General features: G+C 43.2%; 3 protein-coding genes across 22 annotated transcripts; 2 read left to right on the top strand and 1 right to left on the bottom strand.

The window, feature by feature from the left end:
• Positions 1-32,534: 32,534 nt before the first annotated feature.
• On the bottom strand, positions 32,535-43,498 carry exo1 (exonuclease 1). 4 transcript variants are annotated; one of them, XM_020481696.2, is made up of 14 exons: positions 42,915-43,498; positions 42,602-42,805; positions 42,329-42,448; positions 42,005-42,128; positions 41,616-41,753; positions 40,909-41,121; positions 40,626-40,813; positions 40,392-40,494; positions 39,843-40,065; positions 39,211-39,439; positions 38,482-38,983; positions 38,227-38,319; positions 37,906-38,099; positions 32,535-35,358 (listed from the first exon to the last, which is right to left on the bottom strand). In XM_020481696.2, the coding sequence occupies exons 2-14, from the start codon at positions 42,760-42,762 to the stop codon at positions 35,223-35,225; spliced, it is 2,424 nt and encodes an 807-aa protein (XP_020337285.1). In that variant the 5' UTR covers positions 42,763-42,805; positions 42,915-43,498; the 3' UTR covers positions 32,535-35,222. The 4 variants fall into 4 exon arrangements, with proteins under 4 accessions (XP_020337285.1, XP_020337284.1, XP_020337283.1 ...); XM_020481695.2 differs by having other exon boundaries at positions 42,933-43,478; XM_020481694.2 differs by having other exon boundaries at positions 42,927-43,478.
• A 114-nt stretch (positions 43,499-43,612) lies between these two features.
• yipf4 (Yip1 domain family, member 4) lies at positions 43,613-50,273 on the top strand. Its single transcript, XM_020481698.2, has 6 exons — positions 43,613-43,938; positions 47,051-47,204; positions 47,345-47,516; positions 47,921-47,998; positions 48,177-48,290; positions 48,507-50,273. Exons 1-6 carry the CDS (start codon positions 43,881-43,883, stop codon positions 48,642-48,644), a joined length of 714 nt encoding a protein of 237 aa, XP_020337287.1. The 5' UTR covers positions 43,613-43,880; the 3' UTR covers positions 48,645-50,273.
• Positions 50,274-63,248: 12,975 nt separating this feature from the next.
• Positions 63,249-210,552, top strand: birc6 (baculoviral IAP repeat containing 6). 17 transcript variants are annotated; one of them, XM_020481699.2, is made up of 74 exons: positions 63,249-63,923; positions 68,497-68,678; positions 72,057-72,194; positions 76,987-77,180; positions 77,343-77,463; positions 77,757-77,839; positions 78,544-78,766; positions 79,082-79,248; positions 79,369-79,427; positions 79,534-81,015; positions 86,719-86,868; positions 87,189-87,414; positions 87,736-87,896; positions 92,860-92,991; positions 93,172-93,303; positions 93,532-93,698; positions 94,075-94,208; positions 94,408-94,569; positions 96,275-96,406; positions 96,524-96,621; positions 96,752-96,899; positions 97,054-97,187; positions 97,307-97,453; positions 97,590-97,777; positions 99,515-99,814; positions 100,057-100,156; positions 102,802-103,016; positions 103,253-103,461; positions 103,647-103,993; positions 105,131-105,350; positions 105,632-105,768; positions 105,913-106,050; positions 106,440-106,567; positions 106,747-106,878; positions 107,204-107,419; positions 107,537-107,720; positions 107,893-108,093; positions 108,730-108,863; positions 109,438-109,591; positions 109,743-109,859; positions 109,970-110,127; positions 110,308-110,434; positions 110,560-110,670; positions 110,857-111,118; positions 111,332-111,903; positions 112,013-112,188; positions 112,367-112,481; positions 112,639-112,833; positions 112,956-113,156; positions 113,600-113,879; positions 113,974-114,230; positions 114,348-114,456; positions 114,585-114,809; positions 115,445-116,330; positions 116,429-116,572; positions 120,852-120,981; positions 124,951-125,076; positions 125,418-125,576; positions 126,169-126,342; positions 137,576-137,775; positions 138,266-138,337; positions 140,068-140,371; positions 141,362-141,579; positions 146,763-146,927; positions 147,127-147,292; positions 172,595-172,832; positions 175,555-175,700; positions 178,433-178,543; positions 179,743-179,960; positions 186,730-186,891; positions 187,518-187,595; positions 195,048-195,236; positions 208,586-208,720; positions 209,612-210,552. In XM_020481699.2, exons 1-74 carry the CDS (start codon positions 63,713-63,715, stop codon positions 209,789-209,791), a joined length of 14,892 nt encoding a protein of 4,963 aa, XP_020337288.1. In that variant the 5' UTR covers positions 63,249-63,712; the 3' UTR covers positions 209,792-210,552. The 17 variants fall into 17 exon arrangements, with proteins under 17 accessions (XP_020337288.1, XP_020337296.1, XP_020337295.1 ...); XM_020481707.2 differs by having other exon boundaries at positions 172,595-172,811; XM_020481706.2 differs by having other exon boundaries at positions 112,385-112,481.
• The last annotated feature ends 19,595 nt before the right edge of the window (positions 210,553-230,147 follow it).

The raw sequence follows: 230,147 nt of genomic DNA on the forward strand, positions 1-230,147 counted from the left end.
ACCCGGTTACGAACTCGGGTCTCCGGTGTGAGAAACAGTCACTTAGCAAACTGAGCCACTAATAGTCGGCAGAACCCAGAAGATGAGGCAGACACAGCAGTACTTGAGACAATGTTTTAATAAAGTAAAAAGGAAAGTACTTCATGCAAAAATATAAATCCACATCGTCAAAAGTAATTCCAAGAGAAAAAGAACATCCTCCATGTGAAAAGGAAAATCCACATGGTGGTAGGTACAGCAGGAAAAAAGCCTCAAAAGATAATAAAAAATAAATAAACAAGAATAAAAACAGAGTACCACAAGAGAGTCCAACTGGAGTAACAAATGTTCACAGCATCGCTGGGGCTGGGTGCTAACATTCAAACACAGAGCAAAGAACTGAGGAAAACTAAGGATTTAAATACATTCAAAGGAAACGAGGCACAGGTGCAAATAATAACTGGAAACAAGGGAAAGCAAAAGGGTCAAAAAAGCACAATGGGGGCATCTAGTGGCCAAAACCGGAACAATCCTGGCCAAATTCTGACAGAATCCCCCCCTAGGAACGGCTCCTGACATTCCTACCAGCTTTCTCGGGGTGGAGGGCCTTGAACTGTCGGATGAGGTCAGGGCCCATTATGTCTTTGGCAGGAATCCAGGAGCGCTCCTCGGGACCGTAGCCTTCCCAGTCCACCAGATACTGTCAGGACCGCTGCACCCGGTGGGAATCCAGTATCCGATGGACCGTATAAGCCGGCTGGCCTCCGATGACACGGGCGGAGGGGGAGGTCTGCCTGCCGGGACAAGGGGAGAAAAAACAACAGGTTTTAATAAGGAAATGTGAAATGTGGGATTAATCTTAAGGGATCTGGGTAAGTGCAGGCAATATGTAACGGGGTTCACTCTCCTGGCAACCTTAAAGGGACCGATGTATTTCTGGGACAGCTTGCGAGATTCCACCTGTAGCTGTAAGATTTTTGTGGAGAGGCAGACGCTCTGGCCGGGGTGCAGGATAGGCCCGGGACGGCGACATTTGTTGGCTTGTCGTTGGTACCGCTGTGAGGCACACAGAAGATTAAGATGGGTCTTCCTCCGCGTAAGCTGACAGCATCTGATGAACTTCAAGGCTGGAGGCACTCCGACTTCTGCCTCCTGGTCCGGGAACAATGGAGGGGCATAGCCAAACTGACTCTCGAGCGGAGACATACCAGTGGAGGAGGAGCGTAAGGTGTTGTGCGCCTTGTGGATGGGTTGTTGGAGGCCATACATCTGAGGGTGGTTTCCAGCTCTTGATTCATTCTCTCGATGATGACTAGGATAGTAGTATTACCATGGGACGGAGGTAGGCCAGTAATAAAGTCCAACGAGATATGGGACCAGGGTCGGTGGGGAACAGGTAAAGGGTGAAGGAGTCCTTCAGGGTGGAAGTGAGAAGATTTGCCCTGGCAGCACACGGGACAGGCCTTGACGAAAGTGGCAACGTCTTCTTTTTCGCTGGATGAACTCCAAGGTGCGACCTATGCCCGGGTGACAGGTGAGGCGAGAGGAGTGCCCCCACAGAAGGATCTGAGTCCTCGCTGCGTTGGGGACAAACAACCGATTAGCAGGACCTCCTTTCGGACCCGGTTCGATAGCTTGAGCTCGTCTCACGGTATCCTCAACTTGCCAAGAGATCGGAGCCACGATCTTAGCGGCAGGAAGGACAGGCATGTCAGTATCTTCTCGAATGGCAGGAGCGTAGACTCGGGACAAGGCATCCGGTTTGAGATTCTTCGACCCTGGCCGATAGGTGAGGATAAACTGGAATCGATTGAAGAAAAGAGACCATCGAGCTTGTCTGGAGTTCAACCGCTTCGCCTGCTGGATATACTCCAGATTTTTGTAGTCCATAAGCACTTGAAACGGTTGAGAAGCCCCCTCGAGCCAGAGTCTCCATTCCTTCAATGCCATCTTAACCGCTAGGAGTTTACGATCCCCCACATCGTAGTTCCTCTCGGCCGGGGTAAGCCGGTGTGAGAAGAAGGCGCAAGGTTGGAGTTTCTTGTCTTCACCCCTCTGAGACAGGACAGCTCCAACACCAACCTCTGATGCGTCTACCTCCACCACAAAAGGTTAATCCGCAGTCGGAAGTGTCAGGATGGGAGCAGAGAGGATGCGCTGCTTGAGTTCTTGGAAGGCCGTCTTCAGCTTATTGTCCCCACAGAAACCTTGCGTTGCCACCCTTGGTTAAAGCTGAAAGAGGGGCTGCCACCAAGCTGAAGTTCTTGATGAACTTGCGGTAAAAGTTCGTGAAGCCCAGGAAACGCTGAACTTCCTTAACGGACTTGGGGGTGGGCCAATCCGCTGCTGCCCCTACCTTCCTGGAGTCCATTTGGACTCGACCGGGATCCACTACAAATCCCAGGAATTGTACTCGGGAGGAATGGAATTCACATTTTTCCGGCTTAACGTACAAATGGCTGTCTAGGAGGAGTTTGAGTACTTGTCTGACATGCTTTGTGTGTTCATGAAGGGAGCCCGAAAAGATGAGGATGTCATCCAAGTAAACAAACACGAAGATGTTAAGCATATCCCTAAGGACATCGTTTATGAGCGCTTGGAACACAGCCGGGGCGTTGGTCAGGCCGAAGGGCATCACCAAGTATTCGTAGTGACCAGTAGGCGTGTAGAAAGCGGTCTTCCATTCGTCACCGTGTCTGACCCGCACAAGATGGTATGCGTTCCGCAGGTCAAGCTTAGTGAGGACAACTGCTTCCAGGAGCAGCTCAAATGCTGTGGCCATAAGGGGTAGCGGGCAGCGGTTACGGACGGTTATGGCATTGAGTCCCCGGTAGTCGATGCAAGGACGTAATCCTCCGTCTTCTTTGGCCACAAAGAAAAACCCTGCTCCCGCGGGCTAGGTGGACGGATGAATGAGGCCTGCTGCCAGAGCGTCCTTGATGTAGGTATCCATAGCAGCTCGTTCGGGAGGAGATAGGGAAAAGATCCGACCCCTGGGGGGGCAGGTGCCCAGAAACAGGTCGATGGGGCAATTGTAAGGTCTATGGGGTGGTAGCATGGTGGCCCTCTGTTTGCTAAATACCGGTTTGAGGTCATGGTAACACTCGGGAACTCGGGACAGGTCGATGGATTCTATAGACTCGGGAGGAGAACTCGGGGAACTCGGGAAGATACAAGTGGCTTATCACGTAGGGCCCCACTGCTTGACAGTGCCCACAGACAAGTCGATGTGAGGGTTATGGCTGTGAAGCCAGGGGTAGCCAAGGACGAGAGGGAACTAGGAACAGGGGATCAGATGAAAGTTCATCACTTCCTGGTGTTGGGAAACTGAAAGTCGCAAGGGGGTAGTGACAAGTCCAGATCCCAGAGGGCTTCCATCCAGCTCGTGGTTGTCCCAGGAAAGGGTGACTGGAATGAGCAGCCGGGAGTTGGACAGATGGGAGGAGGTTATGTTTCCCGTTACAGTCCCCCCAGGCCTGCACGGGACAGTGCGTTTCCCTGGAGCCCGGGACACGTGGAGCGGATATGGCCCGGTTTGCCGCAATATAGACAGCATCGCTCCCTCATCCGGCGGTCTCTCTCAGCCCTAGAGATGCGTCCAATCTGCATGGGTTCCGGTGGAGCCAGCGAGGATAAAGGTGGGGACTCGGAGCTGGGACCGATAGGAGCTAGGGCGAGAGGTCTACGGTTGAGTTCTCTCTCTCTCTCAGATGCTGGTCTATGTGCGAGGCCAACTTGATCAGGGACTCGAGTTTGTCCGGTGGTTCCCGAGTGGCCAGTTCATCTTGGATGGTGTCGGAAAGACCCTTCAGAAAGCACACTGTGAGCGCCTCGTCGTTCCAGCCACTCGTTGCTGCCACCGTGCGGAACTGGATGGCATAGTCCGTCACGCTGCGCCGACCTTGGCGGAGAGCCAGGAGCTGTTTGGCTGAGTCAGGGCCGCTGGTTGGACCTTGAAACACTCGCTTGAAATCCTCAGCAAAGGCAGAGTAGCTGGCACAGCAGGGACTTTGGGCATCCCACACAGCAGTAGTCCAGAACAGGGCTTTTTCTGACAGCAAGGTGATGATATATGCGATCTTGGACCGGTCTGTGGGAAACGACGAGAGTTGCAGCTCGAAGGAGAGAGAACATTGTGTGAAAAACCCCTTACAAGCACTCGGATCACCTGAGAACCATTGGGGAGGCGGAAGACAAGGTTCAGCCAGGGGGTTACCTGCCACGGGCACTTGAATCTGAGGTACTGAGTGGGAGCGGTTGCCGGGGGAAGTCGATCAGATATCTGCTTTATGGAAGTCAGCATCTCCGACAGAAGTTGAGAATGTCTAGCCATTAAAGGCCTCTTGCTGAACCAGAACGGCTTCGTGGCGTTGGAGGGGGGGGGGGGGGGTACTGTCACATTCTGACCTTTATTTCCTTTGTTTTGTCTTTATCTAGTATGGTCAGGGAGTGAGTTGGGGTGGGCAGTCTATGTTTGTGTTTCTATGTTTTTTCTATTTCTGTGTTTGGCCTGATATGGTTCTCAATCAGAGGCAGCTGTTTATCGTTGTCCCTGATTGAGAACCATATTTAGGTAGCCTGGATTTCACTGTTGTTTTGTGGGTGTTTGTTTCCGTGTGTGTGTTTGTCGCCACACGGTACTGTTTCGGTTTGGTTATTTCACATATTTGTTTATTGTTTTTGTATTTCATAGTGTTCAGTGCTTTTCTTATTAAAATTGTCATGAACACTTACCACGCCGCATCTTGGTCCGATCCTTACTCCTCTTCAGACGAAGAGGAGGAAACCTGCCGTTACACATTCCTCCTGACAGTGCTGGTGTAACTGAGTCAGGTTTGTAGGTCTCCTTGCTCGCACACGCTTTTTCAGTTCTGCCCACAAATTTTCTATAGGATTGAGGGCAGGGCTTTGTGATGGTCACGCCAATTCCTTGACTTTGTTGTCCTTAAAGCCATTTTGCCACAACTTTAGAAGTATGCTTGGAGTCACTGTCCATTGGGAAGACCCATTTGTGACAAGCTTTAACTTCCTGACTGATGTCTTGAGATATTGCTTCAATATATCCACATCATTTTCCTTCTTCATACAGTGCCTTGCGAAAGTATTCGGCCCCCTTGAACTTTGCGACCTTTTGCCACATTTCAGGCTTCAAACATAAAGATATAAAACTGTATTTTTTTGTGAAGAATCAACAACAAGTGGGACACAATCATGAAGTGGAACGACATTTATTGGATATTTCAAACTTTTTTAACAAATCAAAAACTGAAAAATTGGGCGTGCAAAATTATTCAGGGCCTTTACTTTCAGTGCAGCAAACTCTCTCCAGAAGTTCAGTGAGGATCTCTGAATGATCCAATGTTGACCTAAATGACTAATGATGATAAATACAATCCACCTGTGTGTAATCAAGTCTCCGTATAAATGCACCTGCACTGTGATAGTCTCAGAGGTCCGTTAAAAGCGCAGAGAGCATCATGAAGAACAAGGAACACACCAGGCAGGTCCGAGATACTGTTGTGAAGAAGTTTAAAGCCGGATTTGGATACAAAAAGATTTCCCAAGCTTTAAACATCCCAAGGAGCACTGTGCAAGCGATAATATTGAAATGGAAGGAGTATCAGACCACTGCAAATCTACCAAGACCTGGCCGTCCCTCTAAACTTTCAGCTCATACAAGGAGAAGACTGATCAGAGATGCAGCCAAGAGGCCCATGATCACTCTGGATGAACTGCAGAGATCTACAGCTGAGGTGGGAGACTCTGTCCATAGGACAACAATCAGTCGTTTATTTCACAAATCTGGCCTTTATGGAAGAGTGTCAAGAAGAAAGCCATTTCTTAAAGATATCCATAAAAGTGTTGTTTAAAGTTTGCCACAAGCCACCTGGGAGACACACCAAACATGTGGAAGAAGGTGCTCTGGTCAGATGAAACCAAAATTGAACTTTTTGGCAACAATGCAAAACATTATGTTTGGCGTAAAAGCAACACAGCTCATCACCCTGAACACACCATCCACACTGTCAAACATGGTGGTGGCAGCATCATGGTTTGGGCCTGCTTTTCTTCAGCAGGGACAGGGAAGATGGTTAAAATTGATGGGAAGGTCATCCATCCAGCCAAATACAGGACCATTCTGGAAGAAAACCTGATGGAGTCTGCAAAAGACCTGAGACTGGGACGGAGATTTGTCTTCCAACAAGACAATGATTCAAAACATAAAGCAAAATCTACAATGGAATGGTTCAAAAATAAACATATCCAGGTGTTAGAATGGCCAAGTCAAAGTCCAGACCTGAATCCAATCGAGAATCTGTGGAAAGAACTGAAAACTGCTGTTCACAAATGCTCTCCATCCAACCTCACTGAGCTCGCGCTGTTTTGCAAGGAGGAATGGGAAAAAATGTCAGTCTCTCGATGTGCAAAACTGATAGACATACCCCAAGCGACTTACAGCTGTAATCGCAGCAAACGGTGGCGCTACAAAGTATTAACTTAAGGGGGCTGAATAATTTTGCACGCCCAATTTTTCAGTTTTTGATTTGTTAAGAAAGTTTGAAATATCCAATAAATGTCGTTCCACTTCATGATTGTGTCCCACTTGTTGTTGATTCTTCACAAAAAAATACAGTTTTATATCTTTATGTTTGAAGCCTGAAATGTGGCAAAAGGTCGCAAAGTTCAAGGGGGCCGAATACTTTCGCAAGGCACTGTAATACCATCTATTTTGAGAAGTGCACCAGTCCCTCCTGCAGCAAAGCACCCCCATAACATGATGCTGCCACCCCCGTGTTTCACGGTTTGGTTGTTTTCTTCGGCTTGCAAGCCTCCACCTTTTTCCTCCAAACATAACGATGGTCATTATGGCCAAACAGTTCTATTTTTGTTTCATCAGATCAAGGGACATTTCTCCAAAAATTTTGATCTTTGTCCCCATGCACAGTTGCAAACCGTAGTCTGGCTTTTTTATGGCGGTTTTGGAGCGGTGGCTTTTTCCTTGCTGAGCGGCCTTTCAGGTTATGTCGATATAGGACTCGTTTTACTGTGGATATAGATACTTTTGTACCCGTTTCCTCCAGCATCTTCACAAGGTCCTTTGCTGTTGTTCTGGAATTAATTTGAACTTATCGCACCAAAGTACGTTCATCTCTAGGAGACAGAACGCGCCTCCTTCCTGATCGGTATGACGGCTCCGTGTCCCATGGTGTTTATGCTTGTGTACTATTGTTTGTACAGATGAACGTGGTACCTTCAGGCATTTGGAAATTGCTCCCAAGAATGAACCAAACTTGTGGAGGTCTACAATTTTTTCTGAGGTCTTGGCTGATTTCTTTTGATTTCCCCATGATGTCAAGCAAAGAGGCACCGAGTTTGAAGGTATGCCTTTAAATACATCCACAGGTACACCTCCAATTGACTCAAATGATGTCAATTAACCTATCAGAAGCTTCTAAAGCCATGACATAATTTTCTGGAATTTTCCAAGCTGTTTAAAGGCACAGTCAACTTAGTGTATCTAAACTTCTGACCCACTGGAATTGTGATACAATGAATTACAAGTGAAATAATCTGTGTGCAAACAATTGTTAGAATAATTACTTGTCATGCACAAAGTAGATGTCCTAACTGACTTGCCAAAACTATAGTCTGTTAACCAGACATTTTTGGAGTGGTTGAAAAACGAGTTTTATTGACTCCAACCTAAGTGTATGTAAACTTATCACTTCAACTGTATTTACAAAATGTCCCGTAGCTCCACAATATAGACAGCCCTGGGTGTGGAGTCGGTGGAAGCCCTACCCAGGTGCATGGACTCCAAAGGAGGCAAGTCGACAGCCCTCAGTGATTCCCGAGAGAACACGGGTGACGTCGGGGTCACTCGGACATGTAGACTTCGGGATTCTTCGGAGGCGAGGTGGGAATCGAGGTCGAACAAGGGCGTCAGGGCACAAATTCCCTCTCCCTCCTACGTTCTTGAAGATACCCATTGATCCAGATGGTCAAGCCTATGAGGGAGTCAAGGTAAATGGGCAGCTCCAAGGGCGAGAGCTCATCTTTGAGCACCTCCGATAATCCGTGAAGGAACATGTCGAACAATGCTTCTGGGTTCCAGGCAGTCTCAGCCGCCAATGTGCAAAAATCCACTGCGTAGTCTGCCACACTACAGGAGTCTTGACATAGCTGGAGCAGCTGACGAGCAGCCTCTCTTCCAGACAACGGAGAATCAAACACATTCCGAACTTCCGCCAGGAACTCCTCCAGACTGAGGCAGACAGAGGACTGTTGCTCCCACACAGCCGTGGCCCAGGCGAGTGCCCTCCCGGACATCAGCATTATGTTGTACACTATCCTCGAGCGGCCCGTGGGGAACGAAGAAGGCTGCAGCTCAAAAATGAGGGAGCAATGGGAGAGAAAAGCCTGCAGGTTCCAGAATATCCAGCAAAGCGCTCCGGAGGAGGTAAGCGGGATTCTCGGGACACTGGGGTAGGCTGGGAGATTACGGATGTGACCCGCTGCCCAGTGGGGAATCCACGGAATTGCTCCAGCAATGTATCGAACGCCTGGTCATGGCGTTCTGCCAGGGTATGGAGTCCCTCCATAAGACATTGCAGTAACTCCTCGTGTCTTCCAATGGTGGCTCTTTGCAGGGAGACAGCATTGTGAAGCTGGTCTGAGTCTGCTGGGTCAGCCATGGCCAGTTCGTACTATCAGAACTCAGGATAAGAGCATTGAGCATTATGTTGTGACAAGGTAGGGGTGGTATACAGAAGATAGCCCTATTTGGTAAAAGACCAAGTCCATATTATGGAAAAAAACTGCTCAAATAAGCAAAGATAAATGACAGTCCGTCATTACTTTTAACCATGAAGGTCAGTCAATCCGGGAAATGTCAAGAACTTTTAAAGTTTCTTCAAGTGCAGTTGCAAAAACCATGAAGTTATCAGAACTCAGGATAAGACCCAGATGCAGACAGCTAGAGTCACAGATGTTTATTGACCCAAACAGGGGTCAGGCAAAAGACAGGTCAAAGGCAGGCAGAGGTCTGTAATCCAGGGCAGAGTCAATAAGGTACAGAACAGCAGGCAGGCTCGGGATCAGGGCAAGCAGAATGGTCAGAACCGGGGAAACTGGGAAACAGAACTTGAAAAAGCAGGGAGACGGGAAAATACATTGGTAAGACCTGACAAGACAAGACGAACTGGCAACAGACAAACAGAGAACACAGGTATAAATACACTGGGGATAATGAGGAAGATGGGTGACACCTGGAGGAGCACAAAGACAGGTGAAACAGATCAGGTGCTATGATGAAACTGGCTCTCCACGAGAAAGGAAGACACAGAGTTACATCTGCTGCAGAGGATAAGTTCAATAGAGTTACCAGCCTCAGAAATTGCAGCCTTAATAAATGCTTCACAGAATTCAAGTAACAGACACATCTCAACATCAACTGTTCAGAGATTGTGGCCTTCATGGTCAAATTGCTACAAAGAAACCACTACTAAAGGACACCAATAATAAGAAGAGACCTGCTTTGGCCAAGAAACACGAGCAATGGACATTAGACCGGTGGAAATCTGTCCTTGCTCTGATGAGTCCAAATCTTAGATTTTTGGTTCCAACAGCCGTTTCTTTGTAAGACGCAGAGTAGGTGAACGGATGATCTCAGCATGTGTGGTTTCCACCGTGAAGCATAGAGGAGGAGGTGTGACGGTGTGGGGGTGCTTTGCTGGTGACATTGTCAGTGATTTATTCAGAATTCAAGGCACACTTAACCAGCATGGCTACCATAGCATTCTGCAGTGATACGCCATCCTATCTGGTTTGCACTTAGTGGGACTATCATTTGTTTTCCAACAGGACAATGACCTAACACACCTCCAGGCTGTAAGTGCTATTTGACCAAGAAGGAGAGTGATGGAGAGCTGCATCAGATGACCTGGCCTCCACAATCATGTGCATTCCAGGTGACTACCTCATGAAACTGGTTGAGAGAATGCCAAGAGTGTGCAAAGCTGTCATCAGGGCAAAGGGTGGCTACTTTGAAGAATCTCAAATATAAAATATATTTGGATTTGTTTAACACTTTTTTGGTTACTACATGACTCTATATGTGTTATTTCATAGTTTTGATGTCTTCACTATTATTCTACAATGTAGAAAATAGTAAAAATAAAGAAAAACCCTTGAATTAGTAGGTGTGTCCAAACCTTTGACTGGTACTGGTTATCAATTTAAAAAATGCATTTGTTCAATCCAGGAACATAAATATTATTTTACATGCATCTTAAAATGACCACGTTTTCATGAATTTGATGACACAGTATAAGCTTAAAGCCCATTCAAAAATAGTACGGGACTTGCACCAGGAAGTAGGCGGGACTTTAATAGGGGATCAGCACAGAGAAGCTGCTATATTGCTTACACCAATCCAGTTCTCAAATCTGCTAACACCAAATTGCATCGCCATTAGGCCTCTTGAAAAAAGCGTATAGTACGCAGTAACTGAATTATAAGCAATCTATAACCCTTGCTATGTAATACTTCTGAAGATACAGTAGATATCTGGCTTTGGCTTTACACAGGGGGTGATTAATGTGAAATGACCATGTAGGTAAGGGAATAAACAGTGAAGAGCTGGTTTTACACAAGTCGAACGGATTAGATGAATTACATCTGCACAAGGTTGCAGATGTAATTGCAGGGTACAGTGAGGAAGGAAATCCAGGTGACAGGAGGGGGACAGGGGGAGCAGGTAGCTGATGATGTGGGGGTAGAAGCTATTGGCCAGTCTGGCTGTTTTTGCCATGATGCTCCTATACTGCCTGCGTCTGAGTGATGGAAGAGGGAGAACAAGCCGTGGCTCAGGTGGCTGAGGTCCTTTTGATATTCTTGGACGTCCTGCGACACCTGGTGTTGTAGATGTCCCAGATGGCAGACAGCATGCACCCAATTGTTCGTTTGGCTGAGCATACCACCGTCTGTAGAGCCTTGCAATCAGCCGCGGTGGAGTTGCCGTACCAGGCTGTGATACATCCCAACAGTATGCTCTCAATGGTGCTCCTGTAGAATACTGAGGGCCCTTGGGAACAGCCCACATTTTTTCAGCCTCCTGAGGGTGAAGAGTTGCTGTCGGGCCTTCTTCACCACGGTGTCTGTGTGGTCTCCACAGCGGCCCTGTTGAGGATGGGTTGTGCCCAGCCTGGTTCCTCCTGTAGTTCATAATCAGCTCCTTTGTTTTGCTGACGTTGAGGGAGAGGTTGTTTACCTGGCACCACTCCATCAAAGTGCCTACCTCCTCTCTGTAGGCCGTCTCGTCGTTGTTGGTAATCAGGCCTACGACTGTCGTGTCGTCAGCAAACTTGATGATGGAGTTGGAAATGTGTGAGGCCACGCAGTCATGGATATACAGGGAGCACAGGAGGGGACTGAGGACGCACGTTTGTGGGGCCCCGTGTTGAGGATCAGTGTGGAGGAGGTAATGTTGCCTACCTTCACCACCTGGGGGACGACCCGTCAGGAAGACAAAGGCATGCACTGCAAGGAAAATACCAGATGTTCGCATAATGAATGAAAATTGCACAGGGAGGTTGTGAATTTGTTCCGACATGTCTGCAACCAAGTCAAATGGTTTCGCCTGAAGGTAGGATTCTGGAATCAGAAGAGAAAAAAGGATGGCTTCTTGATTCATGTTTCACTTACTGTCTCAGCTTCAGGTCTAAACATGTAGTACTCTCATAGCTAGACTTCTCTTTAATGAAAGTCTCTGAAGTGTCAGGTGAGGAGTTCTCTAAAACAAAGAAACCCTCCCCCTCTGTTTGCACAGGCCCGAGCACCACACTGCGCACATAATTGAATCGTTTGTGCCTCATATAAAGTAAACTACAACACTAAGTCAGAAAAAGCAGCCATGTTGAAAATGTTACAAGTCTTTGTGTCATACCACTAACATTCTTCGACAACAACATTCTTCACATACTTTGTATCCTTTAAGTTCAAAGATATTCTTAGTTTAACAATCCATGACAGCAAGGCCCTCCAGCAGGTGATGAAGAGGGCCCAGTACATCACTGGGACCGTGCTCCTACCAATCCAGGACATCTCCATGAAACGGTGACTGAGGAAGGCACACAGCATCATCAATGACCAAATTTTTTACTCTTTATTTTTATTTGTTATTCACTGTTCCACTATTTCTATTTTTATCTCATCATTAACTTGGCATTGTTTGAAAAGGAGCTGTAAGTAAGTATTTCACTGTTAGTCAACACTTGTTGTCTACGAAGCATGTGACAAATAGAACTTGATTTGATACACCTCAGCCATGAGCTGTTCTCTCCTTTACCGTTGGGCAGACTGTATCGGGTACATACGTACCCGCAAAACACCAGTCTCAACGTCAACAGTGAAGAGGCGACTCCGGGATGCTGGCAGAGTTGCAGAGCAAAAGCCATATCTCAGACTGGCCAATAAAAAGAAAAGATTAAGATGGGCAAAAGAACACAGTCACTGGACAGACAAACTCAGCCTAGAAGGCCAGCATCCAAGAGTCGCCTCTTCACTGTTGATGTTGAGACTGGTGTTTTGTGGGTACTATCTAATGATGCTGCCAGTTGAGGACTTGTGAAATAAAATTTGCTTTAAAAAAAAAACAAGGACATTTCTTAGTGACCACAAACTTTTGAACGATAGTGTACATTCATGTTACACACATCACAACTGCTGCTACCAGACTCATACTGCTCAATTAATACACTGCCCCCATCCCCAATACACGTGTAAATATTAAGACTATAGATTGTGCCTTCCTGTATTATACTTGCTAAAACGTTTATTCTATCCTACTGTGCCACTTACTTTATGTTCGTATTCTTATCTTGTATTATGTATTATTGCTGTTACATTATCGAGAAGGAACCTGTAAGTAAGCACTTCATTGGACAATGTATACCATGCGTATCCGGTACATACGGCTAATGCAACTTGAAAACTAATGCTGCTCAAGCCATGTCTTGCATTTGTAAGTCCTCCTATGCAGCTCGTCATTGTGGAATGTCGAGGGGAGTTTTTTTTTCTTTCTTGCCGATGTGACTGGCTCTGATAGGTGAATAGTTAGACGCTGTCAATACGGATATTGGGACTATAAGTAAGTGGTACCTATTGTAAGGGAAAGAATTCTGAGAATGCGACAGGCTGTTTTTTCTAGCCTACCTGCTCCATTTGTAATGACAATGATGTCCAATCCACACAACATTGTATCAAGGGTTACACACCTTCAATTTGGAATCAAGGGCAATCATCTGTAAGGAGTTTAGCATAATGGTTATGACAAGAGGTGGAAAAGTGACATGTTCTTTAAAATCTGGGTTGATCAGGCAGAGTGAAGTAAAGACCAAACACAAAGGGAAAGTTTCAAACATTTTATGGCATGGTTCTGTCCATAACTTTGCAATCAAGTCTCAACACATTCTATTTACATCTTATGCTTGTTTTAGCTCTTACGTAATATCAATAAGTTACTTTAAAAAGTATGCAAAGATTTAAATAAAAACATACCCTAATGTACAAAATTTTAAAAAGCACAGGAAGCTGTGGAGCACAGGAAGTAGGCCTCCATGTTCTATAACCATTCATGTCACAACCTTCAGTAGTCATGTGCTCTCACCTACTGCTTGCTACATAGATGGGTTGTGAACTATGAAGCAAAACAGACAGGGTTGGCTTACATTGTTGACAACATGTAAACTACAGTATATTTAGTCTCCAATGTACAGTATATTGAAAACATAAATAAAGTTGAACAATGAGCACTTGCCTCAAAAACATTATAACAGTTAGCCATATTAACATAGACATAACATCAGTAAAAAAAACTCAAAACAAGACATGGTATCAAGAACAAAATAAAACTAACTGAAACAATCCACTTCCGATTCCCCACATGGCAGTTTGTCATTGTTATCTAGCCATCCAGAAAATCAACACACGGCGTTCTGCCCCATTGAAGTGGGTGCATCGTTTTCGTGGCATTCATAGCTAACCTGTCTATGCTTTCTGCCAACAGGGATCCACCATGCCTCCAGACTGCCTCTCTTCCTGTAGGCGGCCGCCTAGAACTTCTTCTTGTTTGATGAGGTTCAAAGGCGGTTGGCATCCAATTAATGTTGCATTACCGCCACCGACTAGACTGGAGTGTAACTCCGTTATACATTGCTTGGAAAAAGGGAGAAAAAAAATCTACAAATACTACCATCTAACCCTACACTCATTAACAATCCACCACCTTACTCCACTATTTAAACCTATCTAGTCCTACCCCAGGCCAACAGCCTGAAAGGACAGGACACCACCACTCAACAAACCCTGTAACTCTTCTGACATCCATACACCCAAATACTTCTCTGCAGCTGCCACCACAACCTCTATTTTCTGTGACTTTACATGGCCAAAATGATGTGGACACCCCTTCAAATTAGGGGATTCGGCTATTTCAGCCACACCCGTTGCTGACCAGTGTATAAAATTGAGCACACAGCCATGCAATCTCCATAGACAAACATTGGCAGTAGAATGGCCGTACTGAAGAGCTCAGTGGCTTTCAACGTGGCACCGTCATAGGAACAACGGTTCATCCGAGAAGTCGTAGGACACACAAGCTCACAGAATGGGACAGCCTAGTGCTAAAGCGTGTAGCGCATAAAAATCTTCTGTCCTCGGTTGCAACACCCACTACCAAGTACCAAACTGCCTTTGCAAGCAACGTCAGCACAAGAACTGTTTGGCCCTTAGTTCCAGTGAAGGGTATTCTTAATGCTACAGCATACAATTACATTCTAGACGCTGCTGTGCTTCCAACTTTGTGGCAACAGTTTGGGGAAGGCCCTTTCCTGTTTTAGCATGACCCCTGTGCACAAAGCGAGGTCCATACAGAAATGGTTTGTGGAGATCGGTGTGGAAGAACTTGACTGGCCTGCCCAGAGCTCTGACCTCACTCCATCGAACACATTTGGGGTGAAATGTTACGGCGACTGCGAGCCAGGCCTAATTGCCCTACATCAGTGCCCGTCCTCAATAATGCTCTTGTAGCTGAATGGAAGTAAGTCCCCGCAGCAATGTTCCAACATCTAGTGGAAAGCTTTACCAGAAGAGTGGAGGCTGTTATAGCAGCAAAGGGGGGAACTACTCCATATTAATGCCCATCATTTATGAATGACATGTTCAACAAGCAGATGTACACATACTTTTGGCTATGTAGTGTACGTTCCATCCCTGCAGTACAGTTGATAAACATGGCTATGCCAATCTTACTGAAGCATATATCACACGTTGGCCTATCCCTCTGTACTGGTACAGATCTACTACTCACACAAATCCTCTCAGCATCCCTCCCCTTTGACCCATCTTCCTCAATTTTCTTCACTGCCTCAGCATGCGACACCCTCTGCTCTCCTCTAACCTTGGTAAGCTCAACCTGACTCTCTTGTACCGGACATTTCTGATCCCCAGCTCCATGGGCACCCCTACAATTAACACATACCACTTCTTTCCCCAATGCTACACATTCCTTTGTCTCAAGCCCTTCTGCACACTTCTCACACCTAGGAACCTCCCTCCTACACACTGCTGCCATATGCCCATAAGCCTCACATCTGTAACAATGTAATGTATTCGGTACAAAATCTTGTATGGATAACTGAAATATCCTAACATCACTTTGTTGGGCAAAGACTCAACATCAAAAAAGAAAGAAAAGACAATGACTCCTGTTTCACCACTCACACCACCCAATCTGCATCACACCAAATAACAAGCATTACAAACACTGGAAATATTTCCCTTCAGTTGGTCCACTTTTACATTTACCGCTACCCCAGTAAATCACTCCTTTCAACCCCACCATTTTCTTGAGAACAAAAAAAGTGTAATGTAGACGCAGGAAGTCAGGAAGAAAGCGTAGTTAGTGAGTTTAATTACGAAGAACATGGACCGATACAAACCAAGGGAAGCGTCTAACATGGAAACATAAACAATATTGCCTGGTGGGTGATAACAAAGGAGTGCTATATAAAGGGGAAGTAATTAGGGTAGTGATGGAGTCTAGGTGTGCCTCATGATTAGGGCAGTTGAGGTGACCGAATTAACACCACACTGGTGGTCACAAGTCATGAAGGCAGTCAAATTCCATGAAGTTTAGTCATGGTAATTAGGCTTCTCCGAAATCTGAGGCTGCTGATGGTCATTAGTGTTAAGTGCCTGGTACTCACACTCTTTTGTCCCTCTAATCACTCTGACATCAATGCAAATGTAAAGAAAATCGGATCTAACACTTCTTGAGAGCCCATGAGGTCTATAGACTAGGCCTACTATATTTATTTCTCAACTTTCCTAATATTAAGCACATTGTTTTTCTTTAGGAGTATAGCCAGGAGTATAGCCTACCTGGCTGGCATGAACATGAACCACAGGAAAAGCATCCTCCATTCGCTATTTAAGTGCATAGATGACCAAACAGGTGCATGATAATGGTCCATTCTAAATCAAAAACAATTCACACATATGATTTATCATATGTAAAGACAATATTAAATCAAGAATAGTCTGATGGGTGAAAGTATTAGCCAATCACGTGTGAATGATATATTATCTGCTTTCCCCCCGGCTTTTTCGAATCATAGTTGCACACCTCATTTAGCCTAGCCCATAGGCCTATATATATATTTTTTATTATTTCACCTTTATTTAACCAGGTAGGCTAGTTGAGCATTCATAAGCATCGTGGGAGTTTCAAGTTTGGGGAAGATCATTTTCACCATAAAAATGCACCTTTATAATACAATCATTACATGCATAATCACATTTGCGGTCATTTTGATAATGGTATTTTCGCGCTAATGGAACATACTGGCACAAAAGGGATGCCGCTATGAAATTAACGGCATTATCAAGTGCTTGTCAAATTGTTAATGAGAGACTATTGAAGTGCATGCGCAAAAAAACAAAGCAGAGCTCATGCCTTTCAAGCGACTTTTTCAAATCATTAGTCTCATCATGCAGCCTTACAATGTATTACACATCAAAACATATAGCCGAGCGTTTGTAGAACAACTAATGAATACATTAATAACTCTTCATTAAGCATATAGGAGTACCTATTTCATTGTTAACCGCTCAACACAGATTAGCCACGTGCACACTCCCTCAAATAATTTGGAGAAAATATTTATATTTTATTCAGCCTTGTTCAATTGAATTCTTCATACTATAAAATAATGCCACGGAATTCTAAGAAAATCTTGCCTGCTAAATGAACTAGTGTAGCCCACAGCCAATTGGCATAGCCACATCAGGACCTAACATAAGGACAACTCAGAGTATGCTATTATTCTTCTGAAATAGACAACATTTTCTTCATATCATGCTTCTTTAGACCTGTTACATGGATTTATTAAACTTTTTAAAATGTAGATGTTCCAAGTGGCTTGTGTGGAAGCCAGTAGATGGTAAATGTGTTTATGTAAATTAACAGTCAATTACCGTGACCGACAGGTATTTGCTAGACAATCACCGGCTGACAAAATTTCGTGACCTGAGTGCGACGTCGAGCGCCGGACAAGAAGTCACATCTCTTCTCCCGATTTGTTTGGCGCGAAGAGCCTGCTCCCTCTGACCAGCAGAAACACAAACAATTATCACAAGACCATTTTAGCGGAGATCTTCTGTGTATTATGTGATGCAGGAGGGCAAAAAAAGCATCTAACGACGCACTTAGCTGTTCCACAAGTGGTCTGAGGAAGGCTTTGTGCTACGTAGCATAGGTAGCCTAGGCCAACAAAAAATAGAAGTGTGTGCTGTATGCAGTGGCGATTTAAGCGTGTACAGCTTGCTGAGAAAACTCAACAACAACAAAAAATTAAAGCCACTACACAACATTAAACAATACATTCATTCATTTGACTATAACGGCTACAAACAGTGCTCACAAACTGCATAACGCTGTCCTAACAGCGGAGTCCCAACACCTTACCAACGCTACACATGGCTATCAGGGGAGCTTTGTTTGGCAGCAAAACATTTAATTAAACCTCATTTACTGCCTTAAAACAGTTGATATGGCTAACTTGCTTAAACAAATGTGGTTTCTATTTACAATTGAGATTTACAAACTATGCCATAAGGGGAAGACAAGCGGACAAGAGGCAATCATAATTTCGATTAAAACATATGTAGAAAATATAACTATTTGTTCAGAACTTTTGAAATGTACTGAGACAGAATTCAGAACATGGGCCAATCTTACAGTATTCTCCCTGTACACCAAGTCAGCACTGTAGGATAAATAAAGGGGGCATATAAGCAGACAATTAAACCTCTTATGATATTCAATAATGACATTTCTCAAAAAGGCTACATGTGCACCACCAAGTCAGAACTTTAGGTTAAATGAGGGTTAAAGGGACCAAATTATTATGGTGAGGCACATGGGCTACTAACAGCTTACTACACAACATACACTTAGTATTACTTTCTTAGCTACAGTATACAAACAGTGCATTCGGAAAGTATTCAGGCCCCTCAACTTTTTCTACATTTTGTTACACTACAGCCTTATTCTAAAATGGATTAAATTGTTGTTGTTTTTCCCCCTCACCAAACTACACACAATACCCCATAATGACAGAGCAAAAACAGATTTTCTGAAATATTAGCAAATTTCAAAAAAAAAAAAATGGAAATATCACATTTACATAAGTATTCAGACCCTGTACATTTTACATTGAATAAGCACTTTTGGCAGTGATTACAGCCTTGAGTCGTCTTGGGTAAGATGTTACAAGCTTGGCACACCTGTATTTGGGGAGTTTCTCCCATTCTTGTCTGCAGATCCTCTCTGTCAGGTTGGATGGGGAGCGACGCTGTGCAGCTATTATCAGGTCCCTCCAAAGATGTTCGTTTGGGTTCAAGTCCGGGCTATGGCTGGGCCACTCAAGGAGATTCAGATACTTGTCCCGAAGCCACTCCTGCGTTGTCTTGGCTGTGTGCTTAGGGTCGTTGTGCTATTGGTAGGTGAATCTTCGCCCCCAGGCTGAGGTCCTGAGCGCTCTGGAGCATGTTTTCATCAAGGATCTTTCTGTACTTTGCTCCGTTCATCTTTCCCTTGATCCTGACTAGTCTCCCAGTCCCTGGTGCTGAATAACATCTCCACAGCATGATGCTGCCACCACCATGCTTCACCATAGGAATGGTGCCAGGTTTCCTCCAGACGTGACACTTGGAATTCAGGCCAAAGTGTTCAATCTTGGTTTCATCAGACCAGAGAACCTTGTTTCTCATGGTCTTTAGGTGTCTTTAGGTGCCTTTTGGCAAACTACAAGCAGGCTGTCATGCGCCTTTTACTGAGGAGTAGCTTCCATCTGGCCACTCTACCATAAAGGCCTGATTGGTGGAGTGCTGCAGAGATGGTTGTCCTTCTGGAAAGTTCTCCCATCTCAACAGAGGAACTCTGGAGCTCTGTGAGAGTGACCATCGGGTTCTTGGTCACCTCCCTTTATTTTAAGAATGTGAAATGTCAGAATAATAGTAGAGAGAATGATTTATTTCAGCTTTTATTTCTTTCATCACATTCCCAGTGGGTCAGAAGTTTACATACACTCAATTAGTATTTGGTAGCATTGCCTTTAAATTGTTTAACTTGGGTCAAACGTTTCAGGTAGCCTTCCAAAAGCTTCCCACAATAAGTTGGGTGAATTTAGTCCCATCCCTCTTGACAGAGCTGGTGTAACCGAGTCAGGTTTGTAGGCCTCCTTGCTCGCACACGCTTTTTCAGTTCTGCCCACAAATCTTCTATGGGATTGAGGTCAGGGCTTTGTGATGGCCACTCCAATACATTGACTTTGTTGTCCTTAAGCCATTTTGCCACAAATTTTAAGTATGCTTAGGGTCATTGTCCATTTGGAAGACCCATTTGCGACCAAGCTTTAATTTCCTGACTGATGTCTTGAGATGTTGCTTTAATATATCCACATAATTTTCCTTCTTCATAATGCCATATAATTTTGTGAAGTGCACCAGTCCCTCCTGTAACAAAGCACACCCACAACATGATGCTTCCACCCTCATGCTTCACGGTTGGGATGGTGTTCTTTGGCTTGCAAGCATCCCCCTTTTTCCTCCAAACATAACGATGGCCATTATGGCCAAACAGTTCTATTTTTGTTTCATCAGACCAGAGAACATTTCTCCAAGAAGTACAATCTTTGTCCCCATTTATTTTTACCTTTATTTAACTAGGCAAGTCAGTCAAGAACAAATTCTTATTTTCAATGACAGCCTAGGAACAGTGGGTTAACTGCCTGTTCACGGGCAGAACGACAGATTTGTACCTTGTCAGCTTGGGTATTTGAACTTTCAACCTTTCGGTTAAAAGTATAGCGCTCTAACCACTAGGCTACCCTGCCACCCCATGTGCAGTTGCAAACCGTAGTCTGCGCTTTTTATGGTAGTTTTGGAATAGTGGCTTCTTCCTTGCTGAGCGACCTTTCAAGTTATGTCGCTATAGGACTCGTTTTACTGTGGATATAGATACTTTTGTACCCATTTCCTCCAGCATCTTTACAAGATCCTTTGCTGTTGTTCTGGAATTGATTTGCACTTTTCGCACCAAAGTACGTTCATCTCTAGGAGACAGAACGTGTCTCCTTCCTGAGCGGTATGACGGCTGCGTGGTCCCATGGTGTTTATACTTGTGTACTATTGTTTGTACAGATGAACGTGGTACCTTCAGGCATTTGGAAATTTCTCTCAAGGATGAACCAATATTTTTTCTGAGGTCTTGGCTGATTTCTTTTGATTTTCCCATGATGTTAAAGAGGCACTGAGTTTGAAGGTAGGCCTTGAAATACATCCACAGGTACACCTCCAATTGACCCAAGTGATGTCAATTAGCCTATCAGAAGCTTCTAAAGCCATGACACAATTTTCTGGAATTTTCCAAGCTGTTTAAAGGCACAGTCAACTTAGTGTATGTAAACTTCTGACCCACTGGAATTGTGATACAGTAAATTATAAGTGAAATAATCTGTCCGTAAACAATTGTTGGGAAAATGTATTGTGTCATGCACAAAGTAGATGTCCTAACCGACTTCCCAAAACTATAGTTTGGTTAACAATACATTTTTGGAGTGGTTGAAAAATGAGTTTTAATGACTCCAACCTAAGTGTATGTAATTTTCCAACTTCAACTGTACAAATGGTATATCTTACAGTAATATTATAGCAATCTTATAGTGATACAACAGCAATAACTATAGTAGACCCACGTTTTTTTGTTCAGTGTACATTAAGATACGAGAACATCATATTACATTTTTTAAATACTTTTTCACTGAGTTAACAAATCAAAAAGTTACGCCTTAGCCTCCAAGTTACTACAGTTTAAACCTAAATCTTGGACTTCTTAAGCAATTTCGACTGATTGTTACGCTTCGATATAATTATTTTTAAGACTTCCTTCTCCTCCATCTGGTTTCGCATAATAAAAAAACACTGTTGAGAAAAAGAAAAGAGGGTTTTAACAAATTTGCTTTGAGTACAGAATGGCCTGCCTAACCCCAAATTAATCAACAGTCTTGGCACAAACTAATAGACCTGAGATCAGGTTACACACACACACACACATTCACACTCTTGTAATAAATAAATAAAATAAACTACAAAACCCCCTTTTGGCCATTTACAGTACTAGCAGTTCTGCTGTATTTTGAAGTAAAAGTATTATCTTTCATAATTCTACATATTATTGTACACTATTTATAGTAAAAAATTACTAAGCAACTTACTGCAAATGGCAGACACTTTGGCTGGGCACAGCGGTTTCTTTGCCTCCTGGTTCCAGAATGCATTAAAAAAAAAATCTGTCAACAAAGAGTCGATGATTACCTCTCTGGGAAACAGAGCTGTCATGAGCTCAGAAATATCACTTTGATGGTTATTTGCTCAGTCGAGTGATAATGTTCGCATGGAGTTTAACACCTTCTGCCAGTTCCACCAGTAAAACATCAGAAAATAACTCTAATAAGACATTAAAAAAAAGCCAGTTACACATGATTTTGGGCCTTTAGAAGCTGTGGTCAAAATGTGGTCTTTTTACAGTACTGTACTAGTTATCAACAATGTATTCAAACTTGTAAACTTTTTGTTGTTGTTGTTATGGACAGAAACTTTGTTTTTTTGCATGATATTAGAATATTTTTTTTAAATTACATCGAACTCAATACAGTATTTTAATATTAGGATTTGCTCTGACTTGCAGTTTGTGTGCACCTGTTCTAAAATACCCTTGCCTTGTTAGCGCAATCATCCCCAGTATGTTTTTAATAGGGTGTGCCGAGTATTCGGACAAAACCAGTATTGTTACCGATATTAGTACTTTGCAGAACACATGAATAGTTTATTAACTTCATTATCCGTGATTGTAAAAAGTTGCTGAAAACAAAATTTCTCGAGTCGACTAACAAATCATTGTTTTTGACATTGGCACTTCGTCGCCATTGATGATGGATGTAGTCCTATCCCTCAGCACTAGTGGTAACTATACAACTCGTATCTTTCTTTGTATTGCCTTGTTTAATGTTTTAGTCAACTATGTTAAAGAGGTGTTTCACTAGAACATTTTCCTAGGCATTAACCTTCACCAGAGATATGTATGTTGGTTGGATCAGTATTTAGTTTAGCTCATCAGCGAATTCTACTTCTCCCTCTCCCAAAGAAACCCCATTTAATGTCAACGTTTATCATAAATACCTTCAAAAGACACCACCTGTGCCTCCAATCACTGCAATAGTCCTTGTAGTTAAAATCTCTATAAGATTACTTTGCTAAAATATTGACCTAGCCTAATATTTCCCAATGATATTGGTCATGTTTTCATTAAAATCCAGGAAGTAATTTTCGATTAATCCGCGCCGGGGCGCGACTTGGGTCAGAGTCAGAACCTACTTACAAATCTTTGAACCAAGAGGAAGAGTATCAACCAGATGACAAACTGAAGAAAACATAAGCTCGAGTAGTTAGATTTTTGTAACATGTTTTAAAGCAAAACAGATTGTTTTGGGGCAATTAAATGACGAGACAACATTTGTTGCATAAAGTGAGGATAAATACTTAGTTTTTCATACATTCTAGATATAATTGTAAATGTCACATTTTGAAATAAAATGCCAGAAGTCTTAATACTGATCCAACTAACCAAAAAGCTGTCTCTGGTAAAGGCTATTGCCTAGGCAAATGTTCTTATGAGGTTAAAAGTATTTTTCGATGAACCCCCCCCCCCCCCCTTTAAGTAAGTAAAATTTGATTTATAAAACCATTCTCGTAGTCCTTTCTGCCATGACTCGTTGTTTGCTTGATGTACTTCGTTAGCTAGTTTTAGTAGTTAACGAGAAATAGTTTTGTGACTATGTTTTGCATAATCCTATATGGCGCTCTATTAGTTAAAACACTTCAGACAAATTATCATTGTACTACAATATGCATAAAACATTTATGTTAAATTAAGCAAAATTGCACATGCATACAGTATTTTTCTGCTTGCGGTATTGTTACAATGTTAAGACACCTGCTTTTGTATTCAAATTGTGACTAGTTTGCATTCCCGCTTTCCAGCTCAAGGTTTGAAGTCATTCTACCATGCTGTCTGGGAGGGTTTTGACAGCTATGTCTTGGAGTGCTGCTTTTGGGGGTTGGAGGAAGGGTGTGGATCCACCAGCCCTGATGTCTGGGAACACACAGTATGACAGACAGTTAAAGAGATTTAATACAGATTCATTCAACCACCTCCTTACAACTTTTAATCATTCCTCCAACTCTCAATCTCTACTCCTCATTTTCTGGTCATCATGCTTAAACCAAACACACACACTGTTAGACACTGTGTTTCCTCTCCTACCATTGTGAGTTTTGGAGATTGGTGTGGATCCACTAGCCATGTTTGGGAACACACAATATGACAGACAGAGAAAGTGGATACAGATTCACTCAACCACCTCCTTCTGTCACACCCTGACCTTAGAGATTATTTTTATGTCTCTATTTTGGTTTGGTCAGGGCGTGAGCATTCTATGTTTTCTATTTCTGTGTGTTTGGCTGGGTGTGGTTCTCAATCAGAGGCAGCCGTCTATCGTTGTCTCTGATTGAAAACCATACTTAGGTAGCCTTTTTCCACCTGTGTTTTGTGGGTAGTTGTTTTCTGTTTTTGTGTCTGCACCAGACAGAACTGTTTCGTTCGTTGTTGTTTTGTTATTCAGTGTTCAGTTCTATTATTAAATCATGAGCATGTACCACGCTGCACCTTGGTCCTCTTCTTCAAACAGCTGGTACACCTTCCAACTTCTCATCTTTCCTACTCTCAATCTCTACTCCTCATATTCTGGTCATCATGCTTAAATCAAACACTGACACCCTTTGAAGTTGTGTGTCTCATTCGCTCCCTCTTTAGGTTTTTCACCTCCTGGAGCAAACCTGGCAACTCTGAAAATATAGAACATAATGTGCTATCATGACATTTGCATGCAATATTTATTCAACTAATAGATTGGTAGACACTATACAACTGCACCTACTCAGAGATACACCTACAATTGAACCTAATCACAGTATATATGTGTATAAACACAAGGACAAAGATTATTTGTACAATTTACAAATTTAGACATGAATAGGGGACATTTTTTAAAGACAAAATCCACCAATTGACACTAGTTGTGGTGTTTTTTAGTCTCATTTAGTCTGATTGGAGGTGTTTCAGACATAATTATTAACCATATAACTATTTGTAAATGTATTTGGTGTGTTGAGGAGAAATCTGATTTAAATGACAAAGTTTTATGCTAATATTAGTGATTACTGCATTAAGTAGGTGAGACAGGGTTAAATGTACCTTTAATGCATCAACTTAAATTGCACAACTAACGTTAATGCTACAAAGTGTTACCCTTATAAGAAATGCCTTCAGTCTGAGTGATAAGGGGACCATATTAAAAAAATGGATGCGTGATGAAAACTTCCCTTTTCCTCGACAGACCAGATCAATCAGGAATATTAAAGTATTATTGTTATATTGCATTAGCTAGGTGTGAGTTCTAGAAAACTAGATTTATTTTTTAATGGAGCTACAACCATATTACTGCTTGGGGTGTTAAATTTATTATGCTATGCTGTTACTGGTATGAATACACTAGCTGTAACGTTATTTCTGCTAGCTAGATACAGTAGCTAGTTTACTTGCTAGGTGGTATATTGTCAGTGTTTGTATTCCGTATCTAGTTTCTAGCTAGCTACTTACAAACCTCAATCAACATGGCTCTGATTATTTAGAGCTTAATGAGGATTTAGTCGTGTGTCAGGTACACACACACACACAGACAGTCAGACATTCAGTTTCTTATCCTCAAATTGAAGTCAGAGTCATGTATTCTAGCTAATATTTTCATTAGATACTGTTCTGTGTTGGTTCTCTCTGTTAATTTTTTAGGACCCTCTAACACACACCAATCAACGTGGCTCTGATGATTTAGACCATGATGATGCCGCTGAGATGATTCGTGTCAGGTGCACAAACATACGCAAACACATACACAGACATTCAGTTTTTAGCCTCACAACTTGTAAAGTCAGTGTTATGTATTCTATCAAATATTTTAGTTAGATAATGTTCTGTGTTTGTTTTCTCCATGTGTTCCTAATTTAGAACCCCCTGACACACCCCAATTAGGACCCTCTAACACACCTCAATTAACCTGGCTCTGATGATTTAGACTATGATGATGCCCCTGAGATGGTAAGTGCCAGGTGCACAAACACACACATGCACACACATGCACACACATGCACACACACACACATGTTTGTTTTTCTATCCTTGTGGGGTCTTGAGACCTAAACTTGACCCAAAGCGTAACCCTAACTCTTATCCTAACCCTAACCATACCCTCATCTTAACCCTAACCTCAATAACCTAAATGTTAAGGCTAAAATGTGCCTGGCCCTAATGCCTAACCCTAAACTTAACCCGCAATGCCTAAACCTAATAGTAACCCCAATTCTAACAGTATTCCCAATTGTAAGTTTTTCCCTGAACTTAACCACTAAGTCCAAAATCGCAATTCCCCTCATGAGGATTTGCAAATGTCCCCACGAGGTCCAATTTGTCAGGTTTTTGTACATGTGGGGACATTAGGTACCCACATGTACACATAAATGTGGTACACACACAGACATTCAGTTTCTTAGCCTCACCCTTGTGAAGTCAGTGTCCTATCAAATATTTTAGTTAGATAATGTTCTGTGTTGGTTTTCTCCATGTATGGGCAGCAGGTTGCTAGATTGACTGTCCAAGCGGACAAGGTAAAAATCTGTCGTTCTGCCCCTGAACAAGCCACTGATCCTAGGCCGCCATTGTAAATACGAATTTGGTCTTAACTGACTTGCCTGGTTAAATAAAGGTACCCCCTGACACACCCCAATCAACCTGGCTCTGATGATTTAGACTGTGATGATGCCCCTGATATGGTAAGTGTCAAGTGCACAAACACACACAACTCTATGGCCTTAGCAATCTGTTCTACCTTTGCAGATTTATTATACGTTTCCTTCTGGCTTAAACAAATGTCTAAATATACCTTGCATCTAACTCTTTTCAGAACGAAGAAAGGATTTACCCTGGAGCATCAGTAACAAGCATCAGTAACAAATCTAAATATCTCTTCAAAAAGTTTTCTGGTAATCCAGCCCTGACAGCTGTCTCTCATTTATTTTGTGATGAATGCCAAAATTACTTAGGAAAGCAACCCGAAGACACAAATTGCTCACATTGTGGATGTCCATCAGAGAAACAAAACTTTTATTTTTGTCAATACCTTTTGAGGGACATTCTGTGAGATACACTGGAGAACCATGGAATATATATTTTGAGGAAAACAGTGAAGGAAGAAGAATATGAAATCGAGGATGTCATAGATGGATGGAAAGATGTACCAGACATTACTGAAAGAAAAGAGGCTACCTGCTGCTGATTTAACATTAACCTGGAATTGTGATGAGTACCCATTTTTAACTCCTCAAATTACTCAGTTTGGCCTCTTCAATTTACCATAAATTAAGTGCCTTACATACATTGGAAAGAAAATGTGATAGTTGCAGGACTTTGGTTTGACCCAGAAAACCCCAGAATGGACACCTTTTTAAAAACCTTTTATTGATGAATGTTGCGATTCAGCCCAAAACCCCTTACTTTGGGGAGATAACAGTGGGACTCTGAAGAGGACAAATGTCTTCTCCATGATTTGTTCCTCAGATGCAATTGCCAGGCCAATCCTTCATTACTGTAAGCAATTCAATGGTAAATATGGATGTGACTGGTGCTTGCACCCCGGTAAAGTTGTCCCCAAAGGCAGAGGATATGTAAGATCCTAACCTTACAGTCAGCAACTTCAAATTCAAAGATCACACAATCAATTTAAGGATAATGCATTTCACGCTGCTCGCACTGACATTCCGCAAAATGGTGTAAAGGGGTTGTCAACACTGCTTTTGCTTCCATTGTTCAACATTGTGTTTGGTTTTGTGCCTGACTACATGCATTCTGTTCTCCTCGGCATAACTGTTTGAATCCATGGTACATAGGTCGACAAATTGCAGAATTAGACTCTCGACTGCTATATCTCAAGCCACCAAAGGAAAACCGCGATCACTGCATATAAGAACATTTTGGAAAGCATCTGTGTGTCGTGCATTTCTTCTGTTTTATTCAATCATTGTTCTGCCTGGCATCCTTCCAGTCCCCCCAAAAAAATTCTACTTACATTCAGCATGCATATTTTGCTTCTAGGATGTATTTGACAGTGGGGCCATAGATGAGCTCACATTTCTTTAGTCCTCTTAGTCAAAAAAATTGAAGAATTATATGGACAAGAAAATGTTTCTTTCAATTGTCATCAGCTAATCTACCTTACTGATAGTGTACTGAACTGAGTGCCTCTCTGGGCAACGTCATCTTTTACATTTGAGGGTAACAATGGAAGTTTGATATCTCTTTTCCATGGAACGCAGTGTGTTCCACAACAAATTTGCCAGCTTTTCCTTCTTTGGCGAGTAATTCCCAAACGTCTTAGTGTTTTAGGATTTCACCCAGAGTCAGAGTTTGGTATATTCCTTTCAGTACTTGCAGACAAAAAACTCTAAACTCTTGGGAAATCTGTACCTCTTCACCTCATAGCTTTTGTAAAACTTGCTGTAGAAGAACTAATTACCGGATCTGTCCTATCCCAGCCTGTGGAGTCATACAGCCGATTCATTTATGAACAGATTGTTTATCACACAACTAACTACAAAATCTCAGAAAAAAAGTATAATACCTCATTCGTGTTCAACAATGGATGTTGTGCACAACTGCTGTTCTTTTTCTTTGTTAGACTGAATTGCATTTGTCAAACAAACTGTTTATGTCAACCTATTCCCATTGTTGTGGTTCAACCATATGTATTTTAAGCAGACAGTTTGTTCATCAACCGCAATCTAAGCATCTCATAAAAAAAAATGTGTGAAAGTTGAGAGGTCGAGATAAAAAAAAGAAGCTTTTTCTTTGGAAGATATCAAGTGTAAATGTATTTATGTGGATGGCTAGCTTGTCCCTCTGCCAAACACTTATGAGAGAGATTAGTTATGGGTGTATTTAGAGAGCTGGTTGATGTGATTGATGAGAGCTGATTCTCATTTGCAATGGTGACCTGGCCAAGAAAAGCATCAACATAATTTAATTCAGGTCCGTCCAGTGTGAGGACATGTTAGGGAAGTGCCGCTTCAAGTTAAAACGCATGCATTTGGTTTCACTGGAATTGAGCTATAGTTGGAGTCTTGGAGATGACAGAATGTGTTGTATGTCATTGAATCGGTGTGATTCTAATAGTATTACTCATTGCTAACTTATCAGGGACATGCATCAGTGATGCAAGGGTCATCGCTTATATATTGTACATGTTTTTTTTTAAATTAAAATAAATTAACATGAATATTACTGCTCTGTTTTTACTAAGATGCTAAATGTTTTTAATGGTATTAATGTATTGAAAGTATCCATCCCAAAAATTACCACTACTTTAAAAGTAACCTGGCTATACCCATGTTGGCATATAAAATAAATATTGGTCGACTTTCTTTTTTTGCTTGCAGGAAATTTTTTTTCTTTGATAATAGCCTATAGGAATGCTTTCAATAACTTCAAGGGAATATTATAGAAAATAATACAGGAACGCTAATTAAATTCATAAGAATACTATAGAGATACTGCATAACATTTATACTACTGAAATCTTATTGGATAGTTTGAAGTTAATATAGGTCAAAAATACATACTATAGAGACTCCTATAATCATAATTTTGTATTTTCATAGCAAAAGAATATCATAGCATACTAAAATCAAATCAAATTGTATTGGTCACATACACATGGTTAAGCAGATGTTAATGCGAGTGTAGCGAAATGCTTGTGCTTCTAGTTCCGACAACGCAGTAATATCTAACAAGTAATCTAACAAATTCACAACGACTACCTTATACACACAAATGTAAAGGGATGAATAAGAATAGATACATATAAATATATGGATGAGCGATGGCCGTGCGGCATAGGCAAGATGCAGTAAATGGTATAGAATACAGTATATACATATGAGATGAGTAATGTAGGATATGTAAACATTATTAAAGTGGCGTTATTTAAAGTGACTAGTGATACCTTTATCAAGTCCATTTATTAAAGTGGCCAGAGATTTGAGTCTGTATGTTGGTAGCAGCCTCTCTATGTTAGTGATGGCTTTTTAACAGTCTGATGGCCTTGAGATAGAAGCTGTTTTTTCAGTCTCTCTTCCCAGATTTGATGCACCTGTACTGACCTTGCTTTTTGGATGATAGTGGGATGAACAGGCAGTGTCTCGAGTGGTTGATGTCCTTGATGATCTTTTTGGCCTTCCTGTGACATCGGGTGCTGTAGGTGTCCTGGAGGGTGGGTAGTTTGCCCCTGGTGATGTGTTGTGCAGACCGCACTACCCTCTGGAGAGCCTTGCAGTTGAGCATGGTGCAGTTGCCGTACAAGGCGGTGATACAGCCCGACATGATGCTCTCGATTGTGCATCTGTAAAGGTTTGTGAGTGTTTTAGGTGACAAGCTAACTATAGGGTATTAAAAACAACTGTACAGTTTCTTATAGGAATGCTAGTGATTTTTCATAAGGGGTAGCCTAGTACTTTAAAAAAGTGTTATTCAATTACACTTGTTAACATAATTGGAAGATCCTCACTAGTTTTATTATATTGTTGCTGTGTCAGATACTCACACCTGTTACATTAACTACATTGTCTCCTCTCTCCGCTTAGCAAGGTTTGATACAGTCTCTGGCCATGACTAACATACCGAGAGGGAATGCCGTCGGGCTGCATTCATAAGCAGCCAAGAGAAAAAATATGTAAGTAGGCTAGAGGTTTTACACTTTCAAAAAGGGAATATCTATACTACTGAAACCCTCTATAGTAGATAGATGTATAATGTAATTTGATCAAATAAAAGCTAGACTTTGTTTGAAACTATAAATGGTTTATTTGTCTTTTTAATGGCATGAAACAAAGCTTGGTGAGGTGTGAAGAAATTGTAGCAACACCATCACTACGAATAACAAACACTGTCTCTTTGAAAAATGTACTTTGCGCTACAGTGTGCTACACCTCAATCAAACCTGGTAACCAGAGTTCCAGGGTATGTCAAAGATATACACTCCCGTCTGTATTTATTTGGACAGTGAAGCTAAAACGTTTAATTTGGCTTTATACTCCAGCAATTTTGATTTGAGATCAAATGTCTGTTTTACTGTTTAGAAATGAAAGCACTTCATGTATCTTGTCCCCCCATTTGAAGGTGTCATAAGTATTTGGACAAATTCACTTATAGTGTATTCACTTCTACAATAATGTGGATGCTACCATGATTACGGATAATTGTAAATAATTGTGAGTAAGAAAGAGGCATAAATATCATACCCCTCAAAAAAAAATGTAACCTCTCACCATTACCAAAAATGGGCGCTTCTAATTTTGGGGTAAGGTATGATATTTATGCCTCTTTCTCACTACTCATTATTCACGATTCATTCATGATTTTCTGTGGTCATGTTAGCATCCGCATTTGGTATTTGTTATTTTATTAGGATCCCCATTAGCTGTTGCAAAAGCAGCAGCTACTCTTCCTGGGGTCCACACAAAACATGAAACAAAATACAGAATGGCATAATACAGAACATCAATAGACAAGAACATCTTAACGACGGAACTACATACATAAAAAAAGGCACACGTAGCATTAATGTAGAAGTGTTCAGAAACACATTCTATTCGGACTCCAAAATGACACAATATATGATGTACCATTCATTTCTGTACAACACATTCCAAAACACAACCAAAACAAATAGCAAATGCATCTAACGAGTTTGTAGAGTCACGTGGTTGTTGTTGTCATTGACTACTTTAATACACTATAAGTGAATTTGCCCAAATACTTACGACACCTTCAACTGAAATATATGCATAAAGTGCTTTTATTTCTAAGCGGTAAAACATATATGCATGAAAATACCCTCAAATAAAATATGACATTCTGTACTGTCGCCTCATAAAAAACATTTGATCTCCAATCGAAAATGCTGGAGCGTAGAGCCAAATTAAAAGTTGTGCATTACTGTACAAATAAATAAAGGGGAGTGTAGTTGTCCAGGTATGCAACAATGTCATATGGAAAACCCATCTTGCAATGCAAAAGGGTTGTTGTTTTTGTCTTAACCTAGAAATCGGTTTTGATTGAATAGAGCCCATAGTTGCACTTTGAAAATGAGTTGCTTAACAGGAAATAAATCTAACACTTACCCACCCTCAGTCTTTAGGAGGTGAGGTCACTGTCCGTTGTGCAATCTGTGGGGTAAATTGAGACTCAAGCACGCCAGGCATTTGGGAGAGCTGAGGTATTTTGCTTTATGGCCGCCAGGCATCTGGGAGAGCTGAGGTATTTTGCTTTGTGGCCCAATGATGGAACGATAGTGTAATAATTCATCTGATAGGCATCTGTTAACAGACAACAATACGCTAGTTTCACAATGCTAATATGCCAGTTTTATTTTCGACATGCATCTTTTGATTATCAGAAAGACATTTGGTCCTGTCTTCATGGTATTTAAATACTGCAGTCCACTGCGTCAACAATGAATAAAATAACATTTTGTCACATGCGCCGAATACAACAGTAGACCTTACCATGAAAAGCTTACTTACGAGCCCTTAAGCAACAATGCAGTTTTTAAAAAGTAATTAAAGTGTGCTAAATAAACTAAAGGAAAAATAGTAACACAATTAAATAATGAGGCTATATACATGGAATATAACACAGTAATCGAGTGAGAAAAGTAGAATATCCTTTTTGATTAGCAAGAATTGTGAACTACATATCAGTTCAATCACGCTTTCCTTACTATATTTTAATGTGATCATGAAAATGCAGATTTTGATTGAATAGGTCAGGCAGTCTGCAAAACACTACAGCTGATAGCCAAGGCATTTATTGTTTTACTTTATACTTTTATAACCTTAATTAATACGCATTTATAAATTATTTATAAGTAGCAGAACTATTTCTAAACATGTATAAGCATTCTAGACCTTACCCTTCATAGGTATTTAAAACAAAACATTTAAAAAATATTATAGGTTATTATAAAGTGTTACCAGGATATACATAAATATTACTGTACAAAACGGGAATTGTTTTTCAAATACATTTGAATAAAAGGAAAGTTACATAGGAATGAGTTGAGTTACAAAAAGCTACTGAATTATCAAGTGTACCACCCTCCAACAGTGTTTGCTTTCTGGGTTGTTTTTCGTATGCCTCATTTAAAATGGATCAAATCCAGTTATTAACCACAAACTCAATATTTTTTATTTATTTAACCATTAGCAAGGCAAGTCAGTAAAGAACACATTTTTATTTACGATGACAGCCTACCCCGGCCAAACCCTAACAACACTGGGCCAACTGTGCACTACCCTATGGTACTCCCAATCACGGCCAGTTGTGATACAGCCTGGAATTGAACCAGGGTCTGTAGTGACGCCTCTAGCACGGAGATGCAGTGCCTTAGACCGCTGCATCACTCGGGAGCCTTATCAAGTGACAATAAAGTAGGCCTACTGTAAACAGTAGAAAAAGTATCATTCTCAGGCACAGAGCCTCCTGTGCTAACTCAACATTCAAGGGTTAGTATTCTGGTAGGCCATTTTAAATAAACATGCATTGTTCATTCTTCAACCATCTTAATTAAGGGTTCACTTCACACATACATACTCTGTTGACATTTCTTATGAGAACCAAACATTCTATGACCACGAACTCAGATTGTGTAATCATTTTACTACATAGGCAAAAGTATGTGGACACCCTTTCAATTTAGTTGTCAGGAATTTTCTGCCACACCTGTCGCTGATGTATAAAATCGAGCACACGGCCATGCAATCTCTATAGGGAAACATTGGCAGTAGAATGGCTTTACTGGAGAGCCTTTCCAACAAGTCAGTTCGTCAAATGTATGCCCTGCTTGAGCTGCCTCTGTCAACTGTAACTGATGTTATTGTGAAGTGGACACATTGAAGAGCAACAACGGCTCAGCTGTGAAGTGGTAGGCCACAAATGTGCACAGAACGGGACGGCCGAGTGTTGAAGCTTGTAAAAATCATCTGTCCTCAGTTGCTAACACTCACTGCCGTGTTCAAAACTACAACTGGAAGCAACGTCAGCACAATAACTGTTCGTAGGGAGCTTCATGAAATGGGTTTCCATGGCCGAACAGCCGCACATGAGCCTAAGATCACCATACAAAATGCCAAGCGTCAGCAGGAGTGGTGTAAAGCTCACCACCATTACTCCAGAAAAAGGTGGAAAATGAGTTCTCGGGCCTCCCGAGTGGCGCAGTGGTCTAAGGCACTGCATCACGAGAGATCCTGGTTCGAGTCCAGGCTCTGTCGCAGCCGGCCGCGACCAGGGTTAGGTCGGCAGGGATGTTCCTGTGCCACGGCGCGCTAGCGACTCCTGTGGCAGGCCGGGTGCAATGCACACTGACACGGTCGCCAGGTGTAGTGTTTCCTCCGACACATTGGTGCAGCTGGCTTCCGGGTTAAGGGGGCATGGTGTCAAGAATTAGTGTGGGTTGTGTTTTGGAGGAAGCACGGCTCTCAACCTTCACCTCTCGAGTCCATACGGCAGTTGCAGCGATGGGACAAGACCAACTACCAATTGGATACCACAAAATTGGGGCAAAAAAGGGGATACTTTTATTTAAACAAAATCACACTTCTCCACCTGGCAGTCCAACAGACATATCTGGGTTTGGCAGATGCCAGGAGAACACTACCTGCCCCAATAGAGTGCCATCTGTAAAGTTTGGTGGATGAGGAATAATGGTCTGGGGCTGTTTTTCATATTTCGGGTTAGGCCCCTTAGTTCCAGTGAAGGGAAATCTTAACACTACAGCACACAATGACATTCTAGACGATTCTGTGCTTCCAACTTTATGGCAACAGATTGGGGAAGGTGCTTTCCTGTTTCAGCATGACAATGCCCCCATGCACAAAGCGAAGTCCATACAGAAATGGTGTGTAGAGATTGGTGTGGAAGAACTTGACTGGCCTGCAGAGCCCTGACCTCAACCCCATAGAACACCTTTGGGATGAATTGGAACACCGACTGTGAGCCAGGCCAAATCGCCCAACATCAGTGCCCAACCTTACTAATGCTTGTGGCTGAATGGAAGCAAGTCCCTGCAGCAATGTTACAACATCTAGTGGAAAGCCTTCCCAGAGAGAGGAGGCTGTTGTTGCAGCAAAAAAGGGAGCAATTCCATATTAATGCCCATGATTTTGGAATGAGATGTTCGCCGAGCAGGAGTACACATACTTTCGGCCATGAAGTAAGACTACGGCTATGAAATAAGATTACTACAACAACCTAGAAATATATATATATTATTAAATAACAGCCTAAACCTTTAAGTTGCATTTATTTAAACTGAAATCAATTACATCTAGTCCATAAAAATGCACTACGTATTAACATACACAGTATGTTGTAAAGCGAAGGATTATAAAACTCGGCATCAGAGGCATATGGTTTTCTTAACACTGGAGATTAAGTAAATATCCTTGTCCGTTTCAGGTGTGAGGGCTAGCACGTTGTCCTTCACTGGTGACATGGGCTCTCCTTTCTTACAGGGGTTTATCTTTGGATTTTCTCTGCAACACAGAAAAACACAAACAATACAGTTCCGATGAAAAGTAGGTCACAAGAAAGAGATGGTTATCATATAATTGGTAAAGCTGTAATCAAGCTTGTAAAAGCTGTAATCAACACTGAAAAATATAAATGCAACAATTTCAAAGATTATACTGAGTTAGTTCATATAAGGAAATAAATTAATTTGGCCCTAATCTATGGATTTCATAACTGGGAATATAGATATCCATCGGTTGTTCAAAGACACCTGAAAAAAACTTTAAAACATTTTTTAAAAGTAGAGGCGTAGACCAGAAAATTAGACCGTATCTGGTGACCACCATTTGCCTCATGCATCACGACATCTTCGCAGAGTTGATCTGGCTGTTGATTGTGGCCTGTGGAATGTCGTCCCACTTGTACACGATCTAAAGAATCCCAAACATGCTCAATGGGTGACATGTCTGGTGAGTATGCAGGCCATGGAAGAACTGGGACATGCAGCTTCCAGGAATTGTGTACAGATCCTTGTGACCGTGCATTATCATGCTGAAACATGAGATGGTGGCTGATGAATGGCACAACAATGGGCTTCAGGATCTCATCACGGTATGTCTGTATATTCAAATTGCCATCGATAAAATGCAATTATGTTCGCAGCTTATGCCTGCCCATACCATCACAACCACTGGGCACTCGGTCCACAATGTTGGCATCAGCGAACCGCTCGCCCACACAACGCCATACACGTAGTCTGCGGTTGAGGCCAGTTGGACATACTGACTTTTTTTCCTAAAAACGCCAGGTGGCTTATGGTAGAGAAATGAACATTCAATTCTGGCAACAGCTCTCCTGCAGTCAGCATGCCAATTGCACCCCCCCACCTCAAAACGTGAGACATCTGTGGCATTGTGATGTGTGACAATTCTGAAGATTTTTAGAGTGGCCTTTTATTTTCCCCAGCACAAGGTGCACCTGTGCAATGATCATGCTGTTTAATCTGATTCTTGATATGCCACACCTGGAGGTGGATGGATTCATTTGGTAAAGGAGAAATGCTCACTAACAGGGATATAAACAAATGTGTGTACAAAATTTGAGAGAAATAAGATTTGTGCATATGGACAATTTCTGGAATCTTTTTTTCTGCTCATGAAACCAAGACATTACATTTATATTGTTGTTCAGTGTAGCAATCATTCACTCACGTGAAGACTAGTGGAATCTGAAAACAAAACATTCAGTACTCTATATAGCCAACAGAAATTTGCAGTTTTGCCACAGATGTCTCAAGTTGAGGGAGCGTACAATTGGCATGCTGACTGCAGGAATGTCCACCAGAACGGTTGCCAGAGAATTAAACATAAATTTCTCTTCCATAAGACGCTCGTCAGTATGTCCAACCGGCCTCACAACCGCAGACCACGTGTATGGCTTAATGTGGGTGAGCAGTTTGCTGATGTCAACGTTGTGAACAGAGTGCCCCATGGTGGCAGTGGGGTTATGGTATGGGCAGGCATAAGCTACGACAACTAACATAATTGCATTTTATCGATGGCAATTTGAATATACAGACATACCGTGATGAGATCCTGAGGCCCATTTAAAGGTTTGTCACATGCGCCGAATACAACAGGTATTGAAATGCTTACTTACAAGCCCTTAACCAACAATGCAAAAAAAAAAAAAGTTAATGAAAAAAAATAAAAAAATAGAACAAATAAATAGCAGCAGTAAAATAACAATAGCGAGGCTATATACAGGGGGTAACGGTAGAGTCAATGTGCGGGGCACTGGTTAGTCAAGGTAATATGTACCCGTAGGTAGAGTTATTAAAGTGACTATGCATCGATAATAAACAGAGTAGCAGCAGTGTAAAATTGGGCTATGGGTAGCCCTTTGATTAGCTGTTCAGGATTGTTATGGCTTGGGGGTAGAAATTGTTAAGAAGCCTTTTGGGCCTACACTTGGTGCTCCGGTACCGCTTCCAGTGCGGTAGCAGAGAGAACAGTCTATGACTAGGGTGGCTGGAGTCTGACAAGTTATAGGGCCTTCCTTTGACATTGCCTGGTATAAAGGTCCTGGATGGCAGGAAGCTTGGCCCCGGTGATGTACCGGGCCGTACACATTACCCTCTGTTGTGCCTTATGGTCGGAGGCCAAGAAGTTACCATACCAGGCAGTGCTGCAACCAGTCAGGATGCTCTCGATGGTGCAGCTGTAGAACCTTTTGAGGATCTGAGGACCCATGCCAAATCTTTTCAGTCTCCTGAGGGGGAATAGGCTTTGTCGTGCCCTCTTCACAACTGTCTCAGTAAAATCTTTGATATGGTTGCATGTTGAGTTTATATTTTTGTTCAGTATAGAAATTAGAGACAAGTTTGTGACAGGTCCTTTGAATATAAATTGGTTGTGTTCAAAAAAGGGGAAAATATGAAAGTATGGGGACTACTGTTGAAGGTTGTTATTAGGCCTCATCTATAATCTTATACAAAAGCAAAAACAATTGAATGGTGTAATCCAGCTACAGGGTTGAGGACTATGCAGGTTATGATTACCCTCACTTACTTCTTAAAACCAAAGTTTTTCCAGAGGCCACTGATTGTGGCCTGGAGGCCAGGGTTGTTCTCATTGTTGGTGGTGAGTTTCTTTCCAGGGCCTGCAGGCTTTTTACGGAGGCCACTGGCCCTGGCAGGGGCAGAGGGTCGGATCTTTGTCCCTTTTCCTTGGTCACCGGGTTTCATCCGCGGGAGACCTGCCACCTGGTGAGAGATGGGAAAGAAAATTCTTCACTGTGGGAATATATGGCATGTTCATCCCAGAAGTGTTCTAGCTGCCAAATCTCTGTTGAACCAACATGATACAAAATAGTCCCACAAAGTAATCTACCTTCGGTCTCATTGTGCTGGATTTCTTTTCGTCTGCTGTTGGAGAGGAACTGGGGCTTTTGACAGAGTCTGAATCCTTACTAGAGTAAATTTTCTTAGAAAACAGAACAGGCAGTAAATTAATAAAGCCACTGCCTCCACTCATTCAAACCACAACATAAAAAAAGCCATGCATATGCACCCTCAACTAGCTTGCAATGATGCAAATGTTATGAAGCCTACGCATGACTAATTAGCAGAGGAAACGGTGACATACAGGCCTGGTGGCATCCTCCAGCCGAGTGGGTGGGGACACTTCCACGACATTGCAGGAAGTGTGGTTATGCTGAGAGAAGTAGGCACTGTCCTGAGACGGTGGAGAGTTTGGTGGTGAATCCTTGTCTTCTTTGCCCAGAATAGGGGATGGGGCTCCAGGGGTCTTCCGAGTTCTCTGGCCTTCCTGGATCCAGGAGAAGCTTTCCTTCTTGCGCTGGAACTGCTGCAGTCCCGAGAGGCCGGATGTGGGTGTCGGGGTCCTGGATCTCTCTGAGGAGCTGCCTGACCAGCGGAACACCCCTAACCCTTGACTGGCAGACAGAGGGGAGGGGGGTGGGCTATGAGGGTCAACAGAGTCATTTTCCTCTGCATCAGCATATCCCCCAATACAATAGTCCTCCCTGGGGTCCTGTGTGACCTCATCCTGAGACACTTCCCCTTTGACAAAAGACTCCGGATTCTGGCTGGCCACCTCACTGGTGCTGCTGCCACTACAGAAGAACCTATAGGGGAATAGATCAACCATTTAGTCAGTATCACAAAACATTAAAAATAAAACAAAAACTTGTCAAATGTGGGCCAAACATTGCGAGCAAGAAAACAATTGGAAGAACCAGTGGTTTTAGGTAGGTCATTTTTAGTCATGTAAAAGACAAGACGAGTTTGAAAGATTTCCTATATAATTAAATAGCTGTAGCAATGACTAAAAGTGTGTATTATAAGACCATACCGGCTTTGCATTTCCTGCCCGTCTCCACCTCCTTCCTGGTTTCTCCTCTGTAGCAGGGTGGCGAAGCGGTTGCGTGGTCTGGGATGGGTAGCGGCAGCAGTGGCACTGGGCTGGGGGCATGTGGAGATGTGATGGCTCTCTGTGGGTCCAGGGTCCTCCTCCCCTCTGGACCGCTTCTGACCGGAGGGAGAGTACTGCTGCAGCACATCCTGGTCTGAAACACCAGAGTCTTTTGGGAGATAAAGGAAAATCAGAAGTTTGGGTCAGGTCTATAATAAAAATATTCATCAACACCACTTGGAAAGAATGTTGAGGTTTACATTAATCAAATACATTGATAAACTTTTGTATAATGACGAGAAGATTTTTCCTGTTCTATTTGAACATTACATTTTGAAGGTCCACCCAATGTTATATAGGTATAGGCTTTTCCATAGAATGACTGATAATGCTTCAGAAGATGAACTGGGATGTTATGTGAACAAAAATGTGTTTCCCCCTGAACAAACCCAAATCCTCTCACACCTATTTAAATGGAGCTGGGTGAATCAAATAATCTTCCCGCCTACGGTGACAGAAAGAGCACCTCTCAAACATGACGGTGCAACAACAAGATAGCAAACTAATCTCACCTTCTCTGGGTCTCTTAACCTGTGTGTTCTTGTGAGGAAGCCTCAGCCCCTGCACACTGAAGACCCTCTCCTTCCCCCTGGTTGAGGGAGGCCTCTGTGGAGAGCCCACAGGATGGGAGGCAGAGAGGGTGCCTGGTATGTAACCTCTGCTCCAGATGCTAGGGTGTGTAGAGGCCCGAGTCTCCTGGCTGTCATTCCAGTCACGACTGCGTGGTTTCACTGGCTAAGAAACACAAAGGGAGGAAGGATTTATATATACATTAGTGTAAATTACGTGCACTTTAACCAACTCCTCTATGGTTGTCATGCCATACATGTACAGCATACAGATCGGGGGGTAAAGCTAGGTTAAGCACTCTAGCGACAAACACATTGGTAAGTTAAATATTAATACAATTGTACTGATCGACTAAAAATAGCTAAGTACCCCACGTATACAACACTAAGGACACAAGCAAAACAACAACCTAGCAGTACTACTTGTGATGATGAATGAGTAGTGTTTGTATAGAAATGACTTATGTTAATAATTCTACCTAGTGCCAGTACCTTGACATTTGTTGCATCTGGGTTGAAGTCATCAATCCTCTCCATGGTGTTTATTTCCAGGTTACCCAGGGCCACCTGTAAACCTTTGCAATCTCCTAAATTACTGTATTAAGCATTAAGGACAACATATTTTACTGGTAGTAAATGGGAAACCACCAGTGTCTTAATTTCCATTTCGCTACTAATCAACAGGTATAGAGCAGGAGTCAGGCCTGCCACTGAGTGAAAGGATACCGGCCAGCATAGCTGAGGGTGGCAGGGTCCATGTGCTCTGGATAGGGGTTGAGAGGCACCACCTTCCTCTTGATGGGGTCAAACACCAGCTGGTAGAGGAAGGTGTTATTGGCCTTAACAAAGCCTTCAATGTACTCGTCTGGCACAACCACATTCATCTTCAGGTACTGGCCCATCTTCCTTATCACCTGAAAGTACATAAACAAGTTAGAGGGGCCATTTTCATTATAGTTTAATTTCTACCACGGTGCAAGTTCTACTACCAATTCTCATTCAAACTTACCTTAATGATGTCAGGGTTGTTTGCCATCCTCAGCAGTTTACAGGCTTTGCCCAAGCCAATCCCATAGAGTGAGGACAGATAGTCACAGCCAGAGAGAATACACATGTGGCGGAACTTCTCTTCCGTGAAGACGTCACCCAGAGAGCGGCACCGCCCCAGGTGGTTCTGGTCAATCTCTAGACCGTTCCCCTGTTTGTCCATCTTTAGGATCACCTGAGAGAGATGACCAGCAGAACCATTATGGTCATTACCATAATCTAAGTTGCCATTAAAGTAACTGTCCAGTTAAAACCCATACCCAAATAATGTTGACTCACTCATCCTATACGCGTACGTTGCCAAATAATACATTGAAAAAAAAATAAAAAATACCACTTAAAAAACCCACCTCAAAATTGTAGCTCAAACACACATAAAAAAAAATAGAAATGCTTGCCATCTCCTGCGGATGAGAAGGCCAACCAGAGATCTCACATGAATGTTATTAATGACCAGTGTACGCCTACACCATTATAACACAGAAAAGCTGCTTTGTAACTTACTTAATTACCAATAAGGAAACTTATTTCACTCATTTTAATCAATTATTGATATTTCATATAAATCTGGAAAAACCAGACAGTCGCTTTAAAGCCAGATGATCATTGTGACAAATGCATTGCAGAAATTCCACAGTGAGCAGCATTTTAAAGGACCCAATTCTGTACTTTTTTGCAGCCAAACGCCAATAAGTCTGAGTCTTCAGTGATGATAGCCTGTGCAATGCCAGCCTTGTTAAGGAAGGCCAGCTGGGCATCAGCTTCATACGGGGCCACCACACAGTCCACTCCTCTGGTCCTTGCAGCCTAGAGGAGAAAACATCATTTCAGCTGAATAAAACAATTTTAAGCCACCAATTTGCAATCATAAACATTAAGCAGTGCATCACAAAACAGATGACGAGTTTAACTGGTTAAGCCAGATTAAACCACTGCACAAAACCAGCAAATAGACACGCTTCATTCAAGATATGCATCATCGGGTTCCAGTGAAAAATACTGAGCAGTAGAAAGCATTTCTTCATCTAAACAGTTTTAGCAGTATTGGAAATATTTACCTTGATGACATCATGGGCCATGGAAGGGGTGACGTTAACACAGCGAGTAAAGCAGTCTCTGGCCTCTGAAATCTTTCCCTCACGTAGGAGCTGCTTACCTTTCTGCAGATTTGCCTGACGACGCCTGGAAGACAGACGTCAGATCTTACTTTTTTGGGTAAAAATATTTACTCCGTCCTATTCAAGAAACTACCTAGTCAAGTACATGGAAGATTTGATTGAATAAAAATGAAACATTACAGCAAATACCATCTAGGCCTAATATTAACTTACTCATCACTATCTTAGCTTTAAATAAAATTACAGGTACACCCACACACTTACTCTCTGCGAGCTTTGTCCACCTCCTGTTTTGAAGGCAGATTGCAGCCATCAAACACCAAGATGGGCTTCACACCAAAAGACAACAGCATGTCCACAAATTTCATGCAGTATGTAACATACCTATGTGAAAGAAAATGCATAGGGTTAGGTAGTTAAATATATATAAATTAACCTTTATTTAACTAGGCAAATTCTTATTTTCAATGATGGCCTAGGAACAGTTAATAGGGTTAGGTAGTTAATGCATACTGAGATAGCTATAAAACAGCTTACTGGTCAGTTGGCTCCCCTTTGGCAAGTTTCTCTGCACAAGAAAATGCCCCTTTATGAAGCCAGCAATATGTGTCTACGGCCACTGTCTGTCCCTTGTACTTCCTCACACTGATGGGCTCCGAGGCATCTTTGAGGAACTGCAACAGCCCCTGGATCCCCATTTTTTAATCTGGTGATGCCACTAACATTCAGGACAGTTGCTTGCTATATTCATGGAGAGGGAGAGATCATTTGACAAAACATAATGAAACTAGATTTAAGAGAAAATAATACGTTACCTAGCTAACGTTAGTTCATCGTAATCTGCATATACCTGCTCATTTACCTGGACATGCAGGGTAGATTATGAATTCTAGCGAGATACTTCCTCTGGCGTAGAAACCGACCGTAAATAACGTTAATTAATTCGAACGTTCGTGGATCTTCAAAAACCTACGCCACTCACCAGTGACTGTCAGTGATGACAAACACATGTAGCAAGTTGGCTAAAGTTAGCAAGCCACCTAGCACGGCCACTAACGTTAGTTAGCTAGCTAACTACCTAAACAATATACCTATAAATACATTGTTGGTGCTGTAAAAAAACAAAAGCAAGTTGTAGCTAACTAACCTTAGTTAGCAGTTCGAACAATTGGAATGAAGTGGGCTAGCGAACGTTTCTAGCAAACTCTGGCTAGCGCATAGCTAAATGAATACGTTATTTTGAAATAAAAACATGCATACAAGAATATAATACAACATTAGCAAGCTACCGACATATTTTCCCGCGAATTGAAAGAGCTAACCATGACAAATAGTAAGCACTGAACGGTAACGAGGCACCTTATTATCTAACAGGAGTTCGCTTTTAGCGGCAACAGTAAGAGTTCACAACGAGCTGATACTATTGGTCAGTTTATTCTGACCAACTATATGTGGGGGAGGGTCTTTGGTCGACAAAAGAAGAAGGGATTGGTTCTCTTTTTTTTGGTGTCATGCTGCGTATTGATGGCGGGAGTCCAGCGTCACCTTCCCCACCCACTAGATGGCGAGCTTGTATGCTGCGGTGTTAGGATTTTTTGACGTGTCGTCTTTCCCAGCCTCCCTTGCACTTCCTGCTTCGGTAGCTGCCTGTGTGTTTGAGCAAACGATACCTCAACAACAAGATGGAATAGTTGGGAAAATATTGGGAAATCCAGTCAATGACAACGTTGTATTTACTTGTGGCAATCTATTCAATTAAACCCTTTATTTAAATGTCAGTTACTAGGACTTGAAGGTTGTTGACAAAACATCAACAATGCATCTCTCTCCCACCAACGGAGATTTTACTTTCGTCTCATCAACTGAAGCCGAGGGTAATGTTAGCAGGCCGTGAATACTGTCATGTGTTTCATTATATTTTTAGTTACCTACCGTATTTGTCAACACGTCATTCTGCTAGCATTAATTCATTGGGTAACTAGCTTGAGTAAAGTGTTGTCGTTTTTGTCAAGTTACCGTGGTTCAGAGAGATTTGACAACTTTCTGCTGCTACTGTACGGCTAGGCTAACGTTAGCAAGCTATGTAACGTTAGCTATATCACTGAAGGAAATCCACCTAACATATTATTATATTGAAGATACGTTTAATACAAAACTCAACAATTTATTTGGACTAGTTTAACGTGTTTCCCATTGAGTAAATGGTTTTAAGGTCCAATGCAGCCGTTTATCTTAATATCAAATCATTTCTGGGTAACAAGTACCTTACTGTGATTTTTCAATTAAAATGGTCAAAAAGAGACGAATAACTTCCTAGTAAAGAATAATTGCTAGGGCTGTCTGCGAGTGGTCTGAGTAGGGAGGTGAAAACAAAGGGGCGAGGCACCGTTGACTGCTCCTAGAGTTTTGCTTCAATACTACAGTTTAAAGCTGCAATATGTAACTTTCTAGCACACCCGACCAAATTCACATAGAAATGTACATGATAGATCTGTTCTCATTGAAGCAAGTCGAAGAAGCGGTGTCTGTTCTATGTGCGCTATGTCTATGTGTCCTGTTCTATAGTTTATTTTTTGCGTCTTTTACTTTAGGTTTTGTACACCAGCTGAAAATACAATATTTTTTGGTTATTGAAAATATAGTACAATGATTCTCTAAACTGCTTGTTTTGTCACATTAACTGAAATTAGGCAAACTATTAGAATTTTAGCAACCAGGAAATGGAGGTGTGGTTTTTGCATATTGCCCAGGAAGACAATTTCCATAGAGTCACATAGAGAAATCATATTAAAATTCCTAATAAGATACTTTAGTCATCACCTTTGTGCATAAAACACCCATAGACTTATTCAAATAATTGTCGCTGAGGCTGATAAAAAAAAAAAAAAACATTTATTTGAAAAAAAACTCACAGCATCTGAATATGTGAACATTTTTAATGTATGATCATCCAATATTTGCCATGTTTTGGATAATGTGGTGATGTCGCTGCTCGCACTGTTCCCTGTGTGAACGGAACCCTAACCGGCTGCGCGAGTGCGCTATCGTGCATACATTTATTTTGTCCCCCCACACCAAATGCGATCATGACACGCAGGTTAAAATATCAAAACAAACTCTGAACCAATGACATTCATTTGGGGACAGGTCGAAAAGCATTAAACATGTATGGCTCTTCCCCCTTTCCAGGATTTTTCATCTTTGAATTTATATGGTGATTGGCATCTACACTTTCATAGTATTACCACGACAACCGGCAAAACAGTTAACCTTTCAATCACCCCTTGTGGGTATAACCAATGAGGAGATGGCACGTGGGTACCTGCTTCTATAAACCAATGAGATGGGAGAGGCAGGACTTGCAGCGTGATCTGCGTCAGAAATAGGAATGACTTCTATTTTAGCCCTTGGCAACGCAGATGCTTGTTGGCACGCGCAATAATTGAATAACATGGATTTCTACATTTATTTTGCGTGCGCGAGTGTTGTGGTCAGCCTAAGCGCATGTGATGTTGGCCCATATAAAACGGATCCAACCCAGATATTGATGGCCCATGAATCAGCATATATGAATACGAGTAGATTACCTTGAAAACAACGGGCGGACATCATGGACGCAGTCTTCAGTTCTTAGTATACCTCAGTGGGGAAAACTGAAAACAAACCCCCTAAGGTTGTCTGCGCCCGCACTGAAATTAAATTAGCACAATAAAAACATCTACATAGTCTGTCTGTTTAAGCTACAGAGATGTTTTTTTGTATCAGATGCGTCTCAATCCACCGCACCCTCTTATGTCGCACTAACGCATCTGCTGGTAAAAGGTGTCAGAGCTAGAGCGGTGTTTGTCATACCACGAGAAATCCCTAAAATGTGTCTTCACAAAATCGGCTGTAGCGTCCAAACGGTTTGGCCTACAAACTATTATGACCCCTCTATGGAAAGATGAAACTCTCACGAACACAATGTTCTCCGTTTTGCTCTATGACCTCCGCAAGACTCTTCTGAGCCAATCTGCCAACTTCTGTCCGTAGCGTCCCAACTGTTTGGGCTACACACACATACTACTCCTCTGTACAAAGGTGAGACTCTCACGAACATGTACATGTCGGTTGTTTTGCAAGACTCATCTGAAGGTCCCCGGTACCAGTTGAAAAAACGAATGGAAGTATGTATGGACTGTTTAATGCCAAAAATGTGAGGTGAAATACATGTAAAAAATATATTTCCTGATCATTCTTATATCTCTGAGTAATAGGACAGACACTTCAGAGAGAACTTCCTTTACATTTTTGGGGGGGACTATCTGTTATTCAATGCGTTTGTATGGGCTAATAACAGTAAGACCAAAACACATTTTTTATCAAATATTTTTTTAAACATATTTTTGGGATACTTCAAGGCATCTTAAAATTCAAAATCAAATAGCTAAATGATCCTTGGTATGACCTAATTTAAAAAATAATCAAATAGCTTAGTGGAACACTCCCCGGCTTAGACGGGGCTTAGAATCTGATGGGTTTTAATGGCAGAGGTTTGGAACTATTTTCTTAATGGTCTATTAACTAATTTACTGCCTTGTGATGTCATCAGCCAAGCCTAAATTCTGTCCCACAAAAACAGGCTCATCCACTAAAAGGGCTATATCATCGTTTTCACAATTTCACAGTATTATTCCAACCTCATAGTGTGGAAATGTATATAAAAAACATGAATATCACATTTTTGACTGCACTGGGCCTTTAATGTAATTTAGACAGTGTGACGACCACTGGGGGGCATGTCTTGCCTTTCTGCATTCCAGAAAGCATTGCCCCCCCATCTTCGGAGAGAACATTTAAGTTAATTTCTTGCAATACTAGACATTTTGCCTTGGGGCAGAGAGACCATTTAGATATTGTAAAGCAACATTCATGCAATTCTACTAATTTAGCTATGGGGCAGAGAGACAAAATGTGCAATAATCGTATACATTAAATTCCCTACAGATCTAAGCGGTACGATTGATGCCCCAGATGTTAAATTGAACATGGGCAGTGACAATGCAAAAGACCCATATGCAACCACGTTCCTGAGGAAACGAGGCTATGGCTGGCTCCTGGAAGTAGAAGAGGATGACCCCGAAGACAACAAACCTCTTCTGTGAGTACCTTCTTCAAGAAACCCATTCTTTATCCATGTACATTGATATTAAAATGACACTTGATTTGGCCATCACTACAAATTAAATGTGCTGATATCTCACGATGCTCCTGTACAATCTCATACACTTATATGATTAGGGAGGAGCTGGACATCGACCTGAAAGACATCTACTACAAGATCCGCTGTGTGCTCATGCCAATGCCCTCCTTGGGCTTCAACCGGCAGGTTGTGAGGGACAACCCTGACTTCTGGGGCCCGCTGGCTATAGTACTGCTTTTCTCCATGATCTCCATCTACGGACAGTTCAGGGTGAGGCGGCAGTTCAAGCTGTGAATTCTTTTGATCTAAGAACATACCTTACATCTGGCCCTTGGCCCCCCAGAGAGGGCTGTTGGTTCAACTAAGTTAGATTTCTTTGAAAAAGTAAATGGTGAACTTCGATTGTAGGGTTGAGATTTGAAACAACATTAGATGCACATGCTGCTCACGCAAACAGGGCTTGATTCACTGGTTCTCTTCACTTACTGAATTTAATTAAATGGGAGGCAGCCTACATTGATATATTTAACGATATAAGAATGTTCAAAAAAGGACTTCCCACACCAAAATATTTAGTCTTCTAGAGACTTTGGTACAATGTCACAATTTTCAGCGTGTGTATTATTTTGGTTGTTGTGTTTTAATTATTTGTCGCTTTATTTTATTTTCCTAAGGTGGTGTCTTGGATAATTACCATTTGGATATTCGGCTCTTTAACAATCTTTTTGCTGGCTCGTGTTCTTGGTGGTGAGGTAAGACCCACCAAAGTTTACATTTAGCTGAAATAAGTCGTATTCCTAGTCTTGATGAGGAATACATTTCTCTTACTTGATACTGTACATGCCTCTGGATGTGCATTTGCTTCCTATTACAACCTGAATGATGTGGCGTGCTGTGAAACACTGACTTGCATTGTTCTGTTTTCAATAGGTGTCTTATGGACAAGTTCTTGGAGTGATTGGATATTCTCTACTTCCGCTCATCGTTATAGCCCCATTGCTTTTGGTCATTGGGGGTTTTGATGTTGTTTCTACACTAATAAAGGTGAGCATAGGAGCAAAGACAATCAACCTTTATTCTATCTGATTTTTCTCACAAATGAGTCTCTGTAATTCAGCATTGCATGTTTGATTTAACATACACTAACTAACCTGTTCAAAGCTATTTTTACATCTGTATTTGATTATATATTTTTAGAAAGTACAAATGGACTTAAATTAGATATGTGTTCATTAGTTGTTGATAACTGTCATTTTTCAGCTTTCTGGAGTATTTTGGGCTGCTTACAGTGCTGCTTCACTGCTCGTTGGGGATGAATTCAAAACCAAGAAGCCTCTGCTCATATACCCTATTTTCCTTTTGTACATCTACTTCCTGTCACTATATACTGGTGTCTGATTGGACAAATGGCAACAGTGGAACTTTGGTTGGGGAATGACACAAAGCACCGTGAAAAGACACAATGAAAATAAGGAGCATGGATTTTTGAAAGGTCATTTTCTCCCTCTTTAACCCTGTTTACAATCCTAGGCTGTGGGGATATAAGGGTGTATGTTACATCAGTGTATTTAAATGTACCCCTTACCTCTGTGCTCAGTAAAAAGCGGTAGCTTATGGTCCAAGCTCGGTGTTCAGATTGAATTGTAATTAGATCGCAGGTTCGCATCATATAAAAGGACTGTAATTATTTAATCAAGGCGTCAAATCTGGTTTTGGTAATCATGGGAGGGTCACAAACATACCAGTCATTGATTTTTGTTAATGCTTTTATTCCATAGAGGAAGGTGGTGCCAAATACAGTGCAAATTTGTTCAATTTGAACCAAGGGGTTAAGAAAGAAGTCTGCCCCTAAGGTTCCCCATTATTGTGTAAGGGAGTGGGCTAAGCATACTGTTATGCATTATTTAGTGGTCATTTCAGCCTGGGTAGACAAGTAGATGGGCAGTTTGAGTGAAATAAAACAAAGTCTACTAAAGTTTGGTGCCTTTCATTAGTTGTTTTATACAGTTTAAAAATCTTTTATTGAACGGATGTATATTTTCAGACAACTTGCTTGTATCTATTGTATGTATTCAGAACATGTTATACAATTGTGAAAAATTACTAGACCTGGAACAATTAAGAGTTATAAAACGCTCATTAATTCACATTAAGGGGGCATAAAATATATCAACATAATTGTCTGTGTAACTGTTGTACTGTACTAAATATTTTAAACAACATTCTCATACAGTATGTAATGTGTTATATCATTAATCTGCATGCAAAAACTTAATTTCACACCCAAGCTTTATGTAGGAAATGTTGAATGTACTATAGCAATTAAATACTTGTCAGGGGGGTTAATTTAGTGATATGGAATTTATAGTGAATATATTATGAATTATTAGCTAAAAAAAACACATTGAAACCATTTTTGAGATTGTGTTATGTTCTTACACATTGTGTATAATTCGCTTTTAGAACAATATAGCAAATTCTCAGTTGTTGAAATTTGCCAGTTTGACCTCAAATTTGGCCTTAGATTTGTCACAAAGTACATCTGAAATTGGATATCTGATAAGTAAATTCAAGTATGCATATGGTTTCTAGGGGTAGAGGATGAATGGAAATGTGCATTGGTTTTACGCTAATGCAGTCAAAGCCAATTTAGGTGTTATTGGGGTGGTTGACTTCAAGGGCTTTATAAATGATAAAAGGTGTCTTGGTGGGATGGGCCTAAACTCACCAGACTGACTGTTGGTCTGTACAGTGGGGGATGTTTGCTGTCGGTGGTGTGTGTAAAGCCTGATGCATGCTTACCAGTCTAAACAGTTTGCGCATATATACAATGAAAGAATTTTGTGACTTTGGTGTTAGGCAGGTTTTTTCCGTCTATTCACGCACACAATTCTTTTTCTCAAGACGAAGTTCAGTAACCAAAGTTAATGCCCCTTTGTCGGTGATTGACCAACAGTACTACTACTACTAGTAGGAGTGGGAACTATGGACGGGATTCTTCAATAAAGTGTTTGTCATTCAACGAAAGACGAGTAGTTTTAATTAAACATTTTTCTCTTGAGAAATAATATCTTAATGTAAAATTGCAGGACTAAACTTCGGCAAAAACGTCATATCTATTACAGATTTCTTGATTTATCTTGGATTAAAGAAGACTATTTTAAAGAAGTGTATACTGGCTGTGATGTGGCTACGGCATTTCAAGGGAGACAAATTGTAATATTGCTCTTTTTTAAGCGAAGGTCTTAAAACTTCTTAGGGCTGCAATCCCGTTAACGGGATCGATATGACAACAGCCAGTGAAACTGCAGGGCGCCAAATTCAAAACAACAGAAATCTCCTAATTAAAATTCCTCAAGCATACATGTATTTTATACCGTTTTAAAGGTAATCTTGTTGTTAATCCCACCACAGTGTCCGATTTCAAATAGGCTTTATAGCGAAAGCACCACAAACGATTATGTTAGGTCACCACCAACTCACAGAAAAACTGCAATTTTTCCAGCCAAAGACAGGAGTCACAAAAAGCACAAATAGAGATAAAATGAATCACTAAACTTTGATGATCTTCATCAGATGACACTCATAGGACTTCATGTTACACAATACATGTATGTTTTGTTTGATAAAGTTCATATTTAAAAAAAACTCAGGTTACATTGGCGTGTTACGTTCACTAGATCCAAAAACATCCGGTGATATTGCAGAGAGCCACATCATTTTACAGAAATACTTATTATAAATGTCGATGAAAATACAATTGTTAGACATGGAATTATAGATATACCTCTCCTTAATGCAACCGCTGTGTCAGATTTCAAAAACACTTTACGGAAAAAGCAAACCATGCAATAATCTGAGAACGGCGCTCCGAAGAAAAAAAATATTAACCGACTATGTTGGAGTCAACAGAAATCAGAAATAACATTATAAATATTCCCTTACCTTTGATGATCTTCATCAGAATGCACTCCCAGGAATCCTAGTTCCACAATAAATGTTTGTTTTGTTCGATAATGTCCATTATTTATGTCCAAGTAACTACTTTTGTTAGGGTGTTAGGTACACAAATCCAAACGCTTGTGCAGGTCCAGCCGAACGTCGGACGAAAACTTCAAAAAGTTATATTACAGTTCTTAGAAACATTTCAAACTAAGTATAGATTCAATCTTAAGGATGTTATCATAAATCTTAAATAACGTTCTAACCGGAGAATTCCATTGTCTGTAGAAAAGCAATGGAATGCAGGTCGCTATCATGTGAAATGCGTGTGACCAGGACCTGGTTCTCTGCCAGACCACTGACTCAAAGAGCTCTCATCCGGCCCCACATCACAGTAGAAGCCTCATTCAAGTTTCTAAAGATGGTTGACATCTAGTGGAAGCCTTAGGAAGTACAACATAACTAATATCCCACTGTGTATTCAATAGGGGCTGGGTTGAAAATCGACCAACCTCAGATTTCCCACTTCATGTTTGGATTTCTTCTCGGGTTTTTGCCTGCCATATGAGTTCTGTTATACTCACAGACATCATTCAAACAGTTTTAGAAACTTCAGAGTGTTTTCTATCCAATACTAATACTAATATGCATATATTAGCAACTGGGACTGAGAAGCAGGCCGTTTACTCTGGGCACCTCTGGGCACCTTTCATCCAAGCTACTCAATACTGCCCCTGCAGCCATAAGAAGTTTTAAGGGAGTATTCGTTTTGGTGTTAGTACACAACAAAAACCTAGATGGACAAAAATAATAAACTTAACATTTACATACTTGGTCAGATCCACATGTTCCCACCGTATCCACACCCAATGTTGTTTCCAATTCCTTGTAAGACTACGCTATATGACTTCAAATGTTGTTTCAGTCTGTAGACAGTTATATAAAAATATATATATATTTAAATAAAGCATTTGATTCTTCCATTCTCTTAATGTATCATTTGACTAAGAAAATAGCTTCCTCAATATAAGCAACAACATTGTTTTTTATTGAGGCAAGTCAAAGTTTGGTAGCAGTTGGTCAACAGTAGGGGTGGGAACTATGGACAGTATTCTTCGATTAAGTGTTTGCTGTCATTCAACGAGAGGAGCAGCTAGGCCCTACTGTCTGCAGTGCACTACATTTTCATGCACATTTCTTCAGTTGAGAAGTACTGCACTTAGATTAGTTTATTAGTCACATGCACAGGATCATGGATGTAGTTGCAGGGTACAATTAAATTCTTATGCTCTGAGATTCAACAAAGCAGGTAAAAAAATAGAAATGAATGAGACAATACAAATTATAAGAATATATACACATTTACAACTGTAACAATGATCTGAGTGATGGAAGCGGGGACAATAGGCCGTGGCACAGGTGGCTTTGGTCCTTGATCTTCTTGGCCTTCCTGCAACACCTGGTGTTGTCGGTGTCTTGGAGGACAGTCAGTGAGCACCCAATGATGCGTTCACCTGAGTGTACTATACTCCGTCAGTGGAGTTGCTGTACCAGGCTGTGATGCAGCCTGACAGTATGCTCTCGATGGCGCTCCTGTAGAACACTTGAGGGCCCTTGGGGACAGGCCAAATTTCTTCAGCCACCTTTATAGGGACCACCCGCTGGTGGGGTTTAGGGTTTTACTCATTTTTAAAGCTTAGGTCTTTAGGGAGTATGCAAGCACAGACGTTGGCTTCACTTTGCCGAGTTCTGCTAGGAGCAAACCAAATCTATGTATAGGACACCTTTATAGCGACCACCTGCTGGTGGGTTTTAGGGTTTATTATTTGGGTTTCTTGCATGGGGATCCATATCCCAACATCAGGCAAGGGCTGTATAAAAAATAAAAAAAAAAGAGTCATCATATAATTAAGCAATAAGGCATGGGGGGGGGGGTGGTATATGGTCAATATACCACGGCTTCTTTGGCACCAGCCTTGCTGAGTGCCTGGATACAGCTCTTAGCCATGGTATAGCGATATACCACAAAACCCAGAGGTGCCTTATTACTGTTATAAAACTGGTTACCAAAGTAGTTAGAGTTGTAAAAATAAATGCTTTGTCATACCCGTTGTATACGGTCTGATATACCATGGCTGTCAGCCAATCAGCATTCAGGGCTTGAACCACCCAGTTTAAAATTACATATAAAACTCATATCACTTAATTGAATCCATGCTCAAAAGAATACGAAGGGTGAAAGTGCAAGGTGCTATAAAAAAATAAAGGGACCTACTGTTGATAGCACTGACGAAGGTATAACGCCCGATGTCCACCAGATGTAGGGCTGTGACGATTATGGAATTTTGGGTAACGATTGTCATGCAAATGGCCCCGGTTTTTGTTGAAAAATGTTTTGAGATTGTCATGCATCTTTGGAAATTAGCTACAACATACCTAATAAAAACATAGCTTTGGTGATACCCCTGTCTCAAAACGAATGGTTTTGAGCACTCAAAACTTTTGGAAATGAAACTTTTCCTCCCAACTGCTCTTAAAATTATTACCAATTTTACCCATTATTTTTGCATTTCGGCCTCCTTGGGTTTTGCCTTTTCATGGTCTTGAGTGGAGTACCTTTTGAACTCTACAGATATTTTTGATCCTACGTACCAGCCTTCCATGAGGTGGCATATTTCAGCTAAATCTCGGCTTGGCAGTGAAATAAGGCTGCATGGTTGCTTGTTTTGGTGGCTTGATCAGAGTAGTAGCACTGCAATTCGACTGAAAAGGAATTAGCAAACAATCAAACTTTACTCAGTGTGGCAGCTGTTAGGCATGGCTGTGCTGTTACTGGGTCAGACATGGTAGGAGATAGTGATGGAAAAGAAAGAGAAGCAAGTATGGAGCTTAGTGGTACAAATAAAGGGCGGAATAGTTTCCAACACCAGTGGTAGTTCGGAGGTAGAGTGTGCCGAGGGTGAAGGACAAGCTAATTTGCGAGGGGATCATGGAGGTGAGGAGGAGCATAAAGTGATTCTGAAGTTTAGAGAAAAGGGGGGGGGGTTGGGGCAATGAGTCTGAAAAGGTTGAAAGTAAAGGTTGGCAGATTAATCGGAATGGCAGATTAATTAATGCCGATTTCAAGTTTTCATAACAATCGGAAATCGTTATTTTTAGACACCAATTATTTTTTTACACCTTTATTTAATCTTTATTTAACTAGGCAAGTCAGTTAAGAAGGCATTCTTATTTTCAATGACGGCCTAGGAACTTTGGGTTAAATGCCTCGTTCAGGGGCAGAACGACAGATTTTTACCGTGTCAGCTCAGGGGATTCAATCTTGCAACCTTACAGTTAACTAGTCCAACGCTCTAACCACCTGCCTCTCATTGCACTCCACGAGGAGACTGCCTGTTTCACGAATGCAGTAAGCCAAGGTAAGTTGCAAGCTAGCATTAAACTTATCTCATAAAAAACGATCAATCAATCATAATCACTAGTTAACTACACATGGTTGATGATATTACTAGTTTATCTAGCGTGTCTTGCGTTGCATATAATTGATGCGGTGCGTATTGTTGCTCCAATGTGTACCTAACCATAAATATCAAAGCCTTTCTTAAAATCAATACACAGAAGTATATATTTTTAAACCTGCATATTTAGCTAAAAGAAATCCAGGTTAGCAGGCAATATTAACCAGGTGAAATTGAGTCACTTCTCTTGAGTTCATTGCACGCAGAGTCAGTGTATATGCAACAGTTTGGGCCGCCTAATTTGCCAGAATTTTACGTAATTATGACATAACATTGAAGGTTGTACAATGTAACAGGAATATTTAGACTTATGGATGCCATCCTTTAGATAAAATACGGAACGGTTCCGTATTTCACTGAAAGAATAAACGTCTTGTTTTCGAGATGATAGTTTCCGGATTCTACCATATTAATGACCTAAGGCTCATATTTCTGTGTGTTATTATGTTATAACTAAGTCTATGATTTGATAGAGCAGTCTGACTGAGCGATGGTAGGCAGCAGCAGGCTCGTAAGCATTCATTCAAACAGCACTTTTGTGCGTTTGTCAGCAGCTGTTTATGACTTCAAGCCTATCAACTCCCGAGATAAGGCTGGTGTAACTGATGTGAAATGGCTAGCTAGTTAGCGGGGTGTGCGCTAATAGCGTTTCAAACATCACTCGCTCTGAGACTTGGAGTAGTTATTCCCCTTGCTCTGCATGGGTAACACTGCTTCGAGGGTGGCTGTTGTCGTTGTGTTCCTGGTTCGAGCCCAGGTAGGAGCGAGGAGAGGGACGGAAGCTATACTGTTACACTGGCAATACTAAAGTGCCTATAAGAACATGCAATAGTCAAAGGTTAATGAAATACAGATGTTATAGAGAGAAATAGTCAAAACTTCGTCAAAACTTCGAAACAACCTAAAACTTCGTACCTGGGAATATTGAAGACTCTTGTTAAAAGGAACCACCAGCTTTCATATGTTCTCATCTTCTGAGCAAGGAACTTAAACGTTAGCTTTCTTACATGGCACATATTGCACTTTTACTTTCTTCTCCAACACTTTGTTTTTGCATTATTTAAACCAAATTGAACATGTTTCATTATTTATTTGAGGCTAAATTGATTTTATTGATGTATTATATTAAGTTAAAATAAGTGTTCATTCAGTATTGTTGTAATTGTCATTATTACAAATACATGTAAAAAAAATTGTCTGATTAGTCGGTATCGGCTTTTTTTGGTCCTCCAATAATCGGTATTGGTATCGGCGTTGAAAAATCATAATCGGTCGACCTCTAGTTGAAAGCTGCAATAAAATAGTTGATTTGGGAAGTTGTCAATGCTGAAGTGTTAAGAGATGGGAACTTGTTGGTGTTCTGCACGGCTCAGAGGGAAGAAGCTCTCATAATGAAGCAAATAGGGAAGTGTAAGGTGGTGTCGAGCAGTTGGACTGATCAAGCAGGGAAGCTGTGGATTAAAGGGGTGACAACAGGTGTACCTGTGAGTGTCAGCACTAAAGAGGTAAGCGACAACTTGAGAGAAGGTGTTCTAGTGAATGTTCAAAGATTGCAAGCAATAAGGGATGGAGTGAGGGTAGATAGCCTGTCAATTCTCTTTCACTTCAAGGGCAGGGTACTGCCAAGTAAAGTAACCATGAGTTATATATATATGAGTTATTATGTGAGGGCTTATGTACCCGAAGCCTTTAAAAAGGGTGTCATATGCTGAGGCATTAAGGGTGGTCTAGGTCCAGGGATATACAGGTTCAAGGAAGAGATGGGTAGAAGCCTCTAGATCGGGGACTACGGGGCAGGTGGGTGGAGGCATGTTATACATAGACAAGAGAAAGCTGGTTGACTTTCATAGCAGGAACTATCAACAGCACTGCTAAAGTGGAGTCTAAAACAGAGAGGATTCAGCTAATAGTGAAAGTGGCTGGGAGACATCTGAGTATGACAGGGTTGACATGGGAAAAGGTTTGAGATGACCTCAATCAGCGAAGGCTGGAGTCATGTATAACTGGATCTTAGTTATGGTGGTAATGCTACAATGGATTGCTCGAAGCCTGTTGGCTAATGGGCAGGCTAATGGGCAGTTCATTGTGGATATGCCAGCTAAGCCTGATGTGATTTGTGTACAGGAAACATGGCTCAAACCAAGGTTATCGTATAGGGATATGTAGTGGTTCGTAGGGACAGAGGTGTATGGGGTGAATGTGCAACCTTCATAAAGCAAGGACTTTCTTACAGGATACTTGGCAAAGGTATTGAACAGGAATATGTGGTGGTGGTGTGGCTGAGAGGAGGGATGCTAGTGGTAGTGAACTGCTTTAATCCGTGTCAGATATTGGACTTGGAAGTGCTGAAGAGTGTGGAGGGCCAGGATGGAAGTAAGGTAATGTGGTGTGCGGATTTGAATTCCCACAACATGCTCTGGGGGAGGGGCGGCGGATGGATGGAAATGGCCAAGTTATGGAAAATCGAATAGAAATGAAAGATCTGGTGTGCCTGAATGATGGCAGAGCGACCAGGATTGATGTAGCCTCAGGGAATGAGCCTGCCTTGCACCTCACTCTGGTATCTAGTGTGATGGCAAGAATCTGTGAGTGGGCGGTATGGGAGGAGTCGATAGTAGGGAGTGATGATTACCCCATATTATTCACAGTAGGCCAGTGGGAGGAAGAGGTGTCAGTAGATGGAGTAGGCAGGTGGGACCAGTTTTAGGAGCTAAGTGAGCAGGTGATGGCTCAGGTGGATATGAGAGGGGATGTGGATTGTGTGAATAACTGGGAGAGAACCGTATTAGTGGAAAAAGCTATTGAGGCTATACCTAAGAGTTCAGGGAGGAGGAAAGCAGTCCCATGGTAGATGGAGGAGTGAGGGGTATGAACAGGGCATTTAGAGTACTGAAAAGTACACACAACTTCCAGCATCAGATTCAGTAAAACAGGCCCAGTCTCTAGTGAGGAAAATGATCTGTGAGGCAAAGATGTCATGTTGGCGTTGGTTCTGTGACACCATTGGAAGGGCGAGACCTGTGTGAGAAGTGTGGAGGATGATTAAGAGGATGAGTTGGGTCAGAAGGGAGTGGGATTGTCCAGTGTTGACGAGTTGGGAGGATATGGCAAAAACAGATAAGAAGGCAGAGATGATGGCCAAAGCATTTGTCCAAGTGCATAGCTCAGCTAATCTGTCAGAGGAGGGGGAGAGAGAGAATGAGAGAAGAGCATCCTGGAGTGCTGGATAGGAGGGAGAATGTAAATGATGTGTTCAATGCACAATTTACCATGGCAGAGATGAAGAGGGCAATAGGTAAGGCTGGGTTAACTTCACCTGGGGGCGTCTAGAGTGGCGCAGTGGTCTAAGGCTCTGCTAGCCCTGCCACTAGAGATCCTGGTTCGAGTCCAGGCTCTGTCGCAGCTGGCCTCGATCAGGAGACCCATGGGGCGGTGCACAATTGTCCCAGCATTGTCCGGGCTCAGGAGGGTTTGGCCGGCAGGAATGTTCTTGTCCCATCGTGCTCTAGCGTGACACGGTCGACAGGTATACGGTGTTTCCTCCGACACATTGGTGCGGCTGGCTTCCAGGTTAAGCGGTTATTGTGTCAAGAAGCAGTGCGGCTTGGCTGGGTTGTGTTTCGGAGGACGCACGGCTCTCTCGGCTGGATAAGGGACAAGATAAGGTACTGGTGTTGTACAACCGAGTGTGGGAGGACGGGAAACTACCAGGTAGCTACTGTAGAAGGAGGCAGTAGTTGTACCAATCCGGAAGCCAGGGAAGGACCCAATGAGGCCAACAAGCTATCTGGCTTTAACATCCCATGTATGTAAGATTATGGAGAGGCTAATGTACTTCCTGGAGAGCAGGGGGCTAGTATTGGCAAATCAGAGTGGATTCAGAAAGTGAAGGGGAACTATGGAGCCAGTGCTCTGCTTAGAAGCAGAGGTCAGGAAGGCCCAGGTGAACAAGGAGACTGTTGTGGCTGTCGTTTTTTGTTGTGGATAAAGGCATATGATATGATGTGGAAGGAGGGGTTGCTAATCAAGCTTGATATTATGGGGATAGGAGGAAGACAGACAACTGAATAAAGGACTTCCTGTTTGGAAGGTCTCTCCAGGTTAGGGTGGGGAAGTCTTTATCAGGAACGCTACCTAGTGGATAACGGTACACCGTAGGGGAGCGTGATAAGTCCTCTGTTGTTCTCAATCATGATCAATGATGTTTGCTCTCAGGTACGGCTGGATATTGGGAGGTTATTTGATGGGGGCTATTGGAAGAGGGGAAGAAATGTTCCATACATAGTCAGGAAGGTACAGGAAGCAATTGATGAGGTATAACAGTGGGCATTAATGTGAGGATTCAGGTTCTCTGTAGAGAAAACTAAGACAGTGTTCTTGACCAAGAGGAAGGTGGGAGATGAGGTACACTTGAGGTTATATGGGAGAAACTTGGAGAGGTTGGGGCCTTCAGGTTCCTTAGGGTGTACTTTGACATTAAGCTAACCTGGGAAGAACACATTGAGAAAGTGGTGGGAAAGTGTAAGAAGGTGCTAAATGTGATGCGCTGTCTGACCGGGAAGGACTGGGGGGCATTCCTCATTGAGGACCATGTATGTTGCATTGATCCGATCTGTAATAGACTATGGCAGTATAGCGTATGGTTCAGCAGACTTGACCTCACTAGAAAGACTAGATGTCATACAGGGGCGTTTCGGACCTCCCCAGTGTCTGCACTACAGGTGGAGATGGGGGATATGGCATTGCAGATTAAGAGACAGCAATTGCCAATGAATTATTGGGTCAACCTACAGGGAAATTGGGTGTCTCATCCTGCGAAAGGGATTCTACAGGCATGCTGGGAACATGAGCGAGGACCGATCACAAGTTTGGTTGGGTGGGTAATACCCGGGGGAGGGAGATGGGACTATATGTAAGGGAGTTTAGCCCCATGGTAGCTATTCCTGTGAATCCATCATGGCTACTCCCGCCTCCAGTAGTTGATCAAGAAATGTTGGAGAGACTATGGAAAGATAGGATCTGGATACTCTATATCAGGATTATATGGCCATTTAAACACGTTTCAGAACAGCCAAGGACAGGACGTACTGGGTCAGCATTTGTAGTGCAGGAATGTGGGGTGGCAGACAGGAAACGTATTACAGATCAGCTGGCTGTATATACGGTGGAGCTGATGGCTGTACTGTTGACCTTGCAGTGAGTGGAGGAAGTCAAGCCAGACAGAGTAGTTATTTGCTCTGACTCATGTGCACCTTTAGTTCATGTAGCAGACAACACCTTCAGTATGAGGTACTACCTACCCATGGCATGGTAAGACAAATGGGTATACAGACAATATTTACTTGGGTCCTAGCCCATGTGGAGGGGAACGAGGCAGCTGATATACTGGCTAAACAAGCACTTAGTAGTGGGGATGGTAATGTTGTAGTTTCAATAAGCAAGGCAGATGCAAAAAGCCTGATATGGACAGTGGTGGTGCAGAGATGGCAGTGCAATAGAGACAATTAGAGCGGGCATTTATTCAAGGAACAGAGGAAAGTCTGGAGGACTGCAGGAAGAGACCGAAGAGAGGAGGCTAAGGGTGGGACACTGCTCGTTGAATAAGACTTTAAATGTGATAGGAAAGCATCCAATAGGAAAGTGTGATTATTGCCAGGAAATAGAGACAGTGGAGCATTGACTGATACAGTATGGGTAGTATGAGAGGCTCCAGTATGAGGTAGAAGGGGGTATCAGGAAATGAGTTTAAAGACTCCAGTTGTGAGGTTGATCATTCCACTGCTACTGTTCTAGATGACTGTTGGGAATATACAAGTAGACAAGGCAGTGGTTTTGGTTGGACAGTTGGAAAGCTTGCTAATGTGAGTAGTTTGAGGGAGGTTGGCCCTTGTGTGGTGATAGGCAGTATTCCTCTGTGGTTACTCACAGATCCTGTTGTTGATCTAACCTTGGTAGAGAAAAGAAAAGATTGGTCAGAAGTCAGTGATATAAGAAAACGGGTTGACAATTACATTGGTAGAAGTTTTTTAGCTTTTATAATGCTTTTCACAGATGGATCCAAGGACCCAGATAGTGGGCACACAGGAGCAGGCATTTACATTGCTGAATTTGATGCGCAGATATCAGTGGAGGCTGCAGAGGGGAGGACGGTTCATAATAACGGCTGGAACGGAGCTATTGGAATGGCATTTGTATTTATTATGGATCCCCATTAGCTGCTGCCAAAGCAGCAGCTACTCTTCCTGGGGTCCAGCAAAATTAAGAAAGTTTATACAATTTTAAATACATTCACAGATTTCACAACACACTGTGTGCCCTCAGGCCCCTACTCCACCACTAAAACATATCTACAGTACTAAATCCATGTGTATGTATAGTGCGTATGTTATTGTGTGTGTGTATGCATGTGTCTGTGCCAGTGTTTGTGTTGCTTCACAGTCCCCGCTGTTCCATAAGGTGTTTTTTTAAAATCAAATTTTACTGCTTGTGTCAGTTCCTTGATGTGGAATAGAGTTCCATGTCGTCATGACTCTATGTAGTACTGTGTGCCTCCCATAGCCTGTTCTGGACTTGGGGACTGTGAAGAGACCTCTTGTGGGGTATGCATGAGTGTCCGAGCTGTGTGCCAGTAGTTTAGACAGATAGCTCGGTGCATTCAACATGTCAATACAAATACAAGCAGTGATGAACTCAATCTTTCTTCCACTTTGAGCCAGGAGAGATTGACATGCATATTATTAATGTTAGCTCTCTGTGTACATCCAAGGACCAGCCGTGCTGCCCTGTTCTGAGCCAATTGCAATTTTTTACGAAGTCCTTTTTTGTGGCACCTGACCACACGACTGAACAGCAGTCAAGGTGCGACAAAACTAGGGCCTCTAGGACCTGCCTTGTTGATAATGTTGTTAAGAAGGCAGAGCATCGCTATATTATAGACAGACTTCTCCCCATCTTAGCTACTACTGCATCAATATGTTTTGACCATGACAGTTTACAATTTAGGATTACTCCAATCATTTTAGTCATCTCAACTTGCTCAACTTCCACATTATTTATTACAAGATATTGTTGAGGTTTAGGGTTTAGTGAGTGTTTTATTCCAAATACAATGTTTTAGAAATATTCAGGGATAACTTATTCCTTGCCATCCACTCTGAAGCTAACTGGAGCTCTTTGTTGAGTGTTGCAGTCATTTCAGTTGCTGTAGTAGCTAACGTGTACAGTGTGTAGTCATCCGCATACAAAGACACAGTGGCTTTACTCAAAGTCAGTGGCATGTCGTTCGTAAAAATTGAAAACACATGGAAACCATAGCTGTGTTTGAATACCCATACTAACATACTGTATGCTTCATACTTAATGAGTATATACTAAATACTATAAATGAACGGAATCCTTTCAGTTGAGCGTACTAGACCTTCAACTGTCTATCGTAAATTGATGCTGTTGCTATGCAACCTCTTGTTGGCTTGTTCAATAACAAATTACTAGCTAGACATTTTGCGACTTCGGGTGTGTTCTTAAATTAAATCTGGAATGCCAGAGTGCGCTCTGGGCGTTCGTTAATTCAGAGCTTTCAGATTGTCTGTTTGTAAATTCAGAGCGTTTCGCTCTCTGAGCGCACACTGGACGTTCTGGCCGAGGAGTAGGGTTGATCCGAGCATTCTGGCCTCACAACGGCAGTCAAGCACCCACGCTAACTGGCTAACGTTGGCCAGCTTGCCAGCTACTTCCAGACACAAATGAGAGAACACCTCACTCTGACTATTTTAATCGCCCAAGCAAGAGCTGGTTAGGCAGCTTTCGTGTTATCCAGAGCGTCGGTGACTGTAACTGTGCTGCTGGCAATATTTTTTTTGCTGACGTTTACTGACACCGGCCATATTCAGTATGTGTTGTGAGTTGGTAAATGAATCAGTTATTCTGCGCTCTGGTATGTCCATTGAGAACGCACAATCACTATACCACTTAGCTAAGCTAAGAATGACAGGAATAATCAAGTCAATAAACATTGGGTAGTTAGATAGCATATAGTTAATATACTGACACGTTTGTTGTATTATGAGCCAACTAAAGTTAGGTAGTTAGCTAACATACCGGAACATAATGCTGTAATGATAAGCAATGTGGTTCGTTAGGATAGTGTAGCTAACACATTTCGGGCAACAACGTGTAAGGTAAGCCAAAAGAGCTTTAGAATGAGATATATTTGATATTAATGTTCCACTTTGTGGAGGTGAGGCCAAATGTAAGATCAGACCTGTTTTGATAGATGTGTGGAAGATAAGATTGGACTCGGAGCCCTCGGGATGGGGGAAGCATCTATTAGAAGTTAGTAGGGCTCCTTTTTATTTTCTCAGAAGTACGGAGTTAGGTAGGAGGATTTAGAAATATGGAACTAATATTTTAAACCGTGATTGACCACACACTCCACCATAGTAGGTGGCGGCCTGCACCTTTCACGTTTGTTTGCGAACCGCCATTGTATAGAAGAAGAAGGCCCACAGTACAGTAGATGGCGGTAATGCACCATAATGTTGGATGCCGATAAACCCCACCGAAGACGAAGAAGGCCGCCTCTATTCTAGTCTGAGCGCAAACATACTGTCTTTCTGTCTGTGGGAGTCACAACAAACACAATTTACAGTGGGGTAATAGTAACATTCACAAACAGATGTCATCCAAAGATATTATCTGTCTGGATTCTGGAGTCAACTCAAGAACATCAACATCGCAGTGCCCTTTCTGGTATCGCGTGATGGTCAAGCACTACGCTTGTTCCGTTTACCTGACGTCCATCTGACAGAGCGACGCTCGGCTGGTAGCTTTCTCAGTACTGATGGTGAATTGCTACCTCTGTGGTAACGGGCGGAGGAGCAGAAGCCGCAGAAGAGTCAGCAGTAGTAGAGGAGCGGTAGTTTGGAATTCAGCTTTTACACGTATTAATCTTACTCGTATCAACGAAGCTCCCTAAAAACACAGAAGGGAAGGGAAAATTTAAGAAAGATGGCGGCCGCGGCCTCGCCGGGCTCCTGCTCGTCCACCTCCTCAGATTGGATTGTACTGAGAGACGGTTGCCGTCGTTGCGACGAGGAGGGCCTGCGAAGCCTTTCCTACCACCCGGCCCTTAACGCTATCCTGGCGGTTACTAGCCGGGGGAGTATCAAAGTAATCGACGGCACATCAGGGGCTATTCTCCAAGCCTCGGCCTTGCACGGTAAGTCAGGGTCCAGGGGCTAAGTAACTGTTTAAACTAACGTTAGGTAGTTCGCTAATGTTTAATTATTTTGACAATCACATCAGTTAACCTGGGGTTGGTTAGCTAGCCTTAGTTAGCAAATTAAATAACGTTAGAACGTGAATTCTGACGTTTAGCTAAAGTACGGATTCACGGAACAATTTGTTAGATCCGATTCCTAACAATAACTTGCATAACCAAGTAGCTAGCTAACGTTAGCTACCTTACTTTCTTCCTACATTAGACTAGAGTTGCATCAAAGATACTGGCAGTGGCAAACTAGCTCCGAGCTGTGGTTAACTACAGTAGATAGCTACATGTCTTGACTCTTTCTGTCAAGACATTTAACTAACGTTACTTAACGAATTAACAATCTAACTGGCTAACTGAATTTACGTGTTAACGATGTATTATGAAAACAGCTCATCAGCTAGCTGGCTAAGCTAGCGAACCCGCTAACAGTATCTAACGTTTAATGTCAACATTCAATCAATCGATATTAATAATCCGCATATTGTAGTGCGATTTAACGTTATTGCGTTAGCCAAGTAACTTCCGTACTGTATATCCATCACAACATTACGCCATGTTTGGGTAACATGTAGTTAGCTAGCTAGCAAAATAGATAATCAGTGGTAGCTTGCGAACAAATTGTGATGACACGAGTAGCTAATAACGTTAGTCAAGTAGCTAAGCTGTCAAGTTCAAAGATGATCACCCAGCCGTGAGCATGTGGTGTCGCAGTAAATGTTCTTAACAAGCGTTTTAGCAATAACTAGTTTGTTGCAGAACGTTTATCTAGCTAGCTCTAGTTGGTTATGACGTGATGTTGCTATTCGTACTAATACTAGGCATAACGAGAAAGTATGCAATGCCTGTTTGCAATCTAGCTAACTAATAGTATTGTAGCTCACAGCTGTACAATTTTGGAAGGAAATGGCAGACGATAGAGAACCTAAACCCACGCTGATTTAATTTTGACAGTTTGTTTGACGATGTCAAACAATTAACAATATTGGCGTTTGTTCCATAACGTGACTCGCCATCTGTAGCTAAATTAAATCCAATGAGCAAAAACACCTGGGTGTATTTTGATGCCTTTCGTCTATCGTTAGCTACAAACTGAATCAATTTGCTGAATTGACGCTCTTCTCCGTTTCATGACTTTGTGTTCACTTCAATGTGTAATGTGCTGTAAAATCACTTCACTCAATGACTTCCCTCTTAGCATATGCACTTAGCTATTTATTTATGAATCTATTTTAACATTGCAGTTGGGACATCGCCAAGTTCTGAGTGGATGTGTTTATCTCTTATGTGTTTGGGTATGCAGTGTGCTGTACTGACTGTTTACAATGTGTGTGTGATATGAATTAATGTAAAGTTTCCATCCTGGATGGACAAAGTTACATTTTATTATATGACTCTTTTACTGGAGGTTAAAAAAGGACACATGCTAGCATGTGGAGCGGCAGGTAGCCCAGTGGTTAAAGCTTGGGGCCAGTAACTGAAATGTTGCTGATTGAATCCCTGAGCTGACAAGTTAAAAATCTGTCGTTCTGCCCCTGAACAAAGCAGTTAACCCACTGTTCCTAGGCAGTCATTGTAAATAAGAATTTGTTCTTAACTGACTTGCCTAGTTATATATATATATATATATTTATTTAAATTTAACCTTTATGTAACTGGCTGTCAATGACATGTACCTGAGTCTACTTGTTAGTTGAGCCAAATAGCAGTACAAAGAATAATATATTTGTGACTATTAGGCTGTTGGTGGACTGGTATGTTTTTAGTCTTATCGACCAGTTGACTAAATGGGGTCATCCCCAATTTTCACTGAGGGTAATTGGTATGTGATGATGAATTTAGCATGTAGCCTATATTTTGGCATGTTATGCACCACTGGCATGGACAAATCTTCAGACTTGTTCATTGCTATCAGAACTAAAGAGCGGTCTGTTTTTTTCATCTGATGAATAGACTACAGACTATTGGTCCCAGAGATGACAGACAGCAGTAGCATTTATTTACAAAGAAAATGACACAGCAGTGTACATGTGACAAATTTGTATTCTCTAGAAATGCTATTTGGTCTTTGACAGCCGGTTCTTTTTCGAGGCCAACTATGCAGCATCTGTTAACACACTGTGTTGTTGACAGTAAATAATGTGACTGACAACACAGCAGTTCAGAGATATGCTACAAGTGAATTTGAGTTGTAGGCAACATGCAGTTTTCCAATTTGATAATGTTTGTCCTGTGGACTGCTCCTTGGCAGAGGACAGAATTGGATGACGACCAAAGATATAGCATCTCTAGCAAACTAGACGGCTCAAAAGTGCGACCATTTTGCTCACATACGTGCCCAAAATTTTTCTGTGCTACCTGGGAACAACAAAGTGCGTAGAAAAAAAATTGCCCAGATGATAATTGTTGCAATGATTACTTCACTGTACCACAGCCCCTGAGTGCCATGGAGAAAACACTGAGCACAGATTCATAACCGTCATACTAGCACCATCGCTACAAAGAAAATGGCTTGTTAGCTCAAATATTTTTCGTTGTGCTCCTAAATTTCTTTGTGCACTCTTAGGGTTAGGGTTAGCTAAAATTTTCTAGATGTGACTCAACCAGGCCTGCCCTGAGGACAGTCTTGTTTTCCACTAATGCGATTCTGAGCAAGACAAGTGTGGTCATCTGCCATAATTGCAGATTTTTAATTTATTTTTAATTTTATTCCACCTTTATTTAACCAGGTAGGATAGTTGAGAACAAGTTCTCATTTGCAACTGCGACCTGGCCAAGATGAAGCATAGCAATTCGACACATACAACAACAGAGTTACACATGGAATAAACAAAACATAGTCAATAATACAGTTGAACAAAAGAAAACAACAACTCTATATACATTGAGTGCAAATGAGTTAAGGGAGTTAAGGCAATAAATAGGCCATGGTGGCGAAGTAATTACAATATAGCAATTGGAATCTACTGGAATGGTAGATGTGCAGAAGATGAATGTGCAAGTAGAGATACTGGGGTGCAAAGGAGCAAGATAAATAAATAAATACAGTATGGGGATGAGGTAGGTAGATAGATTGGCTGTTTACAGATGGGCTATGTACAGGTGCAGTGATCTGTGAGCTGCTCTGACAGCTGGTGCTTAAAGCTAGTGAGGGAGATATGAGTCTCCAGCTTGAGAGATTTTTGCAGTTCGTTCCAGTCAGCAGAGAACTGGAAGGAAAGACGACCAAAGGAGGAATTGTCTTTGGGGGTGACCAGTGAGATATACCTGCTGGAGCGTGTGCTACGAGTGGGTGACTAGTGACCAGTGAGCTGAGATAAGGCGGGGCTTTACCTAGCAGAGCCTTGTAGATAATCTGTAGCCAGTGGGTTTGGCGACGAGTATGAAGCGAGGGCCAACCAACGAGAGAGTACAGGTCGCAATGGTGGGTAATGGTGGGTAGTGGCTTTGGTGACAAAACGGATGGCACTGTGATAGACTGCATCCAGTTTGTTGAGTAGTGTTTGAGGCTTTTTTATAGATGACATCACCAAAGTCGAGGATCGGTAGGATGGTCAGTTTTACGAGGGTATGTTTGGCAGCATGAGTGAAGGATGCTTTGTTGCGATATAGGAAGCCAATTCTAGATTTAATTTGGGATTGGAGATGCTTAATGTGAGTCTGGAAGGAGAGTTTACAGTCTAACCAGACACCTAGATATTTGTAGTTGTCCATGTATTCTAAGTCAGAGCTGTCCAGAGTAGTGATCCTGGACGGGCGAGCAGGTGCGGCAGTGATCGGTTGAATATCATGCATTTAGTTTGACTTGCTTTTAAGATCAGTTGGAGGCCACGGAAGGAGAGTTGTATGGCATTGAAGCTCATCTGGAGGTTAGTTAACACAGAGGGGCCAGAAGTATCCCGAATGGTGTCGTCTGCGTAGCGGTGTACCAGAGAATCACCAGCAGCATGAGCAACATCATTGATGTATACAGAGAAGAGAGTCGTGATGTAGTTGAACCAGGTTGAATTATCCTGCCTAACACTATCATTTTACATTACAGCATGGAATGAAGTGGTAATAACACAGTTAAAGTCTAGGGGTGTCTGAGGAAAATGTTTTCATTGTAACTAACATAACAGTTTTAATAGTAAGTTATCCAATAGGGCAATACATTCATTTTTGAGGAGACTGTGTAATTGAAATATAAACAACACAAGTTCTGTACATTTTTTAGGCTTCACATGGATGTGCATTTTTTTTATTCCCGATCTGCAACAACACCTCGTAAGCCTTGATTGTTTCTTGATGCTGCATTATGCCAAACAATGATGCATATCCATTTGTTTTCAGTCAGGATGACCATGAGATTATTGTGACTGTAATTAGCAACTTGCAGTTTACCTCATCAATATTTCAAAAACTAAATTCAAAGATTTAGGCTATTTTAGTATCTGATTTACATGATCGGACAGCAAAAGTCCAGCCAATGCTATGTCTTAGTGGCTAAACAACTCTAACACCCTGATGTTTGTGTTCCTAGCTAAACCTGGAGGCCGTGTTAGGTGTCAGTACTTCCCTGCGGTAGACAAGGTCCTCTTCGTGGACGACTATGCAGTGGGCTGCAGAAAGGACTTGAACGGCATCTTGCTGCTGGACACAGCCCTGCAGGCCCCCGTGGCCAAACCAGAGGACATGGTCCAGCTCGAGCTGCCTGTCACAGAGGTAAGAGAGCTTGCTAGTCAGCCACTGACACATGACACACTTAAACATGGAAGTGTGCTCATAGCACTCGCTAAAGTTGGCTTTTAAACCCATTGACATAGAATCGCTGACATTAATATGTTTACATGGTATTACAGTACACAATGAACAACAATTATTAATGTTCAAAAACAGTTAGTGCTATTTTAGCTGATTGATCTTACCTTTGTTTTTAATATCTATTTTTTACTGTTGTGAGTGCAAATAATGACACAGGTATCGATCGTTTGGATATGTCCCACTAATGCAAGCATTGTCTACCTTGCTCTAAAACCACACAAACCTGACGACAGGCATGTTTAGTAATGTAGAAAAACTGGTCCACTGTGAGAGCGCACATGCGAACTGTGGAGAATCCACCACTCCTGTTCATTTGTTTTAATGAGTGTGACAATTCTTGACCTGTGCAAGTTCCTCAGACTTTCATGTAAATCATGCATCTCGTTAGATTTGCAGAAACATTTGAGTGTGACTATAAAGTTAGGACTCAGTCATTATGTCCCCAAAATAATTAATGACGGTGCGCATTTTTTTTCTTCATTGTCTATATCTGGCTGTCGTATCTGTAGGACCTGGTTACATAACATTTCTAAATTGAACTGTTTGAACACATCGTTTCCCCCTCTGGTTATTCAATATAGCCTACAGACAGGTACAATTGGACCCATTGTGGTATCCCAACCGTTTCTTGAAAAGGCATGTGCAAAGAGACCGCAATTTAAAATTTAATTGAAAGCCTTGTTGTTTCTATTGCTGAGTTGCCAATACTTTGTAATTGTAGAATTTATTAATGTAGGCTACTATTAGGGAGGTGAAATTTTGTCCCGAAGACAAACTTTCGTTAACGTTGTGAATTATGTGCATTTGCGACTCCCAACTCTCCCATGTTTCACGAGCTGAAATAAAATATTCTTGAAATTTTCCATACGCACAAAAAGCTTATTTCTCTCAAATTTTGTGCACAAATTTGTTTACATCCCTATTAGTGAGCAGTTCTCCTTTGCCAAGATAATCCAGCCACCTGACAGGTGTGGCAAATCAAGAAGCTGATTAAACAGCACGCTCATTTTTATTTTATTTATTTAAATTTGACCTTTATTTAACTAGGCAAGTCGGTTAAGAACAAATTCTTATTTTCAATGACGTCCTAGGAACAGTGGGTTAACTGCCTGTTCAGGGGCAGAACGACAGATTTGTACCTGGTCAGCTCAGGGATTTGAACTTGCAACCTTCTGCTTACTAGTCCAACGCTCTAACCACTAGGCTAACCTGCCTCCCCCCGCTCATCACACAGGTGCACCTTGTGTTGGGTGCAATAAAAGGCTACTCTAAAATGTGCAGTTGTCACACAACAGAATGTCAGATGTTGAGGGAGTATGCAATTGGTATGCTGACTGCAGTAATGTCCACCAGAGCTGTTGCCAGAGAATTGAATGTTCAATTCTCTACCATAAGCCGCTTTCAACGTCGTTATAGAGAATTTGGCAGTACGTCTAACCGGCCTCACAACTGCAGACCACATGTAACCACGCCAGCCCATAAATGGACTGGTGATTTTAAAGTAGAGATATGTGTTCCAGCCACGAGCTTTAATGTTGGAATAATAGACATGTCTCGTAATATTTTGTTCTTTTTTGCCAGCTGCTATACTTTGCCATTTACAATAGTTTAAAGCCCCCCCTAGGCAGAAACATGATTTTGATGAAGGCAAATAGCCTATTCATTATTCTAGGGGCCTACTTTGTTTCATGTTTAACAAAAGCCTGCCCATGAAGTTTAATCTTACACTCTAATGCTGTTAATTGTATGTCTAAACTCCCATTATACAGGTAATAACACCCCGTGGAAATGGGAGTAAACAGTGAAGTGTTATTGAGACACGTTTCAGTAGCTGTGAGGCTCAAATAGCACTAGCAGCCTTTCATTTAAGGGGGGAAAAATTAACAAGTAATCCTACCTAACGTAACAAGGCTATAACATTAGTAAGAACCGATATGCATCTTTCTAATTATTTGCCACGGATATGAGGCACTCATCAGTGCAGATTAAAGAAATGATTGCAGTTGATACGGAGCCCTCGTCAATGGTTTACTTGAGTTTTGAGGTCATTTCTTAAAGATTCAATTTCGTTTAAACGTTCACACTCATGAATTTGACCAGGCATTGGAAACTGTTTCCCTTTGCCTGATAAACACTGACCGATATTCTTTCTTTCTTTCTTTATTTATTTAAACAGTTTCTTGTCGTACCAGCCCATCAAAATTCACAGCGAGGTTAGCCAGATCGTTGTAACCCTTGACTGTTGCAAACCCGTTGGTTTCAAAGCAAGGCTTACTTTACTTTATGACCTTTGTCTGTTTTATATGTGCCCCATGTCTAAATCATTACAGGCTGCGCACAGACAGCAGGCCTATGTACTCAGACATATCCCCTCGTCATTCCTCTGAGAGACTGAAGATGTTTTAATCATCACACCACAGGCGCTTTGTAGATCTGAGCACACACTGCCTGTTTCCCAGGATTAGTTGCACCTCACAGCCAAGACCATGTTTTGTTCCTCATTGAAATGCTCTGAAGGTGTCCCAATATTGATATTGGCTGCATGCCAGTGCATGTGCCCCGATGTTTTACTGGAGGGGCAAGAGTTGCCTTATGTTATAATATTTAGTAAAATTGTTTTATTCTTAGACACCCCTTTCCTGCCCTGTTGCACAGCTAATTTGCATTTGTTGACCCACCTGCTGAGTGGAGTATCTATTTTTTTCCTTCCCAGTCCTTGCATTTGTAGCTCGGTCTATGAATTTGACCGTGGTTACATGGCATGGTCAGACTGGTTGAAAGATATCCCCTGTGGGCTGCTGCCCTCTGTGGGTATGGCTGTGTGTACTTTGTGCTGCCAGTATTATTGATCTGCCCAGGCTGTTCCTCCTCTCCTGCAGCAGTCTGTTACTGTTAACTCCCACCTGCCTGCCTGCTTTGTCCTCTCTGATCTGCCCATCTCTCCAAGGCTCTATCTAATGAGTATTGACTGCATCTCCATGTCAGCTAGCAGTGGATAATGCTGCATTAGAAGTTATTCAGGAAAATCAATCGTATTACTAGCAAGCCTTGTGAGTTTTACAGGACAATGAGAACAATGTTTTTTAATGTAACATTTGTGAATGGTTTATGTAATTTGAGATCTGAATGGTGACTCATAGACTCTAATGAGTCAACAACTTCAACAACAATTGGCATATGACCTTGTGTAAAAAGGTCTTGGTTCCATCAGTGAACCCATTGTGTCTCTACCCCTTGTACTATGGCGTGAGTGTGGATCTCTGTGTGTGTTCCCTGCAGGCTCAGCAGATGCTCTCTGCCTGCCTGGAGAAGGTAGATGTGTCAAACACAGAGGGCTACGACATCTTCATCGCTCAACTCAAAGAAGGACTGAAGAATACCTCACACGAGACTGCAGCCAATCACAAAGTGGCCAAGGTGAGTCACACTCAGCGCTCTGGGAGGAGGCGAACCGTGTCACAACTTGCCTACTAACCCATATTCATGTTGTGCTGTTATGGTGTTTTCTGCTGTTATGGTGTTTTCTGCTGTTATGTCTTTCCACTGCAGATTGTTAGAATTGTCACAGATAATAGTGTTAGACAAATGCACCAAGCAGGTTCACTTCAGTTGTCTAACAACACATCTCTGTTTGTACTGTGACACCGCAAGTCGTCAATCACCTGTTAGAGAGCATGCCAGAGGTTGAACAAGTTTGTTCATTGACTGTGCAGCAGTGCAAACATTAGGAAATTTGCTTTTGATTATTCAAAACTTGCCAGCTCTTATTAGTAGGGCTGACAGTCAGTTACTGTTATTCTGCTCGCAGCAGTCAGACTTACACGAAAATGCATTCAGTTTAATGTATAGTGTGTGTAGCTCGTTGACACGTTCTAATCAGTGCTATGCTAGGGACCTGATAGAGCAGTGTCTGCTGCTGGGCCAGAGCTGTCATCTCCTGTGGCTGAGGTGTTGCTCAGATATAACAGCTCTCACGCCAGGGAATGCCAGTTCTTTAGCAGTGTTTAGCAAAGTCAAAGGAGACTAAAGAGGATGCTATTTTAATTAAAAGGTACTGAGGGATTGAAATGGGAATGCTAATTTGAGGTATTTAGTCTAGGCCTATATGGTGTCTAGGGCCGTGACGGTCATGACATTTTGTGTGACGGTTATTGGCCAAATGAGTGGTCACAGCAATTTGGTTACCTTTTGTTTTTTAAACAATTTTTAAAACTAATTTTGTCCTCTTGTTAGCTAGTTAGCCAAGGAGGTAACATGTCAATGATCGTATAATGGGTGGACTGGTGGCCATTGCGAGTGTATCTTTTGGCGCAAAGCAGGAACTAAAATCAGGAAGTTTACCTAGGTCTCTAAATTGATATGTTTAGTTGGTAGCACTCCCAATTTAAAAATAATCTAGGAGCACCACATGAAATGTAACTGATTGAGATACAGCCTATATTGGGTCTATATGAATTCTAGCCACTTTATGTTGTGCTCGACAAACACATTTGTTATGCTGTAAATGTATGAGTTTATTATAAATGCTAAAATGTTGATACAATTACCTGTCAATGAAATGAGTCATTTGTGGAATATTAGGTTTGTACATCGAGTAAAAGCACTATTTTGGTGAATTACACTGAATTTAAAAATAAATAAATCATAATAATCAGGATTGTGATGACAACGTGTTCATTGCTATGATCATTGATCTCCTGAAGAAGATATCCCTTATCTTTTCGGTTTGTGCCCCCAAATGTTTGGATAAACTGGTAAAGTTACCAGGTTGTTAGCTAGTTAGCCAAGGAGGTAACATGACTGAACAAAGTGTAAACAAATGGTTAATGATGCGCGAGTAGTTTTAGAATGGCCAATGAGATGGTTTAGGGATGTAAAAGCGGCAATCCGATATTGGATCAAAATGTTGCGCTGGTAATATGGGTCAGATCTTTAAAAGCAAGCCATGTACGCTGTAACGGTTGTGCAACCATGACCCTAACAAATCTGCACTTAGTTGTTTCTGAGTGCCCTAGAGAAACGAGCATCTGGGATATTTAGTTCATAGTCACACAGTGCTCCCAAAATAAAACTAGTAGCACAGCCAAATATTTTCTTGCATATGTGACCAACTTGGTCGCACTTTAGTGCACTGAGAGTTCCCATCAATATGTTTTGTGATTTGTTCATTCAACTGACATTACAAAAAATAAATCCCATTGCATGAGCCACATAAGTTATCATTTGAATGAAAATGATGCATTACCCTGAAAATGATTGAATCACAATACCAGGCAGCCATTGCGAGTGTACCCATGAGTTTACCAGTCAAATTGCCGGTGTTAGAGGTTCCTAGCCTTTTTTTATTAATTCTATTTCTATGCGACTCAACTGCACGGGTGCCCGGCCGTCCTTCTGTTTGTTCCACACAAAAAAATGTTAAATGTTCATGACGTTTTATTTTATTTTCATGACTGTTTATCGTTAACTGTCAATGACAAGTTATACGGTGATTGTGCCAGCCCTAATCGTGTGATTTGGTAGCCTTCTGCTTTCCTTGATATCGTGTTGCTCTGTGGATGGATAAGTGCGGTGATTCTTCGATCGGCTTATAATTTCCCCACACACTCCCAAACCAGTTTCCTTTATGTTCAGTGCAGGTCTAACAAAGAGGAAAGACTGTGGTTGTGTGACATTGCGTTTGTCTCTTTGATTATGCGTACATGCGCTCTCTTTCAGTGCCGGTGAGATACTGAGACCTGACTGCAGTCTGCGACAAAGAGCAGAAACTGCAGACCTCATCGGCATATTTAATAGCCAGAGCAGGGGGACGAGCACCGCTTCTGTCCCAATGCCCACTCTCCACTCTGTGTAATTGAACCTGGGCTAAAACAAATCAGAATGTCAATGTTAAAATCACCCCCACCTCCCTCGATGCATAGAGTTTGGTCAGAAAGCTATCTGTGTGTAATGCGAAAGCCAAGGCACTGGGAATTCCCTATTTACTCACCCCTTTACTTCCTCCTCCAGAATTGAATGTGTATCTCCTGGTATGTGCTGGGCTGCCAAGGGCTGAGGACGCTGCCTTACCACTGCCTCTGTGGGCCTCCCTGCCAGTGTGCTTCTGCAGCAAACCATCATCCATTACACTGACTCCAATTGGAGTCCAATCTGCTAGTCACTGGTGGATGGTGAGGCTGGTCCAAGTTCAACATTAGCCTTTGACTCCCCACGTGTGACACACTCGATGTCTAATATATATGCGTCCTGCCTGCCATAAAACGCCCACAAGAAAAGGATATTTGTTCTTATACAATTTGTTATGAATATCTTAGTTTATAAATCCACTTCCGTCTCACCATTGTCCTCTGCCTTACCCTCGTATATTGTTGTGTTCCTGCCATGCAGCACAACACCCGCCCTTTGGCTATGCTCCAAAGATTTTTAAACGCACCTCTATGTAGAGAGATTAAGCTCTCACTCACATAGGACTAGGTGACCTACTAGTTCAGTCTTATTTAACAGGGATGTGTGTATCTTTGTAAGATAATCTTGTTCTATAACCAGTGAGTTACTCCAGACTAGGGCAAATGTTCCATTTCAAGAATAAATAACTTTTCTCCTGGGTAACGTAGTATTTCCCGCCAAAACAGGAAGTGTCGTTCTAAAGCATGTAATTCTAAAGCAAGAGTCATCGATAATCTTGCAAGGTTTTGTTTTATGATAGTTAAATAAATCAACACCTGGCAAAGTAGAATGTTGGACAAATACACTTAGGCTAGCATACATTGGGCGGCAGGGTAGCTAGTGGTTAGAGAGTTGGACTAGTAACCGAAAGGTTGCAAGTTCAAATCCCCCAGCTGACAAGGTACAAATCTGTCATTCTGCCCCTGAACAGGCAGTTAACCCACTGTTCCTAGGCCGTCATTGAAAATAAGAATTTGTTCTTAACTGACTTGCCCAGTTAAATAAAGGTAAAAAAAATATATATATATATATATATAGCCACGGCATAAAATACATTTAAATGGCAACATAAACTTTGTGTTGACGTTGAAGAAGACACCCAGTAGGCTACGAGCTGAGAAGGGATCTGTGCAGCACAGTTGAGGAAGATTGCACATAACTTTAGCAAGTCGGAGGTCTTTGATGGAAGAGTGGGAAAGGGCTCAAGTTCAAATTGGGCTGCAGCACACGTTTGGAACAGTCTGGCCGTTATGGTAGATGTGTGTACCGCAATACTGTCTGCAATAGCATGGTAGGAGGAGCTGTCGCTCGCGGCAATTTCTGCTCGAATTTCATCCAGTGCTTACATCGCCTTGAGGTAAGACTGCATCGTTCTAGAACGTTTTGCCGCTAAACCCCCTTGTTCTCTTGCTCAAGCCCCCTCTACACTTGCATTGCAAAATTTGCATGGGTGTAGGTCCGGATGAAACAGGCTCCAATTTTGCCCTTGCAGATGTAGTTTTCTTCCTCGGTGGCATTAGTTTTATTGAAGCTTTACGCAGGGGAATTAATAAAAGTAGGTAGGCCTACCCTACAGTGGGAAGCCAGATTAAGACATTGCATATAACAGTTCCGTTTCACATCATGCTGTTCATATAAATGTTATATTGTAATTTACCGGTTTATTTATCCCGGGGAATGGGTTTGGTAGGGAACTCTCTGAAGTCTCTAACTCGGTTTCCACTATTAAACCCTACCCCAGACATGACTCTGTTTACTCATGCACATTATTTTACCACTGGTTCCATAGCTTCCATTGCTGAGAACCATGGCAGATGAATCCTCTCCACTGGCCTTCAGCGCCAACCAGCACTATGTTACATCAAAATCACTTTGCTGTTGCGCTATTTCATTTAGCGCCCAGTGATTTATCTTGGTATACCGTGATGTACCTATATTGTGAATGTTTTTTTTTCTTCTCTCCTTTGTATTAAAATAAATACACCAAGGCCTGATATTGGAAGTTTACCCAACGTCCAACCTATTTTCCTTCTTAACTCACAATCATGTAACCCCACTTCTGTCCCAATAATGAATTTTCACTTTCCAACTGACCTCTCACATAATTGCATACATTGAATAATATATAGGAAATAAGGCAAACCATGGTTGTTTCAATTTTATTTGTACCAGCAGGGATGGGATGCGGTATTACAAAAATTCAACTAGGCTTGTTGGACACTGCTCTCTCCTTTTCCCTCTAACACTGTCTGTCCCTCTCCAGTGGGCAACAGTGACGTTTCATCTTCCACACCATGTGCTAAAGTTGGTCGCCAGTGCCATCGTGACTGAGCTGAAGAAGATCAACCAGAACGTCGCTGCCTTGTCTGTGGCCTCGTCCATCATGGACAGGCTCTCCTACCTCTTACCAAGTGCACGGCCTGAGCTGGGGGTGGGTCCAGGGCGCTCTGTAGATAGGTGAGCAGGACCTTAAACCATGACAAACCTCATAATGCACCAGAGGCGTTAAAATGACTCAAATAACCTCATCTCCCCAATACCAATCAGATTTATTTCGTTCCTTTTGTTTTGCCTGTATTTCTGTATTGACAAGTTTGACCCTTGCGGTCTGTCTTTCAGATCATTGATGTACAGTGAGGCAAATAGGAGAGAAACGTTCATGTCTTGGCCCCATGCCGGGTACAGGTGGGCACAGCCTGACCCCATGGCCCAAGCAGGATTTTACCACCAGGTAGGCAGTGTAAGGACACCACCTCTCCCATCATCTCTCCCTCTAATGCTTGCATAGTGAAGAAAAATGTACTTTTGATCCTCCAATTACATGTTTATCATGCACGCACACACTAGTTTGCATGCCGTTTGAGACCCAAGTTGCTGCATGGCACATTATTGCTGATGCAGTATATAGAGGCATAATATTTCTGTACATAAAGTCTAAAAGATTTGCTGTTTTTTTTTTTGTGTATGGCTGAGCCTCATGATGCTTGGCTTGGAGTTCCTTCTTGTTGTGAAATTCCTTTTCTCTCTCTGCAGCCTGCCTCTACCGGTGATGACAGGGCAATGTGTTTCACATGCAGTGTCTGCCTAGTGTGTTGGGAGCCCACTGATGAACCATGGTGAGTCACTCATTAGTGCTGAGCGATTAACCAACATTTTGTTAATTTTGGGGATTATAATAGAATTTAGGTTCAATTACTTGAATTCGTTCATTTCGGGGCTGTTTTTGTTGTCCTAACGAGTCGTTCTCTAGAGAAATCCAATCATTCACAAGTGAAATCAACTCTTGAGCTATGTGAGATGCTGGTGCTGTAGTTTTTATTAAGCAAATATTCAGCCTAGTTCAGCGCAGAAAGGTGGTAATTAACTACAGTCACCATAATCCATTGCACCATTTTTTTCAGTCTCGGGGGTCTGAGGGGAAGAGGCGAAGCTAGAGGTTACACTCTCAACAAAATCTGTCCAAAATAATCCCAATGCATTTCTATTGGTTTATTTTGGACCTTGCCTTTGGGACAACGACTCCCCTTCTTAGGGCGGAGGCATGAGCATCTCGTCATTATATACACATCTCTGGACGGGCACTTTTAAAAAGCTCTAAAATCATTGTCATGTCGTTATTTTATATTGCCTTTTAATGCATTTTAAAACAAATCTCAAACCGTGACTACTTTTAAATAATTTAACTGAAATGGAACTGACAAAAATAACTACTAATCTCTCAGCACTCTCTCTCTCTCACACACACACCACAGAACATTCAGATCGCACATTCATTTACCTCTAAACAACATAATGACCATGATCTCCGCCTTCTCGCCAGGTCCGAGCACGAGCGTCACTCCCCCAACTGTCCGTTTGTGAAGGGTGAGCACACCCAGAACGTGCCCCTGTCCGTCACGCTGGCCACCAGCCCCGCCCAGTTCCCCACCCCCGACGGCTCAGATAAGATCGCCTGCTACGGCTTCGGCAGCTGCCCCCACTTCCTGGCAGCCGCCACAAAGCGTGGCAAAATCTGCATCTGGGACGTGTCCAAGCTCATGAAGGTAAGGCTGCGCGGCATGGTGGGAAACATGATACAGTGATGACAACGTGAAGGTTTCATCTGGCCCTAGGGGAACTGGTGAAGTCAATATTTCAAAGTAATGTCATTGGAAAGAAGTAGAGTTTTGCTGATGTCTGCCTCCATGCTATGCTTTTGGTGTGTGTCTGGGTGGCATGAGCGTGAGTCCTGGTTGTCAGACTTTATTGACATACATAAAACTTATGAAGGCATGAATAAATAATACATGTATCTCTATGTGCCTGTTATTTCTCATGTTTGATTTGACGATTCATGATTGTTTTTGCTTTCCCTTCAGGTGCACTTGAAATTTGAAATCAACCCCTACGACCCGGCGATCCTGCGACAGCTGATTCTGTCAGGGAGCGAGCAGGCCCTGGGGACCCAGGAGTCCAGGAGGCCCACCTTAGCCTGGCTAGAGGACTCCTCAAGCTGCTCAGACATACCAAAACTAGAGGGGGACAGGTACTACTGGACACACTCTATGCACACCTAGTCAATGAAAGTTTAAATGGAGTTGTGTTAAGTGTATGTGTAAAATAAAGGAAATCTGTTAGGACCTCTTTTTCTTTGTCTCTCTGCCAGTGATGACCAGTTGGAGGACTCTGACAGTGAAGAGCATTCCAGATCAGAGTCCGTGACGGGTATGAAGTCACTCTTCAAATCTTCTTATTCTTTCGGTCTGTAGACTACTTTCTAGGTATCCATAAGATGGCCTATCGCATTTATTTGTGTCTTTCCTGTTCCCAGGCCACCCGTCCCAGAGGGAGAGCATGGAGGTGAGCCTGGGCGTGACAGCGCTCAGCGTCCTGCAGCAGCCAGAGAAACTCCAGTGGGAGGTTGTGGCCAGCGTGTTGGAGGACACAGTCAAGGACCTGGAGGAGCTGGGTGCCAACCCTTCCCTGGCCCAGGCCAAGGCCGCCAAGGAGAAGCTCCCGGAGCACCACAACATTCCTTTCCCCTGCCTGCTGGCTGGAGGCCTGCTCAGTTACCTTGCTGCCCCACTCCCCTCCTCTCGCCGCTCCATGGACGGCCCCCTCAGGACTCAGGGCCCCGAGCCTCCCCATGTTGTGCCTGACCAGGGCCCCATGGAGATAGAGTCCTGTAACCTCACTCCCTTGGAGCTGGGCTCGCCCAACTCGGCTGCGCCCACGGTGCGCAGGACTATGCCCGTGCTCTTGCTGTACAGCTTCAAGGAGTCGGAGGAGAAGTCGTCGGGCAAGGTTTTTGCCCAGATGAACAATCTAATGAGCAAGGGGCTGCACGAGGAGGGCTTCTCTGTGCCGCAGATCATCGAGATGGAGTTCGACACCCACGAGCAGCTGCTGCTCCAGGACCCGCCCATCACCTACATCCAGCAGTTTGCAGACGCTGCCGCCAATTTAGCCACCCTGGACGGGGACAAGTGGAGCTCGCTTACGCCGCGGCCGGGAGCCCTGGTGCAGTGTCTGCGGCTGCCCAAGCAGCTGGAGGAGGAGAACCTCTACGTGGACTCCATCACGCCCTGCTCAGACGGCGTGCACCTGCTGGTGGGGCTACAGCCCTGCTCTGTGGAGTCTCTCAGTGCCATCAACCAGGTGGAGGTCCTCAACAACCTCAACCGCCTTCACTCAGCCCTCTGCAGCCGCCGCAAGGGAGAGCTCCAGCCCCTGCCCACACTGGCCAACGGACACGAAGCCCTCGCCTCCGCCTCGCCCCCTCAGACCCCACTCATCCTGCCCCCGCCTGACCAGCAACAGCCGTCCAGGGCCCAGGGAGGCTGTGGGGGTGGAGGCTACCTGGCCCTCTACAAGCTCAACTACTCCACCCGCATTGTCACTCTGGAGGAGGAGCCTATCAAGGTGCAGCACATCAGAGACCCCCGGGACGCCGTCACCTCCCTCATCCTGCTTCCGCCAGACGTGCTGGACGGGAGGGAGGACGACAGCGAGGAGGCCTCGGAGGAGAAACCTCCGCGTGGGTTTAAAAATGGCTCTGCCTGCGGCCATGGGTCTGGTTGTGGACCAGGGACTGGTACCAGCAGCACCAAGGTGAAGCAGGCAGACGTGGCTGGACTGGGCCACCTGGTGATCACCACTCAGGCAGGGTACATAATGATCCTAGACCTTTCCACTTTGGAGGTCCTGGCCAAAGTGGAGCCGCCCAAGACGGATGGGACGGTGGATGAGATTGACCCTTTCGTCTCTGTCACCTACTGCTCCGGGACTGACCGCCTGTGCGCTTGCACTAAAGGTGAGGAATGACTCAGAGTCTAAGGCACAAATGACATTACTTAGATTTCCCAGGTTTTAATGGTGCAGATGATGTTGTACTATCCTTGTAATAATCTGCCAATGCCAGGATAAGTGATTACTATATATGATACAACAATGAAAAAAGATGAGTGTGTGTGTGTGTGTGAGACATGTGAGCGAAGCCTGGAGGGGGTAATGTGTTCTAGGGAATCAGGTTTGTTTTTGAACATTTGTGTGGCTTAGTCCACCAGCTGTTTTACAGTCTGCTGCAGGCTGGCATTTATCGAAAGTTGAAAAAGAAACAAATGGGGTTTTTAAATCATTTCACTATTGGAATATTATCAGGAATTTTTGTAGAATATCCATATATTCTAAATAAATGTTATTATTTGTATGTTTTTACTTGCGTTTTTAACCTGAGCACTGCTGCGCGAGGGAGATAGGCTGCTGCGCTATTGCTGCAGCGGAGCCGGTGTGTGTGTGAGATTGAAGTCTGTAGACGGAGGGAGGTGGAGAGAGATGCAGTAGCCAAGGCAACTTGGCTTCAGCCAAGACTAGCTAACTTGTAACTAACTTTGTTATGGTTTGCAAGTACTTGGGTAGTGAATTGATGTTAGCTTCAGCTGTAAAGTAGCAAGGAAGTTAGCCTACAAAGCTGTAAGCTACTGTAATGTTTTGCAAACAGTAATTAATAGTTTCTACATGGCGTATTGCATTATTCAAGTATCTTTAAAAATAAAACTTTTGTTTTGTTTTACCCCTTTTTCTCCCCAATTTCGTGGTATCCAATTGTTTTTTAGTAGCTACTATCTTGTCTCATCGCTACAACTCCCGTACGGGCTCGGGAGAGACGGAGGTTGAAAGTCATGTGTCCTCCGATACACAACCCAACCAAGCCGCACTGCTTCTTAACACAGCGCGCATCCAACCCGGAAGCCAGCCGCACCAATGTGTCGGAGGAAACACCGTGCACCAACCTTGGTTAGTGCGCATTGCGCCCGGCCCGCCACAGGAGTCGCTGGTGCGCGATGAGACAAGGATATCCCTACCGGCCAAGCCCTCCCTAACCCGGACGACGCTAGGCCAATTCTGCGTCGCCCCACGGACTTCCCGGTCGCGGCCGGTTACGACAGAGCCTCGGCGCGAACCCAGAGTCTCAGGTGGCACAGCTGGCGCTGCAGTACAGCGCCCTTAACCACTGCGCCACCTGGGAGGCCCTATTCATGTATCTTAACTACTGTGCAGCATGAGTGTGGAGCTAGCATGAATTTGGCCTGCGGGTGATTAAAAATTATTTAAGACTGTAAAAACCCCAGCAAATCAGCTCCAAATTATTTTAATTTAGAAAATCTGTTTCAGTATTCCCAAGCATAATAGAGAGATATGCAGTTGAAGTCTGAGGTTTACATACACCTTAGCCAAATAGATTTAAACTCCGTTTTTCACAATTCCTGACATTTAATCCTAGTCAAAAGACCCTGTCTTAGGTCAGTTAGGATCACAACTATATTTTAAGAATGTGAAATGTCAGAATAATAGTAGAGTGATTTATTTCAGCTTTTATTTCTTTCATCACATTCCCAGTGGGTCATACGTTTACATACACTCAATTAGTATTTGGTAGCATTGCCTTTAAATTGTTGGGTCAAATGTTTCAGATAGCCTTCCACAAGCTTCCCACAATAAGTTGGGTGAATTTTGTCCCATTCCTCCTGACAGAGCTGGTGTAACTGAGTCAGGTTTGTAGGCCTCCTTGCTCGCACACGCTTTTTCAGTTCCGCCCACAAATTTTCTATGGGATTGAGGTCAGGGCTTTGTGATGGCCACTCCAATACCTTGACTTTGTTGTCCTTATGCCACTTTGCGAGTGTGCTTGGGGTCATTGTCCATTTGCAAGGCCCATTTTTGACCAAGCTTTAACTTCCTGACTGATGTCTTGAGATGTTGCTTCAATATATCCACATAATTTTCCTGCCTTATGATGTCATCTATTTTTGAAATGCATCAGTCCCTCCTTCAGCAAAGCACCCCCACAACATAATGTTGCCACCCCCGTGGTTCACGGTTGGGATGGTGTTCTTCGGGCTTGCAAGCCTCCCCCTTTTCCTCCAAACATAAAGATGGTCATTATGGCCAAACAGTTCTATTTTTGTTCCATCAGATCAGAGGACATTTCTCCAAAAAGTACCATCTTTGTCCCATGTGCAGTTGCAAACCGTAGTCTTGCTTGGTGGTTTTAGAGCAGTGGCTTCTTCCTTGCTGAGAGGCCTTTCAGGTTATGTCGATATAGGACTCGTTTTTACTGTGGTTATAGATACTTTTGTACTTGTTTCCTCCAGCATCTTCACAAGGTCCTTTTGCTGTTCTGGAATTTATTTGCACTTTTCGCACCAAATTACTTTCATCTCTAGGAGACAGAACGCGTCTCCTTCCTGAGGGGTATGATGGCTGCGTAGTCTCATTTTGTTTGTACAGATGAACGTGGTACCTTCAGGCATTTGGAAATTGCTCCCAAGGATGAACTATACTTGTGGAGGTCTACAATAATTTTTCTGAGGTTTTGGCTGATTTTCTTTTGATTTTCCCATGATGTCAAGCAAAGAGGCACTGAGATTGACGGTAGGCCTTGAAATACATCCACAGGTACACCTCCAATTGACTCAAATGATGTCAATTAGCCTCTCAGAAGCTTCTAAAGCCATGACATCATGTTCTGGAATTGTCCAAGCTGTTTAAAGGCTCAGTCAACTTAGTGTATGTAAACTTCTGACCCACTGGAATTGTGATACAGTGAAATAATCTGTCCGTTAACAATTGTTGGAAAAATTACTTGTCATGCACAAAGTAGATGTCCTAACAAACTATAGTTTTGGCAAGTCAGTTAACAGTAAATGTGTTGAGTGGTTGAAAAACGGGTTTTAATGACTCCAACCTAAGTGTATGTAAACTTCTTCTGACTTCACCTGTATGTGATTGTATACAAACGTAAGCAAGGTTTGAAAATGTTTTGGTTAAAAATATATCTGTGCTTCTTGTTGTCAATTTGCAGTGTACAGATTATTTGTAGTTTATGTTACGGCCCCCTGACCATCTGCTCAAGAAAATAATTGGCCTGTGGCTGAATCGAGTTGATGATCCCTGGGCAAGAGCTAGAAAAGAGTGGAGCATCCACTGTGCACTCGAGCTAGGGGATTTCAGCTGCACTTTCAATCAGTAGATGATGTGAGGCTTGTTTTACAGAAGTACTGAACGTAACAAATTTGAGTACAGAACCGTTTTCTTTCATGTTCTGGTATGGATAAAGTATAGACCTTTCGGTATACTGTGCAACACTTTATAGCCTTCTCCTCATTCAGCATTTTTTTTTAATGCATTGCATTATTGAACTCTCTCTCCACTTGCTACACACATTGAGTCACTTTGCCACTTGGTTTGGCCAACATAAACTACAAGCTACATGAAGGTTACCGGTCGTCACTAGTTACCAAATCAAATGTATTAGTCACATGCGCTGAAAACAACAGGTGTTGACGTTACAGTGAAATGCTTACTTACGAGCCCCTTCTCAGCAGTGCAGAGTTAAAAAGCAAGTAATAATAATGGAAATAGTAACAATAAAAACGAGGCTATATACAAGGTGTACCAGTACAGAGTGAATGTGCAGGGGTACGAGGTAATGAGTCATTTAAAGTGTCATGGAAAGTGTTCAGACCCCGTGACTTATTTCACATTTTGTTACAGCCTGAATTCAAAATGGATTAAGTATTTTTGTCCTCACTCAGCTTTGCAAATGTATAAACAAATAAAATACAGTAGTATATCTAATTTACATAAGTATTCAATGACGTAATACTTTGCAGAAGCACCTTTGGCAGCAATTACAGCTGTGAGTCTTTCTGGGTATGTCTCTAAGAGTTTTCCACACCTGGATTGTGCAACATTTGCCCATTTTTAAAACAAAAAACGAATTATAATATTATTTTTTTCCAAAATTCTTCAAGCTCTGTCCAATTGGTTGTTGATCATTGCGAGACAACCATGTTCAGGTCTTTCCATTTCAATTAGATTTAAGTAAAAACTAATTTGGTCACTAAGGAACATTCATGGTAGATTTGGCCTTGTGTTGTAGGTTATTGTCCTGCTTAAAGGTGAATTAATCTCCCAGTGTCTGGTGGAAAGCAGACTGAACCAGGTTTTCCTCTCGGATTTTCCCTGTGCTTAGCGCCATTCCATAAAAAAAAAATTCTCCTGAAACTCCCCAGTCCTTAACTATTACAAAGGGCTGGGGAGGGGCGCCAGGTAGCCGAGTGGTTAGAGCGTTGGGCTAGTAACTGAAAGGTTGCTAGATCGAATGCCTGAGCTGACAAGGTAAAAATCTGTTGTTCTGCCCCTGAACAGGCAGTTAACCCCCTGTTTCTAGGCTGTCATTTTCAATAAGAATGTGTTCTTAACTGACTTGCCTAGTTACATTTTTTATAAGAAAACTTATAACATGATGCAGCTGTCACTATGCTTGGAAATATGGTGGTTATCAGTAATATACTGGGGGCAAATCCAACTCAACACTTTGTATTCAGGACAAAAAGTGAATTGCTTGTTGCCTTGTTTGCAAACAGGATGCATGTTTTAGAATATTTTTTTATTCAGTACAGGCTTCCTTTTGACTTTGTAAATTAGGTTACTGTTGTGGCGCCACTACAATGTTGTTGAGCAGGCCTCAGTTTTCTCCTATCACAGCCATTAAACTCTAGCTGTCCCTTCCTCTGAGTTAGGAAGGACGCCTGTATCTTTGTTGTGACTGGGTGTATTGATATACCATCCAAAGTGTAATTAATAACTTCACCATGATCAAAGGGATATTCAACGTCTGCTTTTTATCTTTTTCTTTTGCCTTCTACTAATAGGTGCCTTTTGTGAGACATTGGAAAACCTCCCTGGTCTTTGTGGTTGAATCTGTGTTTAAAATGCACTGTTCAACTGAGGGACCTCACAGTTATCTGTATGTGTGGGGTACATAGGTGAGGTAGTCATTCAAAAATCATGTTAGAACACTTCTTGCACACAGAGTGAGTCCATGCAACTTATTATGTGACTTGTTAAGCACGTTTTTTACTCTTTAATTTATTTAGGCTTGCCATGACAAAGGTGATGAATATTTTATGACTCAACAAAGGGGTTGAATATTTGATGACTCAAGACATTGCAGCCTTTCATTTTTTATTAATTTGTAAAGAAAAAAATACAATTCCACTTTGACTTTATGGGGTAGTGTGTATAACAGTGACCGATCTCAATGTAATTTAAATTCAGGCTTTAACAACAATATGGATGAAGTAAAGGGTTGTGAATAATTTCTGAAGGCCCTGTGTACCCTTGTAACAATGTCACATGGATGTTGTCATTTATAAAAAGCTTTTTCAGTGTTAAAATAGGCTTAATTTTTCTCACTAATTATATTCAAAAGTATTCTAATTCCAAAGTCTGTTTGAATATTTGAAGAACCGTGCACATCCTAGTTGTCATATGATAAAATATAAATATCTTCAAGCAGGGATGATTGATTTGAAGGGAAATCCATTTCTTTGGTAGAGCAGTTATTGTGTTAAAATGACAACTATGCAGAAATGTATTTATGAAATCTTTGGATCCATTTCACATTAAGAATGTTAAGTCTGACTGCAGTTATCTAACCCCCCTCTAGGTGGAGAACTTCATTTCCTTCAAATTGGAGGTGTGTGTGACGATGTAGATGACAGCGACATTTTTGTCGATGGCCCCCTTTCTAAAGGGGCTGAACAGCTGTTGGAGGGGGCAAAGCCCTCCTCCAACCCCTCGAGCCCAGGGATCACAGGTAGGAGACACAGACCCCTTTACACTTCACATATCTGCTGCTTCTCTGCTCATTCAATAACTGTGCAGCCCTGTTGCCTCATTTCACCGTTGCTGACTATGAACACCTATGAAATATATTTCATGGATATTGGTAACTGACTACTCATTGCTTATTGGAACCCTCTTTCCAGTGAAATCATATGCTGATTGACAACATTATACTGTACAGACTGGAATAGCAACAATACATTTTCCGGTTTCACAAGTTCTTTACATCCCCGTGGCCTTTAATTTTTTTAATATATATTTTGTACTCTGCCAACCTCTTCTCCCGGTAAGGAGTTGACCTCCTGGTGGACCAAGTGTTGGCTGTGGAGAGCCTGACGTCGCTGGTGGAGCTGACGCGCTTCGAAACACTGACGCCGCGCTTCTCGGCCACAGTGCCGCCCTGCTGGGTGGAGGTGCAGCAGGAGCAGCAGCAGCGTCGCCACCCCCAGCACTTGCACCAGCAGCACCATGGAGACGCCGCCCAGCACACACGCACCTGGAAGCTGCAGAGTGACAGGTACGGACGTGTGGGTATGACTGGGTGGGTATGGGTGTGAGTAGAATCCTTATGGGTATGTGTAGTCAGTGACTCATTTCTCTTAAGTCTATCCACAAACGTCACACTATTAATATACAATCACAATGGCTGTACATTTGGAATATACAGACCCATTCTAAATTCCTTATTGAGGACCACACCTACATGTTCCTTTTGAACTTGTATGTTAACAGTCTCACATACTCCTATAAATAAATAAAAAGTAGCCTAGGATGTCTTGATTTTAGGAAGTATTTGAGGAGGTGAATAATGCGGCCATGCTTTCTTTGTTGTTTGTAGCTCCAGCTGGGACGAGCATGTATTTGAACTGGTCCTTCCCAAGGCCTGCATGGTGGGCCATGTGGACTTCAAGTTCGTCATGAATGCCAACATCACTAACATTCCTCAGATCCAGATCACCCTGCTGAAGAACAAGGCCCCAGGTCTGGGCAAGGTCAACGGTGAGGTCACTCACCGCTATCTCTATGTTGCCTTGGCAAATTTTTAAAATATAGTATCTTGAGCTTAGACTATGCAGGACTCCAGAGTAACATTTTCACCTGGTGGCTCTGGTGCCACAAACCTTTTTAGTTTGTGACACCAGCCCATAATTTGGCCACACCCGGAAAAAAAACATTTCACAGCGTCACACAATAGGAAAAATAGGAGTAATAATCTTAAGTCAGTCGAAGTGATCTATTAAGAAGTGTGTTGGGCTACTGAGATGGTATTCAATTAAGAAGTTAATCCAGCTATTTTCATGAATTTTGGTATGACAATTAGGCTATTTTTGTTATATTCCAGGACCCTATAAAATCAGTTTTATTCTTTGCTGGGTTACGTTTTGTGTTATCCCAAATTCTGTTCTCAGTTTTGTTTTTCCAGGATTCTGTTTTCCTTTGAGAGCAAAAAACAATCACACTTTTTTTAATAGAAAAACAACATAATGGTTGCTTGAAGTCGACAACAATGCTTAAACCACATCAGGAGAAGTCTGGGAAAAATGTGTGAAGTCATTCCAGTGTGCACCTAGCAAGAAGCTGTTTAGCAGTTTTTTGTTGCGCACATGGGATGCCAATTTTCAAAACAAATACCTACTGGGTTGATACAAATAATCATGATATCATTCTGTAAGGCAAGCACAGGCTACTTTAATTGAGAAGGTTTTTTGGGAAAGCCTTTCCATCTACCAGAATACTTTTCATCGCTAACGGCTATGCAAAGGACACCGCACAGACGAGGAAATTTCATTCTGTTCAGAAAGTTGCAGGAAATACGAATCACTGATGCATTCTGTTCATGTCTTATGATACATTTGGGCAAAGGTATGAATTATCAATACATTTAGTTAATTCCCTATTCACTTCAATACATTTTTGAATATTGTTGAATTCAGTATTTATGTCTGGATTCCATGATTCCATCTGCATTGCCTATTTTATAGGTCCCTAGGCTCCAGAGTATGTTAGATGTATTTATTTTTTTGTTCAGTAGACATGAATTTGCCTTCATCTTTATGTTCACTAGTATTACGTATAGGGTAAAACCATTTGAATTCAATCTCTTTTTGACAGCATCCCTTTTGATTTAAACAACTTTCTATACGTTTGCACATAGAAGAAGTGGGCCACATTTTTATTTTTTTATTATTTTGTCTTTTATTATTATTATTATTATTATTATTATTATTATTTTACCTGAATGTGTAAACATTCACGAGAAAAATCTGCTCAATGTTGACCCATTTTGCATACCCCACACTACCATGAGACATCCATGGCTTCATCACTGGAAAAGATAAACGATTGAGTTTGTCATTTAAAAGTTTACAAACAGGGTTATCTATTTTATAATTTATTTTAAAAGTTTAATGGTCGTTTGAATAAAACCAGATCAAAGTATGATGACCCAAGTATTAAAAATGAATGTCGCTTCTACATTGACAAAGTTTGACCATAAAGTTACTAGCTCCCTCCCCATGTGACACACATGGGTTCTGGAGGCCGGATTATATCATTCGGTAGCTAATCTACTGGTGCAAAAATTGAACTGTAGGGTGTCAGCAAATAACATGTATGAATAGTGTAAATTTTAAAGATACTTAGATGTTTCCCCTTTCATCTGTGTCTGGTGTTAGCTAATTACTGGCTAGCTAGGTCATCAGCTGGTGTGGAACAAAGGGGCGGGGGGGGTCGTTCAAAAAAGCATTTGTCATGTCAACACATCCGTCAGGGCTGCTGTGAACCGCATCACAAGAGGCTTGCCAAACAGGAGATGTATAAAACGCTTTCTGACATCATTGATACAAAGCAACTCAAACAATTAATTTGTATCACCAAAAATGCTTGATTTTACTGCTCACTGCATTGAAGTTTCTTGACATAGGCCTTTCAAAGAGCTGTCAGTAAAGGCGAGCTCATGATTATAAGCTTCCTGGTAGTTAGCCATGAGAGAGTCATTTTTCAACCCCCCAAAAATATTATGGGTGATATGTTAGTCACTGAAAATTATATTTTACATGGGTATCAGAATGACTGTTAGGGATCCTTTTTATTAACACTTTGTAAAAATGTTTAACCTTTTTTTAAGGTAAATTATCTAAACTTGTTAACTCAGATTTTCATATTTGCATATGTTGTAGCTTAGACCCTACTTTACACCATCTGAGGTTTTTGTGTTCTGCCCACCATTGGTTGAGACAAAACATGTTGTTTAATACACTGAGGGTGTCATTTCAGTCAGAAATAGAATGGACCTATCCCCTTAGACTTGGGGTGTGAAACTGGGATCCTTAATGTTAAGAAGAATTTTTTTTTGTATATGCAGAGAGTTAACTTTACAGTCAAATCAAATGTTATTGGTCACATACACATATTTAGCAGGTGTTATTGCGGGTGTAGTGAAATGGGAGTGGGTCAATTTCTGCAACAACTACGAGTGTTGAAGCGCAAGGCGCGACTTCTGTGTTGTTGCCCTGTCTACCACGCTGCTAACTCATGCGCAGATACTGTGTGTGACTGTGAGAGCCAAGTGTTTAATCTCGCTCATCTCAATACCCTCGCCATTAATGAAAGGGCATGCTTTACTGAAGTTACGAGATATGGAAAGCCAAGAAATTGCAAAATACAGCATTTTATTGGGATACACAGCTTTTGATTGCCGCTAGATAGGCCTATAGCACAGTTCTGGCTCGGTCTGCCTGGTGGCTGACCTGCCTATACTATGCCCCTCTTTGTCCCTTGCTATTAAGGGAAAGGGGGATACCTAGTCAGTTGTACAACTGAATGCATTCAACTGGAGTGTCTTCCGCATTTAACCCAACCTTTCTGAATCAGAGAGGTACTGGGGGTGTCTTTGGCCCCCGTGGGAACCGTGGGTTAACTGCCTTGCTCAGGGGCAAAACAACAGATTTCTACCTTGTCAGCTCTGGGAATCGATCCAGCAACCTTTCGGTTACTGGCCCAATGTTCTAACCACTAGGCTACTGGTATTAAAGAGAGGTTGGTGTCAGCTTTCTGCATGTACACAACCGTTCGAAAGTTTGGGGTCACACAGAAGTGTCCTTGTTTGTGAAAGAAAAGCACTTTTTTGTACATTTTAAAATAACATCAAATTGATCATAAATAGTGTAGACATTGTTAATGCTGCAAATTACTATTGTAGTAGGAAACGGCAGATCTTTTATGTTATATCTACATAGGCGTACAGAGGCCCATTATCAGCAGCTAGCACTCCTGTGTTCCAATGGCACGTTGTTAGCTAATCCAAGCTTATGATTTTAAAAGGCTGATTGATCATTAGAAAACCCTTTTTCAATTATGTTAGCACAGCTGAAAACTGTTGTTCAGATTAAAGAAGCAATAAAACTGGCATTCTTTAGACCAGTTGAGTATCTGGAGCACCATCATTTGTGGCTTCGATTACAGGCTCAAAATGTCCAGAAACAAAGTGCTTTTTTCTGAAACTAATCAGTCTATTCTTGTTCTGAGAAATAAAAGCTACTCCATGTGAGAAATTGCTAAGAAACCGAAGATATCGTACAGCATTGTGTACTACTCCCATCACAGAACAGTGCGAACTGGCGCTAACCGGAATAGAAAGAGGAGTGGGAGGCCCCAGTGCACAAGTGAGCATGAGGACAAGTACATTCCTGTCTAGATTGAGAAACCGACGCCTCACAAGTCCTCAACTGGCAGCTTCATTAAATAGTACCCGCAATACAACAGTCTCAACGTCAACAGTGAAGAGGCGACTCCGGGATGCTGGCATTCTAGGGAGAGTTCCACTGTCCAGTGTCTGTGTTCTTTTGCCCATCTTAATCATTTATTCTTATTGGCCAGTCTGAGATATGGCTTTTTCTTTGCAACTCTGCCAGCATCCCGGAGTCGCCTCTTCACTGTTGACTTTGAGACGGGTGTTTTGCTGGTACTATTTAATGAAGCTGCCAGTTGAGGACATTAAAGAGCTAAAGATGCTCAAAGTCGACCTATTTTGCGTACTCCACCATAGAAAATGTCATCCAATTCTTCCTCACTGGAAAAGATAAATGGTTGCGATTTGATATCACTTAAAATTTGGTAGGAACCAAATTGTTGGTCAGTGTTTTCCAGGGGACCCTAATTACATAAGAATAGATGTTACATGTATACAAAGATTTTAGGATATACTATAGGCTCTCTTGATTCAGCATACTGTTGCACGAACAACTTGCTGTATCACACCCTGCGTGATTGCGAGTACCATAGGGCGGCGCACAATTGGCCCACCATCATCCGGGTTTGGCCGGGGTAAGCCGTCATTGTAAATAAGAATTTATTCTTAACTGACTTGCCTAGTTAAATTAAAAGCATGTTGATCTAGCATCCTGTATTAGTTGACTTTTTCTATGCCCTAGCCCAGTGCATTAGCTAAATGGCATTAGGCTAGCTAGTTGGCGATCAGCATTAGGAATTCGTGTTAGGTATATTCCAGCTTCTTAAGACCAACTAGCTAGTGTTTTGCAGTGAGCAAGACACTCAAACTAATAGTACAATACAGTAAATGTGAATTCATATTAAAAAGCAACTTGGATGCAGCGTCCATCTTGTTTTGAGCAGTCGGCATGGCGGGCGCTTTTTATTACGGGAGGATAAGGCACTTTGCTGTTTGACAGATTCATGGTTTTATTCTCTCCAAAATACAACATTTTGATTGTGACCAGGCAGAATGTGCAGATCGCACCAGTGCGACAATAACGTTTTTAACTCGTACTGTCAAGTCAAAGGGTTGCAGTCTGGAGACCTACAATGAAGAGCATTGGCTGCCATAGATAACTAGTCTTTGTGCAGGGAAATATTGATTGTTTCATTTATGATCATGCTTAACACATCTTATTTGCAGATGCCTACTGTCTCAATTAGATTTGTTCTTTCTTTTTCTCTCCAGAGACGGCAGTTGACAGACAGATCTCCTTCCCCCTGTCCCATGTCCTCCATGCCAATGGGGAGAGGAATGGACAGCCACTTTTGCACGACTTTACAGATGACATTCAGTTCATGGACATTGAAGAGACATCAGGTAGAAAGCTGCATGGAAAGGCAGCCAGGGTTGATAGATGCAGTTTGACACTTGATTATTGTGTGTTGGGTTGACACATTGTAGATGATTCGTGTTACTAGTGATTCTGAGGGTGAAGCCGCAATCCGAGGGGTTCCTCAGCCGAGCAGAAGTTTCATAATATTGCTCTTCCTCTTCCAGGCTCCAGGCTGTGCACTTTCCTAGAAGACCATAAGGAGGATATCCTGTGTGGTCCCGTGTGGTTGGCCAGTGGACTGGACCTCTCAGGCCATGCTGGGATGCTGAGCCTCACCAGCCCCAAGCTGGTCAAAGGTAGCAATATCTGCCAACTTTTACATCGAGTCACATTGAAGAAATCTTACCTTGACCATTTTTGTCACTCCAATATGTGTCTTCCCAACTTTTTCTTGAAGAGCGAAAGAACAGTGGCATGCAGATCATCTATCTGAATCCCCCCCCCCCCCCCCCCCCCCCCCCTGGCAATGTACGTATTGTATTGTATGTTAGATGTTTTCTGCTGGTTTGTCCCCCTCCCTGCAGGCATGGCTGGGGGCAAGTACCGCTCGTTCCTGGTGCACATCAAGGCGGTGAGCGACAAGGGCATGGAGGAGAGCCCCATGCCGGTGGTGAGGATGCCCGCTGCCAAGCCTCAGAGCAGCAAGGGCCATTCCCTCTCCACCCTGCTGCAGAGGGCACAAGCCACGAAGGTACTGAGGGCAAAGCATTGGAAAACTAATGCAATTCCACATCAGCTTATTTCAGTAGTCCTTCTCTGCTGCACACATGAGGCGCTTTTGACTGATTGTACAGTTGTGTAAATTGAGTGCATGGGTGGCCTTGATTGTAGCTTTCTCCTTTGTCTCCATCTGGTGGGAGAATAATGCTATTGCCAGGTTCTCTGTGAGAAGTTGAAAATGTCAAATTGCTTGGATGTGGCTTCCTCATACCAGCAACATCCCATTCTTGAAGGACATTTTCTCTGTTAGTTTACAGCTCTACAATTTTAAAATAGCCCTCTTGGACCTCTCTGATCTAACACTGTACTGCTTTCTGTGTTTTAAAATACCCCTTTCTTCCATTTAGGAAAAGGCCTCCACTTCCAAAGCAGATTCTCCTGCTCAGTCGAAGAAACCTGACAACCTCCGCGGCTGCGACCTGCTCCAGGAGGTGTCTGTCACAATCCGAAGGTTTAAGAAGACCTCCATACCCAAAGAAAGGTGCGGCCCTTAGTACCGTTGTTTCACGAAAAACACTCAACTATTGTAAAATCCCAACACCTTAATAAAGTGCGTTATTCCCTGATCTTGCACAGTTTATTGAGAACGGACATGCATCTTGTTACTTCAATACTCGTTATATCATAGTAGTAAAACATAACTAACTGAATTGTGTGTATGTTGCTCCTGTCTTTTTCAGAGTCCAGCGCTGTGCCATGCTGCAGTTTCCAGATTTCCATGAGAAGCTGTTGAACGGGCTGTGTAAGGGGGCGGACGAGGGCCCTGGCACAGAGCACTCCCAGAGCCTCATCCTGGACTGCCTCTGCTGGCTGGCTGGAGTGTACTCCAACGGACCCTGCAGGTGGGCCTAAGAGGATCAATGTGGGAAGCAAGAAGGAGATGTGATATTCATAGGGATACAGAGATGCTCTATACATGCGGTAAAGAGATCAATGGAATTAGACCAAAACAATGGAAATACCACTCGGGGGGGATTATCGAGACGGCCATCAAAATTAGTCCACATTTATCTGTTTTATATGTGTGTTTTACACTGTAAGGGTTCAAATCGGAGTATAGTGCTTGTATGGATGTCAACACCAATCGTTCATGTCGTCACCAATCAACTGCATTACACTTATCAACTGCTTCAACTACCACCACCGATTTTCTATATGGCTGACTAGGTCTACACCTGTTGTATTTGCGCACGTGACAAATACAATTTGATTATACGAAATGGAGTTCTAAACCTGAAAAGGACATCTTCTAAATATTATGCAGCCTGAAACGGCTAAATATATCCAAATCGGATTTTAATAACATTGTAGGCCTGTTAGAACACACATCATGTCAGATTTGACAAATATCCAGATGTATTGGCCCCTCCCCCCTCCAAAAAAAACCATACAATTCCATGTGAATTCACAATGCAGCTGTTGCCAGCAACGGTTTTTGTCCCTTTCAGATGGTTGCGTATTGCCCCTGCACTACCATTACTGTACCTCAATTCCACCTCGCAAAGTTTGCATCTCACCACCTTCACATTTAACTTCTCAAAGTATTGCCATACTGTACTTCGCTGCTGTCGCTTGCATTTCTCTTCCGGTTTTACCACTGTTAACAACGAAGATGTAGTGGTGGAGATTAGTCTCCAAAATAATTGATTCCTCAACTAATTTACTCAAATGTGATCTTTTTGGAATGGAGGAGACTGATTAGTTGCAACCTTCCGAGAACACAAACACTTGCGTCTTTCATAGCGAGCTAGAGGGGAGTGGCACAGTATAGGCAGATCAGAACCGTGCACTAGACCTATCTGTCGGTTATCAAAAGCAGTATCTTGCGACTTCTTGGTTTGCAACTTCTGTAAATTAGGGCCTATCATCAATGGTCAAGGCTAGGATATATTCCACTGAACACACACACTCGCATCATTAGTGAAGAGAAAGGGCAGGCGAGCCAGTAGCCTGCTGTAATTTCATATGAGACAAAAACACCCCCAACCACTCAGCAACGACAAGTACCCTGTGCTCACAAGACTGGCCCGAAGACAGCTCCGTATCCAGGCGACATTGGTCTCATGAATAAACTAGGATATTCTACAGGCAACAGCCCGAAGACTGAATACACACTCATCATTAGCAAAGAGCAGGGGGAGGGGGAGAGGAGGGGCAGGCAGAACTGTGCGCATATGTCTTGGTCATCTGTATCTCGCAGATCTCGCAGATCTTGTCTTGCATTTTTTCTTAACGTTAATGATCACAATTTTGTTTAAATATTTACCCATAATGTTATTGAAGTGTTTATTAATATTTTATTTTTATTTAACCACACAAGTCAGTGTAGAACAAAGTCTTATTTACATTGACTGCCTACAAAAACGCAAAAGGCTTCCTGCGGGGATGGATCCGGGATTAAAAATATAGGACAGAACACGCATCACGAGAAGAGACAACACTACAGAGAGAGACCTAAGATGACAACACAGCATGGTAGCAACACAACATTGCAGTAGCACAACATGGTACAAACAATATTGGGCATGTTGGTTCTTTTCCTTCCAGCCTGAGAGAAGGAAAGGAGGCTCTGCTGATGAAAACAAGGAAACGGCTGACCGACATTGTGCGGGTGTGTTTTTTTGAGGCTGGACGGAGTATAGCCCACAAATGCGCCCGCTTTCTTGCACTTTGTATTAGGTGAGTTGGGCTTTTCATGGATGTTGTGACCCATACTCTGTCATACTTGTTGTTGATCCTTGTGTGATGTAGTAGGTGTGCACATTTGTAACTTGTTTTTGTCTGCTATATCATCAGTAATGGAAAAGGGGAGCCCAGTCAGCAGGGCTTTGGCATGAATCTCCTGAATGCTCTGCTGGACAATATGCCTTACTTGCCTGCAGCAGCAACAGGTGGTAAGTAGAAATGTTTTTCCTGATAACACAATCGTGGCTAGACAGCTTCTGCATTGTCAACAGCATTGTTTTGGAAGTGCATGGTTTTGCTAGGCAGTGGCATGTGTCGAAGTCGCTCTTTCTCTCTCAGGGTCGGTGTTCTGGTACTTTGTGCTGCTGAACTATGTGAAGGATGAGGACCTGTCGGGCTGCAGCACGGCCTGTGCCTCTCTGCTCACCGCTGTCTCCCGGCAACTGCAGGACCGCCTCACGCCCCTGGAGGCTTTGCTACAGACCAGGTGGGCCTTTTCACCCTCTAGTGTCCTTACACCCCAATCAGGACCTAGAGAAACCAAAAATAACTGACTAATGTTGCCAGAAGAATACCATAGTTTTTGAACCCAGCTGGACTCTGTGTATTATAATGCTCTGCACCATGTGTCTCCTCCCCAGATACGGCCTGTACAGCTCCCCATTCGACCCAGTGCTCTTTGACCTGGAGGTCAGCGGCTCCTCCTGTAAGAATGCCTTCAACAGTAGCATCGGCGTCCAGTCAGACGAGATTGACCTTTCCGAAATTCTCTCAGGTCTGCACCACATTCCACCATATTGCTTACACCTATCCAATTCCTTCATCAGTGGATTCATTTTGGTCTGGGCTGTACTCTGGTGTGTGTGACTTAACCTGTGTGTGTGTCTATTGCAGGGAACGGCAAGGTAAGCAGCTGTGCGGCGGCCGAGGGCAGCTTCACGGCCCTCACTGGGCTCCTGGAGGTGGAGCCACTGCACTTTACCTGTATCTCTACCAGCGACGGCACCAGGGTGGAGAGGGACGACGCAAGCATGTTCACAGGTACCTACCTCAGCTGCTTCTTGTTACTTGGGTAAAGGTTTATTCAGACCCTTTGTGAAACGGAACATTAAACATCTTCACTGTTCCTACTCAGGGATTTTGATTTATACTCCTGACCTTTGCCCTCTTCTCCCAGTGAGCACATTCGGTGTGACCCCGGCGGTGGGTGGCCTGTCGGCGGGCACAGTGGGCGAGGCGTCCACGGCGCTGAGCTCGGCAGCCCAGGTGGCTCTGCAGTCGCTGTCCCACGCCATGGTGTCTGCAGAGCAGCAGCTGCAGGTGCTCCAGGAGAAACAGCAGCAGCTGTTCAAACTACAGCAACAGGTCAGGGACTCTAGTACCCATACAGGCAAACTTACATACGGACATGTCCCTACACACGTATTCACAGACATGCATGTTATGTACTCACACAGGTGCACGTACAAGCGTCTTCTTATCCAAGCCGTCACTATGTGCACAAACACCAATATCATGTGTCAGACTTCATGTACAGTGCATTCGGAAAGTTTTCAGACCCCTTAACTTTTTCCACATTTTGTTACGTTACAACCTTATTCTAAAATGGATTACTTTCTCCCCCCTCCCTCCTCAATCTATACATAACACCCCAAAATATCAAATCAAAAACAGGTTTGTTGAAATGTTGTAAAAAAACAAAATGACATTTTACTTAAGTATTCAGACCCTTTACTCAGTACTTTGTTTAAGCACCTTTGGCAGTGATTACAGCTTAGTCTTCTTAGGTATGACGCTACAAGCTTGGCACACCTGTATTTGGGGAGTTTCTCCAATTCTTCTCTGCAGTTCCTCTCAAGCTCTGTCAGGTTGGATGAGGAGCGTTGCTTCACAGCTATTTTCAGGTCTCTCCAGAGATGTTTGATAGGGTTCAAGTCTGGGTCTGGCTGGGCCACATAGGGCATTGAGACTTGTCCCGAAGCCACTCTTGTGTTGTCTTGGCTGTGTGCATAGGGTTGATGTCCTGTTGGAGGGTGAACCTTTGCCCCAGTCTGAAGTCCTGAGCGCTCTGGAGCAGTTTCTCATCAAGGTGTTCTCTGTACTTTGATCTGTTCATCTTTCCCTCGATCCTGACTAATCTCCCAGTCCCTGCTGCTGAAAAACATCCCCACAGCATGATGCTGCCACCACCATGCTTCAACGTAGGGATGATGGCAGGTTTCCTCCAGACGTGACACTTGGCATTCAGGCCAAAGAGTTTAATCTTGGTTTCATCAGACCAGACCATGGTCTGAGAGTCCGTAAGGTGCTTTTTGGCAAACTCCAAGCAGACTGTTGTGCCTAATACTGAGGAGTGGCTTCCGTCTGGCCACTCTACTATAAAGGCCTTATTGGTGGAGTGTTACAGAGATGGTTGTCCTTCTGGAAGGTTCTCCAATCTCCACAGAGGAACTCTGGAGCTCTGTCAGTGACCATCGGGTTCTTGGTCCCCACTCTGACCAAGGCCCTTCTCCCCTGATTGCTCAGTTTGGCCAGGCAGCCAGCTCTAGGAAGAGTCTTGGTGGTTCCAAACTTATTACATTTAAGAATGATGGAGGCCTTCAATGCTGAAGAAATGATTTGGTACTCTTCCCCAGATCTGTGACTCGACACAATCCTGTCTCAAAGCTTTACGGCCAGTTCCTTAGACCTCATGGCTTGGTTTTTGCTCTGACATGCACTGTCAACTGTGGTACCTTTGTCGACAAGTGTGTGCCTTTCCAAATAATGTCCTATCATTTGAATTTACCGCAGGTAGACTCCAATCAAGTTGGATGATCAATGGGAACAGGATGCACCTTAGCTCAATTTCAAGTCTCATAGCAAAGGGTCTAAATAATTATGTAAATAAGATATTTGTTTTTATTTTTGAATTAGAAAAACTTTGTCATTATGGGGTATTGTGTGTAGATCGAGGATTTTTATTTATTTTATAAGTTTTAGATTAAGTCTAACATAAAATGTGGATAAAGTGAAGCGGTCTGAATAGTTTCCGAATGCAATGTATCAGTGTGATATTTGTCAGTTTTAGCCGAGTAGTAATCCTGTCTGTGTTCGGAACAGAAGGCCAAGCTGGAGGCAAAGTTGCACCAGACCACTTCAGCAGCTGCGGCCTCCGGCGTGGGGCCCATCCACAACTCTGTGCCTTCCAGTGCCCCCGGCTTCTTCATCCATCCCTCTGAAGTCATCCCCCCCACGCCCAAGACCACCCCGCTGTTCATGACGCCACCACTCACTCCTCCCAACGAGGCGGTGTCGGCAGCCATCAGTGTGGAGCTTGCCCAGCTCTTCCCTGGCTCCATGATAGACCCACCGCCTGTCAACCTGGCCGCACACAACAAGAACAGCCAGAAAGCCAAGCCGGTCAGTCACAAACAACTCATTGACGGCATATAGCCTAGCGTTTAAGAGTGTGGGCCAGTAACCGAAAGGTTGCGTCTGCTAAATTACTAAAATGCCAATAGCTCAAAGCACAGCAGTTAGGTTTGTGCTTTCACATGAACACCAAGGGACTTTTGTTGCATTTCGTAAATTTATAAAATATTTAAATTAAGAAGTTTTATATTCTAAATGTTTTGACTGAAAAGCGTCTTTGTTTGTTGCAGAACCCCATGGGCAGTGGTCTGGCGTTGGCCCTCTCTCAAGCCTCTCACTTCCTCCAGCCTCCTCCACAGCAGTCCATCATCATTGAGCGCATGCACTCTGGTAAGTACAGTTACCTTTTTGTGCCTTTTTACCTGGATCAACAGTTGTAAATGAAACTCAAGAGTGTATACACTACTTGACCAAAAGTATGTGGACACCTGCTCGTTTGACAACCCTCAAATCATGGTCATTACTATGGAGTTGGTCCACCCTCTTTGCCTCCACTCTTCTGGGAAGGCTTTCCACTAGATGTTGGAACATTGCTGCAGGAACCTGCTTCCATTCAGCCAAGTGCGTTAGTGAGGTCAGGCACTGATTTAGGGCAATTAGGCCTGGCTCGCAGGAGGCGTTCCAATTCATCCCAAAGGTGTTCAATGGGGTTGAGGTGAGGGCTCTGTGCAGGCCAGTCAAGTTCTTCCACACCGATCTCAACAAACCTTTTCTGTGTGGACCTCAATTTGTGCACAGGGGCATTGTCAAGCTGAAACTGGAAATGGCCTTCCACAAACTGTTGCCATAAAGTCAGAATGTCTTCTAGAATGTCATTGTAGGCTTTAGCACTAAGATTTCCCTTCACTGGGGCTTAGGGGCCTAACCCAAACCATTATTCTTCCGCCAAACATTACAGTTGGCACTATATTGGGGCAGGTAGTGTTGTCTTGGCATCCGCCAAACCCAGATTTGTCTGTCCGACTGCCAGATGGTGGAGCATGATTCATCACGCCAGAGAACGAGTTTCCACTGCCCCGGAGTTCAATGGCAACTAGCTTTACACCACTCCAGCCGGTGCTTGGCATTGTGCATGGTCATCTTAGGCTTGTGTGTGGCTGCTCGGCCATGGAAACCCATTTCATGAAGTTCCAGACAAACAGTTATTGTGCTGTCGTTGATTCCAGAGGCAGCTTGGAACTCAGTAGTGAGGACAGATTTTTACACACTACGAGCATCAGCACTCGCCGGTCCTGTTCTGTGAGCTTGTGTGGCCTACCAATCTACGGTTGAGCCGTTGTTGCTCCTTGACATTTCCATTTCACAATAACAGCATTTACGCTTGACCTGGGCAGCCCTAGCAGGGCAGGAATTTGACAAACTGTCTTGTTGTTATCCTATGACGGTGCCATGTTGAAAGTCACTGAGCTCTTCAGTGAGGCCATTCTACTGCCAATGTTTGTCTTTGGAGATCGCATGGCTGTTTGCTCGATTTTATACACCTGTCAGCAACGGATGTGGCTGAAATAGCCGAATCCACTAATTTGAAGGGGTGTCCATATACTTTGTGTATATACATGCACACTGTATGCACACATACAGTGGGGCAAAGAAGTATTTAGTCAGCCACCAATTGTGCAAGTTCTCCCACTTAAAAATATGAGGCCTGTAATTTTCATCATAGGTACACTTCAACTATGACAGACAAAATTAGAAATATTATTTGCAAATGATGGTGGAAAATAAGTATTTATTAGTTCCAGTCAAAAGTTTGTAGTCATTCAAGGGTTTTTCTTTATTTTTGCTATTTTCCTCATGGTAGAATAATAGTGAATATGTCAAAACTATGAAATAACACACATGGAATCAGGAAGTAACAACAACAAAAAAGTGTTCAACAAATATTTTATATTTGAGATTGTTAAAAGTAGCCACCCTTTGCCTTGATGACAGCTTTGCATCCTCTTGGCATTCTCTCAACCAGCTTCATGAGGTAATCACCTGATATGAATTTCAATGAACAGGTGTGCCTTGTTAAAAGTTAATTTGTGGAATTTCTTTCCTTAATGCGTTTGAGCCAATCAGTTGTGTTGTGACAAGGTACGGGTCGTATACAGAAGATAGCCCTATTCCCCAAATTATGGCAAGAACAGCTCAAATAAGCAAAGAGAAATTACAGTCCATCTTTACTTTAAGACATGAAGGTCAGTCAATTCTGCAAATGTCAAGAACTTTGAACGTTTCTTCAAGTGCAGTCGCAAAAACCATCAAGCTCTATGATGAAACTGGCTCTCACGAGGACCGCGACAGGAAAGGAAGAACCAGAGTTACTTCTGCTACAGAGGATATAAGTTCATTAGAGTTAACTGCTCCTCAGTTTGAGGCCCAAATAAATGCTTCAGAGTTCAAGTAACAGGCACATCTCAACATCAACTGTTCAGATGAGAACGTGTGAATTAGGCCTTCATGGTCGAATTGCTGAAAAGAAACCACTACGAAATGACACCTCCAGACTGTTGAAGGGCCATTTTGACCAAGGAGGAGGAGTGATGGAGCGCTCCATCAGATGACCTGGCCTCCACATTCACTCGACCCCTCAACCCAATTGAGATGGTTTGGGATGAGTTGGACCACAGGGTGAAGGAAAAGCAGTCAACAAGTGCTCAGCATTTGTGGGAATTCCTTCAAGACTGTTGGAAAAGCATTCCAGGTGAAGCTGGTTGAGAGAATGCCGAGAGTGTGCAAAGCTGTCATCAAGGCAAAGGGTGGTTACTTTGAAAAATCTCAAATATAAAATAGATGTGGAACCAAAAAAGTGTTAAACAAATCAACAATCTAAAAAATAAATGTAAAAAACGTTGAATGAGTAGGTGTGTCTAAACTTTTGACTGGTACTGTATGTCTCATGAGTTGTGCCCTATATGGCAAATAGGGATTCATTTGAGATGTTGTTTTGGAAAGCTCTTGTGACCTAAATACCTCCTCTCTTGTCCCAGGAGCGCGGAGATTTGTGACACTGGACTTTGGTCGTCCCGTGCTACTGACAGACGCTCTGATCCCCACCTGTGGGGACCTGGCCTCTCTGTCCATCGACATCTGGACGCTGGGCGAGGAGGTGGACGGACGCAGGCTAGTGGTTGCCACGGACATCAGCACCCACTCCCTCATCCTGCACGACCTTCTGCCGCCCCCTGTCTGCCGCTTCATGAAAGTCAGTGGCATTGATGCATTGTCTCTGAAGTTCTTTGTCCATTTGTCTTCTTTTTTATACCTTTTCTTATTCACAGGTTTCGAATAAGTATCTGAACTCTGGGCACTGAAGAAATTGCGCCGTTATCCATTTTTTTCCCTCAATGAGCATTCTGTGAAAAAATTACTATGTTCCACAGCAGATGTTTTCCTACAACCTAATCCCCTTTTCTCCATCCATCCCACTTCACCCAACAGATCACTGTGATTGGTCGTTATGGCAGCACCAATGCCCGGGCCAAGATCCCATTGGGCTTCTATTATGGCCACACCTACATCCTGCCCTGGGAGAGCGAGCTGAAGCTGATGCACGACCCCCTGAGGGGAGAGAGTGACGCGGCCAGCCAACCTGACTTGGACCAGCACCTGGCCATGATGGTGGCCTTGCAGGAGGACATCCAGTGCAGGTCAGAAGGCATACTAAACTATTCAACTAGTTAGCTAACTCTGATTTAAGTTATTTGAGATATATGTTTATGCGGTATCTGCTAGACAGACAAGCTTTTTCATCAATGGAGATGGACTAATGCTTTGTGGATATAGGATGCAAATTTGACTCCTATGTCTCTTTTGTGCTCGCCCTCTCCCTAAGGTACAACCTGGGGTGCCACCGGCTGGAGACCTTACTCCAGAACATCGACCTGCCTCCTCTGAACAGTGCCAACAATGCCCAGTACTTCCTGCGGAAACCCGACAAGGCGGTGGAGGAGGACGCACGTGTCTTCTCGGCCTATCAGGACTGTATCCAGCTGCAGCTACAACTCAACTTGGCCCACCACGCTGTCCAGAGGCTCCGCGTGTCCCTGGGAGCCGGGCGCAAGATCCTGCCTGAGCCCTACGACCCCCGGGAGCTCATCCAGAACTCATCCACCGAGCAGCTGAGAACCATCATCCGCTACCTGCTGGACACACTCCTCAGCCTTCTGCACTCTAACAATGGTGAGATGTTTGGGGAGGGCCACAGGGTCTGTATCAGGGATGGGATCTACTTTTCTGAAAAGTTGAAGTTGGCCTAACCTCAAACCAGTATCCTTCTTTACCTGATAGTCTGTTCTCCTAACAACATCTCTAGGGGACATTGGTAGGTCATTTTTTAGAATGATCTGAGTCACACCTCCACACCTCCTCAATACATGTATTTTCCCCTTCTTGCATAAGCCTATAGCATTTTTGTACCTTAGCCATGTTTGAGGCATGAATTCTTTCAAGCCACGAGAAATGTAGGAATAAATTATTTGCAGTTTTTGTCTTCTGCCCTTGCTTGCCTTTTTAAATGAAATAGCCTATGTTTTCAATGCGTATTCTCACAACCAATTCTGTATGATGTCTTTGAAAAAGTTTTGATAAATACTCGCCTTTCAAAGTTGTTCAAAGTTAACTGAAAGCCCATGGTTCTGTGAAGAGTGCTTAGCAATCTTCTCTCACCCGTCAAATCACTACTGACGCTCCCTAGCAGCTCGTCATACAGTTTCACGAGTCTCTTCTTATGAAAGAGAATAAAGTATTACCCCCTTGCTGCTGGTGTTTCCTGGCGTTATGCCTGCGCTGTCTCTGTACCCTCAGTGAATTCCAAATGGCCCTGTTCAGAGCAGTGGAATGGAGCCTTTCATTTAATTTCCCTCATTATATCCAGCCCTCTGTAGTTCTCTCACTGGCTCTCTGCAGAATAGTGGATTGAGATGTCTAGTTTTAAGGTCTTGATTGGAAGGATAATGTCTGTACTTTTCTCTCTGAAGTGAAGAGTTGCTTTTTCAAGGCCTGTGGTTTCCGTGTAGTGGTCAGTGTCTCCTCATGAAAGGCCCTTTCTGGGAACTGTGGACTTTGTGGACTTTTCCTCTGTTGAACGCTATTTGATTTAGTCAAGTACGTGTGGTAAATTAATGTTTTTGGCAGTCACTTGCGTTGTACCCCTCTTGCAGTTTCCCTCCTCGTTATATCACGTACCCTCTTAGTTGATATTGCCACCCTTGTACAGTATTTATTTGTTTGTTTCCTTCCCACTCATCCTTGCCTAGCTCTCATTTGACTGCCATCTTTCACTTGATATCATACTTTCTCCTTGTCCTCCCCCTCTAGGGCACGCAGTCCCGTCCGTGCTGCAGAGCACTTTCCACGCGCAGGCCTGCGAGGAGCTCTTCAAGCACCTGTGCATCAGCGGCACGCCCAAGATCCGTCTGCACGCGGGCCTGCTGCTGGTGCAGCTGTGTGGAGGGGAGCGCTGGTGGGGCCAGTTCCTCTCTAACGTCCTGCAGGAGCTCTACAACTCCGAGCAGCTGCTCATCTTCCCCCAGGACAGGTGGGCCTTTATGCACTGAGGAGCTGTCTCTATCCACTGCACTCCCTTTAGATTTTTTGCACCACACTGACAAACTGTAGCTCCTTGGACAATCATCATGTCCACACTTCCCCCTCACAACACAAACTGGTTGGTTACTGCCTCTCTAACTTCTGTAAAGATAGGTGTGTGTTTGAATGTAACAAACACCTATCTTTATGTCAGAAGCACCCACCCAGACTTATTGATTTGTGCTTCCATGTTGCGGAGATTGACCGGGTCCTATATGTGTCGTCCCTCAGGGTCTTCATGCTCCTGTCCTGCATCGGCCAAAGATCCTTGAGCAACAGCGGCGTGCTGGAGGGGCTACTTAACCTGCTGGACAGCCTGCTGTCGCCCCTACAGCAGCCTATGGCGGCTGCCCATCACAGGACTGAAGGTGGGCTAGCCGGAGGTGGCGGGTCCCTGGGCTGGGGCTGGCAGCAGGGATGGGGGGCTGGGGTGGTCCCTGGCCCCAGCACCGGGCTCCCAGGGCTCTGGACACAACCAGCAACCTATGAGTGTGTGTCTGTGTGTGCGGCAGGTGTGTTGGACGTCCCCATGATCAGCTGGGTGGTGATGCTTGTGTCGCGGCTGCTGGACTACGTGGCCAGTGTGGAGGACGAGGCGTCTGCAGGCAAGAAGCACCTGGGAGGGAAGGAGAGGGAGCGCACCTTGACAGGTAGCGTAGTGTAGGCTAGGGCGGTGTAGCTCTCCAATGAGATGTGCTGCTGAGGACTTATGAGGCCAAGCAATCACGACACTGATCATATTTATTGTTTTGTCTATTCTATTCCCTGCTTTTTGACTCTTTTTAAAAATATTTTCTAACAGCCTGGTTACACGAGTGATGTTATAGGCTTAGGATAAACTTTTATCCTACTACTCTTTGTCTGCGAGGCTAGCTATAAAATCAACACGATTTTATTACAAAAAAAGTATTAAGTTTTGAGAACCACGAATCATATTAACAGGGTAATATTATTGCACATTGATTTGGAACCAAAAACCCAACTCTAACGTGCCCCCCCCCCCCCCCCCCCCCCCCCCACCTCTCTCCAATGAATCAAGGTAATCAGTGGAGCTTTATAAATAACAGCCTCCAGTCCTCCAGCTCTAACCGCTCAGCCAAAGGCAACAGCAGCCTGGATCGCCTGTACTCCCGCAAGATCCGCAAACAACTGGTGCACCACAAACAGGTAAATGTGTCCAAATCCAACGTCCGGTCCGTCTCAAAAACATCAGGGAGTTGTGAATCTCTCCCGTAAATCTGTGTTAGTCACAGTTATTGTGTTCTCCCTCTTACTACTGGCTTTGATTGAAGTAATGTAAAAGATGGTCTTCACGGTGTTTATTTATCCTGTCCTTTTCATTGTAGCAGTTAAATCTATTGAAGGCAAAACAGAAGGCTTTGGTGGAGCAAATTGAGAAGGAGAAGATCCAGAGCAACAAAGGCTCCTCATACAAACTGCTGGTGGAGCAGGCCAAGCTGAAACAGGCCACATCCAAGGTGAGGATTTCAGAAGCTCGGAAAGGAAAGTTGGAATAGCAAAGGGTTTTCCTGTAGAAATCGAATGACTAAGAATTAAATAATTATTTTTCTTTCATCTTGGTAACACAAAAATATAAATCAAATATGTTTTTGGGTCACCTTTCAACAAGTTATGACCGATCTGCACATGTAGTTAGCATAGCGTGTGCACCAACACACTCACACAGGTTACAAATATGCTAGTTGGAATAGGGATAGATTAAACCATGTGTATTAATTGACTTCCGCTGCCTGACATTTGCCTCCATCTATTTCTCGCTCTCTCCATCTCTCTCCATGGCAGCACTTTAAGGACCTGATCCGTCTGAGGCGTACAGCTGAGTGGCCCCGCTCCACCCTGGACACAGAGGCCACGGCCGCCAAAGAGGCCCCAGAGGTGGAGCCTCTGCCCTTCACACTGGCCCACGAGCGCTGCATCTCCGTGGTGCAGAAACTGTCCCTTTTCCTCCTCTCCATGGACTTCACCTGTCACGCCGACCTCCTGCTGTTCGTCTGCAAGGTATGCACTGCCAGCAACTTTGATTTGTGTTCCTTGAATTGGGATTGGGTTGGCACTATGTAAATGCATACATTGTCAGAAAGTTGTGCTGATCACATGTCTGATTTGACCTTTCAGGTCTTGGCCAGGATAGCCAACGCCACCAGGCCCACTATCCACCTGTGTGAGGTAGTGTCGGAGCACCAGCTGGAGCGTCTGCTGTTGCTGCTGGTGGGGACAGACTTCAACAGGGGGGACATCTCCTGGGGAGGAGCCTGGGCCCAGTACTCCCTCACCTGCATGCTGCAGGACATCCTGGCAGGTAGGGGTAGCTGCTACAATTCAAGTCACTGTTCAATTCTCATGTCATTGAAGAACTGTTTTCTAGCTAAACCTGGTATTCTATTATAGATATGGTGAATATTTGCATTGCTAGCAGTCTTTAGTTGTTTAATTTCTCACAACACTAACCTTCTTCTGACCCCTCTCCTTAGGGGAGCTGCTGTCCCCAGGGTCCCTGGATGGTATGGACGAGGGGGCGGTGGGCGAGGAAGCAGGGGCATCGTCCTCAGCAGGGATAGACTCTGACGACTCCCTAGCCCAGCCCACCCCCATCCCCCTCGTGGAAACCATTGACGAGGCCCTGTCTCCGGATATCATCGCAGGTACTCCTGGGACCTCCTCTGTTTTCCAAAGTGCGTTGGTAGGCCAGTCCTTGATCACATTTTACACATGGACCCCCTCACTTATCATGATGAATGCATTTGTGTTAAATTGTTTTTCTTTTTTCCCCTTTTAGCTGCATGTTTATTCTCAGTATTTTTTTCTGTATTTTGTGAGGCTTCCTGTTCTGACAGTTTTATTTTAAAGGAGAGTATTGAGAGCTTCTCTAACCAGTTTAATTCAGAATGGACTGTTTTGTTATGTTTGCCTTTTTGGATATTGAGTTCAAACAGTGTAGATTTACTGCCTGTAAGATATCAAAATGCTTTAAGGGGTGGTTGTTATTTTCCTCAGACTATTATTTAATTTGTGCAAAAGTTGCAATAATTCATGGTAGAAATCCTGACTTGAGATTGTGTAATTGAATTCAAACTATCACAAATCTTAATTCCCTTGACATCATCAATGGGCTACACAAAAGCACATATTTTGTGCGTTAATACCAAGTCAGAATTTTGGCCAAAGTTGTCAGAGCTTGATGATTTAGTGGGCCAACCAATTTTTTGTAGGCCTTAAAATTGCCTAGTAATTTCCTAAAAGAAGGCCTCTGAGTTTTCTGGTTTAGTGTGCTTGCTTGGCAATATTAAAGCTCTTTTCGTTATTCAAAGGTGCTCCACCTCTGTCATCTTTGGAAAAAGATAAAGACATTGACTTTGACTTGCTACAAGACCTCATGGATGTTGATATTGATCCTTTAGATATTGATTTGGAAAAAGATCCCCTTGCCGCCAAAGTCTTTAAGGTACGTAACTTGCATGTTTCAACTGCGTGTTTTCTATTCCACTCCCTTCTTTCTCTCTATTTAATGCTCTCTTGCATTTTATATTGAGTTATTGATAGCATCAACCCTGGGACTCATATTGATTCTGCCCAAAACAAACATCAGTTGTACATTAACTTAAATAAACACCACTGATCAATGATGTAGCTTTTCAAATGTAAAACCATAATGTTCAATTTCTGCTCTAAATAAATACATAAATGTGTGTGTCATACAAAGTTAGTTTTTATTGAATCCCTCCCCAGCACCACCTCCCCCTTAGCCCTGCACCCTCACTTCTCCATAGAACTTCCCAATTTAACTCGGCTCAGGTTTTTTGAGTCTCAAAGCAATCTTCTGTATGTAGTCCCAATCAATCAAACTAACGAACTTGGGAAAGTGTTATTCTCTTCACTCTTACTTATCTTTCTGGAGAAAGTGCCATTGCACGCGAATGAATGTAGTGTTTGTGTGCATGTCATGTTATACAGGTACCTAGCATCTGAGAGGAATGACTGCGTTTGCGTTTCTCTTGTCTCTCTCTCTCTCCCTACAGCCCATTAGCAGCACCTGGTATGACTACTGGGGTGCTGACTATGGCACTTACGGTTACAACCCCTACATAGGGGGAGTAGGGATTGCTGTGTCCAAGCCCCCGGCTGTTGTCGAAAAGCCTGGGTCTCAGAGTCTCTCCATCTCCGTGTCACAAGGTGAAGGTGCATTTTGTATCCTGATATCATCTCCAAAGTTTAGTCTCATCTCGGACTCCACACCACTGCTCGTCTTTGCACTCTAGCATGTTTCATGTGTGTAAGGCAATACATTCTGCCTTATAACCCTGACCTTTGACCTCTCCCGCAGCTCTGGACGCCCGCCTGGAGGTAGGGCTGGAGCAGCAGGCTGAGCTTATGCTCAAGATGATGGCCACACTGGAGGCAGACTCTATCTTGCAGGCACTCACATCAACCTCCCCTGCAGGTCTACACCTAAGAAACAAATGATTTATAGACATGTCAGTCTTGGAAAAATATTTCAAGCCTGGTGAAACATCAGATGGCTGACCCTTCTGTGTCCCTCTCTCCTGCCAGTGTCCAAGGCATCCAACGGGACAGATGATTCTTTGCTACGTGGGCTCCATGGGGGCACCCCCCCAGGAAGCAGCCTAATGGTACAGGCTTCCTCCATCCCCATGCTGAGTGCCTGCTTCAACAAGCTATTCTCCATGCTCCAGGTGCACCATGTACAGGTCAGTCACCAACAGACTGTTTAGTTAAGGGTCTCTACTACTCCAGAAGACTTGATTGACTTGTTGCAAATCCCTCAGTTTTACTCATCCCTCCACAGAGCTGGACCATTCCAAGAATATGTTTGTTACCCTGGATTAGTGGATTTGTAGATTCAGTGCTCTCACATGTTTTTGCTTTAGTTGGAGTCTATGCTGCAGCTGTGGCTAACCCTCAGTCTCAACTCATGCTCTGGGGGCACTGAGGAAAGTGGATCTGACATCTTCATGTTCAATGCCAGTAGAGTGCCCACCATCCCACTCAACCAAGGTCAGAGGTCACCCTATGTCTCTCAACTCTGCTTAACTCTCAAACCATATACTTTTAGTTTTTTCATATGGGTATGTGTACATGTGTTTGTATGTTAAACTTCTGTCTCTTGTGTTTCAATGCAGCCTCTATCAGCAGTTTCCTGTCAGTGCTAGCCTGGTACCCCAACACCTCCCTGAGGACCTGGTGTCTGGTGCTTCACTCCCTTACCCTCATGACCAACATGCCCTCCAGTGGTGAGTCCACCCTTAATAGGGTCTCACTCTCAAGTCACAGTGCCACACCCACTGATGTTTCACATTGAGGATTGTGAAATAGTCAAATGTATGTTGAAGTTGCAGTGTAACCAAAGATAATTAAAACCCAAAGGACCTTCAACAGTACTCATTTTTAATCGAGTGTGTGTTTGTCCTGTGTGTCAGCAGCCTCCAGCAGTGGGATGGGAGCTCATGAGAGCACGGCCCAGCAGATGGTGTTGGACCCTACGCTGGTGCACGTGCTTGTACGATTCCTCTCTGGGTGCAATCCCCATGGCACCAGCCAGTACAGCTCCCAGGTCGGCCCCACTGCCACCCAAGCTATGCAAGAGTTCCTCACCAGGCTCCAGGTGCACCTCTCTTCCACCTGCCCACAGATGTTTAGCGAGTTCCTGCTCAAACTGATGCACATCCTGTCCACTGAGAGGTAGGTTGTCTAGAGGCATCAAGAGCAGCTTTTTGTTCCACCCCAGCACTTAATAGACATTATTCAAATGACATCTTAGTCATCTTCAAGTTATCTGATGTTATAGCTGGGCAGCAACAAAAGCCATCCTTTTGATTCCATCACAATACAGTACACTGACTTTTTGTAAAGTGCCAGCGTCAATGACTCCCATCTCTTCTCGTCTTCCTTTAGGGGTCCCTTCCAGTCAGGCCAGGGTCCTCTGGACGCTCAGGTCAAGCTGTTAGAGTTCACCCTGGAGCAGAACTTTGAGGTGGTGTCGGTGAGCACCATCTCCTCTGTCATCGAGTCCATCACCTTCCTGGTGCACCACTACATCACCTGCTCTGACAAGGTGGTGTCCCGCAGCGGCTCCGACAGCTCTGTGGGCGCCCGCGCCTGCTTTGGAGGCCTCTTCGCCAACATCATCCGGCCCGGTGACGCCAAGGCGGTGTGCGGTGAGACCACGCGCGACCAACTCATGTTCGACCTGCTTAAGCTAGTCAACGCCCTGGTTCAGCTGCCCCTGTCGGGCGACCGTGAGTTCAGCGGGCGTCTGCCCCCGGTGGGAAGCGGGGCGTCGGACAGCAGCGCTTCGGACGAGGAGAAGGTGTGCGGCAGCAAGGAGGGGGCAGCGGGAGGGGCCACCCCTAACCAGGGCCCTGCGGCCGGAGTGGCTGACCTGGTGCTGGCCAACCAGCAGATCATGAGCCAGATCCTCTCGGCTCTGGGCCAGTGCAACAGCAGCGCCATGGCTATGATCATAGGTAGGCATCTGCGCACTTACCTTTTGAAAGCATTATTAATATGGATCACCTATGAGCTGATTTTACTATATTGAAATGTTTGTTATTGATGATACTTTCCTGTCTGTAGGGGCTAGTGGTCTCCACCTGACCAAGCATGAGAACTTCCATGGCGGACTAGATGCCATTTCTGTAGGAGACGGCCTGTTCACCATCCTCACCTCTCTGAGCAAGAGGGCCACCTCAGTGCAGGTTATGCTGCAGCCCATCCTCACCTACATGGCTTGTGGGTACATGGGCAGACAGGTAAGACTGAGCTCAGCCATGACCAAAAGGGCACCATTTTAGATTTTTCTGTTTAGACATTTACTTGTGAAAATTAAAAGATTGAGGGGGAAAAAAACTTAGCTTGTGTAGTACTTCTGTTTGTTATATATCTGACTGTTTGACCCATTGATGCTGAAAGTTTTTAAACCTCAAGCAGTCTTTGTATTTCTCCCAGGGCTCTCTGTCTACATGCCAGCTGTCTGAACCTCTGCTCTGGTTCATCCTCCGAGTGCTGGACACCAGCGAGGCACTTAAGGCATTCCACGACATGGGTGCGCACACCTACGTATATACATACATACATACATACATACATACATACATACATACATACATACATACATACATACACACACACATTTGGGGAAATATCCTAGTATATGGTCCATTAGACTAAACACATTGTGTTTGTATTTAATCTGCATGCAGGTGGGGTTCAGTTGATCTGTAACAACATGGTGACCAGCACACGGGCCATAGTGAACACGGCACGAAGCATGGTGTCCACCATCATGAAGTTCCTGGACACTGGCCCAGGGAAGGCTGCTGACGGCAGCCTCAAAGCCCGGGTCCTAGCCTCCGAGCCCGACAACGCAGAGGGACTCCACAACTTTGCTCCGCTCGGTATGTGGAGCTTTCCCTTTCGTGTTTGAATGATTGCAGTTTGCCTTGTGTTTTTCCCTTTGTCCTCTATTTGATGTCAAAATGTGCATGTGTCCTATTGAATGCTGTTTATCCCTCTGCAGGCACCATCACCTCCAGCAGCCCCACGGCCCAGCCGGCAGAGGTCCTCCTTCAGGCCACGCCCCCTCACAGACGGGCACGCTCAGCGGCTTGGTCCTACATCTTCCTGCCAGAGGAGGCGTGGTGTGACCTCACCATCCACCTCCCTGCTGCCGTGCTGCTGAAAGAGCTGCACATCCAGCCACACCTGGCCTCCCTCGCCAGTGAGTACAGCACCACATAACCCCCTGTGGGGGAAATAGTGCAGAGCAGTTGTCTTTTAATCAGAGACTGAATTAAATATAAACCGTTATGAGAATTTTCTTGCCAATCAATGACACTAGTTATCTAATTGATAGTTTAAGTGAAAACCAGCAGGACTTGCGCCTCTCTGGTTCCAGCAGGAGATCTGTGCCTCTCTGCTTCAGTGCCTTAAGGGCACACTGTCTACTGCCCCTTAAGCACGGTTTTCCTAATGACCCGCTTATTTCACCCACTCAAATATTAACCTACCATTGTTGTCTAGTGCCATTCTAAATCTGCAAAAACTTGCATGGATTTTTCATGCTTCTGTGCCAGACGGTACCAGTTGGAGTAAATTTAAGTTGAACATACTCCACCCTCATCTACTATTGCTAACTCTACAGTCTCTTTGTCCTCTCCGAAGCCTGTCCCTCCTCGGTCTCGGTTGAGATCAGTGCGGACGGGGTCAACATGCTGCCTCTGTCCACACCCATCATCACCAGCGGCCTCACCTACATCAAGATCCAGCTGGTGAAGGCTGAGGTGGCATCTGCGGTGTGTCTGAGGCTCCACCGGCCCCGCGACGCCAGCACCCTGGGCCTGTCCCAGATCAAACTGCTTGGCCTCACCGCCTTCGGCAACACCTCCTCAGCCACCGTCAACAACCCCTTCCTGCCCTCCGAGGACCAGGTCTCTAAAACCAGGTAGAGGTTAGAGTGTCATATAAAAAAAAAATCACTCGTGCCACAGCAAATCTCTCTACCTAACCTGTGACCTTGCCATCTGTCTCTCCCACAGTATTGGCTGGCTACGTCTGCTTCACCACTGTCTGACCCATGTCAGTGACCTGGAGGCCACGATGGCCAGCGCCGCTGCCCCCACTGCCAATCTGCTCCAAACCTGCGCCGCCCTGCTTATGTCTCCCTACTGCGGCATGCACTCGCCTAACATCGAGGCCGTGCTGGTCAAGATCGGCCTCCAGTCCACCCGCATCGGCCTAAAGCTCATTGACATCCTGCTGAGGAACTGTGCAGCCTCCGGCACTGACCCTACGAGTACATAGCCGCCACGTTAATAAAATGCTCATTGATCACATTGTACTCGTTTTAATCTCACAAATTGGTCTTGGCCTTTTGTCATTGTACTTGAATCATTGTGATTTTTCTGTTTAGACCTCAACAGTCCCCTGCTCTTTGGAAGGCTCAACGGACTCTCTTCAGACTCCACCATTGACATCCTGTACCAGCTGGGAACCACCCAGGATCCTGCGACTAAGGATAGGTAAAGAACACTTAACATCTACTGGTGTAGTATTGAGCCTAGTACTGCTGGGTCTATGTATTCTGGATCTGTGAAAGCAGCTCTTGATATGTTAATATTGACCAAGTAATTCCTGTCTCTCCTTCCAGGATCCACGCCCTTCTCCAATGGGTCCATGACTCGTCGCTGGTGGCGGCACACAAGAGGAGTGGCCCCGTGGGCTACATCCGCCAGAGCAGCTCCTCGTCACGGGAGTATGGCCTCGTCATGCCCTCTCCCTCCCACCTCCACGGTGTGGCGGCCATCTTGTGGCACAGTTACGAGTTGCCCGTGAACTACGACCTCCCAGTGCTGCTCAACAGAGAGCTCTTTGAGTAAGTGCTATATTGTCAGAAAATAAAATCTGGTCGGTCCTTTACTCAGTCTAGCTCATCCACTGTGATTCTGTACTCTTTGTTTAGTCATGAAAAGCTAAGCAGAGCTTTCGCATGCTTTGAGCCATCAGTTTGAAGAACACGAGTTTTTTTGTACCCTGGTGAGAAAACAGCTCCCTGATGTTTTCAAGCTGTAGATTAAGTCTCTAAAGTTCCTCTCATCCCCATCTTGGTATGTCTTACATTTTACACACATCCTCTGTAAACATGAATACTGCATATATACTCTGTAAACACTTTACATTGAAAAGGGATAACATAGTACAAAACATACAGTGAGCTCCACTGTCAGCTTTAATTTGAGGGTATTTTCATCCCATTTTTAAGTGGTTTACCCAGTATGGATGAAAATGCCCTCAAATTAAAGCTGACAGTGCACTTTAAAGTCAGTCATTGTATACTTTCAAATACAAAGTGCTGGAGTAAAGAGCCAAAACAAATACAAATGTGTCACTGCCAATACTTTTGGAGTGAAAATATTCTGAAGGATTAAGGTTTCTGACCTGTTGATTTTAGAGGGATAGCTGTGAGTGTTGCTTGCTTTGTTTATACTGTTGTCCCTGTCTCTCCTGTAGACTACTGTACAACTGGTCCATGTCCCTGCCGTGTAACATGGTGCTGAAGAAGGCAGTAGACAGCTTGCTCTGCTCCATGTGCCACATCCACCCCAGCTACTTCTCTCTGCTTATGTCCTGGATGGGCTTCGTAGCCCCGCCCACCGCCGCCCAGCACCGCCTCTCCATGACGGACGACGGCAAGAAACAGCACGACCTCAGCAGCGCTAACGCCACCACCAGCGCTGGCCTCACTGACGATTCCAAACATGCGCGGCCACCCATCGCCTTGTCTGAGTCTCAACTGACCACTCTGGCTGCAGCCTCCCAGTCACCCGGGGCGATAGAGCAGCTGCTGGACTCAGGCCTGCCCTCTCTGCTGGTCCGCAGCCTGGCCGGACTCTGCTGTGGTCTCCTGGCTGCAGCTGGCCTGCCTCTGCCCTCCACCGCCCAGGCCGAACGACGGCAGCACCATCACAACCACCACTCCTCTTCGTCATCTTCCTCTCAGAGCAGGGCGTCCTTGTCTGCAGAGCTGGCAGCCCCAGTGCTGCGTTTCCTCACTGAGGTTGGGAACAGTCATGCTATGAAGGACTGGCTCGGTGGGCCTGAGGTGAACCTGCTATGGACCGCTTTGCTATTCCTGCTTTGCCACAGCAGCGCCAGCGCAGGGGGAACCAGCGGTGTCCATGGGCACGCGGGAGCTCACACTGCTGCCTCCGGTGGTGCGTGCTGCCCCCCTCCTCCTCCCCCACCCCAGCCTTCAGGGTCGCGCTACTCTCTGGCCTCCTCGACCAGGGGCAGCGGGCTCACCACCCAGCAGAGGACGGCAATCGAGAATGCCACAGTGGCCTTCTTCCTGCAGTGCATCTCCTGTCACCCCAACAACCAGCGGCTCATGGCACAGGTCCGGTGGAATGCATTGACTACACACATTTCCACCCTGACCAACCGTATCTGATAGATTACTAACGTGTGTCTTTGGTGGGCTCTTGTTTTCTGTAGGTGCTGTGTGAGCTCTTCCAGTCGGCCCCCCAGCGTGGAAGCGTGCCTGTCTCTGGCAACATCTCTGGCTTCATCCGCAGGCTCTTCCTGCAGCTCATGCTAGAGGATGAGAAGGTCACAGTCTTCCTGCAGTCGCCCTGTCCGGTGGGTACCAAGTTTCCGTAGGCTCTGATCTAGGATCAGCTCACCTTACTTGGAGCAATTTTATTCTCCTCCAAATTGGAATGGAAAGAACTGTCAGAGTGATGTGATATCCCAAGATGACCACAAGAGGCCAGCCCAGCAGTACAGAAAATCCCTCCACACTCAATTGTAGGCTTTCCCCAGACTGATGCTTGTCGGAGAAACAGCACTGCACCTCAGTCAAAATAATGCTCCATATTTCACCCTCCTCAATGATTAGTTGTCATGCGAGCAGTTTAGCGAGCAGTCATGGAAGGGGGAGAGAAAGTGGTTTCAATTGTCTAAAGCTAATTTCATTTGAACCTCCAGCCTGTCATTGTCCTCATTATTCTGCCCCATTCCGTTTTGGTGATATTAAACACTGTCAGGGAAGGGTAAGGGTCATTCCATGGGCAAGGTGAAGGATGACTTGTGCACGGCATGCCAAAAGTTTCCTGGTTATGCACGACGAGCCAAACATACCTCTAATTTAGGTCATTTGTGTGCTTAATTACACAAGGTGTCCTGGGAATCACATCAGTGAAGGTTAATTATGTATGATCAGTAGGTGATAAATAGCAGGATGGGTCTACATGATAATGTGTTTACACATTAGGTAGGGCTAGGGCTGTGGTGGTCATGATATTTTGTCAGCCGGTTATTCTCCAGCAAAAGACTGCCAGTCTCTCTGTAATTGACCGTTAATTAACAAACACGTTTATAGTTTCCGGGTCTCCACGCATACAAGCCGCTGATGCGTGCCTTTGGAACATCTACATTTTAAAAAAGTCTAAATCTATTTAATATACACATCACAATAAATCCCTTTTATTTTAGTCAGGTTTTAAAGAAAATGTATTTCAGAAGAACAGAATGTGAGTTGACCTACTGTGTTTTTTTTTAGCTGTGGGTCATGCTGTAGGCTTGTTTGTTTAGCAGACAAGACATGCTTAACTCCCATGCCGTTATTTCAGGATTTTATTGTAAGAATAAAAATAATTTTACTTGGCTGAATAAATATAATATTTTAATTAGTTTACTTCAATTAGGGGAGGGGTGGAAAGGTTAGGGGAAAATAATAAAGGACCATATATTTTATGGAAGAGATATATTTAAATAGTTATGGGGGATTGTAAATTCTGCAGATAATTACATTGATAGAAGCCACAATCTCTCTGCAATATTAATTCTGATTTACCCGGTAAAAAAGTAGATATTTTTCCCATTCCGGAGAGTGTGCTGTTGAGCGTTAAATTGATCATTTGAAACCCGTGATATACGGCAGATTTAGTTATTTTGCAACTTTAATTGTGAGTGATACAAACCTTAGAATGCCTTAGATGTCAGCACATATATATGGGCTGCATGGTGCGACTACAGGCTATTGATGATTTGAGAAAGTAGCAAGAAAAGCTTGCCCTCTGTTGCATCAAGCTGCACATACTATTCTCTCATCAAGGTATCATATTTTCACCCATCAGACTATTCTCAATTTAATCTTGTCTTTGCTAATATGTGACATTTGTTTTGTCTGAAATGGCCCATTATCAAATGTACAGGAACAGGGGCCAGGGAAAAATGACATGTCATCGGTATGAGCTCTAATAGCAAATGGAGGCCACTTTCCCGCCTGTTTGTTTTTCAATCATGCCGGCTATTCCGGTTTTATAGGGGAGCATGTGCTTAATATGAGCGGCTTGGAAATAAATATAGTAGCAGCTGGGATCTCTTCTTTTTAGTGGCACCCATCTAAACTCTGCTTTCACACGCAATTTCATATAGGAATGTCAGGGCTTATAAGAACAGTTGTTTCACGCCACGCATCAACCACTGTTTGAGGAGCAAGCAGCTTTTCGCTGCACGGCTGGTGATATTCCAACTGAACTTTGTATGCCATTGCCTCCCCAACCCTATTCCTGCAGCTACCCAGTGCTTAATTTGGGAAATCAAGTGAAATCTGTTCGGGAACATCGATATTAACATATTTTCACAACGAAACCTTTCATTAAACTGACAGCCCCTTTCTGCGTGCTTGAGAAAGGAATGAAGGAGAGAGAGGAGGAGATGAAAATGCACGATAGTGAGAGATTCTGTAGCTAAAGGTAATGGCAGCCTATTAATTATGGAAATACTATTGAAAATCAAATCCAAATTCACAATAATTGTAGGCTAACTCTGTAAGCCGCCCTGTACAATCAACAAACCAACTTATACAGGGACACTCGAAGTCCATCTTGAATAATCGTTGTTTATTATCAGTTAACTGGAGCGGTTCCAACCAACTTGATGCACCATAGTTAATGTCTGTCAGGAGTTCTCCCGGGGAAGTCCTGTGAGATCTCGATTATGTACAGACAAGTTATATTTGCATGATTTAGCTTATTCATCCAAAATTAATGAATCAACGTTTGCTTCATTCATGTGACTGACCAATACTGGGTCATGCTTTTGACAGACTGATAGGCTTCTTCTCTCTATGCTGAGACCTTGAAACTGAGAGAGCTTTCAATCTCAAAACAAGGGTCTGGGCGTACTACCAAATTGCAGATACTGATAGTGAGGATTCGTGTAATCAGTCACTTTCATGAACTTAGAAAAGCACGAACACAGACCACAGAAGTGTATAAATAGAAAAGCCACCAACATAACATTTTCCATCAAAGTTCTTTCCCAGACTCATGGCTGAAAGATTTGGAGCATAGCTTAAGGTAACCATTCTCCAGTATGCATAGAATATAGTCCACAATCAAAGGAGATTTACTAGAATTTGTTTAATTTTGGAGTATAGGCTCGACCAATTATGTATCAAAGACATCTTAAATCTTGTTTGTGTGTGTTTTTCTGCAGTGCATATACAGCAGGCTATGTATTTTATAATGGTGTTGTATAACGCGTATCGACTACGGCGTTCATGACTCATGACTGCTAATGTGGCATTAATACAGTCACTGCAACAGCCCCAGATAGGGCCCTATAAAATATATATATTTTTTTCTTGGTGCTGTTTAGTTTCTCTATGTTTTTGTCTGTTCATTTATTAGAAAAACAATGCAATTAGATTAGAAGTCCACAACAATGCTTAAAACACATCAGGGGACCAATATTTTTTATAATTATGATTTTTACAAGTGTGCACCAGCAAGATGTTTTTCTTTAGCGATGTTTCTGTAGTGGTCATGTGGTTGCAGAGTTTGCAAAACAAATGGCCACTAGATTGATGCAAAAAATGACACATTCTGCCAGGTAACAGATGCATTTTCATGTCTTATGATTAACTTGGGCAAATGAATGCATTTTCTAATAAATGCAATACATTTAGTTGATTTCCTTGTAAATTCAACAAATGTTTGAATACAGTTGAATTCCGGTTTAATGTCTGGATTGCGTGTGCGTTCTCCGCAATGCAGAATTTATAGGACCCCGAAATAGCTCATGTCAGACTTTGTTGCCTTTTACCTTTAAAAAAAATAAATATATATATTCTTTTTAATCCATCAGGCCTTTTTAGATTTACAAAAACGTTAATGGTTTACTCTACACTGGCTCAACATATTTATTTCATCAGCGTTGAAAAGACTCTCTTAATTTGATCTTTGATATTTAAGAAAGCCTCACTCAATTTCTCCCTAATCTGCTTCTCACTGGAGGGAACTTGACATTTTGATTTGCTGTCAATCTAAAAATAGTGTACTTTATTGTACTAGCTACCATTCCAAGATATGGAGTCTACAACATTTAGCTTCCTATGAGAGGTCTATCAGACTTGCCTAAAAGCCACCAGTACCTTTTTAAAGGTGCATGTTTCAAACAGCCTTTTAGGTTACATAATCTAAATCTCCTGCCAGGCTAGTGTTTGTAGTGTAGTGATTTTGTCTGGTGTGTGTACTGTGGGGACTGAGTGAAGGAGCTAAATGAGGGGGCTGAGGTTGTGTTTGGAGCTACAGTGAGCTGTCCATGCAACCTAAGCGGCTGAGCCATGCTCTGGCAACACCATGCCTGTCTCCTGCAGGTTGCAGAAAGCAATAGATGTCACCTTCAATGTTGTGCACATGTAACATTCATGCCTGAATGAGAAGTCTTGTTATTTCCAGTGAAGGCAGGAGTGGAAGTCTACAGCCAAGGCCAGCTTCATTCACTCCAAAAGTGGCCCTGCATTGTGATCCTGTATCTGTCATCTCTCACTTGAAGTCATGACCGTTCATAACATTGGTGGCAGTGGTGTTTTGTACTTTTGTCCTAATACCTTCTCATCTCTCTTCAGCTGTACAAGGGACGCATTAACGCTACCAGCCATGTGATCCAGCACCCCATGTACGGAGCAGGGCACAAGTACCGCACCCTCCACCTTCCCATCTCCACCACCCTCGCTGAAGTCCTGGACCGGGTGTCTGGTACGTCTGCTGCCCCTACCCAACCTGTCACTGTTGACAGTTTGGGCAATTAGTGTTGCAGAACGGAAATTACATTTAAACATACTTCCTTGTTGCCCCAGCATCAATATTAAGTGACCCTCAGATAAAGAGGACCTGAGTGTTTCCAGTGCCACTCAGATAAACCCTCCTCCCACAACGACAGACACACAGGATCTAAATGGGAGAAACCCACTCTCCGGACGCTACTCGTCATTCAAGCATTTAATCTCTTCTCACTGGGTCCTTAAATTTGAAAAGGCAGACATATTTGAAGTTTATACCCCATGCCAGCACCTCAGTCTCACACACACACACACACACACAATCTCCCTGGGCATTAACAATGACCTTTCCAATGCGACTGCTGCGTCCACTCACATCGCCTCATTAATGTCAATGCGTTAGAGCGTCGCACCATATTAGCTTTCCAGCATGTGACGATCGCTCTCTGATCAATGGCTACAGAGTGGATCAGCTGGTGCTAACTGTGTTTAGAGAGCACGTCAGTGTAAACGTAGCTACACTTACTTAATGGCACGCCAGTCTCCTTTTCACCTCATTTAACAGGTGAATTATACTGAACAGAATTATAAATGCAACATGCAACAATTTCATAGATTTGACTGAGTTACAGTTCATATAAGGAAAGCAGTCAATTTAATTAAATTCATTAGACCCAAATCTATTGATTTCACTTGACTGGGCAGGGGTGCAGCCATGGATGGTCCTTGGAGGGCATAGGCTCACCCACTGGGAAGCCAGAACCAGCCAATCAGAATGAGTTTTTCCCCACAAAAGGGCTTTATTAAAGACCTAAATACTCCTTAGTACTCCCCTCAGGCGATCCCGCAAGAGAAGCCGGATATGGAGTTCCTGGGCTGGAGTGGTTACACGTGGTCTGCGGTTGTGAGTCCTGTTGGATGTTCTGCCAAATTATTTAAAACGACTTGGAGGCAGCTTGTGGTCGAAAAATTAACATTCAGCTCTCTGGCAACAGCTGTGGTGGACATTCCAACAGTCAGCATACAAATTGCACTCGCCCTCAAAACATGTGGCATTGTGTTGTGACAAAACTGCAAATACTAGAGTGGCCTTTTATTGTCCCAAGTACAAGGTGCACCTGTGTAATGATCATGCTGTTTAATCAGCTTCTTGATATGCCACACCTGTCAGGTGGATGGATTATCTTGGCAAAGGAGAACTGCTCACTAACAGGGATGTAAACAAATCTGTGCACAAAATTTGAAAGAAATGCACTTTTTGTGTGTATGAAGCGTTGAAACATGGGACCAACACTTTACATGTTCCGTTTTATATTTTTGTTCAGTGTACTTAACATAAGGCACATCTCAATAGGTGGTCCAGGTTAGTCATGACATAGCACAATTGGGGGTGTGGCTTTTTCCTCTCTTGTTCGGTCTTCTCTATTGTTCATCAAGCAAGGGAGAGGTGGATGACATCATGGATTAGCCATCAGATCAACTTTTTGAATGCTCTACTCGAAGTTTGCAGGTGTCTAAAAAATATATATATATATATATATTTTGATCCACTTTTCTTTCTTTTTTACCCTTTAGTGTATATACTATATTTTATTTATACTTGGGATATCACTTTTCAACAGTAAACTGGCACTATGTTAGACCCACAAGCCTAACATGGTGCAAGTTAAATGCCACACCCTCATTCCCCTTTATTGCACCCTGCTGGTCAACCCTGTGATTGAAATAGCCCTGTGCAAGCTGCTGGACTCATAGGTTTTGGCCTTTACCAGAAGCCCCAAAGTTATTTAAGAAGCACTGAATCCAAATTTTCCTTGTGCGCAAAATAATAACCCCTCCATTTCCTGAAATAGTCATTGGGTCCTGTCTATAAACTAACCCAGCCTGTCCCCTTCTCCGTAGGGGGATGATGTCCACACCTATAATTTCTGGCGCTACCCAGAGGGGCAGGGGTAGGCTCGGGTTAATAGTAAAAGTTAACATTTTATTAGTCGTATGTACAGGATACACATGGTATAACCGTCCAATGAAATGCTTACTTGCAGGTTCCTTCTCAACTATAAGAAATAAGATAAGAATACGATCATAAAGTAAATGGCTCAGTAGAATAGAATTAACATTTTAGCTTAAGTATAATACAGGAAGGCACAATCTATAGTCCAATATTTACAATATTTATTTCATGCAAGTGATAATTTCGATAAGGCACTCTTGTTCAGATATCGGTAAGTGGACTGGAGGCAGGCCATGAAAGGGATAACGAATCAAGTTGTTTGTCATCCATTTCGGGAAATTACCTACGTAATTGCGCACCCAACTAACTCAGGTGCTTCACAATATCACATTTGACATTGTCTGTAAGCTTGATCATTTGCACACAGAAAATCATACAATGATGGAAAGACCTGTGTGTTGTCCTTGTTAACGCAGACAGAGAAGAGCTCCAACTTCTTAATCATAGCCAGAATTTTGTCCCGAACATTGAATATAGTTGCGGAGAGTCCCTCTAATCCTAGATTCAGATCATTCAGGTGACGAAAAACATAACCCAGACAGGCCAGTCGTGTGAGAAACTCGTCAACATGGAAGTGGTCAGACAATTGAAAATGATGGTCAGTAAAAATAACTTTAAACACATCTCAATTCAAAAAAACGTGTCAGCTTGATAACCTGCGTAGTTCTGTATGTTGTAAAAGCGTTACATGGTCGATGTCCATATCATTGCATAGTGCATAAAATACACAAGAGTTCAAGGGCCTTGCTTTAACAAAGATAACCATTTTCACTGTGTCCAAAACGTCTTTCAAGCGGTCAGGCATTCCCTTGGCAGGAAGAGCCTCTCGGTGGATGCTGCAGTGTACAGAAGTGGTGTCGGGAGAAACTGCTTGCACGCACGTTACCACTCCACTATGTCTCCCTGTCATGGCTTTTGCGCCATCAGTACAGATACCAACACATCTTGACCACCAAAGTCCATTTGATGTCACAAAGCTGTCCAGGACTTAAAAAATATCCTCTCCTGTTGTCCTGGTTTCCAGTGTTTTGCAGAAGAGGATGTCTTCCTTAATTGACCCCCCATAAACGTAACGGACATATACCAGGAGCTGGGCCAGGCCCGCCACGTCTGTAATGCAGTTAATTCACTGGCTTGTATGCGAAGCAGTAATTGTTTCAAAACATATCCTGCCATGTCACTGATGCGTCGTGAAGCAGTGTTTGATGAAGGCATCATCTGTGTAGGTTTTTTGACCTTTTCCCCCAGCATTTCCCTAGCCATATCCGCGGCAGCAGGAAGAATTAAGTCCTCCACAATGGTATGGGGCTTGCATGTCCTAGCCACTCGGTAGCTCACCATATAAGACGCTTCTAGCACCTTCTTATTAATGGTATCTGTTGCTTTTTTACATGTCTTACTACTTGAAAGTCGTCTTTATTCTCGCTCAAACAACTCCCGTGGCTTATTTGTCAAATTGTCATGTTTCGTTTCTAAATGTCTGCACAAGAGTGAAGGGTTCCCACGAGAGTAACGGTTGATGTGATTGGATGTTATTTGACTAGGCTACCTGTATTTAATATTGTGTTACAATATTGTGTAATATTGTGTTACTTTGCTGAACACTAACACTTTTTTTTTGCAGTGAAAGAAGGCTACTCAGGCAAGGGCGAAAAAACCACACCCAAATGTATAGCCGTAGTATATCAGACTGTATACCATGGCATGAAAATAATTACTATTTACTGGTCTAAATACGTTGGTAAAAAAATGATAATAGTAAAAAACTAATCGCTCAATTTAATATCGGTTAACCGTTAAATCGGGCTTTTAATACTTGTGTGCACATGGCTAGTCGGCCACTGGGGCTATGCATATTATGACAATTAGCACAAGTGGCTTTGATGGCTTGTTGCCGAAGGGTGGTTCTAATGTGCTCCCTCCCTCTTTCAGACACCCCCAGTATCACAGCCAAGCTGATCAATGAGCAGAAAGAGGACAAGGAGAAGAAGAATCACGACGAGAAGATGAAGACAGACAGCGGTTTCCAGGACAACTTCAGTGTCGTCGTGGCCTCAGGTACACATTTGGCCCCCTCCTCCTCACAAACCCTCACCGCATCCTTTCCTTCCCACGCCTGCCAATCATTGTGGAATGGATTAATTGATTTTAAAGAACTAATTAGATGGCAGGTATTGTTTTGCTTTAAGCTGGCCTTCCAGCCCTATGTTGCGCTCCTGCCCCCGAATGTAAACGATTGGTCTATTTGTATATGGAAATACAATGTGTAAAATATCCCAAAATATAGACAGTGTTTGATAAGAAGCACTAGACAGAAGCGCTCACCTCTAGAATCACATACACTAGCATATAAAAGTCAATTTTACATGGTAAATGTCTGGAGTGTGTTTTCCTTTCAGGCTTGAAGTCCCAGTCGAAGAGAGCCCTGTCGACCCCTCCTCGTCCCCCTTCGCGGAGGGGCCGTGTGATGAGCGATAAGCTGACAGCCTCAGGTGTGGACCCTTCTGCCAAAACTCTCAGCGTGCCTGTCTTCCACCTCTACCACAAGCTGCTACCAGGTACTGTGTACACACAAACAGCTCCCTTCTCTCTCCAGCACCTTCCCTCCGCCAAGTGAAGCCTGTTCATCTGACGAAGCCTATTCATTGAGCCAGTGTGCCCGTGTGTCCTTTGGCTTGTTCTAGTCTGTGGTCTTGTGACCCTGGGTTGTCAAGGTACACATAAGTAGCCTTGCACGAGCCCTGGCTTGTGTGAACTGGAACAGCTCATAGGCTCCTATCTCCTGTTTCTGTAGCGTGACGCAGCTTGATGTACACCCCTTGGACAGAATGTTTGTGTATCGAAGGGCCTTACCCCCAGTCTATCTCCTTAAGGCCAGCAAGATCAAAGTTTTACCTAACTCAGGGAAGATATGCGAAGACATGATCAGACCTTTTTTTGCAAAGACAAACATTTACTATGGGCACAAGCAGCACTCCATCCATTATGTCTTGTCTTCACATGTAGTCATTGTTAAATAGGTCACTAGCCTTCATGTCACGTAGTTGTCATGGGTTTTCTGTCCCTCTGGGCCTGGTAGTGTGACCAGAGAGTGACCAAGGTTTTGGTTCCTTACTGTGAACGCTGTCTCATCCCTCCACCCCCCCTCAGGTCAGCCCCTGCCGGCAGAGATGACACTGGCCCAGCTGTTGACCCTGCTTTACGACCGCAAGCTTCCCCAGGGCTACCACTCCATCGACTTGACTGTCAAGTTGGGCTCCAAGGTTATCTCCGACCCCGGGATCTCGAAGACTGACTCCTTCAAACGGCTCCGCACAGAGAAAGGTATGGCAGATCACATAAGAAATACAAGCGCACACTCTCATTCAAACTTACACTACATGACCAAAAGTATGTGGACAGCTGCTTGTCAAACATCTCATTCCAAAATCATGGACATTAATATGGTGTTGTTCCTCCCATTGCTGCTATAACAGGAGTTGGAACATTGCTGCGGGGACTTCCATTCAGCCACAAGAAAATTAGTGAGGTCAGGCACTGATGTTGTGCGATTAGGTCAGGCTCGCAGTCGGTGTTACAATTTTTCCCAAAGGTGTTCGATGGGGTTGAGGTCAGGGCTCTGTTCAGGCCAGTCAGGTTCTTCCAAATCAATCTCATCAAACCATTTCTATATGGACCTTGCTTTGTACACGGGAGAATTGTAATGCTGAAACAGGAAAGGGCCTTCTCTAAACTGTTGCCACAAAGTTGGAAGCACAGAATCGTTTAGATTGTCATGATTCCTCTTCCACCAAACGTTAAAGTTGGCACTAGGTATTCGAGCAGGTTGTGTTCTCTTGGCTTCCGCCAAACCCATATTCGTTCGTCGTACTGCTAGATGGTGAAGCGTGATTCATCACTCGAGAGAACATGTTTTCACTGCTCCAAAGTCCAATGGCGGTGAGCTTTACACCACTCCAGCTGACGCTTGGCATTGCACATGGTGATCTTAGGCTTGTGTGTGGCTGCTCTGCCATGGAAACCCATTTCATGATGCTCCTGATGAACAGTTCTTGTGCTGTCGTTGATTCCAGAGGCAGTTTTGGAACTCTGTCGTGAGTGTTGCAACCAAGGACAGACGATGTTCTTTTACACAATCTACGTACTTCAGCACTCGGCGGTCCCGTTCTGTGAGCTTGTGTGGCCTACCACTTTGTGGCTGAGTCGTTGTTGCTTCTAGACGTTTCCACTTCACAATAACAGCACGTACACTTGACCGGGGCTGCTCTAGCAGGGCAGAAATTTGACAAACTGACTTGTTGGAAAGGTGGTGTCCCATGTTGGTGCCACGTTGAAAGTCACTGAGGTCTTCAGGGAGGCCATTCTACTGCCAATGTTTGTGTATGGAGATTGCATGGCAGTGTGCTCAATTTATACACCTGTCAGCAACGGTTGTGGCTGAAACAGCCAAATCCACTCATTTGAAGGGGTGTCCACATACTTTTGTAAATGTATTGTATAACTGCGTGCGCTAACACTCTCCTTCTACCTCCCTGTCTGCCATTTGTCCTCTTGCTATGTAGTTAGTGTGTAAAGTGAGCCCCAAACGGCTCTCTCCATGGGTCCCCTGACAGCCCTGGGTCCCCTGACAGAGGGATTAATGGCTCTCCCCCTCCACAGCCATCCATTTCTCTGTCTGAGCGCTGGGCCTAAGTCTCCTGAGATGTTTTCAGGTGCCATTACTAGTCTGTGTCACAGGTTGCCCAGTGTGAGATGTGCATACTCAAAAGGCACCAGCACAGTCGCTCCGCTCTTTTTCACTGTGTTAAGTAATGGTATAAAGGGAGCAAGTGTGTATCCATTTCTACAATGATGCTGTTGGCCTTCTCTAGCTCTGGGCCGGGGTTTACTTCAGATAGAAAGCTATGATGTTATCATCATAAATTGGCCGGGTTGACTTGAATGTAAGAGAAAGATGGAAATGTCGGCTGCATGTCAGAAATGAATCGGAGCTTGGATGAGGGAATGGAGGCTTGAAAATGGCGTGGGTGCCTCTTAATGACTTCAGGGGTAATAAATACAGGCCGGTGCCTTCAGTCTTTTTCCATCAAGTTTCGTTAGAAACTAATGGAGTTATTTTGGACTGCTTTTATCACCTATTATCTTGTGTTCATCCTTCGAAAGAAAAGCTCTGATGGTTGAAAGCTCCCAGAGCGACTTGACTCATGACCACCCAATCAGATTCCACCCTCTACTTTTAAACTCCACTTGTTCCCAAAGCCGTTTTAGCCCCTTGACGTTGTAGAAACGTTTACCCAAGACTCATGTTCTTTGTGTCACTTTAACATCTGTATAAGATGAATGTCTCATATAGATTTTAAACTAGCACACCATGCTCCATGTAATGGTTTTATGTGGTGTGGTTAGGGTTGTAAAAGGGTCGAAAACTTAACCAGTAAATTTCCTGAAATTTTCCATGGGAAGTTAAGCCTGGGAATTTTGCTTAAATTCATCAAAAAGTTGTCTTATAACAGTGAACCTTTTTTTGTGGGAAAACATAAGGTAATTCTAGGTCTTGTGGCATATTTTGGTTAAATGATCCCAAATTCAATGGAATTGCAACCCTCTGTATGCACAGTGCATTCTTCCATCACATGTGCAGCTGATTCTCAACATTTTGCACGCAAATGAGATGCTATTGAGCCCACACTACTACACTGTCTGAGCCAAGGACTACATTCTTTCTGGTAAGTTTGATTTACAATACTGGGTGGGGTGAATATATTTTATACGAAATACATGATTGTTTGTTAACTAGTAAATAGTAGCCTACAGGAAAGTGTGTTTAAATCATTTCTAACTTGTTAACAATTTCTGCTAGTTAGTTTTTGCTACCATGTGGGTTTTTAGATTGCTTGACCCTGCTAACTGAGTGTTAATTCACCTATTTTAATTTTAAAACATTGGTGAAATAAATCTTACAAAGGAGTTGTTTAATCTAGCTGCTTAACTATTTATCTATACATGGAATTGTATTTGGGTTTTTCTTTGCACAATTTTCCCCTAATCTTTACAAGAAAATGCCACAGACACTACCTGATATGTGTAGACATTTCACTGCAGCTAATGTAGAAGGATAATCTGTGTACATGTGTAAGTACTGCGCCAAATCATATGTGAAGAATGCAACAAAGATGCAGAATCATCTGGCCAAGTGCATAAACTTCCCTCCGCATTCACAACAAGCAACCTCTGACAAAAGTCCCTCTACTTCTATTCGAGGTGAAAATGATGAATCGGACGCCTTATCGATAGCAACAGCTCATGGTCCTCCTGGAATCAGAAGTTGTTTTTGACTCAATGGAGGAACGTAGAGAAATGCTGATGAAAGTCTTGCTCGGGCTGTGTATGCAACTGGTTCACCTCTGATGCTCACAGGCAATGTGTATTGGAAGAGAATTCTGCATGTTCTTTGCCCAGAATACACCCCTTCAACCAGACATGCTTTATTTACTCATTTGCTGGATGCAGAGTTCAAGTGAAGGTCAAGCAAATCATAGAGAAAGCAGACTGTACTACCGATGGGTGGTTGAATGTTCGTGGGCGAAGAATAATTAACTACATTTCCACCCCTCAACTAGTATTCTACAAGAGCGCAGACACGAGGGACAACAGACACACCTGTCTCTCCATTGCAGATGAGCTGAAGGCAGTCGGCAATGACCTTGGACCACAGAAGGTATTTGCATTGGTGACAGACAATGCTGCGAACATGAAGGCTGCATGGTTGAAAATGGAGGAGTCCTTCCATTGGCTGTGCTGCTCATGCATTGAATCTGCTCCTCAAGGACAACATGGCACTGAAAACAATGGATACACTCTACAAGAGCGCCAAGGAAATGGTTAGGTATGTGAAGGGTCATCAAGTTGTAGCCGCAATCTACCTCACCAAGCAAAGTGAGAAGAATAAGGGCACCACATTAACCTCTAGCTTCGAGCAATCCCGTATCCGGGAGCGTAATCATAGCCTCAAGCTCATTAGCATAACGCAACTTTAACTATTCATGAAGATCGCAAATTAAATTAAATAAATATATTGGCTCACAAGCTTAGCCTTTTGTTAACAACACTGTCATCTCAGATTTTCAAAATATGCTTTTCAACCATGGCTACACAAGCATTTGTGTAAGAGTATTGATAGCTAGCATAGCATTAAGCCTAGCATTCAGCATGCAACATTTTCACAAAAACAAGAAAAGCATTCAAATAAAATTATTTACCTTTGAAGAACTTCGGATGTTTTCAATGAGGAGACTCTCAGTTAGCAAATTTTCAGTTTTTCCAAAAATATTATTTGTGGAGGAGGAATCGCTCCGTTTTGTTCATCACGTTTGGCTAAGAAAAAAACCAGAAAATTCAGTCATTACAACGCCAAACTTTATTCCAAATTAACTCCATAATATCGACAGAAACATGGCAAACGTTGTTTAGAATCAATCCTCAAGGTGTTTTTCACATATCTATTCGATGATAAATCATTCCTGGCAGTTTGGTTTCTCCTCTGAACCAAATGGAAAAATGCACGCAGCTGGAGATTACGTAATAATTTCGACGGAGGACACCATGCGGGCACCTGGTAAATGTAGTCTCTTATGGTCAATCTTCCAATGATATGCCTACAAATACGTCACAATGCTGCAGACACCTTGGGGAAACGACAAAGTGTAGGCTCATTCCTGGCGCATTCACAGCCATATAAGGAGACATTGGAACACAGCGCATTCAAAATATGGGGTACTTCCTGTATGAAATTTCATCTTGGTTTCGCCTGTAGCATTAGTTCTGTGGCACTCACAGACAATATCTTTGCAGTTTTGGAAACGTCAGTGTTTTCTTTCCAAAGCTGTCAATTATATGCATAGTCGAGCATCTTTTCCTGACAAAATATCTTGTTTAAAACGGGAACGTTTTTTTATCCAAAAATTAAAAGAGCGCCCCCTAATGCATAACTGGTTAAAGCTGCCCAGCAACACCCGTTAGGGTGGTGTTGTCATCATGTTTGACAGTCTAATGGAGGGGAAGGAGTCTCCAGGGAAATGGCCATTCACTGGACAGCCCCATCAAGAGGATCTTCCTGGATTATGTATTTTGGAAGAGAGTGGTAAGCAGCTTGAAACTCCTGAAACCTATAGCAGTAGCCATTGTACGGATTGAGGGAGAAAATACCATCCTGTCTGATGTTCAGACTCTACTTGCAGATGTAAGAGAAGAAATCCGTACTGCCCTGTCCACTTCCCTGTTGCTCCAAGCAGAGGAAACTGTAGTTCTGAAATGCATCAAAAAGCACGGAGACTTCTGCCTGAAGCCCGTACACTCCATGTTGGACCCCAAGTATGCTGGCAAGCGCATCCTGTCTGGTTGAGATCAACAAGGCCTAGGATGTCATCACTACTGTGTCTTGCCACCTTAGCCTGGATGATAGCTATTTGATATGCTAAATCAAATTTATTTATATAGCCCTTTGTACATCAGCTGATATCTCAAAGTGCTGTACAGAAACCCAGTCTAAAACCCCAAACAGCAAGCAATGCAGTTGTAGAAGCACGGTGGCTAGGAAAAACTCCCTAGAAAGGCCAAAACCTAGGAAGAAACCTAGAGAGGAACCAGGCTATGTGGGGTGGCCAGTCCTCTTCTGGCTGTGCCGGGTGGAGATTATAACAGAACATGGCCAAGATGTTCAAATGTTTATAAATGACTAGCATGGTCAAATAATAATAATCACAGGCAGAACAGTTGAAACTGGAGCAGCAGCACGGCCAGGTGGACTGGGGACAGCAAGTAGTCATCATGTCAGGTAGTCCTGAGGCATGGTCCTAGGGCTCAGGTCCTCCGAGAGAGAGAAAGAAAGAGAATTAGAGAGAGCATACTTAAATTCACACAGGACACCGGATAGGACAGGAGAAGTACTCCAGATATAACAGACTGACCCTAGCCCCCCGACACATAAACTACTGCAGCATAAATATTGGAGGCTGAGACAGGAGGGGTCAGGAGACACTGTGGCCTCATCTGATGACACCCCCGGACAGGGCCAAACAGGAAGGATATAACCCCACCCACTTTGCCAAAGCACAGCCTCCACACCACTAGAGGGATATCTTCAACCACCAACTTACCATCCTGAGACAAGGCCGAGTATAGCCCACAAAGATATCTGCCACGGCACATCCCAAGGGGGGGTGCCAATCCAGACAGGAAGATCACATCAGTGACTCAACCCACTCAGGTGACGCACCCCTTCCAGGGACGGCATGAAAGAGCCCCAGTAAGCCAGTGACTCAGCCCCTGTAATAGGGTTAGAGGCAGAGAATCCCAGTGGAAAGAGGGAAACCGGCCCGGCAGAGACCGCAAGGGCGGTTCGTTGCTCCAGAGCCTTTCCGTTCACCTTCCCACTCCTGGGCCAGACTACACTCAATCATATGACCCACTGAAGAGATGAGTCTTCAGTAAAGACTTAAAGGTTGAGACCGAGTTTGCGTCTCTCACATGGGTAGGCAGACTATTCCATAAAAATGGAGCTCTATAGGAGAAAGCCCTGCCTCCAGCTGTTTGCTTAGAAATTCTAGGGACAATTAGGAGGCCTGCGTCTTGTGACCGTAGCGTACGTGTAGGTATGTACGGCAGGACCAAATCAGAGAGAGAGGTAGGAGCAAGCCCATGTAATGCTTTGTAGGTTAGCAGTAAAACCTTGAAATCAGCCCTTGCCTTGACAGGAAGCCAGTGTAGGGAGGCTAGCACTGGAGTAATATGATCAAATTTTTTGGTTCTAGTCAGGATTCTAGCAGCCGTATTTAGCACTAACTGAAGTTTATTTAGTGCTTTATCCGGGTAGCCGGAAAGTAGAGCATTGCAGTAGTCTAACCTCGAAGTGACAGCATCATTTTTGGACAGAAAGTTTCTGATTTTTGCAATTTTACGTAGATGGAAAAAAGCTGTCCTTGAAACAGTCTTGATATGTTCGTCAAAAGAGAGATCAGGGTCCAGAGTAACGCCGAGGTCCTTCACAGTTTTATTTGTGTCGACTGTACAACCATTAAGATTAATTGTCAGATTCAACAGAAGATCTCTTTGTTTCTTCGGACCTAGAACAAGCATCTCTGTTTTGTCTGAGTTTAAAAGTAGAACGTTTGCAGCCATCCACTTCCTTATGTCTGAAACACATGCTTCTAGCGAGGGCAATTTTGGGGCTTCACCATGTTTCATTGAAATGTACAGCTGTGTGTCATCCGCATAGCAGTGAAAGTTAACATGTTTTCGAATGACATCCCCAAGAGGTAAAATATATAGTAAAAACAATAGTGTTCCTAAAACGAAACCTTGAGGAACACCGAAATTTACAGTTGATTTGTCAGAGGACAAACCATTCACAGAGACAAACTGATATCTATAAATTTATCCAATGCAAAAAAACATGTACATTTAAATGGTATTAATATTAATTTGCATACATTTCTGTTAATTCCCATATATTGCCGTTCATTCCCACAAAGTTTCCACGTCTGAATATTCCCCAAAATGTGCAGCCCTAGGTGTTGTAAATGTTATTACTTTCACCCCTTCAGAATTGCATTAGACAGGATTTTAGGGGTGATGTACTTTATTTAGCCTCCCCCTAGTCATGTCTTGGCGGTCAGTACCAGGACACACATGATGTGATGGGGATGGATACATTTTGACTATTAGGATATGACAGCCAGCAAGAGCAGTTGATGTCTGTTTGATATTGTCGGCAACTTGTAGATGTGCAAACCAGAGGAAATTGCTCTGCTCTCTTCCGGCCATGACAGAGCCATACCACCTCAAGCAAAGTCCTTCACTTCTACATGTTTTTCCCTTGCAAGTGGAAAAATGTATGACTAAAACTGAGAACATGGTCAATAATCCCACGGTTTCACTGGTAGCCTATGGCTGCACACAATCTTAATGTGCCGCCTCAACCATCTGTGGTACTGAATGCATGTTTATGACGTGTGCTCAGAGAATTGATGATAGCAGGTGATGTGCTGCTCATGTAGAAAGTGTAGAACCACTGCCCTCCCTGGGAGCTGCAAGGGGTAATGTAGTGAAGCTGAACTAATAGCTGACAAAAGCGACTCCCAAGTCAAGGTGTTCGCTCTTACTAACGTGTGAAGACGAGTATTCCAAACTAATCTCATTAAAAAAATTCATTATACCCTGTGATTCTATACCAGTCGCTCGAATCAGAGGTAAATTCTATGTCGTTTCCACTGGCTCTGCAGTGGGACATTGTTTGCAGTAAGATATTGTTAGCTTTTTACAGAAACCCGCTTTAGTGCTTTTTTTTCTCTTGCTGCAGGCTTGTTTTGCCTGCATTGTTAACAGAGCCCATGCTTGGTAGTACTGTTACAAAGCCCTGTGCCGGTCTCTGTCAGTGTGGATGTTGATTCTCCCCAGTGGCAGTCACAGCCTGTATGCTGCCCCTGGCACCCTGGGGCTAATTAACACGAGCAACCACCACCTATAGTCCAAGCAGTGGAGCGCATCTACTCCTCCCTGCATCGCACCCTCTTCTTCCGCACCTCAGTCCTATCTGTCAGTCACACTGGATGACTTGTCCGTCCCCCTGTTGGGTGAGATATTTTAAAAGGCAATGACTGCCAATCAGATCTGCCACCCCACTCCTAGAATAGTGGGCTGCTGTTAGTAGTACACAAGATGAGAGGCCGGTGACCTGAGTGTTATCTGCTAATGAATGTCTGTCCAGCGCCAAACCCATTTCACCAATACTGTCTTCAGCCAGACACTAACCACCTGATTAGGTCAATCATTGTCTTCATCGAACCAATTTAGTTTCACCGCCGTGCTCTCGGAGTTCAGATAATTAGTTGAGGCGTATAGATTAGAAACTGCCTGGAGCAGTCTGAAGCCTGCCAATGCTGTATATTCGGCACCACCGCTTTCATCTCTGGTCTGGGCTAAAGGAGCACTGCATGGTAAAGGGTAGTGTTCAGTGGGGACACATTTTCAACTTGAGGTTGGTTCACATCTTTTCTTGATTCTGACAAACCTCTGCCCCATTGCTCTCTGCGCTTAACTAAATACTTGACTGTGCAGTAAAATACCTCTTTTACAATACTTACTGCATAGCTCGCCAACAATTTCCCCAAATAGCTTCCAATACCGTCGCTTCCCAAAACAAATCATTCCGGAATCCTTTGTCTCCAGACCCATTGAGGCTGATAAATGGGGAGGATAGCAGTGACCCTCAGTAACAGTCCTGCCAGAGATGGGGGGAGGGAGGAGGAGATCTCTTAAACCAGTGCGGGTGCTTTGACCAGGGGGAGATAACATAATCCATTTACCAGGCTCAGCCCCACTAACGGCCATCCACTGAATTGAAGACGGGTACATGGAGAGATCCTTCCCCAGCCCCCTTAAAAGCCTTCAACTTCCACAAATAGGCCAGGCCTTTTAGAGCTAAATGGGTTTTGTCCCTCTAACCATTTTTAGGTTTCTAGGTCTACTCCGTAGAGAGAGAGGACTTTAGTGCCCAAAAGAACCTTTTAGCATGGGCAGCACCATTGAGGACTTTCACCATTTTGAAGTAGTCAACTGGGTGGGACATCCTATGGCAGGGATCGTCTAGATTCAGCCACAGGCCGTTTTTTTCTTGAGCGGGTTGTTGGACTGTAACATAATCACACATTTGTAGACTGCAAATTGACCGCAAGAAGCCCAAACAGTGCTTTCGGTGTATTCAGACCCATTGAATTTTTCCACATTTTGTTAGGTTACAGCCTCATACTAAAATGTATTAAATTGTTTTTTCCCCCCCTCATTAATCTACACACAATACCCCATAATGAGATGGCAAAAACAGGTTTCTAGAAATGTGTGCTAATTTATATTATTATTATTTATTTTTTAAACATATCACATTTACATAAGTATTCAGACCCTTTACTCAGTACTTTGTTTAAGCACCGTTGGCAGTGATGATTACAGCCTCGAGTCTTCTTGGGTATGACACTACAATCTTGGCACACCTGTATTTGGGGAGTTTTTCCAATTCTTTTCTGCAGATCCTCTTAAGCTTAGGTTAATCACTTAGGTTATTTCCTGCGCATGTTTATTTTTTGCTCAGAAAACTTGGGTGGCCAAATTCGGCCCGCAGACCGCCCGTTGGGGAACGATGTCCTTTGAGTTAAGCAAGGATCACATAATTCCATCCAGGTCACCAGTAAGGACCAGCCAATGAATTATACTCCTGAGGAAACATTCCATAACTGCAGGTGGCGGTAAATCACCAACCTGGGCTTTATACCAGTTCAAACACACTCTAGGTGGCAGTGTGCACCCTGTCAGTTTGTTTGCCAACTCATAGAAGTATTAGAAGAAGAAAATTGACAACTTCAAATGGAGATGTCCTCAATGGCGCTGTCCGTGCTCTGACACAATGATGTGATGTTTAAGTCTATGGCCTACCCTTGATTTATCTCTTGAACTCTCAGGCTAATAGGATGCACTTGGCGTAGTAAAGGTACTGGAACATTCTATAAAATAGAATGTTTGTTCTTGAGCAGAATGATAGAATTTCTTGTCGTTCACGATTTGCCCTCTTTCTCGCAGATTTGATCTGATATGCTCCTCTGAAGTCTAATGATTACTCTTTTTCCTGTGCCTTTTTGGTTGCATTTGAAATGTAACCGTAACTCACTGAGTTGATGCTCTTAAAAGTATTCTCTGGGTGGCCCAGTCTCTTCTTGCGGCCTGCTGAAAGATGAGCGCTTTCTTCTCCATCACGTTTAATCCTGATTTGGAATTTCAGACAGGACGGGCCTGTTACAACCCCTATTAGTCACTACCCTCGTGACTGTTTAATTCACTACGAGGAGGAGGGGGAAAATCCCTTTGGAGACGGGAGCAATGAATCATTTATTTTATTTTCTTCTCCAGGAGGGTGATGTGCAGCGTTTTGTAGATGACCTATCAATCGACTGGGGCTTTATATCATCATAAAACAGGCCGGCCGTGCCGCAGAATGAAAACAATAATGGGGAGCTATTTTTTACCATTCATCCTCCGTTCCATTTGGTTTTGACTTTGTGTACGGAACCACACCCCTGACGTGCAAACAAGGACAAGTAGTCTGAGACCTTGATTCAGTTTTAGTCCGTGTGCACTTCATCTGGACTGGCATATCCTTTTTCCAAGGACAACCATTAGCACATATTTATGCATTCACATATGAAAATAGAAATGGTACTCCATCCCCTTATTTCTGGGAAAACTGGTGTCTGTTTCTCTCTCTCTTGCTTGAACTTTATAAATGAACAGTGATAGCTCTGGGTTTTTTTCTCTGTCTTGTAACGAGGGATGAGTTATGAGAGATTTATTTAATTCTGTGTTTGAGATGTAAACAATGGCCCTCTTTGCAGGGCATCCCATTATTTACTTGTCATGATTGGTTGAGCGCGGCACATAGCACACAGAAGAACACAAGCCACTTAGAAAATACCTAGTGTCAGTGAAAACACTCTGCTTTCCCCTCCTCCAGTGGAACACTGTGACATGCTGAGTAGCTGTCCAGAGGACGAGCCCATGACCCCGGGAGACGAGTGTCTGGACGCAGCCATCGATGAGTCCCTGCTCGAGACCAAGCCCATCCAGTCGCCCCTGCAGGTGTTTGCAGGCATGGGTGGTCTGGCCCTGATCGCTGAGAGGCTGCCAATGCTCTACCCAGATGTCATCCAACAGGTTTGACCACTTCCTATTCTAATAACTACATAACTAACTAATACCAGCACCAGTAAAATACCACTTTCACAACTTGCGTAATTGGGGAGGTATTTAATTGTAGTCCTACCATGTTAAGGCCATTTCCCAGATATGATTAGATATAGCATATCATCTAGAGCTCAACACTTAAGAAATTCAAGCTGCCTTTGCTACATAGAAATTCATATGCAGATCTGAAGTTGCCAAAGTAGTGCCTTGTCTCTACTCTGGTTTCAGCCTATAGAGAGGCATTGCAAGTCACTGTTTTCCATTCAGTCGAAATCCCTATTTGTCTCTTCTGGGCTCCCCCTGTGCTACATCATTCCTCCTAAATGAAAGTAAATTGATACTTTAAACAGTAATTGAGAGCACATAGCGACAAGGTGACTAGCTGGAATGGCTTCTGACAGCTGCCAGGTACTAAATCTGTTTTGTTTTGTTATTTTCTCCCCCTTCCAAATTGTTGCAGCGAATTGAATTATTCAGGCAGTCTCCCAGAGCTACTGGTGGTTTGAAGCAGACGCCCCACGAGGGCTATCAAGTGAGATGATTTGTTTTGTACTTAGCATTGTGATGAAAATGAAGCATATACATGATTGGTCATTGATTGGTTGACCATATACCTCTCTCAACAGGATATTACATCATTCTGCATTAGTTTAACCCTTAGTGTGTCTCTGGATAGTGTTCTCAGAGCACGCTCTTAAGGCTGTGAATAATTGAGGTGTTCTGCTCTCATCCTGAGTGAGACTGTTAGCAAAGTAAACTTAAGGCATTGATGCAGGTGAGGCTTTTCTGTTTACCCAGCAGTGGCCCTTCTGATGGGTTATACAAACAGCCCAGGTCTGTGTCTTTTGTCCCACTGGTGTTTAGCTGTTTGCTTACAGCACATCCTGTTCCTGGAGATCCACTCTGGCTCTTAGTGCAGCTAAGCTTGAATTGATTATATTGATCACAACTAAGCACAAAATAACGTTGTTTTTCCAAAGTGCTGCCGCTCCAATACTTGCCTTAATCTTAAGGACACTGGGCACAACCTGAAAAAACACTCAACCCAAAAGTTGAGGGATGGTACAGTGCCTTCAAAAAGTATTCACTCCCCTCGACTTTATCCACATAATGTTGTTACAGCCTGAATTTCACATTGATAACATTTAGACTGTTTGTCAATGCCTACACACAATACCCCATAATGTCAAAGTGGAATTGTTTATGTACATTTTTACAAATGTAATAAAAAAGGAAAAGACATGAACTATTTAACCCCTTTGTTATTGCAAAACTAAATACGTTTGGGAGTAAAAATGTGCTTAAGTCACACACAAGTTGCATGGACCCACTCTGTGCAATAAGTGTGTACCATGATTTTTGTATGACTACCTCATCTCTAACCCGCACATACAATTATCTGTGAGGTCGCTCAGTTGAGCAGTGAATTACAAACACAGATTCAACCACAAAGACCAGGTAGGTTTTCAAAATATAACAATCAACAGAATGGAGCTACGCACAGGCAAAACCTAGAGGAAAACCTGGTCAAGTCTGCATTCCACCATACACAGGGAGATTAATTCACCTTTCAGCAGGACAATAACCTAAAACAAGGTGAGATGTACACTAGAGTTGCTTATCAAGAAGGCAGTGAATGTTCCTGAGTTAGTTTGGACTTAAATCTACTTGAAAATCTATAGCAACACCTGAAAAGGCTTGTCTAGCAATGATCAACTAGTTTGACAGAGCTTGAAGAATTTGGAAAATAATCATGGGCAAATGTTGCACAATCCAGGTGTGGAAAGCTCTTGGAGACTTAAACAGAAAGACTCACAGCTGTAATCACTGCCAAAGGTGCTTCAGTTTGCAAACTTTTCAAAAAACATGTTTTCGCTTTGTCATTATGGGGTATTGTGTTGAATTTAAAAAAAAATCCATTTTGAAATCAGGTTGATTCACAACATTTGGAGTAAGTCAAGGGGTATGAGTCTGAAGGCACTATTTGGTTTAATTTATGTTAAACTTGTAAATCAGTTGACCCTTTGCTTTATCCCATCAAGGAAGTGTTGAGTTAGAAGCTTTGTCCCCAGGGCACTATGCCCAGTCCCTCAGCAGCTCTATCGATCTGAATAACTGTTCTCGAGTTCCATATACTCTCTACTACCCTCAGTGCCCAAAGACAACACATGACATTGAGATCCCACCCGAGTCAGCTCGTCTGTCAGTGTTTTCCATTTGTTGTCCTCTAACCCCATTCTATCCCTGGCTCATCCTGTGCAGGTGAGTGCTCCTGTGGTACCCTCTACCACGCAGGAGAAGCCCAAGGACAGCGACCAGTTTGAGTGGGTCACCATCGAGCAGTCTGGCGAGCTCGTGTATGAGGCGCCAGAGACCATGGCCGCCGAGCCGCCACCCATCAACAAGTCGTCAGTGCAGACCATGTCGCCCATCCCCGCCCACTCTCTTGCGGCCTTCGGTCTGTTCCTGCGCCTGCCGGGCTATGCTGAGGTGCTGCTGAAGGAGAGGAAGCACGCCCAGTGTCTGCTCCGCCTGGTGCTGGGCGTCACCGACGATGGCGAGGGCAGTAAGTGACAACTCTCACGCAGCTTCAGTCGTGGTCAGGAAAAACTCCTCTCCCTATTTATATGAAGGATTTAGAAGCATGTTCATATTTTGAAACACCGGGTCCCTATGGTGTTAATTTAGAAGGCTGCTTGCATGGATAAACATTCTCAGCCCTACTAATAGCAGTTCACTTTTCCACCAATGCTCAGATTGACTTTGTCAGGCAGTTGATCTTGCCAAGTTGTGGACCAAGCAGATCGATAATGCCCATTATCAGAGTCCCTGAACACATAGCTGTCAGTGTCATAATATGGGCAATGCATGTAAACCGACTCCTCTAAAACCACCTGGCCATAAGCAGGTAGAGAAATAGAGGGGGAGAGATTTTAATCCCTCCATTTACAATTGAGGCACATTTGTTCCCACTGGTGCAGATCTTCCCCTGCAGTCCTTGAGACAAATATCTGTTTGCTGGCCCTGTGGATCATTTAGCCAAAATACTCACACTGGCTTGTTTAATATTGACAAGTCCTATTCCCTCTCATACATTACAACTCCTATCCAGCTGACCTTTGCTCTCATTTGCCTTCATTATTGATGACTATTTAGCTCCCCTCTCCTCTAGGGCCTGAATTAAAGCATGTTGTCCTGCAACATTTTTTTTTCTTTAGTCCTTGAGATAACGGCCCTTAATGATTGAAGGAGAGCAGGTTGCCAGCTTGTTTAGTGACACTGGTCACACAGCACACTGTCAGTCTGCCATTTAATCGGCTGTTGTCTTCTCTGGCCTCATTCTCATGAGTGCTAAATCAATGTGTCCATCCTTTCTGGACAGTATTCCTCCTTCTCTGTGGTCATCCCTCCTATGGTGGTCATCTCTCTCACCATCCCTCACACTCATACAGTGCTTCATGCATTTCTGTGTTTTTTATCAAATTCTTGTCATTATGAGAAGATGATATTATCAATCATCTTCTCTGATTGGCTGTTTCTCTCCCCTTCCTTCCAGGTCATATCCTGCAGAGTCCGTCCGCAAATGTGCTGCCCACGCTGCCCTTCCACGTTCTGCGGGCCCTATTCAGCACCACACCTCTCACCACGGATGACGGCGTGCTGCTGCGCCGCATGGCCCTGGAAATAGGAGCCATCCACCTCATCCTGGCCTGCCTGTCAGCCCTCAGCCATCACGCACCCCGTGTCCCCAACACCAGCGGGAACTCTTCAGAGGTGAAGCCCAGACACTGACCGTGTCCAAAAGGCGCTCACATGCACATACACACTTCTGGGGACATGCATGTGTGCTTAATACTCGAAGTGCAGTGAAAGTCATGTGAATTTAAAATTGTATTATCTCCGGCATTTTTTTAAGTCAAGTCTAGGGCTGTTGCGGTGACAATATTACCGCCAAACCGGCGGTCACAGGTCATGAAGGCAGTCAAATTCCTTGTGACCGTTTAGTCACGGTAATTAGGCTTCTCCAAGCTCTGATGCTGCTGGTCATTAGTAGCCTACCAAACTTGCTAACTTCCTGGTATTCAGCACTCTATTGTGCATCTAATCACTCTGACATCAATGCAAATGTAATCGAAAATCTAACCAAATACATGTTGCGGAACATTTCTATAGGTTATGCAGTTGCGCGAGGAAACCAAGTGATGGCCTCGACTAAAAAGAGGAGCATTCCATCAGCTTTCTAGGCCTACTATATTTATTTCTCAACTTTCCTTATATTAAGCACATTGCTTCTCTATAGAACAGGCGTATAGCCCACCTGGTTGGCATTAAAATTAACCACGTGTAAAAACGTCCTCCATTCGCTATTTAAGTGCATAGATAACTTTTTTATTTATTTTGCTGCCCCTGTTTCGAGACAGGTGCATGATAGTGGTCCATTCTAAATCAAATCAAATTTTGCACATTTATTATTTAGTATATGTAAAGGGGAGATTTAATCAAGAATAGTCTGATGGGTGATAATAGACTCACTTGTGAATGATATAGTATCACTTGTGAATGATGCTGCCTTTTTCTTTTGCGACTTTTTCTAATCATCGTCGCATACCTCAACCTAGCCCATGGACCGATGTTTTAATAAGGTTTGTATCACATCTAAAGTGACCAAATAACTTCTTAAAATTTGGCACATTAACCTTTTATTTAACTAGGCAAGTCAGTTAAGAACAATTTCTTATTTACAATGATGGCCTACCAGAAGGCAAAGGCCTCCTGCGGGGACAGGGACCTGGGATTAAAAATAAATACAATATAAATATAGGCCAAAACACACATCACAACAAGAGGGACAACACTACATAAAGAGAGACCTAAGACCACAACATACAATGGGGCAAAAAAGTATTTAGTCAGCCACCAATTGTGCAAGTTCTCCACTTAAAAAGATGAGAGGCCTGTAATTTTCATCATATGTACACTTTAACTATGACAGACAAAATGAGGAAAAAAAATCCAGAAAATCACAGTGTAGGATTTTTTATGAATTTATTTGCAAATTATGGTGGAAAATAAGTATTTGGTCAATAACAAAAGTTTCTCAATACTTTGTTATATACCCTTTGTTGGCAATGACAGAGGTCAAACGTTTTCTGTAGTCTTCACAAGGTTTTCACACACTGTTGCTGGTATTTTGGCCCATTCCTCCATGCAGATCTCCTCTAGAGCAGTGATGTTTTTGGGATGTTGCTGGGCAACACGGACTTTCAACTCCCTCCAAAGATTTTCTATGGGGTTGAGATCTGGAATGCTTGAAATGCTTCTAACGAAGCCACTCCTTCGTTGCCCCACTGTAGGGACTTTTTTGCCCCACTGTAGCAAGGCAGCAACACATGACAACACAGCATGGTAGCAACATAACATAACGACATGGTAGCAACACAACATGGTAGCAGCATAAAACATGGTACAAACATTATTGGGCACAGACAACCGCACAAAGGACAAGAAGGTAGAGACAGCAAGAGGTTTAGAGGCTAACTGCCATACATAAGCAGCTTGTGAGTCAAGTTTCGATAAGATCATTTTCACCATTAAAAATGCAGCTTTTATAATAGAAGCATTACATGCATAATCACATTTGCAGTCACTTTTGATAGCCTACTGCCATGTGCACATTTTTATGCTAGTGGTTCTATTAATTTGGGATCTATTGCATCCCACAACTGTCCGACTGTTTGGAATATTTTTTACTATGGGGGATAGTAGATTGACATAGACTGCTGCATTTGCTGTTATTTGACTTATTAAAATGTAATGTTCCAAAAGTCTGCATCAGTGGCTTGTGGACCAGGAGATGCTAAATGTGTTTGTTAATTAACGGTCAATTACTGTGAGACCGACTTTTAAACTTATTTCACACACAGGCTTATAAAAATAGATGTAGCCTTAAGACAAGATTAAATTGACAATAGTCTAAATGGGTGACTATATTAGGAATTGTTTTGTGAGGGAACGGAGCTTACCAAAAAGCGACTTGAAAATCATCCTACAGAGGTTCATGCATGTCAGATGTTTTTGATTTATATAATGGAAAGAGAGGACACTCGAAGGTTTCTAAAACCCCTAGAGTCCCATTCAAAAGTTTGGACACAGTTACTTATTCCAGGGGTTTTCTTTATTTGTACGAGTTTCTACATTGTTGAATAAAAGTGAAGACATCAAAACTATGAAATAACACATGGAATCATGTAGTAACAAATCAGTGTTAAGTGTTAGTGTCAAACAAATCAAAATATATCTTATATTTGAGGTTCTTTAAAGTAGCCAACCTTTGCCTTGATGACAGAATGGCACACTCTTGGCATTCTTGTGGTGGTATTATTTATAATTTCATATACTCTGATATAAACTGGGTAGTTCAAGCCCTGAATGCTGATTGGTTGAAAGCCTTGGTATACCACGGTTATGACAAAACATTTATTTTTACTGTTCTAATTATGTTGGTAACCAGTTTATAGTAGCAAAAAGGGACCTCGGGTGTTTGTGATATATTGCCAATATACCATGGCTAAGGGCTGTGTCCAGGCACTCCGTGTTGTGGATGTGCGTTTGAACAGCCCTAACCGTGGTATATTGGCCATATACCACACCCCCTCGGGCCTCGTTGCTTAATTAGAATGTTGATGCCCCAAAGGCGAGGCATTGGCTCGAACTGGGATGCCTTGATGCCCGGCCATTCTAGTGTTAATAGAGCAAGAATGTAAACACAGTTCAAACACACTCCTACTCGTATGTCACCAGATGTCGTTGGAAGTGTGTTTTGCCCATTGCGTCCTCTTGTGTGTTCATGATGGACCAACACTAAGATAAACCTCTATTTGGGTTGGCTTGACAAAGCATTGTGTGACAAATGGTGTCAGCCTTGTCTAATGCTTTTGGCTTGACACGATAGGAGGTTCTCACTCTCCTTTTGTCTTTCGCTCAGAGAGAGACGGGCGATGAGGATCAGTCATGTTATTAATTACTCTACCTGGCAGGGCTTTACTCGGGGCTCTTATGCATATCTCTACTGAGCCCTTGACAAATTGGGTAATTGTTTAGTGTGAATGATAAGAGGCAGGTCTGGCTTTGAAGAGAGACGTGTCCTTTGTATTTTTGCCAACTCCAGGCAGAAGGGAACATCATGAATAGGAATTGAATCATGCACTGTCTGACTGCCATGCCCATTAAATGGAGTGATTCTACTTCTATTGAGCTTTCTGCTTTGATGCAACACTCACCTCCTGCTCGTTGCCTTTCAAAGTACTCTGTACCGGTCTCGGACCACTGCGATGCAAAGGAGATGACGATCAACTTGTATCAATCACAATAGGGATTTTGATCACTGGAACCCAACACCACCAGCATCCAGCAATGCCGCCACAAGGGTCCAAGCGCAATATATTTCATAGGCCTAAATCCAGCTAGTCCGCTATAGATGTTACTTTATATAGTGGGCTAGGCTATTACAGTACTACAGCCCAGTGTTTCTGTGGACCGTTTCAACACTTGCTCTCGTCCACAGACCCATGTGGATTTAAGGAGTTGTCAGAGTTGAGGACAGATCTCAGGGGCCAGTGGCTTGGGCGCGGGCCAAAGTCCTGTCACAGCGGTAATGGCCGTCCTTGAGGCGGCGGCCCAGGGGTGCTGCTTTTATGTGACCGGAGACACGGGCCAGAGCGGGCGGGTAGGCGGGCGGTCAGTCCACACACACACACACACACACACACACACACACACACACACACACATCCCTCTTTATCTGGGAAAGTGAGCCTCCTCCCTGATTTGATGTTCCAGGGCTCAGTGATTAGTCTCCAACCTCTTATGACGAGAGCATAACTCCTCCCCCTTGTACCACTGGGAGAGAGTCAGGACTGGGCCCTGCTCCGGCCCAAACAGGACTGTCCTATACAAAACACACACTATTGCCATCTATTAAAATCCAGTGAACAATGAAGAAACTCACCAAAGGAATAAAAGACAAACGGGTCAAAATCCCAGCAGTCTCATCCCACCTACTGTAAAGTCAATGGAAATGCTGAATCATCTCCATTGCGCCCCAGTTGACTGATAGAGTTGACAGTGATCTCTGGTGGCAGAGGTGCATGTACATATACGCCACAACCATTAGCCGGTAAAATTCCCATAACGCTTGTGTGCATGTCGGGAGCGTTCCTGCGATGTTAAAGATGCGCTGGGAGAGCGCAGCGTTAGCCGCTTGTCTGTCAGCCACTGCCTCTCCCGTAGATCTTTATGACACGCACACGTCGAGCCTGATGATCGTCAAAGCTGAAAAGGTGCAGTCTCAAACGTTATCCTCTCGTCTAACTCAGACATCCTTTCATATCCATCTCTCTGTTCTCTTTATTCAATAATGCCCTCTGCTCCCTCCCTGTACCACAGGGAACTCTCGTTGTTCAAATATCATACACACAGCACCAGGTCGACCTTTGTTTAGTCCAAGCATATGCTCTTTCCCTCCGAGACTCCTCTGCCTTTTATTTGACATAATCTCCCTTTCAAACTGCTGGGCATGTGCTCTGAGCTGAACTAGAAGGGCCTCAAGTGTATGATGGCTGCGACAAGCAGGGCTGCATAGGAGTTGGGACTGTGGGTAGGCAGGCTAGTTATGTTAGATTTTTCTACCTGGAAAACCAGCATTGTGCTCTCATTTCACTTTTGATGTGGAGACTGACATTTTGAAAAGGGGAACAGTAATCTTATTCAATCCAAACGTGTAGCCCATGCTGCATTGACAATATCATTTTTAGTCTTTTGATTTCATAAGCTTATGGAACGCTATTATCTTTAGGTCAGCCCTATGTTGTCATCACAATGGACCAGTAGACTACACTTTACCCCCTGCTGATTTCATGTGTGGCGCTGATCACCTCCCCTCGTCTGTCTGGCCCCAGCCCACAGTGTCCAGTGGTCATGGAGGGGGCACCAGTGAGGAGCAGCAGCTGTACTGGGCGAAGGGCACTGGTTTCGGTACAGGCTCCACTGCCTCAGGCTGGGACGTAGAGCAGGCCCTCACCAAGCAGAGGCTGGAGGAGGAGCATGTCACCTGTCTGCTTCAGGTAAGAGTCCTCTAGGCCTAGCTGGGTGTAGTACATCCTGATGGTTTTCCCACATGGCACAAAGTGTCAATTAGCTAACAATGGGAAGACCTATGCACTTACTTTTACATAAGTCATTGCTGTGTAGTTACCCCAGAGAAAGGCCTATATGTTTTGCTCAAATTGGGTGTACTCCACTTATTCTCCCCCTGTCCGCCAGGTGCTGGCCAGCTACATCAACCCAGCAAACTGTGTGAGCCACGGAGAGGCCCCTACAGGGGAGAGCAGGGGCCACAACAGCAACGCCCTTCCCACAGTGCTGCAGGAGCTGCTCAGCCAGTCCTGCCTCATTCCAGCCATGTCCTCCTACCTACGCAACGACTCCGGTGAGTGAACCCTCTTCTTCTTTAGTCTTCATCTTGTAACTTTCCATGTAGGTTATGGTAACTCCCGTTAAGGATGACTGTGCCTTTAACTGAAGGGGAAACTCGATGGCAAATCCCACAACAATCTATTTGACTGATTGAACATATCAACAGTGCTTATGAAGAAAGATGCTGCCCTTTTCTTTCTATTCCAGTGCTGCATTTCTCAATGGCTTCTCCTGGTCTCAGACAATGTAATGAACCTTTTATTGGAAAATAATGATCGACCAGCTTTCAGATGTTACCGGAAACGTAGTAGGCTATTGGATGAGGTGGTCATCTTATGCGCATTGCTTTGTCCTTTCTGCTTCTAGGCTACCAGTTAAATTGCAGTGAGAGCTAGATGTGTGTGTGTGTGAGTTGATCATTGCTTGATGAGACAGCAGATGGAGCTGCAGTATCTTCCTCTGACATGGTGATGAGAAGACCAATATCTCAATATACAATACATATATTTATCATTCAAAAGAGCCCTGAAATTCCAAGGGATGTTTCAATGTTTGCTCAGTGAAGATTTACCAGCTGAATGCATACATACGACTCTTACACCCTTGGCTCTCACTCCCTCCCTTCCACAAAGATGTACTTCAGTACTCATTACCAATGATCTCTCTGTGCGTATCACAGGACTTCATTTCAGTCAGGAGAGGTCTTGAGTTCCTGGGAGTAGACATTCCTATAGTCCACCGCAGTCCACTAAATAATGGCACTGCTCGAACCCACAACTTTAACATAACACTTCTTTCAATATCGGAGAGTATATAAAAACAATCTATTCATGCTAAGAGGATATAATTATATAAAACAGTAAAGATATAAAACAGTAATATAAAGTCATTTACAATCTATCAATAGCTACTGCTTCTGTGGTGGTTGATGCTTTCCAAGCAATTTCAATTATATGAATCCATGCTTTCAAAATACCCATCCAGTTAATTCTGTCTTTTCATGCGACAGAACATATACTGTCTAATTTGATTAGGTTACTTGTGACTTAGTTAGGTGGTAATTATTGTGTGGCAAATGGATTCATTCTTTTGAAGATAGGAACTCATTCTCGATAAGAACTCATTCTCTAATCTATATTGAACCATTTTATTTTATATTTTTGAATATACAACGGACGTCTTTGTTAGAATTTGTTCTGAGAACCCTTTATCTCTGGAGTATAGTTAGAGAAGTTGAGTCAAGGTCCTTCTTATTCCGAACATGTACCATCATAATTCTACAGTACTGTCTGTGGGGAGTCAGTACTCTGTGATGTAATTGGGGTGTGATGGGCTTTCTGTGAAGGCAGGATACGGTGGTAATCTGCAAAGGTAATCCCTAGTCCCCGGGGGGCGAGGGCTGACCCAGAGTTAACTGATCACCTGGGCTAGATGTTGGCTCGGTCCATTGCTCTGACTAGGTTTTCTGTCTCTTCAGCTCTGACCCTGGGGTTTCCAGAGGGGCATGCAGGCTTGTGTTCTTTCAGTTTGCTGATAACCTCAGTGAGGATACATCCCAAACCCCTCTTAATAGGAGTGTTCAGTCCACCCAACCAATCCCCCACACGTTTAGGCTTTCCACGGTCTGTGAGAGTATAATATATTTTCTCTCTTTTGGGGATAGTGGAATCTGTGGTTCTGTCCACATGTTGTGGACATTTTAATGGATGCTTGTTTTTGTCCAGTCATTAATGAATAGAAACAGAAAAATGTTGCTCACGGACCTTCTGCTATTGCCAGGAATAAAATGGAAAGTTGGTACACTGCCAAGGAAATAAAAGAACCTTGAACAAACCTTTTCATTGTGTTGTTTCTACAAATACACGACTTCTTAACGACCCCATCACAGGATACATTAGTGTTCTATGGACAGATTATTGGCACGTTTTATTTCACCAATGTGCGTTGACTCACCCACCAAAATTCTTAAGCTTCTCAAGCTGTTTGTTCTGAACTAAAATTGGCAGGTTGGCCGATATCAACGTAGCCTCCATTCACAAGGACTTGCTTTGTGTTGCATATCAGGTGGTGGCAGCTCATAGCTCTGTGTGTATATAGCCGCAACTGCCTCTTTGTCCGACGCTGTTAGTGTGTGTGTATTCACAGGAGCGTCTGTGTGCTGGTGTGAATTTAAAGCGCCCCTGGTCTCATAATTAAATAACAAACAGATAAAGAGATGAGTATTGTAATTGGTCCTCATTATCTGGTAAATGTCTCAGACACGGTCATGGGTGGTGTGCAAACATGCAGCCGTGGCTGCCTGCTATTAAGTAAAAGTTTACTGCCTCCTTTTTCATTGTCACACTCCTTTCTCCTGTGTTGTAGTAATGGCATGAGTTTTTCTGCCATTGAAGTTCTCGGGTTGACCTCCTAAGCGGCAGAGATTTGTTTTATTCTTCCGGATGGAAAAATCCATTCAGTATAAAGTATTTAGGAAAGATAATGGACCTATATACTTTGTTTTTATATAATATATTCTGTGAGAACTAAAATCACAAATAAAAGCTAGACAGTAGAACTAGAGAATAGAAAATTCAAAAACCAATGTTTTTAACAGTATATATTTTATTTTTGAGCATAATGACACAGCATTAGCCATGGCAAATTGCATATAATTGTAGGAAATTCGCTTTAAAACTGCAACATTCTCTTAGCTCCATGGCAGAATATGTAGAATTACAGGGAATTTGCTTTTAAACTAAATATTCTCTCAGCTGAAAAACTACAAAATTCTCTGATGCAAAAATGTAAAAAAAATATAATAAAAAATGTATTGTCACACACTGGATATGTGCTGTGTAATGTACAACCAAGATAGGGGCCTCTAAAATGTTCTCTCGTATTCAGTTGCGTCCAGGCCCCCTGCCAAACCCACAAACCTAAACTCCTTTATGATGAAAAAAAGCAAAGAAACATTTGCCTTTTTAAAATGGACAAATCAATTGACACATTTTAACACCCAATTTAATTACAAATTGTGTTTTTAGTGATTTATCTACTGTGCAATATGGTCAGTTAAGTCAGTTCAGTGTGTGAGCGCTGATGGAAGCCAAGGGCTCATCTCACTCTGTTGTGTCGGCGCCAGCCCTCAGAGCCATGAGCTGTCAATAAATGTCAAGGGGCCCGCTGGTAATGAAAAAGTGGGAAGAGACCTAAGAGCACTCCTGCCGTGTCTCTTTTTTAATAACTTGCTGTACTGAGGAGTGGGGGGATGGGGTGTTCCTATCAAAAAGCATTAAGAGCAAGGTAGGGGGCAAGCAGCCCTGGGAGGTGTGTGTGTGACAGAGGCAGACTTGGTATTCAGTAGGAGTGTTGCCCTGGTGACACAGGGATGATGTTCTACTCTGCCTCATAGGCCAGGATCAACTGTTATAAACCTCCATCTCATTCCTACATAATGCACTGCTTTCACTTTGTATACCATTTACCTTCAAAGCCTTTGCATTTTTTTCCCTCCAGTATGCTTGTAGAAAGAGTCATGAAATTCCTTGGAATGTTGGCCTAGATCCTTGCCGCTTGGATTGTGTGGTGTTTTCCGAAAAGTGCAGATACCTTTGCATCATGAATGACACCAAACCCACACACGTCAGTCTTTCTATTAAATATTTTAAGATAAGGCTACAGTCCAAACCCGTTCTCATACCATGCACCATTCATCCAGTGTCGCTACAATAAAAGCCTTGCAACTAGCTTTATAAAAGGGATACCATACTAGTTTACATTAAAAGCATCATTAAGGCTACTACACCACACTGCTGTTTGTCTTCATTCATCCTCTTCATCCACAGTGTGATGCCTAATAGCTGCCTTGATGTATATCTTAGCCCAGCCTGCCCCTGCACTCCTAAGAGGCACCGGGGGGAAACCCTGTTGTGTCCCATTGTTTAGCGTGGTCCCTGTTCCCTCCCTCCCTCTAACCCTCAGTCCGACTACCCGCCTCAGGCCGCACTCATTCCTCCTGCTAATCTCCCAGCTCGGCTGCGCCGCTTGCGTATTGTTCCACATTAGTCATCGGTGTCTTGGCAATCCTTTTGGGACGCATTACGCAGCCGCCACGCACTCCATCACAGGATGCTAAGCCATTAGTGAGAGGTAATACCTTTTAATGTCACAGCGAAACTCATTTATTTTAATTGAAAATGTCCTTTCTCCCCTGGCTCGCTCCCCTCCAAACCTCAAACATAACCCTTCTCCCCTTCACTTCCATCCTTGAGTATGTGCGTTGTGTGTTAGGAACAGCTTGTTCAACAGTATGCATGTAGTCAATGCTTTTAAACAGCTTGTTAAATGGTACGCATTTATTTTATATAACCTTTATTTAACTAGGCAAGGCAGTCTAGAACAAATTCTTATTTACAATGACGGCCAAACCCGGACGACGCTGGGCCAATTGTGCGCCGCCCTATGGGACTCCCACTCACGGCCAGATGTGATGCAGCCTGCATTCGAACCAGGAACTGCATTGACGCCTCAGGCACTGCATCCCAGTGCAAAAGACCATTCTTTTAACAGATTATTAAACAGTACGTACATTATCAAAACTATGTGGATACCTGCTCGTCGAACATCTCATTCCAAAATCATCTGCATTAATATGGAGATGGTCCCCCCTTTGCTATGAGCCTCCACTCTTCTGGGAAGCTTTTTACTAGATGTTGGAACATTGTTGCAGGGACTTGCTTCCATTCAGCCACGAGCATTCGTGAGGTCGTGCACTGATGTTGGGCGATTAGGTCTGGCTCACAGTCGGGGTTCCAATTAATTCCAAACATGTTCGATAAGGTTGAGGTCAGGGCTCTGTGCAAGCCAGTCAAGTTCTTCCACACTGATCTCGGCAAACCATTTCTGTATGGACCTCGCTTTGTGCACAGGGGCATTGTCATGCTGGAACAGGAAAGGACCTTCCCCAAACTGTTGCCACAAAGTTGGAAGCACAGAATTGTCTAGAATGTCATTGTATGCTGTGGCGTTAAAATTTCCCTTCACTGGAACTAAGGGCCCTAGCCCGAAACACGAAAAACAGTCCCAGACCGTTATTCCTTCTCCACCAAACTTTACATTTGGCACTATGCATTCTGGCAGGTAGTGTTGTCTTGGCATCCGCCAAACCCAGATTCGTCATTCGACTGACAGATGGTGAAGCGTGTTTCGTCACTCCAGAGAACGCGTTTTTCCACTACTCCAGAGTCCAATGTCCGCGAGCTCTACACCATTCCAGCCAACGTTTGGCATTGCGCATGGTGATCTTAGGCTTGTGTGCAGCTGCTCAGCCATGGAAACCCATTTCATGAAGCTCTCAGAGAACTGTTCTTGTGTTGACGTTGCTTCCAGAGGTACTCTGTAGTGAGTGTTGCAACCAAGGACAGACGATTTTTACGCGCTTCAGCTCTCGGCGGTCCTATTCTGTGAGCTTGTGTGGCCTACCACTTTGCGGCTGAGCCGTTGTTGCTCCAAGACATTTCCACTTCACAATAACAGCACTTACAGTTGACCGGGGCAGCTCAAGCAGAGCAGAAATTTGACTAAGTGATCTGTTGGAAAGGTGGCATCCTATGACGGTGCCACGTTGAAAGTCACTGAGCTCTTCAGTAAGGCCAGTCTACTGCCAGTCTGATTACAGCACGCAGTTTGGATTTGTAACGTGTTGTTTTCCAACCATGTGATTTGTTCACTTCTTGTGTAGTTACTTAGGCTCTATTACTAGCTGCTTTATTCATCTTGTATGTCCTTGTCCATATTGATTCAGACACGATGTGCACATTCACGTGTGTATACACACACACACACACACACCACATGCAGGTAGGTGCAACTGACAATTAAAATGTTGTGATGTGCGTTCCAGATGGCAGTCGACACATCTGAAACCGAGCAGATCTGACCCACGCTCAACCTTTCTCGTTAGAATGCAGGATACACATGCTAGTGGAGGTTAAATTATTTCCCCCATGTTGCATGTGACTGGGAGCATGCCACCCTGACCTTTTTGGTGATATTTGAAGAAGCTCAGAATCCTGATAAAGCTAAGTCCTGGAACATGCTCTAAGCATGAAGACATGATGTACTTCTTCACCATATTATGTCTCTTACTGGCATCAATGCATTGTGTCTCACATAAGCACATGCTTTTGCTTATGCCTACATTCTCCCACAGAATCCATCATAGATGAGGCTTGAGTCTAATTCATATATTCTCATTTTATTGTAAAAATGTTCCCTATTGCACAGTACATCTAGAGTTTAGTTTATTCATGTGTTTATAAAAGCTTTGATTTTTATACAGAAACTGAATCGCTGACACTACCCTGAAATCAACATGAACAAATAGCCTACATCAAAATAACCGAACAGAATGTAGAAAGAGATGCAGAAAGAGAGAGAAGATTAAGTCTGGCCTTATGTATTAGTAATTGCGGAATGGAGCTTTTAGCCAGTGCCCACAAGTTACTTTCCACCCCTGCGGATGATTTAATCACCACAGCAGACTCTCCTTTTTGTAAAAAATATCTCTCTCTCCCACTTGCCTTTTTATTGCAGATCTCCAGGTGGTCGATTTGAATTTAAATGTGTAATTGTCATTTCCACTCCTTCTGCTCTCTTTGCAGATCAGTTCTTGTGTAGACGAAATAGACAGAGAGATGGTGTATCTCTCTGTTGTGATGTCTCATATCATGAGAAGCGGTGACTAACACTTTGGTGTGTGTAGCCTATCTGACGGCAAGCAGCACAGTACATTACAGCACCACGCCATGCCCCTGAAACCATCCGGACCAGTGACGTCAATATCCCTTTGTCTGTTTTTTTAAAATCCACTTGACAAAGGAGATTGGTCAGTAACACTGTCCGTTTCCCTCATTCTAATGAGTCCAAGGTGAAGTTAGTTCCCCCCAGGCTGTGCTGGCCTGCAGCCCAACCCTTTCTATTGCCCCCTCCTGGATCCAGCACAGCCATGGTCCTGATGTGTCCACCAGCTCACTATTATCTCTCTGGTTCATGGCTGTGAGACGCCATCTCCCACGGAACTGTCCACCCTCAATCTCTGTGTGAGGAAACTGCTCCCCCCTCCTATTTTAATATCTTGTCGTTTGCACCTTTTTTATAACTAATACCTAGTTAGAGGGAGTAGGAGCTTGGCATGTAAAATCCAGTATACTTTTGTTGGGGTTAGATGGAAGCTTGGTTTGTGCCTTGTCGTTTGGGGGATCACTCCCACTCTGGCTTGGCTCACACAACGGTGTAGATGTAAACAAATACAATGACGAAGAGGTTAAGGAAGGTGCCAACGATTCCCAGCAGCGCCAAGATGGACTCCTCCTGCTCCTCCTTGCTCTCTAGCGCCCGCACCTCCTCAATAGTGATGACCGTTGGGCCCATGGCCATGACGCTCGCCCAACCTGGCAAGGGTGCTGCTGGTACTTATCTGCAGAGGGGGAGAGAGAGACAGAGGCAGCCCACCTGACATGGAGGCACATACAGAGAAATGAACATTAGATAAGAGAAACAGAACGCATACTCCTAATCCGGAGTGAACACAGACAATGGGAATGAATTTAGATGTTGCAGTTTAATGCTGCACTGCTATGATGCATCCAACTCCCCTCCCCACTAGTCCTCTCCTCCATGTGCTTTATACGACACCCTGGGGAAAACTGAACCAAAAAGCCCTCGGCTAGCCTAGCCAACAGAATCCTCAAGAAGAAATCAATGGGGATCGAACAAAACAATAGACATGCACAGCACAATGGAGATTTAACTGCAAATGCCACTGTTTATTACCTGCCGTAGCTGTTGCTCTGCCCACCGCAATAGATTCCTAATATTCGGCATCCCTTACGGTCTATCCGCATTGAAAATGTTTAACCTCCGCAAATGTTCAGTAACACTGGATCATGGTTTTAATGAGCCCCTTACAATCCACCCTCTTTTTCCCCGAAGGTGGTTCATGATTCTCTCCCCTCCCCTCCGTCTAAGTTGAATTCCTGAGCATGATGTCCCTACTGAGCAGTCTGAAGGGAGAGGACAGGGGCTCTGGCTAGTGCCAGCCCTCCAGGGAAAACTACAAGCAGGTAAACCATGCCACAGCCAGCCAGTGCTGAGAAGCAGGCAGCGCAGAACATACAGCCAAAACATCACCAGCGTCAACAATAAGCAGCCCCCTCTGAAACAGGCAGATCCTACCATATTTCAGAAAAGAGACATAATTGAAAGAGAAGAGATGAGTGGTGAAAAAGGTGTCTTACCCTAAGGCGTGTGAGGAGCTGGGTGACATCCAGCATGCTTTTGGGTCCTCAGCGGAGAAGCATGGCCACACACAGGAGCCTGCATTTGGGGGGGGGGGGCAGGGGGAAGCTGGCTGGGTACCCACGCTCCCAGCGTCACAGAAAGAGGAATATGTGATAAGGAAAAGAAAAGGAGATCCGGGCTCCAAACTGCGTCTTGGTGTGCGGCACTGTACGCAGACACTGCTCTCTGTGAAAACCACCCCCTTCTTGCCCGGATGAATTCTCCAGTCCTCTGCGCACCCCCTTGGTTAAATACTGCCTTGGTTTTTGTTGCGGTATTGTCTCCTTTTTGCTTTTGTTATTTTATTCCTCGGGTCTCCACAACCAAAGCTGAAGCACTAGGGGGCTTCTTACGCTCCCCTTCCCCGCTACTCTCCCCATCCTACTGCCCCACTCTCTCCAATTCCACCACAGCCCCCCTCTTCCTCCTCGGCTCTTGTTGGCTCTTTGACCCTCTTAGCAGCTCAAAGAGAGAGCCCCAGTCTCTGTGACAAATGTACACGCCCCCACCCCTTCTCTCCTTCCGTCCTTCCTTGCTTCCCTCTTTCTGGAGCAGAGCAATTAGTGCCTTTCAGAGGCGCCTCTCTCTCGCCTGCCGCTGAAACCCGGTGCTACAGCCGCGCATGGTTACTCTGGAGCAGCTAGTGCTTGCGGCAACTACTACCGCGCCTCCAGTCCGCTGTAGAACAATCGACTGATACTACAGACAGCCCACGCCACAGCAAGTGTTATTCCAAAGAGCCAGTAAAATCCCAGAGCTGTTTGTGAACAACCGGAGAGCTGGAAAGCCGGAGTGCTGCTGCGTAGCTGTTGCTGTGTGGGTCTGCAGCTGGTGGCAGCTGTGTTGTGGTGGGTCCCCTGTGCAAGACGTGCCGTGGGAGAGCCGTGCATTGCATAACCAAGCAGAGGGAAAGAGGCCAGGTCCTGGTGGCTGTGGCGGCAGGAGGGAGGGAGGGAGGGAGGGAGGAGGGACTCTTTCTTCCATCTCCTCTTCTGCTGTGGGGGCTGGTTGAGCACCAAACAGAAAAAAAGAGGGGAGCGAGAGAGTAAAGTGGGGACGGGGGGGGGGTGAAGTGACCCCTTCCTCAATGCTGCACGGTGGCAGAATGTCTCCCTTTGTCAAGCATAGCTCGACTGTCATACCTGCGAAGGGAGAGGTGTGGAAGAGGAGGGGGAGGAAAGGAATAGGTGGCTAAGAGGTGAAATGCTGTAGAAAGATGTCGGGCCTCATAACATTTGCGTCATTTGCGCCATTTCAGAAAAGTCTGTGCACGGGAAAAAATATTGAGTCTTAGAAAGTTGGTGCGAGCCATACATACACCTTTCCTGTTATAAATCAAACCTGTCGCAAAATTGTGCGAGCGCTAACAAGCATTAAAACGCAAGTGCCTGTGAACACATTCTGCAAAATTAATTGTACACTGCTCAAAAAAATAAAGGGATCACTTAAACAACACAATGTAACTCCAAGTCAATCACACTTCTGTGAAATCAAACTGTCCACTTAGGAAGCAACACTGATTGACAATACATTTCACATGCTGTTGTGCAAATGGAATAGACAACAGGTGGAAATTATAGACATTTAGCAAGACACCCCCAATAAAGGAGTGGTTCTGCAGGTGGTGACCAGACCACTTCTCAGTTCCTATGCTTCCTGGCTGATGTTCTGGTCACTTTTGAATGCTGGCGGTGCTTTCACTCTAGTGGTAGCATGAGACGGAGTCTACAACCCACACAAGTGGCTCAGGTAGTGCAGCTCATCCAGGATGGCACATCAATGCGAGCTGTGGCAAGAAGGTTTGCTGTGTCTGTCAGCGTAGAGTCCAGAGCATGGAGGCGCTACCAGGAGACGGGCCAGTACATCAGGAGATGTGGAGGAGGCCGTAGGAGGGCAACAACCCAGCAGCAGGACCGCTACCTCCACCTTTGTGCAAGGAGGAGCACTGCCAGAGCCCTGCAAAATGACCTCCAGCAGGCCACAAATGTGCATGTGTCTGCTCAAACGGTCAGCAACAGACTCCATGATGGTGGTTTGAGGGCCCGACGTCCACAGGTGGAGGTTGTGCTTACAGCCCAACACCGTGCAGGACGTTTGGCATTTGCCAGAGAACACCAAGATCGGCTAATTCACCACTGGCGCCCTGAGCTCTTCACAGATGAAAGCAGGTTCACACTGAGCACGTGACAGACGTGACAGAGTCTGGAGACGCCGCGGAGAACGTTCTGCTGCTTGCAACATCCTCCAGCATGACTGGTTTGGCGGTGGGTCAGTCATGGTGTGGGGTGGCATTTCTTTGGGGGGCCGCACAGCCCTCCATGTGCTCGCCAGAGGTAGCCTGACTGCCATTAGGCACCGATATGAGATCCTCAGACCCCTTGTGAGACCATGCTGGTGCGGTTGGCCCTGGGTTCCTCCTAATGCAAGACAATGCTAGACCTCATGTGGCTGGAGTGTGTCAGCAGTTCCTGCAAGAGGAAGGCATTGATGCTATGGACTGGCCCGCCCGTTCCCCAGACCTGAATCCAATTGAGCACATCTGGGACATCGTGTCTCGCTCCATCCACCAACGCTACGTTGCACCACAGACTGTCCAGGAGTTGGCGGATGCTTTAGTCCAGGTCTGGGAGGAGATCCCTCAGGAGACCATCCGCCACCACATCAGGAGCATGACCAGGTGTTGTAGGGAGGTCATACAGGAACGTGGAGGCCACACACACACTACTGAGCCTCATTTTGACTTGTTTTAAGGACATTACATCAAAGTTGGATCAGCCTGTAGTGTGGTTTTCCACTTTAATTTTGAGTGTGACTCCAAATCCATGACTTCCATGGGTTGATAAATTTGATTTCCATTGATAATTTTTGTGTGATTTTGTTGTCAGCACATTCAACTATGTAAAGAAAAAAGTATTTAATAAGAATATTTCATTCATTCAGATCTAGGATGTGTTATTTTAGTGTTCCCTTTATTTTTTTGAGCTGTGTATGTATTTACTCAGTGGGTTGAATAATTATCCAATCAAGATATATTTGTAACATTTGTAAAAAAATATATATATATTTATAATAAAAAATAATAAAAACTCAGTCTTCCACTTTGAGAGTATTTTGTGTCGATCGTTGACAAAAAATGACTTTTCAGTCCATTTTAATCCCACTTTGTAACAAAACAAAATGTGGAAAAAGTCAAGGGTTGTGTATACTTTCTGACGGCACTGTGTGACCGCTTGGGCCGGGCAATTAAGTTATAACTACCACAGTCATATAGGCTACCCTTGAAAGTACCTCGGCTATGGCATGTTTGTCTGTGAAGGTACACTACGTATTTTTAACACTAGAACTGCCTGGTCTTTCAGCCTAGCATATTTTAAGCTTATTATGTTACTTGTCTTTGCTTAGTATCCAGAGCAATGCTGCCCCGCAAGTGGTCATGTACTGAACACAAAAACAGCGGGGATGTTCTTGGAAGAAGTGATATTTCAAAATCGAGCTTCACCTCTTGAATTGAGTTACTTGACAAAGGTAAGTGTCATAGAATCAAATGTAGAATATGCTCTTTCTGATACTATATACACTGAACAATCATATAAACGAACATGTAAGGTGTTGGTTTCATGAGCTGAAATAAAAGCTCACAGAATTAGTCCATACGCACAAAATATGTTGTGCACAAATTTGTTTTCATCCCTGTTAGTGAGCATTTCCCCTTTGTCATCCAACTGACAGGTGTGGCATATCAAGAAGCTGATTAAACAGCATGATCAGACCCATGATCAGACCCACATTCCAAACAAGCCTCTTTGGAATGTGGTCTTAGCAAGCCATGACCATGACGGTCCACTACTTACCTAAAGGATTTCTCTGCTTTGCAAACAGATCGTACCGCTAGTGTAACATACATGTACGCTTGCACAGTTTTAGCAGCACAGCACTCTGCTCTACTTTACGTAGGGCACATTCCAGTGCTCCTCAGAAACCTGGTCCACAGAGAGCTCAGTAATGGGATTTTGATGGGGGTTGGCAAGGACACCACTGTAGATACAGCTGCTCCATAACTTCCTTTTGCCTCCAAGGAAGAAGGGAGACCTGGTTAGGAGGTTGGCACTGGTGACTCAGAGCCCCAACCGTTACGCTTCCAGCTGCCCTCTCATAGGGCGCTGAGGCAGAGACTGGAGGAAGGGGGTGATAGACCTCACCCACGCTCCCTCGCCACAATCCACTCCCAGGGACGACTCAATACTAACCTGGTTAACGTCACTTCACTTGATTTTATGCCCATTAACAGTAAACGAAGTGCATGGCAGGTTTTATGAAGACCTATGAATGTCATATCCTGTTCTCAGCAGTTTTGTTGTGGCAGCAGGGAATTTCTAACTGTCATTACCTAGACATTACTGAGCTTGCACCAGAGCGCAGTATTGATTGGTCGTGCTGTTTGCAGCAATGTTGAAATTGCTACCTGATCTGAATAGATCAACTGAGGCTTACATTTGAGTGGATTAATGCATGCTACATTGGCTTACATCTTGTTGTATGAACCAGTTTATTTGTTGTTTGCCTTTTTTAGCACCAGATCACTGATAGCCCCACTCCTAAATTTCTATTAACCTGAACCCTTATCGTCCAGTGTCCACTTTCGAGCCAATGGTAGAACTCTCCTCAGCCCTGGCTTCCTGGCTTTGCGGTGAATGTTTGACCAGCTTTAGTGGATGGTCAGCACTCAAACATTCCATGAGAGGAATGCCTCAAAATGTGATGAATGGATGAACACCTCACTGATCATTAGGATCCACATATACCAATCAATCTAATGCTGGGAAATTACACGACAATTAATGGCAATTATCAGCAGGGCAAATTCTACAGCATCAGCCTCTACGGTTCCCAGGCAACCCATTTGGAATGACTCCAATTCTATGAGTCAAATTACAACTGTGGTAAAATTATTAGGATCCCTGGTGTTTTGTTTCACCCATAGGAACGACTTGTTCTCAAGGGGACTGGGGAGGATTTGTTACGGTTCAGATTTTTGTCTTGATTAGAAACAAACAACTTAACTTGATTATGGCTTTTTGTCTCAATTGAATTTGTCCCTAAAATGTATCCACCATCCCAAATTGTTTAATTCCCTGGTATAGATATGCCTACTTGACAAACAAGAAACCAATATTCTCACGCTAACCACTTCTATTGATGTTGCTGAAGCTTAAAAAGTTTTTCAGAAACTTGCTTAGTTAAAAAATGTTCTCAAGATAAAAGAATCAATTCAAAGCAGCAGATCAGCCTTTAGGCCCCTTTCCCTGGCAGATCTCATGGTTGGTATTCCTCTTCACTTCCCTTTGTTTGACATTTGCTCATCCTCTCATCTCTCCTGTGTTGTGCCCTGCCTGTCAGTCTCAGTCCACTCTGGCACACTCCCCCATCGTCTCCCTAAGTGTCCAGAGCTGAGGGATCTCCTGGGCTCTGACGCAGCCCGCCTCAACCTGCCCAGCGAAAGCACACTTTCTTTTCTCATCAGGTCTGCCACCATGCGCATCGCTGCTCCCTCCCCATGGACGGAAGACAGATTGGGAAAATAAGAGGGAGAGCGTCAAACAGATTGGGGGGGAGAATGGGATTAATATCCAAAATGATTTATTTATTTTTCGTCAAAACATGCGCTGAAAGCACAGCACATGTTTTTCTGACGTACCATGGTGCAGGTACCCCATTTGCACCTCTGTACACTAATTTACATCACAGGGGTGTCCTTTTCTTTACAGGTGCCCTTTTTAAATCCCTCTTTTCACTGTGTGGAGGCGTGGATCCCGTCGACTCCACTCACTATGAAATACCAAGCGTCAGTCCTGGACTTGTCAGCTCTAATTACAGGGAGAAGGCCTGCTCCTCTACAGGGATAGCAGGGCTCTGAATTGGAAGTAGAGTAATGCAGGAGGTAGAAGGAAATGTGATTTTTGGGTTAGTTAAAATGGAGGGGCTGGCAAATATGACAGGGGTCCGAATGTCTTTTCTTTTTTTAAATGTATTTAAACACCGTTTCTTCAACCACCCATATGCCACTGTGGTCATGTTGGAGTTCAAAGTTTACGCAGCTCAAGGATAGCTGGCTTATTGTAGAGTACTGTATAGTCTTGGAAACTAAAGAGACATATGACCTCACTGATTACAGTTAGCCAACAGTCTTACTGTTGATGGTTGGATTTGAAGTTTATTACCAGCTCACAAGGCTTTACCAATTTTGGGGATTAATATCTGTGGAAGCCAACAAGAAATGAAGTACCACTAAATATGACTATATTATAGAATTGGCTAGAGATTACCATACTAATGATGATGATAATGAATAATAGTGGGGGAAAATGGCATGAGAATAATGGGACTTTTGGGACCCAGGGTGAATAAGTTTTCCATACCCTCGCACCATTTGAAGCTCTTATTGCTTCTCCGAACATATGAAAATGATGCCCCTCTGGGTCGAGACATTACCACAATCAAATGGTTGCATAAGCAGGTTCTCTGGGCTGTCTGTACACTGATGTTTGGGAAAGGTCTATTTTTCCTCTATGAGAAATGTAAGTCATTACCAACTGATTTTACCACGTCAGCAGCATTTCTGCACGCAGTAGGGCCCACTTATTTGGGACTGGTAATTGCTTTGAATCATTTCTCACTAGTTCCCGGTCCAACTTATTTCAAGCAGAATGGCGTCAATGAATACAGGCCTTATATTATGCTCTAGTTTGCATGCTAGACAGCTTTTGGACGATAGAAATAAATAGAACAGCTGATAAAGACCTATTGTCTGGGAGAAGAAGGAAAAATCCCATTGCAAAATAATGCATTTTAACCTATTCATTGATGGAAATATCAGTCGATGGAAATCCATTTGACTGGTCATGCTTATCGGTCTATAGTTTGCATAATTTAGTGGAATTAAGTTGGCCCGTGTACATTATATTCGTTATGTATCTTATTTAACACATGCGTAGGCCTACAGCATACGGAGCCTTTGAGAGGAAATGGAAAATCTGTCAGATAGCAAGAGCTGCTGCTGCAGCATCTCAAACAGCAAATGCATAGGCAACGGAAGGCAGGCTTTGTCACTGCGTCACACGTCACTTTGCAATGAGCTGGAGGCAGTGTGCGTTTTTCAAAACGTTTTGTTTGAAACCTGAACGTTTTACTTCATATTATGAGGCATGTCTTACCTTGCTTCAAAGTAGCCGAGCCAAAATCAGACCATATCTGTGGAGGCAATTATTTTATATCAACTTTCTTTCATTGTCCAGTAGCCAAAGGCACAATCCTAGTCATATTGTCAACCCATGTTAGTTGTTGCATATTAGATCTCCCCATCTGTCACATGAAAGTGCTTTGACAACCGTGTTTTCCTAATTGCATAATGGAACGAACATTGGCATTTAACCTACTGCCTTGTGCGCACAAGGCAATAGTATCAACATTTTAAGCTGAATGTTCTGATCTGTTGTATCAGACTGGTTGCTTTTTAAGGTTATATTTTTTTTTAATGATGTAGCTGGCCTACTGGTTGTGTGAATTTGGGATCTATCGTCCCACAACTGTCCCAGTCTGTTTTTCTTTTCTTTCTTGACAAGCTGACCAATAGAACAGTTCAACTCTTCTACTATGGTGATTTCTTTTGTTGTTGTCTGTTACTCATCTTGTTGACTGAGGAAAAGTAAATGTGGGCAGTAATATCATCTATAAAGTGCCAATCAACATTTGATAAGGACTGCACATCTTTGTATCCCTGATGTAGGTTTCGCTATCCTGTGCCCCTTTTTACGTGGGTGCCAATAGTGGAACATGCTTCTACCTTTGTTTTGTAAATGAGTAGATGGCAGGTTATTGTCTGGTTAATGACTTCAGTGATCAGAACATCCCGTTAAAGGGACATTTGGTTTAAATAATGCGTTTAGTTGAGATGTGTTGTGATAACTATTGCATGTATTCCATAGGTTTAAGGCAAGGGAGGCTCCTCTCTTCAATGTATAGAAGGGTGTGTATACTACTCTTCTGCACCAGTCATTCATAAAACCTTGAATTTGATTTAACTATATGTCCTTCAAGACTCCGAACCCTATGTTGGTTTTTGGATTTGTTGTGCCACATGCTAGCGATCTACCATGCCGCTCTGTGTTCGTGGTGGGACCTTACGATGAGTTCTGTTATTGCTTTATTGCCCTCTAAGTTTTGTTTGGTCACCTGCTGTTTTCTCCCATGATGAGCTGAAATGGAATGGAAACATGTCCCCTGGAATAGTAACATGTCACTGGCCCCAGCAGTGACACACAATGACAGTGGCAGCCTATTTACTTCTGTTTAGACGACTCAATGTAATCGCAGAGACAGACCAAGGATTCCCTGCAAAGTGGTGTGTAGCATAAACATCGCTGATTTACGTTTTTGCCTACTCAACAAAATGATATTTAGAAGAAGCAAAATTGCCACTAGGCATTGACGTCCTCCCCCATTCCCCTTTGCCACGAAATTATTTGTTTAATTAAATAATACCTGCAAAACACCAGTCTCAACGTCAACAGTGAAGAGGCGACTCCGGGATGCTGGCCTTTTAGGCAGAGTTCCTCTGTCCAGTGTCTGTGTTCTTTTTCCCATCTTAATCTTTTCTTTTTATTAACTAGTCTGATATGGCTTTTTCTTTGCAAGGCCAGCATCCCGGAGTCGCCTCTTCACTGTTGACATTGATACTGGTGTTTTGCGGGTACTATTTATTGAAGCTGCCAGTTGAGGACTTGTGAGGCATCTGTTTCTCAAACTAGATGTACTTGTCCTCTTGCTCAGGTGTGCACCAGGCCCTCCCACTCCTCTTTCTATTCTGGTTAGCGCCAGTTTGCGCTGTTCTGTGAAGGGAGTAGTACACAGCGTTGTAAGAGATCTTCAGTTTCTTGGCAATTTCTCACATGGAACAGCCTTCATTTCTCCGAACAAGAATAGACTGACGAGTTTCAGAAGAAAGTACTTTGTTTCTGGCCATTTTGAGCCTGTAATCGAACCCACAAATGATGGTGCTCCAGATACTCAACTCTGAAGAAGGCCTGATATATTGCTTCTTTAATCTGAACAACAGTTTTCAGCTGTGCTAACATAATTGCAAAAGGGTTTTCTAATGATCAATTAGCCTTTTAAAATTATAAACTTGGATTAGCTAACAACGTGCCATTGGAACACAGGAGTGAGTGATTGTTGCTGATAATGGGCCTCTGTACGCCTATGAAGATATTCCATAAAAAATCTGCTGTTTCCAGCTTCAAACATGTTGGCTCACTATTTAAAGAAAGATGAAGAACAAGCTGAAGGATGGAAAAATACCAGAGTTTTGGTGCAGGTACAGACTACTAACGCTACCAAGCAACAAAAAAAACAAATACTTGGAGTCAAAGTATCGATAAGTCGTCCAGAATAATATTGAGATATGTAACTACACCCCCCCCCCCCACCACCACCACCACTGTTTACTACAGTTTTACTACCTCCCCCTCTGTCGGAGCCAAACCCCCAGTTGTCCAGCCAGCCCTGTTTGTCCACATTGGCTGCTGCCACTCACTGCCACCTCTGGGGAACCGCAGCCAGGCTACGTAGGTGAACCTCTGCCTGTGTGCTAGGCATTTTAGCCTCTCTCGCGCTTCTTATTCCCACTTACCTCCCCGTACTTGACAAACCTCTTTCTAGGGCCCTGTTTTTTACGCAATTATGACATGCCTGAATTGTAACCTTTTTATTTGAACCTTTTTAAAGCATTTTCATCAAACTGTCACCTTTTTGTCAGATGGTCCAGCAACACCATCAAATGTTATCGTTCACATGCCCCGAATACAACAGTGAAATACTTACTTTCAAGCCCTTAACCAACAATTCTGTTTTGAGAGAAATACCCCCCCCCAAGAAATGAGAAATAAAAGTAACACGGCATTAAAGAGCAGCAGGAAAATAACAATCGCGAGGCTATATACTGGGGGTACCGGTACAGAGTCATTGTGCGGGGGCACCGGTTATATTCAAGGTAATATGTACATGTAGGTATAGTCATTAAAATGACAATGCGTTTTATTTATTTTTTGCAATCATCATTTCTGGATATGGCTTAAAATACAGGATCAAATATTGCTATGTCACATGTGCAGAACCCAGCATCCTATCTGACACATTTCACTTAGTGCTGGTTTACAGTAGGAGGAGCAGGAGACAGGGAACAGGAGAAAAGGGGCAGGGTGGACTTGGCTTGTTCCTCTTGTATTGAAGCCGCCAACAGCGTCAGTGGTAGAAGAGGAGTGGTCGCCAACAGCACTCTTATCTGGCAGTGTTGTGCGAACACTAATTTGTCAAGTACACAAAGGCGGGCGGTGGCAGTGGCAGCATCGCTCCCTCCCTCCATCTCTTCCCTCCTTCCCAGAAGTGCAGGCCTCTTGTGTTTGCGCACTCATTCTCTTTTCCTTGGTTTCTTATCTCATTCCAAACCCGGAGCCACAGAGGGGGGATATGTGGCTGCTTTAGCTGAAACATGTCACTGCGTTGGGTTTGGTTCGACAAACAGATGATGCAGCCCACTGCTGAATCCTGAGCCGACCCCTGCCACTAGTTGGAGTGACACTCCTTGTGACGTGTTCAATAATGCCAAATCGAAGGCCACTTGGAGATTAATAATGGAATATTTATTCTACATTTGTGTAATTCATGCATAAAACATGAAACAAGAAAATGAGCACAGTTTTCATATTGCCATATTCACTATGCAATCTTATTATAAATATTAAATTAATTTTAGAAATATTTCCATGTTTTTTATGTTGTTTGTTGACATCTTTGGCGGAAGTATCGTACAATCCCACACACACTTGCACCCAACCATGAACTTCATCCTATTCTTTTTAATATCCTAAAAAGCTCCATTCCAAGAATAGCTTGCAACCTAATGGCCCATTAAATAGAAAATGTTGAGCTGTGCTGGATCCCTTCGTTTTCCATGTCATTTAACTTCCTCAGCACGTCTAAATTGGATAAAGTGACAGTACTGCTAAACTTTGTCACATATGGAAAGGGGAGATGTTGAATTATAACTTTCACAAGGTAGGCATGCGTCAACTCTGGGGTCTTGTTTTCTGTGTTTCCCGTCAATGTTAATCACCCACAACGTCTCCCTATCAAAATGACAGCGATAAAAATACAAATGGCTGGTATGTTGTTACATTGACAATAACAGTGTAGGCATAGATAACATTGCTGGGGTACTCGGAGGGTGCTGTTTTCTTAATGCTTGTAGTTCTGCTTTGTGGACCAGCAAAGGCTTTCCACTTTAAATTGTAGTCGCACATGCATTATGTATGCAGCTAACCCTTGACTGAGTTTCTCAACTCTGTCTGGAGTGTCGTATTTCAACATCACACTTAGCTTGATGTAATATTTCAACCTGTTCTTTGTGTGATTTCTGAGTAAAGTTTGTAATAGAGTATATAAGATGCCTTCCACTTGCCTTGTGGCTTTTTGGATGACGTCTCTGAATTGCTTATTGGTTGTTCCAGCCAGGAGACATTTCAGGTCATCATGTCTTGGCTCCACTGCCACATTCTACTGTTTTGATCTCGTTCTCCTTAATTAATTGCGTTTGGTTTGCTCACCTCCCTCTCGCCTGTTTCTTTCTTCCTCTCACCCGTCAGTTTTTAGTCTCTTCCTGTCATGATAGTTAGCCCTATTTCCTGCAAGGGCTCGACATCGGGGTGACAGGCTGTTGATGATATGTGGATTATTTTAATGACGGATGCCCAAATAGACTGGAATCTTGTGATGCATACGAATGTGGATTAGTAGCACCAGTTAGGCACCAGTGTTTGAAGGCCCAATCTGTCTGTGGTGTTGACCCTGCCATGCCCACGGCTAGAAGACTGCCAGCCAATACCACGCTCTCCCAGCTCCGATGAGAAGTGGCGTGAATAAATCCAAGGCACACACTTCTCATGTGTGTCAGAAGCAGTTGTGAGCACTGTTGAGAGAAGCCGATTAAACTTTAACCAACCCACATGGCAAAATAGAAATCTCCGTTGTTCTCTGACCTTCCCAACTCTAGAAAGTACCTGGGATTAACCACCCCTTGGTTAAACTGTTTGCATAGCCATGGTCCTCCAAGTTTCTTTTTCAAAGTAAACCATAATATATTGTTCACCCCAAAACCACTAAAACCATTGTAAGCCGATTGTGAGATAAAGGCTTAGTCTATAGGCCTTGTTTTTAATATACAGTATGCAAAGAGCGTCTCTTTTGTCTCTGGGTGGTTGAGATTCTGTTGTTTTAGAGAATGCATCAGTGCTCCAGTCCATCTCCCCCTGCTGCTCTCTCTATCAACTTATCTCTCCTTGTCTCTACCTCCCCCTTCCTGCTGAGAGCGATTGGATGGTAACGGTATTCCGTGCAGCTGCAGAATTTATGGTGTTTTAGTGACGTAGTCACTGGCACCAGCGGGAGATTGATGCCCTCTGTGTCCATGTCGCCTCTCATGAGATGCTCACACATCATCCGCCTACAACTCGCACCAACACACACTGCAAATCCCACTGCTTGTGTGTTTCTGTGTGAATCCTGCCCCATTCCAGCCTCACTTAGAAAGCGGGGCAGTGACTTGCGGAGCTTTATTTTGTGTATGGGTATTCCCATTTAAATTAAATCACTTTTTGACAGAACCCCTTTTGAATTGAATGAAATCTAACATACATATTTGCTCACTGTAGAAGTGGGCAGAAAGGGACTTTTGACCTCAATAGTCAATAACACAATAGAAACATCTATATTCAGTGTGTGCAAATGTATTAAGATTAGGGAGTTAAGGCAATAAATAGGCCATAGTGGCAAAATAATTACAATTTAGCATTGACACTGGAGTGATAGATGTGCAGAAGATGAATGTGCAAGTAGAGATACTGGGGTGCAAAGGTGCAAAAAAATAACATGGGGACGAGGTAGTTGGGTGGGCTATTTACAAATGGGCTGTGTACAGGTGCAATGATCGGTAAGCTTCTCTGACAGCTGGTGCTTAGTGAGGGAGTAATGAGTCTCCAGCTTCAGCGATTTTTGCAATTCGTTCCAGTCATTGGCAGCAGAGAACTGTAAGGAAAGGTGGTTAAAGGAGGAGTTGGCTTTGGGGATGACCAGTGAAATATACTGCATCCAATTTGTTAAGTAGAGTGTTGGAGGCTATTTTGTAAATGACATTGCTGAAGTCAAGGATCGGTAGGATAGTCAGTTTTACGAGGGTATGTTTGGCAGCATGAGTGAAGGAGGCTTTGTTGTGAAATAGGAAGCCGATTCTAGATTTAATTTTGGATTGGAGATGCTTAATGTGAGTCTGGAAGGGGAGTTTACAGTCTAGCCAGACACCTAGGTATTTGTAGTTGTTAACATATTCTCAGTCAGAACCGTCCAGGGTAGTGATGCTAGATGGGCAGGCGGGTGCGGGCAGCAAACGGTTGAAGCCATGCATTTAAGAGCAGATGGAGGCCACGGAAGGAGAGTTGTATGTTATTGAAGCTTGTCTGGAGGTTAGTTAACACTGTCCGAAGAAGGGCCAGAAGTATACAGAATGGTGTCGTCTGCGTAGAGGTGGATCAGAGAATCACTAGCAGCAAGAGCGACGTCATTGATGTATACAGAGAAAAGAGTGAGGAACTGCAGTTTTATCCCGTTTTCTGTTTGTTCCTTTTTAGGTGAGTGATCCTTTTAGAAGTTTATCCCATATTAAGCTACAACATATTCACACGTTGTAGCTTAGACCCTATTTTACATTTAAAAAAATTGTGTTGTGACCCCTATTGATTGAGAGACAACATGCTCAACATGCTCTTGAATACAGGGTCGGTGTCATGTTTCGGCTGATAAATGGGAATAAATGGACATTTCTACTTTCAAATGGAACCGCAAAGATTGGAGTCCACACATCAGAGAATGTTGACTTGAATGGTAATATCTGTTTTAAATTATGCTGTCAATCCTCCATAGGAAACGTATTGAAATCATAGAAATAGATAATAGAATATACATTACCATTTAAGTTGACGTTCAACGGTGTGGGAACTGGTGGTCATCTTGTTACTAATTACAGAAAAAAAAAATGTAATTTCAATGGCGTACCAGCTTTATTGCAGTGATCTGAAGGGATAGGTCCATTCTATTAATTATATTTTTATGATTGAAAGTACACCCACCCTGTATTTAAGAGCATGTCTCAACCTTGGATATGAAATGGGCTCTAAGCTACAACATATATGAATATAGAGTTTACGTGTTTTTAGAGCATTGACGTTAAAGGTTTAAAAATGACATTTTTTTCAAACTTAATTATTATTTTTTTTAATAGTTTGACAACACTGTTTGTACAATTTTCAATGATATCAAACTATATATTTTCCAGTGACGAAGACATGGATCTCTCATGGTACGGTGGGTTATGCAAAATGGGTCAACTTTGAGCAGTCGGGTCCAAAAAGTCCGTTCGTTTTTGACCACTTCCATAGGCAAACATTTATGGAAAGTTTTGTTTAAATCAAAAGGGATGCTGTAAATAAGTGACTGAATTCAAATGGCTTTACACATCTATGTATTAAGTGACAGTGGACGGGGAGGCATTAAGCCTAGTTGAAGGGCCTTTTATTTTAAGGAGCCAATGCAGGGGATGAGTCATCAACGGAGCTGCTCAGGTGGGGCATTAACTTTGAATCACCTAACGCGCGTCTGCTCTCTATACTAAGCACCCAGCTATACAGCCCCCAAGGAGGACCTTAAATCACACCTACTCAAAGCTATCTGCTCCAGCAGTCTCCAAAAACAAGCCGTGGTCAAGATTGATGTCCAGTTTACTGTAGTTCCATTTCTGTGGGTCTCTCAAACTATTGCTATTAACCTTAGTCTGTTATTTATCCTGTTAGTGCATTCATCTATTGGCCCTGTCAGAATCAGAGAAGGTGGGAATGTGAATGAAATTACTGCCAGGGCAGTCAAATTTGTAAACAAATGCACATTTGATTGCCAATTTAAAGTCAGGGAAGGTGGCCCTCCAATTGGGATTTTTTATGTTAACCTTTGTCATCTGACATAATGATGGTCACATAAGACCCATGTTTGTTTCTGCAGCATTACTGCTGTGGTTTGATTTCCAAACCTTATCTATCTCCCATTGAAAAATTCTATATGTCTTTCCTCGTGCAGAGAAGTCTATTTTGTTGGTTGTAACTCAGTACAAATGAAATGATGGTGAACAGGGGGACGGACTTGACCGTACTAGGAGAATGGGGGGAAAAAGGTTGACGTTGAGGAAGAGAAGTTTAGGGGCAACACACACACACATCACTGGGCAACATCAGACGGATAGCGACATCTCCCACATCAATCATATCAGTTAGCTGAGCCTAGCGGTAATTGCGTAAATGTATTCAGAGGGGGGGAGGGAATTGGATTCTGTGCTTCGCCGTCCACAGACAGTGGAAAGGATTGAGGCGCAGATTAAAGCGGAGAGAGGTCAACGTTCAAATACTGGGACAGGGACGTTGGGGCCGGGAATTCCAATATAAATGTAAAGCAGCCTGGGAGCCAAAGTTAGGGCCGTCCTGCTCCATTTGAGGCTGGCACAAGCACACGGGTGCGCTCACGTAAACAGTGCCCCACACACATACCTTCACATCCTCAAATGGTCATTCCTGTATGGTCACCGGCAATCTCTTTACACACAGACTGGGTATGTTTTGACAATGATGGACGTGATCTTGGTTCAGCTGTGCTTCTGAGTAAAGAAGCAAGTTCAGTATCTGGAGCATCAGCATGTGTGGGTTAGATTACAGGCTCAAAATGGCCAGAAACAAAGAACTTTCTTCTGAAACTTGTCTGTCTATTCTTGTTCTGAGAAATGAAGGCTATTCCATGCGAGAAATTGCCAAGAAACTGAAAATCTCGTACATCGCTGTGTCCTACTCCCTTCACAGAACAGTGTGAACGGGCTCTAACCAGAATAGAAAGAGGAGTGGGAGGCCCCGGTGCACAACTGAGCAAGAGGACAAATACATTAGTGTCTAGAAAAATCTATCACGCTGCCTGACTCATTATACAAAATGACACCCTGAGATTCATTATTTTAATGATTTCTTATTTGATGCAATCCTGTATCTGGGTAAAGTGAGAGGTTGCTTGGCCCCAGGCTTTCCTTTTTAGATTTGCTTCCAATGTTGCCTGCCCTCCTGACTAGCTGGCTCGGCTTAATTTCAGGGCCTGGAACACAAGGCTGTTTGAGTTGCGTTCAGGGACACGAGGTGATATTGGGGGAAGTCAGGCGCACATTTGTTTGTGAAGAGTCTAAATTGAGTTCTGGACTTGGTTTTGGCTGCCTCAGGGCTGTTCCTTGTGCGTGCATGTCGTTTGTCATTTGTACATTCCTGGAAATGTAATAATCTTTAGAATCCCCTTTCACCAGCTTGCTACTCACTGCGATCCATTTCTAGTCCTGCTGCTCCTCTCCACTCTCCAACTGCAATCTCCGAGCAATCTGGAGTTCTCTAACTTGCACCCATCTATCCTGTAAACACACACACACACACACACACACACACACACACACACACACACACACACACACACACACACACACACACACACACACACACACAGAGGTTCACTCAAGGCCATGAGACTGATACTTTCATTATGTTGTCCTCGCATGTAATCATATATTGAATACATTTTTCATCTTGGAAATCAAATTTTGATTTCTTAACCTCAAGTGTGTCTTCAGATGTGTCAATCTTTCTTTTTACAGCGGTGTGTAGTTTGATAGCAGGAGAGGTGTCTAAATTATGTCTGTGTTTTTATTCAGTTTTTGATTCATCCCGAAACACTATTACCAGTTCTCTGTAGGCTCTTTCTTATGCGTAACCTGAGTTACCTTCCTAACACCTCGTTTCTGTGTTCTCTTCTCCCTCAGTACTGGACATGGCACGTCATGTGCCCCTGTACCGGGCGCTGCTGGAGCTGCTGAGGGCCATCTCCACCTCCACGGCCCTGGTTCCCCTGCTGCTGCCCCTGTCAGGAGACCCCAGCCAGGAGGAAGAGGAGGAGGAGCGCTCCGAGGGACAGACGTCTGTGGGCATGCTGCTGGCCAAGATGAAAACTTGCGTGGACACCTACACCAACCGCCTCAGGTGGGGACTTAGACGGACAGAGTAAGAATATACAGAACAAGCGAATTAAGTCTCATTTCCCATTTAATCAATGTAAATTGATGGTTTCAGCTGTGCATGAGTTTCAACTGAACAAGGGGAGAGGGTTTGAGGTCCGTCTCCGTAGACAGTGAGTGATCAGAGCTAGTGCAATGTAGACCTGAGCTGTGGTTCTGTGACCACCCTTTGTAATCACAATCCCACAGTGTGCAGGAAGCCCATGTTATCCCGATTCCCTCCCATACGTCACCCCAACCAGCTAGTGATGGGAAGTTCAGCTTTTTTTACTGAATCAGATCTTTTCAACTCATTCAGTCAAAAGGACTAATATTTTTCTACATATTTTGTTCATTTGATTTGTCATGCCCATAGCACGCAGGAGGCAGGACCCCTTACCGGCGAACAATGAACTGAAAACTCAAGTCATGATTCTCATTTACCATAGGTGGCTTATTGGAGCTGTTATTCATGGGACTTATGAAAATGTGCTTCAAACAATGTACGTTTTGTGATTGCTAGGCATACAAACATAATGATTTATGTATACCTTTGAAATTAGTTCTGCTTGTGGCCGCAACGGGACTAGATTGTGAACAACTCTTGGCGGAATGACTTGACTGCCGTGAGGGAAATAAGCACCTATTGTTTACGGAAGGCAGCAACCCCCCAAACGATTCATTCACGGTTTCGAGTGTTGTTGAGCAGAGGCAGGCTGTCTGCTATGTTTTGGTTCTTTAAAGCTCTGTCCACCGATAACATTCAATAATCAATTAATTGCATTCATTCGATCAATTATTACTGTCTTTTTCTTCTCTATGCTGCCTGCGTGCACCTGATAGACGGTTGATGGTCGCAGCACTTCTCCAGAGTCTGTGAGTCAGAGGAGAGATTATTAATCCTGCTGAAGATTTCATTGAGGCCAGCAGGTCAAACAACCCCCCCCCCCCCCCCAAATAAAAGATGAATGACTCATGTCGGTAAATAGAGTAGTTTGCAAACTGCACATCACTACAGCCAGCCCAGTGCTGACTCTGGGCTTGACGCGACGACAGTAGCAGGGACACCTCAAGAGAAGCAAAGGCACTCTTTACCTCTCTCTACCAGGTCAGAACCCTACGTACATCCGCCCAGCCCACGGCATCATCAACATTCCATGGGAACCCAACCCCGTCAATATTTAAATGGTGTCTGGTTAGATATTGACAGGTATCAAACAGTTCCATCTCATGTACGATTCCCAGACTTGCATATTTTTCTCCCTCCCTCCTCCCTGTTGAATTTAAGGCTTCAGCCAGGTGAGTTATTTTTAGAAGGCACAGCCCATCCCTCTTAGATGCTCCACCAACAAACATGCTAGGACCCATGACATTGCTTTTGAAATGTACAGCGGAATAGCCCATCGGCCCTGGGAGACTGACAGACCTACCTGGTGGTCTGTACCCCTTCTGCTTATCAGCAACACAGTTAGGATTACAGTCTGAGGATGGTCCAGCGTTAAGTTGTTTCTCTACCAGTGAGGGGGGGGGGGGGGGAGGAAACTGCCCTGCTATCGACTCACAGGCCTTAGCGATAACTGGTTCATAAGCATCATATCTGCAGCCATCACATCAGGTTGGGCTCTGAGCGCTGGTGTCCAGACACACAGAGAGAGTCTAATGAAAGCAGGGCCTCGGGGCGGCTGGGCAGCCACGGCAGAATATTATCGGCATCTTATTCAATGGTCTCTCCCAATCTGTGCCCAGCCTGTGTAGCTGCCTGGCCGATGAGGACGGGTAGTGGCAGGGGTGGAGAGAGGAGTGGGGGGGGTTGGTGACAGAAGACCTTCGCTAACTGTCCTCGGTGGAGCAGAGGATTCTGGGGCGAGCGAGCAGAGGGAACTTGGCCGCCTTTCAACTTCACAAAAGGTCATGCAGAAAGTGGCTTTATCAGCGACCCCACCACCACCCCAGCAGGGGCATGGAATCCATTCTTCTCTCAGATCCCACAGCGTATAAGCACAAGGTTAAAGGACTGTCTATACATCCCTTGTGTATTTCAGCCTCCTCTGTGTTTTCCACTTAACACAGGAGTTTTGAAGCAGATACCTATTTTACCTGGGACGAAAGCAGGGAGGTTTTTTCAATGTGCAGTTTAGTTCCGATACAAACCTCCATAGAAATTGGTCTCTCTGCTTATCTAGTTGTGAGGACCAAGTTATTTATGCTGCAAGGCTTCACAAAGCTGGTTTAAATTATTCATAGTAGGTGGAAGGAGGAGAACAGTAGCCTTGCCCCTTCGTTCTGTCTGTCTGAACATTGGGTCCGATTTTTCTTCATCGTGATTTTGAGGCTTCACCCTCGTACGCACACCCCTTTAACAGAGCATGAAAAATGCAGTTTCACTCTGTGCGTGTAGGAGGCAGGGAATGGCAGAGCTCGGGAGCACAATGGGAATTGCTAGTGACATGCCTGGATGGTGCTGGGAATGGGATTATCAATTTTGCTCCAGGATTGTGGCTCACTGGGCTAAAATGCTCCTTTTCAGATGGACACAGGAGAAACTCTCCAACCAGAAAATGCCCGACGTGTAATTGTTGCACAGTAGAGCGATGAATATTTCTATTCCCATCAGTAATATAATCGCCCCAGATTTCCTTCCCCAAGACAACTAGCAATATATGTCAATGCAGAATTTTGAATATGAGGAATATGATTACTGAACTCTCTCCCTTTGTTCTGTTCTCCAGGTCAAAGAAAGACAAGGCGAAAGGTGTGGTGAAGCCTGATAGCTCAGACCCAGAACCTGAGGGGCTGACCCTGCTGGTGCCTGACATCCAGAGGACGGCCGAGATTGTCTATGCTGCCACCACCAGCCTACGGCAGGCCAACCAGGGTAAGCCACACACACACCTCACTCACTGTCTCTCTGGGCAAGGGCCAAACCTGCAGAGCAGAGGGGATATTAGTCTGAACACTCCTTGGATTTTTATGCACATTTATTGTAATACGTGACACAGTAAAATGTTAACCAGTGTCTTTTAAAGGCTGTCTGTTTCACTGAATTATTTCTGATTTCAGCAGGTCTCAACTGTCTTCATACTCTCTATTTTTTTCTCGCTACCGCACTCTTTTGTCCTGTGTGTTCTTGGGACAAGGCTGAGAAAATGGGTCTCTAATTTTAGCTACCACAAGTACAAATTTCCTGGGCTGTGTTTGACTAGAGCCCTTTAAGTCTGAATTTGGTCTTAATTAATGAAAAAATGGCCTGTTTTAGGCCTGATCATCCTGTATCCAACTCCCCATCGCCCCCCCAATTCTCTAAGACGGTGGTTCCCAACCTTTTTTTCAAGTAGCAGGGATACAATTCTTCGGCACACCTAAAATAAAATGTTTGTTTCTATGGCAGAGGCTGTGGTATAGCAAAGCTCAAAGATATAATAAATCAATGACTTTGACTAAGCTCTGACTTACCGGTGCTAATGTTTTTCACAGACCAAGTCAAATTATACAATGACTTTGCTCGTGATGCGCACCCCTCAGATGATAAATAATCTAACAGCCTGAGCGCACTGGACCTGAAACTACGATACAGATCGTAGCCACGTTCCATTTCATGTGTTATCTGACAGACGCTAGTGCTCCCAAATCAAAATGGTCACGTTTCTAAGTGAGTGTTAAAGAAATGAATTAAGAATAGGAGTAGTTTCGCGGTCCTCTTTAAGAGTTCCTCAAGGAACGTGGCACAAAGGTTGGGAACCACTGTCCTAAGTGACAGGTTAAAAGTTACTCCATGCCTCTCACATCTCTCTCTAAAAGGGTTTCTATTTAGTATCAAAGCCCTATGCATGTTCTTTTGTGGGTACCTGTTGTCCTACAGTCCCCATGCAGCGTATCTATCAGTGTCCCTACAGTGCAGGGAGACACAGAATCCTCCCCAGAGCCCGTAGCGCAGAAGGACAGGAGGAATGGGTAGTGGAGACCTGAGGCCTCGGCTTCTAAAACCTGCTGTCAGGGGACTCCTGCCAGCCTTTACTCACCGTTGCTAAAGAAAGCAACCCGTTTATGTGCCTATGATGGATTGACAGTACCCCCCCCCAACTGTGCGGCGCATATTATTATTAATTTGATTGCCTATCTCCCAGTGGCTCTCCTGTAATCAGCTGAATCAATGGCGCTGTAAGTGAGCATTGTGGGGGTGAGATGCCCAGTTGCCGATCAATGCTGCTGTCACTTTACCTAAATAAGTCCATATGATAACGGCCACTGGATTCATGTACCACAAGGGAATGGGCGGTATAGGGGAAGGCTGGACTGATGTGTAAATGCTTAATGAGTCATTTAGTCTTTCAAAAAATGCCCATAGACGGGTTAACGAGGAGGCGGACATTGGTCAGCGCTCTGTTCCTACAGCCTAGTATTGGCTGGTGAGACTGGGAAACGGTCTATCGAAGTATCGATATCCAACACTAACGTGCCAATAGAACAAAGTAAATGACGGTATCGACAGCCCTCTTTTTTTTTTTATGTCCCTCTGGCATCCTAAGTTTGGTTGTAATAGGCCAGTTAAATGCACCAGTAATTTAATGGGGGGTCACAACTGTCCAGGTAGCGGTATCTAAAGCAGAAAGTGAGAGTGGGGCTGGGGTGCTATAAATATGCTATATGCAGACAGTTAATTATGTTGATGCGTTAACTGCTCTCTGGCCCATCGCTCCACTTTGTTTTATCGGTGAGAAAATTGGTGGGCGTTTCCATTATCATTTGTCTTGGACATGGTTAAGCTGTTGATGAGACTCTAGACTTTGAAGAAACTGGTGGAAATTCCATGTTAGTATTTCCAAATGATGGCAGATTCATTCATCAATATGAAGTTGGAAATGGGTGGGGCGAATAAGGGGGTGTGACAAACCCTGCTGTTACCTGCGATATTCGGAGATAATCTTGTTGAAGCGAAGAAGAATATGGCTTGAATTTGTGTTTTTGATATGAATCTATTATTTGTCGGAGTGGGTGAGGTAGTAATATCAAGGAAGTGGTGACCTCGGCAGTACCTTATCACAGTGTGGTTTGTTTGTTTGTCAGTAGATTCATGTAAAGATTGTAGTTCTGGGCCAATGATGTATATCATCCCTGGATTGCTGATGCTATGTAATTGTCCAGTGAGGCTTTGAAGCCACCGGTCGGCCATATTGGCACTCCCCTCCATAGGAATTAATAAAAGTCTACATTGTTTAAATTAAGTGTTTCATTGACTAAATTACATATAAGTATTTTTGTTGTTGTATAGGGAACAGTGATATAGGAATTTTCAAGAAATAATTGTATTAGTCACATGCACCGAATACAACATTACATAATATAATTTACAAGTATGCATTAATTAAGGTGTCTGCAATAATAGAATTAACATGGCAAAACAAATGTAGACATTAATATCTTCTAGAAGTGGTGGACATTAAACCTTGTCGGTCATCTAGTGTGTGTACATATAGATCATCGGTCTGGGCCAGCAGCCTGCTGAGATGAGGGTGTTTGTGCCAAATAGCGGTAAGCCTGGCTCTCAAACAGGGATAATGTTGAACCTGCCATGGTAACACTTTCATTTTTTATTTCTCCCTCCATCAGAGAGGAAGTTGGCTGAGTCCTCGAAGAAGGCAACAACCAGACCCAAACCCATGTCAATCCTACGCTCACTCGAGGAGAAGTACGTGGCCATCATGAAGAAGCTCCAGTTTGGTGAGTGCTTTAAGTTTGTGTGGTGCCGGGTGTGGTTTGGTAGATATGTTGGAAACGTGTTTTGTTTCTCTTAAGACAGGAGAATGCTTAGACATACTATTGGCAGGGCCTGTCTCTTCTCTCCTTGCCTGTCTGTTGATTGGTTCCTCCTCAATGCACATAGTGCCCAGAGCACAGCAGCAGCACAGCCCCCCCTCCTACCCTTCTCTGAAATGATACATAACGTAATCCTGCCGCCTGTCTGCTGGGAGGAAGGGCTTTTCTGTCTGTCGCTTCTCATCCTGCCACGCCATGATTGATTACGGGACTTCTGTTGTGCCACAATTGATTTTTGCGAGTGGCAGACGTCGAAAGTAAATGCAAGTGACATGAATGTAAACAGGTTTGCTCTGGTCCCAGTACAAAAGAGCGACGGAGACACCAAGGCAACAAGGCAGGAACCCCGGTGTGCAATATGATTAACATGCAAATATCACTGGCCACGTTGCGTCTGTGAGCATTGCAAAATAAATGTACACATACATGTTATTAGATCGTTTCTCCCACACCACTCGTGTGAACGAGCGTCTGCGTAGCTAAGCCCTCGAATAGATCTTGGTTCTATTTGAGGCGCTGCATGTGCACGCTCCACGTGGATGCTTGGAAGACAGATGAGGCGAGATTTAATTAAAGATAACTAACTAAAAACCTTAACTAGGTTTCCCTTTTTATCTGTGGATTAATTGTTGGAGTAGAGAAACATACGATTTTGTACGACTCCAGGTCGAAATACTGCCAAGAAGCAGCTAAAGAACAGGACCATATGCAGATAAAATAACAACAAATGTTCATGTCCCAGGACAAACTAGCTGGCAACAACTAGCAAGCTAAATGTCCGTGAATGTTTCTTGTATGTTTCGACCTTTAATATAGTGTGTTCACAGTTGGTTTTGTTATTTTAACCTGTGTATCATGATTGCGTCTGGTGTGGATGGACAAAATCAACATGCACGTGTGTGGCCGGTGTCGTCAGTATGGAAGGACAAGAGATGGGGCCATGTCATAACTGAATAGAGACTTATTGCCAGATTTGCTGGGAGGATGTTTGTGTCATGCCTTGTTCTTTAGTGTGGGATGAATCATTTGAAAGTGTTTAAACCTTCTCCAGCATTCCCAGTAGGTATTGACATTAATAACCGTGTGATATCTTTCCCTGGCAGACACCTTTGAGATGGTCACGGAGGACGATGACGGGAAGCTGGTGTTCAAGGTGAACTACCACTACATGTCTCAGGTGAAGAACGCCAGCGATGCCAACAGCGCTGGCCGCGCCCGCCGCCTGGCACAGGAGGCTGTCACGCTCTCCACCTCGCTACCCCTCTCCTCCTCCTCCAGCGTCTTTGTTCGCTGCGACGAAGAGCGGCTGGACATCATGAAGGTACAGATATTCATCTATGGATCCACTATGATTTTTTTTTATGTTCAGTCCACCCATCTAATTCCCTCATGACAATGTTATACATGCAGTAGCCAACCCACATTTTATGATTCACATTTTAGGTATTCATCGATGTAAGTGATATCATTTCAATGCTATTCAATGTATATTGTGCAATGAAAAGTATTGGCTCCCTTTCAGAATCTCCATTTTAGCATATTTTTTGACACCATGTGATCAGATTTTCAACCTAAACCTAACATTAGATAAAGGGAATATGAGTGTACAAATACCACAAATTTATTGAATAAACAAAGTTTTGCAACACCCAATGCCCCTGTGTGAAAAAGTAGTTGCCCTCTCACTCAATAACTGGTTGTGCCTCCTTTAGTTGCAATGACTGCAGCCAAACACTTCCTGTAGGTGTTGATCAGTCTCTCACATCGCGGAGGAAGAATTTTGGCCCACTCTTGCATGCAGAACTGCTTTAACTCAGCAGCATGTGGGTTTTCAAGCATGAATTGCTCATTTCAGGTCCTGCCACATCTCAATCGGTTTTAGGACTGGACTTTGACTAGGCCATTTCAAAACTTAACATTTGTTGCTTTTCAGCCACTCTGGTGTAGATTTGCTTGTGTGTTTTGGATCATTGTCTTGCTGCATGATCCACCTGCAAGCACCTGGAAGGTCGTCAAGACTCCTGGAAGAATGTTCTGTGGACAGATGAGTCAGAAGTAGAATTTTTGGGATTTGGAAGACATGCGTCCTGTTACGTCTGGTGAAACCCAAACACTGTATTCCACAGTAAGAACCTTCTACCAATGGTCAAGCATGGTGGTGGTAGTGGGATGTTTTGGAGATGCTTTGCTGCCTCAGTACCTGGGCAACTTGCCATTATAGAAGGAACCACGAATTGTGCTCTGTATCAGAATTATACAGGAGAATGTCAGGCCATCTGTCTGTGAGCTGAAGCTGAAGTGCAGCTGGGTCATGCAGCAAGACAATGATCCAAAACATATAAGCAAGTCTACATCAGAATGGCTGAAAAGCAACAAATTTGAAGTTTTGGAATGGCCTATTCGAAGTCCAGATGTAAACCTGATTTGAGGTGTTGTGGCTGGACCTGAAACGAGCAGTTCATGTTCGAAAAACCAAGAATGTCGCTGAGTTAAAGCAGTTCTGCATGGAAGAGTTGACAAAAATTCCTCCACAGCGATGTGAGACAGATCAACAACTACAGGAAGTATTTGGTTACAGCCAGCCAAAGGTGGCACAACCAGTTATTGAGGGCAATTACTTTTTCACACAGGGGCATTGGGTGTTGCAAAACATTGCCTTTTAAATAAATTAAAGAATGATGACATTTTTGTTATTTGTTCACTCAGGTTGCCTTTATCTAATAATAGAATAGGTTTTGGTTGAAGATCTGATAACATTCATTGTCAAAAATCGAGAATCTGAAAGCGGGCAAGTACTTTTTCACGGCACTTTATGTGAAAGTGCTTTACTAGAGACCCAATCTGTCTGATACAGAGATGGCCTCAGGGAATGGCCAGATGACGATTTGAATGCTTTCCAATTGAGATGCTTGTTAAAGTGAACAGGGTGTTACAGTACTGTTCCAGTCAAATGGATGCTGCTTGGGGCATTAAACCTGCATGACTTGGGGAAACGGGCTTGGTATCTTGGGACTCTGCATATGGTGTTGATAGCCTATGCTTTCGCATTCCAGTGGTCATTCAGCAACGGCTGTCACAGAAAGTCTTACTCATTTTCCAATGACATTTAATAAATGGCCTTGACCCATTTTCTGATTTAATGGCAGTCTCATTCTTTAATGTCAAAACCCTCATCTGTTAAGGTTCTGCAAAGAACACTACAAACTATTTCCTTAGTAGCACAATGAGAAAAGGCCACAAGTTGACAGACTGGTGGATGTCTAGGGACTCAACTGGCATATTGCCCCCTCATTTCAGGTTTCCCCTGTCCTATCGCTATAGACACTTCATTATCATTCTTTCACCAGGTGCGATTGCATCATGCTATCTTAATAGACATTAATAGCTACTCCCTCCAGATTTCCCCTTCTCTGGGAAGTGCACTAAAATGTTGGGTCTGAATGTTCACATGAAAATATACGCACCGCCGGAGTGCTGCTCGGCATGACAACCCTTGATATTGCTACTCGTGGCTGACGCTGCTAAGACAGGGGTCAGGCACTCTCAAACACACATGCTCCCTCATACGTACATACACACACTACCTACCTACAGCTCGTCCACATCCTCTTAACCGTTACTTGTCTTCTTGTCTTTCTACCTACCTCCCCTGCACCAGTGATTTTTGTTTTGTTTTTTGTTGTTCTTGTTGCTTTTCTAAATGCACGCTGCCTGCTTCTCTCGGCCTCTACCCCTCTCCTCCTCCATCAGCTTGCCGCTCTCTGCAACACTCAGCCTGGCAGCGTCGCCAGCTCTACCCCCTCCTCCCCTCCCCATTCACCTCTTCATCTCAAAACAGCCACTGGGAAAGCTAGCCTGCCTGACATTGCACTCAAAGACACCTTGTTTGTTGTTGCAAAAACACAGGCCTCTCTTCAGGATCCCTACTTCCTCCCTGGTCTAGATACCATGTCTCTCTGAGCCTGGCCCCCATAGAAACTCTGAATCCTGGGGGTTTTGTTTTTAAAAGGTAGAGCCAAATGCACTTGAAACAAGGTCTCGGTGCAGTGGGTTTCAGATCAGATTAGCCCTCCGCTGTCAGGGCCTCCTGCGAGCAGCTAATGTGGAAAATCACAGCCCCCCATTCGGGCACGCCATCCTTGAGCCTGAATACCGGTGACTCTGTAATAACCCGCTGCTCTGCCGAAGGTCCCCTCTCATCAGCGCGTTTGAGCAGAGAACAGAGCAAGGGGAGGAGGAGCGGGCTTCCTCCTCACATAGGTTTTCCCCTGCATCGATCAGACAGAGCCTCTGATTCAGACGAAGGCTCTTTAGTTCCCGTTCACTGAAAGCACAAGGGTATTCCTGCAGAATTACCAAGATCCCTTTACTATTTCTTATTTGATCATATTGATGATCTTCCCAAGGTTGTGTATAAGGGTAGAGAATTGCGAGGGACCTCAGGATACAATATCATGACACTTGGGTGCCGATACGATATGTTTTGCGATTCTCACAATTCTATATGTATTGCAATTCAATATTGTTATTTGATGTTCCAAACATATTGCTCACTATGTCCGCTGCAGAGAGATGAGAGAGCATAAGAAAAAGGAATTTAGTCAGTCAGGGAAATAAGTGCTTAAAACATGTTGGCTCACTATTTAAAAAGATGGAGAACAAGCTGGTTTTGGTGTAGATAAGGCCGACTAGGGCTAGCTAACGCTTCCCTACAGTATAATTATTTTTTTTAAATTGGATTTCTATAATGGCCATGAGCTATTCGTCAGGAAAAATACTATCCTTTTGTTACCTCTAGTGGTAATGGGTGTGTGGTTGAAGAAAAACGTTATAGTCGTGAATTGTCATTAATAGTGCTGTTGCGGTCACAAACTTTTGTCAGCCGGTGATTGTCAAGCAAATACACTACCGTTCAAAAGTTTGGGGTCATGTAGAAATGTCCTTGTTTTGAAAGAAAAGCAAATGTTTTGGTCCATTTTAAAATAACATCAAATTGATCAGAAATACAGTTATAGACATTATTAATGTTGTAAATGACTATTGTAGCTGGAAACGGCAGATAAAAAATAAATAATAATAAATAAATGAATTATCTACGTAGGCATACAGAGGCACATTATCAGCAACCATCACTCCTGTGTTCCAATGGCACGCTGTGTTAGCTAATCCAAGTTTATCATTTTAAAAGACTAATTGATCACTAGAAAACCCCTTTGCAATTTTGTTAGCACAGTTGAAAACTGTTCAGATTAAAGAAGAAATGAAACTGGCCTTTTTTTAGACTAGTTGAGTATCTGGAGCATCAGCGGTTTCAATTACAGGCTCAAAATGGCCAGAAACAAAGAACTTTCTTCTGAAACTCATCAGTCTATTCTTGTTCTGAGAAATTAAAGCTGTTCCATGTGAGAGATTGTACATCTCGTACAACGCTGTGTACTGCTCCCTTAACAGAACTTTAAATAGCTTCATTAAATAGTACCCGCAAAACACCAGGCTCAACGTCAACAGTGAAGAGGCAACTCCGGGATGCTAGCCTTCTAGGCAGAGTTCCTCTGTCCAGTGTCTGTGTTCTTTTGCCCATCTTAATCTTTTCTTTTTATTGACCAGTCTGAGATATGGCTTTTTCTCTACAACTCTGCCTAGAAGGCCAGTATCTCGGAGTTGCCTCTTCACTGTTGACGTTGAGACTGGTGTTTTGCGGGTACTATTTAATGAAGCTGCCAATTGAGCTCTTGAAACTTTTTTACGCAATATGTCTGACGCAACAGATAAGAACGTTTAGCTTAAAATGTTGATAAACTATTAGGCTATTTCTTCACGTAAGCGCCACAATGTGCACATGCTAGCACCATTATCAAAATTTACCGCAAATGCAATTATCCATGTAATGCTTTTATTATTAAGGTGCATTTTTATGGTGAAAATGAACTTCCCAAACTTTAAACTCACGCGCTGCTTATGTATGCTAGTTACGCTCTACACCCCATGGGCCTATGGGCTAGGCTACATGAGGTGTGCGACTATGATTTAGAAAAAGTCGCAAAAAACAAGGCAGTTTCTTATGCTGGGCATCATTCACAAGTGATAATCTAATATTGTGACCCATCAGACTATTCTTTATTTAATCTTGCCTTTATATATACAAAATAATATATGTGTGAAATTTGTTTTGATTTAGAAACCGGGGCAACGGCAAAAAATACATTTAAAAAATTACACTTACAGTTGAAGTCGGGAGTTTACATACACTTAGGTTGGAGTCATTAAAACTCGTTTTTCAACCACTCCACAAATTTCTTGTTAACAAACTATAGTTTTGGCAAGTCTGTTAGGACATCTACTTTGTGCATGACACAAGTCATTTTTCCAACAATTGTTTACAGACAGATTATTTCACTTATAATTAACTGAATCTCAATTCCAATGGGTCAGAATTTCCAAATGCCTGAAGGTACCATGTTCATCTGTACAAACAATAGTACGCAAGTATAAACACCATGGGACCACGTAGCCGTCATACCTCTCAGGAAGGAGATGCGTTCTGTCTCCTAGAGATGAATATACTTTGGTGCGAAAAGTGCAACTCAATCCCAGAACAACAGCAAAGGACCTTGTGAAGATGCTGGAGGAAACGGGTACACAAGTATCGATATCCACAGTAAAACGAGTCCTATATCTAAACAACCTGAAAGGCCTCTCAACAAGGAAGACGCCACTGTTCCAAAACTGCTATTAAAAAAAGCCAGACTACAGTTTGCAACTGCACATGGGGACAAAGATCGAACTATTTGGAGAAATGTCCTCTTGTCTGATGAAACAAAAATAGAACTGTTTGGCCATAATGACCATCGTTATGTTTGGACGAAAAAAGGGGGATGCTTGCAAGCCGAAGAACACCATCCCAACCGTGACACACGGGGGTGGCATGTTGTGGGGATGCTTTGCTGCAGGAGGGACTGGTGCACTTCACAAAATAGATGGCATCATGAGGATGGAAAATTATGTGGATATATTGAAGCAACATCTCAAGACGTCAGTCAGGAAGTTAAAGCTTGGTCCCAAATGGGTCTTCCAAATGGACAATGACCCCAAGCATACTTCCAAAGTTGTGGCAAAATGGCTGAAGGACAACAAAGTCAAGGTATTGGAGAGGCCATCACAAAGCCCTGACCTCAATCCTATAGAAAATTTGTGGGCAGAACTAAAAAAACGTGTGCGAGCAAGGAGGCCTACAAACCTGACTCAGTTACACCAGCTCTGTCAGGAGGAATGGGACAAAATTCACCCAACTTATTGATGGAAGCTTGTGGAAGGCTACCCAAAACGTTTGACCCAAGTTAAACAATTTAAAGGCAATGCTACCAAATACTAATTGAGTATATGTAAACTTCTGACCCACTGGGAATGTGATGAAAGAAATAAAAGCTGAAATAAATCTCTCTCTACTATTATTCTGACATTTCACATTCTTAAAATGAAGTGGTGATCCCAACTGACCTAAGACAGGGAATTTTTACTAGGATTAAATGTCAGGAATTGTGAAAAACTGAGTTTAAATGTAGTTGGCTAAGGTGTATGTAAACTTCTGACTTCAACTGTAAATAGCGAATGGCAGACTCTTGTCGTCTATGGTTTATTTTCCAATCTGCCAGGTTAGGCTATACTCCTGTTGTAAAGAGCAGCAATGTGCTTAATATAAAGGAAATGTATCAATGAATATAGTTCGCCGAGCCTATAGAATGCTTATGGGTCCTCCTCTTTTTAATAGAGGGCATCTGTTTTCTCACGCAATTGCATAGCCTATAGAAATGTTGTGCAACATGAGCTCATGGGCTCTCATTAAGTGTTTGGTTAGATATTCGATTACATTTGGTGTGATTTAGAGGGGCAATACAGTGCTGAGTACCAGGCAGTTAGCAAATTTGGTAGGCTACTAATGACCTGCATCAGAGCTTGGAGAAGATTAATTACCGTGGCTAAACTGTCATGTGGAATTGACTGCCTTCATGACTCGTGACTGCCGGTGTGGCGTTAATACGGTCACAACAGCCCTGGTCATTAATTAACCCCTTGTGGTCCGTGTGCTGCAGGTTCTCATCACGGGCCCGGCGGACACACCATATGCTAACGGCTGCTTTGAGTTTGACGTGTACTTCCCCCAGGACTACCCCAATTCCCCGCCCCTGGTCAACCTAGAGACCACTGGTGGACACAGCGTGCGCTTTAACCCAAACCTCTACAATGACGGAAAGGTGGGTCCCATATACTTACTCGGGGTTAAGGGGTTGGTGAGGAGTTGGGTCAACTGCCTAGCTTTTAATCAAAAGGGTAAATATTGGGTCTGTGGTACATTTTAGTGTAACATTTTCCAATCCCTTCATATTTTGGCTTTCCACAAAAAAATATGTTGAATTTGAATCTATATCATCACCAGTCTGCCCAGAGTGATCCCTCTGTGGTACCATCAACCTGTTAACTCTCATAGCTTGGAGTGGAGGGGAGAGAGGAGGCTTGACTTGAGTAGCCTTTCCTCAAGACTAGTTTATTTCTGGTGTCTCTCTCTTCCCCTGGTGAAAAGCAGTAAAGGTGCTGGAGCCTGCCACATCTGCTCCTCCTCATTAGGAAGGCTTTGACGGGGAACATCTATTTTCATAATGGAAGGAGACAGCTGCTATAAGAATTACTGTGGGCTTTCTACAGCAGAGATACCACTGGTGGGGAGGCCAGGGAAAATGGCCTCAGCTCTCCCTCTGCTCAACAATGGATGGAGGGAGGGAGGGAAGGAAAGAGGGATGGCTGGGTAGGAGGGCCTGTGGATGTTTACCTGACACTGATCATTCTGTTAACTTTAGTTGTTGATCTGTTCTGTCTTCTCCAGGTGTGTTTAAGTATCCTCAACACCTGGCACGGGAGACCGGAGGAAAAATGGAACCCTCAGACTTCTAGCTTTTTACAGGTGAGACAGAAATCCGCTGGACTATACCGCCACCACCCTTTCATGGGTCAGTTATTTATTTATTTTTGCTGTGAAAATCAGCGCCAATCTCATACGTTATTTGGGATGGTTGATCATCAGCCTGTCTCTATTTGACAACAGGGGGTGTGTCAATAGGTAGCTGTTTTGACAGATGAAGGATCCTCAGTACTATAGGATCCTCAGTACTATAAACCCGTTAATATGGTTTATGTTGTGTGTTGAAAGATTTGGACACTATAATCGCCTAACTTGGAATGCAGTGGCTGTACAGTAGCATGCTATACATGACACCAGAGCTCAAGGTCTCTGCTTCACAAGCACAGTGTTGGTTTAGACCCCTCAAACTCAACTCTGGACCTCAAAGCCAGTTCCACTGCGTTTTTTCATTTCCCCCCTCTAATCAGGGACTGATTTGGACCTTGGACACCAGGCGGGTGCAATTAATTATCAGGTAGAGCAGAACCATCAGGCTCTGGATCTCATAGAGTAAGAATTTAATAACCCTGGTTTAGACTGACAGCGGTTCTGAACTTGAGCAACGCACAAGACAAGAAGTTGCCCCTATCCCTCCCACTAATTGGGCAACTTTTGCAAATGTTTTGTTGTCTGAGTGAGGGCAACGCTGTTAATGAAGAGAATTCAAGGTAATTTGAAAGATGAGACATTGAGGATTATAATAAATATTGCTTTGATGTCATACAAGCAAGCCAAACACTTGAGTCCAAATGTGCACTTCAAATTTCCATATCATAAAGCTCGTATGTAATATAGTGTCGGTGTTTATGATCACAATGCTTGAAGATTTACAAGATGACATGCTGTCGGTCATAGCCTGGGTTTTTCTGAACAGAATGAGCCTATGTTTGTCGTATGGTGAAGAAATTTGGCGGAGAACACTCATCTGAATGCACTCATGACTGTTCTATGCATACAAAAATTGTAACACTAAGATTGTATTTTATAACTTATACTGAACAAAAATATAAACGCAACATGTAAAGTGTTGGGCCCATGTTTTCATGAGCTGAAATGTTCCATACGCACAAAGATTGTTGCTCAAATTTTGTGCACAAATTTGTTTACATCCCTGTTGGTGAGCATTTCTCCTTTGCCAAGATAATCCATCCACCTGACAGGTGTGGCATATCAAGAAGCTGATTAAACAGCACGCTCATCACACATTTGTGCCCTGTGCTGGGGACAATAAAAGGCCACCCTAAAATGTGCTGTTTTTTCACACAACACAATGCCACAGATGTCTCAAGTTTTGAGGGACTATGCATTTGGCATGCTGACTGCAGGAATGTCCACCAGAGCTGTTGCCAGAGGATTAAATGTAAATTTCAATACCATAACATCGTTTTCGAAAATGTGTCAGTATGTCCAACCGCAGACCATGTGTAACCACGCCAGCCAAGGACCTCCACATCCGGCTTCTTCACCGACGGGATCGTCTGAGACCAACCACACAGACAGCTGTGGGTTTGCACAGCCAAAGAATTTCTGTACAAACTGTTGAACTCGACTCAGGAAAAATCATCTGCTTCCTCGCCGTCCTCACCAGGGTCTTGACCTGACTGCAGTTCGGCGTCGTAACCTACTTCAGTGGGCAAATGCTCACCTTCGATGGCCACTGGCACGCTGGAGAAGTGTGCTTTTCCCGTTTTCAACTGTACCGGGGCAGATGGCAGACAGCGTGTATGGCGTCATGAGGGGCAAGAAGTTTGCTGATGTCAAATTTGTGCCATTCGTCCGCTGCCATCACCTCGTGTTTCAGCATAATACATAGCCCCATGTCGCAAGGATCTGAACACAATTCCTGGAAGCTGAAAATCTCCCAGTTTTTCCATGGCCTGCATACTCACCAGACATGTCAACCATTGATCATGTTTGGGATGCTCTGGATCGAAGTGTACGACAGCGTGTTCCAGTTCTCGCCAGTATTGTTTATGCATTTTTGAAATGCGGAAACAACAGGAATTGTGATTGCAGGGATGTGTTACAAACAAAACAACTACAACTCTGCTTGCTGTAGTTCCTCAACAGCACAGCTAGGAGAGATCATAGAATAGTACCTTATGGTTGAAGAGTCATAAAAGTACATTGAAATGACGTAGGAACTGTGCACACTTTGGGGAGGTGTGTGGCCAATTGGAGACACCCGTTATACCTCTCACTCAAACCCTTGTCATTTTTTGCACCTACCCCAAATTTCCCATTAATATTCTGAAGTTACTGAATGTGTCCAGAGTTTATTTTTATTTTTTTTCTCTCTCTCTCTAGTTAAACAACAAATGCTGCAAAAAGTACAGTAAATTTAAAATGCACATAAAATCAACAGTGTAATGTTTGGATTCAGTCTTGTCAGATTATATTTAGTTTCACCTTTTATTATAATAATTTTCCCATTTTCAAAAGGTTCCCTTTTCATTTCTACCATGGTTCTGCATATGCTTTTCATTTTTCTATCCCTATCCAAATAGGCAATCCCCTCTTGACACCCACCACTTTGAGATGGGCTGTTTAGGGGTATTAACACCAGCGTTTGTCATTGACAGCCAGTCTCAACTTTGTTTGTTGTACTGGTAGAGGCCTTGATGCAAATCTCAAATAGCTCCCTATTTAATGCACTACTTTTGACCTGAGTAGTGCACTATATATGAAATGGAGTCACATGCTAGTCTTAAGTAGTATACTATACTGTATATTAACTATGGTATCGGTCAAGCCATATCCCTGGTGTCTGAAGGCATTGTGGCCAGAAGTTTGTCCTTGCGAGTCCATCCATCAAACATGTCATCCACTGTGCATTACGGGAGAGTCATTTTTCTGTATGTATTGATTCAGGAACAAGTCAAAGAGTCCTTGGAAATGGCTCCCTTTTTTTTTATTCTCTCATTTGCAGGATTGGTGAGTTCGAAATCGAGATAGAGACGTCTCCATTGATTATCATTGTAGTTAGTGTCTGCCAGATCGATAATGGAATTAGGAGGCTGAATGGGGGAGTGGTGGAATCGAGTCAAAATCAGCCGACATCTAGATCCGATGAGCAGGTTGTGGAGGGCACAGGTGGGAGAGTTCAGAGAGTCAAAAGGAAAAGGTCGCCAGGGTCAGAGTTGGTAGACGTTGGCCCTTGGCACTCACCCAGTATCTGTCTTCATCCTCACTAATGGTTGAGGTAAGGATTGAGGTAATCATCATCTATTGTTAGGCTGACGTCTACTTGACCGTCAAGGCCAAATGGTTGGAGCACCTTTTGTGTTGTCCAGCTTGGGCTGGCAGACGGGGAGTCAGCCGCCCAGACAGAGTGGCTCTGTGGGTAATATATACTGGGCAGAGTGATGGAGAGTGCCGTTTACCCAGTCTCCTTGAGACGACCCGGAGCATTAATTGAATCGTTACAAAGATATATTGAAGGATTTCTTTTTTTTACAGAGTGAAAAATGATGCTTTTGTCTTGACGTTCTCTTAAATACCTTTCAAACATTTTCCCGTCAACTTTAGTATCCCGCCAAGTCTTTTCCTCCTTTTCTTTATATCTGAATTGCATTGTCTCCCGCCACACACCACCTGCCAACCCCTCTTTTACGCTTCTGCTACTCTGTTCATCATATATGCATAGTCACATTAACCATGTCTACATGTTCATACTACCTCAATCAGCCCGACTAACCGGTGCCTGTATATAGCCTCGCTACTGTTATTTTTCACTGTCTTTTTACTGTTGTTTTTATTTCTTTACTTACCTATTGTTCACCTAATACCTTTTTTGCACTGTTGGTTAGAGCCTGTAAGTAAGCATTTCACTGTAAGATCTACCTGTTGTATTTGGCGCACGTGACAAACTTTTATTTGGGTTTCTTTAAGCTGTTCTAAATGTGCTCTTTCGTCAGAACACTCAATTCAGAGGAGCTAGACAACTACACAGTGAACAATCACTTCAAACTGAAGCTGGAAAGACGGCAAACTAGCTGCATTTCATTTGATTTGAAAGGTGTTTCCGGTAATCAAAGCTTAAGCTGTGTTGATTGTGGTGAAGTTCTGCCTATGGCTTAGTATGAAATCTAGCCTTAATGCGGAGGTGGCATTGGCACGCACTACACTCCATACATTTTGATGGTTGCAAAGCAGCACCCATTACTACTATCCCCCTGGCAGTTTTTAACTTTACAAGGCATGTCTCTTCACCCAGTTCTTCGCATAGCCCACCAAATGCATTGTTTTCTTTTGTTTTCTTAACCACAAGTGGATAGATCCATAAAGAATTACTGTGGGAATAAATCAAATAAAATGCTATTTGTCACATGCTTCGCAGACAGCAAGTGAAGACTAACCGTGAAATGTTGGGTCATTTTCCAACAATGCAGAGTTAAAAATGAGCTGAATGGTAATAGTGACACAATAAATAAATACACAGTGAATAACGAGTAAAAAATAGCATGGCTATATACAGTGCCTTCAGGAAGTATTCATATTAGAGGTCGACCGATTAATCAGCATAGCCGATTTAATTAGGGCCATTTTCATAACATTCGGTAATTGGCATTTTTGGCCGCCTATTACATTGCAATCCACGAGGAAATTGCATGGCAGGCTTAACCACCTTATACGCGAGTGCAGCGTCAAAAGGACCTAGTAGGTTGCAAGGAGCCATGGTAAGTTGCTAGCTAGCATTTACATTTATCTTATAAAAAACAATCAATCTTCACATCATCAGTACACATGGTTGATGATATTACTAGGTTAACTAGCTGGTCCTGCACTGCATATAATCAACGTGGTGCCTGTTAATTTATCATCGAATCACAGCCTGCTTCAACTTTGCCTAACAGGTGATGATTTAACAAAAGCGAACTGCCAAAAAAAAGCACAATCTTTGCAGAAATGTACTTAACCATAAACATCAATGCCTTTCTTAAAATCAATTCACAGAAGTATATTTTTTTTAAACCTGCTTATTTCGTTAAGAGATTCGTGCTAGCAGGCAATATTAACTAGGGAAATTGTCACTTCTCTTGCGTTCAGTGCAAGCAGAGTCAGGGTATATGCGACACTTTGGGCCGCCTGGCTCGTTGTGAACTAATTTACCATCATTTTACATAATTATGACATAACATTGAAGGTTGTGCAATGTAACAGAAATATTTTGACATAGGGTTGCCACCCGTTAGATAAAATAAGTTTTGTTTTTAGAAATGATAGTTTCCGGATTTGACCATATTAATGACCTAAGGCTCGTATTTCTGTGTGTTATTATTTTATAATTAAGTCTATGATTTGATAGAGCAGTCTGACTGAGCAGTGGTAGGCAGCAGCAGGCTCGTAAGCATTCATTCAAACGGCACTTGACTGCGTTTGCCAGCAGCTCTTAGCAATGCTTGAAGTACAGCGCTGTTTATAACTTCAAGCCCATCAACTCACGAGATTAGGCTGGCAATACTAAAGTGCCTATAAGAACAGCCAATAGTCAAAGGTCTATGAAATACAAATGGTATAGAGGGAAATCGTCAACGCGTCACTATTCCTATAGTAACTACATTCTTAAACTTTTGAACTGGTAATATTGAACCACCAGCTTTCATATGTTCTGAGCAAGGAACTTAAACGTTAGCTTTTTTGTATTTAAACCGAATTGTACATGTTTCATTATTTATTTGAGACTAAATAGATATTTATGTATTATATTAAGTTGAAATATAAGTGTTAATTCAGTATTGTTGTAATTGTCATTATTATAAATATGCATATTCAAATCGTCAGATTAATCAGTATCGGCTTTTTTTGGTCCTCCAATCGGTATCGGCATTGAAAAATCATAATCTGTTGACCTCTAATTCATACCCCTTGACTTATTCAACATTTTGTTGTTACAGCCTGAATTCAATATGGGGGTGGAAGCTGTTCAGGGTCCTGTTGGTTCCAGACTTGGTGCATTGGTACCGCTTGCTGAATGAGGCATCATGTTGTTACTAACTAAAACTCCCAGTCATCCAATTGTTATAATACATTTGAAGCAATATCCTACCAGCACTGTGGTCAATTTCAGACAAGTGTGGGGACTCGTCTTGATAAATCAATGAATGTCAGATTTTTTTTCTTTTAAACTGAGTCTCCATTTGGATATTGGTTAGAATACAATTAGGCTGTGGAAATATTAGCTGAGGTGAGTGCTGCTCATGATCATCTTGTGTAGTTGGCACATTGATTAATGCTGATCAGAACATTGTGTCAGCATGTTATGTAGCTTAACAAATGGATGATTTTGTTCTTCAGTCGCTTAGTAGCGTAGGCCTACAGTCTTAATTAATCAATGTGATTTCCTTCTGTATATTTGTTTTTCTGGCTGGGCAAATAAGTAGAGGTGGTATAGCTCATCTATACATTTTTCTATCCGGTGTAGTTCTATTATTTTTGCTTGATCGTGTGTAGGCAACTCCAAAAGCCCGCAGAGGTTGTGAAATATGAACACGACACTCACATGCTTTTGAAAATATACATTGCTATTATTTTATCGGTATCATGATGAAGATACTCTCAATGTAAGACCCTACGCCTGCTCCCTAACAAAGCAGAGTGGGGATAGGAAAGCGATCAAACATGAATCAAAAAGTAATGGTCTTGCCTTGGGCTCAGTTTCAAAAATATTGCTTTTATGACAACGGTTCCACAGGTTGCCGTGTCGCAAGTTGTGTGGGGAAAATATTATTTGTATTTGTTATTTCTTAGCCAGCTATAAAATATGTTGTCGGTTTATTTCCCCAAATATTCTAGGCCTATTGATTTCATGTGCGTGGTGCAGACATGTCGCCTGTAGGCTGCACAGACCAGTAACACAATTCAACTCAAAATATTCCATTCTATTCATTTGAAAATGCATTTTATTATTTTATCTTATGTTTCTTAGGACCTGCCTATTACAAATTAATAATTGATGCCTTTGTGATGCTCTACAGTCAATGGATTGAATAAAATAGACGTCCAGACACATCAGCCCATATCTAGTCCCACTCCAAAACGTGCTGTTGTGCACGGGAAATATAGAAAGCTCATCCCGGCAAGGATCTGGTAAAAAGACTGAATGAATTGGGTTCTAAAAAACATTTCCTGATTTATTTTACAGGCAACATACCGTGAAGGCTGTCTGTAAAGTGACCTCCATGCTTTTTTGCTGTGATGCTCATTGTAGACTCTGCAATGTTTTCACCTCTCCCACTGCTTCTGTCTCCTCTTTATCTTGTATCTCTTGCTCCCCCTTCGGCTCTCCCCACACCCTCTTCAGTAACCTCCCAACAAGTTCTGGCTATATGTGTATTTCCTAATGATCAAATACATTAATCTCTCTTTCTCGCTCTCTTTGTCTCTCTCTTTTGTCGTTTTCTTTCTCTCTCAATTTCAATTATTTCTCTCGCTCTGTCCCTCTCTCTCCTCCAGGTGCTGGTATCAGTGCAGTCGCTGATCCTGGTGTCGGAGCCCTACTTCAACGAGCCGGGTTACGAGCGTTCACGCGGAACCCCCAGCGGCACACAGAGCTCCCGCGAGTATGACGGAAACATCCGGCAGGCCTCCGTCAAGTGGGCCATGCTTGAGCAGATGCGCAATGCCTCGCCTTGCTTCAAAGAGGTGAGCCCCCCCCCCCCCCGCCCTGCTATCAGGCTATCCTGCAGTACCTCACCCTTTCAAACATAGTTAGGTTACCCTGCATGCTCTTTGAAAGGGGTAAGAGTATTACATAACCCGAAGCCTTCCTCCTGTTACTGTTAACCCTCACCTTTCCTGACATCTCAACCAGACCCACGTCAGTGTATAATAATGCCTCAATTCTATTGTAGTAGCGTTCTCTGTCATGGATTACCATAACACTCAGCATGCTCCTTTATTACAGTAGCTACCAGCCTCTGCTTAATAAAAACGGTCTGATACAGGCCCAAAGTCCTTCACTGTCCTTTATTACAACAGTGGCAGATAATAAATTCAATGTTGATTAATTCCAAGGTAGATAATATCGGCCCCGTATTTGATTTCCTCCTGTCCTTGACACCGGCTGCGCAGGCTGATAGCGCAGTAGATGCAGTCAGTCACCAACTCGGCCTAGAGAGGTGGAGAGGATGGGGGAGGGGAAGATGAAGAGAGGGTAGAGGGAAAGAAAGTGAAGCAGAGGGAGATTGGGAGGTGGTAGAAGATGTGTTTCTAATGATTTCCTCCAGGCAGGGGAGGCTTGTGTCAGCACCACATACGTGGCCCCTGTGTTGGTGTTGCTGTCTGATGGAGGGAACTTAAGGCGCCACAGCCAGATACACGGCTCTAGTTAGGCTTTTAACATGTGCTGTGTCTAATCACTCACACTGCGAGCAGATAGAACTCAGCACCTGACATTCCACTCACTCTCTTGTTTCTCTTCTCTCTGTCACATTGTATCTCATTGGAGCTTCATGACACAGCAAGAAATAACTTCTTATTAATGGCATTGTCATTGGCTTTGCTCTGTCGTTTGCCCCTGTGTGCATGTGCACACACAGCCAACATCGATTTAAAATATTGGATTCTGGGAATGTGGACCTGGATGAGAACACAGAATGAAATTAAGATCCCAGGTGCTTGCTTGCTCTGCCAAGCATCTTGGCTTTGCCAAAACAATAATGTATTTTCCGGTCGCTCTCTACCTGCAATCAGAAGAGAGGACAGGACGTCTGTCTGTGGGCCTCAACCTGAGCCTCTGGACCAATGTTTTCCTTTAGCCAGACATTATTTACCAGGCCGTCAGACATGGTGATTAGCCCTGTGAGCAGACCAGACTGGGGAGACAGAGTAGGGATGTGGACCTTTGGAGAGCACTGCCATGTCCTCTATCTCTCATTTTGTATAGCGAGACAGGGAGGAAGGCCAGTTGACACTAAAACTGCTGGGCTTTGAAGGACCCCCCCTTCAAGCTAATGAGCAGTCATTTTGCCTGCAACATTCTAATAGTGTAATTTCAAATATGCTATTGCAAAAATTATAATTTGGTTGTGTTAATGAAGATTTAAGGTAACATTAGAATACTCACCTTCCGAGTGGTGCCGAGGTGCTTGCTGTGCCACTAGAGATCCTGGTTAGAGTCCAGGCACTGTCACGCCCGGGAGTCCCATGGGGCGGCGCACAATTGTCCCAGCGTTGTCCCGTTTAGTGGAGGGTTTTGCCGGCGATGATGTTCTTCTCCCATCGCGCACTAGCGACTCCTGTGGCGGGCCGGGAGCAATGCACATGGACACGGTCGCCAGGTGCACGGTGTTTCCGGGTTAAGCGGCATTGTGTCAAGAAGCAGTGCGGCTTGGCTGGGTTGTGTTTCGGAAGACGCACGGCTCTCGACCTTCGGCCTCTCCCGAGTTCGTACGCAGTCCCGTGACATGTTTTCTCCAAAAAAAGTATGAATGACGCTTCCAGCTCATCAACAGACAGATCCCAGGCAGTGTCTCCTTACTCTGTGTGTGCCTTAGCCACTGTATAGTCCCTGAAAGCTGTAGTATGTCCATACAGAGCATTCAGAAAGTATTTAGGCCCCTTCACTTTTTCCACATTTTGTTCGTTAAAGCCTTATTCTGAAATTGAATAAATAGTTTTTTTCCTTATCAATCTACACACAATGAGCAAAAACAGTATTCAGACCCATTACTCAGCACTTTGTTAAAGCACCTTTGGCAGTGATTGCTGCCATTCTTCTCTGCAGATCGTCTCAATCTCTGTCAGGCTGGATGGGAGCATTGCTGCATTGTCTTGTCTGTGTGCTTAGGGTCGTTGTTTTGTTGGAAGGTGAACCTTCACCCTAGTCTGAAGTCCTGAGCGCTCTGGAGCATGTTTTCGTCAAGGATCTCGCTATACTTTGCTCCATTCATCTTTTCCTCGATCCTGACTATTCTCCCAGTCCCTGCCGCTGAAAAACGTCCCCACAGCATGATGCTGCCACCGTGCTTCACCATAGGGATGGTGCCAGGTTTCCTCCAGACGTGACGCTTGGCATTCATGCCAAAGACTTCAATCTTGGTTTCGTCAGACCAGAGAATCTTGTTTCTCATGACCTGAGAGTCCTTTAGACATGGCCTGGTGCCTTTTGGCAAACTCCACGCGGGCTGTCGTACCTTTTACTGAAGAGTGGCTTCTGTCTTGCCACTCTACTGTAAAAACCTGATTGGTGGAATGCTGCAGTAATGGTTGTCATTCTGGAAGGTTCTCCCATCTCCACAGAGGAACTCTGGAGCTCTGTCTGTGACCATCGGGTTTTTGGTCCCCACTCTGGCCAAGGCCCTTGCCCCCCGATTGCTCAGTTTGGCTGGGTGGCCAGCTCTAGGAAGAGTCTTGGTGGTTCCAAACTTCTTCCATTTAAGAATGATGGAGGCCTCTGTGTTCTTGGGGACATGCACTGTCAACTGTGGGACCTCATACAGTGTATAGACAGGCGTTTGCCTTTCCAAATCATGTCCAATCAATTGAATTCACCACAAGTGGATTCCAGTCAAGTTGTAGAAACATCTCAAGAATGATCCATGCAAACCGGATGTACCGGAGCGCAATTTCGAGTGTCCTTTCAAAGTTTTTTTTATTTTTAATACATTTGCAAAGATGTCAGCATACCTGTTCTCGCTTTGTCATTATGGGATATTGTGTGTAGATTGAGGAAAGAAATCTAATCACTTTTAGAATAAGGTTGTAACGTAATAAAATGTGGAAAAGTGAATGTCTGAATAATTTCTGAATGCACTGGAAACAACGAAAGCTGGTGAGTGCATTGCTGATGTTGTTTGCTTGAGAAGTAAGGGCTGCTCTCTGACATTTTGTGTTGATAATTGGCATGACGCATTGTCATCGGCTTGTTCTATCTAAACGGTGTCATCCCATCCTCTCTCCTGTCTCACGTTTCATTTGGTGGTGGCGTGGGCACCTGTAGAGTGCGCACAATTCTGGCTTTTTTGCACTTGGGCCAAGGAGGTGTAGATTAATCAGGCTGAGGCTCAGAATCAGAAGAATAATCAGAGATGTCATGAATCATTTCTTCCCCGCCATCTGTTGTTTTCATTCAGATCTTGCAGTAACGCTAACACAGCATGTGCTTCCATTCGTCTTGGTCTTCTTGCCATTGTAAATTACTCACACTCTCACTATCTACTCTAAGTAGGCCAGAGTAGACTGATAAAACTGCTTGGATTTGGTGGACTGATAAAGGGTACATAATTTTGAGATTTCAATTTGAATATACCAATTCAATAGAATGGCCTGTCCTGTTCTTCATTCACAATTGGTGATTAAATAATTATGCATCGCTCGCTTCCCCTCGTTCATCAACTCACCCTTTCTCCCCCTTCATATTTTACTTCATTTATTTCATCTGTTCTATGTGTGAAATTAGTTTAGGTTCAGTTTCGAGGCAATTATCAGGGTGATTTAACAACTGAGCACAGCACATTCCACTGTCAGGAAAAGGCGCGGAACAGGCCCTACTATCTGGAAAAGGAGGGTCAACGGGGGACATCATTAAAAAAAATGGGTTATAACTCCAGTTCGGTTTGTCATATTGAGATTCTAACAACGGCATTGTGTTATATAAACTTATTTAGGAAAAGTCAAGGACGGAGCGGGGCATGACTTTAAAAATGTCAGTGTGATATTTTTATTCATGAGCAGTCAAAATGACTGCTTTAACGGTTCTAGTGTTAAGTGATAATGCCTGAGAAGCCGGTGTTCGTCTTGGAGCGTCAAACCGTGCTAATATATCCTCCAAACACCGGCTTCGAGAGCATTGACTTTTATGCAATGTGTTACCAACATGTTCAAATAATGATTGACCTTTTTTCATAAAACATTTTATTTTGATCAATTTATTAATAATATTTCCTCCTTCCACTGAACAGTCCCGATACAAATCTAGGGTTGCTACCCAAGCTGGCTGTTCCTTCACTCTGTCAGTTAGGTTGCCAGAGACGCGACCCAGTCGAAGTATTTTTGTTCCATATCTATGGACTCGACTTAAATGCTGACCAGACCGGACACTTCGCGTGCGCCTAGCGTCGCAAAATAAATTTAGAAATACATTTCTGCACGATAGCGCACGCGCGCAGCCGGTTTGGGTACCGTGTCAGTCGTTTCTTCTAAATGTGTCCCTTGCTTGCAAGCTTTGCAAGTACAGTTAAGTTAGTCACGTCAAACAGTGCTGGCAGAATAACAGCAAAATAGCTGCTGCCACTCTATGTTTATCATATATGCGTAGTCACTTTAACTATACATTCATGTACGTACTACCTCAATTGGGCCGACCAACCAGTGCTCCCGCACATTGGCTAACCGGGCTATCTGCATTGTGTCCCGCCTCCCATCACCCACCTGCTTTTAGCTCCTTAGCAACTTTGCAGGATTTTGCCCTGCCTAATATACATAGACCTGGAATCACTGGTCACTTTAATAATGGAACACTCATCGCTTTAATGTTTACATACTGCTTTACTCATTTCATATGTATATACTGTATTCTATTCTACTGTGTTTTAGTCAATGCCACTCCTAATATTTATATTTTTCTTAATTCCATTATTTTACTTTTTAGATTTGTGTGTATTTTTGTGACATGTTAGATTTTGCTGCGCTGTTGGAGCTAGAAACACAAGCATTTCACTGTACCCGCAATAACATCTGCTAAATATGTGTATGTGACAAAAAAAATTTATTGTCTGAGATGAGTGGGCTGGACATGATTGGAGTGTTCAGAGCACACACACTGGACGCTCTGGCCGAGGAGTAGTGGCCGAGGAGAGATGAGAGATGATTTCAGATTGGTCTGACTTGTAGCACGTTTCTGTCTGTAACATGAGCTGGTTAGTATGTGTAGGTAATCCTTTCTAACGTGTCTTTTTTGAAAGGTATCACGTAGTACAACTGCGTTTTGAATTCAGTGGAATTAGAGTATGATTGCAAATATGCAGACGGAGTCTAAAAGAGAACACACAGAAGGGAAGCTAGCGACATGTCTAAAAAGACTCCACTATACAAGTAACCATTTCAATAGAATGTTAATGATGTCACTGCGTCAACTGTCGATAGACGTAGCTGGTAAATTCACTCTGGCTATCTACTCTGATATCAGAGCACTCTCGTCTGAGTGTGCCAGAGTGCAGAATAACTGACGAATTTAGGAACGCTTACCACCCGTTGAATATGGCCAGTGTCAGTAAACGTTGGCAAAAAAGCGTAATTAGATTGTTCCCAGCAACACAGTTAGTCACCAACGCTCTGAATAACATAATAACAGCCTAACCAGTCCTGCTAGGGCGAGTAAAATGGTCAGTGAGAGCTGTTCTCTAATTTGTGTCTGGAAGTAGCTAGCAAGCTAGCTAACGTTAGCCAGTTAGCTTGGGGGTTTGACTGCCGTTTTTAGGTCAGAAAGCTCAGATCAACACTACTCCTCGGCCAGAGCGTCCAGTGTGTGTGCTCTGAACACTCCAAATTTACGAGTGGACAATCTGAAAACGCTCTTGAGTTTACGAACGCACAGTGCGCACTCTGAGCACGCTCTGGCTCTCCAGATTATGAACACACCCGTAGTATAAACCATATTTTAGTCTTGAAATGTTTTTTTGTTTTTTTTGTACATGGCCTCGCGTGTGAATCCTTAAACCGATGCTGAAAGGGTGTAGGCAGAGCCCTCCAGTAGGTACCAAAAAAACAGGGGCCATTTTCTCAAAAGTGAGGTTACAAGTTTATCAACATTCAAAGCAGAATTACTTTCCCATTGTTCCTTCGCTGTAGTGTATGAAATACAATTTTGTAGCTCTGAGTCTCTACTTTTATGCAATGTAAAAATCACCATTTCAAATGTTGCTACATAAAACTGAATTGAGCCAGTCAAATGCTAGTTTTAAAGAAAGGGGATATAATGTCTAGATGCTTTTTTTACAGTGATGATTAAGTTCATAAGTTGCCTGGTTGGGCTGAAGAGACCATAGATTGCGCAGTGAGATGGATCAGTAAATGGGCATTTCACTGTCATAGCCTTAGCCGGTGATAACTTGTGGAATAGACACCGACTGGAATGCGGTGTTAACCAATCCGCATCCAGGATTAGACCCACTCATTGTAAAAACTGAAAAATTATGGAGGCTTGTCCGGGATCTATTTGGCCCCATGTGACCCCATCTCATAGATATAGAACCGTACCTGGAGAAGTCTTCCCGCGAAAAAGATGTAGATTCTCAACAGGATTACCTGGAGAAATGCATCAAACTAGAGTAAGACATTGGCATAGATTGCCTATTGCACAAACAGAAGAATCCGATGTACTGTATAGTTCATCAAAGACAAATGGTCTCCAATCCTTTGAGGTAGCGGTACTGTTGAAGTACATTGTGTGTGTGAGTGAGTTCAAGACAGACACCCAAACTGTCACGTCAGCTGCTCCCAGTAATATTCCATGCTATGTGGTAGAAGCGTGGCAGTGTCATTTTCGGGTCCCAGGGTGAAAATCGTCAGCTTTTGCATGGCAGCAGTCTCTGTAACAAAACCACAGGGATCTGACGTCAAAGCGGCTCAATGTGAAATGGGCCATTGGAGCCGGGAGCTGGAGAAAACGGCAGGTCTCTGCAATACTGCCTTAGTGACATCCTGAAATTCAATTAAGCTCGTGAGACACTCCTACACGATCCTGCACTGCCCTTTTCCCCATCTGAGCCCATGGCAGAGACAGAACAAAATACCAGCTGCAAACAGAATGGCTGCGGCACGCGCACACATACAGTAGTAATTGTCTCCGTTTTGATGATGCTGTGTGCTCAGCGCTGTCTCTTTCCACTCATGTAAACAGTGAAAGCTGTGACACTGTAGACATATTTATTTTTGGTGCCGGGGTATTGTGTGTGAGAATCCCACATTTCTATGCCCTATTTATAGTCTGAGATAGAGAATAAAAAGCAACCTTGAATAATGCAGCAGGAGATTGTCAGGTGGAATTAGGAACAACAGGTTGGCCGTTGAAAAATAGATCCTATTTTGTATGTGAGAGAGCGAGTCGGGGGGGGTCCCATGCGCGCAGCCTGCTCGAGTGTGAATAGGCCATTAGGGGAGGCTTTGCTGTGGCTGACATCTCAAACCCACCACTCCAAAGCGCTTTCCCTCAGGAGCTTAGCGAGACCGACACCACTGTCCTCTCTTCATAGGTCGGTCCACACAAGAATGGAGCTCATTATCAAAGGGCTTTCCCATAGAAATATAATTCTATATCTATGGGGTATTCACTGTTGTGACGAGGGGGGAAGTTATGGAGTCCTTTGTGAGACCAGCATGTTGTCTTGACCTCTGACAGCCCTGACCGAGTCTACTATATACAGTGTGGTAGAATCACAATCCAAGGACCTCCCAGAGCAGATGGAACTAAGCTACCTTACGTGTTCATTTATCATGTAAACAAGAGGGGGATGCATCAGTGGATGGACCGCACACACAGTCCTGCTTGCACACCCTGTCAAGGAAATAAGTGATTGTGTTCAGCACACTCCATTACAGTGCATTATTTCTGGGTTTTAGCGAGACACCTCTGCCCAGTGGGTCCTATCGAGGCTGGGGAGTTGACTCCTCTCTGAAGGACCTGCTAACCCAGCACAGCTTGGTTCAGAATATTGCAGGCTGCTGTATAGTCTCGCTGGAGGTTAAATAGGGCTCCTATGTTGGGTTTCGTGACAGAGAGGGAGAGAAAGCCAAGAGTGGAGGAGTGATGTGCCACAGCTGCCAGGATTTCCATGGCTATGCTGGCAAGGAAATTGATCATTCCCCTAACCTCACATCTCCTCTTCCTTCCCATGGCCCAATTCCGTGGCAGCGACTGCTTGACTCTGCAGAGTGTCAGTCAAAAGTGACGATGGGGGCTTTAGAATGTCACTGTTTAGTCACCGGATCTGAGTGACTGAGGAGGACCTCGTCTTAGGCAACATGCGGCGAGGGATTCTGCAGGAGTGCTACTGTTGAGCATCTCCTCGTCTCTGTCAGGAGAGGATGACGTGGTGTGCGGGTGAAGATTTGAGAATGCTGACATTAACCGACACAAACACACCACTCGACGCTGGGGCAGTGGTGTTGAAGTCGGCGTGAATAAAGCTGGGCTGTTTTTCCTGTCCCAGAGGCCGACCGTCCAGAGGCCATGCTATCTGCCCGTTTGGGGAAGTAGGCCCTCGTTTCTCTCTCCTCCTGCCCCCTTTGCCCACCCCACTCTCCCACCCGGCCTCAGTCCCAGCTGTAATCACACTCTCCCTCCCCCACTGATGCCAAGGTACTTGACTGCAGCTCCAAACTGATTTACCCCTCCAGAGATTTCTGTTGTCCATCTCTACTCCGTTTGAACAGTGGCAGTATTTACGGTGCTGTAGCATAGTAGACCTGAGCTGCCAGAGTCGGCAGAGGAGCAGACCAGGGGCTTAGCATGCAGCAGGCAGGCACGCTGTGTCAGAGGAGCAGACCAGGGGCTTAGCATGCAGCAGGCAGGCACGCTGTGTCAGAGGAGCCTCAGGATGAAGAATTTTTTTTTTGTTGACGGTAGCATTACCTAAATGGTCACTTAGTTCATCTGTAAATAGAGAACACAATCAGCAGACCATGCCAGTGTGTGCATGTATGCGCATTTGTCTGTTTGTATTGTGTGTATCTCACATGGATTTGTTGGTGTTTTTGTGTGTTCAGTATGTGTCCAGCATACCGTTTACAGGTCATTTGTCAAGACACCCTACTCTGATGGGTACACGTGTTCCATGTTCAGTGACTCTTGGATATAGACACAACGCTTCCATCCATATGACCAATGTGTGTACTGAAATGCCAAAAGTCACGTGTGCAGTGCCCTTACAATACGAAACGCCCCTGGGAATTTAGTCCTTTTGAATTGGTAAGCATTTCTAAATGGCTATGTTAAATGGAGGTCTACCACATAATGTCAGGCCTAGATCTGCCTCTGGGCTTTCGCTTGTAGTATGAGCCCTGTGCACACGTCACCACTGTGGCTCGATATCTGCAAATCTGGGGGAAGTTGAGTAACGCCGGGAGAAAGGTTATAGTTTTTATTTCTGTTTGTTTTTCTGTTTCTGTTCTGTTTAAATTTTGTTTCAGTTAGTTTTAAGACCTGAATTGCTAGTTATATTTAGTTTTAGTTGCTTCGAAATATTTCTATTTAGTTTTAGTGTTGAACAGAGAGCATGTGTGAGGCTAGGAGACATTTGTGTTGTATTGTTTTTTAGGATGTCACTTTTTGCAACCTGGGGGCAGTAAAACATAAGGTGATGGTTCAGGTCATAGGTTAGGTTTAAATTATTAAGTCAATATCAATGTGACTTGAATTTTAATGGAATATCGCCGAGATGGGTGCAAAAAATATGTTGGAAGAAAACTCTCTCGCCCATGTTTACAACAATCCAATGCTCTTTAACTTTAGTAGTACATGTACCTAGAATCACGTTATCTACCTAGACAATCTTTTCCCTGTTAGCGAGTGGTGTCAGAAGCCCCCAACCCAATCAAAAAATTTATACAGTGCCTGTCAAAAGTTTGGACACCTACTCATGCAAGGGTTTTTCTGAATTTTGTACTATTTTCTACATTGTAGAATAATAGTGAAGACATCAAACTATGAAATAACATGCAGTACTAACCAAAAAAGATGTTAAACGAATCAAAATACATTTTAGATTTTAGATTCTTCAAAGTAGCCACTCTTTGCCTGGATGACAGCTTTGCACACTCTTGGCATTCTCTCAACCAGCTTCATGCTTTTCCAACAGTCTTGAAGGAGTTCCCACATATGCTGAGCACTTGTTCGCTGCTTTTCCTTCACTCTGCGGTTCAACTCATCCCAAACCATCTCAATTGGGTTGAGGTCGGGTGATTGTGGAGGCCAGGTCATCTGATGCAGCACTCATCACTCTCCTTCGAGGTCAAATAGCCCTTACACAGCCTGGGGGTGTGTTGGGTCATTGTCCTGTTAAAAAAAAAAAGATAGTCCCGCTAAGCTCAAACCAGATGGGATGGCGTATCGCTGCAGAATGCTGTGGTAGCCATGCTGGTTAAGTGTACCTTGAATTCTAAATAAATCAGTGTCCCCAACAAAGCTTCCCCACACTATCACACCTCCTCCATGCTTCACGGTGGGAACCACACATGCAGAGATCATCCGTTCACCTATTCTGCTTATCACAAAGACACAGCGTTTGTAACCAAAACTCTCAAATTTGGACTCATCAGACCAAAATGACAGATTTCCACCCATCTAATATCCATTGCTCGTGTTTCTTGGCCCAAGCAAGTCTTCTTATTATTGGTGTCCTTTAGTAGTGGTTTCTTTGCAGCAATTTGATCATGAAGGCCTGATTTCACGCAGTCTCCTCTGAACAGTTGATGTTGAGATGTGTCTGTTACTTGAACTCTGAAGCATTTATTTGAGCTGCAATCTGATATGAAGTTAACTCTAATGAACTCATCCTCTGCTGCAGAGGTAACTCTGGGTCTTCCTTTCCTGTGGCGGTCCTCATGAGAGCCAGTTTCATCATAGCGCTTGATGGTTTTTGTGACTGTACATGAAGAAATGTTCAAAGTTATTGAAATTTTCAGAATTGACTGACCTTCATGTCTTAAAGTAAAGATGGACTGTAATTTCTCTTTGCTTATTTGAGCTGTTATTGCCATAATATGGACTTGGTCTATTACCAAATAGGGCTAACTTCTGTATACCACCCCTACCTTGTCACAACACAACTGATTGGCTCAAACGCATTAAGAAGGAAAGAAATTCCACAAATTAACAAGGCACATCTGTTAATTGAAATGCATTCCAGGTGACTACCTTTATGAAGCTGGTTGAGAAAATGCCAAGAGTGTGCAAAGCTGTCATCAAGGCAAAGGGTGGCTACTTTGAAGAATCTCAAATATAAAATATATTTTGATTTAACACTTTTGGTTACTACATGATTCCATGTGTTATTTTATAGTTTGTCTTCACTATTATTCTACAATGTATATACATAAATGTATTTTTGGTTGGGGACTACGGGGTGCGTCCTTTGCCACTGCTGTTAGGCCTAGCTTGTGCATCCCTATCTATTTGAAACATCTCTGCATTTACCCACCAAATTCAGTAGCTTGAAAAACCCTTATTTCATGATTTGTTTTTATTTTATTTTGTTTTGATGACGGGTTTGTTAATTCTTTTATTTCAGTTTACTAAATCGTTTTTTCATGATTAGCTTTCATTTTAGTTTACTATAATAACCTTGGCCGGGAGTAGGAGCACTTTGTTTGTAAACGGCTACGAGGGAGGTGACCGTACCGATCACTCTCCCACGTTTACCCACCATTGTGACCTTGAAGGATTCACGGCAATCAGCTGGGGAGCATCGGAGAAATAATTTGAAGTAAATCAAGCAGGAGAGGAGAGAGGGAAGCAGAGCCCAGTCCCATTCTCCAGATTGGTCCTGGTACATATCAAACCAGCGGCCATGACAACTAATCCCCCAACAATAGTTGTGAAACGGAAAGTGAAGAGCAGTAGCATCCCGATTTTTGTCTGCCACAGAGACTGTGTTGGTACTGAGAAGTGGTGTGTGTAGATTGACATCACTGACACATCACTCATCGCAGCATGTGTTGGGTAAGGGGGTGCTGAAGTGGCTGACTGGAGCACAGAGCAAGGCTTGCTGTGACATCAGAGAGACCTGGTGATAAACACTCCCAGACCCACTGTGTGGAGTGTGAGAGACTTGACTGAGAAAGCAGGTTGCCAGCCAGCCCTGCTCCATTCAAATAGAGAGCTGCCTCCCAATAATTAAGACTATCTAGATCGCCACACAGTTCAATACTAGGCTACATCTCATCTAATCTATCTAATCTTGGTCTCAGTGGAGAGCCAATTCTGCCCCTCTGTTTTTTTTTCTGATTTGGTGGCTCATTTCTTTAGCGGGCGTAACAAATAGTCATGTCAGTCATGCTTTGTTTTGACAGGATTGATTTACCCATGTTTCTGGATCTGCTCGATCCTATAGTCATTTTATTGTGTTCCGTGTCTACCAGCAATCATCCTGTTATTTGATTATTCTCATTTAATCAGATTAATCTCTGGTAAACTCTAGCAATCAGAATAGGCTGAAGACTGAGGTTGTTCTTGGTTGTGAGGCATCTTAAACACACGCACACACACACACGGAGTGTATTGATATTGGAGATCTGATAGCCCCTGGGTTTTTCCATTGCTAATGCTTTTTGCTTATGAATAATTTGAAGTTCCTACTTGTACCCAGCCTCTCAGGCTCTGTGCAGACCTGGAGAACTCAGTCAAGGGTAACGTTGCATAGCATTCCTCCAAACTTTTTCAGCTGAGAAATGGTGCTTATATTTATTAAGTTAACGCTGCACTTCAAATCAGCCTGCCTGCCCAGATCCAACTCCCTTTCCAGTCAGAGTGAAATAAGACCAGTCCTCATGCTGCTCCCTGTTGCAGAGGAAAACTTTCAGAAGTGCCGGTGTGTTGCCTATTCAGAAATATGCTGAACAAAAATGTTTTATTAGATTCAGTGTCATTGCACTCACCCTTTCCTTTGTCATTTACAGTGTGAACCATGGGGTATTTCAAGGGATTTTATTTCCAAAGCTGACTGGCTCTCACTTCACCATTCCATAATCTGGGCCATTGGACAGCGGTTTAGTAATGTTACATTAGGATTATATTGAAGGCAGAACAAAGGGCAAATTTGATTGAATTATCCATGCATTATACTCATTGTCCTCCAATGTGTCATGGAAGCAACATTTACATTTCCCAGCATATTTTATTCATTCCATAGCCTATAACTAGGGCACGTACATGTGTACAGGAAAAACTCCTGGCCCTACTAAATGGCTGTAAACCAGAAATGAGTTTCAATAATGTTACTGCTGGTAAACGTGCTGCATGTTTATCTGAGACTCATGGCTGTTCTCATCCACAGGTGATCCACAAACACTTCTACCTGAAGCGGGTAGAGGTCATGGCACAGTGTGAGGAGTGGATCGCAGACATCCAACAGTACAGCAGTGACAAGAGAGTGGGCCGCACCATGTCCCATCACGCTGCTGCATTGAAGGTAAACAAATGCACTCTTCAGCTACAGGAGAACCTTGAACCATATCAGAACGTGGTCCTTCACCACAGAAGGTAACACCTCATCCCCCTTTCACTTACGTTTACACACACAAGCGCACACAGTTCTGGTTTGTGTTAATGAGGTCTGAATTGGTCTCTCAGGGCAACATCCCTGATGTTTATGCATGGTGGACAGGCTTGATTCACGCCACTGCTGGCTTCCCCCTCTGACCATCTCGAGGCGGCCCGAGCAGATAAGGGACCCGCGTCCTACTTCACTCAGCGCTCACTGGCAGCAAGGCTCCCTTCCTCTGGCTGTTAATAGCCACAATTAATACCCAGTGTAAATAATCTCCCAGACACCCTGATATAGACTAAAGGACCACAGCAAGCTGTTCACATTGCTGTGGCAACACCCAGTGTTGTTTTTAAAGCAGGGCTACAGAGTTCTTTGTAGTCCCATTATCTTCAGGGCTTTTTTTTCTCTTGCTCCAGCAAATAGTTTCAGATTCTGAAATGATGGGTTGATCTTTAGTGCGTGTTCTTGATTCCTTTCTCCTTGTATTTTTTTTTTAAGGTGATGTGTGAGAAGTGGTCCCTTTTTTCATTACTTCAGTAGTGTCCAAGATACTCTGCTTTGGCAGTGAAAGGGCAACTGGAATAAATTAATGTGAGCTCCAAGTGTATTTTAGACAACTTAAATGGTGGGTTTGAAGTTTGTATTGGTTTGGAAGAGCGTTTAGTTCACAGGCTTTGTCATTATTGTTGGGAAGAGTATACATCTATTTCCTCATCAGAGCCCCTGTTTGTACTTGCCTCCTCACAGCATATAGTAGCTCTGAACTGAGCCCTATGTAATAACTCTGTCCTCTTTCCCTCTTTCCCCATCCAGAGACACACGGCCCAGCTACGAGAGGAACTGCTGAAGCTGCCCTGCCCTGAGGGCCTGGAGCCTGACGGGGAGGAGTTCTCAGACAAGAGTGCCGCCCTCGGGGTCAAGGAGCTGGCCAATCAGGACGCGGAGAAGCCGAGTGGCAGCCAAGACGGCACCTGCAGTGAGGGCCCGCTATGAGTCCCGCCCCTCCTTGCTCCCCTCCACCCTAAGCCGCGGCCACTCCTCCTCACAACTATTACTATTGTTATTAAATAGACTTTGACGGCTTCGAAGCACAAGCCACCATTTTGTCAATATTTGTATGTAAGAATCGAATTATGTAATGGCTGAATAAAGAGGACAAAAAAACTAGATGAGAATGAAACAGCTTACAAACCAACAAAAATAAGACAAAACTCCAAACTATGCTATGCCCTTAAGGAAACAGTTGACAAACAAATTACCTTTTTATTTTTACCTGTATAACAGTGTAAACTGTTCGTGCTTTTTTTTTTCTCTCAATTGTGAAATAACCACTGATTGGTATGTTATTAAATTTGTTTATGTATACATAATGACAGAGGAAATCACTGAATATATAAGGGAACTAGCCTACCATTAGAGAATAATGTTTACTGAATGTTAATTTCAATTGTTTGGACTGTTAGTGCAAGGACAGTTGTAACCAGGAATATATTGGTCGTTCTTTAAGTATACTATTTAAAAGAAAACATACACTTTCCTGAATTTGAGAAATCTTCTGGTTGCCCATTGACATCGCTTTTTTGATTTCTACAGGATCCTGTAAACTTCAATAAAGGCTGAAATATACATTCTTAATTGCAATGATTACTTGTTACCCTTTTTACAGGCTGTTCAAAAACGCTATGAGCAAGTTTTTTTTGCCTCTAATTCTCAATGCAAGTTTAATAAATGCAACCTGTTTTACTTTTCCCGGATATATACATTGATCTGATTGTGTAGATAAGAGTCTGAGTATGTAAGATGTTTGGGATATGTACCGGTATGTGAACGCTTCTGAATGTGTGATTTTATGCGTATTCAACAATCCCACTAAGATACAAAGCTGCTATGTGCCTTTTATCTACATTGACATCATACCAAATACTTTGAAAAAGTTAATTCACTGATTATTTGACATTTCTACACTTTGATCGTTCCGCTGTGTCTGAAAAAGGTTGATTCCGGTGAAAGAAAAAGCACTTAATATTTTACTCTCTCCCGGTTCAGTCACATACTCCTTTTGGTAGGACATTAAATGGAGCTTGAAAATGTGGATTGATTGTGCAAATGCTTCTTTCTGCGTTGTTGAACACAACTTGGACTTGAACCTCTTAAGGAAAACATGGTACCAATCCACATGGGAGCATAAGCTGCTACTGTAAAGTGACTTGGAAGGCCCAGTGCTTATTACCAGTGCAGGGAAATGGGCCATCTATATGGGTAGAATTTTAAACTGAAGTATCTAGATTTTTTAAAATTTTATATATAATAATAATTAAATGTGTTTGCTGGTGCAGTTTGTAGCCATCCGCAGCTAACTGTCAGTCCTCTGTGTTCTCCTATACTTACCATAAGATAAGCTTATATCGGCTTGTGCATTTCACTGTCGTGAAACAAAATGACCAAAGTCAACATCCAGCTTGATTCAGTGTGAATTGGTTGGCTATATGTTGCCTTAGGTGTCTCCTAAGCAAATATACACAGAGTGGACATAACATTAGGAACAATGTCCTAGTATGTAGTTGCTCCTCCCCCTTTGTCCTCAGAACAGCCTCAATTCATTTGAGCATGGACTCTACAATCTGTCGAAAGCATTCCACAGGGATGCTGGCCCATGACTCCAATGCTTCCCACAGTTGTGTGAAGTTGGCTGGTTGTCCTGAGGGTAGTGGACCATTCTTGATACTCACAGGAAATGTGAAAAGCTCAGCAGCGTTGCGCCTGGCACCTACTTCTGTACTCAAAGGCACTTAAATATTTTGTCTTGCCCATTCACCCTCTGAATGGCACACATACACAATGTCTTAATTGTCTCCAGGCCTAAAAGTCGTTCTTTAAACGGTCTCATCCACCTCATCTACAATGATTGTAGTGGATTTAACAAGTGACATCAAAAAGGGATCACCTGGTCAGTCTGTCATGGAAAGAGCAGGTGTTCATAATGTTTTAGAAACTTGGTCTGTATATCAGTGTATCTTCACAGTTCTATATGAAGACTAAGCAACATTGAGCCTCTGGAACCTTTTCCTGTTATCCCTTTCCCAAAAAGCTCTGCCTTTGGGAATGCCTTTTGTAGCTCTTGTACAGCAAGCTTGGATAAACAGGGATTATGGTGTAGAATAAAGGAGAACAGCACAGTGGATGCACTTCTGTGATTTAGCCCTACCACTATACATTATTCATCCTATGCTTTAAAACTCAGTGAAATAGGAGAAATAGCTACTGGAAAATGCATGGAGTAAAGCTGCATGGAGAATCAGCAATGGAATGCAATAAGCCTACAGGCTACACAGAGTACACGCAGCAGGGTTTGAATCCATTGTTGGGAATCTGAACCCAAATCACACCAATACTAGACAGGTGAACAGAGATAGATGCAGTTTTTCTACCAAATGTTTGATCACATGTACCCTGTATTGCAATATATTACCCTTTCACCAATAATTTGATGTATGCTGAACAAAAATATAAATGCAACAATTACAATGATTTTACTGAGCTACAGTTCATGTAAGGAAATCTGTAAATTGAGACCTTAATACATCCTAATTAGTGCATTGGGAAAGTATTCAGACCTCTTGACTTTTTCCACATTTTGTTACGTTACAGCCTTATTCTAAAATTGATTTCTTAGGTTTTTTTACCTCATCAATCTACACACAATACTCCACAATGACAGAGAAAATCAGGTTGAAATACACATTTACATAAGTATTCAAACCATTTACTCAGTACTTTGTTGAAGCACCTTTGGCAGCGATTACAGCCTTGAGTCTTGGGTATGACGCTATAAGCTTGGCACACCTGTATTTGGGGAGTTAGGTCAGGTTGAATGGGGAGTGTCGCTGCACAGCTATTTTCAGGTCTCTCAAGAGATGTTAGATTGGGTTCAAGTCCAGGATCTGGCTGGGCCACTCAAAGACATTCAGAGACTTGTCCCGAAGCCACTCCTGTGTTGTCCTATCTGTATGCTCAGGGTTGTTGTCCTGTTGGAAGGTGAAGATTCACCTCCGTCTGAGGTCCTAAGTGCTCTGGAGCAGGTTTTCATCAAGGATCTCTCTGTACTTTGCTCCGTTCATCTTTGCCTCGATCCTGACTAGTCTCCCAGTCCCTTCTACTGAAAAACATCCCCACAGCATGATGCTGCCACCATGTTTCACCGTAGTGATGGTGCAAGGTTTCCTCCAGACGTGACTCTTGGCATTCATGCCAAATGAGTTCAATCTTGGTTTCATCAGACCAGAGAATATTGGCCAACTCCAAGCCGTCTGTCATGTGCCTTTTACTAAGGAATGGCTTCCGTCTGGCCATCATAAAGGCCTGATTGGTGGAGTGCTGCAGAAATGGTTGTCCTTCTGGAAGGTTCTCCCATCTCCACAGAGGAACTCTGGAGCTCTGTCAGAGTGACCATCGGGTTCTTGGTCACCTTCCTGACCAAGGTCCTTCTCCCCCGTTTGCTCTGTTTGGCCGGGTGGCCAGCTCTAAGAGTCTTGGTGGTTCCAAACTTCTTCCATTTAAGAATGATGGAGACCACTGTGTTCTTGGGGACATTCTATGCTGCAGAATTCTTTGGAACCCTTCCCCAGATCTTTGCCTCAACACAATCATGTCTCGGAGCTCTACAGACAGTTCCTTCGACTTCATGGCTTGGTTTTTACTCTGACATGCACTGTCAACTGTGGGACCTTATATAGGCAGGTGTGTGCCTTTCCAAATCATGTCCAATCAATTTAATTTACCACAGGTGGACTCCAATCAAGTTGTTGAAACATCTCAAGGATGATCAATGGAAACAGGATGCACCTGAGCTCAATTTCGAGTCTCATTGCAAAGGGTCTGAATACTTAAATAAATAAGGTATTTCTGTTTTGAAATGTTTTATGATTTGCTAAAATATCTAAAAACCTGTTTTCACTTTGTCGTCAAGGGGTATTGTGTGTAGATTGATAAATGTTTTATTCAATCAATTTTAGAATAAGTATGTAAAGGAACAAAATGTGGAAAAAGTCAAGAGGTCTGAATACTTTCCTAATGCACTGTATATTCAGACCTATATCTCTGTAATGCTTAGAGAAGATCTCATGTCAGATGTGCAGCCAGACTTATTAGCCACTCGGTCTCTTTCAAACATCCAGTTTTGTGTTATTGGAGTGCTGTGGTTGCAGGTTCACCTGCCTCATCTAAAGCCTATTATTTTGGGGTGTTGCTGTAGGCCACCAAGTGTTAAGTCAGTATCTAAATAATATGTGTGAAATGCTTGATAGTGTATGTGATGTAAATAGATGTCTACTTTCTTGGGCACCTGAATATTGACTGGTTTTAATCAAGCTGTCTGCTCAAGAGGAAGCTTCTCACTGTAACCAGTGCCTGTAATCTGGTTCAGGTTATTAACCAAATTTCCAGGGTGTTAACAAATACTACAGGAACAAGATCATCCACATGTATTAATCACATTTTTACTAATACTGAAGAACTTTGTTCTAAAGCTGTATCTGTACCCATTGGATGGAGTGATCACAATATAGTAGCAATATCCAGGAAAGATAAAGTTACAAGAGCTGTGCCTAAAACAGTGTATAAGAAATCATACAAAATATTTTGCTGTGATTCTTATGTGGATATTTGTCTGGCTGTACATCTGACTTATGTGACTAAACACAACAAAATGAAGAAAACTGTATTATGAAGCAAATATATAAAGAATGGAGTACTTTAAATTAAATAATGAGCAGAAATACAAATTCAACTCCATCTTTCAACGAATCAGATAGCTTATTCATGACAAAACCATTTGATGTTGCCAATTATTTGAATGATTGCCCACTTTGCCAATAATGTAAATTTAGGCAGGAAATGTCAACAAAGAACAGTGAGTGTATTCATGCATTAAAAAACAAATCATTAAAGAAAAGCATAAGTTAGAATTTTGTAGTGTGGGAGAGGTAGAAACATTGTTATCGATCAATAATGACAAACCTGGCATTGCAACTTAGATGGAAAGCTACTGAAGATGGTAGCTGACTCTAAGGAGAGACCAATCTGTCATATCTTCAATCTGAGTCTAGAGGAAGGTGTTTGTCTTCAGGCCTGGAGGGAAGCCAAAGTCATTCCGCTACCCAAGAGTGGTATCAGCTTGTTGCCAACTCTTAGCAACCTGTTGTCAAAAATAGTTTGAACAAATACAATGCTATTTCTCTGTAAAGAAATTGACAGACTTTCAGCATGCTTATAGAGACATGTACTGCACTGACACAAATGACTGATGATTGGTTGAAAGAAATTGATAAAACACTACATCACCAAATGTTTGACAAGCAGGTGTCCACATACATCTCAATCCAAAATCATAGGCGTTAATATGGAGTTGGTCCCCCCCATTGCTGCTATAACAGCCTCCACTCTTCTGGGAAGGCTTTCCACTAGATGCTGGAACATTGTTGCAGGGACTTCCAATTACCCACATGCATTAGTGAATTCGGGCCCTGATGCTGGCCGATTAGGCCTGCCTCGCAGTCGCCAGTCAAGTTCTTCCACACCGATTTCGATGAACCACTTCTGTATGGACCTCGCTTTGTGCATGGGGGCATTGTCATGCTAAAAAAGGTAAGGGCCTTCCCCAAACTGTTGCCACAAAATTGGAAGTACATAATCATCTAGAATGTCATGGTATGCAGTATCGTTAAGATTTCCATTCACTGGAAGTAAGGGGCCTAGCCCAAACCATGAAAAACAGCCCCATACCATTATTTCTCCTCCACCAAACTTTGCAGTTGCATTCGGCAGGTAGCGTTCTCCTGGCATCCATCAAGCCCAGATTAGTCCATTGGACTGCCAGATGGTTAAGCGTAATTCATCACTCCAGAGAAAGCTTTTCCACTGCTCTAAAATCCAATGGCTGCAAGCTTAACAACACTCCAGCCCAAGCTTGGCATTGAACATTGGTGATCTTAGGCTTATGTGCGGCTGCTCGGCCATAGAAACCCTTTTCATGAAGTTCCTGATGACGTTGCTTCCAGAGGCAGTTTGGAACTCGGTAGTGAGTGTTGCAACTGAGGACAGACAGATTTTTACGCGCCACGCATATCACACTCGGAGGTCCCGTTCTGTGAGCTTGTGTGGCCTACCACTTCGTGGCTGAGCCGTTGTTGCTCCTAGATGTTTCCACTTCACAATAACAGCACTGACAGTTGACCGGGGCAGCTCTAACAGGGCATCCCATGACGGTGCCACGTTGAAAGTCACTGAGCACTTCTGTAAGGCCATTCTACTGTCAATGTTTGTCTATGGAGATTACATGGTTGTGTGCTCGATTTTATACACCTCTCAACTGGAGTGGCTGAAATAGCCGAATCCACTAATTTGAAGGGTTGTCTACATACATAGTGTAAGAACATTGTGGGAGCTGTACTGTTAGATTTCAGTACAGCCTTTGATTACCTGTATTTGGTACAAATCATTCCCTAAACTCTAGACCTCAGCTGAATCAGGTAATGAATGGTGTGGCTTTTGAACAAGTTGAGGAGACTAAATTACTTGGTATTACCTTAGATTGCAAACTGTCATGGTCAAAACATATAGATTCAATGGTTGTAAAGATGGGTAGAAGTCTGGCATTAATGCTTTTTTGAAACCACACACCGGAAAGCAAGTCCTGCAGGCTCTAGTTTGTCTTATTTTGTTTATTGTTTAGTCATGTAGTCAAGTGCAGCAGCTGGCCCAGAACAGAGCAGAACATCATGCTCTTCATAGTAATCAGAGTGCTAATATAAATACTATACCTTTGCCTTTGATTAATTGAAAAGGAAACTCTCTTTTTCAAACAAGCATTGCAGAGCTGGTTACAATGTCAATTTCATCCCCCAGAAAAGACAGAACAAATATAACAACAGATATTATGGTTGAACTGAAATGTGCTGGTTGATAAAAGACCTGTATTTATGGAAAATATGTTTGAAATTTGTATTTTGTTTTTAAATGATATTGTAAATAGGAATGGTACAGTTATGTCTTTCATGGAGCTATTGGAATTGTATGGGAAGGTCTGCTCAATCCAAGATTACAACCAACTGATTCCAGCATTACCCCAAAAATGGAGGAGGCGGGTGGCAGCGGGAGGAGGTAGGGAACTGGTCTGTCTGCCCAATATAAAACTGTCAGGAACAAAAAATATTGTAAATAGGAAAGTATAGCAGTTTAATTTGAGGACCAAGATGTTGACAGCTGCGCAATACAGATTGTAAAATAGCTGGGAAGATATTTTTGATGTACCGATTCCATGGCACAGGGTTTATGAGTTGATATATAAAATTGTGCAAAATTCAAGACTTTGTGCTTTTCAGTTAAAATTATTGTACAGAATTCTTGCCACCAAATAAATGTAGAATATTTGGGGCATACAATAATCGCAGCTCTGCAGAGGATACAGAATCAATAGACCATTTACGCCTGTTTCTGGTCTCAGGTTCAGGAATGTCTGAAAAAGCATAACATTAATCTAAAATTTAACCTTAGAAATAACATTGTTGAAAGACCTGGTTATAATATATTTATACTCTTACTGAATGTATTTATTTTCAACTCACAATATGTGGATTCGATTAGATAGATTCAAATGGTATGTTGAACATCACAGCATAGTTGAAAGATATAGAGTATGAAGTGTAGAAATCCGAAGAGGGTGGCCAGCATTGATAGATGGGCTGAGGGAACTGAGGGTTGGGATATGGAACTGGAGACGAGTGGGAGTGGAGTTGTTGGGCGGGGGACAGAATGACAGTCAAATAAAAAAATACAAAATAAATTCTAAACAAAACAAAATGAAAAAGTCTGTTTGATTGATACTGAGGGGCAACGCAGTTACATCCAATGCCTGTTTGCCTGAGGCTGATGCTGTGCAGGTGCTTGTACGCGTGTACACATGCATACACACACAATCGCATTCAAACATACACGTGTGCACACACACATACACACATGTAAATAGTGCAACACATGCACTTAAACGTGTTCAGACGGCCCTGCTGTTTAGATTTTATTGTCATTTATGTCTTTTTTTTGTGTTGTTGTTTTCTTTTGTTTTCACATTTTTTCTCTTTTGTTCCTTTTGGTTGAGGGGCAGCTCTCTGGGAACTATGGGAGGGATCTAGGACGGTTGGTGGCCTGGCGGTTGGGAGCCGGTGGCCGATAGGTCGCTGGTTCGGGTCCCCGACTTGACTTGATGAGAAAATGCTTGAAAATGACCAGTGTGATTGGTTCTTTGAGGCTGTCAGTGATCCGCTATGTGAGACACTCATATTATCATAGAATCGGGGTTATGCAAGTAAGGAGAGCGCAGCCTCACAGCTTTTTTTAGGTGGGGGTGGTGTGGGTTGGTATCAGTTAGCTAGCAAGTTTGATGGCCAAGGTTATCTGCCAGTGTGCACAGACTTGCTTTCAACAAAAGGTATTCTGTCCTGAAAGAGCCCAGCTCAGTCCTTTCCTGCAGGACTGACTGAGGTAATGTTTCATGGACTCTCCAAGAGCAGAAGGCCAATCCGCAATAGGCTTCCAAACAGACATAATTTAGACTGCAACAATGAAAGTCAACATCTCCCTATAATCATCTCCCCAAGCACGAACACACCCTCCTTTGTATACTTTTATAGAGCAGTAAAAAACAAACATAGTGGTGTCTGGGGATTTTTTTTAATGATTTCTCCTCACACACTCCTTTGGTAATCAATGTGAGAACGGTGTGTGTGTGTTGGAGCATAGGTTTGGCAGCCCGAACTTCAAACAGCATCTGCGCACTGCAGGTGTCACTGCTTGTCTTTAACAGAAAATATTTAGGTTTTTTTGGAAACATAGTCTTGAAAAATAGCTTTCATCAGTTGAATAGTAGAGTGTCCTTGACAGGTCTGTAAATTGGAAGCAGGCCTCTGGAAAGGTAAATCAGACTGTAAAAGCATCTTTTCACCGTGGTCTCTCTTCCGTACTTCAAACCCACTCCAATGAGCCCTTTGAAGGGCCTTCACTTTGCCTGTGAACAATTCCATAATGTGCCCAAACACTCGTCTCTTAAATGTCATGCACGAAGAGGAGGAAGGGGAGGATGGGGAGGGGGGGGGGGGGGGCAAGTGCTGGAGAAAACCTTAGACTAGATCCTCCAGTGCACTGAGAAAAACAGCCGAGAGCTCTATCAATGCACCATGCTGCTGCTGGGGCTCTGAATCATTTAGACGTTGTTTTTGGCTCATGTCAAAAAGTGGGCTTACTCACTGACTCTATCTCCAGGAGCAGTGTACAGTACAAGACGCTCACTGTAGTAAACCACTGACAGCGGAGAAAAGGTCAGCCAGGATCATTTTCATTAGGATTCAATGTGCTCACCACGATTTAAAGGCTTTGCATGGTCAGTCTGACTTTCTGCATCAGCCGTACAGCATTTACTGTGATATGGCCTCTGTGGAAGTCAAGGCATTCAATACTTCTTGCACTTCGAGGAGCAGAGCAGAGCTGTTGTGAAGGAAGTTAGTTATCAAGGAAGTGAGTTTGTGTTTACACAGGACCTCCTGCCCCCACCTACCGTCAACCAATCATGTCATTGCAGAACTATACGGAGCCCATCGTATTGTTACAAAAATTGGTAGGCACACGGCATCGCCATCCGGAGCTCGATTTGGCCTCTGCAACCCCCCAAAGGCTCCACAATTGTGTCACACCCTTCATACGGAGCCCTCCGGACATCATTCCTGGATCAAGCATAAATCCGCTCTTACTGTCGCACTCAAGGAAATCTTTTGTGCAAGGAGCTCTGACACATAAAGGCTGTGACTGTAGTAGTGCTTTCATGATAATTTATCATTAGTGACGTTGTGATGCAGGGTCATGTTCTTCACTACATCACTACTGTTCTCATCCCATGAAAGATCAAACAAGAATGTAGGGTAATTAACCTATGTCAAGTACAATCCCTGCTCTTACTCCCATTCAAGGCACAGTACTCCACGCTTTGGTGGGGATAGGCAGTGCCTCACCTGCATGCTTCCAGTCAATTCCTGTAACTCATATGCCCTTGACCTGAACCTTTCCTACTGCACGCACACATAGACACAGACACTAACTCCCTCTGGGAGTCACTTAGCATGATCAAGATAAATCACCCATCTGATTTTAATAAGGAGGAGACGCTTCTAATTCCCCCTAGGACACTACAGAAAGATGACAGATTGCCCGAAAGGTATTAAGTCAAAGGCTCAACATGTCATCACACAACACAACCCATATGGTCACCTGAGTAGTTGTCATGTTATATATGTGTATTTTATTACTTTTTGTCATCCAACCATTCAACCTTGAAACAAAACAGATACAGAGATGCCAGTTTCAGCCAACGATGGGTAGCTGCAGCCAAATATGGCTACTGGAGTATGGGCGAGTGTGTGTGTTGAAAGGAGTGGGTGTTTGCAAGCAAATCTAGTAATTGGGCAGATTTGTCGTCACTCAAGACCGTTTTGCGTGGCTGATTGGGCATGCTGACCTGAGGTGCTTCCTATCAGGATCGAGTCACCGGCGATAGATAATGTCGACATATTTTTCCCATTTTTTTCCCTCCCAGAGTTCAGTGTGTCAAATCGGGGGGCTTGTAGTCCGGACCTCTGGCAGTCTCTATGGGGGTGCCACAGGGTTCAATTCTCAGGCCGACTCTTTTCTCTGTATACATCAATGATGTCACTCTTGCTGCTGGTGATTCTCTGATCCACCTCTACGCAGACGACACCATTCTGTATCCTTATGGCCCTTCTTTGCACACTGTGTTAACTAACCTCCAGACTAGCTTCAATGCCATACAACTCTCCTTCCGTGACCTCCAACTGCTCTTAAATGCAAGTAAAACTAAATGCGTGCTCCTCAACCGATCGCTGCCCGCACCTGCCCGCCCGTTCAGCATCACTACTCGGGACGGTTCTGACTTAGAATATGTGGACAACTACAAATACCTAGGTGTCTGGTTAGACTGTAAACTCTCCTTCCAGACTCACATTAAGCATCTCCAATCCAAAATTAAATCTAGAATCGGCTTCCTATTTGCAAAAAGCATCCTTCACTCGTGCTGCCAAACATACCCTCGTAAAACTGACTATCCTACCGATCCTTGACTTCGGCGATGTAATTTATAAAATAGCCTCAAACACGCTACTCAGCAAATTGGATGCAGTCTATCACAGTGCCATCCGTTTTGTCACCAAAGCCCCATAGACTACCCACCACTGCGACCTGTATGCCCTCGTTGGCTGGCCTTCGCTTCATATTTGTCGTCAAACCCACTGGCTCCAGGTCATCTATAAGTCTTTGCTAGGTAAAGCCCCGCCTTATCTCAGCTCACTGGTCACCATAGCAGCACCCACCCGTAGCACGCGCTCCAGCAAGTATATTTCACTGGTCACCCCCAAAGCCTATTCCTCGTTTGGCCGCCTTTCCTTCCAGTTCTCTGCTGCCAATGACTGGAACGAATTGCAAAAATCACTAAAGCTGGAGACTCATTTCTCCCTCTCTAACTTTAAGCATCAGCTGTCAGAGCAGCTCACAGATCACTGCACCTGTACACAGCCCATCTGTAAATAGCGCATCCAACTACCTCATCCCCATATTGTACTTTTTTTTTTGTTCCTTTGCACCCCAGTATCTCTACTTGCACATGAATCTTCTGCACATCTATCACTCCAGTGTTTAATTGCTATATTGTAATTACTTCGCCACTACGGCCTATTTATTGCCCTAATATTACCTCATTTACACACACTGTATATAGATTTTTTCCTATTGTGTTACTGACTGTACATTTGTTTATTCCATGTGTAACTCTGTGTTGTTGTTTATGTCGCACTGCTTTGCTTTATCTTGGCCAGGTCGCAGTTGTAAATGAGAACTTGTTCTCAACTAGCCTACCTGGTTAAATAAAGGTGAAATAAAAATCAAATAAATAAAAATCTGTACTTTTAATACAAAATTAACATTAAAATGTACAATTACTTATGTAATTCGTGTCTGGAAGTAATTTAGCCATTCATTGTAGCCATTGGTGCTCTGTAGAGTGCTATTTCCTTTTTCGTGACATTCCTGGTTTACTCATTATGCTAATAAAGTCAGATTTAATCAACAAATAGGTTTAGGGTACAAGACTGTGTACATATCTGGCTGTGTTGGCATTTCACAACATATCCCATCGAGCCAAGTGGGGAGTGGATGTCCGTTTTCACAGTTCCAAGAACAGTCAGAAACGTCCACGCCAATGACGCGGGTGGATCTCAAAACTGAACTTGGATCCGCGTGAATTAGCAAATAGCAATGATATCCTTTGCCACTGTTGTCTTATGACACGACAGATACTGTAGCTCGAACCAGTCATAGGCTATTCAACAAAACAATTCTTTGCCATGTTCTGTTATAATCTCCACCCGGCACAGTCAGAAGAGGACTGGCCACCCCTCATAGCCTGGTTCCTCTATAGGTTTCTTCCTAGGTTTTGGCCTTTCTAAGGAGTTCTTCCTAGCCAACGTGCTTCAACACCTGCATTGCTTGCTGTTTGGGGTTTTAGGCTGGGTTTCTGTACAGCACTTTGAGATATCAGCTGATGTACGAAGGGCTATATAAATACATTTGACTTGATTTGAACGGGGTAGGCTGTCATTATAAATAAGATTTTTTTCTTAACTGACTTGCCTAGTTAAATAAAGGTTAAATAAAGTAAAAATGTCCACATACCCACTACTTATCTTTTGACACCCACTCGCCCATACTCTGGTTGCCATATTGGGCCGCAGCTACCCTCTTCTCATTTCATCAGGGACCGTTCCTTCCATACATTTTATACATTTTGGTTTGACCTGTGATTATCTGGTCTCTGCACTACTAAATCAAATTTAAATAAAAAAGATTACATTTCACAAACACAGTCAGATCACATAGTCATTTGGTGTACAAATTGATTGCGCAATGTGTTTCAGAAATGTTGAATTTGTAAAATGCCTTATGTTCTTCCATCAAAAAAAACATGGTCCCTGACCAAAGCAAAACATCATACTATGGAAGCCAAAATGTATTTTTTTTTTTTTACATGTCTACTACTACTAGTACTATCTAAAAATGTTGAGATCCTAAATCCTTTTTTTTTTTTTGATAAGTAATTCAACATTTCAAGATACTAACTCCAAATGTTGAGATATTGGACCATACTTAAAGTATACAGTATAAACGATGTGTATGCACAAAATATACCCCAAAACGTATGTGCGCCAGTGTTCACTAAAAAGTTGGCATTTATAAAAAATGAATTTGAGATGAGAATCTGCTTATCCTCCAGCAAACTTCAGACCGTGCATATGTACAATTCCTAGTGTTTGAAGTATTGCACTGCAAGAAGGCAAAAGTAGCCTAGTAGACTTGTGCAAATGGGGAATATACAATGACTTATTCAAAACAAAAACAAAAAATGCTAAATATGCAATCATGTACTATTAGTGAGAAGAACAAAAATATTTTGATTTTATCTTTGCATTCTAAAATAATTCTAAATATTTTTCCCATTATTTATTTCATTTTCATAATCATTGTAGAATAAATTCCTCACGTTTTCGCATTTTTTAAAATTTGGCATTTTTTATGATTATATAGATAATACAGACAGAAGAGGTAGAGGACAAAACACACACGGATCCCCTAACAGATCAAACGCACGTAAACCCCCCATGCTCCAACAGAGCCCCACCCCAAAACCAGACTAAAAGCAGGCATGATATAGAATTTGAGTAATATAATCAAATAGCAAAAAAAACGAAAAAAGAGTGATACAAATTGGGTTGGTTTACAGAGTTATGAAATTAACTGGGTCCATGTCTTCTACAAAGGATAGGAAAGCTTGCCAGATATTATCAAATGTAATTGCAGATCCCCTAATGGAGTAGCGTATTTGCATGACTTCCTTTATCCAATGGTTAAAAGTAGGAGGAAACCAATCCTTCCACTTAAATAGTATAAGACGTCTAGCTAGAAGAGTAGTGCATGCCATTATGTTGCCCACAGAACTGTTTAGAGGGGCCTCCTGTGGTGCCACTCTGAATAATGAAATAAAGGCAGAAGGTTTTATAGGTCTCTCCAGTATCTTAGAAAACGTCTCAAAAATTGACATCCAGCAATCTGTCAATTCCGGGCATGTCCAAAACATGTGCAATAAAGTAGCAGGAGCCTGCTACTTTATTTAAGTGGAATCTATTTCTGTTCTAATCTTGGGTCATTTTGCCTTTGACCAATGCAGCCAGTTAACTATTTTAAATTGAATTACAGTATGTCATAGACATTTAGATTAAGAATGTATTCTCTGAAGCATACTCTGCCAAATTTAATCTGAAAGTTGTTCACCTAAATCCCCTTCCCATTGATTCTTAAGAGAGTTCAGGGATTCCAGATTGTGCGAGTTTAATAACCTTTGACCCCTTTGATATAAGATTTCACTTTAAAAACAAAATCTAGAAGGGGGGTAGGTGGGCGTGATGGGAAGTGACTAGAGTATGAAGATACAAAACTACGCAGTTGTAGGTACAGTTGAAGTCGGAAGTTTACAAACACTTAGGTTGGAGTCATTAAAACTCGTTTTTCAACCACTCCACAAATATCTTGTTCACAAACTATAGTTTTGGCAAGTCGGTTAGGACATCTACTTTGTGCATGATACAAGTAATTTTTTCCAACAATTGTTTACAGACAGATTATTTCACTTATAATTCACTGTATCACAATTCCAGTGGGTCAGAAGTTTACATATACTAAGTTGACTGTGCCTTTAAACAGCTTGGAAAATTCCAGAAAATGATGTCATGGCTTTAGAAGCTTCTGATAGGCTAATTAACATTATTTGAGTCAATTGGAGGTGTACCTGTGGAGGTATTTCAAGGCCTACCTTCAAACTCAGTGCCTCTTTGCTTGACATCATGGAAAAATCCAAATAAATCAGCCAAGCCCTCAGAAAAAACATTGTAGACCTCCACAAGTCTGGTTCATCCTTGGGAGCAATGTCCAAACGCCTGAAGGTACCACGTTCATCTGTACAAACAATAGTACGCAAGTATAAACACCATGGGACCACTCAGCCGTCATACCCCTCAAGAAGGAGACGCGTTCTATCTCCTAGAGATGAACGTACTTTGGTGCGAAAAGTGCAAATCAATCCCAGAACAACAGCAAAGGACCTTGTGAAGATGCTGGAGGAAACCGGTACAAAAGTATCTATATCCACAGTAAAACGAGTCGTATAGCGACATAACTTGAAAGGCCATTTAGCAAGGAAGAAGCCACTGCTCCAAAACCGCCATAAAAAAAGCCAGACTACGGTTTGCATCTGCACATAGTGACAAAGATTGTACTTTTTAGAGAAATGCCCTGTGGTCTGATGAAACAACAATATAACTGCCATAATGACCATAATGGCCATAATGACCATCGTTATGTTTGGAGGAAAAAGGGGGAGAATTGCAAGCCAAAGAACACCATCCCAACTGTTACACATGGGGGTGGCAGAATCATGTTGTGGGGGTGCTTTGCTGCAAGAAGGACTGGTGTATTTCACAAAATAGATGGCATCATGAGGCAGGAAAATTATGTGGATATATTTGAGCAACATCTCAAGACATCAGTCAGGAAGTTAAAGCTTGGTTGCAAATGGGTCTTCCAAATGAACAATGACCCCCAAGCATACTTCCAAAGTTGTGGCAAATGGCTTAAGGACAACAAAGTCAATATATTGGAGCTGCGGTCACAAAGCCCTGACCTCAATCCTATTGAAAATGTGTGGGCAGAACTGAAAAAGCGTGTGCGAGCAAGGAGGCCTACAAACCTGACTCTGTTACACCAGCTCTGTCACGAGGAATGGGCCAAAATTCACCCAACTTATTGTTGGAAGCTTGTGGAAGGCTACCCGGAACGTTTGACCCAAGTTAAACAATTTAAAGTTAAACAATTTAAAGGCAATGCTACCAAATACTAATTGAGTGTATGTGTCACGAGTCCGACCGAGGGTGGCTCCCTTTCCCGTTCGGGTGGCGCTCGGCGGTCGTCGTCGCCGGCCTATTAGCTGCCACTGATTTTCTTTCCTCCCCCTCCTTGTATGTTTATTGTTAGCACCTGTTAGTTAGTAATTAGTTGGGCTTTATTAGACAGCCGGCCCGCCTGTTTCTTTGTGCGGGATTAATTATTGTAACCTTCGTGTATGAAGTAGACGAACGTGTTTGTTCCTGGTCGTGTATTCTGCTGTACTGTTTTCGTCCTCCGTGTTTGGGGCATTTGTTTCTGAGCACCCAGTGTTTCATGAGTGTATTAAATAGCACAGTATTGAACTCTCTGACACCCGGAGCGTTACAGTATGTAAACTTCTGACACACTGGAAATGTGATGAAAGAAATAAAAGCTGAAATAAATAATTCTCTCTACTATTATTCTGACATTTCACATTCATAAAATAAAGTGGTGATCCTAACTGACCTAAAACAGGGAATTTTTACTTGGATTAAATATCAGGAATTGTGAAAACTGAGTTTAAATGTATTTGGCTAAGGTGTATCTAAACTTCTGACTTCAACTCTACCTAAAGAAATGGGATCTAGGAATATTTAACTTTTGCACTAACTGTTCAAAAAATACAAAATCCATATCAATGTCATTCAGTGAGGAGAACCCTTTTCCGGACCAGATATGAAAAGCTCTGTCTCATGATGATGAAGAGAATGTTTGGTTCTTTAATAACGGGCAGAACGATTTTGGAGTTTTGGAGGTTGTAGTGTATTTAGAAACAGGCTCAGCCAATGCAGGTTTTGAGCAGAGTAAAGGCACCTAAGGAGGTTGGGCCATTGGATTAAATCTCCAAGGTCAACCATTTCGGACCTGCAACATCAGGGATTTCTGTCATCCAATATAGAATTATTGTTATATTAGCTGCCCAGTAATAATATTGAAAGTTCTCTGCAATATGCTTTTACGTATCTGGTTCCAGATAAAAGAAGATTTTATCTGGAGATAAAAAATCTTTAAAAAATCAGAAAGCTAGGAATACATTGAAATAAGTGTAGTAGAGTTAAAATGGTTATTCCATCAAACTTCAAATGATTCGAATAGTACACAACGCAGAACAGAACAACCAGGTTGAGGGTCAGTGGCCAAAGCCAGCGAACAGGGATATTCCAAGTTCAGACAGAAGGGGGGAGTCAGATCGCTATGATCGCCAGGAACTTTACTTTTGGTGTCTATTTTTAATTGTTGTGCTACTGGTGCTGCCTGTTGATGTTAGGTAGGCAGCTACAGTAGCTGAATGATGTTAACATCTTCGGGTTTTGTTTAATTAAATCTATTTTAGTTCATCTGGTGCTTGTGTCACCTACTAACACCCTGGTACTACCCATAGCTCCCATTCTCCTCAATCCGAGAAAACACTGAGAAAGAAAGGTGTGTGTTGCAGATTACTCCCTTGTAGAAGTCCATAACGTGAAATAAATAAAACATCCCAAGGTTAATGCTGTAGATATTATTATAAGGGAGTGTGAGACTATTGAAACATGTAACTTTCAGATGTTTATTGTGTGAGTCCGAGAAAGCACAGAGAGAAAGAACAACTTGTCAGGTGGTACATTGGAGACTGATGTGTTCCTGTCCTGTCTTTTCACAATACTATTGCAGATCAACATAAAAGCCTAAAAGACAGCCGTGGTGTAGCTCTTCATTTATTGGTTCTCCTGTGGTACATAAGAAACCCGCTACAGAAGTATAAAAACATAGGTAATACATTCCTTTTAACAGTGTTAGTTCTCTCGCCCAAAGAAATAGAAAGTCAATCCCAGCGTTCAAGATCCTGTTTCAGGCAGAGTGTCAAGGGAGGGAAATTGGCTTTATAGAGATCTTTGAAATCGTGTGTAACCCAAATTAGTATTTCAATTTCTGTGCACTCACTCTGAAGTGTACATGACTAAAATAAGTTTGCACGGCAGAATGATTAATAAGGCGTCAATTACATTTTTTGTAGATTAACTTTATACCCGGATATTTGACCAAATATCTTTAGTAGAACCTGGATCTCTGGAAGACCAGGTAAATTGTCAGACATATATAATAATATGTCATCCGCATAGAGTGAGACTTCATGCTCTAAGCCCCCTCTTCCTATATATTTGATAGTGGTGTTATTACGTATTGCTATGTCTAAAGACTTGATTGCGATGGCAAACAGCTGTGGACAGAGGAGAACCCTGTCTTGTCCCACGTTGAAGTTGGAGATGGAATGAAAGGTTATTGTTTGTGAGCACCGCAGCCATAGGGGAGGAGTAAAGGACTTTGAACCAGGATATAAATTGGGACAAAATCCAAATAGTTTGAGAGTATAAAAAAAGATAATGCCACCCCACCTGTTCAAACGCCTGCTAAGCATCAAGTGATCACAATATCTCTGGAGTGTCAGATGAAGAGGTAATATAAAGTATATTACAAAGATGTCTATGTTGAAAAAATTCATTCGATTTTTTTATTAAACCAGTTTGATCTGTAGAGATAATGGAGGGAAGACGCTGGCAAGAATCGTACATCTAAATGTTATCAAGAAATTGCTAAAGAGTTTGAGGAGAATGATTCCTCAAATATATAAATCAAGAGAGGAGAATGTTGACTGAGAATTTTTTCTAGAATTTCCTCTAAAATTCGTCGGGCCCACACTGCATAGATTGAATTGCCAACACAATCTATTCTACAGAGAACTGTGCTTCCAATTCAGCAGCTATATCAGGTTCAACTGTACGAATATCTAAGTTCTCAAAGAAGGTGTCAAATAAGGTAGCATTTTGAGTAAAAGATTGAAAGCATGAATTGATCACTAAATGATCGATACATTTGTTACACAGCTCGTCATTTATCTCAGGTATGGTTTGATTTGCGGTTCTCTGACGCAGCTGGTGTGCTAACATTTTCCCTGATTTCTCTCCATGTTCATCATTTTGGTATCGAGATTTACTAATAAGCTTTTCAGCTTGTCCAGTTGAAAGAATATCAAACTCTTTCGGAAGTGTCAAACATTGTTTTAGTAGGTCTGTGGATGAAGTGTGAATATGCCATATCCAAATCCAAGATTTTATTTGTAAGTTCCCCAATGCGTTGAATATTTCCTTAATTTTGCGCTGTACTAAATAATTTGGCCCCATAAATAAGCCTTCATTGATTCCCATACTATTGTAGGAGACATTCTAGGGGTTTGATTAAGTTCAAGAAATAGCTCAATTTGAGATGATATAAAAGCAACAAAGGTTTCTTCTGATAGCAGTAGTGAGTTAAGACAACAAAGGTTTCTTCTGATAGCAGTAGTGGGTTAAGACAACAAAGGTTTCTTCTGATAGCAGTAGTGGGTTAAGCCGCCAAGCTCAATAGAAATTCCTAACCTTTTCTGACTGTGATGGTTTCATACCTGCGAAAGAGCCTATAAGCCACCTACAAGTTAGGATAGGCTACCATTCATTCCATCTCTCATTTAATTGGACCCACTTCACAGTAGTAAATATATAAGTTACCACGGTATTTAAAGTATTTTGCTCTATGCGATCCGAAGCGCAGTTTAACGGCCGAACAGACGGTTTACCTTTTCCATTTACGTTTGTAGGCTACATTTGAATACTGTAATGTCAAATTTTTCGAGTAGCCTAGACAATATTTAATATACAAACATAATACATATATCATAACAATTGCACCTTTTCTGGTCATGATGAGTTCATGATCCCAAAGTAGCCATAAAAAAATGACCATGCACATCTTTCCTTTAATTCGGCCTATTAGATAGGATTTTATCATTTCAGGTTTTTGCTCTATGCTTCTGGAAAGGAGCACAGTTTATAATATACCGTAGAATTTAACAGTTCAACAGACAGTTGATATTTTGCATTGAAGTGTGTGGGATACCACTGTAAGTAGGCCCAATGGTGTAAAGTACTTATGTAAAGATACTTTAAAGTACTACTTAAGTAGTTTTTTACTCCACTACATTCCTAAAGAAAATAATGTACTAGTTACATTTTGAATGCTTTGCAGGACAGGAACATTGTCTAAATCACGCACTTATCAAGAGAACATCCCTGGTCATCCCTACTGCCTCTGATCTGGTGGACTCACAAAACGCAAATGCTTTGTTTGTACATTTTTTGTTATTTATTTTATTTTTATTTTACCTTTATTTAACCAGGTAGGCAAGTTGAGAACAAGTTCTCATTTACAATTGCGACCTGGCCAAGATAAAGCAAAGCAGTTCGACAGA

The sequence above is a fragment of the Oncorhynchus kisutch genome, linkage group LG4 (assembly GCF_002021735.2).
Source record: "Oncorhynchus kisutch isolate 150728-3 linkage group LG4, Okis_V2, whole genome shotgun sequence".
Taxonomy (NCBI): domain Eukaryota; kingdom Metazoa; phylum Chordata; class Actinopteri; order Salmoniformes; family Salmonidae; genus Oncorhynchus; species Oncorhynchus kisutch.

Excerpts from the sequence above, each read along its gene's own strand:
- exo1 (XM_020481696.2), bottom strand. The coding sequence starts at position 42,762 with ATGGGGATCCAGGGGCTGTTGCAGTTCCTCAAAGATGCCTCGGAGCCC. Across the intron at positions 41,754-42,004 it reads TGGCCCATGATGTCATCAAG|GCTGCAAGGACCAGAGGAGT; the intron begins GTAAATATTTCC and ends TTTCTCCTCTAG. Across the intron at positions 40,814-40,908 it reads ACAACCCTGACATCATTAAG|GTGATAAGGAAGATGGGCCA; the intron begins GTAAGTTTGAAT and ends ATGTACTTTCAG.
- yipf4 (XM_020481698.2), top strand. The coding sequence starts at position 43,881 with ATGCATCTCTCTCCCACCAACGGAGATTTTACTTTCGTCTCATCAACT. Across the intron at positions 47,517-47,920 it reads CCATCTACGGACAGTTCAGG|GTGGTGTCTTGGATAATTAC; the intron begins GTGAGGCGGCAG and ends TATTTTCCTAAG. Across the intron at positions 48,291-48,506 it reads TTGTTTCTACACTAATAAAG|CTTTCTGGAGTATTTTGGGC; the intron begins GTGAGCATAGGA and ends GTCATTTTTCAG.
- birc6 (XM_020481699.2), top strand. The coding sequence starts at position 63,713 with ATGGCGGCCGCGGCCTCGCCGGGCTCCTGCTCGTCCACCTCCTCAGAT. Across the intron at positions 103,017-103,252 it reads CTGTCTGCCGCTTCATGAAA|ATCACTGTGATTGGTCGTTA; the intron begins GTCAGTGGCATT and ends TTCACCCAACAG. Across the intron at positions 120,982-124,950 it reads AGTCCTGGACCGGGTGTCTG|ACACCCCCAGTATCACAGCC; the intron begins GTACGTCTGCTG and ends TCCCTCTTTCAG.